The 288,358-nt window shown below is 38.6% G+C and overlaps 1 long non-coding RNA gene across 2 annotated transcripts; it reads right to left on the bottom strand.

The window, feature by feature from the left end:
• Positions 1-89,345: 89,345 nt before the first annotated feature.
• Positions 89,346-252,538, bottom strand: LOC132649497 (uncharacterized). Of its 2 annotated transcripts, none has more exons than XR_009587948.1 (3): positions 252,458-252,538; positions 172,762-172,987; positions 89,346-89,421 (listed from the first exon to the last, which is right to left on the bottom strand). It is a non-coding gene; the product is annotated as an uncharacterized LOC132649497 (long non-coding RNA). The 2 variants fall into 2 exon arrangements; XR_009587949.1 differs by lacking the exon at positions 89,346-89,421 and adding an exon at positions 143,743-143,859.
• Positions 252,539-288,358: the final 35,820 nt, after the last annotated feature.

Below are 288,358 nucleotides of genomic sequence, written 5' to 3'. Positions count from 1 at the left end.
TTGCGGTATTGGTTTGTTTTGTTTTTTTTTTTTATGGGGGGGGGCAGTTGGCTTGGTCTGTTTGTTTGGTTTGCTTTGCTTTGGTTTGTAAAGAGCAAGGTTTATTTTCTTCTTCTTTTTTAAATATGTTGTTCTCTCCTGCAATGCATTCCGAATGCAGCCTTCCCCGCGCTTCCTATTTCTCCAGTACCATGTCCCATCTCCCTGAGGTCCACTGCTCCTTCGTTTCCCTTCCGAGAAGAGCAGGTCTCCCAAGAATATCAACAGAAAATGAAACTTCTATTTCAGTGATAAAACACAATGTCGGCCCAGAGAAGAGCAAGTCTGATTGCATGCGGGTTGATGCCCCAGGTCCCGCCTCTGAGAAAAAGGTATCAGAGGGGTCTGATGCTCTTTGGGTGGATGACACCTAAATGAACATCAGTACAAAGTCCCAATTTATTTCTAATATCAGAGATCAGACCTCTACTCTTGCCTGATGCGTCTAAAACAAAAAGGGGGAACTGTAGAGAGCTGTGGAATGCTATGCCTTAAAGATGGAGATGGTTTCCGCCTTCCACCTTCCCGATGGTGAGTGCTCTCTGTCACAAACAACTCCACATTTGGCTAAGGCTGAGGATCTGGCTTGCTTCCATGTATGTGGACCTATCTGCATTGCCCACGTGGCACGCTGGGGTGCTATTTAAGCTGTGGGCTGGCTTTCCCCAGGGTCAGATGATTGTTCAAGGTTCCCGAATAAACTGCATTGAAAAACAAAACAAAACAAAACAAAACAAAACACAATGTCGGAAAAAAAGTACTTGGTAAGGAAAAGATTTATTTCAGCTTCATCAAAGACAGGACTTAAAGCAGGGAAAGATCCTAGGGACAGGAACTGTGGCAGAAGCCATGAAGGAGAGCTGCTTTTTCCTCAATTCTGAATTGGGCCCTTGACTACCTGCTCGAGGGCAGCTCACCCACAGTGGATTTCCTCTATCAGCCATTCATAAAGAAAATGTACTACAGATTTGCCTACAGACAATCTGAGGAACGCATTTTCTCATTAAGATTCCCTCTTCTCAGATATGTCTAGGTTTTTGCCAAATTGAAAAAAAAAAAAAAACAGCCAGCATGTTATTCAAAGCTATTCAAATGAAATGAAATAGTCACTCTCTATGCCCCTTTGGGTGTAATGATTAAAATTTCTGCTTTGAGAAAACCTAAAGAGATTTAAAGAGCACTAGTCAAGTACTTTTCAAGATTTACATTCATTCAATCTTTCTGTAGATTTTCAATATTTTGTGAAAGAAAAAGTCACAAATGGGAAAGGACATTTTTATCTTGCCATACCAAGGGTACATGTTATCAGAATGATACTCCAACCAAGGAGATAACCTAGAACCCCTGCACAGATGTAGCCCATGGCAACTCAGTGTCCAAGTGGGTTCCATAGTAATGGGAACAGGGACTGCCTCTGACATGAACTGATTGGCCTGCTCTTTGATCACCTCCCCCCTCAGGGGGAGCAGCCTTACCAAGCCACAGAGGAAGACAATGCAGCCACTCCTGATTGAGACCTAACAGACTAGGATCAGAAGGAAGAAAAAGAAACCCTCCCCTACCGGTGGACTTGTGGAGGGGCATGCGTGGAGAAGGGGGAGGAAGGGAAGGATTGGGAGGGGAGGAGGGAGGGAACTAGAGGGGGGATAGTAAATACACTTTGTATTTCTACAATATTTATACACTTTAAAGTAAATAAAGTGTAATTAAAAATAAAATAAAATAAAAAAACAGAAAGCTGGTGAAGGTGTAATTTAAAAAAAAAAAAAGCCTGGGAAGATGGAAGATAAAGATCTTGTCACACAAGTTTAAAGACAAGAGTTTGAAACCCAGGGCCCAAATAAAATCCAGGTGTGGCAGTACATTCCTGTTAATCTAGCACTGTCGAGTCAGACGCAAACAGATGCCTGGGACTCACTAGGTGCCTAGGTAAGCCTAATCAGTGAGACCTGGGTCCCAGTAAAAGGTCTTATGTAAGAAACAAAGTGGAAAGCTCCTGAGAAATGAACGCTGAGACTGACATCTGGCTTCTATATGCATGTGAACACATATACATACATATATAAGCATATTTATATATGTTTACATATATATATATGTGAGTATGTGTATGTGTATACATGTATATGTATATGCAAATATGTATATGTGTATGAGTCTGTGTATGTATATGTAAAACATATATATATATCCACCCATATTTGACCACATACACAAAAAACAAACATAGGTATGTGTACGTACATAGATAGATGTAAGATAGATAGATAGATAGATAGATAGATAGATAGATATGATTTATCTTTGTTGGTGTAAATCATTTGACTGAAGTAGTGTTAAAAAAATACCTCCACAATAAAGTTATATTTTTTTTCCATTTAAAACTCTTTTTGTGGAGGAGTCACAGAGCTTGTTAGAGGAAGTGGGAAATGGATATGATTGTATGAAATTTTCAAATAATAAATCTACAAAAAAACAAAATTAGTAGATAAATGTGCAAGCCCTGATATTGAGTTTTTACAGCTGTATTTGAGCATTCAGAATATGAAGACTCTATGCTTCAGTCAGGATGCGTGCAGGAAGACATAGATCTTTGTCTACTACCAACCATGTTTGGAAGAAAAATACATAGACTTAAGCTGTAAATAAACTCAAAATAATGGGGACATAGAAAAATCCATCCAGCTGAGCACCAGAAAAAAATCTATTCAGGAATGACTGACTTGCTGCTTATATGTCCATGCTACATGCTGTGTCATCCACATGTAATGTTATAATAATAGTTAAGGCAGTTTGTTGGCATGTTGCAAGGAAGAGGGGCATTACTTGAAGACAGTTAGCTACCTCATGAGGGAAACCTCTGTAGAATCCATCTAAAATAGCGGCATTCCCTAAACTGGGAAGTGGTGATTTATAGATGAGGTTGTATCAGAGAGCTTTCAATCCGGTTCTGCATCTTGGAAAGTTCCTATTTAAGGAAACTGTGATAGTGCAAAGACAGCTTCCTAAGCAGTTATCATTCTAATTTTTTGACACCCTCAATTGAACCAACTAGTAAATAAACTTATGTTCAAGATATTTTTGTCCCAGAACTAAAGAAAAGCTGAGTTGATCAACACTTATCTTTGGAGTACAAATAGCACACAAAAGAACCAGATTGGTTCTAGAGGTTGGAAGGTAGCAATACTTCTGTTGCAAGAACACTTTATATCAATTTTCCAAGGCAAAGCTGACGAAATAAGCTCTTGAATTTAGCTCACTTGGACATATTTTAAATGAATCTGTATCTATGTCCATATCACAAATTATGCAATGGTAACATTTCACAGTAGGAAGAGGATCCAAGCAGTCCTGATGAGACTTGAAAGGTAGGGTCAGATGGTAGGGGAGGAGGGCTCCCCTTTTCTGTGGTCTATGGGAGGGAATAGGGGAAGTGGGATGAAGGGTGAGATTAGAAGGAGATGAAAGAGGGGACTACAATCCAGATATAAAGTGAATAAATTATAAAAAGCAAATTACAAGAAGAGAAAAATATATAAAAAGCATAGTTTGGTCCACCATAGACCTAGAAATCACTGTTGCTCTTTTTCTGGATTGGCTTTTTTGTCTTACTGTAATGAAAACCCGAAAGCTTAGCAAGATTTTATTTTAAGAAATTGTCAGGAGGCCACATCTCTAAACACACATTGAATTTGACAGAAGGTCTCAGAAATAACACTATCTTTTTGGAAGGAGGAGGCCATTCTCAAGAATACCAGGCCTGCATCAGACTTGTTATGCAGCAAATGCTGGCCTTGACTTCTGATAATCTACCTCCACTGCCCAAAGGCTAGGATAACAGGGGTGTGTCACCAGGTTGTGAGGGAGAAGTTCATGTTTCAATGAAAAGTTTTATCATAATGTAGTTGTGCCACATATTGATCATATCGAGAACATGTAGTTGATATTATATGTATGACAAATAATATTATATTAATAATTTCTAAATGCATAGCTTATCATTTTTCTTGCAATAGTGAAAACTGAATTATTTAAATGCTCTTAAGTTTGGAGCCATCTTACAAGCAAATGTAGAGTATATTATCAAGGAGAGAGATAAAATGGCAGTGTAATTCAAGCAGCAGAATTGAACGAAACTTTAAACAGGATCTCTACTATTAAATTGTACATGTTCAAATTATAATGCATCCTCAGGCATATGAAAATAATGCATTGAATAATTATAATCTCTGAACTAACAGGAAAATTTAGCCAAATATTATATAAATCCTAGTTTTCCATGTGCCTCTGTGGCTGGAAGGTGCCAATGCCTTTGTATTCCTCTTGCTGTGGAGCCACTTCCTCTCACACTGTGGGTGAACTGGTGATTTGTTAAATGATGCCCAAGTGCACAGAAAGGAAAATTCTCTCCTGTTCACCTACTGATTTTCGGTAGCACTAAAATTGTGCTCATGAAGTAGTTATCCCAGATCAAAAGACTTTTTCACAGAAGTATCCAAGGAAGAATGGAAATGGTCCAAACATCCATTGATACTATCGTCAAGAATCAGCACAGCATTTCTTCTTCCTACTCTCTAGCTTCCATTGTACACTATCATTATTTTCAACAACCAAACAACATGGTAACCAAAAATACTTGCATGTTAAAACTTGGATTGCCATCCATATAAGAACAGTTGCTTATTATCAAATGTTTAAATTCAAAAAAAATTATTTAATGCTTATGTTAAATTAAGAAATTACTAAAATTCAAAAGTTTCTTAGAAATATCTCCATTCTTTGCTGTCCAAGATTATCTTAGGTAGAATTCTTTCATTCCAAGCTTTCTTATAAAATCAACAGTCCTATATAAGGCCAATGTCGACTCTCAAGGGTAAAAATTCATCTCTTAAAAACATGACAGTTAACATTTATTTTGACAAGCGAACCTAATCTTAAATTTCAAATATATATATATATATATATATATATATATATATATATATATATATTCTCACCATATCTAGAAAGAAAAGTTTCATGGTTGTTACCCTCTACCTCTATCACAAAGAGTAGAGCCTCAGCCCTCACTCCCTGTCCCTGAAAAACAGTCTTCTCTGACGCAGACTACTGTCTTTAGAGGTGTCCACATTAATGAGCTAGCACAGTGGAAGGGACTATTTAACGCAGTTAAACATGCTCCACTTGGTAGCACTTAAAATAGGCTATTACCTTGAAGAAATAGACTAAAACAAAGTTTTGCTTGTGGGCTAGGAAAATGGAGTCAGTAGAGACAGGTAGGAAAATGCTCAAGCTTCAGCAATCTCCCAACACCATCTTCAAAATTTCTTTAAACAATAATTTCTTTCATGGAGTTTTATACACACAAGTAAAATGGACATTGATGCAGATACAGGTTTAAAAGGTGAAAAATTCAAAGATTATCCTGGAGAGACATACTTTTAGGTCACATAAAATCCAGTGAGCTATTATTTAACTGTAAAATTCAGAGGTAAAATCTGTGGAACCAAAGTCCCAGACTACGTATGACAATGAAATTAATCATTTCATAATATTTGCATATTTATAAGCAAAGCGCACAATGAATAAAAATTTTTCTTTTTTTTTTTTTTTCAATGCAGTTTATTCAGGAACCTTGAACAATCATCTGACCCTGGGGAAAGCCAGCCCACAGCTTAAATAGCCTCTGGGTAGCCAACCCCAGCGTCACGTGGGCAATGCAGATAGGTCCACATACATGGAAGCAAGCCAGATCCTCAGCCTTAGCCAAATGTGGAATTGTTCGTGACAGAGAGCACTCACCACTCGGGAAGGTGGAAGGCGGAAACCAGCTCCATCTTTAAGGCACAGCATTCCGTAGCTCTCTACAGTTCCCCCTTTTTGTTTTAGACGCATCAGGCAAGAGTAGAGGTCTGATCTCTGATATTAGAAATAAATTGGGACTTTGTACTGATGTTCATTTAGGTGTCATCCACCCAAAGAGCATCAGACCCCTCTGATACCTTTTTCTCAGAGGCGGGACCTGGGGCATCAACCTGCATGCAATCAGACATGCTCTTCTCTGGGTTGAAAGCGGCTGACCCTGAGTGCAGTGCTTAGCCTCACATCCTGAGCATAACATTTTAGCTTTTTATGGTAGCCAACCATGCTTGGGGAGACTGTCCTGCTTCAATGGCTGTAAAGGCCTGAATGGTCATGGCTGCATTACGCTGTTGTGAGACTCTAATCTTGCATATATATCACAGGCAAACCAAGGAGACCAACACCAGAAGGCCTGCTAACGGTCCCATGCCGGCCCATTCCTTCAGATGATTCATGGCTGCAGCAATCCATGATGATAATCCTGTGGCTAGTCCTGCGTCCACTCTTGTAGAATTTACTGTGACAATGGCCACTCTCAGCTGCTCCATCATAGTATCGAATTCTCCAGTCCAATTACCTAAAATATAGCTCGACAATTGTTTAGACAGATTTGCAGCACAGGAAAAATTCTCATGTTATATGCTAGTGCCTCTGCCCTTCAGACTATCAAAGCAGATGCTGAGCCTGATGGGCAACTGTTGGGCAGAGTGAATGGAATTTTAGGTAAGAACTGGGAAATAGTAAGAGCTGGAGAGGACAGGGTCTCCACAAGGAGAGCAACAGAACAAGAAAATTTGAACACAGGGAACTTCCCAGAGACTCATACTCCAACCAAGGACTATTCATGGAGATAACCCAGAACCCCTGCACAGATGTAGCCCAGGGCAGTTCAGAGTCCAATTGGGTTACATAGTAATGGGAAGAGGGACTGCCTCTGACATAATCTGATTGGCCTGCTCTTTGATCACCTACCCCTGGGGGGGAGCAGCCTTACCAGGCCATAGTAGAGGACAATGCAGCCACTTTTGATGTGAACTGATAGACTAAGATCAGAAAGGAGAGGAGAACCTCCCCTATCAGTGGACTTGGGGAGTGGCATAAATTTTTCTTTTAAAAATTGTATTTAAATACTTTTCTCTTTCACCATAGTCATGTTCTGTATAACTTTGAAATACATTACAAGTGCATAAGAAGAGCAAATATTGTTATTTCATAAAATAAAGTCAGAAAATAAACAATGTTTTTTTCACCTTTATGGTTCTGAGAGATGCAGTGTTTCAGGGTGCCATGGGAGGGGCCAGTGGCTACATGGTATTTCTTCTCCACAAGCACCACCAGCATGTCCTCTACCTTCAGAACTCCAAGCTGCTTTACTGAACTCCCCCTAAGATGAGAGCTGCTCAAAGTGTTCTCTTTCTGATGCTCTGTTCTCTTTTCTTTTATTGGACTGATGGTGTTGTTTATTTATATTTATCTTCCTCTTTAAAGAATGAGTCCTTAACAATTCACTTTCAAGAATTTCTGACCCTTGGATATGCAGTTCTCAGCCTGTTTATGCTAAATTCACATGGATGGACACCTGACTGAATGTTGTCAGGCTCAATAATATTTGAGAAGCCATGTTGCTTTGATCTCCTCAGAAAAGGAGGTTTGAAATGGTTGTTAGTATTTTTGATGTCTTATATATTTTTTTAATCAAATAAGAAAAGCTTGAGCAGGTAAAAGTAGGTTCTCACACAGCACAGGTGATGACAGCTGCCTACATCTGACACATGCTGGTATGTTAGAGGCCCAGGACTCCTCTCATTTTCTATCACATCAGCCTTCAACATTTGCTGTGAACTGTATCCATAGTTGGTGGAATTTCTCCACTGAGCATCAGAAAGTAAAGGTGAGCAGAGCAATCTGTGAACATCTGTACAAACTACTAAAGTAAATCCCTTTCACTCTGGAACCCCATTTCTAGGAACCAATCCTTTAGATATATGTGTTCACCGAAAAAATACAATGAAAAAATAGTATACATCATTCCAAACACATTGCCTGAACACCAAACAAGGTGCAAATTTGTTAGCTCTTTGAAAATCTTCAAAGACTGGGGTGGTAACTCAGTGTCAGAGTGACTTCCTCTCTGGCTAAGACCTAGTCTCCATCTTCAGAACCAAAACAAAGAGGAAAACAGAACTCATCCCCCAGTATGCACACACAAAACAGAATTTTATGGCATGTAGGACTGGTGAAGTGGCTCAGCAGGAAGACGCTTAGCACCAAGCCTGATGACCCGAGCTTGGTCTTCAGGATCCACATGGCAGAAGAAAACTGACTCTTTTTTTTTTTTTTTCATTTGGTAAGAAATTTTATTTCAACTATTATAGCTTTGCTTTTTTCTCAGTATGAATAATCAGAGACCCTGTAGAATCTTGTGCAAGTTATGGAACAAACAAAATACTATTCTTCATGCATCTGAAAACTTCTAATTTTTTTTTCAATGCAGTTTATTCAGGAACCTTGAACAATCCTCGGACCCTAAGGAAAGCCAGCCCACAGCTTAAATAGCCTCTGGGTAGCCAACCCAGGCGTGCCACGTGGGCAATGCAGATAGGTCCACATACATGGAAGCAAGCCAGATCCTCAGCCTTAGCCAAATGTGGAATTGTTCGTGACAGAGAGCACTCACCATCGGGAAGGTGGAAGGCGGATACCAGCTCCATCTTTAAGGCATAGCATTCCGCAGCTCTCTACAGTTCCCCCTTTTTGTTTTAGACGCATCAGGCAAGAGTAGAGGTCTGATCTCTGATATTAGATATAAATTGGTCAGAGGACAGTTTAAAAGAGTCAGTTTTCTGATCTCCTATATAATATCAGAGATCAGAAAACTGACTCTTTTAAATTGTCCTCTGACCTCTACATGTGTGCCATGGTACATGCATGGCCCCTCCCATAAATAGATGTAATTTTAAAGTTTTTAAAGATTTTCATATGGTATTTATGAACAAATGAGTGAGCTCAAAATGTATTGATAGAGTGGACGTGGGGAGTGGCATGCATGCAGAAAGGGGAGGAAGGGTGGGACTGGGAGGGGAGGAGGGAGGATCTTATGGGGGGATACAAAATGAATAAAGTGTAATTAATAAAATTAAAAATAAAGATTTAATAAATGAACCAACCAGTAAAAAATAAATAAAAAAATAAAAGTTTTGTAGTACAAAAAAATAAAAAGAAAAAGAAAGAAAGAAAGAAAGAAAGAAAGAAAGAAAGAAAGAAGCAAAAACAAAACAAAAAATGTATTGATAGGAGATAACATTCAAGGGTGTTTTAATTTAATAAAATAAAAATGTGAAAATAATGGAAGAATGCAGTATTACCAAAAAATTTTTTCTTCATCAGTTCCAGAAATTAAAAATAAATGTAAGACATGTGTTTGAGAGAACAAAGAAAAAGAATCAGAAAGATTAAGAAATATCCAAGTGGGTTCCATAGTAATGGGAACAGGGGCTGTCTCTGACATGAACCAATTGGCCTGCTCTTTGATCACCTTCCCCTGAGGGGGAGCAGCCTTACCAGGCCACAGAAGATGACAATGATGCGATCTGATAGGCTAGGATCAGAAGGAAGGAAAAGAAGTCCTCCCCTATCAGTGGACTTGGGGAGGGGCATGCGTGCAGAGGGGGACAAAGGGAGAGATTTAGGAGGGGAGGAGGGAGGGAACTACAGGGGGGAAACAAAGTGAATAAAGTGTAATTAATAAAGAATTAAAAAAAGAAAAGAAACAAAAAGGGATAAAATTGGTTTCATGACACATGCATGGATACCAATTACATGAGATCCTCAGAGTCTCCAGAGAAATTTTAATTTGTGATTTTTTTTAATGGCGGAGAAGATGTTCACTGTGCAATTTTTCTCAGCTAATTTGAGTATGGTATCTTGGGCCTGATTTAGTGAGATTTCCATGGCAAACCTTTGACTAATAAATGTTAAATGTGTATAATAATGCCTCAGAAAGAAAGAAAGAAAGAAAGAAAGAAAGAAAGAAAGAAAGAAAGAAAGAAAGAAAGAAAGAAAGAAAGAAAGAAAGAAAGGACCCATGAACCAAAATGAAATAATTCCTTTCATCTGAATATGTCCTGAATCCCATCACTCTTGTTAACCCCAGATGGCATAAAACTGCTAGCAAGATCAGACAGAATGAGAAGATTCCCATCATCTGCATGGATCTGTTTGACCTTAAATGAAGTCATTCCTTGGAAGAATGGAATGACAGGAGTTAGTGCCACCTCAGAAGCCTGCAGGTGTCATGGCAATGGAGAATTAAAGATTTAACTTTTATTTTTAGTGTTGTTTTTAACATCAACATAGGCTCTTGCTCCCAACTCAGGAGAGCTCCTGACAGTTTCTTCTAGAGGAGGCTGCAGAGCCTTTTATCCTGCATACCTATTGATGTGATCATGAGCAAGTTGCTCAAGCTTAGAAGACCTTAATTTAGAAATGGAGATAAATCAAGATAAGCATGCATAAATAGGAACCAATCCTTACAGAACTGCTATGAGAATAAACTGAAATGAGGCAAAAGTGATGGACACTGAAGACTGAGAAGCAGTGAAAGGAGTTATTGATGTAAAATAAAAAAGACTTTCACTTACTGTGCCTCGTTATCGAATGGGCAATGTATATCAACACAGTAAACAAATGTAAAGCATAAATGCATATGTAATATGGGATCATACCTATGCAAAATATATAATTTTCCCTGCTTTTCCATCTTAGCATCCATCTGTATTAGTCTATTTTTATTACTGTTACAAAAATACCCAGAGAAAGGTAATTTGATTTTTAAAAGATGCTTATTTAACCCACAACCCTAGAGAGTCTGGGGTGGTGTTTGGTTCTACTAAATACCTGTGGGTCTGTGGGTTGGTCAGATCATTATGACAAGAACACGTGTGAAGAAAGAGATCATATCAACAACAGGTAAAGAGGAGAGTATGAGGGCTCTAAATCTGTTCTAACACCACACTTAAGCGCATCTCACAGTATGCGCCTCTTAAAGAACCTAGCATCTCTCAGTAGTGTCAGACAGAGGAAAACTAGCTGCATATAGTTGGGGCATATGAACCCATTACCAAGCCATAATTCTGACATTGTATAATCATACAATATTGAGTCTTACATGTCTGTAAACAGAACTCTTAGTTACCCTAAAGAATAGCTACACACATTTAATCCTATAAATATAATGTACTATAGTTGATGTATGCTGTTTTACCTTTTTATTCCGTATCAGTCCCTTGTCTATAAATAAAAATTTTGTCATTCCTTTGTCTAGGTACACTTTCCTTATAGAGTCCGTCATACTAGTGAGTTATATGAACTCACATAGTTGCTTCTTTGTTTATTAAAAAAGCAGAAAATAAAAAAAAATAAAACAAAGCCATCTGCTTTTCTTTGGAATGATAAACACTTCTCCCTGACCTGAGTAGCTCTTGGCATTCTTAATCTGAAAGTGCTTTAACTAGAAAGAGAAGTGAAGTGCATCATTAATATATTTGGGGGAAAAAATGCCTTAGTTTTTAGGTGTCAAGGGAGTGAAGATTGAGCCCTCAACATCACCAGAAACTATGCATCTGATCTATCTAAGTGGCTCCATAAGCACCCATATGACAATTTGAAAGAAAAATAAAAGAGAGAGAGAGAGAGAGAGAGAGAGAGAGAGAGAGAAACTCATACTAAATGATGATCTTTTCCAGGTCCCACCATTTACCTGCAAATTTCATGATTTCCTTGTTTTTCATTGCTGAATAATATTCCATTGTATAGATGTACCACAATTTCTGTATCCATGAAGTGGGAAACAGTAAGATCTGGAGAGGACAGGAACTCCACAAGGAGAGCAACAGAACCAAAAATTCTGAGCACAGGGGTCTTTCCTGAGACTGATACTCCAACCAAGGACTATGCATGGAGATAACCTACGACCCCTTCACAGATAGATGTAGCCCATGGCAGTTCAGTATCCAAGTGGGTTCCATTGTAATAGGAACAAGGACTGTCTCTGATATTAACTGATTGGCCTGCTCTTTAATTACCTCCTCCTGAGGGGGAAGCAGCATTACCAGGCCACAGAAGAAGACAATGCAGCCACTCCTGATGAGACCTAATTGACTAGGATCAGAAAAGGAAAAGAAGTCCTCCCCTATCAGTGGACTTGGGGAGGGGCATGCATGCAGAGGGTGGAAGAAGGGAGGGATTGGGACCGGAGGAGGGAGGGAACCACGGGGGGGATACAAAGTGAATAAAGTGTTATTAATAAAGAATTAAAAAAATTAAAAAAAATGAAAATGTTGATTCACTTTTGCACATTCCTAAATCCAATCGTATCTGCATTTTCCTTTCTTCTCTGTGGTGAGAGATCAGTAGGCAGAGGTTGTAATATGGCTGCCTTAGTTCTGTCCCCTTCCAGGAGCCTCGAGGAAATGAGTCCCCAAGCTCCTGACAAGACACCGTTGCTTCTTATCTCTACGTTCATGATCAGAGTCCTTTTCCTTCTGCCCCAAGTTTCTCTTGTTTGTTGGTTTTTTTCAGGGGTGAAAATCCGTTTATCTCATTGACCACAGGAAATTCCAGTTGGCTCCATCACAGAATTAATCCCCCATTCCATTGTGCATCTGTCCCTTTCATAAAAGCATCACTTCCCAGTTTTCCAAAACTCTCCCTAGGGTCAGAGCTAAACATAAAAGGATTCATAAAATGGGTAACTGTATTCCTTCCCACTTCTTGCTGTAACAAAATCTGACTTCACCCTGAGGAAAATGCTTACCTTGAAGAACTTGCACATAGTAGAAGTATTCTGCTAGGAACAAGCAATTCCAGTGCTAAGAATAACAGCTCTGGGAGGAGGAAGGGGGCACTAAAATCAGGATATATATATATATATATATATATATATATATATATATTTACATATATATAGTACATACATATATACACTTTAAATATATATATATATACTATACATATATAGCCATTTTGTAATATGTATGTATATAAAGAATTCTTCATATGTATATATAAAGAATTATACCATGACTTAAGGAAGTTAAAGAGGGAGCAGAAACATATGCAACACGTCACCTGAGGGTCTGGGAATACAGAGAACAAAATTGTGCCCATATTAGCTTTCATTTAATAACCAAGTGTAAAAAATATTACACAGAGAAAGTGACAGAGACAGAGAGGGAACATATACAAAGGGAGGGAGAGGAAGACAGAGAAGGACAGAGTAAAGGGGCAGTGCTTTGTGACTACTTGTATGGAAAACATGAAGAAATGTCTCCTCATCTCAGGTAGAGCAGCAGGGACAGAATAAGAAGTGACCACACACAAATGCAGCCTAGTGAACCAATGAATGTACTGGGATTATTTATAGGGACATGGGTAACTCAACTGTAGCTATATCACAAAAAAAAGCCGTAGGACTCATAAAAGTTGTATTGCTGGAGTTCCCTGAAAAACTTACTGGCAGATCTCTTGTCTCTCACGATCTCCTCTCTTCGGAAATTACTTACTAATTTTGTGACATTGGGGAGGATCTCTTTTATTCTTGTAACATACAGGACATAATTGGTTCAGTTAGACTCCTGTTACTGACTTTTATAAGTCTCCATCCCATCCCCAGGAGGGTTGTCAATCACAGGAAAGAGCTACATAGCTTATACAATTATCTATAGTAATGTATAGGATATAATAATATCCTTAATCTTAGAAAATACAAAATAAGCACAGAAAGATACCATTCTAAGATACCAGATTAAAAATATTGAAGTAAAGGTAAAGAAGTTATGAATCTGGGTAACCAAAGCAAAGATGGCAGTTTGGAAAAGCTTTGTATGAATTTTAAGTTCAATACAAAAATTTCAATCATTAAGTAAATGAAGGCTGACAATAGAGATTGTAAAGTGGGTGCTGCTACCAGGAATTTGGGGGGAAATAATAAAAAAATTGGGGATACATTGGGGTGAATTGTGGACAGTGAGTTTTGAGATAGGGCATCATCAGTGGAATGCTGTACCCAGGTAGCAGCTGGAACCTTACACCCAGATGAAGGTAGTGGATGAAAGAGTACTGCCATTTATAAGGTAGGCAATTAGATGTATACCAAACTCCCCTGAAAAAAAAATCTTTATAGGAACATTTCCATGCATGTTACACTACAAGGCCAGCACTAATCAGAAGTCTGCTGAATGAAAAAACAAAACAAAACAAAACAAAAAAACATGAAATGTATCCCTCACAGTTCAGAAAACTGCAGAAAATGGAACTTAAAGTAGGATTGAATCTAGGTTGATTGCTGCTGTTTCTTTATTTATTGCTGCTGTGTTGATTTAAGAAGTCCTGATGGCTGGACTGACGTCAGTTGTTACTTTAAATGTGCTTATGGGATAAAAAAGAACCCTCAGTGCTCTAGAAGTATTTTTTATTCCTGAACGCACCAGAGAGTATGTGGCCTTTAAATTGTACTTGGGAAGCAGCTCAAGACTGCAGACAGTTCTTCATTTTAATAGACAAGCTTAATTGACTCCTGTTCTTGAATGACTGATGTGTGGTCTCTCTGGTAATGCTGAATGCCACCTGTTCTGTAATCATTTTAATCATCGGGTTGCCACATGGCAACAGTTATGGATGCTACCAGTCTGTAACATGCAGACATTTTAAGGGCCATTTGCTTTTCTATTTATATTGTACTGATGAATTAAATGTGAGGAGCTATCGATGGTCCGTAAGGGACTAATACAGGAAGGCTGTGGACTCTCTTGTCTCTCACAGAGTGTTTTTCTAGCACTGAGGAACCCCAAAGCCCTTCTACCAAAGCAAGGCAAACATGTTTGTTTTCCAGAATTGCACAGGGAAATGTAAATTTTGTCCTAAAACTTCTTTTTTTTTCCAGTTTTCTCTGTCTAAAGAAAAATGTCTTATAAAACTGCCGTGTTACTCACACAAACAACTATTTTAGAAACTGGCTGTTATAAGGATGCTATACACCAGAGGGAATCATTTCAAAAACTTCACTCTCCAATGCAAATTCATTTCTTAGATCAGACCACACAGCTGTGTAGGGTGTGTGTATGCTCCTGGCTATGGTTATGATAAATTCTTTGAAGAAAACTCCTTGCATAAGAATATCACTCAAGAAGTACAGGAGACAGCTCGTGAATTGCACTCCATTAGTTTCTGTGCCTGCTGCTTTTCTACACTGCGGTTTCATGCTTGTCTGATAACTTTCATCACCACATTTATTGAGAAAGAATTGTGTATCTAAATTCTACAACAAATAAAATACATTCCCATAGGAAAATAAGGTTCTACCCTTACCATTTAAGCATGGTGATGAAATGTATCCTAAGAGTAAAGAAAACATTATAGAGAAAAATATCTCTACTTTGTGGTGGTCCTTCAGTGACAGTCCATTTATTTACTCTTCCAACAAATTTGCCATAGTATAGATTTAAATAACTCTAGAGAGAACAGTAATCACTATCATGTTCCCATTGTTTCAGAGAATAGTTTATAAGGATAATTCTGCGTTTTATGGAGCTACCCAGGCTGCAACTAAATTAATTCTTTTAATCATCTTATTCAGTATTTACTAAGGTAAAACCATTACATAAAGCATATTTTCTTCCTGTGAATATAAAACTGTAGTAATTATGTGGTGCATTTAGTACACAAAAAGTGTGTATGGTTTAATTAAAATGAGCATGCCCATTATTTGCTGCAATGGCATCTTAACGTTTTCAACGCTGCTGTATAGTAAAATTTCCTTTCCCACTAGTTTTACTAGCATCTCCCAGGCAATTTAGATTGTGCATGACTACTTACCACACAGATGGTTATATAACTAAGAAGGAGATTTGTAAAATGGGGCAAGTATATATTTTAAAATATATAAAACATGAACCTTGCTAATGGGACTACAATATGATGACAACAACAACAAAAAAGCGTAAATGAGTGACTCTCGCTAGCTACAGGTCTGCCCCGCAGTGAGTCCTAGGAAATGGACAGCAGTAAGGATCTAGGGTGGAGTAAAAGGAGTAGAAGAGAACTCACAGCCTCCAGTTTCTAGTGTAATGTAACCACCAGTCATGGACATTTATGTTTGTTTTACTTTCACAGATTTGTGTTGTGAATGTTTATCTTTAATTAAATTAAAACAGAATGATTCCACTTTAAAACAAACTTTCTTTTCAAAAGAAGTCCAAAAACAGATGGAGAAACTGCAGCCATGGGGGCAAGGTTAACAATAAACTCAAGTTTTTTTCTCATCTTGTCTTCACAGTAGAAACAATGGAAGGGGGGTCAGAAAGGTGCTTTACCCTAAGAAGAGCAATCAGAAGATGAATTCGTGTTTGTTTTCATTTTAATAACTTTCTACATACTTATTTAGACATGGGGTAAGCGGGGATCTAAGACTAAGATTTGTTATTTTGTTTTGTTTTGTTTCATTTTCTGAAAAATGAAAACAGGATATTATGGGACAGGGTCTGCCTCTGGGGTTGAATGACAGAAAAAGATTTTTCTTGGAGTCATATTCATGAAGCACAAAAATGCTAGGGAGACAACCACTCAATATATAGTACATGACTTACAGGAGCTAAAACTCCAGTAGTGACTAGTCATGGGTGGAGATTTTTGCCTATAACTAACTGCTGATCTATCAGTCCTACTCTGTGACTGACACGTCATAGGTGCTCAATAAATGTTTCTTGGATGGTTACGGAATGTGCCACATGCACTAATTATATCATGTTTAGGCCCTATGGTTCTCCTGTGAGGTTATTACGTTAATTCTCTTTTTAAATAAAAAAGTTAAGGCTTAAGGCTAAAAGCCAAGGTAAACTCATAACATACCTATTGTAAAGTGTTTCTTTTTTTTCAACTACAAAGACTGTCTTTCTTCAGCAAGATGGGATTTACTAGGAAAGATCCACTAAATTAAAAGATGGACCATAAGTTGAATTACTCTTGATTCTTTGTGTAGCCTCTCTGTTTAGGGGGAGGACTATACTTAGAATAGAAAAATGGATATTAGCATTAAGATCATCTGCTCTTCACCCCATATCCATGACAAAGAATTCATAGGCTCATGCCAAAATGCTGTAAGATTTTGATTAATGTATAAAAACAAAACACTGACATCAATACTCAAAATAGTCTTGTAGTTTGAATTTCAGGTGAAAAAGCTGATATTTCCTTTTGTTGGTGATTTCCCCAGAGTGAGTAATCTGTTTTGCATTGTAGTCAAGTACCCATGAAAAACCCAGGAAATGGAAACAATGTATGACAAAACTTCAGGAATAAAACCATTGGAGACACGTACTAGGATGGTATTGGTTAAGGGGATCAAGGTTCTAAAAAATTGTTATAGCCTTTCAAAAAGTAGAAAACTTGACAATGCCTATGATGACAGAAAAAAAAAAATAAAAGAAAGGGGAAAAAAGGTTAGAAAGAAGAATGGGAAAAGACACCAGCATGATAGAGAAAGAAAAAAGGGGAGCATGCAGTCAAGAGACAGAGAGTGCAAACCCCCAATAAAGCAAAACTGCTGAGCAACATCTAAACTGGGTGAGTCCTGAATGGATGTGTGAAAGAGCTATTGCATGTGAAATTACAATTGTAGCTAGGTACTAGGAACAGTTTGTATCTGATTTGCCTAGTGTGAGGAGAGGAGTCAAATATATACATCTCTATTTTGTTTAACTTTTGCAAAGACTTGACATATATTTTAAAGTAGAGAAAAAACAGAAAATAGATTGAAAATGTATAAGGAGTGGTTGAGCATGGAAAGAGAGGAGCACAAGGGAGGATGGGGAGGATGACCTCAGAATCTTTGCTTTGTGGAGAACAAATGTTACTTTAGGAAGAAGCAGAGTTAGGATTCAAAAATGTTTTGCTGTGAAGAAGTGACAAGTTCATTGGCTCAGTTTTCGTTTTAAGACCTGTGGTGTTTTAAACATACTGTAGCTACAGCAACAAACAAAGGCAGCATAACCGCTAGCTCCAAAACTTTATGATAAATGGAAATTGTTCAATAAAGCCAGGTGGGGGCAAGGATTTCAAAAGTAGAGGTGATATTTTTCAGAGATGTGAGAAATGGGATCAAAACTTGATAATTGTCATAAAATGATTGTTTGCAAGGAAAGGACCTTAGATCAGATTTGTACCAGACAAAATCTATTAGCTATATTTTCTCCAGTTATTTTTTTAATCTGCACACAGGAAAAGGTAATCATTCTAAAACTTGATGCATGGCATTTTTTGTCATATACTGAACTTGTTTTATTTTTCTACAGTATATGTAAATTTTCAATGCTAAGTGGATTTTTAAAAAGTCATTGACAAAAGCCCACTGCCAAAATTACTCTTTTCTTGTAGAATAAATAACTGGTTTATAGAAGTTAATCAATGAAACAAAACATTTATATCAATAACAGCTTTCGACGAAAAGGAATTATGGTACTAAAAAAAGCCCAAGAACGATGAAACTAATATCTAAAGGATGGAACAAAACAAGAATAAAGGTCAAATCTAGCTATATCAACAGAACTGTGACTCAGACCAAGCTGGCATAGAAAGTCAATTTCTCTCACACTGGATATAATACAATATTAATAAAACTCAGAGTCTAAAGGCAAGCTGAAGGAATATATGAACACCATATCTAACTTTATGGCTAAGAAAGGGGTTAGTTAAACACAGCTTCCCTGAAAAACCAATGATTTTTATTAATCTTAAAAAAAGGGGTATAGCCAGCATTTTGGTGAAACCAGGATGAAAAAAAAAGTCACTAAGAGGCTAATATGTAATACAGCTAAAGCAATTAGTTCTTGGTTTATATACAAATAAATACACACTTGCTCTATTTCTCAAGATCTTTGACTAATGTATTGAGTAAAGCAGACTGCTCCCTTCACACTGAGCATCATTGAGTCTGTGAGGAGGTTTAGGGGACACAGTGTTAGAAGATGGGGCATTGCCTTCTTTCTTGCTGACTGTAAACTGGGATGCTAACCTTGCTTTGCCCTCAGAATTCCTCCTTTCAGGCTTTCAGACTTAGGTTGGAATCTGACCATAGTCTTTCTGGGTCTAGGCCTTTGATTTACAATTCACCAGGCTTTCTGGATCTCTGCTTGCAGAAGGAAAGTTGTATGTATCTACTTCTGGTTCAGTTCCTTTGGAGAACCTTAAATAAATGGTTAAATATGCACGCATTCTTAAAAATTCAGGACCAGGGCTTATTTAAGCCGGATTTCATAACCCAGTCGGTTGTTGTCTTGAGGTCTGATCCCCTTGCTACAGAATTAAAAATTCTAATGTTGAAATTTGCATAGGTTCGTGTGGAACAAAGTCTAGAAAACAAACAGTAGGTTGAATAGTGATCCTAGTGTGATTCCAGGAGGGGAAGTTTTGGTGCCATAATTCCTCTTACTTGTTGTTGGATTTTTAATCAGTTGAGATGTATTTCTGTAACACAATGTAAGCTTCCATCAAAGTTTGTTTAACTGTTTAGTTAAAAGAGAGAGAGAGTCAATTTTAATTTAGAGAGCAATAAAAACACTACTGCTTTCAAGAACAAAACTGTGACAAAGAAGTCAGGCCATTTCAAATAGATGGGTTAACCATTGGTGAAGACATATCCGCTTTTCCCTCTCTGCTTAGTTTCAAAAGCTGGCAACACAAAAGCCAGGTGAAAAGGACAATGGTGACTTCTTGAAAAGGAAAAGGAGTGAAGAAGCCCCTTCATAACAATAGAGAGTTGTATGCAGAAAAACCAATGACTTTATAAACTGAGTATTCCCTTAGGGAAAATTGCAAATTCACTTTCAGAAGGACTGGCATTACAAAACCAGATATGAAAGTAATAGGAATATATTGGTTTTCAATGGCCTAGATAATTGCCTCTTCTCCCAGCTTCATTTTGAACACTAAGAAACAATAAAACGCAGGCTACCTGGCGAGTGTCTCACAGAAAAAGCACACTCCACAGACTGCTTTCTGAGAAGGTGGTTTCGTCATATCCCTAGAATTCAAATGATCACTGGGGAAACATGCTTTTTAATTTTATGTTTTATTTTTTATGGATTCTTATCCCTCTCTCTGTAAACATAGCCAAGCCTAAGTCCCAGAGATGAAGCTGTATAAAAAGGTAAGCAGAGAATGTCATAGGGTGTGAGTGTCAACCTTCATATCACCTGGAATCAAAGTTCAAAACCTCTCTCCTTCTTTCTACCCCAGGAAACTCCAAACGCTTTCTAGACTTTGTTTTTTTTTTTTTTTTTTTCCTTCTTTTAGAATATTTCCCAACTTGCAACCCAAGTATAAAATGACAACCAATCAAGTTGTGAAGCCCTCCTAAACTGAAACGTCGTCATGGTAATGGACATATTCCGGTTTCTTCCTGCCAGTGATGAGCTGTGTGAGTGCGGCAGGTCTTTTGATCACTGTTGCTATGTTTGCTACCAGCAGGAATCCTGTCAGGACACAACTCATTAAATCTGCCCTGATTTCAGCCTGTTTTTCTTTCTTCCTTACTTTGTGTGTGTTTTTTTTGTTTTCATTTGTTTGCTTTTTTTTTTTTTTTTCACATAGACAACCTGATGCTGGCTTTGGGAAAGTGGCGATTCGTGTCAGTGTGATGAAGACTGTGAATATGACACTTATGCTTCTCCTACACTGTGATCTCTAGATATGGAAACATCCCTGTAATCTGGTCATGCCCTGGAGATAATTGTGACTGAAGAAACAGCATGAAAAATATACACTATATTTTTACACCTTCAATATATGTGAGGACATAAGCTAGGATATCAAAATCTACTGCCATCCACACAGATGCAGGCTCTAGTAACACATGAGTGGCTTCAAGTATCTGACACAACTCCTGGCCAGATATTTTAATTAGCCTCAAATTTTCATGCCTCAGATCTTCAAACTGTGACCTTCTCTTTGGTTAGATGATTTGAAATCTTTCAGAGTAACTGCCTAAAGTTAAGGGTGACTTTTAACTATTGTATCCTCTGGAGAAGTTTATGATTAAGTCATTAAATAAATGTGTTTAAATACAATTTCAGAAATTCTTATTTTCACTTCATTTCCTCTATGATTAAAATGAAAACTGAAAATGAGACTTTATAGTATTTTCATTATGTGTGTATTTCCTCTGTGAGTTCAAACTGTGAAAGTCACAATTTGAAAATAAATACCTTTCAATGATACCTAGCTTATATTTTCTGATAATTAGAGCAAGCAAAGAAAATAAAAATAATTTTCAAAATCTGAACTGCAGACTTTTCAGGAAACAATCAGGCAGAGAACCCCACCTTGTTTCCTTATACAGAGGAGTTCTTTTCTTACTTGAAAATAGAAGGGCTAATAAAGAACTCTTACTTTTCAAGTACAAGAAGATTGTTATTTCATGAAACACAACCTAACTCATAACCAAGAAAAAATAAAATCAATTATACATAATGAGCAGGTTACATATAGAACAAGATGGAAGTTTTGTTTACGATAGTTATGAGGTATCATTTTGAGGCCCATAAAACACCAATCTTTCTTTGCTAATCTATTAACCTTCCCTGTTTAAATAGGAAGACCTCCCACATCAGAAGATAAAAGAGTAGAAAACTGAGACATAAAAAGTGACATTAACCTTGATATGTATTTTCTACTACACCCTTGTTGGTAGTATTAAGAGTTTCATTAACTTAGAAATGTATTAACTATTTTGTTTTGGTCAGGAAAAAACAAGACACTACTTGAAAGGTGTCAGGCTAAGATGGGTAGTACACACTCAGGTCCAACAATATTCTGTACATCTGATACACAAAAGAAGTATGGATTAGAGGACTAATCATATAAATATTGAGATTGATTGATACATTTTATATTTTGTCTACTGGAATTAGTTTCAGGTATATTCTGCTTCCAGGATGGTTGATATTAAGTTTATTTTTTAATGCCTGATCCTGAAAGATAAATAAATATGTTAGGACTTGAATGATGCTTCCATAATATAAGTTTACACCCTAATTTCCAGGAATAAAATGGGAAGTTCTAGAAAGAGATTAGTGATGGAAATACAAAACTTTTGCATTTTTTTCTAAAACATATAAGTCAATTTCTAAAACTAATAACTCTTCAAGAGAAACTACAGCAATTAAAATGGTCAGCTCATGATCAAACTACTTAAAAAAAGAATAAAGTAAAAAGTTACAAGTATATTCAGGTATATTTTGAAGAATAATTTCATATTGTTCCCCTAAATTGAATTTTATTTATATTGTTTAGAAAAATATTACAGTATACTCTGGCAAGTGCAGCCTTTCCAATAAACTGTTTATTATTTTCATACAATGTCAAGTAGTATTTCTACAATTCCTAGGACTTTTAAAGAAATTTCATTGTGGTGGCTACTTTTAATGTTTTGATTTATTACCTGCTTTGAAATAAAGAGAGCTATAATTTCTCACTGATTGGATTTAAATAGTTTAAGTTTGTTATTATTCAGCCATTTCCTAAAAAGTTGTTTATAACAGGATAACTGCTGTTATCATCTTCAGAACAACCTATATTACCTTTGATTGATCCGAATGTCCTAGCACAAGTGACAAAAACTGCAGCTATACCCTTGTGATCATTTCCAATCTCCACGTAGCATCCCAATATATGTCATTTTCCTGAGAACTTGCATGCTTATTTTTAATTTAGTATCCAGAACCAGCCATTTTTCATCTAGATGACACTCAGCCACTACTTCTTTCCAAGCTTCATTCTCCTATTAAATTACTAGAATTTTATCATATTTTCCAGATGGATTCATTTGCATTTTCAAGAAATAAATCTCACTGTGTAATTTATTGCCTATTTATTGTAATCTAAAGGTGTTTTTGAAGCTTAAACTCATGTTTGCATTTGTGGATTCATAATTTGTTTTAAGCACAAATGATAATAAATTTTATAATGCTGCCAAGTGTCTCCTATAAATGTTAAATATATACAATTTTAAAATCTAAAATTGGAAGAATTTGCACACTTGATGCTTTGAAATCTTGTGTGAGGCGTGAAACAAGTTAAAGTTCTCAAATATCTTATTAAGTAAATTGTAATTATCAGCATCTTAGAAACTGCAGCAGTAACACAGAAGGGATGTTGATGATTTTAAAGATTAGCAGCCTATATTTCAAGATAAAATTCCTAGTGGCCCTCTATCTAAGACAGCAGAGGCAAATTATCTTCCGTCAGTTCCTCCCCATTTTCTTTTCAGTTGGCACAGAGTTCTGTGCTTTCTTATTTTAAAAATCAATGCTATAAATATTCACTGCGCAACTGTTGATTACTAAGACCTGAATTACAAACACAAAGTATTTTTTCCTTTATTCATTCATCATTTGCCGGCCACTAACCAAATGTTACATGTATCATTACTCATGAATGAAAAAGAATATTACTTTGCATAAGCAGCTAACTTTGTAGACGAAGAAAGATAACATTTAAACTAAAAACATTTAATACAGTGAATATACCTGAAGAATATATAGAAGAACATTGGGACCTGCAAGATGGCTCAGAGGGGAAAGTACTTGCTGCCAAGACTGATGCCTTGAATTCAGTCCCTGGAACCCACATGGTAAAAGGAAAGGGATCAGATAGGGGAAAGACAGGGGGAGAGAGTAAGGAGAGAGAGAATTGGAATTGGTGGGGGGGGGGCATCTCTGGGACTAACTAGACAATGGAATCACCCAGGAATCTATGAGGGTGACCCTAGCTAAGACTCCTAGAGGTAGGGGATATGGAAGACAAAACAGTTACCCCCTGTAACCAGGTAAGACTTCCACTAGAGGAACTAACACACCAACTCAGCCGTAAAACTTTAGACCCACAACTTCTCTTTCCAACAAGATATACAGGGGTAAAGATAGAGAAGAAATTGAGGGAATGCCCAATCAATGACTAGCTCAGCTTGAGACCCATGCCATTAGAGAGAGAGATCACTCTTGACATTATTAATGATATTCTGCTATACTTTTAGACAGGTACCAAGTGTAACTGTCATTGAGAGACTTCACCCAGCAACTTATGGAAATATAACAGAGATCCAGAGCTAAACATTAGGCAGAGCTTGGGAAATTCCATCATAGCCGGGGAGCGGGATTAAAGGAGCCAGAACGATCAAGGACACCTCAAAAAAACATACAGAACCAACTTGGGCCCATAGGAGCTCACAGAGACAGAACCACCACTCAGAGAGTATCCAGGGGACTGACAGAGATGCACACATGTAACAGTTGTAAAGCTTGATCTTCATGTCCAACTCCTAACAGCAGGAGCAGGGGCTATCTCTATGTTGCCTGCCTTTGGTCCTCTTTTCCCTAAGTGGGTTACCTTCCTTCTCTGCATTAAGAGAAGATGCAACTAGTCCTTTTACAATTTGGTATGCCAAGAAGAGTTGATATCCATGAGAGGCCTCTCTTTTTCTGAATTTCTTCTAAGGAGAAAGGAAGGATGGCAGAGAGGTGAGGTGAGGCAGAAGAGAGGGCGGACTGGAAGGAGAGGAGGGAGAAAACGCTGCAATTGAGATGTATAATTAATTAATTAAAATTGGTTAATTAATTAATGGAATAAAAATGACAGTACCCACTCAAGCAAGCTTCCCAGATATATCCACATGCACCGAATGGCACATGTGGCCGGCCGCACAAACACACACACACACACACAGATGCACACAAAAAATAATCAGTAAATATATAAATATAAAAAAGATTTTAAACACTGTATATGAAAACTTCATGCCACAAACTCTGTTCTTAATTCCAAGCACTTGGGTTACAAATGAATTTTTATAAACATAGTTCATCAATCACATACTAACTCTTTAAAACTACAGTGTTATGTAAGAAAGTGAATCCTGTCTAGTATTATGACTATGCTTTCCTCAAAATTATTAACACAGGATTAATAAACAAAATTCCTAAACATGGTCATGAGATGTCATAAGGCATTTGTGCATAAATATAGAATATAAAATTTTAAGCAATTATTTAGTTGTTTTGTTTACAGAATAAAGAAAATTATAGTGTTAGAAAGTCTTATTAAGAAAGTTCATGGTTAAAGACCAGTGCTAATCCTTGAACTTGACTAACTTTGACACTTCTCTTCCTTAATTCATTTGCTCTGCATGTTCTTGTGGTTACTTTTTTCTTTTTCCCACCTGATAAGCATTCCTGCTCCTGACTGAAAATGTAAACTGTCATTATTTTTAAGCATTTTAGTAAGATTTTGGCCTCCCTGAAGCATCATACTGTATCAACAGTTCAATAAACCTGCCAAATGTTTTACTTACTCTGAAGAAAAAAACAAGTTTAAAAAAAATATTAAGCACTAAATATTTTTCTGGAGTTATATGAAGTGTCTCTCCGGTAGGAATAGATGTCAAAGTCAGGATCTTTCCTCACAATATCAAGTTCAGCTCAGTGGAGTGTTTCCTGTTAGGCAATTGCATATGAAGGTACACACTGTCAATCCATACATTGCATTTGACTCTTGTTTTCTCACGAGTAATTTTCTTCTAATCTGTTGAAAAGCACAATGGCACTAAGCCACGGGTCTCACGTGGGAACGCAGGAACAGAAGCAGAACTGAACGGCAGGCATTACGTCGCATCACACTATCGCACTGCAGTGGATGCAGTGGCTCAGGACTTCCATTGATTTATCTAGAAATGCAATCTCGTTATTTGCAGGCAAAATATGACATAAATGAAGGTTATTCGTGGCGACTGAAAGTACTGGGTGAAAAATAAATCTCTAAAACCGCAAAATTACAAATTTAGCAAAAGAGTTTCTGAAGAATTCTTTCCATAAGTTATTTTAAGCATACTTAGTTCAATTAAATTGAAGATACTAATTCAATACCAAAATAAAAAAGACATAATTTTTAAAAGGTACTAGAAAAAAAAGTATCCTGAAAAGTTATCTTGAGACCCACTATGAATTCTGTGATACACATAAGCCTCTTTTGAAATAATATAGAGAGAATTTTATAGATAATTATTAGTATTCAAAGTCCATTTTCCCAGTAGTTATCTACTTATACATTTTTGCAGTAACATGTTAAAACATGTCAAACTTTGAATCTGTGAAAGTTTTAAAGGAAAGAACTTATGGTTTATTTATATTGCTCTTCCTAAAGGAACAAATACAATTCATTTCACAACAGCACACAGTGTTTTTAATGGGCTGTATTGATTATAGTGTTTATTTCTTTCAGAGACATATGAACACAGTAACAAACTCCAGGGGAAAATGTTGTAGAAAATGAAAATTCAGTGAGGCAAACAGTGTTATTTTCTTCTAAAAGCACCTGATTGGAGGAGATGAGTAGGACCTCCAACTAACCCTGAGTTTTCACCAGGAATATGAAATACTGGAGCTGAATCCACAAGTTCCAGTCCATTTCACGAATACAAAAAAAAAAAAAAAATACAAAACACAAGAATGTCATGTGGTTGATGATGAATGTAGGTTGGTGATGATGGTAGACTATTACATATGTAGCATCTGCATGTGAGACACGTTTGTCCGCACTATGATAAAATGAAGAAGAAAACTAAACAAAATTTTAAAGACAGCCACACACACACAAACACAAAGTACATGTTACCTACAGTGGACTGTAAATCAGATTTATAACTGACTTCTCAACAAAAAACAGGGGAAACAAGAAACTAATGAAAAGGGAACTTCAAGAAAACAGTAAGTACACCCTTAATTCTATACCAAGAAGAATGTCTTTCAAAACAAAGATCAAAATTAGAGACATATTGAGACAAAGTAATCCTGACAGAATACATTATCAGTAGGCTACACTAAAAGAAATGCCAGAGGCTATTTTTCAGGAAGAATAAAAAATAATATTAGTTGAAATGAGAGATAGAAGTAGAATGATGAACAAAGAGTGAGTGAATAAAATAGGTGATTACATTTAATAACATTTATAGGATGACACAGTAAGATTACATTTTGTGAGAATTGAGGTTTATAGAGAATTATCATACATGGCATACATTTAAATTGACTGGAAGTAAAGGATATTAAAATATTTTAGGGTTTTACTCATGAAAGGGGTGAAATACTATTTATACAGGATTTTGTAAGTAGGTTAGTTATTTTGAACTGGAACAATCATAACAATAGTTATAAAACAGCACAAAAACATCAAGATGAGGTAGAAGAAAATAGAATAAATTGCCATTAATAAAATACACAGTTAAACCGAAGTTTCTAAAAAAAAGTAGAAAATAGAGTTGAGCAATTAATATAAAAAGATTGACTAAACGAAACATACTGGACTTTAACAATATAGAAATGGTAAAACTCATTACATTAATTAAGGAACTGGTCACCACAGAAACAAGCCATTTCAAACACATGAGAGATAAAAGTTTATTTCTGAAATACTTAAATACATTTGATGAACACAAAGTGCTTCCAAACCAATGAAAACATGGGAAAGCACCATTCACCAGGTGTAGCTCTCAGGCACTATCACATGACTATCAAATACATGTAACAATACTTCCACTTTGCTCTCTATTCTCAACTAAACACCATTTGCACTGAGTATTCAGTTCTCTGAGTCACAAAGGGATTCAATACCACTGAAGCCTATGACTCTACTTTAGAGTCTAATAATTAAAATTCCTTTCCTTATAGGTCAAAAACTACAAGAGAAGGAACAGCTAGAGGTGAGAAGAAAGTATTTATGTGTACAAGGGATGCATGGCAGTTCTTGGCAAGTGTTAGGCACACATGAGGTTTATACCCAACCAAACACACATGCCCTAGGACACAAATAAAGCTTTGTAGTATAGTGGTTCATAATATCAAGATAATGAAATTAGAGTTAACTGTCTACCCAAGAGCTTCTCAGCCTTCCTAATGCTGTGACTCTTTAATGCAGTTCCTCATGTTGTGGTAACCTCCAACCATAAAATACTTTTTGTTGCTACTGTTGTAAATCATAATGTAGTAACCTGAGACAGCCCAGCCTGGCACCATGTAGCCTGGGTGGGCAAAGTTCACTCTGGACAATCTCCTCCAGGTGCCACATGGCCTGGACAGAGCCTAGCAACCCTGAGATAATCCCAGGTAATTAGACACCCCATGTTTCACTAAGATGAACAATTAAGTGGTAGAGAGATGGAAGAGAAAGAAAAGCAGAAGGATGCATGCACAATAAAGAGAGGCAAAACTGGAGACTCGAGGGTAGTGAGCAAAGGTCTGGGCTTCTGTCTCCATCTATGTTGATGGCTAAAGGCTGTGCAGAGCTGGCCCCGCTCATCACCGGCTGCAGCACACAGGAAGGCTGCCTCCACACTTTGCCTGAGCATCTAAGGAGAGCTGGCTCTTGGTGCGAGAGCAGGAGAGCTGAGCCTGTGCCTTGCTGGCTGCATCATTGGGTAAGCTAGTCAAAGCAGTGCTTCAGAGTTTGCCCTGGTGCTCTAGGTGTGGGAAAGCTGACAGGCTAACTAAATGAGATCCTATGCAGGTCCAGAATCAGAGCTGTGAGTTGCCTCCCCCACCCCAACATCTACCCCATCTATGAGCTGCTAGAAAGAGTGACAGGATGGCTCTAAAGATCCAAAGCTGCAGTATCTCCATGACACAAGGCAACCATGAGAGGAGCCCTAGTGAAACTACCATATTTAAAGGGTAGTAAAAGTCAGAGAACTCCAACCAGGCCAATGACTTGTTGCAATGAATATTTGTGAGCAGAGATGTATGGACAAAAGCATATACTGTGTGACACACTGTGATAAACTCCAGCTTCCATGAGGAGAATTTTTTTTTTCCTTTCAGGGGAAGGTTGCAAAGGTAGAGGGTAGCTACAAAGGGACTTGGAGATGAGTGTGACTGAGGTGCATGATGTAAAATTTACAGAGAATCAATAAAAATTAAATAAAAACGAAATACAGTGCAATGGAATACCTGACATGCAGGATATCTGACATGCGACCCTTGTGAAAGGGTCCTTCAACCTCTGATAGGGTCATGACTCACAGTTTGAGAATTGCTGGTCTACCCAATCTGAGCAAAATGTACTAGGGACAATGGTGGCATAAAACTTGTGACAGTGGCCAACCAATGACCGTTCCAACTCAAGGCCCATGCCATGAGAGGGAGCCCATGCCTAATACTGCCTGAGTGGACAGAAACCAGAAGCTGGATAGTCCAGAGACCTAGAGTAGAACTAAACACGACTGGAAAAAAAATCAATAAAATGATATTCTGGTATACTCATAGATCAGCACCTAGCCACATTGTCATCCAAGAGGCTTCATCCAGCAGACAATAGTAGCAGATGCAGAGACCCACAGCCAAACATGACACAGAGCTTGGGAAACCCAGCAGAAGATGGCATCCGCCAGAGAGGTAAAGGACACCACGAGAACACGAGCCAGAGAATCAAGTAAGCAGGGCTCATAGGGACTCACAGAGACAAAAGTGACAGTCATGCAGCCTATAAAAATCTGACCTAGGTCCTCTGCGTGTATGATATAGCTGTCATCTTATTGTTTTCAGTGGACTCCTAACAGCAGAATACAGACATCTCTGACTCTGGGATATCTAGTCTCAGGTTTTTAGTCGCCCCAAGCAGGGTTGGGTATGGGTTTAATCTTGCTGAGCAGGCATGAAGTCAAATCAAATATTGATTGGTTACTCACCACAATGTGTGACACCATGGGACTAGCCTGTCTTGCAACGACACCACTGTAGATCAAAGGTTTTGTGGCTGGATTGGTGTTTACAATTCTCACGTGATAGCCTGCAGAATACCTTCTGTAGCAAAGACACTAGCACATAGGAGTGAAGGCTCTATGTAAACACCATCTCAATGCTTCATGTCCAGTGAATTTTATAGGAGTTGTCTTCAGCAACAGAACCTTGTTTTCAGTTTGTGGGAAGGAATATATAGTCTTGGCAACAGCCTTGTGTGTTTGAGGATTCCCAGGGGAACAAATATCTGTCAGGTCAGTTTGGTTTATAAAGCCAGTTAAGACCTGCATTTCTCTCTCTAGTGTTGTTTGGTTGATGTATGCAATGCTGATCCTGGGGTATGGAAGTCTCCCACTATTAAAGTGTGAGGGTTAATATGAGATACAAGCAATAATGTTTCTTTTATGAAGATTGGTGTCCTTGTGTCTGGTACATAGATGTTAAGAATTATAATGTCCTTTTGAAGAATTTTCCCTTTGATGAGTTTGCAGTATTCTTTCCTATCTTTCTGATTAGTTTCAATTTGAAGTCTTTTTTGTTAGATATTAAAAATGAGTACAACATCTTCATTTGTAGGTCCATTTCCTCAGAGTATCTTTTTTCAACCTTATACTCAGAGGTTAGGGCTAACCTTGATGTTAAAAAAATGTTTTCTTTTGGGGGGGGATGCATCAGTATAGATCCTGTTTTTTTGTGTCTATTCTGTTAAACCATTTGTTTTTGTCAAGGAGCTGAGACCATTGATGTTGAGAATTATTGCTGAGCAGTATTTGCAGGTTCCTGTTATTTGTGTGTGTGTGTGTGTGTGTGTGTGTTTTGATGAAAATGACCCCCAGAGACTCACGTGTTTGATACTTGACCAGAAGGAGTAGCACAATTAGGAGGTATAGCTTTGTTGGAGTCGATGTGGCCTTGTTGGAGGAAGTAGTTACATATGCTCAAGCTGTGCCCACTGTGGGACACGGTCTCCTGCTGCCTTTGGATTGAGATGTAGAACTCTGAGTTACTTCTCTAGCACCATCTCTGCCTACACACCACCATGTTTCTCCCCATGAAGATAATGGACTAAACCTTTGAGACTGTAAACCAGTCCAAATTAAATGTTTTTCTTTCTAAGAGTTGCAATGGTCATGTTGTCTCCTTACAGCCATAGAACTCTAACTAAGACACAGTAATCATACATACAGCTACATCCCAGGTAGAGCCCTCAGGGAACAGTGATGAATGCTGAGACAAGACCCTGATGGTGAGATTCCGGAAGCAATACTTTCATTTCCTCTTCTCTCGGCTCAGTTAGGTCACTGCTGCCTCTAGGGGAAGACTACAGATAACTGCCGAGCTACAATACTGCCTCTTGTCTCTTTCTACACTGCTACCTCTTCTTCTGGCCTGGCCTATTCTAGATTCATCCCAATCCATGCCCCAGCTTCTACAGTGAGTTATTTTCATGCTAGATGTGGCCATCTTTTAAAATAATACATTGCATAATTTAATTTAAGTCTTGCTCAAAAGTTGGGAAATCATGCCTGGTACCGCTAATCCGGGAAACTACATGGGGTTAGTGAAGTCATGGATCTCAAGAACTTACAACCAGTACTTCCTTAAACCACCAAAATACCTACCTATGTTCTAAGTATCTACCCTTATTCCCACAGATAAGTAAAGATCTCATCCCTCATCAAGGAAATTTCTTTGCAACAAAAACCATTACAGATAATGAGAGCCAATCAAAATGCAGAGAACAAATGACTATGCGGTACCCAGTCCCAATTGATGCTTCAATAGCACAGCTCTTTAATCTAAGGCTCAGGGTTTTCAGCAAGGGAGCTAAATGACCAGAAAGTCTGCGTTGAGGTTGTGTCTCCTAAAAATTAGAGGGAAGATATACCCAGGATATATCAATAATATAGCAACCTAAATGCTACCTAAATGATGATCACCCAATGGACATGCTAACACTGAAGAGAGAAATTTAAGACGGTCCCATATCAAGACAAAGAACTACAGGTTCTTTGACTGCTGAGAGAGAGAATTAGCCCTCACCAGGGAGGACTAGTATTCCCCTGATTGGTTATTAGTACTAAGAGCCCATCCAAGAAAAACAGATAAACAGATGGACGCAGCAGGTTGTATTTATATATGTGTATCAAATAAAATATTAATATTTAAAGCAAAAGAGGCCATGCAACTGAGTTGAGGATGTGGGAGGGATTGGAGAGAAGAGAGAAAGGGCAAAAGATACAGTTATACTTTACCTGTAAAATGAAAGCTACAGGGATGCTTTGAGTTGCATACTGCTTTGTAAAGTACTCCACAATGCCATGGCTTGATGCCTTTCCTCAGAATTATCCTTCTTAGAAAACCTAAACTGGAATTCTGTTCATCCATCAGGATTTGCTGAAAGCTATTATCTCCCTTGTAAACTTCTTTAGAAAAAAGTTCACTTTTGATAATGGCAAGTATAATCTTAATGTATAAAACCAGAATACAAAAATAAATCCAAATATTTTAAAGAATATTCAATGTATTTCAATCTACCTTTTATATAAGGCATTTAGATAAGATACTGGTTTTCAATCATTACTGAGATTTTCTCAGGATTGTAAATGGCAGTCTTGAACTCTTAATATCCTGGTCTTTTATGAACTTTAGACTGTACTTATCTCCTTGTCTATATGCCTTTCATCTCCTTGTCTAAATGCCTCTTATCTAAGCTAGACTTCTCCAAGGAGGGAACAACACTAGAGCCTCCAGGCTACATAATTAGGAATCTGTATGTCCATGTAAAGAGAAATTCCCTATCTAGTAGCCTGGTTGTGTCCTACGTTGTGCTAAGTAAATTTCCAGTCTCAGAAACAAAAACTTTTGCTATTTTTAACTCCACTTTTAATCTTAATGTGTTTTTAGATATTTCACCTTCTATCAAGTTTATGGCCTAAAATACAATACTCACCTTGATACTCACTTTTCCCCTTCCTTAGGCATTTAAACGAATGTTCACTGATTAGCCCCCAAGTTCAAGACATAAGGAAAGAAACACAAAGGACACAGGAAGACTTCTTGGGCTGTAAGAAGAATATGAAGATACAATACAAGTGAACAGCACAAGACATATCTTTGCTACAAAATGCAATATGAAAGTAGACGCAGAAAATCAAAACAGGTCAACCATTTCTAGGCCTTCAAGTAGAGACAGAAAAGCTACTTAGAAGTACATTTCCATTTTGTTTTAGCACATGGCAAGTGGGAGGCATCCATAACTGTTGATCATTGCCCTTCCTGTGACCTCAGCGTGGGTTCATGATCCTGTCTAATACTTTAGTAGAGAATGAGAAAATCTACATAAGGAAGAGAGGAAAATGCCTAATACTCCACTTTTCTGAGACTCACAACTGTAAAAGTTTAGTTTAATTGAATTACTGATCACTGCAGTGTTAGCATTCCAAATCCTCATGAGGCAGTAACCACAAACATTTCAAGGGAGAGTCCAGAGCACAAGGTGTGGCCGGGCCAGCTGGATGACAGCTGCTGACCTTAAGGATAATCTCCTGTCTGAAATTTCTAGCTGTGGTACATTTCTAAAGTTGTGTGGACACAGATCTCTTCCACTAAGGCTTCCATAGGATGACAACAAATGTCCACTGGAATCTAAGGCAGAAATGCCTACCAATGATGCTTTAGTATCCAGTGGGAGATTTGTAATTGACACATGTACTTTTGTCTTATATAAATTTTATAATGTTTAAAAATCAGAAGAAATAAAAACAGAGAGATTTCTAAAATTAAATAACAAAATTTACAGAGGTATACACAGAACTGTGAAGCAAAAGATACTGTTTAGCTTTGTTTATGAAACAGATCAAACTCAGGTTAGATATTGTCTGCTTTGTAATCCCATTCGGGGACAGGGAGGTCAGCAGCTTTATTGAATGAGTGCTCTAATATGTGCACTTAACAGTCTATGAGAAATGGAATAATTACCCAGCCTTGTCTTATTTGGTCAATGCTCTCTACTTATTGTCAAGAGTTTTAAAAGCCTATTTGTTCTAATAACAAGATCCTACATACGTTACTGGTTTGACTTTTACTGGCCTCTGTTCCTTATGTCTTTAAGTCTAAAATCTTGATCTCACTCAAAAAAAAAAACCAATAAATTCTATAAATTCTATGCCCTACTTGATCCAGCTTCAAACACACATGCTTTTTATTATCTCAGTTTCATTAAAATGTCCAATGATCACTAAGAGGCTTTTTGCTAACCTCTTAGTAAAAGGTGGTCTGTGTTTTACCTGGATTGAGGAGAGCTGTTGTTCTGTCAGAGAGAAGGACTGTGTCAGTCTCTAGGTCAGTGCTCTGCAAGCATAAGTTAAAGCAGACTTGAAAAAAAAAAAAAAAAAAACAAGTCCCCATAGACTCTGCTCATTCACAGGCCCTTGGAAACATTCATTTATGCTCTGTTGTGACTCCGAGGGATCATTTATGAGCAGCCTCCTCAGAGCACAGCATCAGTCTTCTCTTACTCCTCAGATGCATTGATCTTTGGGGAGAAAGTGGCACAATTGTGAACACAAGGTAAGCAGACTGTAACGTCGAAATACATCATGCCCCTGAAACACACACAGAAGCACACAGGCACCATTTGGGATGTCTATAAATCAGCAAAGAAATTCTTTACAGTCCTCTTCCTCCTTGTCAATATCTATCACCCAAGGAACTAGGGAAGCCTTAGGCAAGCAACAATTACTTCAGACTCAGCAGGCTGGCAGGTTCACTGACACCCACCACTGTAACTGATCCCACCTGAAATGTTATGAATGTCTCCCTTCCAAAGTTCCTGATAGAAGTGTCTCTCTCACAGTGCCTCTGCTCAGATACAGAATAAAAAATGGTCAAAGGTTTAAGATGCTTTTAGAAAGACAAAATCTGTGTCAAAGTCCTCTAGAAGAAACAACTGTGCAAGGGATTTGGTGATACAGTATGATTCCCAGGGATACAGTATGACTCCTAGTGAAACAGTGTAACTTCCAGGGATACAGACTGACTCCTTATGATACAGTGTGACTGCCCACCTTTACATTGTGTCTCCTAGGGATACAGTTTGACTCTCAGTGACACTGTGACTTCCAGTGATACACTTTGACTCCCTATGATACAGCGTAACTTCCCAATGATACAGTGTGGCTTCCTGGTTGATACATTGTAACTCTGTGATACAGTGTGACTTCCCAGTGATAAAGTATGGTTCCCAGTGATACAGTGAGACTCTCAATTTCACAAATGTTAAAAATGGGACCCTGAATTGTGAAAGGCATTTACTAGAACTCAAGGTCAAATCAATCAGGAATTTTTCCTCTGCACCCACAATGACTCTGTTTCCAGTGAATATGGACTGTCACCAAACCCTTGCCAAGTTCATTCCTGCACTGGTATTAGAGTATACTTCTTTGGAATCCTGGTATATTCTGAAGACCAGCTGAAACATCCAGCCTTGTGGACTGAAAAATACTGGATTCTTGGGCATTCCATTAGTACACAACTATTATGTGACTAGCTGGACCATACCTATTAAAAAAAGCCCCTGTATATTGTATACATATGCATTTACATATGTATATATATATCATATAAATTGTATTCCTCTAGAAAACTCTGAATAACACAATGCAGGAGTTTTTCCTCTCACTGAATTAGAAAAGAAGCATTCTCTTAACATGCGAAGGAGTTCAACAACTCAAAACTTTGTGTATAAATCCTGTTGTTTAGGACTTTGGGGAAATCATGTGTAGTCATGTATATCTGATTACATCATTGGTTTTTCATAACAGAACACAATCCAAACCTATCATGGAACACAAAGGATAGGACTGAGAGATCCCTCTCCTAGTACAATGACTGCTTCCTCTTACAAACAGCCCTCCCTGAAGCTAGCTCAGTCATCAACAAAAACTCAAAAGAGGTTAAAAAGACACTTAATTTAAATAGTAAAGATATTCCTTTCATCCCTATAATTTGCGAAATTACAATGTTTTCAGATGTTATATGCAAAGAAATGAGAGTTAAAATACAAGATTTTCACATCATATTTTGTGTATAAAATATATAACGAGTAGATATTTTGGAGCAGTTTGAATGAAAGAAAGTATTTTTTTCTTCAATTTGGAAAAGGATATGCATTTAATATCTGAATATGTTCCACTTTGAATTTTGTTTTCTATTTTCTACATTCCTATTTATTGATTGCCAATATTTGAGAATTATTTTCGTTCAGTTTTTCTCATTTTTTGTTTCTATCTCTATATCTCCATGAAGTAATTTTATAGTTATTATTTGTATTTATTTATTACAATTTATTCACTTTGTATCCAAGCTGTAGCCCCATCCATCAAACCAAATCCAAGAACACATTAAAGATGTCATCTAACACGAATAAGTAGGCTTCATTCCATGAAGTAATTTTAAGGAATATATGTTTGTATTTATTGATTCACTTTTTATTTATCTCAGTCAACTATTTTTAAATCATCTCTTATATTTCAGCTTCTCTGTCTTTTTCTAGAACTTAAGTTTGGTAGTTTTTATAATGTTATATTTGTATTATCATCATCATTATTATTTAAGTTCTGCTTTTATTATTGTTGGGCTTATTTTAAAAAAAACACTTACTTAGATTTTTTCTGAAATACATTTTCATGTAAAGGTGCAGTTCCTTGTCTGATTTATATGATTTTTAATACTTTTTATTTTAAACATATAAATATTTTACATGCATGTATGTATGTGTAGCACATGCATGCCTCACTACAGGCATTATAGACAGTTGAGAACCACCATGTGGGTTCTGGGAGAGAACCCAGGTCTTCTAGAAGTAAAACAAGTTCTCTTAACCCACTGGAGATATCTCTCTAACTACTTGATTTTGTTAGTATTGTATATAATTTTTTTGTCTTTGTTTCTCATTTTTGGAAATATTGAGTATGACCATAGTTCTGGCACAGTATATATAGTTTGGTTCCACTGGAAAGTCATTTGTTCTCTCACTTTCTTTGGAACCTTTCAGGTACATATTATCTTCCCTGCTCTGATATTTATATTTCTCAATATTTAAAATTATAGAAGAATTTAGTGTCTATATTTACAAATGATGCTGTTTTAAAGTTCCACTATGTCAGAATTATTCATCCTACAGATCTTGTTGAAGACAGACATCCATCATTAAAAAATAATGGATAAGTGTGTGCATTCCTCCAACTCTTATGTGTTGAAAACTAAATTACAAGGTTTAAGACAGCATTGAGCATTTTATTGAGTATTTTTGCATCAGTGTTCATAAGGGAGAGTGGTATGAAATTCTTTCTTTGCTGAATCTTTGTGTGGTTTAGGTATCAGGGTGACTGCGGCCTCATAGAATGAGTTTGACAATGTTCCTTCTGTTTTTATTTTGTGGAATAGTTTTAGGAGTATCTGTATTTGCTCTTCTTTGAAAGTCTGGTAGAATTCTGTGGTAAAACCATCTAGCCCCGTGCTATTTCTGGCTGAGAGATTTTAATGACTGCTTCTATTTCCTTAGGGTTTATAAGACTATTTAGATTATTTACCTGATGTTGATTTAATTTTAGTAAGTGGTATCTACCAAGAAAATCATCCATTTCATTTAGATTTTCAAATTGTGTGGAGTACAGGTTCTTGAAGTAAGACCTAATGTTTCTTTGGATTTCCTCAGTGTCTGTTGTTACAGTCCCCTCCCCCCTTTTCATTTCTGATTTTGTAAATATGGGTAATTTTCTCCCTGCCTTTTTGTTAGTTTGGCTAAAGATTTGTTTATCTTATTGATTTTTCTAAAATAACCAGCTCTTGGTTTTGTGAATTTTTCATATTGTTCTCTTTGTTTCTATTTTATTGATTTCAGCCCTGAGATTGACTATTTCCTACCACCTACTCCTCTTGAGTGTTTTTGCTTCTTTTTGTTCTAGAGCTTTCAGGTGAGCTTTTAAATGGCTAGTATGAGTTCTCTCCGATTTCTTTATGAACACACTTAGTGTTTCAAACTCTCCTCTTAGCACTGCTTTCATTGTGTCCCTTAAATGTTGGTATGTTGTGTATTGGTATAACATTCTTGTGGCATTTACCCTTGTTCATTCAAATGCTGATTTCTCTACCCCTTATCTGGTTTCAATCTGGACATTGCATTGTGATGCTTATTCTAAGCATCACCTGTCTCAAGTTTGTATGAGCATGCTACCATTTGTTCTCTGTAATTGTCAATTAAACTAACAGCCAGTGCTGTGCAATGGGGAGAATAAGGTGGGATACCCTGGTCCAGAGAGGTAAAGAAAGAAATGAGAGGGAGGAGAGGAAGAGAGTTCTGCAGGCCAAGACTTGGAACCATGATGAGGGTGTTGGAACCAGGAGGAAAGATGAACCAGACCTAAGATATGACTAAAAACAAGTATAATGGGTGAAATCTGAATGGTAGGAAACTATATGGGCTTGGAGGTTTAGAATGGAGTAACTATTTCCTGGCATTGTGCTCTAGGTTAATTAAATAAATCCTAGTCTCTGTGTGGTGATTTGGATATACAGCTGGATTAGTAATAACCATTGTTTAACTCCAGATAAATCAATAGTAAATATAAATAACACACAGCAGTTGTGCCTTCATTTTCCTTAGGAGTAGATAGATTTACCTCAAGACCCAGCTATACCACTCCTGGGCATATATGCAAAAGGTGTTCTGCCATACCACAGGGACCCTTGCTCAACTATGTTCATAGCAGCTTTACTTGTATTAGCCAGAAACTGGAAACAACCCAGATTTTCCTCAACTGAAGAATGGATAAAGAAAATGTGGTACATGTACATTTACACAATAGAATACTAGTCCCCTACTGAAAGCATAAAGGGGATAACAGGATAACCAGGCTACAATCCACAGAACCAAAGAAGCCAAGGAGGGCCAAGGGAAGATGCTTGACTCTCACTCAAAGACAAAAGGAAATAGACATTTGAGGTAGATGGAGTGAAAAACCTGGGTGGAAGAGGGGGTGGGGAGGGTTTGTGGGGTAGAGATCAGGTGTGGGGAGAGTTGGGGGGAGGACTGGGAGAGAATGGAAATCAGGTGGGGGAGGAATCCCTGGGATAGGGAAAGCTCCCAGTAGTCTATGCAAGTGAACCTAGTTAAGACTCCTAGCAGCAGCAGGGGATATTAAGCCTGAAGTTACCACCTCAGTAAGACTTCCACTGGAGGGAGAGGGACACCAACTCAAAATTTCTCTTTCCTACAAAAAGTGTAGAGATAAAATGGAGCAGAGATTGAGGGAATGTGCAACCATTGACTGGCCCAACTTGAGACAGGAGCCTAGCATAACTCATCTCCGAGGCTTCATCCAGCAGCTGATGGAAATAGATGTAGAGTCCCATACCCAAACAGTAGGCAGAGCTTGGAGAGTCTTGTGGAAGAGTAAGTGGAAGGATTGAGTCAGAGGGAACTAACCTGGGCCCATGGGACTCACAAAGACTGAATCACAAACCAAAGAGCATGCATGACCTGGACATACACCCCTTACATATATGTAGCAGGTGTGCAGCTTGGTCATCATGTGGGTCCTCTAAAAATGGGAATGAAGGCTGTCTTTGACTCTATTGCCTGCCTTTGGAGCTCTTTTGCTACCTAAGCTGCCTTGCCTGGCCTCAGCTGGAGGGATGCAGTAAGTCCTGAGGGAACTGAGGTGACAGTGTGGGTTGATACACCTTGGATGCCTCCTTTCTCTGAGAAGAAAGAGAGGAGTTAAAGGAGGAAAAGTGATGTGAGGGTTGGATTGGACGGGAGGAGGGAGCAAGCTGGGATCAGGCTATAAAGTGATTGAATGAATGAATGAATAAATAAATAAATAAATGTAGTCTTTAAGTTGTTTAGGCCATGAGTTCTCCATCCTTAGGAATGAGAGAATAAAATCAAGGGTGTTATATGACAGAGTTCTTAGATTTTTTTTTTTTTTTTTTTTGATGTAAGGCTCCAGCAATGTTGTGGCATATTGGAATCAGAGACAAGTTTTCAAAAGACATTGAATATATATATATAGTGTCTTGATTTTAGACTTCCAATGCTATAGAATCCTAAGGAACAAAATTTTGCTTTTAGCAATTTTACAGTCTGAATTACATTTTTACTAGCAAGAGCAGATGATGTCAGATAGCTATGTTTCTTTTATATCTGGGGACTAACTAGTTCTGACAATTCTTCCCTGTGTTTGACTTTTCCATTTGTCTGCTATGATTTTAATTTTAATTTTTTATTTATTATAATTTATTCACTTTGTATCCCAGTTGTAGCCCCCTCCATTGTCCCCTCCCAATCCCACCTTACCTCTTCTTCTTCCATGCCCCGCCTCTAGTCCACTGATAGGGAAGGTCCTCTTCCCCTTTCATATGACCCTAGCCTATCAGGTCTCATCAGGACTGTCTTTTATAGTCTTCCTCTGTGGCCTGGTAAGGCTGACCCCCTTCAGCAGAAGGTGATCAATGGGCCTGCCACTGATTTCATGTCAGAAACAGCCCCTGTTCCCCTTACTAAAGAACCCACTTGGAGACTAGGCTACCATGGGCTACATCTGTGCATGGGTTCTAGGTTATCTCCTTGAATGGCCCTTGATTGGAGCATCAGTCTCAGAAAAAAAAAAAAAAAAAAAAAAAAAAAAAAAAACTGTATCCAGATTTTTTTTTGTTCTGTTGCTCTCATTGTGGAGTTTCTGTCCCTTCCAGGTCTTTCTATGTACCCCTTCTTTCATAAGATTCCCTGCACTCTGCCCAAAGTTTAGCTCAGAGTCTCAGCATCTGCTTTAATACCCTGTTGGTTAGAGTCTTTTAGAGGCGCTCTGTGGTACAATTCTGTCCTGTTCCCTGTTTTCTCCTTCTTCCGATGTCCATCCTGTTTCCCTTTCTGAATGAGGATAGATCATTTTACCCTGAGTCCTCCTTCTTCCTTAGCTTCTTTAGGTGTACAGACTATTTTGATTATCCTATTTTGTATGTCGAATAGCTACTTATAAGTGAGTATATAACATGTGTGTCTTTCTGCTTCTGGGATACCTCACTCAGTATGATCTTTTCTAGTTCCCACCATTTGCAAATTTCATGATTTCTTTTTTTTTTAATTGCTGAGTAGTATTCCATTGTGTAAATGTACCACAATTTCTGTATCCATTCCTCAGTTGAGGGATGTCTAGGGTTGTTTGCAGATTCTGTCTATTACAAATAAAGCTGCTATGAACATGGTTGACCAAATGTCCTTGTATACTTGATCATCTTTTAGATATATATCTAGGAGAGCTATAGCTGGATCTTGAGGTAGCACTATTCCTAAATTGTCTGAGAAAGTAACATTGATGTGTTCTTCGATTCAATTTGTGAGTACTTTGTTGAGTATTTTTGCCTCAATATTCATAAGGAACATTGGCCTAAAATTCTCTTTCTTTGTTGGGTCTTTGTGAGGTTTAGATATCAAGGTGACTGTGGTCTCATAGAATGAAGTTGGTAATGTTCCTTCTGTTTCTATTTTGTGGAACAGTTCAAAGAGTATTGGTTTTAGCTATTCTTTGAAGGGCTGGCAGAATTCTGCACTGAAATCGCCTGGCCTTGGGTTTTATTTGCATGGGAGACTTTTGATGACAGCTTCTATTTCCTTGGGGGATATAGGACTATTTAATTTATTTACCCGGTCTTGATTAAGCTTTGGTAAGTGGAATAGATTAAAAAAAATTGTCCATTTCATTTAAATTTTCAAATGTTGTGGCTTATAGGCTTTTGAAGTAACACCCAACGATTATTAGGATTTTCTCAGTGTCTGTTGTTATGTCCACTTTTTCATTTCTGATTTTATTGATTTGGATGGTGTCTCTCTGCCTTTTAGTTAGTTTGGCTAAGAGTTTATCTATCTTGTTGATTTTTCTCAAAGAATCATCTCTTAGTTTCATTAATTCTTTGTATTATTCTCTTTGTTTCTATTGTATTGATTTCAGCCCTGAGTTTGATTATTTCCAGCCGTCTACTCCTCTTGAGTGGATCTGCTTCTTTTTTTTTTTTTTTTCCCCAGGGGCTTTTAGGTGAGCCATTAAGTTGCATGTATGAGAAGTTTCGAATTTCTTTCTGAAGGCGCTTGGTGCTATGAACTTTCCTCTTAGCACTGCTTTTAACGTGTTCCATGAGTTTGAGCATGTAGGGCCTTCATTTTCATTGAATTCTAGAAAGTCTTTAATTTATTTCTTTATTTCTTCTCTGACACAGCTGTCATTGAGTAGCCACTTGTCCAGTTTCCATGTATGTAGGCTTTTCGCTATTTCTCTCGTTGAGGTCCAGCTTTACTCCATGGTGGTCTGATAGGATACAAGGGATTATTTCAGTCTATTTGTATCTGTTAAGGCTTTCTTTGTGCCTGATTATATAATCTATTTTGGAGAAGGTTCCATGAGGTGCTGAGAAGAACGTAAATTCTTTTGTGTTTGGGTGGAAGGTTCTGTAGATGCCTGTTAAGTCCGTTTGATTCATGACCTTTGTTAGAGTAATTATTTTTTTGTTTAATTTCTGTTAGTTGACCTGTCCTTTGTTGAGAGTGGGTTATTGAAGTCTCCCACTACTAATGTGTGGGGATCTATGTGTGGTTTAAGTTTTATTAATGTTTCTTTTACAAAAGTGGGTGTCCTTTTATTTGGGGAATGGATATCAGAATTGTGATATCTTCTTGGTGGAAGTTTCCTTTGATGAGTATGAAGTGACCTTCCCCATATCTTTTGATTTATTGTGGTTGAAAGACTATTTTATTAGATATTTGAAAGGCTATTCCTGCTTGCTTCTTGGTTCCATTTGCTTGGAAAACTGTCTTCCAGCCCTTTAGTCTCAGTAAAGTCCATCTTTGTGATTTAGGTTTGTTTCTTGTACGCAATAGAATATTGGGTTGCATCCATTCTGTTAGTCTCTGTCTTTTTATTAGAGAGTTCAGTCCATTGACGTTGAGAGAGATTAATGATTAATGTCTATTAGATCCTTTTATTTTTATGTTGGTTGTGGTAGTGTGTTTGTGTGCTTGGCTACTTTTAGTTTTGCTCTATTAAGGTTATTTATTTCCTGTGTTTTCCTAAATGTAGTTAGCTTTCTTGGATTGTATTTTTCTTTCTAGTATCTTCTGTAAGGCTGGCTTTGTGGGTAGATATTGTTTAAATTTGTTTTTGTCATTGAATATCTTGTTTTCTCTATCTATGATGACTGAGAGTTTTGCTGGATATTGTAGCCTGGGCTGATATCTGTTCATTTGGGTCTGCATGATATCTGTCCAGGCCCTTCTGGCTTTCATGGTCTCTGTTGAAAAGTCAGGTGTTATTCTGATGGCTTTGCCATTATATGTTATGTGGCTTTTTTTCCCTTGCAGATTTTAGTATTTTTTTCTTTGTTTTATATACTTACTGTTTTGATTATTATGTGGTGGGAAGATTTCCTTTTCTGGTCTAATTTATTAGGCGTTCTGTAGGTCTCTTGTATACTTATAGGACTCTCCTTTAAATTGAGGAAATTTTCTTCTATGATTTTGTTGAAAATATTTTCTGAAACTTAGAGAGAAGAATCTTTTTTCCTCTATTCCTATTATTTTTAAGGTTTGTCTTTTCACGTTGTCTTGGATTTCATCGTTTGTGTCAGGAATCTATTAGATTTAACATTTTCTTTGATGGATACATCGATTTCTTCCATTGTATCTTCCATACCTAAGATTCTTTCTTCCATCTCTTTTAGTCTGTTGGTTATGCTTACCTCTGTAGTTCCTGTTTTCTTCCTTAAGTTCTTCCTCTCCCTGATTTCCTTTGTTTGTGTTTTCTTTAATTTTTCAAATCTGTTTTCAGATCTTGAACCATTTTGTTAATTTTCTTTACCTGTCTGCCTGCATTTTCCTGCTTTTCCTTGAATTCCTTCACCTGTTTGTTTGAACATTTTCTGTTTCTTTTTTTTTTCTTTCAGTGATTTAAGTATTTCCTCTCTGAAGGCCACCAACCATTTGGCTGCAACTTCCTATATTTCTTTTTGGATGGCCACAGTCTGGTTGTCTTTATCTTCCTCTGTTTCTTTACACATTTTATTTGTTTCTTCCATTATCCTCCTCATAAGCATAGATGTCAGCTCATCTTCTTGAATTTCACTTATGATAGGATATCCAGGGCTACTAGCATCTGAATAACTGGATTCTGGAGCTGCCATATTGCTTTGGCTTTTGTTGGTTGTGCTTTTATGCTGGCCCCAGCCCATCTGGCTGTCTCAAGTGATGGCTGTTAGTTTCTAGTGCCTGCTGGAATCCTGAGGTGGTGAGAATCCCATTGACAGGAAGATGGTAGTTCCTGATGGTTGTTACTCAGCTTCTTAAGTAGGGTCACCGAATGGCTAGTGCTTCTCAGGAGTTGCCAGAGCTCACCTCAGGTGTATGGACCTGTGTGGTAACATTGGTAGTCAGGTGAGGGGGGTCTCTTCTCACCAGGAGAAGTCCTGGAGACAGCTGCCCTGCCATGGGGTTTCTTGCTCTGAATATAGTGAGCTGGAGCTTCTGCTCTTACCCTGTATTTGCTGGGCACAGCCCTCTTGAAGAACCAGAGAGCCCCGTGGTTTGATCAGTTCAGCTAAAGAGACAGGCTGCGCCTTGGAGCAGTGTTTGGGGGCTGATGCTGTGGATCCCAGGCTTCTGTAGGTCTGAGGCTAGAGCTCTGTGCCCTAGTGCCCAAGCAGTAATTAGTGGCAGGTGGACACAGCACCCAGTCATGTGGCAGGAAACTAGAGCCTGGAAGCTGTGGAAACATAGGGACTTTTCCAGAGATTAACTGGGTGTCCTGAGGTCAGGCCTGATATTTTTCCCCCAACGTGGGGTTTCTGCCTGACAGGAAGACCCAGTCTGCGTATCCACAGTTCAATTTGGGATGGTGAGTAAAGCAGGCAGGCGCAAGCAAGTGGTTCTATGCTGGCCACTGGACACCTGAAGGAACCCGGAAATTTTACCTGGAAGGAAGACTTTTCAGGTGGTGGTGGGGTTTTGACTGAGAGCCTTGAGGTCAGACCAGATGTTTCCTTCACAATGGGATTTTGTCCCAACAGGGAAACCTAGTCTCTGGTGTTTGGGGGGGCCACAGTTCTGTCTGGGATGGTGAGTCGAAGGTACTAACTGGTCTCTGGGCTGGCAGCTGAGTGCCCCACTCTGGGCTGGTGACTGAATGCCTGCCAGACCCTGGGAGCTTTCCCAGGGACTGTCTGAGTGAAGTGAGGTAGGTCCCAATTGCTTCCTTCACTGTGGGGTTTTCTCTTGACTGGAAATCCCAGTATCTGGTGTTATGGGGCCCACAGTTCAGTCTGGAATGGTGATCAGAGCACCACAGGCCTGTGGTTCAGGGCTGGTGACCAAGTGCCTGCCAGGACCCGGGAACTCTTTGATGGTTTAGCTGGGTGACCTGGACCCAACTGCTTCCCACATCATGGTGTTTCCTCTCACTGGGTAATACAATTACTGCTGTTTCAGAGCCTAGAGTTCTGTCTGTTGGTTTCTGTGCAGTCACTACTGTCCTGCTTGTCTGACACAGTGTCCTCTCAGCGCCGCCATTTTGGATTGCCCCTGCTACGGTTTTCTTAATTGCATCAGTGATTTGACCTAATTTTTAAAAGTCTGTTCTAATATATAAGAACATTTAGTGACCCTATGATTACACAACTTTGTTTTATGTATCAAATTATTTAGACTGTATTAGGTAACTGTGCTGCGTAATCTTACGTCAACTTGACATATTACAATTCTCAGAGAAGAGGGAGTCTCCATTAAGGAAGTGCTTTTCTAAGATAAGGTTGTAGGAAAGACTGCAGGGCATTTTCTTAGTGATTGATGGGAGAGGGACCAGAACATTGTGAGCTGTGTCACCTCTGCCCTGGTGGGCCTGGGTTCTATAAAAAGAAGACCAAGCAAAGCAGTAAGCCACACTCTTCCTTTGACTCTGCCTCAGGTCCTGTCTCTAGGTTTCTGTCCTGTTTGTGTTTCTGTCTTGACTATCTTTAATGATGGACTATGTTGTGGAACTGTACTGTACGTCAAATAAACCCTTTCCTCCTCAACTTGCTTTTTTCATGGTGTTTTCAACACAACGAATAGAAACCCTGACTAAGACAGTAACTAATTATTCCTAGTTGTAATTCTCTTTAAACATCAGTTTTTATTGATCACTAAATTCCTATTTTCAATTTTGCAAATTAACCAGAAAGCCCTCAATTTCTCTTACATGATTATAGAAATACTTATTGATTCTTAAGTAGTTTGTAAAAAGTACATACGTATGTGTGCGTGAAAGTTCATTAACTTTCTGAAGATTTTATCAGTATAAAATTTCCAAATTGTGATCAGTGCTACTCTTTAGTCTAACTTCTGCCCATTAGTAAAGCCCAGATATTTCATTTCTCAATAGTATGATTTCCACAAGAGGTTTTGTCATGTCAACGAAGATTTATTTCTCTTCAATTTTTTTTACTACAACATATTATAAACCCTTCAATTTATTTAATAGCTCCTCTGCAGATGCTAAGTTCTATCCATCTCCAAAGAAAGTTTCAGCTTTGTAGAAAGCAATTAAGAAAGAAGCAGAGTGTCTATCTCTAGAACCAATACAATATCTAGGATTGTGGTATCCAATAAAAGATGTAGGTTGGAATCTCAATGAAATCTTTTTAAATCTTCATTAGTTTTACTTATTGTTTATGGGAATTTTGTCTGCATTTATGTCTGCACATCTATGCATCCTGGTAACCACAGAGGCCAGAAGACTGTGTTGGAGCCACTGGGACTATAGATAGAAACATCACGAGGTGCCTTGTAGGTGGCCAGAATTTAACCACTGGGTAATTTTTCTAGTCCTTTAATAGAATTTTATACAATAGTGTTTTAATATAACAAATTGTTCAGATAACAAATCTTTCTGAAAAGTTCATTGCAGATAGTCATTCTTCACATATTTCAAAATTAGCCCATTTTAGATGGTCTTTAAAATGAAAAATATTTAAACACATCTTTTGAACAGCAAATAACAGTTATTCAGCTAACAATAGCTAATTCAAAACAACTGACTAATGATAACAATAAAATAATAATAAACAACAATAAGAGATATTTTGTAGTAATTATATACCTACAATAAGAGTAATTTTTTCAAGAATCCAAACTAACACATTTTGGAGAAAATATAAAATTAGAAAATCTATATTTTTCAGCTTTCAGTAAAATAATTAAACCAGATAAGAATCCACCTTCACATTCTAAAACTAATAGGTATCGGATGTAAAATATATTTAGGTTGCACCAAAATACTATTCTGTAATAATTTATTAATCACAAAAAAAGAAGATCTACCACCAAAGAAATGGACAGATGGCTACTGCATTCTCTAAGCAGTTGGGCATATTACAGACTGTGAGATGATGTAGTATTAGGTGTCTTCTGTTATGATGTAAACTAAAAGCAAAATGTTTACTTTGGAATTTCCTTGTAAAAAATTTAACCTGATTAGAATATAACCATATATTTTAAATTTATTATTGTTGTTGTTGTTTTACAATTTATTCACTTTGTATCCCAAATGTAGCCCCCTTACTCATCTCCTGATCCCATCCTCCCTTCTTCCTCCCCTATTCTCCTCCCCTAGTCCACCAATAGGAGAAGTCCTCCTTTCCTACTATCTAGCCTATCAGGTCCCATCAGGACTGCCTGGATCCTCTTTCTCTGTGGCCTAGTAAGGCCACCTACCCCCCCCCAGGGGTAGGTGATCAAAGAGCAGGCACCTGAGTTCATGTCAGAGACTGCCCTTTCTTCCCTTACTAGTAGACCCACATGGAGACTGAGCAGCCCATGGGCTACATCTGAGCAGGGGGTCTAGGTCCTCTCCATGCATGCATGGTCTTTGGCTGATCCATCAGTATCTGCAGGACACCTGGACATGACTTTTTGTCTTTGTTGGTCTCCTTGTGGAGCTCCTGTCCCCTCCAGCTCCTTCTATCTCCCCATTCTTCTATAAGACTCCCTGTGCTCTGCCCAAAATTTAGCTATGGGTCTTAGGATCTGCTTTGATCCCCTGATGGATGGAGTCTTTCAGAAGACACTTAAGGAAGGCTTCCATCCTGGTCACCAATTCATCTGATGTCAACTGATTCAACTGGTGTCTTTTTATTTGCCCTTTTGAATGAGAAGAATTAAGCATCTTCCCTATAGTCCTCCTTGTTATTTAGCTTCTTTAGGTCTTTGGATTGTAATATGGTTATCCTGTGTTATATGGCTAATATCTGCTTATAAGTGAGTTTATTCCATGTATGTTTTTCTGATTACGTGTTACCTCACTGAGGATGATCTTTCCGTCCATTTGCATGAAACTTTCATAATTTCCTTGTTTTCGATAACTAAGTAGTATTTAATTGTGTAAATGTACCTCAATATGTAAATGTATCTATTCTTTGCCTGAGAGACATCAAGGTTGTTTCTGGATTTGGGCTATAACAAATAAAGCTGCTGTGAACATACTTGAGCAAATGTCCTTGTTGTATTGTTGAGCATCTTTCAGATATATGCCCAGGAGTGGTAGAGCTGGGTCGTGGGGCAGTGCTATTCCCAGTTTTCTGAGAAAGCACAAGATTATTTCTAAAGTGATTGTAAAATTTTACATTCCCATCAGCAGTGGAGGGGGCTTCCCCTTTCTCCACATTCTCTCCAGCTTGTGTTGTCATTTGAGTTTTAATCTTAGTCATTCTGAAGAGTGTAAGATGGAATCTCCCAGTGGTTTGATTTGCATTTCCTTGATGACTAAGAATGTTGGGCATTTCCTTAAGCGTTTTACACCATTTGAGATTCTTCAGTTGAAAATTAGATGTGTTGTGGTACAGGTGGCCCAGGAATTGTGGGAATGGCCAAACAATGACTGATCAACCCTGAGACCCAAGCAAGGAGAGGGAGCCCACTGCCTGGAAGGCGAAGATCCACATGCTGGGTCATCCAGATACCTAGAATAGGACCAGCAAAATAGTCATTGAAATGATGGCTAATGATATTCTGCTATGCTTATAAATTGGTTTCTAGTCCAATTGTCTTCAGAGAAGATTCATTCAGCAGCTGAAAAACAGATGCAGAGATTCAAAGACAAACATTAGGCGAGGCTCTGGGAATCCTTCAGAGGATGGGGACAAAGTATTGTAGGATCCACAGGGGTTAGGGACACCAAAAGAAAACCCACAGAATCAACTAACTGGCCTCAGGGGCTCACAGAGACCGAACTGACAATAACGGAGCCTGCGTGGGACTAGCATAGTTCCTCTTCATCTATGTTACAATTCTGTAGCTTGATCTTCTTGTGGGACTCTTAACAGTGGGAGCAGGGGATGTCTCTGACTCTTCTGCAAGCTTTTGATTTGAATCCCTTTTTCATCATACTGGATTGCTGTGTCGGGCTTTAATACCAGGGGAGGAGGATTAAAAAAAAAAAGAAGTGAAACAATATTATTTTGTCATTATTGACAATGGAGTAGAGGATTCCTCTATCTTAGCCACATTTCTAAAATTCATTGATTTTTTTAATGTTTTATTTTATTCTATAGATTAGATCCTTTAAAATAATCGCAAATTATTTTATGTATAAAATAAGTACTAACTCAATATCTGTTTAATGTATCCATAGTATTTTTCAGTCACTAATTGCCACAGCTAATATACTAATAAATGTGTGTTTGCAAGCACTTTATGTATTTATATGTAAAATTCTATTCTTATAATGTAATTTTTAGGTCTCAGTGTATTTATTTCTGTATTTCTATGCTGCTCTCAAAAAGAATTGACACATTTCCGCTTCCACCAACAATGCATGAGGTGCTTGTTCTCTTCTGTCCTCCGTTACGTGATATTATTCCATATTTTTGATCCATGCCAAAATGAAAGGTAAAAATAATGTTTCATTACCTGTTTAATTTGCATTTAATTATGCCCTGCTTGTTCTTCTCTTTCAATTTAGTCATGTTTCCCACATACTGATTGACTAATACTCTATTATAAAGAAATAGGATTTCTCCTATCTTTGGTACTGAAAAATTTTCCCTCCTTTGCTTTAGCAGTGACTTATAAATTATTTCCCTGAAGAAAACTTCAAATTATAAAAGTTGACATTTTGTTGCTTCTGGCTACTGTGTCTCATTTATGAGATTTGAATCTACTACACCTCTATTAAAAGACCACTCTGATGGTTGTACTCAATAAAACTATGTTCCCAGTTAAAAAAAAAAAAAAAAAAAAAAAAAAAAAAGAAAATTCACTGTTTAGCTCTGCCCTCCATTTTTAAATTGGATTATTTGGTTTGTTGGTGATTAATTTCTTAAGTTCTTTATATATACTGGATATTAGCCCTCTGTCAGATATAGGGTTGGGGAGATCATTTTCCAGTTTGTGGGCTATCATTTTGTTCTGTTGACAGTGTCCTTTGCTTTGTAGAAGCTTTTCAGTTTCATGAGGTCCCATATTTTGATTGTTGATCTTAGAGCCTGAGCTCTTGGTGTTCTGTTCAGGAAGTTGTCTCCTGTGCCAATCAGTTCAAGGTTCATCCCCTCTTTTTGTTCTAACAGATTTAGTGTGTCTGGTTTTATGTTGAGGTTTTTGATCAACTTGGACTTTAGTTTTGTGCAGGGTGATAAATATGGACCTATTTGCATTTTTCTACATGTAGACATCAAGTTAAACCAGCATCATTTGTCCAAGATGCTGTCTTTTCTCCATTGTATGGTTTTGTCTTCTTTATAAAAAATCGGGTGTCTGTAGATATGTGGGATTTTTTTCTGAGTCTTCAATTCAATTCTATTCATCTATCAGTCTGTTTCTATGCCAGTACCATGCCATTTTTACTATTGTTGCTCTATAATACAGCTTGAGATAAGGGAATTTGAGTATATAGGAAACATAGGAAATAGGGTAACCTTTTGAGGAAATAACAGAAAAAAATTGAAAAGATGGACTGAAATTGGTCTTCTTTCATAAATATTCTAATGAATAGTATAATAATTGTGACTGTTACAGATTACAACTCATTAGAGGTAAATAATGAAGTAATAATGTAATTCTAGATTAGAAACTTCATTGTAAAAAATAAAAATAAAAGACACACTTGGCTACTTAAGGAGGGCTTAATATAGTCTGGGGTCTCCATGACATGGGATTTGTTATTTTTAAGTGTGTTAACAGCTATTTGATTTCAAGGTAATATTGTGTATAGTGGATGCTTGATAAAGTTTTGAAGTGTCTTATTTTTTACAAGTGTATTTTCAAGTCATGCAGCATTCTTTTCTCCAAAATTAGTATCTAAAAACAAAACATAGCAAAACAAAACAGGAAAAGTATATATGGTGAGTGCAAGGAATTACTGAGACAGATGGTAATGATAGATGGAGATTTGCTGTCTTCATCAAGGTTGGAAAAATATGCAAAATTAATATGAGTGATTTGATAAGTTTTTCCAAGAGGTCAATCTTGCTAGTTTTCACTATGGGAACTGAAAGTTATATCTATGCATTATTGCCCTAAAATAATTCTGAGCCTGGAGTAATAGTGCTTTATTCAGGCTGATAATTGGGAAATAGTGTATAAGCAAGAAGAAGCCAGTTGGGTATGTCAAATCCCTGGAGGGAACTCTGGCCTGCCTCAAGAGCACCTAAACAGAATTCAGAAAGTTGAGAGCTGGCCTCAAGCAAGAGACTTTCAAAAGCTCAGTAGCTGTATGAAGTCCAAGGAGTAACACATCTTAAAGTGATTTAAGGAGTACCAACAGGGTTAAAAAAAATCTAAATAAAAAGAATGTAATTGAAGATAGAGGAAATTAATTTCTAAATGTATGGCTCAGAAAGTATGGCTCAGAAAACACTTTGTAAAGGAAGAAATAGAATGTATCTAGGAGCTTTAACAGTGGTTATAAAATTACCAGGCAATTTTTAAAAGGAAAGCTAGTACTATAAGTAAGATCCTAAGCAAAATACTGGTTAGAAAGGTTATAAAAAGAAAAGTAGAAAATCAGAAAAAATTTAAATAATAATTTTAATTTTTTAAATCTCAGACAAGTAACACATGCCCTGAGAATAGAATAGATGAGAATAGAAGCAAATGAATTTTTAAAAGGTAAATGTTAAAGGAAAAATTTTATCAAATTTGTTAGCTACTTAATTACCTTTTCTGGAAAAAAAATCATTGTTACAGATTACTTTTTATTTTCCACAGGATATTCTGCATATAAACTTGGCAAAAAAAAAATGCTAGCAGGTCTGAGACTACAGACATCCTTAGGAAGAAACTTGCAAGACTAGTCATCTTCTGGTGTTTGAAAACAGACTTGGAGAATGTTTTCAACATACTCTGGCAAATAAGGATGTTCTTCCTGTATCTACACTTTTCCTGCAAACAATATAATATGTGACAAAGGGCTTTCTTTTAAGAATCTCAAATTTTGATACGTGTTAAGTTGAGCTACCTAGGTACCCATCCCCAACAGACACTCTGAGCACTATCTCTCCGCTGGGAGATAATGATGAGAGACTGGCCACTATTTACAGTAGGAGAGATACTGTGTTCTTTGGCTGGAGTCATCTTATTTCTCTAATGTTTTTGTCCAGTATACATTTTAAAGCAAAAATATTTCTATTTTTTTTTAATTTTATAGCTTCTTAGATTTGTGCCAAGCTTGAGAATTTTCTCTGTGCCGAAGTCTTTAATAAACATTAAAAAAAAAAGCATATAAGAATCATTTATGTTCATGAGTTTCTACCTGAGATTTGGAGGTAAAAAGCAAAAAGTAATGAAATAGACACAAACATGTTTAAAAGAGAAACCTAAAATTTCTTGAATTCTATGTCTAATGTGGACAGACTGACAGCTTTTTGCCACCTCTTGTTCGTCCCTTTATTGTCTACCATCAACAAAATATTCTTAGTGACACATTTTAAGGGCACTGCATTTTAGTCTTTTTGGCACTAATACAGAAATAAGTCTTAATTTCAGATTAAGACTTGGCATTTCAGCTGGCAAATAAATTGTCTTATTATCAAATTCCTTTGCAAGTGAATTTGATTTAAAAATCCACAAACTAAAGCTGACGGGCAGGATGTGACAGTGGCTAACTTCTATCTTCTCTATAAATTTAAAGAATGAACATCTGAAATCTTTTGGTATCAACTACACACGTCTTGCAGAAATTGGATTCAAGAGAAAGAGAAGTTTTTTATGTCATTTATCTCATGCAATATGTAACGTTCACAGAAATCCTTAATTAAACACAAACACAAAATTAGTTTTGATGAGTTGATTGCTTCTTTTTTGGTCGCTGCTCCTTCCTACTTTCCTTCATTTCTCTCTCTTTTTCCATCTTTTGCCACTTTTTCCTCTCTCCAAGCTTGTATCTTTGCTCCCTATTATTTAGTCTGTCCTGATCATGAAGAGAGCTAAATTAAACACTGAGTTCATATTGAAATCTATATTTACTGCTTTACATAATTTCCTATGTCAACTGAGTCATGTTTGTAGCCTTACTTCACAGGCAAGAATGCTGAGCCCTAAAACTATAAAATTGTTAGACAAATATCTCCCCAAATGGAAAGCCGTAGGCTGAAATCTAGTTGTTTCTTAATCCTAGACCTCGTGCTTCACTGCTGCTCACCAGCTGTGTCTGTACATAAATTGTCAGACTCCATTTTCTCTTCATGTGTGTTAACACATGCATATCTTGACATGTTTGGCACTATTTATAGCAAAAAGAAAATCAGCTAATATTCATAAATATTAAAGTGAGTTTGTATCAATATTATCCACCAGTACTACGACATTAAGTTATTATGTATTTCTCACCAAACTGTTATAAATTGGTGAAATCATATGGTCGTACACAAAATGGTTTCCTGTTCTCTTTATTAATAACCTGTAATGCTTAGACATAATGAGATTCTCTTAGACTCTAAGACTTAAACGATCTTTAGATCCTCCCTGAGAGAAGACTGGCATGAATTCTCAAGTGTGAACATTTTAGAGTATCAACTGGACTCTTACATTTCCTAGTTTTCTTTTGTAGCATTTACTTAGAGAAAGGGAAGAAGAAAGAATCTCCAACTTAATACTTGTCTTTCTCAACTTCCTTTCTTTTCTTTGGTCTCTAACCTTGATAAGTCAACAAAACTCTCTTCTGTTAGAGACTCATAGATGAAGAAAATGCATTCATTCCTACCTCATTCGTTTGTCATTTATATATGCTATTTCAATTCCCATTAAGACAAGAGACCTGAAGCTGAATCGTAGATGTTTAAAGCTGTATGCCCAAAACGTGGCCAAAACATGGGTAAATAGTATTTGCACTGGGACATTCCTGAAATCCTTGCTTTCCTCTCATGCCCAGACACACTGCAGCTGAAATTGTGTCTGGTTCTTAACCAGGTACAATGTGCTTTGTATTGTATAAACTATCAAGAGAAGCTAGCTCTAGAAGTGAAGTTTGATCCCCCATTTTACACCCAAGGATATTTATGATAAATGACCTCCAAAAGACTGTTTAGGGGGTAGGCTGGCCTGGTCCTCTGGCTCTGTAAGGGAACGGTGACAAACAACAAGCAGTTGGAGGTGTTAAAAACCATTTGTGCACTTGAGAAAACCCAAAAGAAAATAATTTCCAATGGGCATTTCTAATTCTTAACTCATGACATAAAAATAGCTGCTGTGGGGAAGGCAAGCTGAAAGTACAGCCATGGGAAGGTCATGCACAGAGAAAAAGTTCAGTAGGGAACTCCAAGGAACTGCCTAGCCTCCTCCAGTCAGTTTCTGCTGAATGTTAGTAAGCCCCTGCTTTGATGATGCAGTATTTTGTTTTTACTTGCTATATACTCAATACAATCATTGATTCAAAACCAAAATAATGTCTGTAATATATCATTCTGATTTAAACAACACTTCTATATCTTGAACTGTAACTACTATGGTGATTTTTTTTAAACTTCTCAATTCATAAAACATGCATATGCACATTATAAATTCTGTTTTTTAATTTATTTTATAATCCTGTACATTTCATTTGATCATGGCTCACATTAAACTTTATTTAAAAACTATCTCTTTTGTTATGTTCATCCTCCTCGTGTTAAAATGCAAATCTTTATGTGCTATTTTGATCCAAATCATTTATTTCTTTTAATTTCGTGCGATTGTGTGTGCATGTGCATTTGTGTTTGTGGATGCATTCACCAATGTCAGGCATCTTCTCATCACATTTCACTTCATTTTTGATACAGGGGTTCTTTCTAGGCCTGTGGTTTCCCACTTTGACTGGATTGGGAAACAGTGTGACTCTAGAGCTGCCTGAATTTCATCCTATTCACCACACCTCAGCTAGGTTTTCAGACCTATACCCCTGAGTTTCCATAGGTGCTGGGGATCCAACCCCAGCCCCTCATGTTTATGCAGCAAACACTTTGCTCAGTGAGCCCTCTTTCCAGCTCAGTCTGACAGTCTGTAACAAGCAAAGACTCGTAATAAAACATCATACTAGAACAAACATTAAAATACCAAGCTGTTAATAAAAAAAAATGCACCTACATTCTTATGATGACCAGTTTTCTAATTCAGTCTAAAACTTGCCTACTTCTACCTTTTAAAAATAGGACCATAATATTAGAAAGTTAGTATTCCTAAAATTAAAATTCTTAAATATGCTGGTATAATTATTCACAATACATACCTCAAATTTTCTTAAAAGCCATCATTTATATTCTGGATAGTAAAATTCAGATGTTTAATGCTAATAACCACACTAGCCACTGCATTTAAAGCTATTGTCCAGAAATCATTTTGTCTAAATAGACATTGTTTTTTTTTTCCTAAAGAGTAGGAAGAGGGAGAGAGGGTGGGACTGGGAGGAGATGAGAGAGAAGGCTACAAAATGAATAAATTGTTAATAATAATAGTAATAATAATAAGTAGGAGTACTTGCTGCCAAATTCCTCTCAATCTTGGCAGCAGTCTAAAGTCATTGCAACCTCTGCCATGGCTCACATGATTTTCATTTGAAAATATATGCAGCATTTATTATGTTTTCTCTCTTTCTCTCTCTTTTTTTTTAATTCAAGATCCTATCACTTATCAGTAGGGTTGTTGTTTGCTCATTGGCTGGCTGATTTATTATGCCCCTTTGCTTAGTCTCATCCTTTCACAGCTTCAATAATGTGAAACAATTGAATCATCAGAGACAGGCCCTGTATTTGTCTTTACACTTTCCATAATCTTTATTTTAATCTACTCATCAGTATAATGAATCCTCGGATTAGATGATTTCCAAGATCCTTCCAACTTCAACATTCCATGTGCTTCAAGCTGATAGAAAATAGTGTGTTGCCCAAGCAGAGAAAACAATTTTCAGTCTCAAACACATTAGATTTTTAAACCTGACAGTTACCACTTTGAAAATTTTGCCCCCGTGTTTTATATCTTGCCTCTTGTGTAAAGCTATCTACGTTTCAAATCTAACAAGTTATCATGAAAAATGCCATTTTATACATGTATAATTATGTACTGAGAGTGGGAGAACATCAATATTGTGTTGAAATCCAACCAAGAGTTAAATTTAAGGCAGCTTGAAAGCAGTTTGCCCTGTACGCATCTCACATTTGCCTCTCAATCTTTCTTGACAGTTACCTTTATTTCGCCTTCCCTCCAATCTTACACTGCGGTAATGTGTCATTTACGGGAAGAAAGAACTCCTATGGGGTGTTTCGCTAGAATTCCAGTCAGAGCTTACAGCTCACTCTTTTTGTTTACTACATTCTTTAATGTATTCTTGGCAGATGGTAAAAGCAAAGTAATTAAGGAACACAGCTTTATTACTGATTATGGATTTGATATTTATGACCAGAATGTAATTTATGATCTTTGATTCTAAATGCTATTATCGGAAGCGGCTGATTTATTCAGACAATTGAAGGCATAGTATCAAGGTGTTAAGGTACATTGAATAAAACATACACACTTGTAAAAGTTTGGCATTTATCATTAAATTTTCATGTTTCTACATTCTGAAATGGCAATTATACCGCTTTGAGAGTTTTCATTTTCTGTTTTGTTTCGAGATGCTTTCAAGACAATTGAAAAAGGCAGAAAGAGGTGAGTAATAGCGCTGATATGCATGAAAGCAAGGAGGAGCTAGAAAAGAAGCAAAAACTAAATAGAAAAATTGTCTAGAAAAGTGTCTGTGAGGGAAACACAGAGTCACAGAGTCACCTAGCACTTCAAAGCCAGTGGTCCAGATTAAAAAAAAAAAAAAAAAAAAAGAAAGAAACCAACAAACAAAGGTAGGGCAAGAAGAGGAAAGTATAATTTACCAGCCTCTTCTCTAAATATTTGAATTTTTATGAAGCAGACACACTGCATTCAACACTGCAAGTACCGGATGGCTTGGTTCCCAGGAAGGCTGCAGGTGAGCTTTGACATGGTGAAAGACTGACAGTAGTGCAGATGATATCGCCGGAGTTCACCATTACTGCAGTCACATCAGAGTAAAAGGGAAAATTTGAAGTAATCTGACAAGATCTAAGTCCTAGACATTTTCTCTTAACAGGTCCTGTTATTAAGCAGAATATTGATATACAGACAGAAATATCAGACAGAAAGGTAAGGCTGAACCATGCAGTAGTTCTATGGTCAGTCTTTTGAGGAATCCCCACACTGACTTCCATAGTAGCCATTTTTGTAGTTTACACTGCCACCTGTGGTGCTTCCTGTATCCTACACATTCATCAGCATTGTTTGTTTTCAATCATAGCCTTAGAACATGCTGAGATGAAAAAAAAAATAAAAAAGGAATATACTGAGATGGATCTACATCAGAATACTACAAAAATATCTGGTCATCCATGGGTTTTGTGGGAGGTATGAGGAAGAAAGTTGAGAGAAAAAGAGAGGTGTGAGAGAGGAGGTGTGTGTGTGTGTGTGTGTGTGTGTGTGTTAGAGAGAAAGAGAGAGAGAGAGAGACAAAGAGAATCTGTAGATCATATTAAGTGACACAATCTAAACACAGAAAGATAAATGTTACACCATCACGTTTTCTTTCATATTTGAGCGTATACATACATGCATGTATACACACACACACACACACACAAATTTACACACATGCATGCACACGTATTCCCACACATTTGTGACATAAAGTAGAAGCAGAATTACTTTGGAAAAGGAATTTGACTAGAAAGCAGAAGTAAGAGGAGATGACATGGTGATAGAGAATGAATATGGTCAAGTATATATTTCAGTTGATTGAACAGAAATTCTGTGGTGAAACCCATTGCTTTAAACAGTAAACATGTTATTTTTCATGGTATTTGATAAAAATGAATAGTACTCAGAAGATCACAATAACAATTGAGTAACTAAGCCTCTTTAGATGACTAGTGACTATTTCTTATATTAGGACTTTTTATACCATAAAAGAATCTGTTTTGATGTAATAGTTTTGTTTGCTTTCTCTAAATGCTTACATTTGTATGTTTTCAGTATAATAAAAATAATATAATTATGATTGCTTAATATTTTGGTAAAATCATGTGTCCTTGTCAACAACAGAAGTCATGAAGTAAGATGATGGGTGAGATGATGTTTAAGTCCGAACCTCCCGTATCTTTCCCTATAAGCATAGCATGTTAAACAGAAGCTCAAGCAGATAACCAGGATAGGAGGAAAGGAAATGAGCTGAGAGGACATAACGCCTGATTTTCCTCTGTCCAAAATGCTCATGACACTTCTCCACTATCTCCGTAATTCCAAGCAACCCAGCATGGAGAGAGATGCCTCTTGCTCAGCGAAGAAGCCTATTCCCAGCCTCTAAACTTTAAAATCTAGCAGCAGGCCTGGAACAGTAGAACCCAGGGTCGAGCAAATCCTGAACCCTTCTACCACTAAGCCAATACCTGAAGACTGAGTTTCTACAACTGCCAGGTCAGGGATAACGCCTGTAGTCCTTTTCCAACCATTGAAGCATGATAGGGAACAGTGCTCTGCCTACTGGGGAACAAAATGAAGCAACATGTAAAGCCTGTTTGCCTTCAAGGTAGTCTCCAGTTTCCGCCACACAGATTCCTGCTGAAGGTTGGGCAGCTGAGGCACACACAACCCCTTAGAAGGTAACACAGGTCTTTGATACCATGACTCACAAATGTAGCCCAATGTTGCATCAACTTGGAGGGTAAAGGGACCATCTCTACTACCCATTTCTCAGCCTTACACAGAAAACCTATCATCAGGCCACTGCTCCAGATGGAGGGCGAGAAGTGCTGTGAGCTCTGTTCGAGAAGAGACTTGTGCGCCACGGGGAAAAATGGATTCGAGGTTGCATTGCTCCCAGCTATGGTAAGTGACCGAGTGCATTCTTGCACCTGTGCTGTTCTGTAGCCAAGACCCCAGTAGGACCTGACTTAAGGCAAAGGTCTGTATGTCCAATACTCCTCAACCTCAAGCAGTGTAGCATGGTACAGGACTCTATTCACAGGTAGAGACAATTTGGTATGGGGATGTTAAGCTTAAAACCTGTCAGGCTTTGGCGGACCACTTGGGATGGTCTCTGGAAAAGATGTAATGCAGGGAAGCTTTGAATGTCTGCACACCCGAAGAAGGCATCATTTTCAAGTGTAAGCCAACAGTGCACATTAGGAATAATAAAGCTGTAAACACAGTTTTTTTGTTTTGTTTTGTTTTTATTTTAAATAGCTCGAAATTTCTAAGACTGACAGACAATTAGGAGCTGGCTAACATTATTCCAACAAAATGAAACACATTTCCTGACAGGAGCCTGTCTAAATCGATGGTGGCAGATTCAAGTTTGTAAGTCTGTTCTAAGCAAAAATAACAGAAGATGAACCTCTAACTTGAGTGTTATTTCTAATCACATAGGTGATTCCCTGGAAAAACATATGAGAAACAAGCTATGCCTGGGTATGACTGTGCCCATAACCACCTGTGTGATTTGTTCTTGCACGAGCTGAGCGCTCCTCCTCGGTCATACCAAGCATGTTCTGAGTAGTTATTTTGTGTCGGACAATAACATCTCCTAGTCCACTCACCTTCTAGCTAACGAATTGAATCCCAGAGAAAGAAATAAGTCATGAAGAAAAGCTAGGCTATGAGGTAATGCTATAAGGAGAAATGCCTAAGGTTAGGAGAAAGCGTGAAACTTCATGAACAAAGCACAAAGCCGGTTGAGTGAGGGCTCACAAGTTTTTGAGAAGAATTTCTGAATATTTTTCTAAAAATACACTTTTATTATAAATTTATATTAAAAGCTACCTTTAGTTGCAACTACTTTAATTTCAAGTACTTTAAGAACTCTTTATTTTGCCTATCTGCCTTACATTACTTCACATTTTACTAACACTTTGCACAATGAATTATACACGGCAGATGTCTGAAGCTGATGGATTTTCATTGCAGAGGCAGAAAAATAATGTGTGCTAAAATGTTTTTTTCTATGTCTGCAAAAAAAAAAATCCATGGAAACTTTAAAATTCCAAAGAAGTCTTGAGAAACTTAAAAAGTTAGAGAAAAGGAAATATATGAATAGGAAACAAAAGCAAGAAAATATAATTCTCTATAGTAGATTTTTTTTTTTATTTCTAGCAAAAGCGGCTTAAAATTAACTACTTTAAAATTGGAGGAGACTCAACACGATTCTTCGTCAACCAGACATGGGCACCATCTGTTCGGGTTTTAAAAGCCCTAGAAGAAGAGCACGGTACTGGTTAATTCAGAAATTCATCGGTTCTCAGTCGTTCTACAAGCATCCAATCTGAGACAAAGAGACAAAGCTGCAGTGTTGAAGCAGCGTAGGTCCAGAAATGCCGCTATAAATTCTGTGCATTTCCCCATGACTTGAAACGTTAAGTCTCAAAAAATTAATTTAATTTATTTATGGGCAATAAACTCACCATTTAAGTATGCAGTTAGAGAGAAACCTGGTAATTACAGAAATCGTGTGCCCACTGCTAAAAGGAAGCATTGGGCTGCTCCAGCATTTGAAAGGCTGCGTCACTTGCCTTCTCAGTTATTGCTTTCTTTAGGCTAGAAGCCACGGCTGCCTTTGTTCTGATGTGTCCTTACTCAAGTTTTACAGTTCTAGAGGTCCGGATATGTGGAATTAAATAGGACGTAGTCTTTTGTGTTAGAATTCTTTACTCAGAAAAAAAGTCATCGATGTTTATATCTGTCATTATTTGTCTCCTCTTTAATTGCTGCATTTTCCTAGGGAGATGCAGGTTCACTACAGATTTGGCACTAACGACCGACCCCCCGCCCCCAGAAAAAAGCCTCCACCTAGGTCTAGTCTGTAAGTTTATTGCTGTTACTTACGGAAGGGTAGGTGAGGGGTTACTCACAAAATCAATGGATTGCTTGCTTTTCTGTTACTATGATAAAGCACCATGACCGAAGCAACCCACTGAAGAAAGAGGTTAATTGGTCTCGGAGTTCCAAAGAGATAAGCATCCATCATGGTTGGAAAGGGCGGCAACACGCGGCATGCATGACGGCAGGAGAAAAGCTGAAAGCTTACATGCTAAACAGCAAGAGAGAGCTAACTGAAAGTGCCGCGGGGCTCCAAACTGTCAAAGCCTTCCCCTGGGGAAACACTTCCTCTAGCGATGCGAAACCAACTAAGCCTTCCGTAGTAGCAGCACTACCGACTGGGAGCCAAGAGTAAAGATTCCATAATCTTATTGGCGACACTTCCCATTAAACTACAACACTCGCTCCCTGCTCCAATACAGGCCTCGTGGCCATACCATAATCCAAAATTCATTTACTTCAGAATTTAAAAGTCCCCATAATATATTGTTTTAATTTTTATTTATTTGTTCACTTTGCAACCCAGCGGTCCTTTTCTCCCGTACCTACCCTCCCTCCCGGTTCCTCTTATTCCCCTTCCCTCTTCCTCGGAGAAAAGCACACCCCACACCCTGTTTCAGCCTATCCAGTCCCATCAGGACTGAGCATATCCTCTTCCCCTGTGGCCTGGTGAGGTAGCCCCACCAGTGGAAACTGATCTAAGACCAGGCAACATAGTACCCACTCCTCTTACTAGGGTACCCAGATGAGGATGGAGCTGCCTACTGGGTAGAACTGCCTAGGGGGCCTAGGCCCAGTCCGTGTGTGGTCCTGGGCTGGTGCTCCGTTGGTCTTCTTGTGGATCATCTGTACTCTCTGAGTCCTTCTATCCTTCCCCTAACTCTTTCACAAGACTCCCTGCAGTCCTTCCAACGTTTGGCTATGGATATCTGTTTCCATCAGCTGCTGGGTGAAACGTCTCAGAAGACAGTTACTCTAGGCTCCTGTCTGCAAGCATAGCACAGTACCTTTGATAGTGTCAGGGGTTAGCTGTGCCTCATGGGATGGGTCTCAGATTGGGCCAGGCATTGGCTGGACATTCCCTCAATTCCTGCTTTCTTTTTGTCCCTGCACATCTTGTAGGCAGGGTAAATTTTGGATCAAAGTCTTTGTGGGTGGATTGGTGTTCCCCTCTCGCCAATAAGAGTCCTGTCTAGTTAGAAGTTGGCCTCTTCAGTCTCCGTGAAACCTGCTACGAGGAGTCTCTGCTGGAATCACCCCTATATACACCCAGAAGCCTACTCTCTGGTAGGCCTCCAGCTTGTCTCGGAGATGCCCCCACCCTCGGTTTCTCTTTTCCCTACAGGCCTTCTGTCCTCTCATCCTCACTCTCCCCAGCTCTGATCTCCACCCTTATATTTCTCTGCGCCCTCTCCCCTATCTTGCCCTTCTCTTTGACCATTATCTCTGTCTATTCTATTTCCCCTTCCAAGTGAAATTTATGCATCCTCCCTTGGATCCTCCTTGTCACCTGTCTTCTTTGGATCTCTACCTTGTAATATGTTTATCCTGTATTATATGGATAAAATCCACTTATAAGGGAGTACATACCATGTGTATCTTTCTGGGTCTGTGTTACCTCACTCAGAATGATCTTTTCTAGTTCCATTCATTTGCCTGAGATTTTCATCATTTCTTTGTTTTCTAATAGCCGAATAGTATTCCTTTGTGTAAATGTACCAGTTTCATTTATTTGTCTATTTCTTTATTCGTTTTTATATTTTATTAACTTTACATTCTGGTTGTGGCTACATCTCTCCTTCCCTCTCAGGTCCATCCTCCTCCCCTCTTCCTTAGAAAAGGGGAACACTCTTTTCCATCCACCTCAACTCATCAAGTTTCATCAGGACTGAATGTCTTCTTCCCCTTGGCGTGGCAAGGCAGTCCCACCAGGGGAAAGTGATCAAAACTCTGGCAACTGATCCAAGTCAGATGTAGCCCCCACTTCTCTTAATGAGAGGACCCAAAGGAAGCCAAAACTTCCCATAGGCTATGTTTTTGTAGAGGGCTTAGGTCCAGTTCATGCATGGTCCTTGCTTGGTGCTTCAGCCTCAGCAAGCCACTCTGGGCCCTGATTAGTGTGCTCTGTCGTTTTACTTGTTTTACACTCTGGAGCTCCTGTAACCTCCAAGTCCTTTTCTCTTTCCTCTCACTTTTCCGTGAGACTTCCTAGGCATCACCCAATATTTAGCTGTGAATTTCAGCATCTATATTGAGGCATTGCTGGGTAGAGCCGCTCAGAGAACAACTGTGATAGACCCACGTCTGCAAGCTTAACAGGGTATATAGTTCATAGTGTCAGGGGTTTGCACTTTCCCATAGGATGGGATGATCCAGGCATTGGTTGGGTTATCCCTACATATCTTGTAGGCAGGGTAAATCTTGAGTCAAAGTTTTGGTAGGTGGGTTGATGTTCTCCTCTCTCTACTAGGAGACTAGTCTATTTAGTGATGGCCTCTTCAGTCTCTATGGGTTCTGCTACTAGGAGTCTCTGCTTGACTCCCCCTCATATCCTCCCAGGAACCTACCCTGACTTAGGACCCCAACTTGGCACAGATGCCCCCATACTCAGTTTCTCTTTTCTCTATGGGCCTTCTGTCCTTTCATCCTCGCTCTCCCCTGGTCTGATCTCTCCTCTCATAACCCTCTGCACCCTGTCTCCTACCTTGTTCTCTCTCTTCAACCACTATCTCTGTCTATTCTATCTCTTCACCAAAGAAAAATGTATGCACCCTCCCTTGGATCCTCCTTGTTACTTGTCTTTGGGTCTATGTCTCATGGCATACTTACCCTTTACTATATGGTTAAAATCTGCTGAAAGTGGGCCCATACCATGTGTGTCTTTTTGGATCTAGGTTACCTCACTCCGGATTATCTTTTTCTAGTTCAGCTATCTGTCTTCAAATTTCATGATTTGTTGTTGTTGTTATTTTAAAAACCAGAGTAGTATTCCATTGTGTAAATGTTCCACCGTTTCTTTATCTATTCTTCAATTGAGGGACATCTAGGTTGTTTCCAGATTCTGGCTATTGTGAGTAAAGCTGACATGAACAGAGCTGAGTAAGTGTCCTTGTTGTATGCTAAAGTACCTTTTGGGTGTATACTCAGGAATAGTATAGCTGGGTCTTCAGGTAGAGGTATTTCTAATTTTCTGGGAAAGCACCAGATTAATTTCCAAAGGGGTTGTACAAGATTTTACTCCCACTAGCAATGGTGGAGTGTTCACCTTTCTCCACATTCTCGACATGTGCTGTCACTTAAGATTTTGATCTTAGCCTTTCTGTGTGAGATGGAATCTCAGAGTTGTTTTGATTTGCATTTCCCTGATAACTAATGACACTGTTCATTTCTTTAAGTGCTTCTTGGCCATTCAATATTCTTCGTTGAAGATTCTGTTTAGTTTTGTGCCCCATTTTTTAATCAGGTCACTTTATTTATTAGTGTTTGATTTCTTGAGTTCATTATCTAATTTGGGTATTAGCCCTTTGTCAGATATAGGGTTGGTGAAGATCTTTTTCCAATCTGTAGACTGTCACTTTGTTCTGTTGACAGTGTCCTTTGCCTTACAAAAGATTTCAGTTTTAACGGGTCCCATTTATTTTCTAATATAATTTTTTTATTTATTACTGTTTATTCACTTTGTATTCCAGCTGTAGCCCCACCCTCATTCCCTACCAATCCCACCCTCTCTCCTTCTTCTCCTTCCATGCCCTTTTCACAGTCCACTGATAGTGGAGGACCTCCTCCCCTTCCACCTGACCCTTGCCTATCAGGTCTCATCAGGACTGTCTTTCATAGTCTTCCTCTATGGCCTGATCAGGATGCTCCTCCCTCAGGGGGAGGTGAACAAAGAGCCAGCCACTGAGTTCATGTCAGAAACAGCCCCTGCTCCCCTCTCAACAGGTCCTATTTACTGTTTATCTTAGCGCCTGAGCCATTGGTGTACTTTTGAGAGCATTGTCCCCTGTGCTAATGAGTTTGAGGCACTTCCCCACTTTCTCTTCTAATAAATTTAGTGTATCTGGTATTATATTGAGGGTTTGTTTTATCCATTTGGACTTAAGTTTTGTGGAGGCTGATAAATATGGATCTATTTACATTTTTCTACATGTAAATATCCAGCTAGAGCTGCACGATTTGTTGAAGATGCCTTATTTATTTTATTTTTTGCAGATATCATGCACTTTTTTTTTACTGTACAATTCTTTTTTTTTAATTTTTTATTTAACTTTTATTAATTATACTTTATTCATTTTGTATCCCCCCATAAGCCCCTCCCTCCTTCCCTCCTGGTCCCACCCTCCCCCCCTTTTCTGCATGCATGCCCCTCCCCAAGTCCACTGATAGGGGAGGTCCTCCTCTCCTTCTTTCTGATCTTAGTCTATCAGTTCTCATCAGAAGTGGCTGCATTGTCAGGGTTCTAGGTTATCTCCATGAATAGTCCTTGGTTGCAGTATGAGTCTCTGGGAAGTTCCCTGTGATCAAATTTTCTTGTTCTGTTGCTCTCCTTGTGGAGACCTTGTCATCTCCAGCTCTTACTATTTCCCACTTCTTACATAAAATTGTATTCACTCTGCCCGACAGTTGGCCATCAGGCTCAGCATCTGCTTTGATAGTCTGCAGGGCAGAGGCTTTCAGAGGCCCTCTATGGCAGGTTCCTAGTTTGTTTCCTGTTTTCCTCTTCTGGCTTTCAGAGGCCCTCTGTAGCAGGTTCCTAGGTTGTATAATGTTTTCTTCTTCTTCTGATGTCCATCTTCTTTGCCTTTCAGGATGGGGATTGAACATTTTAGTTAGGGTCCTCTCTTTTGCTTAGTTTTTTTTTTAGATGTACAGATTTTAGTGGGTTTATCCTATGTTGTATGTTTATATGAGTAAGTATATACCATGTGTGTCTTTTTGCTTCTGGGACAACTCACTCAGGATGATCCTTTCCAGGTCCCACCATTTACCTGCAAATTTCATGATTTCCTTATTTTTCATTGCTGAGTAATACTCCATTGTATAGATGCACCACAATTTCTGCATCCATTCTTCAGTTGAGGGGCATCTGGGTTGTTTCCAGCTTCTGGTTATTACAAATAAAGCTGCTACAAACATGGTTGAGCAAATGTCCTTTTTGTGTACTTGAGCCTCTTTTGGATATATGCCTAGGAGTAGTATGGCTGGATCTTGAGGAAGCGTTATTCTTAGTTGTCTGAGAAAGCGCCAGATTGATTTCCAGAGTGGTTATATGAGTTTACATTCCCACCTCCCTAGACCTTCTCTACCCATAGACCTCCCCAAGTCCACTGACAGGGTCGTCTTCCTCCCCTTCCTTCTGATCCTAGCCTATTAGGTCTCATCAGGAGTGGCTGCATTGTCTTCCTCTAGTAAGGCTGTTCCCCCTTCAGGGGAAGGTGATCAAAGAGCAAGCCAATCAGTTCATGTCAGAGACAGTCCCTGTTCCCATTTCTATGGAACCCACTTGGACACTGAGCTGCCATGGGCTACATCTGTGCAGGGGTTCTAGGTTATCTCCATACATGGTCCTTGGTTGGAGTATCAGTCTCAGAAAAGACTCCTGTGCCCAGATTTTTTGGTTCTGTTGCTCTCCTTGTGCAACTCCTATACTCTCCATGTCTCACTATTTCCCTCTTCTTTCATAAGATTCCCTGCACTCTGCCCAAAGTTGGGCCATAATTCTCAGCATCTGCTTTAATACTCTGCAGGGTAGAGCCTTTCAGAGGGCCTTTGTGGCAGGCTCCTGTCATGTTCCCTGTTTTCTCCTTCTTCTGATGTCCATCCTCTTTGACTTTCTGAATGGGGATTGAGAAGTTTAGCCAGAGTCCTCCTTCTTGATTAGTTTCTTTAGGTGTACAGATTTTAGTAGGTTAATCTTATATTGTATGTCTAATATCCACTTATGAGTGAATATATACCCTGTGTGTCTTTCTGCTTCTGGGATACCTCACTCAGGATGATCTTTTCCAGTTCCCACTATTTGCCTGCAAATTTCATGATTTCCTTGTTTTTTTATTGCTGAGTAATATTCCATTGTGTAGAAGTACCATAATTTCTGTATCCATTCCTCAGTAGAGGGGCATCTGGGTTGTTTCCAGCTTCTGGCTATTACAAATAAAGCTGCTACAAACGTAGCTGAACAAATGTCCTTGTCATATACTTGAGCATCTTTTGGATATATGCCTAAGAGTGGTATAGCTGGATCATGAGGAAGCGCTATTCCTAATTGTCTGAGAATGCACCAGATTGATTTCCAGAGTGGTGGTACAAGTTTACATTCCCACCAGCAGTGGAGAAGGATTTCCCTTTCTCCACAACCTCTCCAGCATGTTTTGTCACTTGAGTTTTTAATCTTAGCCATTCTGACGGGTGTAAGGTGAAATCTCAGGGTAGTTTTGATTTCCATTTCCTAATGACTAAGGATGTAGAGCATTTCTTTAAGTGTTTTTCTGCAATTCGATATCCCTCTATTGAGAATTCTCTGTTTAGCTCTGTACCCCATTTTTTAATTGGTTTACTTCAGTTGTTGCTGTTTAACTTCTTTAGTTCTTTATATGTTCTGGATATTAGCCCTCTGTCAGATATAGGATTGGTGGAGATCCTTTACCAATCTGTAGGCAGTCATTTTGTTCTGATGACAGTGTCCTTTGCTTTACAGAAGCTTTTCATTTTCATGAGATCCCATTTATTGATTGTTGATCTTAAAGCCTGTGCTATTGGTGTTCTGTTCAGGAAGTTGTCTCTTGTGGCAAGGAGTTCAAGATTCTTCCCCACTTTTTCTTCTAACCATTTGAATGTGTCTGGTTTTACATTGAGATCTTTGATCCACTTGGACTTTAGTTTTGTGCAGAGTGATAAATATGGATTTATTTACATTTTCTACATGTAGACATCAGTTAGACCAGCACCATTTGTTGAGAATGCTATCTTTTTTCCATTGTATGGTTTTGGCATCTTTGTCAATGATCAGGTGTCCATAAGTGTGTGGGTTTATTTCAGGGTCTTTTCTTTAATTTCTTTGATCCACCAGTCGGTTTCTATGCCAGTACAGTGCAGTTTTTATTATTGTTGCTGTATAGTACAGCTTGAGATCAGGAATGGAGATACCTCCAAAAGATCTTTTCTTGTAGAGGATTGTTTTAGCAATTCTGGGTTTCTTGTTATTCCACATGAAGTTGAGAATTTTTCTTTCAAGGTCTGTAAAGAATTGTGTTGGTAATTTGATGGAAATTGCATTGAATCTGTAGATTGCTTTTGGTAAGATGGCCATTTTTACCATATTTATCCTGCCAAGCCATGAGCATGAGAGATCTTTCCATCTTCTGACCAATATAACACTTTTACACTCCATTTTTTTATCACCTTTACACTTGACATTGCAATATGCCTTCATAATAATCCATTTGAGTCATCATAATTCTCCATTTTGTCTTTGCAATGTTCTATTTTGACATCACAACATTTTGCCAACACAATTCTTCATTGTGACATAACAACTCTATTTTAACACCACAGTTCTCCATTATTAATCACAATATTCCATTGTGACATAAATATAATCAATTATGATATTTCAATGTTCTACTGTATCATCACAATCCCAGGTGTAACACAAGGGAGATAACTCATGAATTAAGAGACCTAAGTTCAGCAACCATATTGGTTGGCTCAAAACCACCCTTAATACCAGTTCCAGGGATCCAGTAACTATGGTCTTTGGATACTCTCTCTTGTGTACATAGGCTCAACCCCACCCACACTGCATTATTTTTCTTTGGATATGATATAATACCCAAATCAACTTAAAAATTAAGGGGTTTATTTTAGCATACACTTCCAGAGAGAGAGAGTGTGTCCATAAGGGTGGAGAAAGCCTTGCAAGGAGATGTGAGCTAGAAGATGGCTGATCACATTCCATTCATACACAGTATGAAGAAAAAGGACAAGTTGGAGGAGCAAGACTGTGAGAGTTCAGAGTATGGCACTGACCTATTTCCTCTAGCAAGGCTCCACCTTCTGAAGACACTATAACATCTTTAAACAAAACCACTACCTGGAGACAAAGAGTTCAAATACATGGGCCTATGGAGGATATTTTTTATTCAAGTGAATTCAATAAGCCCCAGAACACTCATAGACTCATGGCCAACTCCTTATACAAAGTGCACCCAGTTCAATTTCAAAAGTTCCCATAGTTTTTAACAGTCTCACAGACTTAACTACGAACACCTGTAAAAAAAGAAAAAAGAAATTAAAAACTTAAAATTACATACTTTCAACACACAATGGCACAGCATTTACATTCTCATTCCAAAATAGAGAGAAGAAGGCATAGTGAGGAAAGACTGGACAAAAGCAAGACCAAAACCCAACAGGGCAAACTACAAATCAATGTAGCTCCAAGTCTGGTATCTAGAACTCCAGTTCTTTGTTTGTTTGTTTGTTGCCTGCAACAAACACATCCCTCTAAAGCTGGTTTCATGCCTGATATGCAGTTGCCCATGAAAGATGTCTCATGACTCTGGTTTCTCAAAGGTTTTGGTCTCTACCACCAACCAGGCTTGATCCCTACAGATTTACACAATAGCCTCTCAAGAATTTCTTAAAGAGACTCTGGTCTTAACACATATTGTGTGGCCTTGGAAGCTCTCTGAATTCACAGAGGATGAACCCACAAGTCTCCCAGTCTTGCATCTTCTATGTCTCTAGAGACAGTACCATGAGAACAACACACCTTAGTTCCCTCACTGACTTGCAATGGACCCTCTTCCCCTTAACCCACATTAGCCACAGGTTGTGTGTGTCGATTTTTTATGCTAGTAGAAAATTTAGGATTTTTTCCTTTCACAAACTGAAGGTCTAGCTGAGTCAAGCCTAAAGGGCACCTTTCCTATTCTTTCATTGCAAAGAAAGAGGCCTTTATTCAACATCACTAATCTCATTCACTAAGATAGCCTCTCTTTCAGCACATGATACAACTGCAACTTTAAGACTCCTAGTGATCATTTTCTCTCCAAGCTACAAACTTTTCATTTCTTTTTGTTATTTCTTTAAATTGAAGATCTGTGTAAGAACAATTAATAATAACTTTACCACAGAATTAAAAAATTATTATGCCTTAAAGTTTCATCTGCCAAAAAATTTAACCCATTATTTTTTAATTTTTTTTATTAATTACAGTTTATTCAGTTTGCATCCCAACTGTAGTCCCCTCCCTCATCCTCTACTCTTCCTCCCTCTTCTCCATCCATGATGGAGTCCCCTCCCTCATCCTCCAGCCCAATGATAGCTGAGGTCCTCCTCCCCTTCCCTCTGACCTTAGCCTATCAGGTCTCATCAGGATTGTCTGCATAGTCTTCTTCTGTGGCCTGGTAAGGCTGCTCCCCACTCAGGGGGAGGTGATCAAAGAACAGGCCAATCAGTTCATGTCAGAGACCATCCCTGTTCCCATTACTAGGGTACCCACTTGGACCCTGAGGTGCTATAGGCTATACTAGGGAACCCACTTGGACCCTGAGGTGCTATAGGCTATACTAGGGAACCCACTTGGACCCTGAGGTGCTATAGGCTACATCTGTGCAGGGGTTCTAGGTTACCTCCATGAATGGTCCTTGGTTAGAGCATCAGTCTCAGAAAAGATCCCTGTGTCTAGACATTTTTTTAAATTTAGTTTCAGACTGATTCTTAAGACATAGTCAGAATATAGCTAAATTCTTTGCTGAAATATCACAGTTGCCAATGGTGTTCACCTGGAGCAGTGATCCTCCACCATTAGTATCACTTTCTGCACTATTGTCTTCCGGGCTACATTAAGCTCTGCTTATAGCACTCAATTCTTGTTTGTAGGCTAAACTTCCAAACACTTCCATATTCATCAAAAAACCAACATGGTCAGTTTCTTCATAGCATCAACCTTATTTCCTCTGGTACCAATTTCTCTCTTCATTATCTTTTGTCGCTTTAATAAAATATCATGACCAAAAGCAACCTAAGAAAGAGAGTATTTAATTTTAACTTACAGTTCCAGAGGGAGAGTCCATGACAGTAGAGAGGGCATGTCATGGAAACTGGATAGGGAAGCCGACTGGTCACATTTTATCCCCACAGAGAAAGAAGAGGGAGAACAGTAAATGGTGAGGCTTTAGAACCTCAGAGCCTGCCTCTAAGGTAATTTCTCTACCCAAATGGCGCTTCCTACGTGTACTATATCTTTACAAACAGAGCTGTTCCCTGGGTCAAAGTTACCGGGACTCACACACATGAGTCTTTGGGAGATATGTTTTTGTTCAAACCACCACACATGTCTACACATAACTAAAAATAAATAGAAAAACACTTCCAATGCAATGATTTTCATTTGCCCTCTCGGCAGTCATTGTGACCTCGCCATGTTTGATTTGCCACCACCGTGCTGCATCATCTCATCACATTGCTCTGCTGTGGTCACGCCATGCTGCACGCGATCACACTGCTCCTCTGTGACTAGCTGGTCCTGCAAGGTACAGTCCCAGTATTTTTCTCTAACTTTGCACCATGATCCACTCTGCTCACCGTCCTGCAAATGGCACTGCGATGTTCAGTTTTGAAAATGCTACATTCCACTATACTGACAGAATTCTTGGCTGTGACGTCACAGTGCTACCTGTTTTAATCACAGCATACATAACAGTGCTTCACTGTGCAATATCACATGTCCATTGTGCCCTCACATGGGCCACAGTGATCTCACAATGCTCCATGTATTAATACAGTTCTGAATTGTAATATCATAGCTCAGTTGTGATGCTGCAGTATTCCCTTTTACCCTCAAAATTCTTAGTTTAACCTTCCCAACATGCACCATGACATCACATCTCCATTACGACATCACAATGCTCAGTGTTGTTTCCACAGCGCTGCACTGTATTATCACAATGTTCCATCCTGCCATTGCACCATTATGCGAACAGCATGATGCATGTTGACACTACATTTCCACTCTGTCATCAAAGTGCTCCATCACAAGGTTGTTAAAACGTCCTTCTCTGCCACTAGTAGTTTCAGCACAGCTAGCTGTGAAACACTGTCTTCCATCAGGACACCCTGTAACCTGTTGTGCCTGCCACTAAAGTGACTCCTTGGTTCTGACAGGTCCCAAGCCAGCACTGTGGCCGCTTCCTTTCAAGTGGCTATCTGCAGCTTTTAATAGAGCCCCGGGATAAGTGAACAATTAGCAGCTCAGTATGTCTTACTTTACAAACTCTTAAGGTGATAACTGCTTCTGACAAGCTTCATCTTTTCTTTAATGAGTTGTTCCTCAAGTTTTGAGTTTTCCAGAAGCTACAATATCAACAGTTGGAGCTCTGATAAATTTTTTCCCTAAGAGCCCCAGTTCGTCACAAATCTTACTACTCTTGCCTTCAAGTGGCCTGGATAGATCCCCTCAAGAACTTTGCCCTCCTCTTGATTGTTTTTGCTCTTTTACAAATCCAGTTTATGTTCCTGTCCGAGTCGTTCAGAGCTCCCTGAGCTTTTTCTACCTCATAAAACTCATGACTGACATGGCCTTCAACAAAGTCACGAAAACCCCATATGGCCTCAAAACTGATCAATGAAGTTTTTCTTACGTCTCCATAAGCACAGTTCTATTCAGCTCAGTAAACTGGGTATTCAAATACAACGTCTCTCATTCCCAGTTCTCCTTTTAAATAACTGCCCTTCCTCTATTGCCTTCCAGTCCCTCATATTCATAGTGACATCAGCTAGCAGAAGGCAGCCTTAATTGCTCTTATGAGCCAGGCCATCCGAGGCTGATTTCTCTCATTTGCCTGAGGTTAGGTTAACTTCGTTCTAAGAGTGATAGGTAATTATATTACTCAGTTTCTCCACTTGCACAGTCTCAAAATTATCTGCCCTCATGTCCTAGAGCCTCATGGACCAGAATGTAAGAGGGTTTTTTACTCATTTCAAAGTCTTTCCCAATGGAATCATCCCAGATGCTGACGATTCCCTTATTATAGTGTCTTCTATTAGGCCATTCTGAAGACCCTTATAGACATTTTGAATCATGGGTTTCTTCTTCCTCTGTATTAAAAATCAGACTTGAGGGGTATTTTCTATTACTTCTACCTCTTCTCTATCTATTTTTCCTGTGGATTCTTTGCTTTTAGATGCCAGAATAGAGCTATTTAGATCAGACCGAATTTGTACTCTCTTTCCATTGCTTCAGCTTGCTGAAAAAAAAATGGAAAAAAAGCTTTCCTCTCATCCTCTCCTTTTACACATTCCTTACCAAATCAGAGGCTGTTGTAATGAATTACATCCATCTTTTTTTTATTGTAGTCCCACACATATGTGGGTAAGTTTACCCATTACCACTAGGAACCAAGCTGGGCATTGGCATTATTAATGCCTGCAACAAAGTCCATAAACCTGACACTACAGTCTGCTTATGGTCCTTTCACATACCTGCTAAGTGACAGGGCTTTAAAATGTTTTCTAATCTATCAGTGGTTTGCAGGACATCCCTATACTCTCATGGTCAATCCCATTCATCAAAGAGGCACTGTAACCTGTACTACATAGATGGATACAGCCATTCTGGAATTGCCCCCAATAATGCTCCATTGTAAAAAACCTGGAAGTTGATGTCTCATTACCCATCTCAAGGATCAAACAACTACCACTTCAGCAAGCCCTACCATACCACATGAGCATATGTAGCCATATTGAGACTGCCTTCAAATGCTCTCTCCTCACCCAGAACAGCCTCAGCTGCATATCATAACACCAGATCATCTTTGGTTCTATGCCTCTCTATTTCAGCCACACTGTGTTGTATGAGTCACTTTAGATAAGGCACTGATGACAAAGAAATCCTATATCCAAACCTAGATTAGTATCCCCCAGTGGGTTTACTGTTTTTTTTAATTTTTTTTATTTATTATAATTTATTCATTTTGCATCCCAGCTGTGGCCTCCTCCCTCTTCTCCTCCTATGCCCCTCCATCCACTGATAAGGGGGGTTGTCCTCCCCTTCTATCTGACCCTAGCTTACCAGGTCTCATCAAGGCTGGCTGCATCATCTTCCTCTGTGGCCTGGCAAGGCTATAAGAGGACAGGTGGAGGGTTCCTAATAAAAGCATGGATGACTCAACAAAACAGCTTCTTCAAGCCAAACCGGCATGAGTGATGACTCACCGATGCTGCATCCCTGGAACTTAGTAGCTAAGCTGGTAGGAGAGTCTTTTACCCAGCACCTTACACTGCTCATCTAACTAGAAACACTTTGTGGCTTTTTTGTGAGTTTAAGAAGCTTCCTTACATATCTAAACTTTGTTAGTTTCCTGAGACTTGAAGACATCATTTGTTTCCTGAGCTCTAAGGGGCCTGAGCTCAGGAGGGAATGTTTCAATTCAGAGAATTTAACTACACAATACTGACCCTTACTAAAGACAATGTGTAAATACTATTCAATTCATTTATCCATTCAACAGTTGAAAACTATTCAGCTTGAAGATTATTCCGGCTTATTAACATTCAGTTTTAAGTCTTTCTGTGTTTTAATTGAACCTTAGTAAATGCCCAGAAAAGAGATAGTTGGACATGGGATACACATATCTTTGATTTTTATAATAAAATTTACATTGTTTAATAAAATGGTTATTAAGTTAATTTGCATTCCTAGCAACAGTATGGGTTCTGAATATTACAGATCCCTGCCAAAAGTTGCTAATATCCATATTTTAATATTTATCTATTCTAATGAATAAGATATAACTGTCACCTTACAACTTTATTCTTATTTAATTTATTTCTTAAATAATAAACTCTTAAAAATTCTATACACAAAAAATAAAAATAATTTAAAAATTCCCCCCAAAATTAAATAAATAGAGGCTACCAATCTCTAAAGTGTACCATAACTCAAAATGTGGTTGTTAAAATATTTCCCTATTGAAATATAAAATATAATATAATTTTAAAAAAACAAGTCAGTTTTTTATTTGTAAATAAAATTTAAATACTTAACTCAAAATATTGTTTATGATGAATCACTAGAATAAAACAATGTACATTCTGTGTAATTAAAGTGCAGTCAACTTACTAAAAAAATTCTATACACTGTTGGGGACATTGTATGATGTTTTGGAATATGTGAATATGTGATGTTTAAATCAAATTAAGTATTATAATCTCCTCAGACATTTATTCAATTTTAGTTAAAAACTACTATCAATATCCTTTCTTCAAGCTTTCTTAAATGTATATCTAACCTATAATCATCAGTTTACATAAATGTACTTCAGATCTTACATAATTGAATAACCACTGACCAACCTTTCTCTCTCTCTTCTTCCTGCCACTGTCCCTAGTCTCTGGTAACAAACTGCACCATCAGTTTCTATGAAATGAACACTTTTTTAAGATTAATATTTTATTTTAGAAAGAAGAATAAAATTTCAGTGGCATAATAACAGAAAATATCCTCACCCTACAATTTAAGTATCTCTAAATAACAACAAAAATGTTTTTAATCTTGACTATAAAAAGATATGAAACATTAGGTATAAAGAGAAAATTATTAATGTTTTAAAAAGAAAAAAGTTTACATAATTTTAGTGATTCACACATACCTGGCCATAATAGCAGTAAAACCTGGAAGCTGCTGAAAGAATGTCACAATTTGAAAAGATTTTCAAGCTAATTTTATAAACAAACTAGAAAAGAAACAAAGAACATTATAGTAAAAATATTAAGTATGGATCCTGTATTTGCCACTTAAGGGAAAGCACTGGGAGAATAAAATGTAAAATTATGTGTGAAGCATAAAGTTCTAGGATCCTCTATAAGGTGGCATGATTGTCCAAAATAGCATCCTCAACAAATGGTGCTGGTCTAACTGGTCTAAAATGTAGAAAAAATGCAAACAAATCTATAGTTATCTCCTTACATGAAACTAAAGTCCAAGTGGATCAAGGACCTCAACATAAAGCCAGACACACTAAAACTTTAGAAGAAAAAGTGGGGAAAGCCTTGAATTCATTGGCACAGGAAACAACTTCCTGAACAGAACAACAACAGCACAGACTCCAAGATCAACAATCAACAAATGGAACCTCATGAAAGTGAAAAGCTTCTGTAAAGCAAAGGACACAGTCATCAGAACAAAACGACTGCCTACAAATTGGAAAAGGACCTCCACCAACCCTACATCTGACAGAGGGCTAATGTCCAGAAGATATAAAGGACTCAACAAACCAAGTAATCCAATTAAAAAGATGGGGTATAGAGCTAAAGAGAGAATTCTCTGTAGAGGAATATAAAATGGCTGAAAAACACTTAAAGAAATGCTCAATGTCCTTAGTCATCAGGGAAATGCAAATCAAAACACCCCTGAGATTTCACCTTACACCCATCAGAATGGCTAAGATCAAAAACTCAAGTGACAACAGATGCTGTAGAGGATATGGAGGAAGGGAAATCCTCCTCCATTGCTGGGGAATGTAAACTTGTACAACCACTTTGGAAATCAATCTGGTGCTTTCTGAATGAACTTTTAGATGCTGTATATGAATAATGAAACAACGGACACTGTGGGAAGAAGAAGGGAGAAATGACAGCGGGTTATTTTCCTTACCTGCATTAAGCTTTTTTCCCCTAGTATACCACAAAGGAGGAGGACTTTGGAAACCCTCTAAACCCAGCCAATCAACACTGTTCTACACAGCCATGACCCAGACAGTGACTCTACTGTAGCTATTTGAATGCTTACGCATGAAGATGGGAATCCTACCAGCAGATGAAACAACAAAGGGGCCGAAAACCATGCCAGAAGAGTGAACACCTTAGGATCCATAGATGAAAGAAAGTGACCAGGAGGAAATAATTGAACAACAACAGCAACAACAACAACAACAAAATCCCAGGTCCTCCTAGAGTCACTCATGGAAACCTGAGATACTTTTTCCACGTAAGGATTCTGTGCCACAAAACACACACACAATCAATCAATCAATCAAAAAAAAAAAAAACCCACTTTATTTCACTTTATTTTAACTTTTCTCTGCACTTTCTAAACAAATAAACCAACAAACAAAACCCCCTCCCCCCTATCTAGTAGCAGTACTGTTATGTGTTAAATTTCTGTGCTTGGCTTTTTTCATTTAGCTTCATCCTCTTCATTTCCATTCAAGTTACTGAAAATGACACGATTTCACTCCTATTTATTGTTGAATAGCATTTAACTCTGTGTACTCTCCACATTTTTTTAGTCACTCTTCAGTTGATCAACATTTAAATTGTTTCCTATTCTTAGCAATTTTGCATAACAATGGGAATTTATAAACACAGGAGTTTAGATCTCTTTTGACATTCTGAATTCATTTCCTTTGGAAACATACCCAGGAGTGAGTTATGTAATGGTACAATAGTTTTGTCCTTAATTAAAGAAAAATGAACTACTTTCAAAATACCAGCAGTAAATGTTCATTCCTAACTGCAGTGTGTAAAGGTAACTATGTGATATGTGTCGTTATGTGTTGTCTTTTAAATACTGGGCATTTCTACAGGAAAGAGTGAAAACTCACTGAGGTTCATTTGCATTTCCTTGATGAACAGTATTGTTGAATGTTTATTTTCTGTCGCTGCTTGTTGTCTTTCTGTATCTTCTCTTAGAGAGCGTCCCCTAAATCTTTTTTTATTTTTTCATTTTTGATTTGAATCTTGTCGTTTCTGTTATGCTTTGGAGCACCTTGTATATACTGACTGCCCACACTTTACAAAACATATCCTTTCCAAATATTTTCAGTCCTTCTGTAGTTGCCTCTTGACTTGTAGTATCCGCTCTGGTGAAAAAGGATTTTCAGATTTGCATGCTCCCGTTTGCTTGTTTGCTTTGTTTCCTGTGCTTTGGAAATGATTTTTTAATTAAATTTTATTTTTATATTAATTACAGTTTATTCACTTTGTATCTCAGCTGTAGCTCTCTCCTTCATTCTCTCCCAATTCCCTCTCTCCCTCATATCCTCCTTTACCCCTCTCCAAGTCCACTAATAGGGGAGGCACTCCTCCCTTTCCATCTGACCCTAGCTTATCAGGTCTCATCAGGACTGGCTTCATTGTCCTCTGTGGCCTGGCAAGGCTGCTCCACCCAGCAGTGTATCAAAGTACATGCTGAGACTCTTAGCCAAACTTTGGGCAGAGTTTAGGGAATCTTATGAAAGAAGGGGGATACAGAATGACCTGGAGAGGACAGGACCTCCACAAGGAGAGCAACAGAACCAACATATCTGGACACAGGGATATTTTCTGAGACTGACACTCCAACCAGGGGCTACTCATGGATATAACCTAGAACCCTGCTCAGATGTAGCCCATAGCAGCTTTGGAAATCTTATTCAAAATCCTTGTATATTGTAGTATGCCAAAGCATTTCTCTTATGTTTTTACAGTCCATTCATAATTGCAACCCAAACATTTAAGTATTTAATCCATTTTAAATTTTAATTTGTTTCATTTTGGACAGTGCTGGAGACTGAGCTGAAGACTTAATGCATGCTAACCATGTGTTCTACCATGAAGCTACAACCCAAGCATGAAATAGTTTCTGTAACCAGTGAGAAACAGGAGTCAACCGTAGCTCCTTTACCTGTGGTCTGATTTTCCCTGGCATCATTTTATTGAAAGTCTCTCCTTCCTCCCAAGCAAAGCCTCATATAGGCAGGCTTGGTTTCAGAGGTCTTTATAACCACATATATAAAAAGACCATTGTGTTCTAATTACTCAGTTTGTTAGAATCTATGAGGTCACATATTGTGAAATTTCATGCTTTGTTCTTTCTGCTCAAAGTGGGGCTAAGGTTTGTTTTTATATGATTCTAAATAAATTTTAGTACTGTTTTCCAAGTTCTGAAGAAAATGTCACTTGATGGTTGATAGCAATTGCACTGGATCTGTGTCCTATGCTGAGTGGTAGGGATATTTTTACTGTTTCAGTTCTTCTAATCCATAAGCATGGGATATCTTTCCTTTTTTTGTTCCCTCCTCAATGTTTTTTCATCAATTACTTGTTTTTTGGTTTTTGTTTTGTTTTGTTTTTTGTAAAAGTCACAGACCTCTTTTTTGATTAACTTTGTTTCTAGATATTTAAAATGTTGTAGAGGAATTTTAATCCAGCAACATGGCTACTCTGGCAAGAGATCATATCCAAAGACCTAGGTCTGTGTGATCTGGTTGAAAAACAGACAAACCCTTAGAACACACCTTTACTTACTTTGGTTGTAAACCATATTTTAAAACCCTCTGGATGGAATTTAGTTTAGTATACACCTTTAATCCCAAATAATGATGTCTAATTGTTGGGGCAGACAAAATGACATTCAGAGAAAGATATGACAGAATGAGTAAGAGATGGGACACACCCAACTCTAAAGAGAACAGGACAGGAAATAAGGACTATATAAGAGCAGCACAGGGAGAAAGAAAAAGATTTTTTACTCTAAGTTTCGTACAGGGACAGTTTTACAGAGACATGGTACAGACAGAGAAAGCCAGACACAGGTGAAGTCAGGAAGGATCAGAGACTAAGGAGCTCTGGCTCCTTGAAACATATTGTCCAAATTAGTTTGAGGCCAGGCAGAGCAATTCAGTCAGAAGGCAAGAGAAGCCAGTTTTAATCACTCAGCTCGGAGAGGAGTTTGGGCCTGAACAACTGAGTTGAACCAGGCAGCAAGTGTTCAAGAAAGAGCTAGAAAGACTTAGGAAAGTTTCTCATCTCATCCCTCATCTGAAGAAATAAAAAATGACCTTTATAAAATGTGTTATTATAGGTATTAAAATGGAATTATTTTTAACTTCTCTTTTTATACTTCTGCCTTAAAATTGTACTTATCCAAAATGTGTAGAACATAGTTTCATGAGCTTTTAATCATCATTTTAACATTTTTCTCTGGAGAGTGTAGACATATTTTATTGCTAATTTTATTTTGTTGTTATTATCATTCAGTTTTAACATTTTTAATATTTTCCAAATTTTCCAATTTTGTTTTCTCTTTGCCCTGTATGTTCTTCTTATAATAAAACTCATTTTTATGTAATTAATCAGATATTATTTAGTATTCCACATTATTCTCCTTTTTACTTTTGGCATTATTTAAACCACATAGTGTACATATTGGGTTTTTTGTTTTGTTTTTATTTTTGGTTTTTTCAAAGCAGGGTTTCTCTGGTAGCCTTGGCTGTCCTGGACTTGCTTTGTAGACCAGGCTGGCCTGGAACTCACAGAGATCTATATGCCTCTGCCTTCATGAAAGTTGGGATTACAGGAAGGCACCACTGTACCCAGTGCTACATATTGATTTTTAGTTGCTCTTAATAGAGTTAAATATGTATCCTAAATTTACTGCTATTTATCAAGCATTAAAAGTAGACTACTTTGATTAAAATGCTAGGAACTTGCAAACATCTGCACATAATTGTTTCATATGCTGCACATACTCACACAAATGCTAAACACAAATATACATTTAATATATTTTTTTATTTTTATTTTTTTTATCAGTTACATTTTATTAACTCTGTATCCCAGCTGTGTCCCAATCCCTCATTCCCTCCCAGTCCCTCCCTCCCTCCCTCATCTCCACTGTGCCCCTTTCCAAGTCCACTGATAGGGGGGACCTCCTCTCCATTCATCTGATCCTGTTTTATCAGGTATCTTCAGGACTGGCTGCAAAGCCCTCCTCTGTGGCCTAACAGGACTACTCCTCCCTTCGGGGGTGGGGAGACCAAAGAGCCAGTCATTGAGTTCCTGTTAGAAATAGTCCTTGTTCCCCTCACTTTGGGAAACCAATTGGTTATTGAGCTACCACAGGCTACATCTGAGTGGAGGTTCTAGGTTATATCCATACATGGTCCTTGGTTGAATGTCAGTCTCAGAAAAGACCCTGTGCCCAGATATATTTGGTCCTTGTGGAGCTCCTATCCTTTCCCCATCAGACTAACTCCCCTTCTTTCTTTTTTTTACAATTTGCCACTTTTATTAAAACAAAAACAAGCAAACAAATAAAAACAACAACTACAACAAAACAATCAGATGTGAGAATGCTCCTCTTGTATCTTCTTTTTTAAGCAACTGTTCCAGCATTCTTGGTTCAAAACTATATTTGTAGAAAATGGCATGTTCTATTATAACACATTTTATGATCATTTAGCAGCTAACCATTATTAAAATGCAAACACATATTGTCCCCTGTAACCAAAGCATAATACAATGTCTAAGAAATGCTCTAACCAGGTATAAATCTGTTTTTAGCTCCCAAATCATATCTCTATATCCATAATCTATGGATTAAATAAAATTTCACCATAACTCACCATACATGAAATAGAACATGGAAAAACAAAATCATAAAACATAAAAAGACAAACTCTCTTGTATCAATAGAACAGCCAAAATGGTTTTTCGGAATACAGGCTAATTTCCATTTATATAACTGAACGTGGGGCCATATGTAGGTTATGTATCTTCACTAACCATTCATTGTTCCTTCTGCCCATACTCTTTTTTTTTTTTTCAATGCAGTTTATTCAGGAACCTTGAACAATCCTCGGACCCTGGGGAAAGCCAGCCCACAGCTAAAATAGCCTCTGGGTAGCCAACCCAGGCGAGCCACGTGGGCAATGCAGATAGGTCCACATACATGGAAGCAAGCCAGATCCTCAGCCTTAGCCAAATATGGAATTGTTCGTAACAGAGAGCACTCACCTTTACAGCCATTGAAGCAGGACATTCTCCCCAAGCATGGTTGGATACCATAAAAAGCTAAAATGTTACGCTCAGGATGCGAGGCTAAGCACTGCACTCAGGGTCAGCCGCTTTGGACCCAGAGAAGAGCATGTCTGGTTGCATGCGGGTTGATGCCCCAGGTCCCGCCTCTGAGAAAAAGGTATCAGAGGGGTCTGATGCTCTTTGGGTGGATGACACCTAAATGAACATCGATACAAAGCCCCAATTTATTTCTAATATCAGAGATTAGACCTCTACTCTTGCCTGATGCGTCTAAAACAAAAAGGGGGAACTGTAGAGAGCTGTGGAATGCTATGCCTTAAAGATGGAGCTGGTTTCCGCCTTCCACCTTCCCGATGGTGAGTGCTCTCTGTCACGAACAATTCCACATTTGGCTAAGGCTGAGGATCTGGCTTGCTCCCTTCTTTCTTATGATTCCCTGTACTCTGCCAAAGGTTTGGTCATGAGTCTTTGCTTTGAAAACACTGCTAGTTAGAGTCTTTCAGATGCGCTCAGTAGACTCCTGTCATACGTTCAATGCACATCCCATCTGTCCTTCTAAATAAGGATTGATCATCTTACCCCATGTCCGCTCAATTGATTATCTTTTTTAGGTGTATAGATTTCATTATGTTTATCATATCTTATAGGTCTATATAAGTGAGTATATCCCATGTTTGTCTTTCTCCTTCTGGGATATTTCACTCAGAATGATCTTTTCTAGATCCCACCATTTGCCTGTCATCAAAACAAAACGACTGCCTACAGATTGGGAAAGAATCTTCACTAACCCTTTATCTGACAGAGGACTAATATCCAGTATATACAAAGAACTAAAGAAGCTGAAAAGCAGCAATCCAAGTAATCCAATTAAAAAATGGGAAACAGAGCTAAACAGAGAATTCTCAACAGAGGAATATCGAATGGCAGAAAAACACTTAAAGAAATGCTCATCCTCAGTAGCCATCAGGGAAATGCAAATCAAAACGACCCTGAGATATCACCTTACACCCATCAGAATGGCCAAGATGAAAAACTCAAGCGATAACACATGCTGGAGAGGTTGTGGAGAAAGGGGAACCCTCCTCCACTGCTGGTGGGAATGTAAACTGGTACAACCACTTTGGAAAGCTATCTGGCGCTTTCTTAGACAAATAGGAATAGTGCTTCCTCCAGACCCAGCTATACCACTGCTAAGTATATACCCAAAGTTTGTTCACGTACATTTAATATATTTTTGTAAAAGTAAAATTTAAGGTTTACAGTTGCAGTCCCATTAACAATGTAATCCTCAACAACTTTTGAATAAACTACTCCTTGCCCATGATTTACAGTGTTGTTAGCTTTTAATATTGCTTTATAGTACAGTAGTTTGAATATATTTTAATCCTCCTTAACATACTGCCATCTTTTTGAAGACTGAATATGTGTCTTTCATTGTATTTGAAATGAGTATTTACAAGTCAAGAAATCAGTAAATGTTCACTAACTTGGCAAGTACAAGATTCATGCTAGACAGTTCATAAAGTCACTTTTCTCAGGTACTTGATTATAATGAAACTATATTAGAAACACAAAATGAGATAGAATAAAATGGACATGAAGACTCCCCTAAATAGCTGTTAACTAGCCCAAAAGAAAGAAATCATCATTATTTTCAATCGATTTTAAACATAGCTTTTCCTACAAAGTTTACATATTCAAAATTCTGGTACTGTAGAAAACTGGGGCTGTCAGAAAATGTCTTTGGCAACAAATGCATTCTCTAAAGCTTCTCAATGTAAGAAGAAATTGCATGTGGAAGTAAAATTGAAAAAAATCTCATCTACACTTCACTTGTAAAAAGGAGGAGCTTGTCCAACTGGTTACATTGTTAAATGGATTTATTCTTACAAATAGTTGAAGAGACAGATAAAGAAAGTTAGTAGTTATCTACTAGATTATCCTAAGTAATTCGTCTTTAACTTTTGGGAAAGTTTCAAACGTAATTTCCAAAGACTGGATATGTAGCTCAGTGGCAGAGCACTTGTCTCCAGCAGTGGAAATCCTGGGTAATTTACTCTCTAGAATCAAAAACCAAACAACAACAATAGCGACAGTACAATATTCAGTGTTTGGGACTACCCACTAATGTAAGATTCTACTCAACACAACCTGCTCACTGAAAAGCTTAAAAGAGCAAGTAGTTCGTGATCCATGTGTTCATAAGCCATGTTGTCCATCAACTGCCTGGTCCCTGCGAGAGGGTGGACCGAGCTTTCTCCATAGAGTAAAGACCAGAATTATTACCTAAGTCCTTTAAGAAATGTAGAAAAACACATTTGGAAAAGCCTACTTAAAGATAGTGTGGAAAGTAGAGAGTTTACACATCTACATTTTCATGGTTCAAAACTGTCTCTTGTTGTTTGAAGCATTGCATAGGAAAGTACCTGTAAAGAACACTGTTTCAAGGAGAAAGGTTGATCATCAGCAGTGATTATTTCCATATATGTAAGAAATCTGTCATAGGATCTTCAATACTATAACTTTAAGTGACGTCTGGTGGCCATCTCTTTTGTTTTTCTTTTTTTAATTAATTAATTAATTATTCACTTCACATCCTGGTCTTAGATTCATCCTTCCTCACCTTCCTCACCTCTCTTCCTTCTCCTTCTCCTATTCCTCAGCAAATGGGAGCCCTATTTCCCATCCACCCTAGCCCATCAAGTCATACCAGAGCTGAGCATGTCCTCTTTTCCTGTGGCCTGGCAAGGCAGTTCCTCCAGGGGGAAGTAATTGAAAAGCTCACAAGAGAGTTCATTTCAGAGAGAACACCCATTCTCCTTATTAGGGTACCCACATGAGACCTGAGCTGCCCGTCAGTTACGTCTTTGTAGGGGGTCTAGGTCCAGTCTATGCAAGGTCTTTGGTTGGTACTTCAGTCTCTGCAGGCCCCTCTTATCCCTGGTTAGTTGGCTCTCTTGGTCTTCTTGTGAAGCTCCTATCACCTCCAGGTCCTTTTCTCCTTACCCTCATTTTTCTACAAGGCTGCCTATGCCTCACCCAATGTTTGGTTGTGATTCTCAGGTTAGGGTTAGGGTTAAGGTGGGCAAGGGTATCTCTCTGACAAGCTTGAGACCTATATCAGATTGGCTCCTAGGGTGATAGGAGAGGGACTCTAGCAGAGGCTCCTAGTAGAGGGAAGGGAACACCAACCCAGCCACAAAACTTCGGCACAAAATTCACCCTGCTTACAAGAGGTGCAGGGATAAAGAAAGAGGAGATATAACAGATTAAGGGAAGATCCAACCAATGCCTGGTCCAACCCAAGACCCACCCCATCAGAGAGGAGCAACCCCTGATACTATTAAGGATACTCTGTTATGCTTACAGAGAGGAGTCAAGCAGAGTTGTCCTCTTAGAGGCTCCACCCACCAGTGTCTTGTGACCATCTCTTTTCATTAATTCTACTCTTTCATTATATAAAAAAAAAAAAAAAGGTTTTCGAACTAAACTGTCCCTTAAGACTTCTCAGTATAAACTGCAGCTTGGTATTAGACTATTACCATATTTTGGTACAGTTCTCAAAACCTTTAACTAAATTCAAATAATTATAACCAATATGTGACAGGCTACTACTCTTATATTTACCTTCTGACTTTGAAATGCCTTATTAAGAAATTGTTACTGAAGGACATGGCTCCCTTCACTACTAAATACAAGTGTCTAGAAAGGAAAACAGCCTAGATATTTTATCTTGAAGGCTTCAACTTTTAGCAATCATCACTCACAGTCTCAGTGAGGACCCTTTATGGTGAACCCAAACTCACTCAACATTTCCTCAGAAGCATAGGTGTTCCATGGAAGAGCCTGCACATTTTATGCCATATTACCTTTCTTCCAAACTGATAACTATGATTTAGAAAATGTCTTTTCTAGGTTCCATCTCTGAATTTCTCTTCATTGATGGAAAGTTGCACACAGAAAACATTTTGTTCTTGTCTAAACAAAATCATGAACTTGGAATAAATGAACAGTTTAGTTGTTTCAGTTTTAAATATTTGAAAGCTTATAACTACCTCTCAGAGCAGTAAAGCTATTTAAACCTCTAAATATAGTAATGAGCAATAAACACACACAGTTTGATACTTAATAACCCATATGTACTCTCATTTAAAGTGATTGCATCATAATGAGTTTTGCCTCATAGCTGGGGAAACGTGCCTAAATAAGTCCTCGGTATTTCAGATTCAAGTCAGCATTTTGCATAAGAATGCATGTGTAGATTGGAATGTCTTTGCACTCTGTGTTGTAGGAAATATTGTCATTATTAAATAATCTTCGTTCAACCTGAGCCATGAAGAGCAACTCAAGCGGATGCACTACTCTTGCTTAACCATTTGCATGTTGAAAAGATGTTCAGGCTTTCTGCAGACTGCAAACCTGAGAACCCTAGTAAATGTTTCAGACCCTCGTGTTGGTGAGTCCAGATGAGTGGCAGTTGCAGTGAGCAATTCTCTGTCTTGATTTTATTAACTTTTATATATTAAAAAAAAGCATTGTTCATGCTGGTTTATTTTCAAGAAAGGCAATTATTCATTTTGTCCAAAATACACCTAATAAATAGATTTGTAGGTAAAGAGGAAATATCCCATGAACTCATGATAGACAAAGTTACTAAAAGTGTCTGCCTAACAGACTTTGAAGAAGCTCAGTTTTTCCCCTCAAGGAACAGAAAATAGAAGCTTCTATTTACAGTGAATGATCATTTGCCCTCCTCACTCTGCCTCTTCTTGAACTCTCTGACACAGGGTATAGTGGCATAAGCGGCTGTAAGAAAAAATGGCCAAAGGTATTTTAGTGCTGCTTGTGTAGCTGTGAGCTTAAAGTAACACAGTAAGAAACTCAGAATCTCAGCCAAGGAAGATACTTGGTGCTTTTTCATAACAAGAATCAGGCCTCTCTATTTATTAACACAAAACAACTATTACATATATTGTCAGTGCAAGCCTTTTTGGGAAGTTCTCCTTTAAGAGGAAAACCAGGGATTCTTACAGAGCATCTCCAGTGACAAGCACTTTATATACACCTAACAAGATTAAAAGGGAAGGAACACACACATTATTAACTTTCAAGAAGATCATGCATCAACAGAACATTCCACACATTGTTCGAAAAAATAGACAGAGAAAAATATTTTCCACCATTAATAGTTTGAACTTCACCCATAAGAGTCTTTGATCTTCTAGTCCTGAAACACCCTGGTGTGAATATTAAAATGAACTTCCAATTAAAATATGACACAACTGTTTTACTGACAGGTTATAAGTACTTAGTATGAATTTGGGTTTTAGTAAATGCCCTTGTTAGTAACCTCGTTCTTCATGAAAATCTGTCTTTATCAGCTGACTGGTAAAGTGTGTTCCTTGGCACTGACTGACATAAAACACCTGCTCTCTAGGCACTTGCCAATGAATATAAACGTGACTCATTTCAGCAAAAGCAAATGTGGTTAAAGAAAAGAAAACAAATAAGTGCTATTGAAAATGCATTAAACTCACTTGTTTTTAAGTGATAGACCTCTTCACTTCTCATAGGATACAGAGTTGTATCTAGAAGCCATGAACAGGGATGCAATTAGGATTCAGAAATGTATTCAAACCTGTGCTTCATTGTGCTTTCATTCTGCATATCAAAGTCACAGCTTCTTGTCCACATACCAACAGCTGTTACTTTGGTTCACAAGGCTAACTAAAAAGTGTATAATATTGGCTACATCTGGTCCCAACTCACAGGTTTCCATTTCAAAAAGGGTTATCATAAAACAAAGCCTATGCAGAAATGAACTATGGTTATGTAGGAGGTGGCCTGATTTGTGCTGAACTTAGAAATCACATTTAAGGGACAGCAACCAACAACAGTAGTGGCCACAGATCATGCATTTGACACAGAAGGAAAGTCGTCAGAAGAAGCATCTTCGGAGTGTTCACATGGACATGGGGCTTTTCACTATCCCATGCAATCCTAACACACGTCACTGAATCTTGGGACATAAATAGCAGCAAATCATATTGCCTTATTTTTTATGGCTGTTTCTGGAGACCCAGAAATGCTGAGCCAAGTCTTACCTATGTCTTATAACTTTTGCACATGTTGGTCTACTTTCTTTCGACGTGTTATTTTTACATAGTATCCTTCATTTCCTTTTTAATATTTTTTCTTGTGATTTAATGTTCACATTAGTCTGTTTTTATTCATTTAATTAGGAATGTCATATAACTTTAAGTTTTTAAAAATATTCATGATCATGTCTGTATTCCATAAAACATATTGGATATAATAAAATCATGTGAATATAAAAATGCAGAGGCTTTCCTGGGACTTTTTAAAGGAAAGTTTCAAATTACTTTATACGCTCTTAAAAGAAAAACTCTAGTGAGAAATCCTTTCTCCATATGTTTTTATGCTCTGCTGTATTGCTAGTTTTTGATACCACATGCAGTCTTCATATTTCCTTCAGAAAGTAAAGATTAAAAAAACAAAACATACCCAACAGGTACAGACTGAAGAGTAATGCTATGTTTCAAGCAGCTTTCATGTGTCGGGAAAAGAACACCTGAAGCTGGTGCTTCAATCCATAGGGAGGCAAAGGAATTCGTGACCCCTCTCTGAACTACCAAGTCTGTCTTAACTCCCAGAAGCTTTTCCAGCCCACCCGCATGGCAACTGACAGTTGAAACATAAACCATTAGGGTCACAGTATCTGACTTTATATGTCAACTTGACCAGCTCAGGAGATGCCTATATGTCTGGTTAAACACAATTTCAAGGTGTCTACATGCGTGTTTCCCTACAATATTAGCACCAGAATCAACAGACTCAATAAAATAAGTCAGTCTTCCAAATGGGCAGATATGATGTAATTCTTCGAGGGCCAGAAGAGAACAAAATGAAGAGGAAATAAAGATTTGCAACCCCCGACCCATCTTCCCACTTTCCTTTCTAAACTAGGAAATTATCCATTCCTTTCCTAGAAATGGCGCCTTCACAACGAACTCTCTTGAATAATCTTTGGTGTTGTCTATAGCTATACCAACTGATTGTTTGACCTACAGTTTGCAGGCTCAGACAGTGGCATACTCAGCTCCTATAATAATGTAGATCCATATCTGTATCAGTATCTAGCTCTTAAAAATTTTATTTCTCTCAAAAGCTCACATAGAAACACATTCTGTCACAGTCCAAGACGACATGTTAGAAGGTCTCCTGTCTATAAATACTGCCTGTATGTGAGGCCCAGCAGTTGGCAGGTGTCCTCTAGCACTTACAAAGGACAGAACCTCCATTTTTACCTCTAATGAGATGCAGAAGACCCAGTCCTTTTGGCATCTCTATGGCATCGTCTCCCAGGTTGGCATTCGAGTGCTGCTGTACTGGAAACAGATATCTGTGCTTTCCTCCCATCATCTACGTGAACTTGATCTGTTGGAATATGTTGTAAAATAAACAAGCAGATAAACAGCTTCTCTTAGAGTTCAGATTTGTAGTATACTTAAATGTTCTCTTTTCAGAACTCTATTTTGATGATGCTTCAGATGGTAGCAGAGGAAGACCAGGAGCTATGACCAGAATGACCTGTGACAGCAACTCTGTGGCATTTAAAAATGTTAACCCTTTACTTCTTCTCATTCTTTATATAAACCTGTATTGAACATCTAAGATACAACAGCATCAAAGTTGCAACAGTTGGCAAGACACTTGTCTTTGAGCACCTTACAGCTATGTGCACCAGTCAAAGGCATAAAGAATTACAATGCAACTTATTTGCAAGAGGAAAAAAAATCAATAAGGAAGTGGTCTCTGATAATATTATTAGGGTAAGGAATCAAATTGGGTAAAAATTTCAAACAAAGAGTATCCTTTGAGCTGATGAATCCTTTGAGGTGAAGAATTGTAGACACTACAAGTAACCTAACATCTTGTACATCAAATGTGAAATTTTAAGTATTCCCTAAAGTGGGTTACTTTTGGTTTCCAGTACGTGTGTGACTGCATGATTCTTCCCCAAATGCTATTCAACCTTATTTCTAGGAATTTCCTATGTACCAACATTGACATCATTCTATCTGGATACCTCTAACAAAAAAGAGAAAAATGAGAGCACAAAATGATGTTGGCCCAGGAAATAGTGACATATTAATTTTTTTGTTGAAACAATGGTTGAATGGATAGGGCAATTACATACTTGACTATACAGAACAAGAGAGAAGTGGAAAATTAAGTAAAAGAGACAGAGAGAGGGAGGAGACCACAAAGAATGAGAGTGTGTTTTCTGAAAATAAATTACTAAAAGAAACTTTTCCTTACAGTTAGAAAATTGTCTCTGAAGAGCACTAAACAAAGGCATCTGTTCTGTATAAGATTCATATGTTCCTGAGGGGGTTGTTGAAGGCATTGGTATGTGCTTGGGTGAAAAAGCTCTGACACATTTGGGGAAAGGTCTCACTGGCTTATATGTTCAATCTTTAAAAATGGCCAGCACAAAAGAGGAAAAAATAGTGTGCTGTGATTTTTAAGGCAAAGGGTAGGAATGGTTTCTAGGTTAGAAAGACTTGGCATTGTATCCTCAAGATCAAGCTGACGACTGGGTTCTTTTAAGTCTGTCCATCACTCAAGCCAGAGTTTTGAGACTCTGACACTGTGAAGCAAGAGATGAAAGCGAGAGCGTAAGCAAACTTCCCTGTTTTAAAGGACGGGAACCATGGGCAGCAACAGGCGCCAGGGTAGTCACTGGTGCTGTGTGCTGTAGAGACGATGCTCAGGGGAGACTGCCTCTGTACAGGACACTTTTTCCAGAGGAAAAAAGAACAACCAAAAAAGATATCTTTGGGTATATATCCTGAATCTCAGGATGTCACCCTAAAAGAAGCCTTTGAGAATCCTCTGAGTCTCACCAAAGTGCGCTACTAATTCATGATTCCCTAGAAGACATAAATAGAAAAGGTTATGAAGTTACGCATAGCCCATACTTTCTATGGTACAGTATGTATTAATATTCTTACATAGATTAGAATTATATGTTTTTACCTGAAGTAAGAGTATAAAATACTATTTATTTGATTAAGTATTATGTCTATGGTCATTCTAAAGCATGTATGAACTAGGTTTCTTGTCCAAGTTTATTATATTATTGAAAATAAAGTAATTTAAATTGAATTATTCAATAATATTAATATTAAATTAACTGCATCATAAAATGCCCAAACCAAAAATCTATAGCAATAGCAAGGCACTCAGCAAACTGTCATTTTTGTCACTTTTACTACCAACATTATAAGTTAAAGAAATATTGATTCAGCTTTCCAGATGTGATGACCTGATTTCCATTTAAGACTCTCGGACCCTCAGAATTAAAGTTCAAAAGAATGTTAAACAAATCAAAAGTGCTGTTAATGTTACTATACTATTAATAATTAAAGTGAATATTAGACATATAATATAGGATAAACATACTAAAATCGGTATACCTAAAGAAGCTAAGCAAGACGGAGGACCTGGGTAAGAAGCTCAATCCTCATTCAGAAAGGCCAACAGGAAGGACACTGGAAGACAGAGAAAACAAGGAACAGGACAGGGGCTTACCACAGAGGGCCTCTGAAAGACTCTACCCAGCAGGGTATTAAAGTGGCTGCTGAGTCACTTAACCAAACTTTGGGCAGAGTGCAGGAAATCTTATGAAAGAAGGGGAGATAGTAAGACCTGGAGGAGACAGGAGCTCCACAAGTAGAGCAACAGAACCAAACAATCTGGGCACAGGGGCCTTTTCTGAGACTGATACGCCAACCAAGGACCATGCATGGAGATAACCTAGAACCTTTTCACAGATGTAACCCATGACAGCTCAGTCTCCAAGTGGGTTCCCTAGAAAAGGAAACAGGGGCTGTCTCTGACATAAACTCAGGGGCTGACTCTTTGACCACCTCCCCCGGAGAGGGGGGGAAGGAGGGAGGACAGCCTTACCAGACCACAGAGGAAGACAATGCAGCCAGTTCTGATGAGACCTGATAAGCTAGGGTCAGATGGAAGGAGAGGAGGACCTCCTCTACTAGTAGACTGGGAGAGGGGCACAGGAGGAGAAGGAGGAGGAAGGGTGGGATTCAGAGGGGATGAGGGAGGGGCTACAGCTGGGATACAAAGTGAATAAATTATAATTAATTAAAATATAAATACATTTTTAAAATAATTAGCATACTACATTGAACATAGATTATACTCTACTGTTTATTTTTCTTTATGTATTTGGATAATAAATATACTGTAGCTAAACTGTAAGATTTGTAACTTTTCAACATTTTACTAGTAATTGAATTGAGCAGCAATGAGCACCAGTATGCTGAGGTCCAAGATCCACGTGGAGTTGAGTTTTGTGCAGAATGATAACTGTGAATCTATTTGGAGTTTTCTACAGGTAGCCAACCAGTTTGACCAACAGCATTTGTTGAAGATGTTGTCTTTTGTTTTTCCCACTGTTTTTTTTTCTGGTTTCTTTATCAAAATTCAGTTATTCATAGTGTGTGGATTTATATGTGGAGAAGACAGAGTCCCAACTGGACATATCTTGTCACCAAAAGAAGCTTCCAGCACTAGAATTTGGTTACAATTAAATGAATTGTTGGCTGATGGGGTGTCATGGGACCCCCCCCCAATAACCCAGGCTGTTGCCAAGACTACAGGGTGTTCTCCACAAACTGACAGCAAGGTTCCATTGCAGAAGACAACATATACACAACTCATTGAGCATGAAGACGTCAAGCTGGACGCTACATAGGCCTCAGAGATTCCCAAGGAAGAAGAGGTGGAAAGCATGTAAGAGCCAGAGGGGATCAAGGACACCAAAAAAACCAATGCCCTCTAAATTAACAGGATCAATGCACAGATGAAGTTACAGAGACTGAAGCAGCGTGAACAAGTCCTTCGAGTATGTATTATGGCTTGCAGTTTACTGTAGTTGTGGGCCTTTTGAGTGTATGAGCAAGTGTGTTTTGTACCTTCTCTTGGGTTCTTTTCCTTCTGCTTGTTTGTTTTCTACAATTCTAATGTATTAGGTTTTGTCAAATTCATGGAAAAAATCAAACAACGAGGAAAGTTATGAAAATAAGATCAATAATATAGTTCTATCATTCATAAAATTGTTATTAATATTTTTAAATGTATAACTTTATAAGAATCAGGTTTTACATTCACATTGCACAAATTTTCTTATAAAAGCTGAGCGTGTATATGTGTGTCTGCTTATAACCATGCATGCTAAGCAACATAAATCACAGATGACTCGGAGGTTATCTGAGGACCAATGCATGGGCACTGCTGGAGTGATGAACTCTCCACATTTCCTGAGATGTGCTGCTAGCGCCAGGAGGTCTAGCTCCTCCTTTCTTCCCAGTATTTTACTGCTATATGATCAATGTGCTTGTCTTTCTGTTTCCAAAACACGCATCCTCAGACATGCTTGTCTAGTTATGTTAGAGATGGCCAGAACTTGATATATTTATGTACTCAGGAATTAATGCTTCCTTTATAAGGAATTGTGGGAGATAAAGTCAGTAAACTAAACCCTTTTTTACCCTTTTTGTGCGCAAATATATGTGCGATGATTGTTACAAATATTTTGCCTGAAATTGTTTTCCATTGTATATTGACATATATTGATAGGAAGAACTTGAGCCTATTTTAAAGTTATGGAAGTGTGTAAAGATTGGCATCTTCAGATTTTCTTGAAGTGTGCAATCATTTGCTACCAAACTCTAGGTCCTGAACTTAATATGATGCTTATTAGTTAGTTTAAACACACAGTAAATATGTGTGTGTGTATGTGAAAGTTTATTTCAAAGTTCACTTTTTTCTGTTTACTGATTTCTGTCCCCATTCCTTGTAGTCATTAGGATTTGCTAGTGAGTCTCTTATCCAACATAAAATAACCGGTGGGGGAAAAAAAAACATTAAGTTTTTCCATACACCTAAGTTTAATGGCATTCATTCACTGTTCTGTTTCTCTCTTGTTGTGTTTTGTCTTCTGTTCATTACCAACCAAAGAAATAGGATTTTTAGTGTGTTCTGTAATTTGTCTGAAAACTGCATATTTCCACATTCTTAACATTTTACTATTACTGACACGGGTATAATGTTACCCCACAAGCAAAGGTATGTTGGTGATGCAGTTATAAAGATTTTCATTGTACCCTATGAATGGATGCTGAAGTCAAAGAGTGAAATTGTTACTAATGACATCTTATCAATGCAAAAGCACTTTATTGTGTCACCTTTCTTTTCTATACACTTTTTCTTTTTCTACCAGTGCCTCTAATTCCTTCTGCTAAAATTTCCCATTCTCAAATATAGCCTTTTGCCTTTATATCTCCACTCAAACTGCTCCTCTAGTGATCTCTGTTTCTGTCAACTCTTGGTCCCCAACTGAACTTTAACAAATGATCTCTCTTCCTCCTTTTCTCTTTGTGTGTGTGTGTGTGTGTGTGTGTGTTTATGTGTATTCACATGTGTGGCATTGTGTCTGTACTTGTGTGTATGTGTGTTTGTGCGTGAATATAAATGCACATTTGTATCTGCATGTCCGTGTGCATAAACATAAGTGGGCTATTGTATCTCTCTTTCTGTGTGTGTGTTTACTTATAAAGGTCAGAGGTCAATACTAATTGTCTTCCTCAGCAACTCTTCACCTTATTTTTTGAGACAGTCTCTCATTGGACCTGGAGCTAAACTGTCTGGTCAACAAGCTTCAGAAATCCTCAACAAGCTTCAGAAATCCTCCTACCTCCTCTTTACATGCTATGATCACAGGTTCCCAGTGCCACGCCCAGCTCTTTACATTGGTGCTGGAGATATGAACTCAGGTTCTCATATGTGCAGGATAAGCACTTTACCAACTGAATCATCTCCTCACACTTCTTCCTCTTTCTTCATCATACATTATGTTGACTTGACTCAGACAGACATCTCTTCACCAATCTCTGCCATTTTGTTTTGTATTTTTCTGTTTTATTTAACGAAGCTTTTAGCATTAGATCAAGAGTTTTGTCTTGTCTCTTTATTTCGTACTTACTCCTCTAGACATGATTAGTTGTATTAGTTTCCAACAGTGTTTGTGTGAGGCTAATAGTCTCATTTTTATTTCTAGCCCAGATATGTCTCTAAGTTCCAACATCACATATCCATCTATCTATTAAACATATTCTATTACACATGTGACTGAACGTGCATAACACATAGAAAAGTAGGTTCCTGCTTCTGTTCCTCAAGCTTTGTTCACCAGAAGTCTTTAGTAACATTCAAGTTAGTGCTAACTGTCCAGGCTCAAGCTGGAATCAAGGCAGAAGGCATCAGCCATCCTTAGGACTCTCCTCCTACTATCACAAACAGTTAAACCATAAACAAAAAGGTTTTGTTCTAGTTGTTCTTGTTATGTGTTCAACCTGTCATGAGAAAAAAAGAAAACATTGTTAGGAGACAGTTGCCTGAGTCCAGCCATCTCAGGAACAACCTCCATCTTGATGGCATGTTCAAAACTGAGTTCATGTTCGCAGGGCCTAGAACCAACTTCAGTCCTACTTTTTCAGGTACTTCACAGTTGTCTGTTAACCAGTAAAGAAGATAAGGAGGGAAGTTGCAGATTATCTAAACCGAGGCATACAAGTCTTAAATGTATTGCCTGTCAGGACTTAATTGACTACATGAAGCTTGCTCACTCCTTTGTTCCTCACTCTGAATTCCAGGCCTGAAGTCTAGGAGGGGACTGACTACAAAGGCTGAGTCAAGGACCCTGGAAGCAGGTGACATAGCTAAGGCCCAGTCACCAACATTTATTTCCTTGCTCAACCCCTAGTGTCAAAATATGATTGGATAACCCCAGTCCTGCTCACTTTGGTGTTCCATCCTTTCAAAATGCTGTACAATTTCTCTTTGGGGTCACAATTCAGCTCCCAAGTCTGTTCTGCAGCTCTGGTTGACCAGTAGCTTCATTAATACAGTAAGATTTTTTATCTGCTTAAACACTTAGTAAGATGAACATTCAAAGACACAGCCAATTCTGGAGTCACTGTGTTGTCTCTGACTGGTCAGTTTTTTTTTGCTGCTTGATTAAAAAAAAAAAAAAAAGACCTTGCTTTGCTGGTCTCTTGTGATTGCTTGGGTTATTTTGGTTTTTTAGACCTTAACACAACATGAGACAGCATTGGCCAAGATCAAAGATAACTTTAGAAATAAGATAGTGAATGTTATAAAGCCTGAGGAAGACTGGACTATAAAAAAATAAGTGAATATCATATACTAGTTGCCAGCATTAGGAGTGATCATTATACAAAAAGTCTGCAAAATACTGGACTATTAAATACATCTGACAAATTTCTCAGGGTAAAAGTAATAAGAAATCAACAGTCATGAAACAGAAAAAAACTCTAAACAAATGTTTAACTATAATTGCCTTCACTGATGAATCTTTTCAAAGCAACAATTCCATACATATTCTTAAAACTCTTTTATAAGGTTAATATAGCTTTGAAGCATAATTTTTAAAACAATAATACAAATATGAAATGAGAAACTTCTTACATAACAATTTTCAAAGCTACATTTTTAAATTTATTTTTTTTATTTTCATTAATTACAACTTATTCACTTTGCATTCCCCCCTGCATCTCCCCCCCTCCTCCCCTCCCAGTCCCACCCTCCCTTAAGAATTGATCCCTTTCTATTTTGTAAGACTGCTGTGGCTCACGTCAATCGTATGGAACAGATGAAGTCACAAGAATTGAAAGCAAGAGCTAAACATGCCACCATCACTCAAAGACAACATGACTGTGCATATAAACAAATGTGGAAATGATACAATTCACTCTGATAAAAGGTCAATATAAAAACTGCTTTTATGTATTGACAAGAATATGAGGTAAATTTTATAAAGACACTTTTTATAACAGTTTTTAAAACATCAATATCTAGGAAAAAAGTAATGAATGATCTATGAACTGCACACAATGAAAATTATAAATTTTTGAAAAATTAAAGACAAAATTAATAAATACAGGCATATATCTGTCACATTCACACACTAGCTCACTTAATGCCTTTTTTCAAGTCTATCCTCATGTTAAATTTAATTTTAGTCAAAGTGCAAGCAATTTTTGTGTGGACATTTATTGACTATAAAACTTATACAGAAACACAAAGAGCAAAGAAGAGTTTAGAATAATGTTATGAAAAAGAAAACAGTTGGATGACTTAAATTTTCAGAAAAGTATTGCGTGACATTATTTCAAAAAACATAGCTTAGTACTAAAGTTTATGTTAATATTATTAACATGTCATAGATAAGACTCAAATACTTTTATATGATTTCTTATAGGGGCTAGGAAAAAATGAATATTGTTAATAAAACTTATTAACAATAAGTTATTAACAACTTATTGTATTATTAAATATAAGTTATTGACAATAATATTGTTAATAAAACTTATTAAATTTGGAAGAAAAGAACAGCAATAACTGATCCTAGGCTATGTCACCAACACAAGAACATTCTCCATCAGCTTTCCCCTTGATCTTGAACCTTCAACTTTGGGTCACTCTATAAACAAATATACAATTACAAGCAAAGCATTAAGCAAATTCTAACAACAGAATTGCAAATATTAGAAGGAAAGAGGATAATAGTCTATTACCTTGAGGTAGGCTTAGACATCTGAAACAGGGCTTTAAAACAATAATTAGATTCTTGAAATCACAGCATTAAAAGAGGTAAGACAGAGGCACAGAGTGAGAGGTGCTTTCAGCAAATAGATATAACAAAAGGCTCTATATTAGGTTTCTCCTGATGTCATAGCAAATTGCCAAATACCAGCTTTAGCAACAAGAATTTATGATCTTAGAGTTGTAGAGGAGGAGACATGAGCCGACACTTTCCCTAACTAAAATCAATGTGTCAGCAAGGTGTTCTCTGCTGGACTCTCAAGGGAAGATCATTTCCTTGCACAGTCAAGTTGCTGGCAAAATTCAGCTGCTTCCACCTGTAGGAGCGAGGTCACAATTTCACAGTGCGCTCTTAGCCGAGGTCAAGAGCCAGCTTCTGAAGCTGATACAGCACTTGGCTCGTGGCCTCTTTTCCTGTCTTCAAAGGCAGCGATAGTGACTCATGTCTGCAGCACTGTGTTTCTCTGATCCTTTCTTGAGCTTTCTTTTAGACTTTGAAAGATTCATAATTAAATGGAGCCCACCTAGATAGCTCACAGAAATCTCTTCAACAAAAAGCCAACTTAACCACATCTGCAAGGCCGCTTCTAGCATGTAAGTGAATTTATTCATGGGAATAGTATAACTTTTACAGTTTAATGTGGTTTATAAAAACCATCCTCTCCACTCCACATGATTTTCTTTTCTTTTTCAATAGTAATGTCACTTAGCAAGCTATATATATGTTTTCCTTATTAAGACTTTTTATATACTCATCGCAAACTGCTCTATGATCTTAGAGATGTTGCGCCCTAAGAATCATATGATTCACGTGTACCGAGTGGAATTATCAAAAACAAACAAACAAAAACAAAAGTGGTGCTTAGTGTATTCCTGACCCTCAGTTTGGTCTCTTATGCCAAGCATTCCCACCATACCCACACCCACACACATCCACAAGCACACAGGGACACACACACAGGGACATACAGGCACACACACAGACAGGAACACACACAGGCACATACACCGGAATACATACAGGAAGCACACAGGCACACACACACAGGTTCACACATTCAGTGAGAGAGAGAGAGAGACAGAGAAAGTTCAAAAAGCTCAGTATAAGATGTGTTTCTATGTTGACTGCTTATCAGAGCTCACAAAGACAATGAGAAGCTTTGCTTCAAACACAGTCAATCAATATCTAGCTGTTTTCCAGAGGAAAAGGGTCATAGAGCTCAACTGGATAGGTTTTGTTGTTGTTGTTTGTTTTGTTTTGTTTTGTTTTTCATAACAAACTACTTGCTCCAAAATATTTGCCTACAAAAAATAAAAATCTGCCTTTGCTAGGGAAAATAGTTAGCATAACAGGCCTGGTTTGTTTCATCAGAAGCATTTACTTATAGGATTGTCCTTCAGAATTTCATTTTGGAACGTAGAATGAGTTCTTACTGTATCACAACAGATCGGGGTGTTTGTGTGGACTGTTTATATAACCATACAGGTTTTACTAAACACTGGCATTCCTCCTGGGAGTCTGGAATTTTCTTCATGCCATCCGCGTAGTGCTTGGCTGAAGATCCGCCAGTGATAAACCATGAGCTTGATTTCTCTAACAAACTTCCTTAATAGACAAAGTGCCCTACCTATAATTATAATCTGATTGCAGGCTTCAAGCCCAGCCCTGTGACATCATGAAGTGGAGATCTTCACTTGCTTGGGTCTGTGTTCTTCTGGGCTTTATCTCCATATATGTATCTTTCTGAGGATTGTATCTCATTTGTGTTTGGGTATAATAAATCTAAGTCATTCATTGCATCCAGATTATTACCTCTCCCTGAAATAGATAGAGCACACTTTCTGAGAGTGTTGGGCTGAGGAAAGATAAGAGTTATATAAGATAAAACTTGGAGAAGATACTACATCTTTGTTGTGAATATGCCTTAATCTATGTACGATTGTTCCTTTCTCTCTTTGTTCCTCTGAATAAGTGACGCTCTTGGCAGCCAAGTGTTAGACTACTTGATGGACAGCTTTCAGAGCCTAGCCTTGCACCCTGCAGTCTTCAATGGGGAACTGTCAACTTTGCCGCCCCTGCTTTGGTGACCAGGAGGACTTTCATCTTGACAGACTGGTTGGTTTGAGCTCTTCACAGAAACCAAGGAAACTGCATTCCAGCTGTGCACACCACTGGGAGACAGAGGCTATAGCTGAAGCTTATGCATCTGCTACTCAGATAACTACCCTGAGACAACTTTATCAGCTTCCTGAACACTTTGCATTGCCCTAGATAAGCCTCAGTATCTACTAAATGACCCCTTCCTGCAGTTGTCCAGAAGGTCCTGTTCATCCTATAGCTCTTCTCACTCTGGCCAGTGGCAGGGAAGGGGACATATCCCACACTGACTCAGCACAACACCCTGTGACTGGCAGAGGACAGCTTGGAGACATTGGAGTTGGTGAAAGCTGTAGGTGCCACATTTTTCTTCTAATTATGCATAACTAGCAGGCTTCTCACTATTCACACCAGCCCAAGGGACCTCTTTTATTTAAAATACTCAGTGTTGCAATATTAGATCACAGGAAAAGCTTCTCCCAAATGGTTTTTATTGCGTATGAATGCTTCCCTAATAGACAGCCTGCCTTTAGAGTTGTCCATGAGTCCCTGCTCAAAAGAGCCAGAACTCTTAATTTTGTATGATGTATTCTTTCCCCTCCCAGGACCTTCTGCTCCTTTCCTATCCATTAGCTCCTTCCAACCAGGGATGGTCAGGTAAGTTTCCTCTCTCCCTGTAGGCTGTGTCCTTAGGACTGGAACTTTCCTTGGGTTGCTGATGGTAGTGGACAGTCCCTGAGAAAGGTGCATAAGGGGAAGGAGACTGTGCCATGCAGGTTTACTTTGCCAGGCTCAGTATTTATACCATTTATATATGCCATTATATATCTCTGGACTGATTCCACATTCCTTTTAAAGTGCCCCAGACCCAGCGCTCTACTTTGTGGATTTTCTGAACTTTAGTCTCTGGGTCATTCCTCATGTGTTTTCTGGTTTTCTGGAGAAAAGGGATTACTGCTGGGGAGCAGAACTTCTTTCCTGCTATGCCCTGGTTGGAACCAAGCAGGGAAGCAGAATCATGCAAGACACTGATCCTATCAGGATCCCACTGAAGAAGGCTGAGAAGTCACTCCTGAGCATAGTGCTTTTCATGGTAACTAAGTGATAGCTGAGGAAATGAGAGTAGCTGGGAAGAGATTATGGAAACTAGAAAGGACATGGAGTCCTGGAGGAGGGAGGAAGAAAAGGTAGAAAGCCAAAGCCATGGAAAGCAAGAAGTTGCTCAAGACTCAACCATGGAAGACTGGAGAGTCTGGGATGAGCTGAGCAGCAAGTAGAATTATGGAAAGCCACTGGCCACTGACTCTCAGAACCTAAAGCAATTAGTGTGACTTGAGTACCTGCAATCAGAAGTCTCTGACTTTGAAAGCCTAGAACCATAGGATTCCTGTTCTCACCATCTAGCACCATAATCGAATAGTTCTAAGGCCCAGCCTATAAGCCTCTGGGACTCAAGAACACAGAGCTTCTAGCACAAAGGGAGCTCCTCCTATCTCTGTAATTTCCATCCAAAGGCAGTAAAATAAACCTTACTTATTTCTAACAACCCAACAGAACCACCAAATCAAGGGTAGTTGTGGGGATTCAGGACACACTAAAGTAATAATCTAATATTTATCACAAACTCTTGGGATTTTGAAGAATGTCCAGGTAGCAAAGAAATGGAGAATACATGGGCTCATACAATAGAAACAAATTGTAACAACAAAGACAGTAGACAAGGGTGTGGGAGTGCCTAAATATCTATAAATGTTTTATAATAAGAAATAGACAGTAAGTGATCTACTTCTGATCAACCATAGTAGTGTCCACAGAGACAGGAAACGTATAATAAGGAGATGTGGGTTTAGAAATCTGAGGCAAATGAATATCATTTGCCAGTCATGCACACACAACAACCATACAGCAATGAGTGGCTAACTTTGCAGGATGGAGTCTTGGACCTACCAGCATACTCAAATGTTTTCTTTTCTTTTTTTTTTTTCAATGCAGTTTATTCAGGAACCTTGAACAATCCTCGGACCCTGGGGAAAGCCAGCCCACAGCTTAAATAGCCTCTGGGTAGCCAACCCAGGCGTGCCACGTGGGCAATGCAGATAGGTCCACATACATGGAAGCAAATGTTTTCTAATTTGATGAGAATTTCATACATGTACGCAATGAAGTATGATAGTATCTACGCCTCATTTCCCCTTTCAGCTCCTGTCAACCATCCCTATAAGTCCCTCTCCATCTTCTCATCATTTTCTTTTTAAAATAACTCATTAATTCCAATGTGCACTGCGCTGTGTGTGTGAGTGCAGAGCCATCCACGAGAGCATGGCTAACCTACCAGTGGTCACATTTTCACACAAAAAAAGAGGTCTTCCTCTCCACGCTACTCTTAACTTCAAGCAGTGCCATAGTAAGGGTCAGGACCTAGAGAGCCTCCCCCCTTCTCTGCTTGGTGTTTGTAACTGGTTTTACCTTGTGAAGGGCTTGTGCAGGTACCACATCTGCTGTGAGTTCATGAGTACACCCATGACGAGAATGATTTAACTTTTAAGAGAAGCCTGAAAAACCATATTTTTGAACAAAGTATGCCCATGTTTAAATCTTGACAGCAAGCTGAAACAATTTCCCAAGCAGACAAAGAAAACCCATCTGTGATAGTTTCAATAAAAATACACCCCATAGGCTCATAGGGAGTAGCACTATTAAGAGGTGTGGCCTTGTTGGAGGAAGTGTGTCACAGGGCGGAGGATGGGTGGGGAGCAGATTTTGATATTTCAAATGTTCAAGCCAGGGCCAGTATCACTCTCTCTTTTCCTGCTGCCTGCTCTCCCAGATGTAGAACTCTCAGCTCTTTCTCCAGCACCATGTCTACCTGTGTTTCCATGCTTCTTACCATGACCATAGTGGGCTAAAACTCTGAACTGTTATGGTCATGGCATCTCTTCAAGTAAAGCCCTAACTAAGACATTATTCTCTGAAGTCCACAAGTTCAGATTTTTTCACGTCTGGCCATGAAAACTCATGACTCTGTCTGTTTTATTCATACTGTAAAATGTCAACCCTCACAACAAATATAAATCAAATTTCAACTAAAATATTCTACAAAGATCTGGCATTGCTACACAATATAATCTCAGCAATGATTTTCTTTCAGATAATATAATTAGGAAGGGGTTGATATCATTAATAGTGGTTGGAAGAAATTAACAGACTAGAGTCTCTGCTCTCATTCCATGAAATGGTAATTAGTGCTTTTACAGATATGGGTGAAAACAATAAGGTCTATATTTCTTTGGCTCAGGACACAAGTATACAAGTAGTGAGGCCTTCAGCAGAAACTTACTAATCCGTCCGTACTAATGCAATCCACCCTCGTTGCAGTGTAACTGTTTGTGAAAATGTCACTTGTCCACAGCAGGCTTAGGAAAATGAATTCTGTCACCATGGAGCAGGCAGATATCTTAACAACAAATTTCAAATAACAATTGTACCTACAATATGGTTCCCCCTGAGTGACCACTTTGCTTTCCGTATTATTTCATGAAAAATATGCACCTATACAAAGGTTCATTGCTTTCGGTAGTCCCCTGAAAAGTTTGAATCCTTTAAACTGGACTGCCTGCCTAAACCTGAGCTCACAGTCTTGTTCATCATGAATGTAATACAATTCTAAATTGATCATTTGTTTTCTTGTCCAGAAAAAGCTGAATAGGAGAAAGAACATCAGCTTAATCAGAAGGAAAAATGCTCCTGTCATTATCTCAAATGCTCATGTTGATGATAACTGTGCTGGGCACTTCATTTCACTCTCCTTTCTTATTGCAAGGTCATATTCCAATAACAAACTTCTCCTTGCTAAAAATAAACCATTTGTCTTTCAGAAATTAACCAAATGTGGCCAGATCTATGTGAGGCATGGCTCCTTACAGCATGAAATATCTAAGCTAATTTCTTTCCAAGTTCCAGAGACAGCTAAAGTGCCAAAACAACATCATATAGGGCACAGATATGAGCCCACATGGCCCTGTTTGCATATGTACATTGTACATGTGTGCACACATATACATACTCAAGAACAGATAAACATCTAAACAAGGAAAATGCCTTCTGACAACATGTGCTGTAGACAGGATTTTATTTCTCTGATGCGGTATCATTTCTTTTAGATCTTCATACTGCTTTTTATGGCTTTGGTAGTATTAAGAATAAAATTTTAGAAAATGAACATGCATTTTGACTATTATTATCCAAGAGTGTTCTACCCAAACATCTTTTTCTGAATATGATATGAATTCTTCTGGAGATAGGAGTTGGAGCTTGAGCTTGGTACAGTTGCATGATCTCAAGAGGCCAGAGTTGATTTCAGTGTATCCAAGTTTCTAGCACTCACCACAGGAGACCCTTGCACACATTCAGAGATGATCTTAGTGGCTGCTAAATAGTGGGTTGGAAGCTAAGACTGAAATCACAAATTCTGTTTTACAGATTCATTATCTTTACAGTAAAAAAAGAAACTTTCTTAAATGTAATTATTGCAGCTTAAATTTTTATCTAAATAGTGTACTGATAAGGGCATTTTACTGATGATAAAAAATATACTAACAAGACAATTCTACTATGATAAAATAAATAAAACAGAACAGTATTCATGTTTTGTGGTACAAACACTTGTTCTATAATGGGTTTTCTGTTTGATGTAGTGCTTAAAGATTTTTATCTGGTACATGTAACATAGAAGGTTTCACCAGAGCCAATTTTAGACTTAAGAGAAATGTGTGCTTATTCTAAGCTTTAATAAATTTGAGACTGTGAAGAAAATAATGAAGTTAAATACAGCAGACCCAAAATCTAGATCTTGTCTGACTTCCAGCCCTGGGGGTCCAGGGACACTCACTTTTACGTCCCTGGAAGAGTTCAGCCCAGTGAACATCAATTATATATTCAAATGTCCTCTCCTTGGGATGTGTGAAAAATAAGATTCTGTCTAAAACAGCAATACTTTACAATGGGGCTTTTCTCTGGGGAGCCAGGATGTCAGCTTTGACCTTCAGCTATGATGAGTGCAGTGGGATTTATGGTGTTCAGTTAAATCCCCAAGTCTCCCAAAAGACCTGCAGGGCCAGTTTGTTTACTGATGGTTTAACCTGGTGCAACTTGTTAGCCTAGCTTCACTCTGTGAGCTCAGGGGCATAAAAGCCCAGTGGGATGTTCTACTGAAACTCACATGTGAACTTGGCAGTTCGATCCAGATTCATAAACTTTGTATTCTGGGACAAGTAAGGATTCTGTAGAGTCTGTACCTGTCTATCTATTGGAAACCATTTTCGCCTGCTGCACCACTTGCCTGTAATGAAAAAATATACATATGACTGTTTATCCTGATGTTTCCTTTCAAACATGTTTACAATAATGATTCCCAGACTGATTATTCTTCAACATCACTGAAGATGCTCAGATATGCAAAATCAGGCTTTACAATTCCTCTTTCCAGACTGCATATGGGTTTCTACAGTTAAATTATACTCTATTCTTCTGTGGCTCACTATTAAATGAGTTTCTTCTTTTTTTTTTTACTTCCTCAAATTTTTGTATACATATATTTCCTTATTTCGTTTTTATTGTCTTTGATAACCTACACACTCAGGCTCAGTGATAAAGAGCACTTGCTTGCTCTTCCAGAGCAAGTGTACAGTTCTCAGCAACCAGATGGTAGCTCAAAAACGCCCCATGACTCCAGTTATAGGAAATACAGCGCCCTCTTCTGGCTTTCTGAGAAAGCAAGCACACTTGTGGTGCACATACATACATGCTGGAAAACATTTAAAATACATTACAATATAAAATATCAAAATAATACGGACGGTGTGGCTGTAGAGACAGAACACCCTTGCAGAGGATCCAAGTTTGTTCCCAGTACCCACATCAGGTAGCTCACAACCACCTGTAACTCCAGCTCCTGGTAGTCTTATAGTCTATTCTGGGAACTACACTAACGTGAGCTAACACATACTAACACAAACATAACCTAAACTAAAAGTAAAAGATATTTAAATAATATTGATAGCCTCAGTTATGTGATATATTTATATAACACACCTCGTATATTGATGGATAAATATTGAACTCCCAAATTCTGATACATTTAATATTTCACTGGTTAAGAATGCTACTTGCTGGGAAATGTTTTCTACGCAATATAATAGAGACATATAAGTGGGTGAGAATTTGAGGGCTTAATAAAAACAGTCAACAAAGGCTGAACTTGCCTCAGATTAAGAACAAGATGCCAAGAGAAGCAGCTGAGAGAAAACAGCCCACACAAGGAATATAAAAATAAAAGGCAATCTGTAAAGATGCACTTGAGCAGACTGATCAGGGCTTTCTTTTGGAATTTCTCTTTGAAGCACTGCAGGAATTGCATGTCCTCTCCATGCTAGACTCCTGATCCACTTTAGTGGTAAATGTCCATTCTACCCAGATTAACGAATCCTTCCAGATCCCGTAGACTGCGTAGGGAGCGTAGCAAACAGTCTTGCCAGTAAATCACATGCTACGGAACTAGCTGCATCCTCAAGAATGCTATTCTTGAGAACCATCAGGAAAGGAGGCATCTCCAGAGTTATAAGACATACAAGGCAACTTCCACAAGGACATCCTGAATGTCAAATAACTCAGACATAAAGAAAAATGAATCTACCATGGAGAGAATCGAAAAAAGCTGTGCATGGCTTTGCAGAAAAGGGGCATTCCCATCATCACTCCCTTTCCTCTTCAGAACACTTTAACAGAGAATCCTCTTTTCTTGTCATAAGGCAAACAAATGTGCTTACTGGTGTGTGAAAATCTGAGGAGCGATGGCCCTTTCGCTGTGGGCTTCTACTTATACCCCATATACTTACATATATGATAGCGATCACCAGAATTTAGAGATTTGCTTGCTCGTGTTATTTAACTGTGGTTTTCTAAAAATTCTTCTCTCATACATCACATCCCGACCTCAGCTTCCCCTCCCTCCACTCATTTCAGCACCCCCCTTCCCTCTTTCCCAGATTGACTCCTCCTCCATTTCCCTTCAGAAAAGAAAAGGGTTCCCAGGGATACCAACCAACACACCATAAAAAGTTAAAATAAGACCAGGCACAAACTTTCCGATCAAGGCCAGAGAAGGTAACCCAGGAGGAGGAAAAGGGTCCCAAAGGTAGGCAAAACAGTCAGAAACACCCCACTCTCAATGTTAGGAGTCCCACAAAGGCATCAAACTACCTGACCATAGTGTATATGCAGAGGACCTAGCTCAGACCCATATTGGCTCTGTGATTGTTGCTTCAGTTTCTGTGAGCCCCTATGATCTCTAACATCTATTTTAAATTAAATAAAATCATGTGGTCTTTTTGGCTTTAAAAATTATTTTACGGTTTTTTAAGTATCTCATGTGTATTCATATTTTTGATGTTGTATCTCAGGGAGGCCTGGAGCAAGATTGAGTCTAAAAAAGATAAGATTCAGCTGCCCAGTACTTAGTCACAAATAAAAGCAGAGCTTTTTATTGACTGTTTAGTTTTTATGACTATGACTGAGGGTATAGAAGTAAGATGGTGAGCACACTAAAATATGCAAGTTGCAAATAGTTTACTGTACCATTTTAACCTGTTTATTCAAAAGCTCAAACTTAGCCCTTGTGGATTATGATCTTTCAATTCATTTACACACTATAGATCGAAATCCTTGTACCAGTCAGTATACAACTACTGAGCAAACAAAACAAATCACCGCTGGTCATGCCTTGGCAAGGGTCTTAGAGGCTCAAGCACTGTAGATAAACTGCCAAGTTCTCCAGCACACTGAGAAGCAAAGGAGCTCCTCCTACCAATGTTAATCAAGCGTGTGATGGCTTGTCTATACCCAGTCAACTCATAAGAGCGCATTTCTCCACTTCCCTCCTGCCAACTATTTCTCGGAAGCTGGACGCGTCAGCATTATTCTCTGCCTCGCTTCACCCGGGATGCCTCAATATGCTTGATGCTTCCATTATTCCCTGTCTGTGCCCTACATTTTCACAGTACCGTCCCTCCTGATGTGACCTGAAGTCTTGGCTATCTCTTTTATTCTAGTTGGATTTTGCCACTTTGTTGCCAAAGCTGGAAGTAATATCTTTACTGCACTGACTCCAGTTCTCATTCCTGCTCTGTCTGCTGCGGGCTCAGCCCTCAGCTCAGCCCCTTTCTTCGCAGCGTATGATGGGCTGGTGCCGTGCTGAAGGAATTTTAACCCCCACCCCTCCCAGTGTGTAAGTTTGCCTCACACACCAAATCGTTTCTGGTTAATAATCCCTCTGATCTGCACAGTTTAGCTGTTTGGGAATAATACTACAAGAGATACCCGTACAAAGGAGTTCATTAATATCACCTGCAGACTCTGATTACAGTTCTTTGGGATAAATATTTATAAAGTAAAAGTGCTGAACCATGTCATGGTCCTAATTTAACTTTGAGTGACCTTAGGGTTATTTTTTTTTCCACAGTGCTTGCACCACTTTAACCCCACCAATGTTATACAAATGCTCTAATTTACATTGTGTTATAGTCTAGTTATAGTTTAGTAGAAGGGTAGATAGTTTTAAACAGAATGTATTTCCATGTACTCAACTTCTAATGCCCTACCATCCCCCGCTTTTGCAATACCCACTAGTAGCAAGTATTTTTTAAAGGATTTTCTAGACCAGTATTACAGTCTGACATTTTCTGTCACCGTACTGCCCCCTTTTTTCATTCATGAAAGGGTTTTATAAAGTTCACACTTAGAAAGCAGTTTTCTGCTGGAATAAGTGGTCCTTTCTGTCAAACTAGTTTTAAAGGCCTATGAAGTCAAGTGAAGTGGTCTGTGCATTTCGGATGCATCCCTCCCTGCCTTCCTTTTACTTCTGGATCAATGCGACACTGTTAGATTGCCACTCACTCACCGCCACCACTCTTTCACTTTGGTCATCTCCATTTACAATGGTACTGGCACACTGCCCAGCATGCTGTGCTGTTTCCTAACAGCGTCCCCACACCGATACCATTTTGAGCAGGTGACATATGAGAAGGAATGGGGTATGGAATGAGTCAGATGCTCATGAACCAGACCTCGTGGGAAATTAGATGAAGAGCCAGACTTTGATGAAGCCAACTTGTGAGTCATGAGCATATCCGAGGTTATCATTGGGGTTATAAAAAGAATGGTGCTCTGCTATAGGAATTAGAGCTCTGATCTAATTTAACTATTGACTTATGGACCTAAGAAACTTCTAAAGAAATAAGTCAATTTGATATACTCCATAAGCTTATGTATTAAAAGAAAAGAGAAACATCAAAGAAAATAAATCTGCAGAAGCACTGTATGATTTAGGAGCTAACTGAGCATGTATGTGCTCAAGGGACTAACAACAGTCATGCCATGAGAATTTAGAAATATATCTTTTTACATAAAAAGAAAAACAGAGTATTTTTCTTAATAATGCACATAGAATATTTTCTTAATAAAAAATGACACGGAATTTTTTTAATTAAACACCATTGGAAAAATATCTTTATTATTCTTCATTATTAAAAAAATGTTCAGTTTTATCACATAAAAACATCATGACATGTTTGGAGGAGAATTTAACTGCATTAACCATTGCCTCGAAAAGGCCTCTAGCAGTTTCAGAGAGCGTGTTTGCTGCTCATATCAGGATTTAAGTTCATGATTTGACTTCAGTTAGAAGAAAACCAAAAAGCTTACTCTTGCAAAGTTTACCATGCCATCAAGAATGAAATAATGTTCACGGGACCACAAAGGAAATAAAATTTCCATCATTCTCATTTTTCTTAACAGAAACTTGCAAATGTAAGCTTTTTTTTCTCTACCTTCCTGGACCTGCAGAATATGCAGATACCTGCAGGTAAAAGGCAAACTGTTTTCCTAGTCTTTCCTAAACAACTTAAAGATTTCTCCTTTTAATGAAATCAGTTTTCTTTACCATATGTACTTTAATGGCCTATCACATCTTACTTAATGAAGTGGTTTTCTTAATAACAGACAAATGTTTTTGCTTGCAGTCTCAAAATCATTCTTCTGTCAAGAATTCATTGAACTAGAAATGGGTTTATTTTTATGCATGCATAAATTATCCCAAAATGGATATGTAAAATGCACTAATTATTGTAACTGATAAGCCTAAGCTAGAGAGCATCCATCCACTTGTCCTTTTGATTTATGAATATTTCTCAGGTATCTCCTTTCAGAAAGAGGCTTACATGAAGATTCAACTTGTCTTATTATCACAAACTTTGTGGGCTCCCAATAGGAAGGCACATTTGAAACGGCAACAAAATTTTTCATACTACCTATATTTTGGGTAGAATGCAGGTAATCTTTTGGAAAAGGGGGGAGATAGAAAGACCTGGAGGAGACAGGAGCTCCAAAAGGAGTCTAACAGAGCAAAAAGAAAAAAAAAAGAAAAAACCTAAGCCCTGGAGGACCTGGAGAGACCAATACCCTAAAACCCCTGCTCAGATGTAGCTCATAGACTCAGTCTCCAGGTGTCCAAGTGGGTACCCTAATAAGGGGAGCAGGGGCTTTCTCTGGCATGAAGTCAGTGACAGACTCTCTGATCACCTTCCTTTTGGGGGTGCAACCTTGCCAGGCCACAGAGGAAGGCAATGCAACCAGTCCTGATGAGAACTGATAGGCTAGGGTCAGATGGAAGGGGAGGAGGACCTCCCCTATCAGTGGACAGGGAAGGGGCATAGGGAGGAGATGAGGGAGGGAGGCTGGGATTGGGAGGAGATAAAGAGGGGGCTACAGCCAGGACATAAATTGAATACATTGTAATAAATGATAATAATAAAAACATTAAAAAATAAGTTTAAAAATAAAATAAATAAAACCTTTATTTTTGCCAGTTCATTACAGAAATGTATGATATTTGCTATAATAAATAAAAATGTCACAAGCTGGGTGTTCATGCCTGGCTGGGAAATATTAAGCAGCCCTGAGAACAGACACCATCACTGGGAAGTAAATGTCTCCTTTAAGTTTTCCTAACAACCTTATACCACGTAAGTTGTTGTGCCGTATCCCATAACCATAAATAATCTGCTCTCCACCATTTGCCCAAATCATTTTCCATCAAACTGTGACTTCTTCCAGATAAATACAACAACTAACCCCCAACTAAGGCAAAATGGATTAGCCAAAAGTAAAGGAGAAAACTTAGCTACTAGTATATACTTATGCTTAATGACATGTGAGATTACTGTACTCCTCATGACATCACTGAAACTTCTGACTCAAAGCACATTTTCTATTGCTCTTATTTCAACTAAATCCTACAGTTATAACTTGTGTGCAGTGAAGGGAATCTGCAGTGCTACCAGATAATATTTTGATCATAATTAATAGCAAATTAAAATAACAGTTTGTTATCCATCAAGCCTTATATTTTCATGATAGCAAAACCAATCTACATTACAAAGAATGGAAGCCACCAATTTCTTGTGTCTACCAATTGGAACAAATACACACACACCATCAGCTTCTTAAACACCAAAATATGCACTGTAAAATCAAAGTAATCCCTTTATATGTAGTTATTCATAATAAATACTTTCAACTTTTTGAGTAAAACTGTCCCAAATTCTGACATTATCACCTGACAGGATACTGTTCAATACTTCTTTGTGTTTAATGGAGTAGATTGGACCTAAGAGTAAAATGCTTTGTACATTTACAAAGTATAAATGCTTTGCTATAAACCTTTGCATGAGTAAGTGCAATAAGCAAACCTCAGAAAGACATCAGATTTGAAAAGAGCAAACCACCAAATCTCAGCTAGAATTTCTTGACAGTCTCTCTCTCTCTCTCTCTCTCTCTCTCTCTCTCTCTCTCTTTCTCTCTCTCTCTCTCTCTATATATATATATACATATATATATGTATGTATGTATGTATGTATATGTGTGCTGTTCCATGGATACCTTGAGTAGCATTCACGCATTCACTGTTCAAAATGTGGCCCCTTCAGCAGCCAATTCTAACTATGCCAAATCCATTCTTTCACAGTGAGAGTCACACGTGATCTGGAAGCACTCTCAAGTTTGAGAAGCACTACTCCAAAGTACATCCAGATATGTTGAGGACATTTTTCTTAGTTCAAGACCATGATGTACCACAATAGTAACTCCTGATGAATCCACTTTTCCAAGAAAAAGAAGTTACAACACATTTTAACCTGGAAGAAGTATGTGTATTTGCTGATTCTGATTTTCTTTTTAAGGCATGGGTGAAGGAATAATTATCTTTATGACCCCTAAGAATTTTAGTGTAGAAGTTGTTAGAATTAATCAGAAAGCATGTATACATGACAAGGTTAAAAATGTATTTATAACCATATGAAGAATGAAAATATACTTGCTGATGGACACCCTGGAATATTATTCCTTTTTGTAAATACTAGGAAACATCATTGTTACTGTAGTTTATTTGCTTTACTTTTTGTCGTGGAACTGGGAACAAATTTACCCAAAGAAAGCAATAATGTAAGTAATTTCCTTGTATTCTATATTTATAAGAAAAAAATCTACTTGAAGTGTTTAATCAAAGTGAAAGATATCTCTAAATCTTTTTGATCTACAGTAGGCATCTCCAGTTTCTCTAAATTCAAATTTATAACTTTTTTAAAAGACATAGTTAATTGAAAGGACTTGACATGTATTTCGGCTTCCTCTTCACTCACTCAAAAACCATTTGTGAGAAACTACTATATTTCAGGTTATTTATAGGCGCTAAATGCTAAAAATACAATCATGAGGGGGGAAAAAAAGCATGACTCCTGTCCTGCTCAGAACACAGCCTGTGGGTGTGACATTTAAACTGCAATGACTCCGGGATATTCAAAGTCGAAGGAGAGAAACTCAAGACACTAACACACAGGAGAACACTTATAACATTGCTCAAAGGGGAAGAAACTATGACTTTGACATCGCTACTCCTCTAAGTGTCATTAAATTGCATTAGCCTTTGTCTGAGGCTGAGTGCTAAAGCCACACTTACAGATGGTTAAACGCATGCTTTGTGGAAGCTCATTATCATGGGCAGTAAAAAGCAACCATGGTTTGAAATATTGAGATACTTTACAAATTTCCATGATTGAACATTTACAAACAATATGAACTGTCATCTCCACAAAAAGGTGTTGCCTTGAGTGGCCACATTTTGTCTATTCGTGAATTCTAAAGTACTTACTAAGATGGATTTTTTTAAGTCACGTTTAACTGTAAATGGTTACTAATGCAAGGCACAATGACTATTTGCCAAAAGGTGGATAAATCAACCATAATATTCAATAAAAAGAAACTGAGGACCTAGACCCATAGCTCAGATGTAGCCCGTGGGCAGCTTAGTCTCCCTGGGGGTTTCCTAGTAAGGGGAGTAGGGGCAGTCTCTGGTATGAACTAGGTTGCCTGCTCTTTGATCACCTCCCCCTGGTGAGGTGGCTTTACTAGGCCACAGAGAAAGAGGATCCAGACAGTCCTGTTAAGACCTGATAGGCTAGAGTCAGAGAGTAGGGGAGGAGCTCTTCTATCAGTGAACTAGGGGAGGGACATGGGAAAGAAGAAGGAAGAGAGGGTGGGACTGGGAGGAGATGAGAGAGAGGTCTACAGCCTGGATACAAATTGAATAAATTGTAATAAATAATAATAACAAATGAAACTGAAAAAGATAAAAATAAGCATATCCTTCAGAAAAGCAAGTTTTATGCAGGACATTGACGAAACAGAGACTATAAGCTTTTTAGCTCATCACATTCTATGAGATTGAAGTTACATACACATTCTGCAGTTAATAAAAAAGATGGGCATCCTCCCAAGGGGACACTTATGCCAATGTCACATGGTGGCTTATGTGATTGGTACATGAGTACAGATGTTAGTGTGCTTTTCAGCTTTTCCAAAGTGAAAGACTTCAATGGACCAAATAGTCCATTGAAAACATTCCCAAAGGTCCTTCTGCCTTTATAATGCTTACATTTGACCATGCTGTTGAGATGCTATTGAGATGATAAACTATTTGGGGGGATGAATGCATGTGTGTATATATGGGTGTCTAGAGACTCTTTTATCTTAGACTTTATAGATGGTATTGAGATTTTATTTGGCACATTGCTTAAAATATTGTGGAAGATTCTTTTCTAAGATACCTCATAATCATCTTAAATGAAGCGAATCATTTTCCCCTCACTGGGTAAATTTTATTTTTAAAATAGCAAGAGTTGTTCAGATCTAAATCTGCTCAATTACACTTATAACCATGAGACTTTAAAATTAGCCCTAAAAGCCATGATTTAAAAGATAGTCATTTTATTATAATCCTTACTAATCAATGTCAAGGTCATTCTTAAATTGTGATGCATGACAGTAAACATAAGAATAAATATAGCACCCAAAGGTTTGTGAAATGTTTTTATTTAAAATAACTAATAATATGAATTATTAAGCATAGCAGGGCCTGGTTTATACCTTCTTCCTCGTATGTGAAAACCATATATCTAATATAGTCATTGGTTTGCTTGTTAATATTTTCCCCTGGATTTGGGTTTTGGTTATGGAATTGTAACTAAAACTCATAATTCTAGTTTCTTTCTTTTTAACACATTTAGTACCTATGAGTGAGCACATTCATATGTCTGTGGATGCGTATGTGCTGTCCATGTGTGTTCTGGTGTGGATACACGTGTGTGGATATGAGTGGAAAGAACATCATCCTCGGGAACACTATCTGCCTCCTTTGGTACGAGGTCTTTTATTGGCTCCGAGGCTTACTAATTAGACTCGACTACATGTGTAAACTCAGTGAGCTCCAGGCCATCTGGTCTGTCTCTATCCCATGGGAATTAAAAGCAAACACTACCATGCTGGCTATTTCCACATGGGCTCTGGGGAAATCAAACACAATTTCTTGTCTTTGCAAGAATTGACTGACCTAGCCCCTCCCGCTTCATGCTTCTTATTCTATTAAAGGTCCTAGCACGGAGCTGTTGCTTAAAAAAAATGTAGACTAAATATAAGAAGTTATGAGAAAATTGGACAGTTTGGCAGAATTCACATAGTAGTGGTCTACATGAATGTAACCAAAGTTTTATATTAACCTTATAGAAATAATATATACAATTTCAGTAATAAACACTATATTTCCCACCAAAAAGATAGCTACAAAGCTACAGTTCATCATATCTTTATGTGAGCAGACTATTATATCAAGCTAAAAATGAATATTCTAACCAAAGAATTTAGTCTCCATGTTGTTTTAAATACCTCATTCCACCAGGCACATGCATGCGATATTCTGGAATTTTGAACCCAGTTATTATTTTTCAGAAGATATAATTCAGTCATAGGTTGTTTAAGAACTTACTAGTTCTTAAAACTACTTATTTCAAACTTCCTGATATTATAGATTTATAAAGCACATGTGCATCATTTACATAAGCAAGATGTTGAGTAATTTGTATAGCATATGCAAACACATCTTAAAAGAAGAAATATTGATGACTATTATTTTTGTGTTTAAGATCTTTAGTTACAAAAGAAATGCAAATTGAAACTACTTCACATTACATCTGACCCAGCCAGAATGGATATCCTCCAGAACACAAGTAACAAATGCTGGTGAGGATGTGGGAACCAAGGAACTCTCACTCACCACTGGAGGAAATGTGAACTTGTGTGGCCATGATTCACATCAGTCTGGAAGTTCTACCATTTGGGTTTACACATCTATTTGTTGCTGCACCACTTAAAATAGATAAGAAATTAAGCCAATCTCGAGCCACGCATGAAGAGATGAACGAAGAAAATGTTGCATGGGTACGCAGTGGAAGTTTATTTGGTCATAAGAAAAATGAACTCATCATAGTATGAAAATAGACAGAACTGAAATCGTATTACATAAAGTAATGAAAGGCAAATGTTGCACGTTTTCTCTCAGACACAGATCCTAGATTTTAATTCTATATGTATGTAACGTGGTGGACGAAGATTTAAAAAGCAGAGAGTGGACCATGAAAGGAGTAAAGAAGTGCTTAGGGAGAAAGCATAATGAGGACTCCTGTGGGATCAGAGTGGGATGTGAGGAATTGGGGAGAGGACAATGGTACCAACACACACACACATATGTGTGTGTGTGTATATATGGTCTTCATGTAACTCGTCACTTTTTACTCTAAGTTTTTGGAAAACTAATAAAAAGAAATCGCTCATCAGAGTTTTAAACTCAGGTTTTCTTAGCACAATGACCAAACCTAACTTCCTTTCCCAGGAGTGTCTTTCATGCTACCTCCATACTAAGGATCAATAAATACCTCATGCCTAGCCATCAAAGCTGATTCCTTCCATTTTGACAAAGCACAAGGAAGCACCCATGTTATAAGCTCTACTGAACGTTATAGCTAAGAGGCAATGCATCAAGCTAGCCAAAATCTCAACATGGACTCAAGAGGAACTGGGTCGAAGAAATGAGGTATGGATTTGACCAAAACTCATTATGTGCATGAATGAAATTATCAAACAATAATAAAAAAGAAATTGAAAAAAATCAAAGTTAATGCTATTCAATTTTATGTTTTTAAAATAGATGCAATGAAATTTGCTCTGAGGGTTTCTATTCTTTCAAAGCAAAATACGTGGCTCACAGAAATAATAAATGTGAACATTAAAGAAGATTTGGCAATGGCTATAATTCGTGACTACAGTAAGTCTAAGAGGATTCTTTGCTTATTTTTTTAACACAATGAATAATTCAACAAACTGAGACCAAGGCTATGTTCTGTATACTGTCTGCTCCTCCGAAGGAGGCGCCATATAGGGGCAATAAGCAAGGCTCTGAGTTCAATCACACCAAGACGAGTAAGGGATTCACTACCCAAAGAGATCTTTCTAGCAAGACTACAAATCTCACAAGGAGAAATAAGATCAACAGAAATCACGAGAAAGGAATCACTCCAATCTCTCCTCAGAGGCTTTGGTAAGAGGGAGCTCAGCTTCAAAGCACTCAACCTGAAAAAAAAAAAAAAATCGGATGACAACCCAATTTCAAATCACTTAAACTGCTGCCTATCTATAGAACTCCAAAGCTGAATCAGATAGAACTCTCTGATGTGTGTGTCATCTCCAATTTTCTGTGGTAGGCATTGAGTGTTTGACAAATAATACCAGACAGACTGGACACCAAACTATAATTTAGAAAAGGTCCTAAATAGGATGGAAGCAATCCTGAAGAGCGTTAGAAAATGTTCACAGTTACAGATTGAAGGCCTGCCAAACCATCCCAGGCATCTTATTTTGCTTCAAGAGTTAGGAGAAGTCACAGCGGCATTGAGACTTAGCAAGCAGAAGATGTCTACCTCCTGGTAACCTGTTTCAACATGAGGTTCTATTTCTTTTTAATAATCTCCATAATCTACTGCTGGCTTTCAACATTACATATTCCTGATGTGAACTCAAAAGGAAAACCTTCACTTGCAATACTTTCAAGTCTGGAAAGCAATCATTTCTGCATTTCTTTTGTCTTAAAAAATATGGATAATAACCAGAAGCTTAAAGATATATCCAGACGTCTATTGTGTTTCAAACTGTGAAGATTTTCCTTCATCTCATTGGGTATTACAAAAAAAAGAAAATCTATAAGGGGTATTCACACATGCTAGCTCGTGTGCTCAAATATTTTTTGTTTACATCTAAAATATTTCATTATGACTTAAAGTGTTTGCCAAGGATGACTTTTCCATTTACATATATCTCATAGAATAAAAATGTCATGTTGATTTAACCTCATCATCTTTCAGATGATATTTTGCAGACTGTATAAAATTCGAAAGCAATTCACATTTTAATGTCTTATTTTTCTAGATGCCAATATTACTAGAGAGACGATGTTAACCAAATAAGTAGGCCGCAATACAGATTTTTAAAATATTTGAAATTTATTTCGTTTTATGACAAAACTATGTCTTGGTCTGACATAACAACTGTTTTAATTATCTGACAACGGATACACGTCTTTGTGGAACACAAAATATGATGAACTGTTAATCCTAGGTGTCTTTAACTTCTTCTTTAGGTGTATATTGTGTGTGAGGGCAGGCACATGCTTACACATACCCACACTCTCTTGCACGCTGGGCACGCACAGAGAAGTCAAAGGACAACTTGGGGGAATTGTTTCTCCTCTCTCAACTTGTGAATTTCAGGGAATAAACCCATGTCCTCAGGTTTGGTGGCAAGGGCCTTTATCTGCTGAGCAATTTTACCACCCCTCTAGATGTTTTTTTTTAAATTTATAGAAAATTGTATTATTCAAAAGGCATCTGCAACATTAAGTTGCTATGCAATATAGTTATTAATTTTCTCTTTGTTTTAAATGGCATCTCGCTTTCCTATATAGACCAGGGCTAGCCCCAAAATCACAAAGATGGGCCTGTCTGCCTTGCTGTTCATTATTAATTTGTCCATCAGAAGCAACTAATTCTACCAGTAACAATGTTAAAGGGCAACATTCAAACAAAAGCAATTATTTCCTGAGTAACTTCAGCAAAATAACTTTTTTGGTTAAAGTATTTCTGGACTAAGCCTTAAGCATGTATTAGCTGTTGTTTACAGCACTAATACACTCTATCAAAATAGTTTCCCCAAATGAGACTATTTGAAAGGGCTGCATGAGACGTTTCCTTTTAAATTACTGTTTTCATAAAGACACCTGTGAAAACCATCTTTGCCAAACTTAAAATCTCAGACAAACATGCGAATGAAGAGATGAAGAAGAGGTGGATTAGTCAGAACGCCTCACAATCAATCTGCAATACAACGAAATAAGAGGCTTCCCCCCTCAAAGGAGTCTCCCACAGGGCTGTTTGGCCAAAGAAGATAGGATAAAAACTGGTCCTTCATGCTTTATGCTCTGAGAGAAATGAGAAACAAGACTTTCAAAAGTGCAGGACCAAGTCAGGTTGAACATGGAATGGTGACACTCACTGCCATGACCTGGACTCATCACTAGGTAGATAAATGTTAGCCAACGGGGTTTGGAAAGTTATTCCTTCAGTTTATTGCCCTCTACAGTTACCAGGTGTCTCAATTAGAATATCACTCCTTTCTCTGAGTATCTGTTGGGCTGACTCTAGATCTGATTCCTTCACCCCAGCTCACCACCATGGCCAGCCCTTCCGGGTGCAGGGTCCAAAGTCATTTCTCTGCTTGAGACTTTCCAAGTGTTTACCAATCACTCCCACAGAGTAAAAGCAAATTAATTGTTTTTCTTTTTATTTTCTTATTTACGTGTGTGAATGTTTAACTGCATGTATGCTTGTACACCATAAGCGTTCAGTGCCTTTGGAGGTGAGAAGAGGGCATGAGATTCCCCCGGGGCTGGAGTTACAGACCACTGTGAAATACCATGTGGGTGCTGGGAATCGTGACCTGATCTTCTGGAAGCACAGCCAGTGCTCTCAACCTGACAGCTATCTCTCCAACCAAAAGTCAGTGGCCAAGAAGACTCTAAGTGATTTTAACTTCAACTCCATTATTCCTCTGGTGACTCATCTTATGACTGTAGAATTTCTCAATGAAGCTGGCACTTCACTGGCCCTCAAAACATCACCAAAGAGCTGATATCTCAGAAAGGCAAGAACTCTGCTAAAATGCTCGTGCACTGGACTACTGTGACCCACCATCTCTTTTCTTAAAGCCTCTTAAACATATAGAGTCTCAGAAAACCTGTTTTGGCCACTTTATTGCATACCAAGCTTTTATTTGCCCCAAAGTACTTATTATAATCAATTATATACGTTTTGGTTTCTATAATTTCAGCCTCTACACGTGAGATTCAGTTATGTGGCTTCTACATAAAACGTCTTGTTGTTTGTATGTCCATTTAGTGTGTGGCCTAGTAATCTACCTTTTATGTCTGGATGTTTTTACTAAAATTGATCGGCTTTGCTTTGACTGTAAATGTTTTTTTTCCATAAATTTATAAAATAGGATTTACAGAAACATTAGCTTTGAGAACTTATTCATTAAATCCTCTTTATATAGTTTTCCACTGGTTTTAGAAAAAAAATATGTGAATGCTGTTCCAAAAAAAAAAAAAAAATTCTACATCAAAATGTCTGAAAAGAATGTAGCGAGAATGTTAATCAATACCAAAATACACAGTTGACAGCACATTGGAATTGGGTACCCTGAACTGTAGCCAATCATGGATGTTATCAATTTTGTCCTTAAAAGCATTTAAGGCAAGTTTGCTAGCTGTCATGGCCAGACTATAACTTTCTCTCTTGTCTTTTGAGCCATTTAAAAAATCTCATTAGATTTCATTTTATTAACAGGTTAACAAATCTATTACAGTTCACTGGCGTACTATCGACTAACTTTGAAATATTAGCCACTTACCTTGTGTCACTTTGTAGCACTCTATTCCCAACACCAGAGTCAAAACTGATACCAGTCCTGAGGTGTGTTTTATATAATATGATTGTCATTTAACATTCCTTAGAAAAATCATGTTCTATAACTTTGTTCACTTTGTGACATTTATAGCATAGTAAATGCTAATTGCTTTGAAGTATATAAAAGTGCAAGAAACAGCTTAATTTATGTTGAAAAGTCTAAACAATGAACATAAACATTGTGAAACTTTTATGAAATAATTATTGGATTCAAGTAGTAAACTCAGATGGGACTCATTTACACTAAAAAAGGACAAAAATTTCAAAGTCCAAGAGAAAATGTCATGAGCAAATCTTACTTAGGAATTATCCAGGGATAGATTAGCACTTAAACGGTAAATTGTTAGTAAAAATGAGGCATTAGGTTCATTCTCAGCATCAAACCAAGAAAAATAATTATCTAAGTAAACATCTTTGACGAGTAAGATATTATTACCTTGCTGTGTTAATCATTGTATCTGTCCTCTAGAATTGATAACTAGAGAGACATAAAGGGAAGAAAACCTCCACAAAGTTAAAGTAAACACATGGAAAATGCATTCACTCCTCTGCAGAGAGTGTTTATGGCACTAGGTAGGTAACAATTACAGATTTCAAAGAAATAACATCTCAATGGCTAATTTAAAAAAAAATTAATGGAAATAAAAGCTGTGTAACCAAACAAAGGAGCATTTCCATTTCAAGAAAATTTTTTGATAATAGCCTTTTTCAAGTTGGAATTAAAGCTCTTTCCCCAATATTTTCTGTGTCTCATCCTTTAGTGAGTTATTCTTATAACAATGGCAAAATTTTGGAATAATTTTGTACTGTCACTAGGCTTAAATTATGAACAAAAAATAACAACAATCATCCAGGTTTTCATTCTTCAAAAACAATAAGACATAATGAATAAATATTATTTCTAAATATTACTAAATTTCAAAAAGTACTTTTCAAATAAAAACCTATGATGTTATTGAATAAAAGCATTCTCTATGCAATCAGAATAAGTTAGAGTCTTCTCAAATGATATTTCTTCTGATTTTTATTTTGAAAATATCTTTGAAGCCAGATTCACTCTAATCAGTTTCACAACCAATTTGTACTTACTGTTGGCATTAGATTTAAATAATACATATGAAATATTAAATACATTTTATTTTATTTTAAACAAGTCTATTTTACCTGAATATTGTGAAGTTTGAAACTAAAAGTCAGTGATATACAATTACTATAATTTTGCATGACAAACATTATCATTTCAATTTTACATAATAAAAGTCTTATAAAAATTATGAATTTGAAATATTGAATGAAATTTATATTACACAAAAATCAGAGGCTCCACCATGAAAATTCAACTGAAGAAGAAAATTGATGACTGCATAGAAAACCACAACCTTATTTAGCAAACATTTAGAGAGGACACTGAAGACAGGACAAAGGATGACAGAAAAAAAAGGTGAAAACATTCCCTTTTCACTGCTGCAAGTCTTACTGAACCTACCTGACTTCTGATTATGTGCTCTTAATGTCTAGTATGCAGACAGAAACTTAATATTACCATTTCATTTGCAAAATAGTAAATATTCAATTATTTTAAACTTCTTAATGACTAATTGAATGCTACATAACTGTAGTGTGTAATGTATCAGCGATGTTGTGATGGCTGTAAATGAAAATGTCCAACTTTTCTCGGCATCTAATTTGCTGAGATGAAACAGAACTATCATAATCAGTGTCCCCCCACATGTCTCTCTGTCTGTCTCTCTGTCTCTGTCTCTCTCTCTCTCGGACTATTTAAGAAGTCACTATAATAAGTGTCATTCAGTCCTATGATATGACTGATTTCTAAAGCATTATTACAACTAATATCCAACTTGACCTTTAAAGAATTCTGCTGTTGCTCTGCTTCTGTCTGTGACTTGAGAAGTAGACACACAAATGTGGACTTGCCAGCAGGCATCCCAATTCAAACACCTACACCTGCCATTGAAAGGGTTTGTGGAGATGCTTCTGTTGTGCAGACTTTGAAGAATGCTGAATAAAGAATACGTTTAACAAACCTAAATTTTATATCCAGAGTCTGAAAGTATTTATCAAGTGAAACAAGTAACTGATAAAAAAATAGTCTATATTTAAAGTAATAGGTTTTGTTATGAGAGATGGGTTAGCAGTTAAGAACACTTGCTACTCATTAGGAGGACCAGGGATGGTGGATCAAATGGACCTGTAAATCCAGACTCCAGTTCCAGGATAGCCTCTTCTCAACACTTTTGGTATCAGGCATAAACAGTGTGTGTGTGTGTTGTGTGTGTGTGTGTGTGTGTGTGTGTGTGTGTGTGCATGTGGTGTCTACATGTGCATATGTGCAGGTACTTACACATACACATAAAAACTTAAAAAATTGTTTAAAAGGCTAAAATGGAAATAGAAGGCTCATCAGAAAAAGGCAAGAGAGAAGTGAACCTTCTTTGCTTTACATTTTCTAGGAAACTGCTTTCTGTGAAGGTGCCCAGGTAACTTTGTAGAGTAGAATAGACAGACAAGAGTCACAGGGTGATTGATCTGTTAACTAAGTTTATTCTCTAACTTTGATGCCCATAGAAATTTACGTTTGGAATTCTCCAGTCCAATTACCTAAAATATAGCTCGACAATTGTTTAGACAGATTTGCAGCACAGGAAAAATTCTCATGTTGTATGCTAGTGACACAAAGTCCAGCATACTTTCATTGACAGCCAGGTTGAGCGATTTGCCATAGGGACTGGAGAATTCGATACTACGATGGAGCAGCTGAGAGTGGCCATTGTCACAGTAAATTCTACCAGAGTGGACGCAGGACTAGCCACAGGATTATCATCATGGATTGCTGCAGCCATGAATCATCTGAAGGAATGGGCCGGCATGGGACCGTTAGCAGGCCTTCTGGTGTTGGTCTCCTTGGTTTGCCTGTGGTATATATGCAAGATTAGAGTCTCACAACAGCGTAATGCAGCCATGACCATTCAGGCCTTTACAGCCATTGAAGCAGGACAGTCTCCCCAAGCATGGTTGGCTACCATAAAAAGCTAAAATGTTATGCTCAGGATGCGAGGCTAAGCACTGCACTCAGGGTCAGCCGCTTTCAACCCAGAGAAGAGCATGTCTGATTGCATGCAGGTTGATGCCCCAGGTCCCGCCTCTGAGAAAAAGGTATCGGACGGGTCTGATGCTCTTTGGGTGGATGACACCTAAATGAACATCAGTACAAAGTCCCAATTTATTTCTAATATCAGAGATCAGACCTCTACTCTTGCCTGATGCATCTAAAACAAAAAGAGGGAACTGTAGAGAGCTGCGGAATGCTGCACCTTAAAGATGGAGCTGGTTTCCGCCTTCCACCTTCCCGATGGTGAGTGCTCTCTGTCACGAACAATTCCACATTTGGCTAAGGCCAAGGATCTGGCTTGCTTCCATGTATGTGGACCTATCTGCATTGCCCACGTGGCACGCTGGGGTTGGCTACCCAGAGGCTATTTAAGCTGTGGGCTGGCTTTCCCCAGGGTCCGAGGATTGTTCAAGGTTCCTGAATAAACTGCATTGAAAAAAAAAAAAAAAAAGAAATTTACGTTTGGGACTTTCTTCGAAAGTTGTAAGGTGGAGGCACACTGGCATAGTCTAAGATGTTTTATTAAACTTCTTCACTCTGTGAGTGTGGTTTCTTCTCTGTAATCATACTTTTAAGAAACTTCCCCTCATGACACAACTCTTATCATGCCTAAAATCCTAACAATGGTCTTTTAAAAGCTTCAGAGCTAAGTTTTTCTTTTACTGTCAGTTAACACCTTGCCCCCAAATCTTGGCATCATAAAGGCGCAGGTGGAGCTATGTGCCATAAGTAAGAGGGTAAGGACATTTTTGCTGCTCACAACAGGAGAAACAACCTCAGATTGGAGTTTCTTGCACTGAATTTTATGACCAGATACCACACATATATTTATAATCTCTGTTCATCTATCTTTCTGTCTGTCTGTCTATCTATCTATCTATCTATCTATCTATCTATCTATCTATCTATCTATCTATCTATCTTTTGCTGCCCAGGCAAATCTTCTAACAGTAAGCTATAGCCGTACTCTTGTTTGAAACCTTTAAATCCAAATTTGGTTGTTGGACCACAGGATTCTTTCTATTTTCCCCTAAGGGATCTAAGATCCAGAGAAGCACTCTTGCGACTTGAAAGAGCACTAAACTCTGAAGGCTCATTTTTCTGTTGCAATTCTCTGACAATTTTCTTTACTTTCAGATGTTATAAATAATGGTTTTAACCTCCATATATAAGGGGGGTTTATTTCATCCATTCAGTGAATAATTTTCTTTTGCCAAAACAGAACTATTTTGAGATTCCATAAAAACAAAATTGCAAAAAGAAAGTAATCGTTTTTTTTTTATCTCCCCATTTCTCCCTTTTCAAAAAAAAATTGGGAATTTCAAACATAAAATTTTCTAATCCTTATTCCTCTCAGTCACTTCTCACTCCATTTTTAACCATAGCCTTGACTAACCTTAAAAACAAAGTGAACAAACTGTAATTGATATAAAAAATAAAAATTTAATTAAAAAACAAAAGCAAGCACCAAAAACACCACCAAATGCTTTCTCCTTAGTTCATTTCTCTGCTTGTTCAATTACCCTTTGTTTTTCTCTCTAGTTTATATTTTAAGGTGTTAGATCCTGTGTCTCCCAGTTGCTGTTTTCTATTCCCTGTCACAATCAACTCAAAAGACTAAAAGTCAAACTGAGGTTCATTTTCCTATGACTATCAAGCTTAGGCCACTGAAATATTTAAAATTTACTGAATTTAATGAGATAATCAGTATCAAATGTGTTGTGTGAAGCTTCAAACAAAACACAAAATACTTCAAAATGTAGAAAGAAGAGGGTGCCAGAGTGGCAGATGCACGTTAGATTAACAAGTAGAAGCATCAAAGAGAAACAAGGCCAGATTCCCTTCTTTCCAGCTAGTCAGTAGACCACAGAGGTAAGCGCTCAGTTCACTGACTACCCAGCAGGTCAACAGCCATACCTCTGTTCTTCCGGACTGTGCTGAGCCTCGTCTCTACCCAACCACAACCACCAGCAGCCATCTAAAGCCACACGTAGGGACGACTCTCATTCATTTGGCAGAACTCACAGAAAGCTCTTGAATGGTAAATGAATGGGTATTGGATGATGGGAAACTGAAGAAAGCCCTGTGCCTGCCAGGAGGAAAAAAAAAAAAAAAAAACAAGAGCAGACACAACTATGCAAATCTCTCACTGTACAGAACGTTTCTCTGATGCCTTCACCCGCTCTTGGTCATAGCAAGGTAAATCCTGCCACTGGACACTTGCAGCCAGATGTTCCTTCCTGTTTGGGACTTGTGTTCATTGATTCCGTACCCCATTGTCATTCCATTTTACTTTCCAATGTCTGTCCTTCAGCCCACATAAAGACAAAAATAAAAAAAAAAAATTTAAAAAGTAGGAATTGAAAACCTAATTCCTAATTGCAAGGCAACACTTCCCTCTCTGGGCCCCATTTGTAAGACTGATGTTTTTTCTTGCAAAGTAAGTTAGTATGCGCTGAGTAAAGAAAGAGCAAAAAGGAATAGTCTCTTAACACAAAAGAAATCCAAAGCGTAAGCTGCTCCAAGAGCTCGCTGCTGTGACCTCCCTGCCCCAGAAGGATTATAACTTGAACACTGAGCTGGATAAACTTTTCTCCTTAAAGTTGCTGTTCCTAGAGTATTTTATCACAGCAACAAGAAAAGAAATAAAGAGAGTTTAATTCCACATTCCAGGAGACCTGTACAGCCCACTAAAGCACCCTTGAATCCCACAAATGGGGGCATTCTGGGTGTCTAGGATCATTCTGGTTCCAATACGTTCTAATTCTATTTTAAGGTTTCCTCTTGGATCAATGGCCATTTAGAAATTAATTATTCCATTTTTTAATGTTTGGTGGGGTTATTTCTTTAGTTATCTTAATATCATTGATTTTTAATTTAACTCCATTTCTATCAGCAAGCAGTAATATTTCGATATTTTCAAAATTATCTGTGCTGTCAAAGTATTATAGGACCATGTGTACCTCCAAATGAAGGTGGATTTTTTTTTTGCCATTTAGTACTCTATTGTGCTGTGACTTTTACATGTCAAAGTTATTGAGAATATTTAAACGGTTTAAACGGTTTATATCTTCAAATAGTTTATATCTTCATACTGCTCATCTGTTTTTGTTGGGTGGATTTTTTTTGTTTTGTTCTTGTCTAGTTGTTCTGTAAGTTTCTGAAAAGGACTGTCAAACATCTACAACTATTAGATATCAGATATTAGAAATGTAGCACAGTGGCAGGACCGTGGGCTGGCCTGAGTGTGACCCTGGGTTCAGTCCTCAGCAGTACAAAAATGAGATTCATTTCGAGATTCTATTAGAGTGAGGTATCTATAGCAATGTCAGTCTTCCTCCTCGCGAGCCTCCAGAGAAGCTTGATGTGTTAAAATCTTTGTTCTTTGTGTTTAACTTCACAGACAGAACTTCACAGCAAAGAAATAGGGCCTTCACTATCATCCTTCTTCATTTAGGGTCCAGGGATTCTAGTGTCTTGTCTACATTCTAAGCACCCTTTCTATCACTGAGCTACAGCCCTGCCATAGACAGAAATTCCTCAAAATTCAGCAACTGGAGTTGGGCTTAATGGCACTCCCTGTCATCATAGCCTGAGGTGCAATCACTCAAGCTAGAGGCCATTTTGGGAAAATTAACAGACCCTGTCTCACCAACTCATAATAAAAATTTAATAATGCTAGGTACACATCAAAGAAGAGAGCTTGACTGTATAGAATTTCTTTAATCCAGTCTTTCCCAACACCACATAACAAATAAATGAATGTATAAATAATTTACTATGACCATAGGTCTGCCTATTTTCCCAATTAATCTGTCTCTTTTGCTTCATGTTTTTGCAGAGTTTTTATTGTATCTATGCATATTTGTGAATATTATGGTTTTCTAAAGAATAGAAGCATTTTTCACTATAGATGGCCTTCTTTATTTTGTTTATTATATTCTAATTTTTAATCCATTTTAAAATTTGAGTTCTAGGTTATGTAACTGAGGATGATTATTTATAGCTCATCATTCACATGAAATTTTCCTAATTTCATTTTTTCTTAATAGCTGAATAATATCCCATTGTATAAATATGCCACATTTTCCCTATCTGTTCATCAACTGATGGACATCTAGGCTATTTCAAATGTTCAGTTATTATGAATAGTGCAGAAGCGAACATGTATGACCACGTAGTAACCGCTGGATCCTGCAGTAGACTGATGCTCAGCTCTTTGAGAAAATGCCACAATGATTTTTGTGGTGGCTCTATCAGTTTTCACCCCCACCAGCAATGAATAAGTATTCCCCTTTTCCCACCCTTTCACCAGCATATGCAGTCATTTGTTTCATTGGTCTTAGCCATTCTGAATGGGAGAAAATGAAATCTCAAAGTGGCTTTAATTTGCATTTCCCTGATTGCTAAAGACATTGCATGTTTTCTCTTATATGTGGACATTAGCATTAAACTTTCGATGTCTGTGTTTCATTTCAAATAACCAAAGAGCTAAAGTGTCTAGTAAGAGAACAGGAGAGAGGAGGGGATGTTCCAAGAAAGGAGAAGGTTTTTTGTTTGTTTGTTTGTTTGTTTTTGTTTTTGCAGATGACAAAAATTTATTGTAATCAAGCCATTACTGAATGTTTTTAAGAGATAAATGGGAAACTAGAAGAGAAGGATTAAATGGGAACGGCATGGAAGAGAAGGATAAAGAAGGAAATATGGGTAGGAATTAATAAAACTAAAGGCCTCTTGCAAAGCCATGTGGAAATCAACTTCTCTAGAACTTTCTTTTTTTAAGTTCTTTGTGTTTACATACACACATATATAAATATAAAACACATACCCATATGTGTGTGTGTACATATATATAATTTAAATAGAGTCACCATTTAATGAGGGAGATAATGCCCCCCTGAAGATATATTATGCCACCAAGTAAAACTCTCAGGAATGTTATATCTTGTTGACCAAATAGCTGAAGGGGCCCATAGCCAACTCCCACAAACATCACAAGCTATCGCAAAGGCTATTGGTTACTCTCCATAAACTATAGAAAGATACTATTGCTGAAGAAGTTATTTAATTATAACATTAAACAGGCAGAAGTTGAGCTGGTTACCAACTGGAAGCTTCACCCAGACCAACTACCCTTCTTCGTTGTACAAGGCAGTACTGCTATCAGAGAAGAAAAGTAATCTCAGTGTTACCTTGCTACAAAACCTTTGGCCTACAACAGTGACTTCTCGGAAGACATGCTGGTGAAATAGGGGAAGAAATGTTGCGTGAATAACCAACTACATCTTTATTGATTGGCGGGCCTCTTTATGAGCTAGGGCCGCTAGCTAACACTGCTAACGTGATCAAGAACCTAAAACTAAACAGGTTTTGGGCCCTAGTAAAAAACTCAGCATTATTATTCTGCCAAATAGACATAGCAATAAAATGACTCTTAATGACATATTTCTGTACCCATAAACCAGGGCAATGCACAACTCTCATTGAAGAAGCTCCTTGCAATAGATGGTAATGGCACAGAGATCCACACCTGAACACTATGCAGAAAGTGACAGACATTGGATCACTTAGAGCTGCATGGTGGGTTTTTACCAAATGTCTCGCCTCAGAGCTCAAGGATTTATGTTAAAAAGGGGATAAGAAGATTGTAAGAGGCAGAGGAGGAGGATGACACCAAAGAAACAGCAGCACCCAGAAAGAACAGCACCCGCACACATATGAACTCACAGAGACTGTACAGCAAGTACAAGTTAAAACTGTACAAAAACCCCAAAATGGAGAATGGCAAATGGACAGAGTCCCAGCCTAAATAGAAAAATGTGATTCATGTATAATTTCTCTATTTCTGCCTAGCTTTTTTGTTTATGCATTTATTTTATTTTATTTTTTATTATTAGTTACATTTTATTAACTCTGCATCCCAGCTGTATCCTGTTCCCTCATTCCCTCCCAATCCCTCCCTCCCTCCCTCATCTCCTCCCTGCCCCTTCCCAAGTCCACTGATTGGGGAAGACCTCCTCCCCTTTCATCTGATCCTGTTTTATCAGGTATCTTCAGAACTGGCTACAAAGTCCTTCTCTGTGGCCTAGCAGGACTGCTTCTCCCTTGGGGGGTGGGGAGGTCAAAGAGCTAGCCATTGAGTTCCTGTCAGAAATAGTCCCTGTTCCCCTTACTATGGGAAACCAGTTGGGTACTGAACTACCACTGGCTTCATCCAAGCAAAGGTTCTAGGTCATATCCATACATGGTCTTTGGTTGAGTGTCAGTCTCAGAAAAGGCCCCTGTGCCTAGATATATTTGGTCCTTGTGAAGCTCCTATTCTTTCCACATCATATAAACTCCCCCTTCTTTCATGTTTCCCTGCACTCTGCCGAAGGTTTGGTTATGAGCCTTAGTATCTGCTTTGATGCACTGCTAGGTAGAGTCTCTCAGGGGCCCTCTGCAGTAGGCTTCTGACCTGTTACTTGTTTTCTCCTATGTCCAATGCACCTCCCATTTGTCTTTCTAAGTAAGGATTGATCATCTTACCCCGGGTCATCTTTCTTGTGTATCTTCTTTAGGTGTACAGATTACATTATGTTTATCATATCTTATAGGACTATATGCGTGAGTATATACCATGTGTGTCTTTCTCCTTCTGGGATACTTCACTCAAAATGATCTTTTATAGATCCCACCATTTGCCTGCAAATTTCATGATTTCCTTGTTTTTGATTGCTGAGTAGTATCCTCAAGACCCAGCTATACCACTCCTAGGCATATACCCAAAATTTGCTCAAGTACACAACAAGGACATTTGCTCAACTATGTTTGTAGCAGCTTTATTTGTAATAGCCAGAACCTGGAAACAACCCAGATGTCCCTCAACAGAGGAATGGATACAGAAATTGTGGTATTTTTACACAATGGAATATTTCTGCCTATCTTATTTAAACCTTCACCACACCTTGTGGACTGCATTTTAGAAATTCAGCTCTCATCCAGGCTGTTACACTGCTAGAAGCCATCAGCCTCTCTGACCTGGAAACTGTCATGGCCTCCCCAGTGGCCTTCGTCTTAAGTTTGTTCCCCTTCAGTAGGGTGTCATTGCAGTCAGAGAAAACTTCCTGAAAACTTAAGTAGTAAAGAAGCTAAATGGTAAGGAGGATCCTAGGGAAGGTGTTTAATTCTCATTCAGAAGGAAAAACAGGATTGGCACCAGAAGCAGTAGAAGGGAGGAAACAAGACTGGAACCTACCACAGATATCCTCTAAAAGACTCCACTCAGCAGGGGATCAAAAGCAGATGCACAGACTCACAGCCATACTTTGGACAGAGCACAGAGAGTCTTTTTCTTTTTTTGTTTGTTTATTTTGTTTTCAACATTTTTTCATTTTTTATTAATTACACTTTATTCACTTTGTATCCCCCCATAAACCCCTCCCTCCTTCCTTTCCGATCCCACCCACCCACTCCCTTCTTCACGAATGTCCCTCTCCAAATCCACTGATAGGGGAGGTCCTCCTCTCCTTCCTTCTGATATTAGTCTATCAGATCTCATCAGGAGTGGCTGCATTGTCATCTTCTGTGGTTTTGGAAGGCTGTTCCCCCCTCAGGAGAAGGTGATCAAGAGCAGGCCAATCAGATTATGTGAGAGGTAGTCCCTCTTCCCATTACTATGTAACCCACTTGGACACTAAACTGCCATGGGCTACATCTGTGCAGGGGTTCTAGGTTATCTCCATGCATGGCGCTTGGTTGGAGTATGAGTCTCTGGGAAGACCCCTGTCAGGGAGTCAGAGGAAATAAAAGAGTCCAGAGGGGACAGGAGCCACACAAAGAAACCAACAAAGCCAAAAACAAACAAACAAAAAACAGGGCTCAGGGGGCACTGCAGAGACTGATACATCAATCAAAGACCATACATAGAGAAGACCTAAACACCCTGCTATGATGTAGCCCATAGAGAGCTCAGTCTCCATGTCAGAGGAGAAGAGACAGTCTCTGACATGAACTAAGTTGCCTGCTCCTTGATCATTTCTCCCTGGCGGGGCAACCTAGCCAGCCCACAGAGGAAGAGGATCCAGACAATCCTAATGGGACCTGAGAGGCTAGAGTCAGACAGTAGGAGAGGAGGACTCCCCATATTAGTAGACTAGGGATGAAGGATAGGGAAGGGAAGGGAAGGGAGGGTGGGACAGGAGATGAGATGAGAGAGAAGGGTACAACTGGGATACAAAGTGAAACATTGTAAATAATAATAATAACAATAATAATAAGTTTAAAAAACTTAAGTCCAGAACTAGAATTTTGTAAAAAGCTCCCCATGTTACTCAAGGTAAAAGCAGTTACAAGGATTTATGTGATCTGATCCTCTATAACCCCTCATGTGCTTGTATCTTCTGCCTCTACTTAGTGTTCTCCAGAGCCTAGGCTGCTTTTCATCTCACAAATATAAACGTTCTCCCTTTCTAGTACACCCTTCTCAAAGCATGTCTGTGACTTACTGTCCAATTTTTCTTTCACGCCTCTGATAAAATTGTATTTTGCCATTGAAGCTGCCCACAGTGTTGGTAAGACAAAACACCAAGAAAAACAACTTAGAGAAAGTAGGAAACATCTTCACTCAGTCACTTTGATCTGTGTGGTCCACTGGCTCCATTGAAGCTAGGCCAAGGTGACACAGAACATCATGATATCAAGATTCAGTAATAGTACAAAGCTGTCCTCATGGCTGCCAGGAATTAGAGAATGGAAGTGGGTGAGAGTGTAAGGGAAAACTAGCAAGCTACATCCTTCAAAGGCATAACTCACTTGACCTGCTATTTCCAATAAGTTCATCATATTCCCATTACATCCCAATTATACTACAACATATAAATTCATAGACTGATCAATCTATTTAGGAAGCTTGAGTCCTCATGATCTAATCACTATGCTAAAGAACATTACTGGCAACAAGCCATTGAAACTCAATCCAATGAAGAACACTTCAGAATCAAACTGTAGCACCTGCTTCCTTTTGTAAAATCATCCTCCATTCATTCTCCATTCTTCCCTGGTCTTTTGATTCAAAGAACTTTGATATGCCTACCCACCATACATTCATTAATATATTTATTTCTTTTTCCATCTCCATTCAACATAGATTAAGCTTCTTTAAAATAAAGGTTTGGTTTTGTTCCCTTGGGTATGACTAAATCTTAGTGCACTGCCTCATTTATAATAAACCATCAGATAAATGATTAAAGGTATACCTTAATTAGGACCTTGAGAGATGTTTTTGCAGTTTAGAGCCCTGGCTGGTCTTCCAGGGGACTAGAGTTTAATTTCCACCCCTCACATGGAAACTCACAACTCTCTGTAACTCCAGACCAAGAAAACCTAAATCTAGGTACCAGACACACAGCAGACACACACATGGTACACATATAGTCCAGACAAAGCTTGTATACATTTTAATTAATAAATAAATAAAAATTTAAAGTATGACTTAAATACTTAAACTCTATTTGAAAGCAGGTGACATTCATAAATTTAATTAAATTAATTTCCTTAAATATGAGGTTTTTGCCTTATTTTAGTGTGTCTTGTTTTTGTCATGTTCGGGTGTTGTCTCTTGGAGACCTACTCCTTTCTGAAGGGAAACAGAGAGGGAGAGGGTCTGGGAGAAAAGGGAGGTGGAAGGGCTGGGAGGAGGGGAAAGAGGGGAAGCTGTGGTCAAAATGTATTGTATGAGGGAAGACTATTTTCAATAAAAATATTTATATTACATATGGTAATATGTTTTTAATCCTTTTGTTTTATTACATATCTTATAAAATCATTTTGTATGTCTAATACATTACTCAAAAATAAACAGAGTAGAAGTCAATATGAGTTGTATTAAAGCAATTTAATAATTTAATATAAAACATACTATTGCATTTTATCATATATCATGTTTTCTTAAGCATAAACATGAAAAATGAAATGTACAGATCAGCCCATAAATGGTAAATACATCCCTTAACATAAAACCACAAATAGCAGAGATTTTATGAGTCTTATCTACAGCCTGTGGATTTGAAAGCCTTACTGACTAAGGAATGAACATAAGCATTTCAGCTGGACCAAGGTTACCTTCTCAAGCTTTTTCAAAATATTAGATAGAAAATGGCCCATCATGCTATCCATTCTTACAAAATGCAATTTATGTCCAGGGAATGGTCTCCAGTCTCAAATGACTTCAGTGTTCCCTTAAGACTCATATGGCCACAGTGACTCATGCTATTCAGATGACAAGATCGATGCTGCTCTGTATGTCGCTTGGTTGAATCTAAACCTTGGTAAATGGTGGATTTTCCTTAATGTACCATCTAATTTTGATAGTTTTAATATTCTGGGAAAGCCTACCTTGGTTTCCCCACTATCTGGGTGTACGCAACTGCTCTTCCAACCAACTGAATCTGACCATTGGCAAGAGACTTATTGTACATTTAATTTCAGAAACCACACTCCTTATGTAGATACTTTCTCATGCTTTCTTCCTTTTTATTTTAAGTCTTATTTTACTTAATAAAAGTGCCTTTATGGGCTGGCTCTACCTGAGGTGGAGGCAGCCCTACCAGTCCTTCCTACCAGAGGAAGACAATGCAGCCATTCCTGATGAGACCTGATGGGTCAGATGGAAGGGGAGGAAGACCTCCTCTATCATTGGACTGGAGGAGGGGCATAGGAGAAGAAAAGGGAGGGAGGGTGGGATTGGGAGGGGATGGGAGAGGAGGCTACAGCTGGAAATCAAAGTAAATAAACTGTAATTAATAAAAATAAAATTAAAATTAAAAAAATAAAAAGTGCCTTCATTAAAGATGCTCACCGATAGCTTTGAAGACTAGAAGCTGCAACTGGGTCAGCAATTGCTGCTTTTCCTTTCTTCTGCCTTCTCATTCACCTCAACTTCTCCAGGACTATGTTAAAAAATGCTTTATATTTTAGCAATACAATGAAAGTAAGGGAAATTTGTCTGCCACATTATAAGAATAAACGTGGAAAAACATGTTTCTTAAATCCATGAAGAAATACTTTTTTCATCAATAAATTAACACTTAGGTTGTACCTGTGTGTTAATCTATTTAAGTTCATAATGAGAAAAACTTTGACCACTATTATATGTGAGAAACTGGATAGTTGCAAATTGAAAGTGAATTATTTAAACTTACAGTGGCATAACCAAAATACCCCCTTTAGCAGATATAATGGCCATAGCTTGACTTAAATCAAACAGGTCTAATCTGCTCTGATTCGCTTTCAGTTTTCAACACTGTCTATGTTGGCACAAGCACATAAATATTTGTGCACACTACCGAGGTTCTTAACTCTGAAAATTTGTGTTACTCTACAGCCAAACCTAAAATTTTCATCTCTCCATGTGTAGCAGCATTCAATCTGTCCTTGGAATGCAGATCTCACATGTTCCCTTCTGTCTCTTCACCTGCTGTTCCAATGACTGGGTGTTAGACTCACCAGTAAGCAATCTGAATTTGCTGAATATATGGACAAGGTTTAGACTTCCCATATGGCTCTCTGCGAAATACTGGCTTTACCTACTGACCAAAATTTATCAGTCGCAAACCCTGTAAAGCCATGTTAAAGAATTAGCTTCGGATGATTCGAGAAGTGACTCTAAGAAAGTACCTGTGAGGTGACAGAAGAAACTCAAGAAGCTAATGATCAATGAAACCAACCTCAGGCAATGGTCCAACCATGCAACCAGGCAGCGTCAGGCTAGCCTGTTAGCAGATGGCAAGGATCCTGTTACTGGAGAGATATTATTAAGAACATAGAAAGGGCTGACTAATCCTGGAAGGTGGAGATTGGGATATAAGAACGATTTGTACATGGTCTCAAATCCATAGTAGTCACAGCAGAATCCTGGGCACTTACACAACAATAAATAGCTGAGTACTGAGCACTGTTCTTAGGAGTAATTGGAGTCCTTGTAGAAAATCGTAGTAGGTCTGTAACATAAGCAGCAAATTTGACTGCTCACCGAGTTATAGATATTTAAAGACTCCCTAAGAATAAATCCAGCTCCAGTATTTGATGAATTCTAAATGCTTAGATTAAAGCAAAGCCAAGCCACTGCCACTGAAATATTATTTTAATATGCCTTTATTTAATCTGGGGTCTTTAAATGTTATCTATGAAGTGATCCTTTATAAATACTTTAGAGTTTGCAAACAATACAGTTCCCATGGCAGCTCCGATCCATTATTGTGTTTTCAAAGTAGCTGTGGACAATGCACGAGCAATAGGGCATGGCTGTGCTCCAATAAAAGCCTATGCATGGATGCCGAAGTTTGAATTTCATAAAATTTTCAAGTGCCGTGAATACTATCCATTCTTCTTGTGAATATTTCCCTCCTAATCAATACAAGAGTAAAAAAATCATCCACAGCTCAGTAACCACATAAAAGTAGATGACAGTCCAAATTTATCTTACTGTATATATGCGGTTCATGTCTGCTTCAGATAGCCTAGTATTTTGTAGTTTCCTGATCACAGGGACATGTCAATCCCTCCATTCATTTTCAGACTATGGAACAGAGATGGCTTCTCAGCTGAGAATACCACCTATTCAGTCATGTACTCAACATATATGGCTCCCCAAGTCCTCAATTCGTACAGCTCTTCCCTAGGACATAGAAGTTTTCTCATATTTAATTCACACTATAAGAAAGTTCACACTAGATTTACATGATTTATTTCAAAACTTATTTTTGCATGTATATGGATGTTTTGCCTACATGCATGACTGTGTACGACATGTGTTACTCGTGTCCAGGAAGGGCAGTGGAAGGAATTGTATACCCCAGAGCTGAAGTTACAGACAGTTATGAGCTGCCATATGAGAGCTAAGAATTGAACCAAAGTTCACTGGATGAATGGGAAGGACTCTGGAGTGCCGAGTCCTACCCCTGGCCCTTACATAAATTCTTAACTTCCCCTCAAAATATTGTATAGTCATATACAAAGTGGCAGCACAAACTCTTATTCAAATGCCTATGTATATGACAAAGAATTGTCTTCCTCACAGGGTATTCACTCTTCTAACTCACAAGTTTTCTATGACTTATTCACTGCATTTACTTTTACCCCCATCCTTGGATAATCCTCAGTAGTGTTCTCATAGCAACCATCTTTTTCCCCCCCAAAATAAAAGAGACTTTTTCTCCCTATAGTCTCACCTGCTCTTTTATACTCCCATAAACTTTTCAATGAAAGTTGGCATGGTTAAAGATCCCTGGATGAAGACAAGTGGTGACACTGAAGGGGGGAGGACATTCTTAACAAGCAAATACATGAAATATTCCCTGAATTGCTCCATAAATGAAAATGATTTCTTTTTAGTAAAAGGAACTTTTCATAGTGCTTTTGTATTATAAAAACTTCCCCCCTCTCACTATCATAGTAAACAAATAATTTCCTGCCTGAACATTTTATATGCTTTATGCTTAATTATTAATACTAATGAAGGGCAGAAAATTCACACCCAAAAAAGAATAAAACAAAGCCATCTATAGTTTCACTGTATATCCAATAAGAATCTAAGGGAATGCATAAATATGTACTTTTCCATATGTAAAAATGTTGAGCCAAGCAGTTGAGGCTCATGCCTTTATTCCCAGCATATATACATTTCTTTTCAATATGTAAACATGTTGGGCCAGGCAGTGGTGGCTCGTGCCTTTATTCCCAGCACTCAGGAAGGTAGAGGCGGGCAGATCTCTGTCTGGCCTGCCTGACAGAGTGAGTCCCAGGACACTCAAGGCTACACAGAATAATCTCATCTCAAAACAAACAACAGTCTATAGTTTTTTTAAATGAAGATATAATCTAATTACAACATTTCTCTCTTTCTTTTCCTTCCTCCAAAATCTCTCATATATCCTTCTTTGCTTTCTTTCAAGTTCATGGCCTTTTCAATTATTAAAGCATATACATATGTAATATATATATATGTGTGTGTGTGTATAAATATATATACATTTCTAGATATAATGTGTTCAGTCTATACAATGTTACTTATAAGCTTGTTTTCAGTGTTGACAATTTGGCAAGTTTTCCTGAATTTTCTTATAAAGACACCACATGACTGAATTCTAGGCTTAATAGTAGCTAAACTCCAAGTGGAAATTAAGTGAATGAATGACTCATTATAAACAAATTAAACATGATGACAATATTAATAGCAGCAACCATTTATTAGGCACCAAATATGTGTCATGCACTGTGCTACAATATTTAAATGTAATCGTCATTAAATTTATTTTAAACTGTATGAAGAAATAATATGTGGCTTTCTAGCTTTTGGATGGTAGCATGTTGAAGCTGAAAATGAGCCTTGAGGCTTTTAACAACCTGTCTTGTTCTTTTCGAGAGGAAACATCTGAATTCCAGACTGTTTTGACTGGACTTTGGTCAGATCTCATCAAAAAAGCTGTGGTTTTAGCAGACCCCAGATTGTAAGGGACCCTCCTGGCATGGTATGTCTCCTATGTGTCCTGGGACATAGATTTTAGAGTAAGCTCATAGTGGTATATTCACTCTGACTTGATCCACACACAGAACAGAGTCTAGCAAGCCATAAGTGTTCTTTGTTTTCAAGTATTTCTTGTACCCTTAAATGTATACAGAGCACAACTTAAAGAGACATGGCTGAATCAGTGAAGACAATCTTGCTCTACATGAAGGAGTTTTCTATGTTGGTGTTTTCTAAATAGAACATCTCTCTACAGTAGATATATGAACATGTTATAAAGAAAAACCCACTCCAGCAAAATATTTTGGAGGAAAGTTAGCCTCTCCAAGAGATGATTTGTCCTTCCTGGTTGTCCAATTCTGAGTGCTCACTTCTGAAAACATATATACATAAACAAAAAATGGACTCATCAGGTTGTAGTCATATATTTGTACATATACATACATATATGTGCACATTTGTATGTAACAATAATAATTAAAGAAAAGGACACTATCAACTTGAGAGTTGGGAACGCATGAAAGGGTTTGGAGAGAGGGTACCTGGGGATGGTTGAAGTGAGAACAGGGAGGAAAGAAATGACATAATTCTATTTCAGTTAAAAACACATTTGTTTTCACATTTTTTTAAATTAAGAAATAAGAAATAAAGGCATTCTGACATAATCTGATTGGCCTGCTCTTTGACCACCTCCCCCTGAGGGAGGAGCAGCCTTACCAGGCCACAGTAGAGGACAATGCAGCCACTCCTGATGAGAACTAAGATCAGACTAAGATCAGAAAGGAGAGGAGAACCTCCCCTATCAGTGGACTTGGGGATGCATGCAGAAAGGACATGCATGCAGAAAGGGGAGGGAGGGTGGGATCAGGAGGGGAGGAGGGAGGGGCTTATGGGGGGATAAAAAATGAATGAAGTGTAATTAATATAAAAAATTAATACAATAAACATCAATGCCTTGCTAAAAAAAAGAAATAAAGGCATTTTGGAAATATTTTATTTCTCTGAAATATACAAAATTTTAACTAAATTCAAATAATGTCTAGTGTGATTTGATATAGCTTGTGAAATACCAGAATCCTAGGTGGACATTTGAAAAACTGTGTGGTCAGCAGAGATTTATCTAGTGTTATTCTGCCTCTGAGAAATGATATGTTGCTGCATATATAGTATCTGTTTATGCTGTATAACTAAATTACCTGTTTAAAGCACAAAATTATTTTTTATGCACCTTGCATTTTTAACAGTTTTTTTTTCTCTTGTAGATAGATGTTTAGCGACTTTTTAGTTATATATTAATAAATTGACTGTGTGGCTTGAGCTGATAGTACTACATCACTTATTTTTTTCTGCTAATAGGAAGTAGGTTTCCAGTTAGCATACTCACACAGAACACAGGGCTGTCTAGAATGGATCGCAAACAGTAAGAGGGAGTTGTCAAGCAAACAGAAATCCCTACTTTAGTGGAGCTTGATTCTAGAGAGAGAGTATGATGAATGAGCACATTACACAGTAGGTTAGGTGGTGATAAGTACAAAGCAGAACAGCTGTGGGGACAGTAGGAGAGGCGATGCTTATGCATGATATGAGCAAAGCAGCCTGGCATGGGGTCCTTAGGGAAGTCCTCACTGAGAAAGTCATACAGAACAGAAAACTGGGAGAAGTGAGAGAGCCAGTCTTGAGTGGGTACATTTTTTTTCCAAGACGTAAACGAAGATGAAATAAGTTTCCTTTAATTTGAATTTCAGGAACAGCAAGTTGGGGTTTGGCCAGAGGAGTACAAGGAGATGCAGAAGTAAAGAGTAAAGCTGTCAACTGAACAAGGAGAGAAACATACAGAAATAATATGGTGGCACGAGAGGGAGACCAACAGTGTCCCTGGTACAGAACCTCCATAATTTCCCCAAGGGTATGCAAAAAGGAAAGATTTGAATGTTTAAAAGGAAATTATTTGGTTTTCTCCTTGAGGAAATAACATGTCACAAAATCATACAGTGAGATGTCAAGTTGAAATTTTTCATAAAAACTTCTATCTTCTAGACAGATCAAGATTTTTTTTTACCTTTAAATACCAGAGGGATTCTGTCATGAAATTTAATTTGATCCTGAAACATTTAACAAAGATCAAGACATGAGGAGAGCAGAGGTCAGACCCCGACACATGGGTTGGGAGAAAGAATGATGGCACAGATTCCAGTGACAGGGCTGAACTGACAGAGGCAGATGAGTAGAAAGACATGAGACCTTTGAAGGTTAAAAGGAGGGTTAATCAAAGAGGGTAGTCTCAAGTACAAGAAAGGGTTTTCAAATAGCACATTCTAGCAAAGAAGTGGTTTGAATTCTCTTTTGTGGTGATACTAGGATACTGTTTCCAGCTTTAGAGCGGGTTGGATTGAAAGCAAAGAGACCATTATCCAGATTCAACATGGAGAGACAGAAAAACTAACTGAGACCCTATCAGAGAAGACAATGAAACATAACTGAATTGCTAAGAACATACTACAAGAGAAAATAACGCAAACATAGTAGCCGTAAACTTCGTGCCATCCTCCATTCTTCGTGTCTATGTTATTTAATCTTAACATATAGCACTAAGTTTTTACAATAAACTAAAAGTTAAATATAATTATGTGATATAAACCTAGTTCTTTTAAGGAGAAAAATAGATACAATTCAATATGTGAAATATATGAAGTCTTATCTTGCATGTGAGAGCCAGAAGTGGACATTATCTTTCTCCATTGTTCTCCTCATTATTTCTTTCAATGGATCTGGGAATCAGCAATTCATCTGAGGTCATCACACCCAAGCAAATTCCCATCTTTGCTTCCCTTGGGATAATAAGAGCACACCCCATTGCCTGACTGTTAGGTACAATTTGGAGACCCAACGCTAGGTCCTAATACTTGTGTGACATGTTCCAGCCCATACTTCACCACAGAAAACAAAATCTTAAACAACAACACCTTGACTAACTGTGAATAGTTTATTGTTAGAAGTAACATATTTTCAGGGACACAGATCCAGTTTAGATGCCAAGACAATCCATGATCTCACACCACCTAACTGAGGTATAATGCCTTCAGCGTTCCCCGGGTTCAGACATTACAGTGTAGACACATTTGGGAGGATCTTGAAGTCGCAATCAATTTCCTCCAATGATTAGGGGTAAGAAGACCAAAGCTCCATTTGTTCTGCTTTGGAACTAAATTTTCAAATAACCTGGAATATTACAGCAGTTAGAAAGAAAAACAGACTTTCCCATAACTTCTAGTAAGTTCCCATCACACCTAAGCTGGTGACCACATCTTTCCATTTCCAAACTTCGGCAAATACAGTTCTGTTTTCAGATGTGCCATTAATTAATATATTACTGAGAAAAGCATAATTTTGTTTATCTCTATCGTGTATACTACACAACTCAAAAGTTAAAAATGTATTATCTTGTTCAAATTATCCATCCTGGATGTTTTTACAGTTAATTGGCAGATGTAGTTAAACTGTAAGCAAGTAATACATAATAAAATTATTTTCCAAATGTCAGTAATAAATGATTTCCCATCACCGTGATAGTCATCTTTCTGCTGCTGTGACACAATACGTTGTGTGTTTTGGCTCACAGTTTCAAGTGTTTGTATCCACAGTATTTAGCCCCATCACTGTGAACCTAAGGCAAAACCTCAAAGTAAAGGAGACACAAACCTGCTTACCTCAGGAGAGCTAGGAACTGAAAAGAAAGAAGAGAGAAACAAAATAAACCCTTTAAGCCACACCCCAGTGACTTCTTTCAGGGAATTCTCAAACCTTAATAAACAGTAAGCTGTGAATTCATCAATGAATTAATCTATTATTGATGCGAGAGCCCATGTTATCCAGTCACCTCTGAAAGGCCCCCATCTTTAACCACTGTTGCTATGGGAAAGGAATGCTCAATATATGAGCCCGCAGGGGGCAGATCAAACTCAAATCATAACAGCAATAATTTTGGTAGTCACCATATTAAGACTTTGAGTCCTTTATTTTATGATTATGAAAATATAAATTATGATTAACTGTCATCTTTAGAAACAGATGCAGAGACATTCGACTTTGTCACAATACATACATAGTTTCTCTATTGAGCCACTGCAAACCAGTGCTTCACATGACCAAATGATAGGACTGGTCCACAGCTGGTCTGGGAATCCAAACTCTCCTCTGTCTGTATTATAATAGAAAACATACCTATGACTAAAATCTGAGCTCTTTCCTCCCATCTCTAAATTGGCAGAGAAACGTAATTTTATGCCAATAACTTATTGAGGGTACCATTTTTTATCTTGGTAGCCTATGAGCCCTCAACATTATATTACTGAAGATTCTTCCATGATGTGCTGAACCATGAGAGAACATGCCAAATGTATTTGTGTTCTTTTCCAATTCATCTTAATTTCTAGCATACAAGTAATCATACAAATAAAGTTTTAATTAATTTTTCAGTTCTCATTACAAAAAATTTACTGTTTCACTTTTTGTTATGAATTTCTTCTTTTGTATTCTTAAATGATTAAATTATTTCCTCCCTAGTTTTAGGTATCTTCCTACCTATACTATTATGATACATATTTGTGTCATAGCTTCATTAAACATTACATAAAATTGGAGTATATCCTATCATGTTTAAATTAGGCTGTCATATTCATTACCCATATTAATTTCATTTTCAAACTCAAAATAGAAGGAAATCTATTGTCATATGTAGCTCTATAAAACTGCATTTAAAACTTTTATTAAGTAGCTTTATAAACTTGAAGTAAACGAAGTCATTTTAAAGAAACTTTTGGAAGTCAGATTTGGGTCTATCTAATGTGCTGGCTCATTTTCCTCTAATTAGAAACACTCTAGGAAAATCCTTAGGGGAGAATTACTATGGACGACAAGAAGCGATTCCACTTTGGTTATCCAGGCCTTGTCTTCTCAATTAATTATACCCATGCTGGGGAAAGTATGACTCCTGAAGCAATTAACATACTCTTAGACAAGAGGAGTAAAGATATCAGCAAAATTATGGTGACTAGGTGACCGGACAGACAGAGCAACTAACTTACTATTAAGCAATATTCTGAAAACAAAATGTAACAAATCGAGTAAAACTAAACGGATTCATAGATAGTTACAGAATAAATTGTTGTACAACCCAAAGACAATGTTTTTAAAACCAAATATTTTAAACAACATGGATTTGTGAAGGAAAAAAAAAAAAGGTCAGGACCTCCCTATCAGTGTCCACATCAGGGGTGGCATTAGGGCTGCACCTCAGCCCTCTTCAATTACAAGGTCAAGGATGAAGTTCTATAGACTCTAATGCTGACATGAGTATTTTGGGCAACTTACTTAACCACCATATTTACTTCCATTTTCTCATCTGTGAAATGATAGTACGTTTCTCTAATTAAAAAAAAATTTTTTTGAGACAGGTCTATTTATGTAGCTATGGCTGCCCTAGAACTCACTATGTAGACGAGGCTGGCCTTGAAATCACAGAGATCCATTTGCCTCTACCTCCCAAGTGCTAGGATTAAGGTTCCCTTTAAATACATAAGATAATGCACAAAACAAAGTAGAAAACCTTTCCCTGAGGTTTGTTTTAAAAAGATAAATAGAATAATACCTATAAAAGATCTATAATGATCTCTAGCACAGACTGTTACAAAAAAGGCAGGTAGATATTCATTGTTATTTGTGGGGTGTCCTTTCACAATCAGACACATAACTTCTTCTTTTCCTTCTCACTCATATTCTTTTTTATTCAGGTATATCTTCTCTCTGCTCCTAGATTTGTCTCTCCTTCTGGTCTGTGAGTGCTATATTTCCTGAGGCGACCATGATAAAGCACCACAACTGCATGTTGTGAACAAGGAAAATGCATTATCTCCAAGTCCTGAAAGACAGAAATATGCATCAAAGTATCAGCAGGCTCAGTCCTCTCTATCAGCCAGTGTCAGAATCTGCTGTTGGCTTCTCTATTTTGGGTACTTTCTGCTGTCTTCAGTGTTCCTGTCCCAGCTGATGTCTGTTTTATCACACAGTGTTTTCTCACTATGTATGACCAAACTCCCTTCTTGTCAAGACACCAGTCATAAGATTAGGCATGGCAGATACTCTTGAGTTATAGTGAGGCTTCATCCTAACCCTTAGTGATCCCATTGGTAAAGAACCCACTACAAAGCAGTGTCACACTCACAGGTATAGTAATGAGGACTCGACGGTATCTTTTGGAAAAACGTGAACTGTGCACCACACAAAGGTGGGCTTCTGTTCAGTGCTCGCCACAGTCCTGCAATCCCATTTTCTCTTCCCTCCCACTTCCTCCCCTGCCTTCTCTCCACTATACTCTGTTTGCTTATTTTAGCTCCTTCTCTCACTCTATTTGCAGTATTTCTATTTTTCTACCATTTGCACCTGCCTTATTTTCTGTATTATTCTCTCCTTAGATTAGTAGGTGGCTGAGAACACTATGCTTCTTTTTAGCTCAGCAATTTCTGCTGAGTGAGACCCTGAGCCATTAAAGAATAAGCGGATCTTAGAGCAGCTTTCCCTATGGTGACCAGCAGCTTGTCAGGGGAAAGTAAACCCACTATGAATGCTTTTATTAGGATTATATATTTGCTCATTTAACAAACTGTACCCATATACACTGTTGGACTCAACTTTTTAAGTGATCTGATACTAAAGCAACAAGCTACTCAAGTTGTGTCTTCTTGATAATCTCTAGATCAGGGAAGTTACTTTGAAAGCTATTTCAAAAGCTATTTAAATAAAAATCATGACATGACACCTTTCTCCTTTGTTTAAAAGCAACTTAAAACCTCAATGGGAAAATGAAACCAGGCACCAAATAACTAGAGGAAGTCAAACTTTCATCTGGTGTGTCATTCTCTAATTATTGTCTAAATTTGAAATAACCAGAAAATAAGGTCACATGATTCAGGACTACTCATGTAGGACAACCTACAGGTATAAAATGGAGAAAATGAGTCAAAGTTAATATTTATGCATAAAATTGTTTCTAAATGTCTTTTAATTAATTAATGTATTTATTCAATTTACATCACAGTCGTCCCCTCCCATCCTCCTGGTCCCATTCTTCTTCCCTCTTCCTCCATCTCCCCTTCCAATATTCCTTAGAAAAAGGGAGTGATACCCACTCACCCACTCATGATCATCAAGTTGCATCAGGACTGAGTATATGCTCTTCTCTTGTGGCCTGGCCAGGGGAGAGTGATCAAAAGGGAGGGGCTGAGGGAGGGAGCTACAGTGGGGATACAACGTGAACAAACTGTAATTTATAAACATTATTGTAAAGGAGGCAACAGAGGCCATGTCAGAGACAGCCCTCACTCTCCTTGCAAGAGAACCCACATGAAGCCTGGGTGTACTTTAGGTTACATCTGTGAAGGGGGCCTAGGTCCAGTCTATGCAGGTCTTAGGGCTAGAGAGTCATGAGGCTTCTGATAATTAGGCAAGAGATGTTGGTATCTGTCAATTATCTGACAATTAGAATAGTGATTTGTCATCAATGGGGCTTCAGTCTGTTTCTTTCTTTCAGGCAGAGATTAAACAAGTCTGATTTGCTTACATAAAAGTGACACAATGTCACAGATTCCCAAGACACAGGAGGTCTTTTTCTCACTAGCCAGAGTAGAACCGCAAAGTTAGAACCAGGAGAAACACCCCTGATCTTCCTTCTACGAAGTATTCTGACTGAAAACGTCACTCCATATGTTACACCTCCAAGCTGTCCAGGGGAAATGTTGACTTGTGAGTTCTGTTTCTGTTGGGCCACACAGAACCAGGTTTAATCCCTCTCCTCAGTGACAACCCTTCAAACAGCTGAAACCAGCAATCAGCATTCCTCTATTTTCTTTCTCTCAGGCTTAAGCTGTAGGACATGTTATCAAGACCCTCTTCCTGCTGATCACATTCACCTGTGCTAGCCCTACCTTGTCTATCAGTCTTTTAAAAGAGGTGATGCCCAGAATGAATAAAATGTCCAGGTGCTCACTGACAGCTCAGTATATTTATAGCAATAAAGTCCCAGAAGTGCCTCTGTCACTCATCTTCCACAGTAAAAGCCCAAGTCATCATTGCCTTAAAGTCTCCCTACTGGACAACATACCACTGCAGTCCTCATCCTGCTCTACATTTTTTCCACAGTAGCATATGAGAGTAGGACAATAGCACCTCCACAGTTCAGTTTCCAGTGGCCACTTATTTTCCACATCACTATCAGCAAAATTTAATTCTTAGAAAGATGTGTTGTCTAAAATGCCATAACAATTTCTGCTGCTTTGCATGCTAGTTTAAAGGATCAAAATGTTGAAATATAGTGTCTGTTCTAGTTTGAGCAGCACATTGAAAAATGGGGAACTCTGATGCAGGAATGAATACTTGACCATGAAGACAGTAAATAAAGAAGCATCCAGGGTCAGCTCCTTTCATTAGGCTCTCAGAAGACTGTCCTGTAAGCACCTCTGGTTCCAAAACACAGCTATCAGAACTATATGACAGTTTTTCCTATTTAAGTGACATTGTCTGTGGTACTTTGTTATGACAGCCCTGGCAAGCTAGTAGATCGCTTTAATTACTGTCCAAGTCAACATCCTATCTCCCGTGAATGAAGATACGAAGATTCATCAGTTAGGGTTAAGTAAGGCAGCTCCCAGCTGGGTGTGGTGGTGCACACCTTTAATCCCTGCACCTTGGAGGCAGAGGTAGGTGGATTTCTGTGAGTTTGATGTCATCCTTACCTGTATAGTTAGTTCCAGGACAGCTAGAGCTACTTAATAAAGAGATCTTTCTCAAAAAGGGAAGGTGAGGAAAGAAAGAAAGAACAAAGAAAGAGAGAGAGAGAGAGAGAGAGAGAGAGAGAGAGAAAGGGAAGAGAGAAACAGTTCCCCCAATAAACAGTTTAGAATATATAACTATTTCCTTAGGTGAAAATTATGCAGAGTAGAAATTGAGCCAGGCTCAGTTTCAGCTACATGGTTCCTCAAGGCTCAGCCTGACTCACTTCCCACATTTGGAGTCAGCCAGCATGTTTGCAGTTTTCTCTCAGCTATGATGTTTTGAGAGGATTACTCCTCTCTGTACATATGGTCTCAGATCCTCCAACAGGCTAGCCCTAGAGTTCCAGGAAGGAAGAGTCCCAATATGAGGGATCTTCTTACTTGTGTCTTTGTTTTTATGTGTGATTGTTTTGCCTGTATGTATGGTCACCTTTTGCATGACAGATGCCTGAAGTGGCCAGAAGTCGGTACCAGATCTTTGGGAACTAAAGCTAAAAGCAATTGTGAGCTGGCAGGTGAGTACCCCGAATTAAAATCTGATCCGTTGAAAACACATCAAGTATTCTTAAACACCGAGGCACTGCGCAGGTGCCTTTTTATGTGTCCCTTAATGTTGTTCCATTAATTACAGACAGCCACAAAGTTAAGCATCTAAGCCATATACCTGTAGGCATAAGGCTATTAAGTAAATTAAATGTTAATTTTTATACACACACACCCTCCTGCATATCTGGATGCAATCCTTGTTCTGAAAATCTCCTGTCTCAGTGCTGTATAATCTATTGTCCCCTGATATGCCAATAAAGCAGCTTACAGCCAGTCACAGAGCAAGGGAGAGAATAGGGCTGGACTTTCTGCCATTCAGAGGAAGAGGAGTTAGAAGAGGAAATTGGGGGAGTCAGCCATGGCAGAGTTCCAAGGGACATCAGGAGAAGAAGCTGAAGCAAGAAGCTACAAAGTACAAGTATCTCTGGGATGTACTCTGGGAGGAAACCAAATTAGCTTAGAGGGTTAAGAATACAGTAATAACTGCTCAGTTATTGTGCAGTGGAGCTTACTATTAAACAAATATAAAAGAGCTTCAATTATTGGTGTGATATCCAGGTTGAGAGAGAAAGTGAGAAAAAGAGTTTCTCAGTTAAAAATAACCTGTTTTTTTTGTTTGTTTGTTTGTTTGTTTCTCTTCTGATGTCCATCTCCTTTGCCTTTCAAATGAAGATTGAGCATCAGAAGAGGAAGAAAACAGGGAACAGGACAGAAGCCAATTACAGAGGGCCTCTGAAAAACTCTACCCAGCAGGGTATCAAAACATATGCTGAGATTCAAAAGCAAACTTTGGGCAGAGTTCAGGGAACCTTATGAAAGAAGGGAGAGATAGAAAGACCTGGAGGGAACAGGAGTTCCACAAGGAGAGCAACAGAACCAAAAAAATTTGGACACAGGGGTCTTTTCTGAGACTGATACTCCAACCAAGGACCATGCATGGAGATAACCTAGAACCCCTGCACAGAAGTAGCCCATGGCAGCTCAGTGTCCAAGAGGGTTTCCCAGTAATAGAACAGGGACTATCTCTGACATGAACTCATGGGCTGGCTCTTTGATCACCTCCCTGAGGGGAGAGCAGCCTTATTAGTCCACAGAGGAATACAATGAAACCAGTGCTGATGAGACCTGATAAGCTAGGATCAGGTAGAAGGGGAGGGGGACCTCCCCTATCAGTGGACTGGGAGAAGCACATAGGAGAAGAAGAGGGAGGGAGGGAGGGTGAGATTGGGAGGGGGTGGAAGAGGGGGCTACAGCTGGCATACAAAGTGAACAAACTGTAATTAATAAAAATAAAATAAAAATTAAAAAAAGTTAACTGTAACAGATCCCAGCAATTGAAAATAGAACATGTCTTCATGGATGGAAGACAAATATATACCCTAATGTTTTGGATACAAAGGACAGATCTGCAACCATTATTACAGCTTTCACTTTCATTCACTCATTGAGTGTTTATAATAGTCCTACATAGTCTGTGACCTAAACCAACACATCTGCATCAGATATCGTCTCTCCTTCAACGTTACATAATGCTGACTCTACATTAACATGGGAAAAACTGATAAATGTTGAAGATTAAACAATAATATAGAAGTACCCTATGCATGTAAATATAGTCTCTAGAAAGCAAGTGCAAGTGAGGCCACAAAGAAACCCACTTAAATGAATGATCTGAAGGAGGGATTTTGTCCCTATCCCAAAGTACACTGGAAAATATCTGAAAAGAATTTTGATCAGAGAGAAACAAGAGGACTACAACTGCCATCCAGTTAGGAGAATTCAGAGTTGTAAGTAAGCATCCTCCAATTCACAGGAAAGCTCTTCACAGTGGATTATCCAGCACAAAATATCAATAGGTGTATATTGAGCATCCTTATGTTTAGCCTACCAAGCTTACTGATGTTGACAAACCTGGACATGACAGTGTTTTTGTTGTTGTTGTTGTTATTTTGTTTTGTTTTTGCCTTTGGTTTTTTCTTTGTTTATGTTTGTTGTTTCTCTGTAATAGTTCCGGTTCTTGAGACTATTAGGTGAAAGAAAAGGATTTGTTCAGACCCTAAAGACAGCAGCATCTCTTTTGCCTGCAGCTTTCTTTCCCTTAAGCACTAAGAAGGTGCAAAATGAAAAGAACTCTTCCTCTGAATTTCAGGAAACTGGAGTCCATGAGGGTCCAACTTTGTGATGCCACTAAGGGTGACACCTTAAAAATGACAGCTTTTGTTTAGATCTCTGTTTTGTTCGTCAGACGCTCCTTTATGCTCACTTCCCCGATATATTTCAAGCTTCTGGCAGGGTAGATGCAGTCATTGGAGCCTGAGGATCTGGAGGCTGTATTGAATGAAGGCCTAAATCTTTAAAGGGTGTTTTACACAGCTCACAAGATTGTCATATACGGGGGATATGTAACGTCTGACCCCAAAAGATGCATAAAACAGCATAAACCTTCCCCTGAGTCTGCACCTACTCTTTTTAAAGATAATAAGAAGAGAAAACTTGCTTTGTTACTTTCACATCAACTGAAATGAATGAGGTCTCTGTGAGTTACAACGCTGAAGTAGCCCAGGGCTACTTATAGTCACAATTAGTAGTTTTTGTTCCCTGGAGATATTTATCATTTCATAAGTAATTTTCTTAAACCTAAGGTCTCTTTTTCATAGCTAAACTGTCTAAAATTATGTTGATTTTTTTTTTTTTGCTATTTGTTTGAATGAATACTTTTATAACACTTTACTCCCATGTAGTTTAATAGGCTTCTAAAAGCTGTCATTTAAAAATGCATCCTTCATGTGCAAACATCTGGCTTACCCACTTAACATTTTGAAATAAGTAGTAATTATCCAGACCCTGTTTGGCATGATATTGGGAGACAACTTTACACTCAAGCCTTCATTCCCAAACCTGCTTGCTGTTTGTGACTGAACAGAGCTCATTCAGTGGTAACTTTGAAGTTTAATTGAAAATGGCACACTTTGCCTTCCAAAATTCATAATTAATTGCTTGATACTGCTTAACCACATGTTAAATAAAATTGGAAAATCATGTGCCTAGCTGTTAAACATGAAAAGAAAATGTTGCAGTTCAAAGTCGGAGATTATGGCACCTTGAAAGTAAAAATTTTAAATAAAGATTGATGGTAGATATGTGATGATGATGAAGACAGACAAATAGACAGAAATGTATAATGGCAAAATTTAAAGAAGGGGAAGTTAATAAATCATTAATGAAAACTCTGTTGTGAACTGGGGTTCAGGATATGATAGGGCTGTCTCTTTAGTGACATGCCCACATCACTCTGTGGGACAGACTTTCACTGGAATGAGTTTGGCTAGTGAGGCAAATCTTATTCAGTCTGCAAAGCTTTACTTACAAATATTTCCATTTGGGGAAGGGACTGGCTTGCTGGTTGCCAAACATCTTTTCACTTATCCGGGACCTGCAGAAAGTAGGTTCTATACAACAGGATGTGAAGATTCTTAGAAATAAATTGTGTCAATTGACTGAGATTAGATTTATCTGCTACAATAGCTAACAACACCCTAACTAACTCTCCTAGGGGAAAAAAAAAATAGCTAGAGATGTAAATTGGTAAAGAAGAGGTAAAACAAAAGAGAGCAATAAATAATAGGATTTATTTATTATTATTATTTATTTGTTTGTTTATTTATTTAATCATCCAGCCAGTTTTTTAAAGTTAATTCTTGTTTATCTTCTTTAGGTGTACATATTTTAGTATGTTTATCCTATCTTATAGGTCTAGTACCCACTTACAAGTGAGTATGTACCATGTGTCTCTTTCTGCTCCTGGGATATCTCACTCAGGATGATTTCTGGCTCATTGAGGAGGGAGGAGCAGCCTTGCTAGGCCACAGATAAGGACATTGCAACCATCCTGAAGATACCTGATAAGCTAGGGCCAGATAGAAGGAGAGGAGGACACCCCCTCTCAGTGGACTCAGAAGGGAGCAGGGGGGAGATGAGGGAGGGAGGGAAGGATTGGGAGGGAAAGAGGGATGCCGGGTCAATATCCGGCAGGTGGAGCTGAGAGGAGGGTTGGCCAGTCCAGCTGGATACCCTCCTTGGCTGAAAGGGATGATGAGTATCAATGGCCAAAACCTCCCCAGATACCTCAGGGAATAAAACAGAGCCAGGAGATCTGTCCAAGCAGGAACTGTCCTTTTTATAGGTTTGGATCAAGAGGCAAGATTAAGGAAGTGAGGTAAGATGATGTAGAGAGCAAGATTAGATAGTGCAAGGAGAGGTGGGCCAGCGACAAAAATCCACTTAACAGTTACCAGGCAGGGTTGATTTTAAGGCGGATATGCTGAATCACTTTTGCCCAGAAGTGGCACCTCTTAAATCGGAAGCTAAAGACAGGTCTCCAAACTCGAGCCAGGCTCAGGTAGATGCAGCAGGCCTTATCAGGCCCAACGTGTCCCCCTTTTTTCTTTTGTTTGACAGAGGACATGGCCCCTGTCTTAGGTTGTCCCTGACATGGAGATCTTACCCATCACTGGGTACCATGTAGCCAGCTTGTCAGAAGCTCCTCCAGAACCTGCCTTAGGTCGCCCCAGCACGTCTGGGGTCTCATCCATCATTGGTCAAATGGAAGGCAGAGGAGGGTCTTTTCTAGGAAGATGCCTGGGCCTAGGCAGAGTTGGATTCCTGAGTAGCTAAGGAATGATAATATATTTCTGCTTGATGCAGCTTAATTGCCTCTAACCTCTGCTGGATAAACTGCAGGAGTTTGTTAAGAATGAATGGCCCAAGGGCAAGTAGGAGAAGGAAGAGAAGTAAGGGTCCCCGTAGAGGAAGAATATAGGGCACAAGGCCATGAAAGCCAGTCCAAACCCCTTCTATTTTGAAGAACTACCTCTGCCAGGGAGTCTAGCTGATCTTGGAGGTCTTTTAAAGGCCATTCTTCCCTGGCAAAGGAACACAGTTCTGGGGGTGGGGATGGGGAGACAAAGAAGAGATTTCTCCAGAGTGGAGTTGGAATGACAAAGGGAGGGGTGGACAACCCCAACATCTATTATCAGGAGGAGGTAATGCCCAAAAGCAGTCCCCTGTGGAAAGGTCGGGAAGAGGTTGAGCAGGGAACAGGGGAGTGATTGCTCAGGAAGAACTTCCCACTGCCACACAGAAGGCCTGCCTCCTGTCCTCTCTCCCCACACTTCTCTTCCTCAACCAGCTCAGTTTAGCATTTCAGAATCTTCCTTCCTACTAAAGAACTTGTCCAAATAGCTGGTACATGTGCTCTCCTTCTCCACGTGTTCATCCTTCCTGACCTCACAACAGAACTGACTGATATAAAACATAATTGTATCTTCCCCTTAACATCCCAAAGCATCCCACCAATAGTTGTAATTGCCCATTTTTATTTAAAATTTTTAAAATAAATAGTGCCTTTTTCAATTAATCACGTGGGGGTAATGATTCCCCCTTTTGTTTTTGTCCATGTCTGTAAGAATTCCTGAAAACAGTTTGCTTCTTGTGAGGAATTTGAGGGGAAGATTTTGAGGGGGACCCCACTGGATTTTGGAGTTGTGGTTACACAGTTAAGTGGTTGTTAGTTGTCATTCTCTACCTGGCCCAGGTGGTGGGAGAAAAGAAGCTTAAGGGACTTGGAGGCAGTGGGGAAACAGGACAGTCTCCAGCTAGGAAACCAGGGCTGTTTGGTTTCTCAACTCCAGAGTGAAAAGGGAAGAGGACAGCTATAGTCAGAAGACTCTAGAAGAGACTAAGAGAGGCAATGATTCGTGTCGCAGGAAGGTGTGAGGAAACACTCCTCCCCACCGCTCACAAACTGGCTGTCCCAAGAGGACTGGTACAAGGCTTCCAGCTGAGCCAAATTGGAGGTCCCTCATCTAGCTTTCTCCAGGCTGCTAAGCCTGCTGCTCTAACCTGCTCCTGATAAGGGGCTGGGAGAGCATCCTGTTGGAGGCCTGTGGAGTATTGGTCAGCTGTGCCCAAAAGCATTCCATAAGTGATAGGCACCTGGGGGTTAGCTTGTTGGCTATGTTCCCCCTGGATTCTACTTTCCTCCTTGTAGAAAGGTCCATCCAGTCTGTGTAATGCACGACTGATGTGCCAGCCCAACAATGGTCTCAGCCCAAGATGAATTAAGCCCATCCTCTGCCATTGCCTTACGTAGTTCCTTGAGGTAAAAGATTAGAAAACCCTCACCCCAACTTAGTGAGGTAACTGCCACTGGCAAAAACCGCCTGCAGGAAATGAGTTTATCTGCACAGCCGTCTCTCAAGCAGATTGAAACCCCTACTTTTAAGCAGAATGTGTAGGGATTCCAGACCTGGGTTGGATTTCTGAAATGAAGAGGACTGCCCCATATTTAATGGGGGTACACTCACCCGGAGACCAGTTGGCCCTGTCAAGCAGGATCCTCACACAGGGCACCAGTCTGCTGGGTCAATATCCGGCAGTTGGAGCTGAGAGGAGGGTTGGCCAGTCCAGCTGGATGACCCCTCCATGGCTGAGCGGGATGATGACTGTCAACGGCCAGGACCTCCCCAGATACCCCAGGAAATAAAACAGCACCGAGCTGGGAGATCTGTTGAAGCAGGAACTCGGTTAATTGAATAAAACGGTCCTTTTTATAGGTTTGGATCAAGAGGCAAGATTAAGGAAGTGAGGTAAGATGATGTAGAGAGCAAGGTTAGGTAGTGCAAGGAGAGGTGGGCCAGTGACAAAATTCCACTTAACAGTTACCAGGCAGGGTTGATTTTAAGGAGGATATGCTGAATCACTTTTGCCCGGAAGTGGCACCTCTTAAATCGGAAGCTAAAGACAGGTCTCCAAACTCGAGCCAGGCTCAGGTAGATGCAGCAGGCCTTATCAGGCCCAACAGAGGGAGAGGGCTACAGCGGGATACAAGGGAATGTATAAAATTATTTCAAAATAAAAAAATATATTAAAAAAGAAGTTAATTCTTTCAACAAATACTACAGTTCTGCTGTTTATTGTTGATGTTCCTGAAAGTAAAGGTAAAGGAGTGAACAAAACAGACATCGTGTCAGTTGACATGGAACTTGAAATCTAACTGAGGGAAGAGAGAACAGATGAAGTGATACGTAAGTGCTAAATGCATGCAATGAAAAATATCAAGAAATGGAGTGAGTCCTGGTGGCAGAGTTCAATGTATAAGAAATACGAGCAACTGTGATAGAACCCTGCCCATTGTTGAACTCATGTGAAACGTAAATAGTTTCTTACAGATGTGGTGGGAAAGAAAAGGTGTCATCAGATAGACTCAATGGTAGGTCCTGGCACTGAGGATGGAGGTGCCCTGGGAAGACTATTATCTTGTAGGAGTACTCAGAGACTCCAGAACCATCATGCTAGAGCTCGGGGTTTCATACAGGTGATTATACTTTTAGGAATATGAAAATTATGTGATTATAAAGAACACGAAAGCTTATAAGCAAAAAAAAAAAAAATAGAGAAAAACCAGCAGAAGTGAAATTTCCAACTGAAATGTTTACATTTAAATTTTGCCCATCACATGAAAGAAAACTAAAAACTATGTAGAACTGGAGGGTAGAGCATTTCAAAGGAAATGTTAATTAGAATTCAAAACGACATTAAAAATAATACTGCAGTGATGGGGACACATTAGTCACAGTTTCTACCCAACAAAAGAAAAAGAATTAAGGTCAGAAGCAAAACAAGGAGTCAAGTCATACTTAATATTCATGTCCACCTGCTTTAAGAAAGCTGAATACATCAAAACTCAGTCCAACAAATTAGATGATAGGGAGTGATTTTGTGCTAAAATGAAAGGATTCATTACTCTCAAAGATTTGCTGCAGGTTTACTTAAGGAGCATAATTCAGTGGTTGCTTCTCCCAAATAAAGCGTTGCCAAGACACAGACTCTTCTGAACCCAAAGGGCATGTTCCTCAGTATGAAATGCTTAATGAGAAGATTAGAAAAGCAGTGAGCAGAAGCATATTCCAGAACAAATCACAGGCTTCATTTCAAGAACAGACAGTACTGGTAGAAGTATATTTTCTAAGTTTTTGCAGAGCAACAAAATATGATGAAACAACTAGTGTCGAGCATGCACACACACACATTTGTACATATGTAAAAAGATAAACATATAAACATATAATGTATAAAGTATTTCATGGAAGCTTCTCTATTGTGAGGACAGTTACTAAAAACTTTACTCTTAGAAATATCAAAGCAGAGGCTGAGACTCATAGCCAAACTTTGGGCAGAGTGCAGGGAATCTTATGAAAGAAGGAGATAGAAAGGCCTGGAGGGGAGAAGAGCTCCACAAGGAGAGCAACAGAACCAAAAAAAATCTGGGCACAGGAGTCTTTTGTGAGACTGATACTCCAAACAAGGACCATGCATGGAGATAAGCTAGAACCCCTGCATAGATGTAGCCCATGGCAGCTCAGTCTCCAAGTGAGTTCCACAGAAAGGGGAACAGGGGCTGTCTCTGACATGAACTCATGGGCTGGCTCTTTGATCACCTTCCCCTCATGGGGTAGCAGCCTTGCTAGGCTATGGAGGAGGACAATATGCAGCCAGTACTGAAGAGACCTAATAAGCTAGGGTCAGATGGAAGGGGAGGAGGACCTACCCTATCAGTGGACTTGGAGAGGGGCATGGGAGGAGATGGGAGCACTACAGCCAGGATACAAAGTGAATAAATTGTAATAATAAATAAATAAATAAATAAATAAATAAATAAGCAGAATAAATAAATAAAAATATTATTAGGTAAAGGGGATTGTAGGCCTTTTCAGAAGTAGTTCTTTGGGATGAGTCCACTCTTTGTTGTCCAGATACCAGCAGTCCAGTCCAAATGCCAACAAAAAGCAGCAACACAAATCAGCACAATTCAGCAGATCAGATAAGTTAGTGAAAGCTGCAAGACGTTCTCTGGAACATTTCTCTTTGCCAAGTCAAGTGTTGACGCATGAAGATCAGCCCAGAGATGTCAATATCAAAAGCATTGTCTCACTGTCCAATGTCTTCTATATATCTCCATGGATGTTCTCAGCTGACCGTCACACCCCTCACACAAAATGTCTCACAGCAAAACATCACATGCCCTTCTACAAGCCAGCCTCCAATGAAGAACGTTGCATGGCCTCACACAAGACAGCTTCTAGCAAAACATCACAGGGATCAATTGAATTTCAAAAAAATCCAGAAACTCCCACTTCAGTCTACAGATTGGAAAAAGATATTCACTAATCCTACATCCCACAAAGGGGGAATATCCAGAATAAAGAAAGAACTTGAGAAATTAAACACCAACAAACCAAATAATCCAATTTAAAAAGGGGATACAGAGCTAAACAGAAAATTCTCAATAGAGGAATCGTGAATGATGAAGAAGCACTTAAAGAAATGCTTACTGTCCTTAGTCATCAGGGAAATGCAATTCAAAACAACTCTGAGATTCCATCTTACAACTGCCAGGATGGCTAAGATCAAAAAGTCAAGTGACAACACATGTTAGAGAGGATGAGGAAAAAGGGGAAATTCCACCATTGTTGGTGAGAATGTAAAATTGAACAACCACTTTGGAAATCAATCTGGAGCTTTCTCAGAAAACTGGGAATAGCCATACCTCAAGACCCAACTACACGGCTCCTGAGCATACACCTGAAAGATGCTTTATCATACAATTAGGACATTTGCTCAACCATATTCATAGCAGCATTATTTGTAATAGCCAGAATCTGGAAACAACCGAGCTGTCCCTCAACAAAAGAATGGATACAGAAAACATGGTACATTTACAAAATGGAATGCTACTCAGCAATTAAAAACAAGCAAATCATAAAATTTTCAGGCAACTGGGTAGAACTAGAAAAGATCATCCTGTGTGAGGTAGCACAGACCCAGAGAGACGTACATGGTATGTACTGACTTATAAGCAGATTTTAGTCATATACTATAGGATAGACATGGTACAATGCACAGACCCCAAGACGGTAAGTTCAATAGGCATATTATGCTTCATATGGGCCCATTAATTAGGGGAGTGGAGGATATCTTTGACACAGACTATGTTGTCTGCTTTTTGATCACTTCCCATGATGGAACTTCCATACCAGGCCAAAGGGTAGGAAGGTGAACTCAGTCCTCATGTGAATAGATGAGCTGGGGTGTCTGGGTGGATGGGTTACCGTATTCTGAGGAATAGGGAAGAGAGGATGTAGGAGGGAGGGTGGGACTGGGAGGGGAGGAGGGAGGGGCTTATGACCGAGATGTAAATTGAATTAATGAATTAAAAAAAAAAACAATTTCTCATATACAGAGAAAAGAAATGTATGTCAGTTAGGAAGCCTATGAATGTGTAGTATAACAAGAAGGTAGCAGTTTCCAAACAATAAAATTGAATTTCAAACTATTGATTTAAACCTAAATACAATATTCCCTCATGTGGGCTTGGTTCTAAAACTCTCTGGAGATACCTGAATCATAGATGCTCAAGTCCCTTGTATAGACTAGGATAGTAACACTAGGATTACATGGAACCCATGTGTTCCCCACTGAAAACTTTAATAAAACCTACATTATTCGTAATAATCGAATACAATGTGCATGCTGTATAGACAGGTGTTGTTCTCTACCATGTAGGGGATAATAAAGAAAATCTTCCCATGTTCAGCACAGACAAAGTGACTTCTCCAGGTGTTTTTTTGTTTTGTTTTGTTTTGTTTTCTTTTTTTAATGTGATTGGCTGAAAAACTAGTGCAGGACCCAATGATAGAGGTTACCAAGTACTACACCCAGGAGACTAATAAAAATAAGAACAATGAAAGCAACACATTTGTGGTTTGGTTTGAAAATGGCATGAAATGAAGGGAAGAAGGAAGGAGAAAACTAAGTCTATCCTGTCTGTGGCTAAATTTTCTTTCCAACATGAGAAAATTTACTTTATAATGCTAAAATTAGATTTTATAAGTGTAGAAAATTGCCTTACTACCAAGATGTTTATGTTTTAAGCAGTTCTTCAATGCATATGGTTTACTTACACCAACTTTACAGAGGAAAATCTTTATTCAAGGTAGCAAAGTGGCTTTTTCAGCATCTTCTAGCTGAGTTGGTGCTAAAGAAAGTGTTCCATGCTAGATCTAATAACCTTCCCCTTGATGGTACTGCTATAAAAATAAGTAAATTAGAATCCTTGATATCTACTAAAGAAAAGGTGATTATTATCACAGAAATAATGTATAAAATCAGCACAGATAATTTTTTTTACTGCACGCCAAACATAACTTTACATACTTAGCAGTTTTTTATATTTCATGTGTGTTATATGCATATTGTATGCATGTTTGTATATATGTGAATCATGTGCAGATATACAGACACGCACAAATGTATGCATTCATATAGAAGTTTTCCCATAAGAGGCTCCAATTTTTCATCTTTTGAGGCAGGGTCTCTTGATGAAACTGAAGTTCACTGATTCCAGGTAGTTCAGCTAGCCATCTTGCTCCAGAAATCTTTTGCTTCATCATACCTGGCACAGGATTATAGATATCCACCATACTTTATCTACTTTTTACATGAGCTCTTTTTTTTGGGGGGGGAGGGCTTTTTTTATTTTTTTAATTTTTAAGTATTTTTAATTTTTTTTATTTTTTTATTTTTTTTTATTTTTTTATTTTTTTTTCAATGCAGTTTATTCAGGAATCTTGAACAATCCTCGGACCCTGGCGAAAGCCAGCCCACAACTTAAATAGCCTCTGGGTAGCCAACCCAGGCGTGCTACGGGGGCAATGCAGATAGGTCCACATACATGGAAGCAAGCCAGATCCTCAGCCTTAGCCAAATGTGGAATTGTTCGTGACAGAGAGCACTCACCATCGGGAAGGTGGAAGGCGGAAACCAGCTCCATCTTTAAGGCATAGCATTCCGCAGCTCTCTACAGTTCCCCCTTTTTGTTTTAGACGCATCAGGCAAGAGTAGAGGTCTGATCTCTGATATTAGAAATAAATTGGGACTTTGTACCGATGTTCATTTAGGTGTCATCCACCCAAAGAGCATCAGACCCCTCTGATACCTTTTTCTCAGAGGCGGGACCTGGGGCATCAACCCACATGCAATCAGACATGCTCTTCTCTGGGTCCAAAGTGGCTGACCCTGAGGGCAGTGCTTAGCCTTGCATCCTGAGGGTAACATTTTAGCTTTTTATGGTAGCCAACCATGCTTGGGGAGACTGTCCTGCTTCAATGGCTGTAAAGGCCTGAATGATCATGGCTGCATCACACTGTTGTGAGACTCTAATCTTGCATATATACCACAGACAAACCAAGGTGACCAACACCAGAAGGCCTGCTAACGCTCCCATGCCCGCCCATTCCTTCAGATGATTCATGGCTGCAGCAGTCCATGATGATAATCCTGTGGCTAGTCCTGCGTCCACTCTGGTAGAATTTACCGTGACAATGGCCACTCTCAGCTGCTCCATCATAGTATCGAATTCTCCAGTCCAATTACCTAAAATATAGCTCGACAATTGTTTAGACAGATTTGCAGCACAGGAAAAATTCTCATGTTATATGCTAGTGACTCAAAGTCCAGCATATTTTCATTGACAGCCCTGTTTGTCTATATCCCCCATTTTTATTCATTATTAGCCAGATAGAGCCAAGTAATTGTGGAAATGATACTTGCTTTTTTGCCCAATGCTGGAATACTAGTAAATTTAGGAATGCCCTGGTTACTTGCATGCCTCACTCGGTGCCTGTGTCCATTGATGCCCCTCATGCTATGACTCTCTTCAGACAGAAAAGCGATCTTGGAACTACAGCCACCATTGTTACTACCATCTCATTGGCGGCTGTTGGAGCTACCACCGGGACATTAGCCATGAGTCATACTGGGCAGACTGCTCAGACCCTGAATAATCATTTAGTCAATGTAGCTCATGCCTTAGTTGTACATAAAGGAATTAATGCTCAACTAAAAGGAAGCTTGATGGTGTTCAATCAGAGGATTGACCTCGTGCAGGAGCAAATTGATACCCTATGGCAAATCGCTCAACTTGGCTGTCAATGAAAATTACATGAGTTCTTGAAACCCAAACTCCAATTCCCCTGCTTGCAGGGCAAAGCAATGGGTAATCTATGCAAACGCCACATTTGGCGATTTTTAATTCATTTAATTCTTTGAGGCCAGTTCTAGAAAATAAAAGAGTCATTAATTTGCTTTTACAGAGTCACAACAAAGAAGTAGTCACAACAGCCATAACAGTCAGACTGGTACCCTGTTTTAGTCAGTATTCTCTAAGAGAACAGAAATGATAGAATGAATATGTGCTAAAGAGGAATTTATTAAATTGGCTCATACAATATTATCTAGGTTTTACAACAATGGCTGTCTTCACACTGGAGAGGCCAAGGACACAGCACCAGGTTAATCACATGCTCCTGTCACCATACATGTATGTGCAAACAACATAAAATGCAAATACACAAAATAAAACAGGGTGTAAGCATCACTGTAACGCAGCAAGCATGAAGCTGATGATACGAGGTGGCAACTAGCTGCCTAATTTACATCATCATCAGGGGATGAGCACTGGGCAAAGATAGACGACTTTTAAGATGTAGTCTGAAGGACAAGATGTCGCCAGTCCTGGCTAGTTCCTTGAAAAGGATTCTAGCCAGAGCAACATAGGTCAAATCTAAAAGTAGGTGAGTGAATCTACTGATGTCACTATGAGCAATTTTATGAACATCGGCAGGAAATGAGATTTGAAGGGAAAGAAGAAAGCAAGGTCCTAAGAGATTTTTTTTCAAATGCAATGAGAAGACCCTGAAGGGGTTTCTGTGGTAGGGTGATGTGACCTGGATTCTATTTCATGAGCATCCTGCAACCTGTTACTTGTAGACAGAGCTTGAAAGATAAAGAAGGAAGATAGGAAAAGTGTTAAGGAGGGATTACATGAATCCATGCTAACCGAAGTATTACAAAAGTATGGTCAGAGGCCATTGTAATAGAAAGGAGAGCAGTGCATTGGGAGAAATTATTTGGGAACTGGACTTTTGCAGCTTATTTGATATGGTAGGAAAAAAAGAAGGATTTAGGGATAAGTCCTTAACATTGCACAGAGTTCAGATAGAACGAAAGCCAGGAAAAAAAAGTGTGCTTAGGATAAAATCTCATGTCTGAAACATTTCCAACTTATATAGAAAAGCAAATAATCATCACAGGAAAGACATGTGGTTACAGATCAATGACAGCATAATAACCGTCTTTAGAAAACCATTCCGTGAGTGCTGCGTTTGTCTTTCAAATGATGAGTAGAGACTGACCATGAAATTCAGATGAAAAAGTTAGCAGGAAATAAATGTAAGAGCGGTCAGAATACAGACGTGTAAAAAAATACAGGAAGCCTTAGCTCAACAAAACATACAAACAAAGCCTGATGATTGGCGCATCCATTTAACTTTATGACTGCTTTTGGATAATGTTTTGGAGGGCTCCCTTGTAGCAGAAGGTACCTGTTAAATGAGTCTTGGTCCCTTCAAAATAATTGTTATGGGGTATTATGTGAAATCCCAACGCTTCTGTTGCTCAGATACTTGGGTCTGCATGCTCTATGAGGTTTGCTTTCAGAGCCAACAACATGGTCTCAGAGTGGCATAGGCATATCCTTTGCAGATGAAGCTGAATTCTGTCATTCTGATTATGTGATATTCTCATTAAGAATTCAGTGTAGGAGTCTGTACTCAGTTGTATATTATGGTTATCATGTGTACAGGAAAGCTCAGATCTAACAGAATTTCTACCTGGTAGTCATGATAAACAGGTTAAATAATGGACAAATTAGCCATAAAGATTGATTTTTTATGTATATAAGTATATAAATAAAGGCATGTATATCAAAGACACCATCCACATTGTTCCTAGATGCAATTTTCTGTAGGTCTTTCCACTCAGAGCAGAAATAGAGTGGTATGTTTCACTCTAAATATGGCATGGCTTAAGTTGATATCTATATTTTAATATATCATGTTACCACATCTGAATCAGGATAGGGAAGCTGTAATACTTAATTGGAAGAAGGTTTCAGAATCACCTTTTCAGAACCTTCTTAATTTTAACTTCATTTACAAAACTGTGTATTTATTACACTTTTGTTATACTTGATTTCATGAAGATTTTACTTCTCAGGGAGAGGACTTTTAAAGAGAATGGAAGCATTATGCCATTAAAATGAATCCTAGAACAATCCCTCTGTAGGCATTGATTCATTGCAAATTTTCCTTCCTTCCCCAAACAAATACCACCTGTTCAGAAGAAGCTTCCCGCTGCACTGACACTATAAAATCTTGTTGTTAATCTGGAGGCAAAGTTTATTTTTGATGCTGTAGAAGTCTAGGCTCTCCTTCCAAAGGATGGGAGAACCTAGAACTGATGGCATTGGGATAAAAGGGTCTTTTTAAACCACCATCCTTCCTCCTCTTAACCCCTCCCCACTTCCCTGTTTCTCAGAAAAGGGGAGCCCACCCTACAAAGAGGAAGAGGATAAAAGGATCTTCGTGATGGACTTCAGCGATAACCATACATCTCTGTAGTATATGAAATTGACTTTGAAATGCCTCTACAGGATGTTGTAGATGTGAAAGATTTCTTGGACTTTTGAATTAAACAATGTATTCACCTATACCATAGGAACACACAGAAGAAAAAAAAAAGAAAATTTAACAACTTCTTGTGACTTACTAGGACATAGAAAGAGCAGTCAAATATATTTTCTAACTTTCATTGTTAACAAAAATTTATTTGTTTCGCATAATTCAATTTAAAATTGATTAAGTTGTCTTTTTACTTAAAAAAAAAGCAAAGTAAACTTAAAATGGATGCCCCTCACGCTATGACTCTCTTCAGACAGAAAAGGGATCTTGGAACTACAGCCACCATTGTTACTACCATCTCATTGACAGCTGTTGGAGCTACCACCAGGGCATTAGCCATGAGTCATACTGGGCAGACTGCTCAGACCCTGAATAATCATTTAGCCAATGTAGCTCATGCCTTAGTTGTACATAAAAGAATTAATGCTCAACTAAAAGGAAGCTTGATGGTGTTCAATCAGAGGATTGACCTCTTGCAGGAGCAAATTGATACCCTATGGCAAATCGCTCAACCTGGCTGTCAATGAAAGTATGCTGGACTTTGTGTCACTAGCATACAACATGAGAATTTTTCCTGTGCTGCAAATCTGTCTAAACAATTGTGGAGCTATATTTTAGGTAATTGGACTGGAGAATTCGATACTACGATGGAGCAGCTGAGAGTGGCCATTGTCACAGTAAATTCTACCGGAGTGGACGCAGGACTAGCCACAGGATTATCAACATGGATTGCTGCAGCCATGAATCATCTGAAGGAATGGGCGGGCATGGGAGTGTTAGCAGGCCTTCTGGTGTTGGTCTCCTTGGTTTGCCTGTGGTATATATGCAAGATTAGAGTCTCACAACAGTGTGATGCAGCCATGATCATTCAGGCCTTTACAGCCATTGAAGCAGGACATTCTCCCCAAGCATGGTTGGATACCATAAAAAGCTAAAATGATACGCTCAGGATGCGAGGCTAAGCACTGCACTCAGGGTCAGCCACTTTGGACCCAGAGAAGAGCATGTCTGATTGCATGCGGGTTGATGCCCCAGGTCCCGCCTCTGAGAAAAAGGTATTGGACGGGTCTGATGCTCTTTGGGTGGATGACACCTAAATGAACATCGGTACAAAGTCCCTATTTATTTCTAATATCAGAGATCAGACCTCTACTCTTGCCTGATGCGTCTAAAACAAAAAGGGGGAACTGTAGAGAGCTGCGGAATGCTATGCCTTAAAGATGGAGCTGGTTTCCGCCTTCCACCTTCCCGATGGTGAGTGCTCTCTGTCACGAACAATTCCACATTTGGCTAAGGCCGAGGATCTGGCTTGCTTCCATGTATGTGGACCTATCTGCATTGCCCCCGTGGCACGCCTGGGTTGGCTACCCAGAGGCTATTTAAGCTGTGGGCTGGCTTTCCCTGGGGTCCGAGGATTGTTCAATGTTCCTGAATAAACTGCATTGAAAAAAAAAATGTATTATATTGTGGTTCTCAATACTATTCCTGAAATGAACAAATTCCAAACATAAAAATAAATACACCTGTTGAACAACTGAATCAAATTGAAGACCCAGAAATAAACCTGCACACCTATGCACACCTGATTTTTGACAAAGGAGCCAAAACCATACAATGGGAAAAAAAAAAAAAAACATCATCTTCAACAAACATTGCTGGTCTAACTGAATGTCTATATGAAAATAGAACCATACTTATCACCCTGCACAAAACTCAAGTCCAAGCAGATCAAAGACCTCAACATAAAACCAGATATACTAAATATGCTAGAAGAAAAAGTGGGTAAGAGCCCTGAATTCATTGAAATAGGAAACAACTCCCTGAACACCAACAGCTCAGACTCTAAAGTCTGCAATTAATAAATGGGACCTCTTGAAACTGAAAAGCTTCTGTAAAGCAAAGAACATAATCAAGAGAAAGAAACAGGAGTCTACAGAGTGTGTAAAGATCTTCATCAATTCTACATCTGACAAAGGGCTAATATCCAGAATATATAAAAAACTAAGAAATTAAACACCAATAAATCAAATAATTCAGTTTAAAAATGGGATACAGAGCTAAAAAGAGAATTCTCAACTGAGGAATCTCTAATGATGGAGAAACACTTAAAGAGATCTTCAACATCCTTAGTCATAGGGAAATGCAAACAAAAACAACTCTGAGATTCCATCTTACACCAGTCAGAATAGCTCAGATGAAAACCTCAGGTGACAACACATGCTGGCAAGGAAGTAGAGAAAGGGGAACCTGTCTCCATTTCTGGTGGGTATGTAACCACTTTGGAAATCAATCTGGCACTTTCTTAGAAAACTGGGAATAACTTTACCCCAAGAACCAGCTATACCTCTCCTGGGTATATACACAAAAGATGCTCTGCCATACAACAAGGACACTTGCTCAACTATGTTCATGGCAGCTTTGTTCATAATAGACAGAAACTGAAAACAACCTCACTGTCTCTCAACCAAAGAAGGGATAAAGAAACTGTGGTTTCTTTTATACAATGGAATACTATTCAGCCATGAAAAACAAAGAAATCATGAAATTTACATGAAATAAATAGAACTAAAAAAAAAATCACCCTGAGTACAGTAACCCAAACCCAGAAAGATTCACATGGTATGTACTCACTTATAAGCAGATTTTAGTCATGTAGTACAAAATAGACTTACTACAATGCACAGACCCAAAAAAGATAAGTAACAAGGAGGACCTAAGTGTAGACAAGTAAATCTCACTCAGAAGGTGAAATAGAATACACAGAGGTAATGGTTAAGAGTGGGAGCAAGGTAGAAGAGGGAGCACAAGGAGAAATAAGGGTGGAGATCTGACTAGGGGAGAGTAGGAGCGGGGATGGGGGGCAGAAGGCCTCCAGACAAAAGAGAAACAGTGGATGAGGACATCTCTGGGACAAGCTACAGACCTACATCAGAATAGGCTTCTGGGAAGGGCCTCTAACTAAGACTCCTGGTAGCAGGGGCCATGGAGACTGAAGAGGACACTCTTTATCTAGACAAGACTCCTAGTAGACAGAGGAGATCATCAACCCACCCACAAGAACCTCAATCCTAAACTCACCCTATCTACAAGACCTGCAGGGATGAAGATAAACAGGTAGAACAGAGATTGAGGTAATGTCCAACCAATGCCAGGCCCAATCCTAAAACCCAACCCATGAAAGAAAGCCAAACCCTATCACTATTAACAATACTCTGATATTCTTGCAGACAGGAGTCTAGGAGTTCTCCTCTTAGAGGCTCCAGCCAGCATTGGCTAGAAATAGATACTGAGACTCACAGCCAAATATTGAGGAAGCAAATGGAGGCTACTGGAAAAGAAGAGGGGATGAATGGGTCTAGAAGCGACAAAAGCGCCACAAGAAGACCATCAGAGCCAACCAGGCTCCAGAGGAGCCTATGGAGTCGGATGCACCAACCAAGTCAACAGCATAGTCTGGACCTGGGTCCTCTACTTATAAGTAGATGATGGGCATCTTAGGCCTCATGTGGGCACACTAGTTAGAGGAGTGAGGGGATATTTCTGACATGGACTACGTTGCCTGCTGTTTTATCACGTCCCCCTGATGGGACTGCCCTACCAGGCCACATGGGAGGAAGATGAACTCAGTTCCTCAGTTCGCATCTGAATAGATGAGCTGGGGTGTCTGAGTAGAAAGTCTCCCTTATTCTGAAGAACAGGAGAAGGAGGATGCAGGAGGGAGGATGGACTGTGAGGAAAGGAGGGAGGGGCCTATGACTGAGATGTAAATTGAATTAATCAATAAAAAAGTGAAAAAATTAAGAACAGTTATAACTCTATTTTATATAGAAGCTGTTGGAAGTGGAGAGATGGTTAGGCAGTCACAGGCCCTGCTGCTCTTCCAGAGGACTTTTTTTGTGACTACCAGCACCCACATGTTGGTTCAGAACCATCTATAACTAAAGTTCCAGAGGGTCTGATACTCTCCTCTGGCCTCTGAAAGCACTGCATGCACAAGAGAACAGACAAACATGCAGGAAAAACAGCCAAACACATAAAGTAAAAAGAAAGAAAGAAAGAAAGAAAGAACGAAAGAAAGAAAGAAAGAAAGATTTAAAAGTTAGAACCTGTTTTCAAAAACAAAGTAGATATTTAAAAAGTAGTTTAAAAAAAATAAAACATTGATTACATTCCAATATATCCTTTCTGGGGCAGGGGGGAGGGGGAGGGAGATTTAGGATAGGTATAAACACGAAACTTTAACATTAATGACAAAAAGAAAGATAAAGCAAAAATGAGGAGGAGGAGAAAGAATATGGGATACAACAATGGTGAGGGCAAACACAATAAACAAATGTACAGCAAGAGAAAATAACGTGTGTGAAAGGCGGAGGAGGAGGAAAGGGGGAAGGAGCTCTCCAGCCTTGCTCCTTTCTAAGCTTACCACGAGGAGGATGGGGATGCCTTGCTTTTAGACAAGCTTCCCATTTTGTAGTGTACATGGAGCGAGGCTGAAGAAGTGCTGAGTTTTTCCTCTCTGCGCTTTGAATTAGTTAGGGAAGAAAGATGTGTGCTGGCTGAACCCTGATCTCTCTTTTCCAAGGTGCATGATACTACATAACTACTTGTGGACTTAATCCTGGCCAGTGTTTTCTGTATCTGGGTCTGGCAACCTGGAGAGGTCTCCTTCCACCAGCTGAGCTGACTTCTGAGTCACATATTCTGTCAGTCACACAGGGACTGAAAAATTCCTGAACAGAGTGAGTATCAGCCATGGGTCGCCAGCGCTCTGATCATCACTCTCAAATTTATGGAGACAGAAGTTAATGCAAAATGCCTCTAATTTGCCATTCTCCTCCTTTGGTCAAATCATCAGTCTTTAACCTTCTATATTCTCTGTAATACATGCCAAAGTTAACCTCCACCTGAGTGTCAACAAAAGAAAGATGACTTCTCCATTTACACCTGATTTTGTATACTTTCATATTCAGAGATTACATATTTTATTTATATTCATAAGTAACATCCTCAATTTTATCTGCCTTAATTACTTCAGGTTATATCATTAATGCTTAGTCCTTTAGTCTCATGTTCTATTCCCCTAGTAAAACATTGTAATCTAAATTAAAATATGGACATCAGTGTTCCAGCCCCCTTTCTGGTAGATAAATTTGTGAATTCAATAACCTCTGAAATGCCCATAAAACCAACTACAAATATTAAAATGTATATTCACAAACCCACATAAATTTTCCTGTGGTGATGCTGAGACCTATTTGCCATGATTTAATGTCTCGTGAGTAATCCATGAGAAACTATCCATTATTTAGATACTGGCCTGACTGTAATGAAGCTAATGTTTTCCTCGTGAGATAGACGGGATAGTACACTAGTAGAGATAGGAATGACACTTTTCAGCAATGTTCATCATTTTATCCAAACACAATTAAAATATTACTCTATGGTATTTGGTTGGGAGTGGTTTTGGCTTTGTTATATGGTGTGTGTGTGTGTGTGTGTGTGTGTGTGTGTGTGTGTGTGTGTGTTGCTCAGACTGGCTAAAACTCAGTATGTAATTCAGGCACTGGCCCCCTGACATCTGGGTTTATAATTGTGTATCCAAAAGACAATTATTTCTTTTCCTATTTCAATGCCATGAAATAGTTTGTTTTATTTTATTATTAGATATCATAGCAACTCTCAAATGTTATTCCAATGAAAAAAGGAAACACTGAATTCTTGAGATTTTGCCAAATGAAAGTGGCCTTTAGTATGCAAGAGTTCTATACCCCAAATTAAAAAAAAAAAAAAAAACTGTGGTTTTATATTCAGAATGTCCTCAAACTTATAATTTCCATTACACTCTGCTTCGTGAATGTGCCACTACTCCTGGCTTGTGAGCTTATTAGTAGACCTAGCACAGGCACAGAACAGACACCCGGCCTGTGGCTTTGCACATAGCAACTGACATTAGGAAAATTGTTGAAGCAGGTCTAAAAGAGCCTATCCCTAGTGCTCACCTGACAGATCAGGATCTGATGTGAGGCACAAAGCCACATGAGAGTTTCTGATCATTAGAAATAGTTTTACTTAATTAGACAAAGGCCCCACAGAACAACTGGCACTTTTGATAAATTTTAAAAAAAAAATGAAACAACTCAGAAAGATTTTTAACAGGACGGCAAAAAGATAGAGAGGATCCAGGTTTGGAGACACCAGGATCTGGAGGAAATGGCAGCACGAATAGCAGAGAGCCAGGAAAAATATCCATGTGGGGGGAAAACACAGACCTGCAGCCACAGGGTAATAGAGGCGACAGAGAAGGAACATGTCCTCTTGTCCCATTGGACTTCACGTCTAATTGGAACAATATTCCCCAGCCTCTTTCAATTCGAAATTGTGCGGCCAGCTTTCATATTTGAACCAGCGTTTGGCTTTTAAAACTACCCCCTTTCGCAGTCACATTGCTGTACTGTGTTTGAAAACGGAGCCTAGCAAATGAGGAGTGTGCGGCCAGACGGCTGTATTTCCCTCTCATGTGGCTTGTTCTCTCTGTATGCTCCATTTTTATTTTTTATTTTTTTTGTAAATCCATTACTTCACAAAACCATTTTGCTTATAGGTTATTGATGCTTTCTGGGATGTGTTGTGGGACTATTAATCTATTTTCACTAGCAGTTTGGGTTCGCTTTTAAATTTTAGCATCTGGAAGATGTTTGTTCTATTATTTTGTGGCTTTGCTGGAAGAATTACTGTAACTTCTATTCTCTCCTTTTGCCTAAAACATACAGCCCTAATCCTAGCTATACATGAGCATCAATATGATTTTAATAATAAAATATATTTACTCTACCTCTAATTTTTATTTTATTTCCATGATAGCTCATTTTGTTACAGTTTTTGACCACCTCATATTCCCTTCATTGGGCCTTCTGTAGCTTTTTTGTGTGTTTTAATTTAATACTAACAAATAATACATTTTCTTAAAATCTCAAAACGACACACAATCATCTCTTTTATGGAAACATGATAGGAGTACGTATAAGTTTTGACCTCTTCCTTTGTTCCTTTGTTTTATATCATGTATTGCTTAGAAATGGTGATGATTAGTCTTTTATTATTACACCTGTTTCAAAGTAAGTTTTTTTTCCTAGTTCCTGTTTTTGGGAGGCTTACACAGGAATAGCCTTCTTTGGACTCCTTTCTTTAACTGTTATCAAGGTTCAGATGGTTGGACTGTCATGCTCCCTCTCCAGGTCCCAAGGCTTGAGGGCAGTACTTGCATCTCTACTCCTGACTTCAAATGTAAAAGATTTTTCCTTCATTTGTCTAGTCCACATTCTCACATACACTTTATTTCATAGATAGACACTTCATTTTTTTTCCTATTTTTTTTAATGCTCTATGGAGGTTTCCAGGAGATGAGCATAAGATCTTATCTTCCAATTCTCAATTTTATATCAGAAGCACTTTTTACCCACCTTTGCTCAGTAAACTAAAGGATATTTCTTCACCTGTGTCAGAATCATCTCTCAAAGCTGTCTATCTTTATTCATATGACCCTTTGTCTTTGACTTCCTGTAATACTTTTATTATTTTTAATTTTGTATATATGTATTATTTGTGTGAATACATGCATGAGCATACCGGTGCACACAGAATCCAGGAATGGTTATCAGATCCCATGGAGCTGGGGTTAGAGGCAGTTATGACCCAACATGTTTGCTGGCAGCTCAGCTGGAGTTCTCTGCAAAAACACTTTATGCTCGCAACCACTGAGTCAGCTCTCCACCTTTGTCATTCTCAAGAAATTTTCAGTGGTCATCTTTTTTCTAACTGGAGAACAAGTTCGTTACTATTAAGGTGTTATGCAAGTTGGGGTTGGGAGTGGACGAGGGAGGGGGCTACAACTGGGATACAAAGTGAATAAATTGTAATAAATAAATGAAACATGTTATGCCAATTTGCGCAGGGTTTTCCCAAGAAGATGAGGTCATAAGTTTGTTCTACTTTTCTATGCTTCTCCTAAAGAATACTTTACAAAATTTTTTCCTAACATCTATTTAATTTAAATGAAGGTGAACTTTCAACATAATATACCAAAAGCCTTCTTCCATGGAGCCTCAGTTGAGCTAAGCTGTTTGAAGTGTCTTCAGGAGAACATTTTCTGGAGACCTTGCTGTGTGCTGTCGATAATGCCACATGTCTATCAAGTGCTATTGCTATTTGGTGTCCAGGGCACTAGATAATTTAGTTAGTAAATCAATCTCACAAACCAATATGCTTTCTGACTATGTTTTTTTTTTTACCATGATCTAACATCATATTACGCCATGCTCATATTCCACAGATTTCCATGTCCACATTCATATTTAGAGTCCGTTCTATCTATATTGCCGGCTTCCTCCAAATTTTGTCTCAATTTTTGCTTAGCTTTTACACATTTATCTACTTTTACATGCAAATCATTTTTCAAGGTACAATTCAAATGGTGCCATATTTGAGAAGTTGTTTCTGTCATTCTCCCAATATAATAAAAGAGACGTTTAGAGTTCAATGTTAACATTTCATAGTTTGAAATTCCTTGTTTTCACCTTCATACTCACTAGAAATGGAGAGAAGTGAGCGCTGTCATTAACCCAAATTTGTTTTGTAGAAATAGAGCATTTGGCCACAGGTCTGTGTGTTTCTATCACTTTGTGTTCTTACTCCAAGCATATCTTGGATAATGTGATTATCACTATTACTTAAGCTGCAAGTGCTGACGGCACCGCAACTTCCATCCTGAAATACTGATGGAGGAAGCTAACAGGAGCCTGTTTCACACTAGGGAGGTGTTAATAGATAAAAACTGTGCAATTTGCTGAAATCAGTATGATATCTTTATTATACCTTGTGAGCTCAATTGGGCCAAATCTGACACTCTAAATTGCTATAATTTGGAGCTCTCTGGTTTTATTATTAAACATAAGCCTAAAATTGTATATGTATGCAATAGTAAAAGATAACTTTCCTAATATTTTCCAGTAATTAGTTATAATTACATGTGGTGCTTGTGGTATCATTACCTTATTTGGAAACTAACTGACAGGGGTAGCTTTTCAAAATGGCTGGAGCAGAAGGCAGAGCGGAACCAGCTTGATAACACCTAGAGATGGAGAGGTCGAAATATGCTCAGGGCAGTGGCAAGCTTAAGTTTGCAGCATAAGGGAGAGCTAGAGATAAAATTGGAAAGAGAGGTTTGGTTCCAATTGCGAAAGTATTGAGTGGCAGGTTGAGGAAATTGTATTGTATTCTGCAAGCAATGAGGAGATATTAAAGGTTAAGACAGGAGAGTGACAGAAGAGCAGTGCTTTTTCAAGCTCTGAAAGCAGTGAGCCATCGGAAATCAGAAAGCTAATAATAATGGTTGTAAAACCATTTGGGAAGTAATTGTGCATCAGTAAACATTATGAATATATACTCTAAAACTGCATGCCTGTAAAGTCTATGTTTTTTATTTTTATTTTTTAGTATAGAAAATAAAAAAGACAGGTCACTCATGGCTTAGGGTGTGGTACAACTGACGACTGCAGAACCTTTCACTCTACGTAGTAGGAGAACTATAATATATTAATCAAGCATGGTTTCTCTTCACTCCTATCACTCCAAATACCCATACAGTAAATTTATAGAAATTGTTTTGTAAGAAATCAGATACACCAAATCATCTAATTGTCGAAGAAGCACTCACTTTACTTAAAGTGTTATCAGTGCTCCCACTCTATGATGATAGAACTGAATGACTGCAGCAGAGATAGAGTGATGGGTAAACCTGCAAGTTTTACTCACTTGTCCTTTATAGAAATGGGTTGCTGGTCAGACTAGTCTGTTTCTTCCTTGGGCCCAGACAAGGCCTCTAGATGTGCTTCACATTTCTTGATAGTTTGGTCATGCCCCTTTAAGCTTCTAATGCTCCAATCAGAAGGAGGTCAAATGCTACCCCTGAGGCCACACGCCATTCTGTCATCTAGGATTGGCCAATGAGCATATCCGCCACCATTACTGCTGTCATTACCTGTGAACATAAGCCAAAAGGCAAACAGATGTATAAGAAACTGTATTAAAAAGGATGCAATCTAAGCCCTATGTTTCCAGCACTCCTTCCTACTCCAGAATGTTGTTACTTAAAAACAGTACAGCAAAGTCTTTGGTAAAATTCCCTGTAAGTGAGTATATAGCCTGTGTGTCTTTCTGCTTCTGGGATAACTCACTCAGGATGATCTTTTCCAGTTCCCACCATTTGCCTGCAAATTTCATGATTTCCTTGTTTTTAATTGCTGAGTAATATTCCATTGCGTGAATGTACCACAATTTCTGTATCCATTTCTCAATTGAGAAGCATCTGGGTTGTTTCCAGCTTCGGGCTATTACAAATAAAGCTGCTATGAACATGGTTGAACAAATGTCCTTGAGCATCTATTGGATATATGCCTAGGAGTGGTATATAGCTGGATCTTGTGGTAGTAGCCCATGGCAGTTCAGTGTCCAAGTGGGTTCCAAAGTAATGGGAACAGGGACTGTCTCTGACATGAACTGATTGGCCTGCTCTTTGATCACTTCCTCCTGAGGAGGGAGCAGCCTTACCTTCCGCAGAGGAAGACAATGCAGCCACTCCTGATGAGACTTGATAGACTAGGATCAGAAGGAAGTGGGGGAAGACCTCCCCTATCAGTTGACTGGGGGAGGGGCATGGGTAAAGAAGAAGGAAGGGTGGGACTGGGAAGGGAGGAGGGGGGAGCTACCAGTGGGATACAAAGTGAATAAACTGTAACTAATAAAAATATAAAGAAAAAAAGAAAAAAGAAAAAAAATCCTATAAGACAGAAAAATAGTAATAATTCTGTAAACATGCTTCCAAACTAAATATGAAAATATAAAAGCTAGTACATGTGTGGTCAAAAGACTTGTAATTGTCATTGATGTAACTGCATATGCTAAGGAATGAACGAGTAAAATCAATGCTTTATGACTAAGGCCCAGAAGCTGCAGTGTGTTCCCCTGCCTAAGAAATGAAGACATAAACCAAGCGCTCTCATCGAGCCTGTGCTGACAACTACGCTATTCTTTATTGCCATAAGCAGGCAGAGAGCTTCAGCACTGCACAGTCATTGGTAAACTAAATATCCATCATGATTTTGGACTAAAAGATAATCGTTGCTCATGTCAATGCATGTTTAAAGTGTAAAGTAGGAGTATAAAATTAGCTTCTCTCCCCCATTGTCAGACATGCCGTGAGACTGCATTCCCCTGATGCCTGCACACAGCACCAATGTGAGTACCTTGGTTTAAACTATCGTTTGAGTAAGCAGCAGTAAGCACAACAGAGCGACAGTCAGTATGCCACATGCCACACGTCAGAGGGCTCTGGACCCAGGAGAAACTAGGATGGTGTCAGAATAACTGTTAGCATTTCTGTGGAGGTTCTTAATTGTTCCTTCTGTAATGCAACAAAGGGAAATTTTAAGCCAATATGTTTTATAGAACTCTAAAAGCAACAGGTCGATGGCCTTTCTTTGCAGATACCTGCCCTCTGATAGCATGTCCACCACACAGTGGATCTTCATACAGTGCAAGTCCTTCATACAGTAGGACTGTGCCCTAGCCAGTGGTTATAGCTGACGACCTGCGAAGAAGGCTGCGTGAGGTGAACACAAAATTTTTTTTAATGTCATGTTTTCATTCAAAAGAGGTGGACTTAAGATGGTTGTTAAATGTGCAAACTGCTCAGAAAGAATTAGCCTACTGGTTGTTTCTCTGGCAGGAGATATTTTAATTCAAAAAAGTATAATGCCTAAGATTATTCTCCAGAATTTGTATAGCTAATAACATAGTTCTTGGTTAATAATTTTTCTACATCCAGAGGTATCTGGGTAACATAAAAGGAACATTGGCATTGAAGATGAGCAGTAAGGATTCTGGCCATTCCTCCTATTTTTTATAGGGCCTCTGGCACATCAGTTGGCCTCTATCAGCTTCAAAATTTTCACCTGGACTTAAAACCATTTCCTGGAGTCATTATTAATATTAAAAATTTTGTATTACAATTAAATTTATATAATTATAATCATTAATTATGTTAATATTAATAGTATTAAACAAATTAACATTTAAATGAAGAATATATATCATTTACTATTAGTCTATTATTTGGTTATTAGTATATTATTTGGTTATTATTATATTAAATTTATATAATTATAATCATTAATTATGTTAATATTAATAGTATTAAACAAATTAACATTTAAATGAAGAATATATATCATTTACTATTAGTCTAGTATTTGGTCTCCTGAAAAGTCCAGCTAGGTGAAAGGGATGTTTTCTTTTATTTTTTCTTATGCCGTGTGTCTACCCAAAAATAAAAGTAAGAAGCAATTCAAATTGGGCCTTCCATAGCTTCTCCAAAGCCCCAAGTGGGCACGTGCATACACACACACACACACACACACACACACACACACACACACACACAGTAACACTAAGATTAAGTCACTAAAAGGTTGTAAAATGTCTAACTCATTTGCCCTTCTGTATGAGGACTGAGCACCTTCCCTAGGGTCTTCCTTGTTATTTAGGTCTGATCACCTGCCCCTGGAGATGGGGGGCGGTGCAGCCTTGCCAGGCCACAGAGGAAGACAATGTAGCCAATCTTGATGAGACCTGATAGGCTAGGGTCAGATAGAAGGGGAGGAGGACCTCCTCTATTAGGGGAGGGGCATGGGAGGAGAAGAGGAAGGAAGGGTAATATTGGGAGGAAGGAGGGGGCCACAGGAGGGATACAAAGGGAATAAACTGTAATAAATAAAAAATAAATTATTTAGAAAAAAACAAAACAACAACAACAAAAGGCTGTAAAATGCACTGTTGGGTAAGTAGTAAGTGGGTTAGCCTTGGGTTTCTCATGAGTTCCCCAAATGGTCATTGGTGTTTACTATATTAACATGTGTGATCTCTCAGAACAGAAGAAGGAATGCTTTCGGCTAAATGTTAGTAAATTCACTGAGATCCACAAAGGAGGAAGAAGACTATGGACAGATACCAGGAAGAGTAAAAATAGGTCTCAAAAGTCTCATCTGCCTGAAATAAGAGTTAAAAAAGAAGGTTGATGGAAAATAAAAATGCAAATAGGAAGACCGTATAAAAGTTAAGGAACAAATTTTTGGAGTATTTGCCAAACACATTATTAATTTTGAAAGTTCACCATCTTCACCTTAGAACAATACTCTTCACTCACCAGAAGGACATGGGGCTTTGAAGCTAGAATTAGGCACAGCTGTAGATCTTTCAAACACAGACCAATGAACACAGTAAATTGGTTATCCAGTAGAGCCAGGTATGGAAGAAAGCAGCCAAAGAATGCCACTGCTACACCTGGAGACAGAGTAGGGGTAGCAGAGCCAGACTCCATGAGTAAAAGCCACCCAGAATGATCTAGAAGCGAACAGTGCAGTTTGTGCGCTGGAAGCCCCTGGTGCAGGAAATGGCGTCACAGCTGCAGCAGCTACAGGAAACACAGCTTAAAGTCCAGTGTTCCCTGCCCATACGCAACCCTCAAGACTTCCTCTACTAGCTTTCATTGACCAAAGCCAGATAAAAACCAAATGTGAGACAGAGACTCAGAGACAAGCCAGGTCTTCTTACTGTATAACAATCTGTAATTGGAAACTGAATGGTATATTTAAGCAACGAATCAGTACGGCATCATTGTGAAAATTTCTGTCCACAGAGCTCTCTCTTCTCACTCTTATCTCTTAAGCTACTGAGGCCAACAATTACATTTAGGTCAATGTGTATCAAAAGGAGTTAGGCATTTCATACCCTACATCTTTAACATTCTGTTAATATCTGCAGTCATTTTTCTAATGTCTTGATTCCTTTGTTTTATCTCAGGGAATTCTCAACTTAAAGCAGTTGACAAAAGAATTCTTTGTTTTCCTCTTGTGAGGGTCAGGTGCAGTCTCTCTGAACACATTTTATGAATTTGAAGAGGTAGAAATGCTGTGTGTACTTTCTTTAACATTATTCAGAGTAAGTACAAAGGGTTTATTCATAGTGCCTCTAATGCCATTTAAAACAGAAATTATAAATAAGGTAAAGTTACTTAATAATTAGGCCTCCAGGAACATCTCAACATGTAAAAAACTCAAATAACATTTATATAAAATACAAACAAAAATCAAAGATAAAAATCAAGTTCCCCTTTGTTCACAATGGACCTCTCCCAGTCATTTTGAGGCACCAAGGATCTGAAACTTGGTTTGTAGTCTGACTTCCTTCTCAACTGTCTCTTCCTCCCATTTCTGCTTCTTCAAATGCACCAGTGTAGAGGAAGGAGACTATAAGCAACTGACTATTGACAAGACCGTGAGTATCTCCGGGTACTGCAGTAGAAATGGGAGAAGACCCACTGCTCATCTCTGCTTTCCCATGAGCAGTGAGGCCACCAACCCTCCTTAATCACATGAGCTTCATGAGAACCAGTAAACCCAGAAGAGTGGCAGCGATCCCACCCCTAGATTCCCTCAGATCTGACCGCCATCCTTGCCTTGATGAATTCATGAAAAGGCACTGCAAGATCCAGTGTGTGAAATGCTACTTGAACAGCCCTGGGGAGACCAGTGAGGCAGGCTTAAGCAGTTTCTCTGCTTCCCCCAGATTCCGTCTGATTGTTTATGGTCTCTGTCTTGGAATATATCCACCCATTTTGTCCATACTAGCCAGCTCCAGTTACTGGTAATCTTATCATGTGTTCTTTTTAATACATATTTAAATGTATAGTATATTAAAATTATGCTTAAATAATATATAGTTAAAAGAACACATGGTAAGAATGTCAGTATATTGTGATACACATGAGCAGGAGGAAGAGAAAGAGAGTAACCATTGCTTACCTCTATCTCTTCTAATTAACCTCTAGTTGTTCCTTTCTGCTAAATATTGCTCATTCTGTCACAGCCTTTCTTTATACTCATTCAGATGTTAACTTTTTAATCGAACTTTCATATTTGATTTAAAAATTATTCAGTGTGTGTGGGCATGTTCGTGTGTGTGTGTGTGTGTGTGTGTGTGTGTGTGTGTGTGTGTGTGTGTTTCTGGGTGTGTCTGGGTGTCTGGGTGAGTTTGTCTGTGTGTTTGTCTCTCTGTGTATGTGTGTGTGTGAGAGAGAGAGAGAGTGCTTATGAGTGTTAGTGAAGGTGGGTGGATGAATGTCATGGATCATAACATGGAGGTCAGAAGACAAATTTGAGTGTCATTCCTCATCATCCATCTTCTCTGAGACAAGATCTTCTTCTTCAGCACTGTGTCAGCCAGGTTGTCTAGGAAGTGAATGTCCCAGGATTCTGCCGTCTTTGCCTCTCTTTTCACTGTAGAAGCACCAGTGTTATGGATGAACACTACTCTGTCCAGCTTATGTGTGAGTTTTTGGTGTCTATACTCAGGTCCTTTCATTTGTGTGGCAAGTGCTTTTACCCTCTAAGCCAGCTCTCCAACCCTGCCTTCCTTTAGCTCCAGAAATAAACTAAGGTCCCTGAACTACCAAGGGGCTTTGCAATTCTCCAGCTACCTTCTTTTCTGCCTTAACCACCAGCAGCTCATACCCCTTCTCTTTCCCACTGAACTCCTACTGTTCACAGTATCCTTCGTGCTACTGTAATAGGCACTGTTTCTTGCCTGTTGCTTCCTCTGTGAGCTTCTTAGAAAAAGAGAATTATGTGAAGTTTTTGCAAACATCCACATGCACACTTCCAAAGCAAGCATGGAGCCATCTCTCCATAGTCATTGACAGAAAGAACTCGAAGCATGGGTGTTCCCTTAAGTCTAACTACATTTCATGTAGTGTGCTTTGGTAAATTTGTGTGTGTGTGTGTGTGTGTGTGTGTGTGTGTGTGTGTGTGTGTGTGTGTGTGTATGAACCTGAATGTATGCCCATGGACACATGTATGTGAAGACTGGATTTCAATGTCAAATGTCTTCTTCAGTTGATCCCCAATTTACTTTTTGAGACAAAGTCTCATCTCTCATTAGCTCAGCCACTGGGCTAGATGAACTGGCAGTGAGTTCTGATGATGAGCCTGTCTGTGCCCACCAGCGCTAAGATACAGGTTGGTAACACCACGCCTGGCTTTATGGGAGTGCTAAGCTCGGATCCTTACATTTACACAGAAAGAACTATACTGACTGAGTCCTGTCCCTATCCACCAAAAATTAGTTTTGATTTGTAAACGAACATGCTGTGAATATAAGCCTTTAGCATTCACATAAGTTTATTTGATGCCGTGGGCTCGTATATTACACGAGAACTATTACGCAGCACTAAATACAAGGGAGATTTCAGGGTTCTGCAATTAAAAGAAGAAAAAAATAAACTTGATTAAATATAGAAATATTTCAGGTACTATTAAAGAAATATTCCAATCATAGTATCTACAGATAAAAGTCAATCCATTCAGCCTGGCACTGTGGTGCATGGCTGTAATCCCAGCACTCAGGAAGGTAGAGGCAAGTGGAGCTCTGTGAGTCCAAAGCCAGCCTCATCTACAAAAAGAGTCCAGGGCAGCCAAGGCTACACAGAGAAACCCTGACTCAAAACAAACAAACAAATATGTCAATTCATTTTGAGTCTTTGATTGGATTCCACTCAGCCTGTACATTTAAAAAAATCACAATATATGCTAAAATGCTAAAGTGAGCATTCGTATTTCACCCTTTGCTCTATTGGAACAGAAGTTCTGAAAAGCTGTCCACACACAATCTAGAAGCATGTTGGATATTTTACTTCTGCCATCTCTCAGTTTCTTGAAGTAACACCCATTCTACACTTTCTGCGTTTGTATGGTTGACAGAACACATCACAATGGAATGTTGCTTTTCAGGCCTAGTCAGACAAGGGACCCGGCATGGGGTTTTCCAGGTTTCTGAGAAGCATGGATTTCTGCTACTTCTGAGTATACCATGATGCTCACTTCAGTTGGAAAGACAGTGGTCAGGAGGAAGAAACCCTGAACATTTCAGCTTTGTTAAAGATGACAGCAGAGGCAACCAGCTCTCAGGGACATCAGAGGCATTAATGCCAACCATCTGCTCTCTGTGTCTAAATGTGGGCTATCTCTGACAGCATCAAGGACGTTGCCAAAAACCTCAAGGATTATTGGAGAGTTGCTCATCAAAAGGGTAGCCTCTGACTGTGCCTTAATTCTCCTAGAGATTCTAGAAACATCCTTGGTACCCATTGAGAAAATTGTTGCCTGATTCCACGGGAGTAGGCTTCCTGAAACAACACCACCTTTGTGGTAAACTGTCCTCTCAACTTTTCATCTCTTGACTTCATCTGTTTCACAAAATGCAGAATCTCTATGCGGTCATTCCTAGTTACCTTTGTGTTTGTTGCAATATTTTAATAAAAATAAACTTTCTCTTGATGTTCAGTCTTCCCTGTGTCTTCTGCAGTTTCCTTTTTAACTATTTTTTTTTAAAAAGTAAACCAACCCCCTTCAGAAACCAAATCAGCCTGGTTGCCACCTCCCTTCTTCACCAAAACTGTCCTGTGTAAGGTTATACTATGTTGTTGAATTAAATGGATGTGCTGATAATTCAACTGCTCATGCATAGATGCAGTCATACTTCCATTCCACAAAAAGATACACCATCTGGGCTTCCTGACCACATTACCCCATTATGTTCTCTTTTGTCCTTCCTTCCTTCCTTCTTTCCTTCCTTCCTTCCCTCCTTCCTTCCTTCCTTCCCTCCTTCCTTCCTTCCTTCCTTCCTCCCTTCTTCCCTCCTTCCCTTCCTTCTTTTTTTTTCTTTTTTTGTCTTTCTTTTTCATTTTCTTTCTTTTTTTTTTTTTGAGACAGATTTTACTATGTTTCCCTGACTGGCCAGAATTCACTAGATAGACCAAACTGGCCTCAGACTCACAGAGATCCAACTGCCTCTGTCCTACGAAGCACTGGGATTAAAGGAGTGAACCATTGTGCCTGCCTCCCTTTGTTTTCTTTTAACTGTCTTGTTTTCTATTTTCTTAGCATCATGCTTCTCCTTTGGTGTCTTCACTTCTCTTTCCCCCCATAAGTAGTCAAATCTATTTTATTGTCATTAAATTCCATGAATTCAATTGCCTTGGCAATGTAAGATTGTTAGATCTAAAATGGTTCTCTTACCTTTGTGTTATACTGATTCTTAACTGTTGTCTAGCAAAACACACTAAAACCACATTTGCTTAAAAATACCCAACACCCTAGTGTTGAACATGGAACAAAACCAAAGCTTCCTGTTTGTTATGACCCCAGCGTCTACCTTCCTCTTAAGTCTCTTATGCTACTCTACACCAGCACTTTGCAGCTACAGTGACCTCCTTCCAGCTTTTGTCTTCTAGCTAAAAATGATACCTGAGTGATCTGAATGGCATTCCCTTGTAAGTGGGAGCCTTTACACATAACAAAAATAATAGTATTAGTAGTAGTAATTGGAAACAAATCAATAGAAAGATGTTTTTACATGAATCCTTCCAAATCACACATTGTGCCTGTGCACTCACAAGTGATTTGCACCGCCACTTAGAACCAATCGTCATTTCTACTGAAGCATAAACGCACTAAAATTGCATGTTGTATTCACTTCAGTTATGCTATCGGAATTTACTTCTGAACTACTTATATGCCATATCTTGAGACTAACTTTGCAAAAAAAAAAAATTCTGTTTACTAGCACAATTACTCTTTTGTTAAAAGAATAAGGACTCTTGCTTCAAAAGTAACACATGGACGATCAAAGTCACGAAATGACCTTATCCCTTATCTACCCAGCCCTTGTCTACTCTGCCCTTGGGAGGAAACTTCTCTCTCACAGTTCTCTCCTCCCAAAGGAACCTGCTTTGTGGCTCAGTCCCTACCACTGTGCAGCCACAGGACCATGATGGCAACAGCTCACCATGGAGGATGGTACACAGTGGTTGTTAAGTCATATGGTCTGTGCCACCAAATTATAGTAAACACTAGGAGTCACCCAGCAGCAGAGACACAATTTTAGAGATGTCATTCCAACCAGAGCCACGGAAAGCTGCTGGATTCCGGGATGCTGCCGTGAAATTGGTTGTCCTCTAAATAGTCTCGTCTAAAAATGTAATTGCTTTGCTCTGGGTTCTGAAAGGCATGGGAGGAGAGTGTGATTTCCATCTCCCACTGCTGCCGCAGCCTCCAACGACAAGTACAGGGCCGGTAAAACAATAAAGTTGTCTTCTTTTATCTCAATGCCAGATAGATTTTCTCTCCTTGGCTTCCAGACAAAATTCACTTATTGTAATTGTCTTTGGATCTGGCAGTGACCACTCTCTAAAGCCTTACAAATGTTCTTCTAGTGAAACCCCACTGATGTGGCACTTACATCAAGCTGGGCAGAAGACTCACCCCTATCCACCGCGATGCTGCTGTGCTCGCAGAAGCAGGCACACGCACAATGCGCACGCACTGTGAGAAATAGCTCGAGTGGAAACGGGCATATTGTGAACACCGGTGAGGGTCCCTATCAGTTTCCTCCACAAAAACCTATGTGGACACTTTAATCTAAAAGAAGAGTTGTGAACTAAGTGTTCTTTAAAGAGGACTGTTGGGTACTAACCCTCCTGAGTACAGCTATAATCTGGAATTTAATTATCCCAACATGTATTAGATATGTACAATACCACAAACTTAAATATTTATAAAGGAGCCTCTCAATAGCTAAAGTGCCATCTGTAATAGTTTTACATAGTGTTTTCAATAACTTTAATTCATTTATTGTGTTTAAATTTATCCATGTTTTCTTCTTTCAGATTCTGTTTTTTCAAAGCCCTATTGAAGAAATGGAAATTAGTAATATCCCCACGTGAATTCAAAAGGTATATGGTTTTCAATGTGAAAATGATATCATGTTAATTAATTTGGGGTGGTGAACAATACAGGACATCCTTGAATTCATTTACACTCATTTGGACTTAAGACCATTGACAGCGATTGAATAAAACATTCCTCTGTCAAACTGTGGTGCTTCTGATTAAATTAAGCTCCTGAAACCTACGCTGTAAGTACTTTTCTCGAGTTTTATGGAACACACTTTAGGAAGGGAAAGTTTTAGAATACAACAGTTCACAAACTTATGTCCTGCACATTTTATGTAATTCTCACCTGGTACTGTCTAGCTCCTAGATTAGGGAATATAATTTCCAGGAGGTTGAATGACTTGTCCATGGTCTCACATAATTAGTAAGTTGAGGTCTCTGGACTCATCTGAGCTGACATGGACAATTTCTACTATTTTTCCCAAAGTGGCACATTCACAAGCTATTCATTCCCCCAGAACACGAGCATCTGTATTTTGGGGATGTGAGCCTCATGTTCCTCAGATAAACATCACAAAGGCGGGACCCAAATATCTGCCACATGTAGCAAACATGCAGGTTGGAGAACATAATATCAGTGTGGACGTTACAGTGAGCTGAGGCAAACATAGCATACCCAACAGGGCCAGTGCTGTTTGAGAAGCCTTGGAGGCTCATGGAATGATATTTAGGTTTCTGTAGCAATGGGAAGTCAGGGAGATTGGCTAGGAAAGAAATGATTTCCAATAGGCAGCCCGGTCCAGGATGATTTGTGGTTGCCAGGAGGGAATTACCATCTCAGGAGGCAGATAATGAGTTGTGTGATGACGACGAAAACATAATTTTCAGTGAACACCAACACCAATGTCACTACCAATGGTAGAGAGGTACGTGCACAAATGTCAGAGGCACGCTGCTGCTGACTTTCCATCCCAGAACTGAGCTGGTGTCTCAGAGAAGGCAATGGAGGAAATTCCAAAATAGTAAACCATAGACACACTTTTTGTGGAGGGAGTTGCCATCTTGCATATACATACAAGATAAAATATGCAGTTGCTATAGGTTAATAAACAGGCAGTAAGTACCTATCAGTACATTTCCTGGGTTGTATAACCTCCACACAAGGAGAAAAGTAATAATTTATTTTATTGCAAGTGAGAAAACACTTTCTTTTTTGATTTTTAAGTTGAATGCTTTCTGTGTCAAATACACATGCTTAATTTTCTTTTATTTCCTAAAGAAGCAATGTCTATTTAACAGTTTTTGCAAATCATGTACTCCCAACATTTGCTTGACCTCAATCATCATAATATTGTTTAACAGAACCCTTAGATTTCTAGACAACTTTCTTCTCTAACATCACATTTTAGCAATATCTCCAGTACCACATTTTTAGCAATATCTCCTTTCAGACTTCAAAAGGCATAAGGAACTCTTTCTTGTTCTGCAAGCTTTCCATGAAGATCAATGTTCCAGTGTCGAGTTATGAGAGTAAGAAGGGATATTTGCCACCTTAATACAGCAACATGCCTCTCCCAGCCAAACAAAATAATATGTTTAAAAAACCTATAAGTGGAGATGGAGGTTTGGGGAAATATAACTCATCCACAGATAATATAATACAAAATCTGACAGTGAAACATAAGTCACGGCTCTTTATTTTTTCCTGCCAAAGTGTAAAGTTTATGGATATTTTTATTGAGAAAACAAAAATTGGAATCAACCCGTGATTGCCATCTTGTGGAGGGATTCAGTACTATGGGGCCAGAACATTTGTCCCCTGGGTGTTCAAGAAAAAAAAAAAAAAAAAAAAAGCTTCCTGCCTCCTTCCATCAGGGATGTTGCATAGTAAGTCAAATTCCCAAATTATACCCAACACTTTCCTAGTTTAAAGAAGCCCCATTTTTATTTCACTTACACTATAAACCTAGGAACAGTTATTACTAAGTTTCCAAAGCTCTCAACATGTATTGTAATGTGTGGGAGTTTTTGTTTTGTTTTGTTCTGTTTTGTTTTCCTCCATCCCATGGAGTGCTTTTTAAAATATTTGGCTCATAACTGCTTTTTTTTGTGAATATGCTAAGAATTCTGCAGGGATAGAGTTGGGCTGAGGGTGCTACTACAGTTTAGTCTTTCATAAAAACGCCCGAGTCATAGAGGAATCACTGAGTTCTATACCTGCCCCCACAGTGTGTGTGTGTGTGTGTCTGTGTGTGTGTGTGTGTGTGTGTGTTAATCATGAAAGAAGTTCACCAAATACATATAATTACTGGGCATTATGAGTCTGAAGTTCATGAAGTACTGAAAGGAGTTTTTTTCTTCCTTGGGGGCATTGTCCACATTCCATCACTGAACCACTTCTGTATCCTGGCAGCTTCACTATCTAGACTACTCAAGCACAACCATCCATCACTCTCCCCACCAAATATCCAAGTCAAACTCACAATCCTGTGACTTTGATTCTTATGGGAGCCACTCCAGCGTGCCTTGGTTCTCCCTGAGCCACTCTGAAACCTGTTTGTGACACAGATGTCAGCATGTGTGTCACAAGGCCTAACTACTACCTCCATTGGCTCAAGCCCTCCCTTGTTCCTGATCTTCAAAATGAAGGCTAAAGTCTTTGCTACAAGGAGAGAGGGCTTCCAGAGCCGCTCTCATTGCTCCCATCTCATCTCCTGTACTCTGCCCGAAGCTCATTTTGCCTTAGCCATGCAAGCTTTTCACAGTCAAACCTGCTTTCACCTCAGTACTGTGCTTATTGTTTACCCTACCTGAAATGCTCTCACCCACACATCTCCATGGTTACATTCCTGGTGGCTCCCAGCTCTTTTCTGGGATAACCTTCTCACTGAGACATTCTCAGTGAATCCTAACTAAAACACCACCCCTTCTCTCACTTAATGTCTTTTCTTCTGGCTACGGTTTTATTTCTTGGCACTCACAACCTACGAGCAAACACCTTGCCACTTAATCTCATTTATTGTCTATTCACCTGCCATTGTTGTGTGACACACTGGCAGCCTACAAAAATGCACAGCTATCCTCTTGGCTTTCTGGAGGAATGAGGTGGTCTCGGTTGGTTTCCCCTTGAGGCTAATACCCAGCTGTTGGCTGTCTTTTTTCAGGAGACTTTATAAAATGTCTTCTATTGAATGGTGGGGCATCTTTTGGGTCTATCCCCAGGAGTGGTATAGCTGAATCTTGAGGTAGTGCTATTCCCAATTTCCTGAGAAAGCGCCAGACTGATTTCCAAAGTGGTGGTACAAGTTTGCACTCCCACCAGCAATAGAAGAGGGTTCCCCTTTCTCCACATCCTCTCCAGCACATATTATAACATGAGTTTTTGATCTTAGCCAATCTCAACTATGTTCATAGCAGCTTTATTCGTAATATCCAGAACCTGGAAACAATCTAGATGTCCCTCAGTGGAGGAAAGGATATATAAATTGAGGTAATCTACACAATGAAATACTACTCAGCTATTAAAAACAAGGAAATCATGAATTTTGCAGGCAAAAGGATGGAATTACAAAAGATCATCCTGAGTGAAGTAACCCAGAAACAGAAAGATAGACATGGCATACACTCATTTATAAGCAGATATTAACCATACAATATAGGTACACACTCACTTCTAAGCGGATATTAACCATATAATATAGGATATACATCTACAGACCTAAAGAAGCTAAACACTAAGGACAGAATACTTAAATTTCATTCAGAATGGTAACCAGGATAGACAACGGAAGTGGTGGAATAGAGGAAACAGGATGGGAGCTTACTAGAGAAGGTCCTTCAAAAGGATCCACCCAACATAGAATCGAAGCAGATGCTGAGACTCAGGGTCAAACTTTGAGCAGAGCACAGAGAGTCTTATGGAAAAAGAGAGGGGTGAGAATAGAGGGACATGGAGGGGACAGGGGTCCCACAAGGAGACCAACAAAGCTAAAGTATATGAGCCCAGGGGGTTCTGCAGAGACTGATGCACCAACTGAGGATCATGCATGGAGAGGTCCTAGACCCCCTGATCAGATGTGGCTGATTGGAAGCTCAGTCTCCATGTGGATCTCCAAGTGAGGGGAACAGGTACTATCATGAACTCAGTTGACTGCTCTGTGATCACTAGCCCCTGGTGATAAGGATTTGCCAGGCCACGAAGGAAGAGGATCCAGGCAGTCCTGATGAGACTTAAAAAGCTATGGGCAGATGGCAATGGTGTAGTACTCCCCCTTTCAGTGGACTAGGGAAAGGCATAGGGCGGAATGGAGAGGAAGGGGAGGACATCTAAAAAATCATTCTCAGTAGTGTCTACCCTAAAGTGTGATTGAATAACCAAACCATGGGAACCTTAGATGACCCTGTTAACTTTTTAGCACTGTGACAAAATACACAAAGAAAACAATTGAGGAGGTGAAAATATTTCTATGGCTCTTGATTTCAGAACTCTCAGTTGTTGGCTGGCTCCATTATTTGGGGTACAGGGAAGGCAGTTAGTTGCTCACCTCATGACATCCACGATGCAGAGAAAAGTGGCTGGAATCTAAATAACCCTTCTAGCCCCTGTCCCAGCAACCTCACTTATTTTAACATCTTTCTCCCAAAGATTCCACCTTCCAGTAAGCACTCAGGCTGGTGGCCTGATCTTTCATCCATGAGACTTTGAGGACAAATTATTACAGAGACTGTTATGGGAGCTTCTTATTCTTACTCTCACATTTTCAGAGGAGAATACCCACTCCTTAAGAGCATCACCTTCAGGTCTGAGCAGTGATTCATCTGCAACATCTAAAACTGGTACCTGGGGTAAAGAAGCCACAAATAGACATGGCCTGATGCATCTGATCCTTAATATGAGGGTGCAGCTGTGCAAATGGTGTGCGAATGGCTGGAGTGAACCATCAAGCACATTCCTACAGATCTTACAGGTTCTGAAAACGGCAGCTTTATCACTTAAGATGACCCTTGTTTATACCCCCCTCTTCACTATAATTGTTCGTTGGACCCCCATTGCTCTTTCCAGGTATTCAAGTTTGTGAGATAAATGACCTAGCTAGCCTAGGTTTCTTGCTGTGGCCAGGGTCCAAAAGATATTTAAATTCTTCTGATCTGTTTAGGCTTTTATGCAGGAGTATATTTAAATGTTTATGAACAGAAATTCATTTTCACAAAATAAACATTTTAGCAATTAATATGAAGCACAAGAAGGACACACTGGCCCTCATAACCCAATAGCTGACCAGATCAGAATTTGACTCTGTCATGAGACAATAATGTGACACCGAGAACTTGGCCACACTACCTTAAATATGATGCTGTGATCATCTTGGCTTAGTGTGGTATCAGAATACCCTCTTGCCCCGCAGTTTCACAGGGAAAATTACAATAAAGTGTGCTTGGGGTCAACTATATTTTCAACAAGGAGACTAAATCATTTTTCCAAATGATTTTGATACATAACTTCAAAATCTGTAATGCTTTATGTTTAAATGTATAAAGTTTCTATAGTACACTGACTACATGGAATATATTTTAAGTCATCCAAAAGGCTTCCCTTCCATAGTTATGCTTCATGAAAGATAAACATGAATAGATTATCTAATAAATATCTCTTTTTGAGCTTTTCTTTAAGTTCTTCTCTGCCGTTCAATATTCCACTGTTGAGAATTCTCTGTTTAGCTCTGTACACCATTTTTGAATTGGATTATTCAGTTTGCTGGTGTTTAATTTCTTGAGTTCTCTATAGTTTTTGGATACTAACCCTCTGTCAGATATACGGTTAGTGAATACCTTTTTCCACTCTGTAGGCTATTCTTTTGTTCTACAGACAGTGTCCTTTGCATTACAGAAGCTTTTCAGTCATGAGGTCCCATTTATTAATTCAAATAAAAACGACTCTTACACCTATCAGAATGGCTAAGATCAAAAACTCAACTGACAGAACATGCTGGCAATGTTGTGGAGAAAGGGGAAAATTCCATCATTGCTGATAGGAATGCAAACTTGTACATCAACTTTAGAAATCAATGTGGTACTCTCTCAGAAAATTAGGAACAGCTCTACCTCAAGACCCAGCTGTACCACTTCTGGAGATATACCCAAAACATGCTCCACTGTACAACAAGGATATTTGCTCAACTACATTCGTTGTGGTTTCATTCATAATAGCCAGAAACTGGAAACAACCCAGATGTCCCTCCACTGGAAAATGGATAAAAACACTGTGGTACATCTATGCAATGGAACACTATTCAGCTATTACAAACAAGAACATCATGGCATTTTCAGGCAAATGGCTGGTCCTGAAAAAGATCATTCCAAGTGCGACAACACAGATTCAGAAAGACAAGCATGCTATGTACTCTCTTATAAGTGGACATTAGTCATATAATACAAGACAACCATGCTGCAATCCACAGACCTAGGAAGCTAAGCAACAAGGAATGCCCTGGGGAGCACACTTAATTCTGAAGGGGAAATACAATAAACACCAAAAGCAGTTGAAGAGAGGGAACAGGACAGCAGCCTACCACAGACATCCTCTGAAAGAATCCACCCAGCAGGGGATTGAAGCAGATGCGGAGACTCACAGTCAAACTTTGGGCAGAGAGCAGGGAGTCTTGTGTTAGAGTGGAGGGATAAAAGGACCTGGAGGAGACAGGAGCATCACAAGAAGACCAACAGAACCAACAAATCTGGCCCGGGGAGCCTGTAGAGAGTGATGTACTATCCAAGGACCATGCATGGAGAGGATCTAGACTCCCTGCTCAGACGTAGCCCTTAGGCAGCTCAGTCTTCATGTCAGTTCCCTAGTAAGGGTAGCAGGGGTTATCTCTGAAATGGACTGTGTTACTTTCTCCTGGATCACTTCCCCCTGGCAGGGCAGCCTTGCTAGGCCACAGAGGAAGAGGATTCATCCAGTCCTGAGGACACTTGAGAAGCTGGTGTCAGTTGGTAGGGAAGGAGGGCTTCCCTTTTCTGAGGACTAGGAGAAGGGGGAGGGGAGAACACCAGTGGAGGATGGGATCAGAATGAGATGAGGGAGGAATCTACCATCTGAATGTAAAGTGAATAAATTTTTTAAAGAATAAATTTAAAAAAATAAAAATATATCTTTGTTTTTCTGGTCTTTCTACTTTGAAGGTTCTTAAATATGTTTTATTCACTTTCTTGTAAAGCAAAAACATTTTTTATAGTCTTATTATGTAGTCACCAACTACATCTACAAATTTAGGACAAAAGATGGCCTGTGCTAAGAGAATTGACTATCTGTTAAAATGATTGAAGAGTTAGAGGACTTTGCATGATATTAGAAATATGCCTCCCTACATTCCTTCTTTAAAAAACAAATAATAATAAAGGTTTTGTTTAGACACTGGATCTTTCTCACTTCTATTAAATTCTAATAGTTTTAAAATAGGCCACACGAAACAAAGAATTTGCTTTGTATTATGTTCTTTAAAATGTGTATATACTGAAATTTTAAAAATGATTTTCAAATTACACTGACAAGGCAAGTTATTTTAAAATGAATTCAGAATTAAACAATCATGTCCCTCTTACTTCAGTGATAGGGTTTCTTTCTCCTTAGTCCTATTTCCTGTCTATTACTGTCCACAATGTTTTTCGCAATGAAAGTCAAGACAAAGTTTACAGGAGAACATAGATGAACAAATACCCATTTACAGTTTTGATGCGTCTTTTAGTGCCTGTAGGCTCCAAACTCTGGGATTGGGAGAACAAGCCTTCAGGAGGAAAAAAAAAAAACAAAACAAAACAAAACAAAGCCAAAAAACAGAAAACAAACAAACAAACAAAAAATACAGCTCATCGCAGTAAAAATCTAATCCCATAATAAAGAATCCTCAATAGGTTAAATCCACACCCCAAACACACCACATTAAATTTAGTACCAGGTCTAACCGTTTCTGAAGGTGACCTGCAGCTGATTTAGAGCACAAAGGAACTGACGGAGAATAATTCAGAAGGTTTTCATCTGTGCCTCAATACATCTTCCTCAAAAGCAGCTGCTCAAAGAATAATAACATCACAGCAGAAGCAAAACATTGTCAGTCTGGTGAGCCGTGGGTGGTGAATCTGGACAAGACGAATTGCTGACCAACAGACCAGTCAGCAATGCCTAAGTCAAGGGTAGCCCAACACGAGTTTTTCCTTCTTTCCTTTTCTCCTGACCACACATTTTCTTTAAAGCTGTGGCCATACAAATACATAACAAAACCTACCCTTTTAACCTTTGTGAATTCATAACTACATGAGGCTACATGTATTCATATTGCTCTATTACTACAATTACGATCTACATAGAAAGTTATTTTTTAAAGAGTTATTTATTTCATATGTATGCATGTGTGAGTGCACATACGTGTACTTGTTCCCACAGGGGCCAGAGCACAATGTCAGAGCCTCTGGAGTTGGCGTTACAGGTATCAAAGGCTGTACGCTGTAGGTGTTGGGAATTAAACCCCATTCTTTTTTTTTTTTTATCAGTTACATTTTATTAACTCTGTATCCCAGCCATGTCCCGATCCCTCATTCCCTCCCAGTCCCTCCCTCCCTCCCTCATCTCCACCGTGCCCCTTTCCAAGTCCACTGATGGGGGGGGGGACCTCCTCCCCATTCATCTGATCCTGTTTTATCAGGTATCTTCAGGACTGGCTGCAAAGCCCTCCTCTGTGGCCTAGCAGGACTGCTCCTCCCCTTGGGGGTGGGGAGACCAAAGAGCCAGTCATTGAGTTCCTGAAACCCCATTCTTACGCAAGGACAGCAAGCACCTTAACTGCAGAGCCACTGCTCCAGAACCGCAGAACTTCTATCATCTGGCGTAAACCATCAAACGCTTGCTTCCCATTCCAGTCTCTATCTGTAATTACCTTTATAAAGAAATAAAGTTATTGGAATTCATCATGTAACTCAATGATAGAGCTCTTCTGCAGCCTGTGCTGCTAAGGTTCCAGGTTTGAGCCCCAGTGCTAGAGTGGTGGTTGAGAAACACAACAGTTAAAACTGATTAATAATTTCCTGAGCAAGTAAAGTGACTCGTGAGACAAGGCCCATGATGCACAAGACCAGCAACCTTAATCCAATTGCTGAAAGCCATATGAAGAAGGAAAAACAATTGACTCCACCATGTTATCCTCTGACCACTTCATATGCTTCCTTTGCAACATAGCTCATGCACCCATCCATGTAATACTACATGCTGTGAACACACACACATGTGCTTTTGTGCATGTGCTCAAAAACGTATCAAGAAGAGGTGATTTTAAGGGTTTTAAGATGATATCTGTAAGAAGCTGTGACATTGGTAGCATCTGTCTCCCCTGAGGGTTCTATTTCTGTCCAGCCTAGCAAACCTGGCTGAGACACAGTGTTCTCAGGGGCATTTAGCAATGCCTGGAAACATTTTTGGCTGTTACAACTGAAGAATGCTGGCGGGGTAGTGTAGGTAGAGGCTATGAATGTTGTTAAACACCCGACACCCTACTCACATATATTAAAAAAGAAAAAAATCCCACACTTCAGCAGCACTGAAACTGAGAAACTCCCATCTGTCACAGACATACTTTGCCCAGTGATTCAAACCAGAGACTCTTTCATTTCTAAGCCATTCATCTGGTTGCCTCACCATTAGAACAGAACGTAAATGTCCTCTAATTTCATTTTATAAAAATTCTCTCAGAGTGAATCAAATTAGACTTATTTGAGCCAATTGCCAAACAACACAGCCCTGAGCAGGGAGGCCTCTTGAGAGTCTTTTCCTTGTAGTGTGAGCCATGCCCAGACAGAGGAAGCAGCACAAAGCTAGAAAATTCTAAACAGCACATGGTGCAGAACTGAACCTCCGTGGTGTCTATTCTTTTAAACTGTCTTTGTGCTTTGCCTTTCTCAGCAAATTCTCTGAAACAGAAAAGCCGGTAAGCTGGAATGGGTGCTATAACCGTGCTTAGGTGCTCCTTGTAACCAGTTAAAGTGTTTAATCATCATCTGGGTTCAAGCAGGAACCATTTTTCTAAAGCATCAATTAGCTCAAGTAATGAGATATGCAAAGCACAGGAGAAATCGCAGATATTTATAAGACACACTTTTGAAATTGGCAAAAGATAATGAATCTTCATGTCTGCAGTGATAATGCTGGACTCCACGCTGCTCGGTATCTCCATCTTCTGCTAGATTGCGTGCAGATCCACTGAAATTAGATGTCACTGTAAATTATGGTGTCCACTGACTCACTAGCCAAGGCTATGAAGGGTAGACACATAAAAACAAGGGGCTATTGAATATTTTAGCTTCAGATCTTAAACTTCTTCAATGTCAAAATTGTTGCTGCTGTGTTGCTTGCACCACATAGACCCTTAATTGACACTAGCTCACTTGGGTAGATGTTTTCCGAGTGGTTTTTTTATTATTTTCTTTTTCCTTTCTAATTCTGAAGTTCTTCAAGAGGAAAATCAGCGACTAATAACTGGGGTGTATCAGAGCGAAGGATGACAGCACTAGAGTGGAAGTAGCAGGGTTCCGGGGACGAGCAAACTTCTTCCCCAGCCTCTCTCTCTAGAGAGTGTGAAGTAAGAAAATAAATCAAAGAACACTTTGAGATAGTATTTGCAAAGAAGTTAGCACTTTCTTGAACCTTCCTAAATTAGAAAGAAAGTCCCATTTGCAAACATTTCCATTCTTGTCTATTTCAATAAAAAGAGATATGAAAAAACATGACCCACAGGGCTCAGGGAGGAAGGAGATACATACTTCTGCCTGCTCATTTAAATACTTCACAAGCCACAGGGAAAAAGGAAGACATCCCATTCCACTGCCCATAACATATGTCAGTAAGTCATAAAAATAAATCATCCTGTGGATGGCTTGTGAGCATTGCTCAACCTCCTGAGAGGCATCAGTGCTTGTTCCGGAGCCAAAACAGCAAACAATCCAACTGTCTGTCTAGCATGTGCTCATCCTCTCCATGACAAGCAGTTTGCAGAAAACATACACGATAATTTGTTAGTTCTTGCCCTGCTTTTATAGCAAAGTTATAATATTCTCTCTAACTAATAATTGTATCCTACAGAACTTCTTTTAATTAAAGGAGAATATTCAAGTAATATTTTTGGATTGGCAAAGCTATAATTTCAGCAAGAAGAGATAAGCTGCCTGTGTGCTTTATATGGATCAAATTAATGTTGTCTGAGAGGAAGGTCCCCAGACACTTAATACTGAGCAGTAAGCCATTCTTTGAATAATAATAATAATAATAATAATAATAATAATAATAATAGCCTGAAAATATTTTTCACCTGCCCTCTTGTGCCTAAAATCTGCAGATCAATGTATCTTAAAGTATTTCCCAATCCTTTCTAGCTGATTATTTAGGGAAACATTTGTCAGAAACAAGTTATTTGGAGGAAACAGAAAACTTCAACTCATTTTCTAACTCCTTCTGATAACTCTTCCTCAGTTGAGAGGCACTTCCCACCCACATTAGGAGTCCCTCCAAGTGACCAGTGTTACTCTTGACACGTCCCACGGGGTCTCTCTGGTCTGACGCAGGGGCAGCTTAAGGAGCAGGAATGAAGAGGCAGAGTCATTTGGCCCTAGGACTTTCGTCACTGAGACTCATAAGCTACAACCTACATACCACCGTATGTCTGTCCAACCTTTCCCAATTACTTCATCAGCCTCCAGGGAAAGATCTCAGATGTTTAAAAGTGAACCTTTCAGACCACTCCCTGACATATGACTTTTCTTCCTCTTTTGATGCTACTCTTTCCGACGATATCTGTTTTTATGGTCCACGTGACCTAGATTGGCACCTAACGTCCCTGACACAGGACACATGCTAGAGTATGAGAGATCCACAGGTTGCTATGTCAACAATTGACCTGAATGTCTGATGTCCTATTTTCACCTAAGGACTATCGCAGCCACTATTGCACCATATCACCTCTGAGGACAAAGAGGGGCTCTGAATCCAGGAATCTGGACACAGTAGTGTCTTAGGAACTGCTGAGAGCACCAAGCACGTCTCTTACAAAGGGTGATGCCACCTCTGCACAGCGATAATGGGCCTGGAGGCTGGCTGCCTCTGCGGACTTCCGGGGGCCGCATTGTTTCTGGGAACCAGAAATAAGCCATAAGTCTGTAGTTTTCCAGAGTGAGACAGGATGTGCAACACCATGGAAGGTTATACCCAAAGGTGAAAAGATGTCCTGTTCCCAACCTGTGAAACCGGTTCATATTGGTAATCTTATGTTCTGATATTTTATATGTACAGATAATAAGGAAAATCGTATAGATGACTCATATCTTGTTATCCCTCCTAACCAGACCTTAGTCATGAGAGTCAGCTTCCAGGTCAGAACAAATCTGCACCTATCTCCATGCGCACACAGTGTCTACAGCCCACAGGGTAATGCAGCCTGAACTTCTTTGTTTCCTGCTTCCCACCTTGGATTCAGTCCTTTATAATTTCAATAATAAAAAGCACACTTCAAGCATATCCTCATCAGTGTACTTCTGCAGAAACTGACTTTTTATGCAAACAGCAGGGGATAACAGGAAGAAAAAAAAAGAGAAAAGCTTTTGACGTCTTGGTGGAAGAAGGATAGTACACAAATAGCATCCTCACAATCGAACAATCTCTCTCTCTCTCTCTCTCTCTCTCTCTCTCTCTCCCCCTCTGTCTCAATCTCTCATACATATACGGAGAGAGAGAGAGAGATCCATCACTGTAACTACAGTTTGCCTTGCATTTAGTGCTCATATTTTTTTTCTAGTTATTAAAATAATTCTTTGACTCAAAAGATTGGGGGAAAAGAACAGCTGTGAGGTATCTCTCCTTCCATCCTCCCCATTTTCCCATACAAATTTAGCACCTTTCATTTCATTACCATGCTTGTAACACCTTTCACTTTATTAGCTTGTAAGACATAAGTGCCCTATAAAATGCTAGAAAACAGAATATGAAATGATTTAACTTAACATCTTCTTATGTTTTGAAGCCAAAGAACAATCACAAAAAAAAAAAAAAAAAAAAAATCAACGTGAAAATATTTCAGACACAAATTAAGTGACTGAAACTTGGGAAAGGAGTGAGGGCTGAGCACACGGTGGAGAAGAACAACTGAATCTAAAGAAGCTGTGTTTTGAGTCACGGGTGTAAACATAGTGTGAGATTATATTTGGGCCAGCTATCCACCCTCCCCCAACATCCATGCAAAACTAATGCCTTAACAGTTTGTACTCATCTCCACGGTCCTGTTCTGAAAATGCCTGCCTGCCATCAGTTTTGTCATTTAAACTAGCCATGCATTTCTCCACACAAGGTGGTTCTAATACAACGAAAGACTGAGCATTCAATGACCCGAGATCTGTGCCCTCTTCCTGAAATGTATAATACAGTTGCTTCAAGCTGATAATTGTCACCACAAGGAATTCATATTAAAGCCCTAATCTTGCATCAAAATTCTTTCAGTAAAAGCCTGCCATTTTTACAACCCGATGTATTCAACTGTCAAAACAGATATATTAGCCTCAGCTCTTCACGGCATGCGGGGCCACTCGCCTCTTCTGCGGTTTTGTCTCCTGCCTTAATGATTAGGAAGATTCCCATCATCTCCTTCCACTCTGCTTCAAACATCTTATGGCTGTCATTTTTCTAAGAGCTGAATACTAACAAGGAAATGTGCTTCCTGCTGAAGTTGAGTTTCCTTGGGGTTTTTTACCACGGAAGTTGGGCTCTCTCTTCTTTCTCTCCACCTTTTTGTTTTTAATCTTACCACCTCACTTATATTAAAATTTCCCACAGAGCTCGGTGATCACAGTGATAAAACTGATACCGGAGGTAAATAAGCAGACAAAGATACCCCAGGGTTATCTATGAAAAAGGACTCTGTGCTCCGTGACAATTTAATTACAATTGGAACCGTGACCTCTGTGTACTATGAAAATGTGAAATAAGTCTGCGGGGTCAAGTCCATTCCCAATTACACACCAAAAAAAAAAAAAAACCTAACATTTTTATAATGTAATTTGCTATCTATCATAAACCCTGCCAAAGGCTGAACTAAAAAAGAAACAGAGAAAAGATCAAAAACTTTAAAATCCCAGGGGAGAACAGGGGGGAGGAGGGAGGACTAAAACCTCAGTATTCTTTATGTTCTATTTCACCATCAGTAATAAGTGTATCGTTGCAGGGAAAGCAAGGACTACGATTTCAAGTAAACAGTAAGAGAAAAAAGGAAAGACAGATAAAGAAAGAAAAATTATGCTTTTAACCAGCTCTACCTGAAAAGAGTCAGTGTTGACTAAAACCAGAACAGAAAAAATACTTCCAGAGTCAACAGTGAAAAATACCCAAGTATTGCATCAATATTTAATGTCCAACAGAATCAATCAGACGTACATAATAGAGAAAAAATTAAAATTTGATGTGAAAGCCCTAATTCCTTTCTCATAAACACTTTATGAATTTTATTTGTTTACAGCTGCAGAATTTTAAATAATTTCTCATACATTCCCTCTTTTCCATAATTCTGTGAGACAAGGAGGGAAGTTAATTTACTCAAAGCATAAAACATACATTTGTTAATTATCTGCCACAAAATATGATACAAAAGTGGTTGAAAACAATATATAATGTCAACTCTTAATAAAAGGTATCTACATTGAAGCTTTAAGACAGCAATTATAACAAGATTTTCAATGATGGCCCCAGGACTGGAGGAATGACTCTGAGTCTTTCTTGAAGAGATTAATTCTCCTCGCATGGAAATCACTCTACTATCTAAATGTCACTCAATGGCATATATGCTTCACTGGCCCATAAAAATATCACTTCCCTAAGAATGAAAAACAGGATTAAGATCAAAGAATAAGGGACATACTTTTAGAAGTTAGAGTAAGTTATTTTTAAGATGTGTGAGTTGGATAAGCTGGAGCAAAAATATAAAGACAAGCAGGCCTCTGTTTTCCCACTCTGTTTTATGAAAGAATATGTTACATGGGTGCAACTGCAAGCCAAATCCATGCTTTGGCTATTTAGAACTTGACAGCAATTTGGGATTTCTTTGATGTAAGCTATTTTTCTTATCCATATCCACATTGAAAAATAATAAAATTAGGACTTGAGAAAATAATTGTAGACCTTCTAGGAAGTGAGAGAAAGGACAAGGGTTTCATGCCATGTAAAACATTCCTGGCTATGGGAATGTCACTCTTGGTATATGAAAGCATGTCTGTGCAAGGAAGAGAGTCTGGAACCAGACTTCAATGTCAGCTTCCCATTTCTCCGTTTCAATGGCAGTGCAGCATGCCCAAGCAAGCACTTTGTCTATGGTTGCTTTTCCTTTTCTTTGAAACCAGAATACTAACTTACCATACAAGATGTTTTTTGGGTTTTTTTTTTTTTTTTTTTTTTTTTTTTTATGATTGGGGATAACATGCCCAGTGGCCAAGATAACAAAGGCACCAAATCATTCCTCTTTTTTTTTTTTTTTTGCAATATTTCTTTTGTTTCACAAAATGAAAATACATACATACTTTTCAGCATTAGTAACTGTAAAATTAGGCAGATGAGCCCTTTCTAACTCATGCTGCTTTTATGGCCATTTCAAACACTAACATGCCATACTGACAAATCTGTTTAACTGAGAAAAATCTCAAGTAAACCACCAAGACATCATGATTAATCTCGAGACTCATCAGTAAATATTGTAATATGCTGAGCAATAAATTGAGCTCAATAAATCCAGATACTGAGTCCTCAAATTTTCCTTCACACATAGAAGGTGTTTAATAAACATTCATTCTTTGGTGAGCCAATAGCATGAACTAAAAATGATAGATCAAGCATCATTAGTTTGATCTTTTCATACAAAGGAATGCTCTCAATTTGTAGTAATTTATTTACTCAGCAATCAGCAAATATTTAGTGATATGTAAGAAACTGTGTCAGGTATGGAAAATATAAAAGAGAGATGGACAATCCTAGATTAAAAAAAATTAAAACAATTCAAGAAAACAAAATATACTACTCCCAGCACACATTAAACTCATTATGTTCAATGTAATAGAAGTCACACAACAAGAACATAGTAATTCAGCCCATGTCTGTGTATGTGCGTGTGTGCGTGCATGTGAGTGTATGTGAGAGAGGAGATAAGAAATTTTAAAGAACTAAACACCATTACGACAGAAAATAACACAAAAAAATAAACATTTGTCAAAGTATTTCTCATTTTATCTTTTTTTTCCCTTAAAACTGTCACCTATCCATAAAATAAACTGTCAAATTAATGAACAAGTAGTCGCTGCCATCAAAGAATCTCCAAGAGTCTTCAAACTCTTTGTAAATTGGCAGCATTCTGCTCAAGCTGTTTAGTTTCCACAGAAGTGAGTCTTTGAAGTTGACAAGGTATTCGTGGACCAAACAGAAGTCAGCTTTTATTTCTTTTCTTTTTTTTTTAACTTTTGCTTTTCTCCAGACCTAGTTAAGATTGATTTGGAAAAAACAAAACATGAATTTCCACATCACTGCTGGGCATTGCTAGGTGGGGTTCTTCGCACTGAGCAATGGCCAAACGCTCCCTGTGTAGCCTTTGAAAAAATGACAGCCCACATTTTATATTTCTGCCTCTCATTTGAACTGCTTATACCTTAACATAGGAAAGAGTTTCCCTGTTGAAAGAACACTAGCTAATTCTATGAAATCATGCTCCTTTCCCATGATCACGCCTTGGAAAACAATGCAAAGTTTAACATGTGAGCTCTGAAGTCTGAACAATCTCACTCCCAGTCTGAGAAACAGTTTAATATTGGCAATATAACTACACTTTGTTGTGTGCCTCCAAGGACTGGGCATGGAGCTCCATGTGTTCATCATCCTTTTGTCCTGTAGGAGGAAGTACAGCTTCCATCCAGATCTGCCTCACTGTGAAGCAGCTTTTTTTTAATTTTAATTTAATTTTATTTTTAATTACACTTTATTTACTTTGTATCCCCCCTCTAGTTCCCTCCCTCCTCCCTTCCCAATCCCTCTCTTCCTCCCCCTTCTCCACGCATGTCCCTACCCAAGTCCACTGGTAAGGGAGAGTTTCTTTTTCTTCCTTCTGATCCTAGTCTGTTAGATCTCATCAGGAGTGGCTGCAGTGTCTTCCTCTGTGGCCTGGTAAGGCTGCTCCCCCGTCAGGGGGAGGAGATCAAAGAACAGGCCAATCAGTTCATGTCAGTGGCAGTCCCTCTTCCCATTACTATGGAACCCACTTGGACACTGAACTGCCATGGGTTACATCTGTGCAGGGGTTCTAGGTTATCTCCATGCATGGTACTTGGTTGGAGTATGAGTCTCAGGAAAGACCCCGGTGTTCAAATTTTTTGGTTCTGTTGCTCTCCTTGTGGACCTCCTGTCCTCTCCAGATCTTATTATCTCCCACTTCTTTCCTAAGATTCCTTGCATTCTGACCAAAGTTTGGCCATAAGTCTCAACATCTGCTTTGATAGTCTGCAGGGCAGAGCCTTTCAGAGGCCCTCTGTGGGAGGCTCCTAACTTGTTTCCTGTTTTCTTCTTCTTCTGATGTCCATCCTGTTTGCCTTTCACAATGGAGATTGAGCATTTTAGCCAGAATCCTCCCTTCTAGATTAGATTCTTTAGATGTACAGATTTTAGTAGGGTTATCCTATGTTATATGTCTATATGAGTGAGTATATACTGTCTGTGTCTTTCTGCTTCTTGGCGGTGCCGGGAGGACACTGTGTCTGAGGAGCAGGACAGCAGTGTTGGCACAGCGACCAGGAGACTGAGTGAAGCAGCTTTTAAGGGGAACCTTTGTTCAGTCATGCCCTGGCTTTCGCTTCACAGTCATCCATGCAGACAGGCCCGCTCAGACGCAGAGAGCTGAGTCCCAGTGACTGTTCATAGAAGCCTCCATTGCCTTAGAAATTACTTCTATTTATTACTCATAATTGAGCAAGTCACTATCTGAGACTGAAAAATAATGGTTATAGTAAGTGTGGCTACATCATAGGATTTACTACAAAATAATAGGAAAATGTTTAGTGCCTACCACAGGGACTAGTATCTAAGTATTTAGTTATTGCTAATAAGGTTTTAGTTTTATTATATCTCATCTGATTCTTTCACTTTCATCCCTGTCTTGTCAATTGTAAATAGTGTTTTATCTGCTTTGCTTCCTTATAAGTGGCAAGCAAGTGATTTTTCTTTCTTTTTTTTAACCATGGTTAGACATTTTAATAATCCACTCTTAGTAAATGACAAATCATCACTGTTAAAAAATTTGAGTACCTTTTCTTTTAAAAAAATACCTTTTCTCGTTCATATTTTTTACTGAAAATAGAATCTTTTCTCACACAATATATCCTGAATATTGATTTGCTTCCCTCTACTCCCAGTTCCTCCTCACCTCACCTCATTTCCAGGTCCATTCTCCTTTTGTCTCTCACCAAACATGACAAAATAAAATATAACAACATAAAGCAAAAGCTTTCATATTGGAATGGGACAAGGCAACCCAACAGGAGAGAGAGAGATCCAAGAGCAGGCAATAGAGCTAGAGACCCAATCCTCATAGTCAGGGGCCCCATAAAAAATACTAAGCTAATAGCTATAACATACACACTGAGGGGCTGGTGTAGATCCACATAGGCCCCAAGCTTGCTGCTTCAGTCTCTCTGACTCATATGTGTCTTTTTTAGAGGGCCTTGCGCTCCTGATGCCCTTCATTCCCCTGAACAAGTTTTTTTTTACCTCCTCTTCTGCAGGATTCCCTGAGTCTGAGGGGAAGAATTTGATGGGGACCTCCCATTTACTCTTTCTCCAAATAATGTCTGGTTATGGGTCTCTGCATCTGTTCCCATCTTCTGCCTGAGGAAGACTCTCTGATGATGAGTGGATAAGGCACCGATGTGTGAGTATAATAGAATATCATTAACAATCATTTTATTGATTTTTTTTCAACCTGTCATGTTTGGTTTTATCCTAGATCTCTGTGCTATCCAGTCTCTAATTCTAGGTTATCCAAGCGATATCTGGCATGGGTCCCTTCTCTTAGAGTAGGCCTTATATCAATCAGATATTGGTTGGCTATTCACAAGTTCTATACCATTATCACCCTAGCATATTTTTTTCATTCAAGACAGGTTGTAAATCAAAGGTTTTGTGGCTGGTTTTGTGCCAATATTTCTCTTTCATCACAAGCCTGAATAGTACCTTCCCATACCAAAGAGATTAGAACATGTGGGTGAAAGGTCCATTTAGACACCAGCTTGACTTCTTCATATTAAATGAATTTTGTGGCTATTTTTCTTGGCAATGAGGCCCCACAGTCACTTAGTAGAGAGCACCCTTTGTCCTACCATCAGCCTGGGTTGTTTGGGGATTTCCATGGGACCCCTTTGGCCAACAGCTCAATTGAATGCAACCTAGTCCTTTCATTGGAATCCTTACTTGGCTACAAAGTTTGCCAGTTGACACTCTCTGTCTCCCATTACTATTAGTCTTCATTAGGATCACCTTCACAGATTCCAGAAAGTTATCACTACATGAGGTTTCCACACCACCCCTCAAATGCCCCCGGTTCCCAGGTTCCCATCAAATCTCTTCATATTCTCTTCATCCATTCCATTTTCTTATCCTCTCCCCTCCCCACCACCTACCCACAGTACACCAACAAAATCTATCATATTTTCCATTCCCAGGGAGATCCATGCATCCTCCCTAGTGTTCTCCTCTTTACCTAACTTCTCTGGGTCTACACTATCTACTTATAAGTGAATTCATACCACATTTGTCTTTCTACGTCTGAGCTATCTCACTCAGGAAGATTTTTGTCTAATTCCATCCACTTACCTACAGATTTCATGGTATAATTTTTTAACAGCTGAGTAATACTGCATTGTGTAAACATACATTTTACTTATCCATTCTTTTATTGAGAGACATCTAAGTGGTTTCCAATTTCTGATTATTATGAATAAAGCCACAATGAAAATGGTTGAACAAGTCTCCATATGGTAGAATGGAACATCTTTTGGGTATATGCCTAAAACTGGTACATTTGAGCCTTAAGGTAAATCGATTCTCAATTTTCTGAGGAACTGTCATATTGATTTCTATCATGGTTATACAAGTTTGAATTCCCACCAGCAATAGAGGAGTTTTCCCCTTACTCCAAATCACCACTAGCATATGCTATTCCTTGTGCTATCAATTTGAGACATTCTGACAGGTGTTAAAATGGAATCTCAAAGTAGTTCTGATTTGCAGTAACCAGATGGCTAAGAGGTTGAACATTTCCATAAGTGCTTCTCAGTCCCTTAGAATTCCACTATTGAGAATTCCCTGTTTCAATCTTTACTCCCTTTTTATTAGATTAATTGGGCTTTTAATTTTGGCTGGTTTGGTTTGGTTTGGGTTGGTCTGGTCTGGTTTGTTTCGGTTGGTTTGGATTTTGGTTTTTCGAGACATGGTTTCACTGTGTAGCCCTAACTGTCCTGAAACTTGCTCTGTAGACCAGGCTGGCCTCAAACTCACAGAGATCTGTTTGCCTCTGCCTACCAAGTGCTGTGATTAAAGGTGTGTACCACCATCAACCAGCTCATTGGTTTTTTTTTTAATATATAGCTTTTTTTGTATATTTTGAATATTAGTCCTTTATCAGATGTGAATTTGGTAAAAAAAAAAATCTTTCCCCACTTTTTAGTCTACTACTTTGTATCATTGATGGTATCTTTTGCCTCACAGAAGATTTCAATTTCATGAGTCCCATTTGTTAATTGTTGATCTTAATGCCTGTGCTGTCAGTATTCTGTTTAGAAAGTCATTTCTGTGCCAATGCTTCAAGGCTATTTGCCACCTTTTCTACCAGGTTCAGTGTATTTGGTTTTATATTGAGGACTTTGTTCTGCTTGAATGAGTTTTGTGAAGCTTGATAAACATGTATTCACTGGAATTCTTCTACACGCAACTAGTTTGACTAGCACAATTTGATGAAGATGCTGTCTTCTGTTAAGCATGGTTTTCTGGACATGTTATAGAAAAACTGGTGTCTCTGTGTTTGAAAGTATGTTGAGGTCATTAGTTGATTCCACTGATCAACTTGTCTGTTTCTGTGCCAATACCATGTGGTTATTATTACCATAGCTCTGTAATACAACTTGAAATCAGGGATGTACCTTCAGCAGTTCTTTTATTATTTGGGATTGTTTTTAGCTATTCTGGGTTTTAGGGTTTATTTGGTGTGTGTGTGTGTGTGTGTGTGTGTGTGTGTATGTGTGTGTGTGTGTGTGTCTGTTTTCATATGAAGTTGAGAATTATCCTTTCAAAATCTGTAAAGAATTGTGTTGACAAACCTTGGGCAGAATGCAGAAAATTATATGAAAGAAGGGGGAGTTAGTATGACTTAGAGAGGACAGGAGCTCCACAAGGACAAAATATATCAAGGCACAGGAGGCCCTCTATGAGACTGTTTCTCCAACCAAGGACCATGTATGGAAATAACCTAGAACCCCTGCTCAGATATAGCCCATGGTAGTTCAGTATCCAAGTGGGTTCCCTAGTAAGGGGAACAGGAACTATTTCTGACATGAACTCAATGACTGGCTCCTTTATCCGCCCCCCCCAAAGGAGAAACAGTCTTGCTAGGCCACAGAGGAGGACATGGCAGCCAGTCCTGGAGATACTCAATAAGCTTGGGTCAGATGGAAAGGGAGGAGGACCTCTGCTAGCAGTGGACTTGGAAAGGGGCAGGGAGGAGATGGGTGGGATTGGAAGGGAATGAGGGAGAGGGCTACAGCTGGGATACAAAGTAAACAACTTGTGATTAATATAAAAATAAAATTAAAATAAAAAAGAATTGTGTTGAAATATTTACAGTGACTGCATTGAATTTGTAGATTGCTTTTGGTAGCATGGCCATTTTTACTATATTTTAATCCTACCGATCCATGAGCATGAGAGATCTTTCCATCCGCTGATATCTTCTTCAATTTCTTTCTTCAAGTACTTGTGGGTTTTTTTGTTTGTTTTTGTTTTGTTTTTGTTTTTGCTTTTGTTTTTTGGTACAAGTCTTTCCATTGCTTAGAGATACTCCAAATATTTTGTATCATTCGAGGCTATTGTTAAAGATATTATCTCCCTGACTTCTTTCTCAGTCCTTTTGTCATTTGTATATAGGAGGGGTACTGATCTTGTGAAGTAATCTTGTATCCAGCCACTTCACTGAAAGTGTTTATTTTTAGCTATAGAAGTTCCCCAGTGGTATGCTTAGTGGCACTTAAGCATACTATCATATCATCTGCAAATAACTTTAATATCTTTCTTTCAAATTTGTATCCCTTCAATCTCATTCAGTTGTCTTACTGCTCTAAAGAAAACTATAAGTATTATTTTGAATAGGTATGGAGATAGAGGGATGCCTTATCTTCTTCCCTTTTTTGGTGAAATTGCATTGATTTTCTCTCCGTTTAATTTTATGTTGGTGATAGGCTTGCTGTAAATTGCCTTTATTGTGCTTAGATATGATTCTTTATACCTAATCTCTCCAAGACTTTTATCATAAAAGGGTGCTGAATTTTGTCAAAAGCCTTTCCTGCATCTAATGAGATGATCATGTGGTGTTTTGTTTGTTTGTTTGTTTGTTTGTTTGTTTGTGGTGGATTACATTGATGGATTTTCATATGTTGAACCTCCCCTGCATCCCTGGGATGAAACCTACTTGCTCATGATGGATGATATTTTTGATGAGTTCTTGGACTTAGTTTGTAAGTGTTGAGTATTTCTGCGTATATCTTCATAAGGAAATTTGGTCTGCAATTCTCTTTCCTTGTTGAGTCTTTATGTGCTTTGAGTATCAGAGGAACTGTGGACTCAGAAAATGATGTAGACCCTTTTCCTTCTGTTTCTATTTTGTGAGATAATTTGAGGAATATTGATGTTAACTCTTCTTTGAAAATCTAGTAGAATTCTGTGCTAAAACCATCTGGTCCTGTTGGGTGGGGGGCAGCTTTAATGACTGCTTCTATTTCCTTAGTGCTTATAGAACTATTTAACTTGTTTAGCCAATCTTGACTTAACTTTCCTAAGTCCTATGGAGCAAATTATTGATTTTTTTTTAATTTTTCAAGTTTTGTAAAGTACAGATTTTTAAGTATGTCTACCTTTTCATATATGATTTTGTTATTTTGGATATTGTCTATCGATCTCTTGGTTAGTTTGGAAAATGTTGTGTCTATCTTGTTGCTTTTTCTCAAAGAACCAATTCTTTGTTTCATTGATTCTTTGTATTATTCTCTTTGTTTTTATTTCATTGATTTTTGGCCCTCAGATTGAATATTTCCTTTATTTTTTTTTGGGGGGAGGGGTCCAGACAAGGTTTCTCTATGTAGCCTTGGCTGTTCTGGACTTGCTTTGCATTCCAGGTTGGCCTCGAAATCACAGCAACCCGCCTGCCTCAGAGTGCTGGGATTACAGGAGTTCTCCACCATGACCTGCTCAGTTTGAACTTATCATACCATCTACTGCTTTGAGTTGTGATTTCTTCTTTTTGTTCTAGAGCTTCCAGGTGTGCTGTTAAGTTGCTAGTCCGATTTCTCCCCAATGTTTTATTTGGCACTTAATGTTATGAACTTTTCTCTTAGCAGTGCTTTCACTGTGTTCCACAAGTTTGAGCATTCTGGGTATTCATTTTCATTGAATTCTAGGAAGTCCTTAGGGTTGGTTTGTTTGTTTGTTTGTTTTGTCTTGACCAATTTTTATTCAATGGAGAGTTGTTCAGTTCCTATGAGTTTGTAAACTTTCTGTAGCTTCTGTTGTTGTTGAGGTCCAGTTTTAAATCATGGTGGTCTGATGAGATGCTGGGAATTATTTTATTTTTTTATAAGTTGAGACGTGTTTTATGTCTGAGCATGTAGTGTGTGTGTGTCTGTGTCTGCGTATGTGTGTGTTTGAGTGTACACAGGCACACAGACACGTGTGTGTTTCAGTTATGTTGTAATATTAAGGGACTGCTCTGGTACGATAACTGGGCTCTACTGGTGACATTACTCTGGTTGTCATTGGCTGTGTTTTCCTTATTACTGGTGTCTAGACATCTGGATTGGGGATAATTATAAGTCTAGTTGCTGATTTCTGTTTTTTTCTTTGATGGGTGGGTGTTTTGTTCCTTGATTTCTGTTTCCTCTCTTGGACTCTTTTCCTTTCAGAGTATGTAAAGACTGTGTGTTGCCCATTTTACTGGCCTGCTCAGCTGGTGTATTCACAAGGAATGCCTTCTTGTTTTGGAGGCTGGGACACAGCTATAGGTAGTGGAAGAAAGGTTAGGATGAGACTGTCTGTGGGATACACGGGCAATGTGAGAAGGGGTGAAGGGAAGCTTCAGCTGATGATCTGTTGTAGCTCTAGAGACCAAGCTAAGGGGTTGGGTCTAGGGGAACACTGAGAGAGGAGAAGGTCTGCAGACAGGCCACGCGGTTTTCTGGCAGCCATCACCTGTAGTTGGGCAGGAGGTGCCTGCCACAGTGCGAGGCTAGGATGCCAGATGGTTTTATGTCAACTTGACACAAGCTAGGGTTTTCTGAAAGGAGGGAGCTGCAATTGAGAAAATGCCTCAAGATGAAGCTATGAGCAAGCCCGTTCAGCTTTTTCTTTGTTAGTGATTGATGAAAGAAAGATCAACCCATTGTGGGTGGAGCTACCCCAGTCAGGTGGTCCTGATTCTATGAGAAAGCAAGCCAGGAGGAGCAAGCCAGCTAGCAGCACTCCTCCATGGACTCTGAATCATCTTCTGCTCCCAGGTTCCTTACCTGCTTGCATTGCTGTCCTGACTTCCCTGATAATGAACGATGACATGAAAATATAATCCAAATAAACCCTTTCCTTCCCATTGTTTTGTTGATGGTGTTCCATCACAGAAACCCTGACAAAGACAACCTGTGTGGGCATGCCTTCATTTACAGCACCTAAATCAATTATCTGCTTGCTTAATTTTAGTAAAGTTAAGAATTAATGTTGCAGTTATGAAATCTAGCCTATTAAAAGTAAAAATAGAAAGAAAGAGAAATGAATCCCATGTCCTTTAATTCAGGGACTTTGGTAACAGGAGTCATGAGCCACGCAAGTTCCAGCCATTAGCTTATTCAGATCATTGCCCGTGATGCCACACAGATAACGAAAAAAGAAAGGAAAACACATGCACACTTCAAGAATGCAAAAGACAAGGTAATGCAGACAGCCAAATCTGTTGTCTTATATTACTAAAATAATTTCTCTGTGGGCTATGCACTTTCCAGATAGTTCTAACTCAGAATGAACAGAACCATAACTTGCATTTATTAGTAATAAGTAAAATTAAAAGATAAATATTTTCAAATCTCACTGTGGTCACTATGAGTGGTAACCAGTATACAAACACACAAAAAAGGAAAGCAAGCTCTCTGTAAATTGGCTCGAACTGATGGACATGCCTAACTTTTATGAGAGCTGTAGAAAGTTCACTAAATTTTCAAAAGACAAAAAGGAAAATATATATCCTATTAATCATGACTCTGCAAAGGGTTGAAGCTTAAGCTGGAGGTTTTATTGTGACTTTAATGGTTAACAACTCATGTTAGTTTTTGATGGTGCATGTTTAAATGGAGATCATAATCACCCATATTAACTTTTCCACTCAAAAGTACAAACATCATGAGAAAGTTGAAACAGCTTTCTATGGTCAGTATAGAAATACTTCAATGAAGTATTTTGTGCTTTGCTTTGGGGAAGAGTGACTTTACACATATTCCTAGTACAACTTCCATAGAACACAGCCTCTATGATATAATATATTGGGGAAATCCACACCTTATCCTGATACGTTGTACCAGACAGCTGTCACAGAAAGTTCATTTTAGTCAAAAAGTTCTATTTTAGTTAAAACTCTGTTTTAGAAAAACAGAATTCACCAATCATACACACACACACACACACACACACACACACACACACAGGTATGTGTGGCAGAAAAACAGAAACACAAAAATAGAAATTAGGAATGATTGGCTTTCACGTATACAGAATCTGAGAAATCCCAGGATCTAATGGTTTTACTGTTAGGCAAGAATGGCGAATTCTCCACTGCCCAGCCTTCATTTCTATTCAGGTATCCACTCCATTGAATGAGACTGGTAGCATGGGGAAAGAAAGTTGCTTACTTCAACCCACTGACAAAAATGTTAACTTCATTCAGACACACCCTGACAGTCAGACCTGGAATAATGCTTAATCAACTACCTCAGTTTCCTGACACCCAGTCAAGGTGATGAAACTGACCTTTCCAAATAAGAAAATTGTCTAAGAATGAGAAAATTAATATGGTATGAAACACAACTTTTTTACATAAAATATTTTTGATTTAGGAGTAGTTAGTTATAGCAGTGAACATATTTATTATTTGTCTTATAAGGAAGCTGATAAACCTGTTTCTCATGGTCTATAAAGGTAGTTTTTGGACTCTACCCAGCAGGGTATCAAAGCAGATGCTGAGACTCATAGCCAAACTTTGGGCAGAGCCAAACTTTGCGCAGAGTGCAGGGAATCTTATGAAAGAAGGGGGAGATAGACCTTGAGGGACAGGAGCTCCACAAAGAGAACAACAGAACCAAAATATCTGGCAAAGGGGTCTTTTCTGAGACTGATACCTCACCAAAGACCATGCATAGATTTAACCTAGAACCCCTGCACAGATGTAGCCCACGGCAGCTCAGTATCCAAGTGGGTTCCCTAGTAAGGGGAACAGGGACTGTCTCTAACATGAACTCAGTGGCTGGCTCTTTGATCACCTCCCCCTGAGGGGGGAGCAGCCTTATCAGGGTTATCTTCCACAGAGGAAGACAATGCAGCCAATCCTGAAGAGACCTGAAAAACTAGTGTCAGAGGGAGGAGGACCTCCCCTGCCAGTGGACTTAGGGAGAGGCATGGGAGGCAATGAGGGAGGGGCTACAGCTGGGATACAAAGTGGATAAACTATAATTAATAAAAAATACGTAAAATTTTTAAAAAGTAAATTTAGCTAGGAAACTGTCTCTGTGGACCAGAGAACTGCTCAGAAGCAATAGTTTTCTTTCTCTATCCTTCATTCAGTGAAACGATATAACAAGAATAACCTTACTTCACATTTATTTAAGAGTTAAACAATACATGGTTGCAGTGTGAAGGTAATTAGACTCCATCAATAGGACAGACTGAGGGTCAGAAAGCCAAGGTCTACATAAATTGGCTTTTGGCAAACTAACATAAGAAGCTAAGGTAGAAAAGAAAGAGTTGATGAATGACAAACTACTTCAACAAACAAATGAAAACTAGCTTAATCTAACAATTGCCTCTTAAGCAAAAAATTAATCTACATTGGATTCTAGACTTAGTATGAATGCTAAAGCTAAATGGTTTATAAGAAAAAGTAAGAGGAAATCATTACCACCTTATGAAAGCAAACATCTACTAGCCATTAAAAAGCATGATTGAGAGAGAAAACCTGAAATTCATAAAAATTAAAAACCTCTGGCCATTAAAATCACAATAAAGAAAATGAAGAGCATGCCAAAAACTGGGAGATCATTTTCACAGAAACAAATAACTGACAACTTGTCCTAGAATATTTTAAAGACTCCTGCAAATTAATAATGAAAATAGCCAATTAAAATTTTACTAAAGATTCAAACAGACACTTGTCAAAACAAGATTAATGACAAATAACACATGAAAAGTGTTTAAAGTCATTATGCATCAGAAAATGCAAATTGGTCCTACATGGAGCTATAATTTTTCATGTGCTAGGATGACTAAAATAAGAAAGAAAAAAATGACTATACCAGGTATGTATGAGATAAAGAAAAACTGGCATTACTATGCATTGCTGAGAGGTATGAAATGACTCAGCAATATGGAAAACTAACTTGGCGACTTCATGTAACATCAAGCATGTACTATAGCCCACTGATTTCATTAAGTTGTTTCAAAACTATAAAGAAAAAGGAAGAAAATTCATATCTACACACAATGGGATATATACAAAATTACTTACAGGTCTGTTAGTCACAAGAAACAAATGGAGGCAGCTCCTCCATCAGGGAGTATAAACCAGAATTTAGTGAATAACGCAATGCTATCAACAAAGAAGAATTAATTTTAATAATTATAAATATGTTTTTAAAATATGAAAATGTTAACCAAAAGAAGCCAGAAACAAAATTTAGTTACTCCAAAAAAAAAAAAAAACATTTTACCACAAAAGCTGTGTGGAAAGGATTTTCACTCCTGCATTGAGCCAGTCTTATCAAGCCAGAGGATAGTGAAAATATACTATGGTCCCTGAGCATAAATAGCTTGCCAGAACGACCTCCCCAAAAGCCTCTTGCTCCTACTAGTGACAGCCTCTCTCCTGACCCTGTGCAGCACATCACTTAAGCACCACATGTGTTTGTCAGATGAACAGGACATCTGAAGGTTTCCCACCTCCCATGAAACACGGATGGGCTTGCAGACTCCTTGGTGCTTCACCTGTGATCCGGCCAATGCCAACGTGTTCTTCTGCTACATTCAGGCTTGCTTATATTTGCATTTATATATGTATAAATAGCTAGCGACAGAATACAAACTTGACAGATCCTTTAAGTGTCAATGTCTGAGAGGAAGTCATGAAATATCCTACTTGGAAAATAGAAAAATGTGTCTTTTTACCTCTAATGAACACTATGGAGATCTTGTTTTCCAGTGACCCCTGTTTGCTTTTCATTGCTTCTAATGTATGTACTTTTCTGTGATATGTAGGTTGCCAAGTAGAGCTGGGTTAATATCTAATTCATCTGATTTATTCTGCTCTCTCATTGGTATTCATTACACTGAACACCTGTCTATAATGGTGCTGATTTCGAATTTATCCTGTGTAAATGTTCAATGAAGGCAAATATAATTCCACAATTGGTTACTGTGCTGGCTAATATATATATAATTTTTATTTTTGCTGGCTACTTTTATTGCCGACTTGACACAATCTAGAACCACCCGGGAAGGGAGACACAGGGCAGAATTGTCTACTGCAGGTTGACCCATGTGCTTAGAGAGAGGCTCTTTATTATGTTAATTGATAGAGAAAGACCCCTCCCTATTCCATGACTGGGGTCCTGAACTGAACTAAAAAGAGGGAAGTGAGCTGAGTGTGTGTCCATGCATTCCCTATCTCCTCTCGACTGTGGATTTGACGAACTGCTTCAGTCCCTGCTGTCTTCACATCCCTGTTACGATAGACTGTCACTTGGAACTGTGAGCTAAAATTAATCCTTTCTCCCCTGGGCTGTTATTGTCTGGGTATTTTATCACAGCAATAAGTAATGTAACTGATATGGCCATTAAACACCTATGATTTAATCAAAGGCTTCTTATTCTTTGAAAAGATTTCTGGATTAGCATTACCTTTGGAGTACCGGAATTTTATGCACTGTCTAACCTAATCCTCCCATCCTTTGCTGACCAAACAGGGAGATATTCAAGTTGAGTGTTCAGTAACAATGTCAACAGGCATTCTTGTATGACACAAGAATAAATGTGCCATTCTCTCTAAGATGCAGTGTTTGATCAGAAAGACAACAAAAAGAATTCCAATCTTTCATCACATTGCCCTTCAGAAACATCAGCTGTGTGCATGCATATACTCTTTATCTTTTGACACTAATAAAAATCAGCCACTGGGGAAATGTACTCATATCTATCAAAGGCAGAGCTGTTCACAGTCTGCGATGTTCACCATGAGCACAAATGTACGGCGAGGAGAAACCAACCAGCCAGAACGCAAGGACTATATAATCTTCACAAAACCTGGAAAAAAACTGTTTTTGTACAATGTGACATTTTATAGAACACATTAAAGCTGGTACTCTTGTCCTCTCAGGAGACGAAAAGCCTATAAACCAAAAGTTTCCAGTGGAGCATGAATTTGGGAAGGACAGAGAATAGTAAGATGCTTTCTGCTAGTTCTGGTAACAGTTCTACCGACAGCGATCTCTCCCTGTGTTACTACATGAAGAATAATCCAAGGGAGAGCCAGAGTTTATTAGGTTAAGAAAAACAGAATTGACTTTGTACTTTTCCCAATAAAATGTGAATTATTAAAAAGTCCCTGGAGTTATTAATGTCTTTATCTGAATGTCAGATACCAAGAAAATCAGAGGCAATATTTCTTCAATAAACTTCACTTTTCTGGAGTGTTCACGTAGTGCAGATGGAGGTTGGTCTGTGTCCTCTTTGTAACCTGCAGAGATAGCCCCCATTGCACCTCATGTAGCAAATGTTACATGCAAATAATGAAAATATGAAAATAGGTTAAAGTTCAGATATCCTCTTTGCAGAGAAGCGCTGGCTCTTCCAACCTTCCTCACTTCAGAGACACCATAGCACACCCCCTGTGCCTAACACTGAATACGGCCTAGAAATCCATTTTGAACCAAGAGTTTTCCTTTTCCTCTTTGCATGGCTGCAATGTTTCCTACACTATAAGTTCAGGCTCTGTTGCTACAGGAATAAGAGAACAATGAAACAATAACCCTAACCATCACCTGCTTTTATTTAAATGTCAATTTCTGTTTTCTAAGTTGATAGTCCCAACGCTTCTGAAAGATATCTCTGTAAGTGGGAAATAGATTGGTAAAGAGAACAATACAATAAGGACCTCCCACAGGCACCATCTTCCCAGCCTTGTTCTTTTCCAGATAAATAAACTGAGAGTCAAAACAGAGATTCAGAGTGTAACAATTATGTTGGAGTGTGCTTTTTTTTACTTTTTCTGAGATCTATTTTTCCCTTTTTATGCACATATGCATCAGAGGGTATGTGGGCCTTTTAGAACAGCTGCCTGTGGAGGCCAGAAGGAGGTGTCAAATCCTCTGGAACTGGAATTACAGAAAGTTTCAAGAGGCTTGATGTGGGTGCTGGCAACTGAAACCCCATTCCTCAACAAGAGCAGCGAGCTCTCCTAATCTCTGAACTATCTCCAGTCCCAGGACTCTGCATTTTCTCTCATTGTTGTTTATATCACTCGATTTCTGTCTACATGTATTTAACTCTTACTATGGTTCTATGTTTCTTCTCAAAAACCAACACATAGAACACCATATTAACTAGGAATAGAAACAAAAACACAACATGAAAATAAAAAAATGAGTGAAATTCGTATAAATACTTACCTATACAAAAGTTCTTTCTGAGGCTGAGAAAGAAATTAGGAAAACAACACCCTTCACAATAGCCACTAATAACATAAAGTACCTTGGTGTGACTCTAACCAAGCAAGTGAAAGACCTGTTTGAGAAAAACTTCAAGTCTCTGAAGAAAGAAATCGAAGAAGATATCAGAAGATGAAAAGATTTCCCGTGCTCATGGATTGGTAGGATTAACATTGTGAAAATGGCCATACTGCCAAAAGCAATCTACAGATTCAATGCAATTCCCATCAAAATACCAACTCAATTCTTTACAGACCTTGAAAAAAAGATTCTCAGCTTCATATGGAGAAATAAAAAACCCAGAATCTCCAAAACGATCCTGTACAACAACAGATCATCTGGAGGTATCTCCATTCCTGATCTCAAGCTGTACTACAGGGCAACAGTAATAAAAACTGCATGGTATTGGCATAGAAACAGAAAGGAGGATCAATGGAACCTCATTGAAGACCCAGAAATAAATCCACATACCTATGAATACTTGATATTTGACAAAGATATTTGCCAAATCCATTAAATGGAAAAAAGACAGCATCTTCAACAAATGGTGCTGGACCAACTGGATGTCTACATGCAGAAAAATGAAAATAGATCCATATTTATCACCCTGCACAAAACTAAAGTCAAAGTGGATCAAGGACCTCAACATAAAACCAGATACCCTAAATCAATTGGAAATAAAAGTGGGGAACAGCCTAGAACTCATTGGCACAGGAGACAACTTCCTGAACAGAACACCAACAGCACAGGCTCTAAGAGCAACAATCAATAAATGGGACCTCATGAAACTGAAAAGTTTCTGTAAAGCAAAGGATATCGTCATCAAAACAAAACGACTGCCTACAGATTGGGAAAAAATCTTCACTAACCCTTTATCTGACAGAGGACTAATATCCAGTATATACAAAGAACTAAAGAAGCTAAAAAGCAGCAATCCAAGTAATCCAATTAAAAAATGGGGAACAGAGCTAAACAGAGAATTCTCGACAGAGGAATATCGAATGGCAGAAAAACACTTAAAGAAATGCTCATCCTCATTAGCCATCAGGGAAATGCAAATCAAAATGACCCTGAGATATCACCTTACACCCATCAGAATGGCCAAGATGAAAAACTCAAGCGACAACACATGCTGGAGAGGTTGTGGAGAAAGGGGAACCCTCCTCCACTACTGGTGGGAATGTAAACTGGTACAACCACTCTGGAAAGCTATCTGGAGCTTTCTAAGACAAATAGGAATAGTGCTTCCTCCAGACCCAGCTATACCACTGCTAGGTATATACCCAAAGTTTGTTCAAGTACACAAAAAGGACACTTGCTCAACCATGTTTATAGCAGCTCTATTTGTAATAGCCAGAACCTGGAAACAACCCAGATGTCCATCAACGGTGGAATGGGTACAGAAATTGTGGTATTTTTATACAAGGGAATACTACTCAGCAATCAAAAAGGAGGAAATCATGAAATTTGCAGGCAAATGGTGGGATCTAGAAAAGATCATTCTGAGTGAAATATCTCAGAAGGAGAAAGACAAACATGGGATATACTCACTTATATAGATCTAAAAGAAATGATAATCTTAATGAAATCTATACACCTAAAAATGATAATCAATTGAGCGGACATGGGGTAAGATGATCAATCCTCGTTTAGAAAGACAGATGGGATGTGCATTGAACGTATGACAGGAGTCTACTGAGCGCATCTGAAAGACTCTTAACTAGCAGTGTTTTCAAAGCAAAGACTCATGACCAAACCTTTGGCAGAGTACAGGGAATCATAAGAAAGAAGGGGAGTTAGTCTGATGGGGAAAGGATAGGAGCTCCACAAGGACCAAATATATCTGGGCACAGGGTCTTTCCTGAGACTGACATTCAACCAAGGACCATGTATGGATCTAACCTAGAACCTCCACTCAGATGTAGCCTGTGGTAGCTCAGTAACCAATTGGTTTCCCAAAGTGAGGGGAACAAGGACTATTTCTAACAGGAACTCAATGACTGGCTCTTTGGTCTCCCCACCCCCGAAGGGAGGAGCAGTCCTGTTAGGCCACAGAGGAGGGCTTTGCAGCCAGTCCTGAAGATACCTGATAAAACAGGATCAGATGAATGGGGAGGAGGTCCCCCCTATCAGTGGACTTGGAAAGGGGCACGGTGGAGATGAGGGAGGGAGGGAGGGACTGGGAGGGAATGAGGGATCGGGACACAGCTGGGATACAGTTAATAAAATGTAACTGATAAAAAAAATAAAAAATAAATTAAAAAAAGAAAAGAAAAAAAAGAATTATGGTGCACATTAAAAAAAATTTTATATACTGATTTGTACAAGAAATTTGATTCGTGTGTATAAACTGTGTGAGGAGAACAAAAAAAAGTTCTTTCTGATATTGATTAAATGATTTTATTTTTTAGGGTTTCTATAGGAATAATCATGTATGTCCAGTTAGGTGAAAATCAGAGTTAATCATATGGTGTTTGCTGTCACCATCTCAGCCACCAATGAAGTTTGTGTTTGAGCCTGTTCTAGGAACAAGAATTATATATATATATATATAATAGAAATTGCATAGAAGGTAAAACTAAGCACATATTGAACACATTAGTTAAAGGGAGCATTAAAAATGAATAAACCTAATTTTGATGAATTTGTCCACAATCTGGCCACAGAAAAGTTTAAAATAATAGAAATAATATTAATATTTAAAAAGGTTATATATGTTGCAGTTTTTTTAAAAGATGTGAACTTCAGTCTTAAAAGATGGTGTAGGAGGAAAAGGTGTCCATTGCCAAGTCTAAAAACAAAACTGGATTTAAACTCTGGAACCCCGTGGTGAAGAGAGAGCACCAATCTCCTGAGTTATCCTCCGATTTCCACATGTATACTGGGGTGCACACATGTCTAGATAGATAGATAGATAGATAGATAGATAGATAGATAGATAGATAGATAGATAAGAAAGGCACTGTAGTTTTTCTTATTGCTCACGAGCAGAGCATTTAATTCCGCTGTGCTGATACGGTAATGATCTGGGGGACTAATAAGCTAATAAGCCTATGCTTTGAGCAACATTTGGCACAAAATTATCTATCAATACACATTAAAGATTGCTGTGAGGGACCAGTGCTAAATAAAGTACATAGTCATGAACTTTATAGAGTTTTAAGTATTTGTGCTTAGTTAACTTGAAGATAAACTTAATGTAGCATTGATGCTCAATGCTCAAAACTAAAGTCAGCATTTACAAAATGTGAAGAAATAAAGCAAATGACTTATAATTTGATTTTTTTTAGTAATCTATTCTCTCATATATTACAGCCTGAGTACAGAGAAAGACCCTTCCCTCTTTCTGCCACCCCCTGCTTCCTCCCCATCCTCTCTTTCCCTTCAGAAAAGGGCAGGCCTCCCAGGATATCAACCAAATGCAGCTTATTAAGTTGTAATAAGATTTGGGACTGCCTCTCATTTTAAGGCTGGACAAGGCAACCCAGTATTGGGGGGGAAGGGGGCTCCAAAAGCAGGTAAAGGTGTCAGAAACGGCCCCTACTCCCTCTATTAAGAGTCTCACAAAACACCAAGCTACAACTATAACATATATACAGAGGGTCTAGATTAGACCCAGGCAAACTTCTCAATTGTTGGTTAAGTGTCAGTGAGCCTCTATGAGAATCCAGGTTTGTTAGTTCTGTGGTTTTCTTGTGGAATCCTTGATGCCTCTGGATCCTACCATCTTTCTTCCCCATGGTCAGCAGGATACCCTAAACTCCACCTAATGCTTGGCTTTGGATCTCTGCATCTGTTTTCATTGATGCTAGATGAAGACTGCCCAATGACAACTGGGTTAGGCAACAATCTATGAGCACAGTGGAATATCATTAGACATAATTTCATTAACTTCCCCCCTGCCCCAATCATGTTTGGTTCTACCTTAGGTCTCTGGGCCAATCTGCCTCTGGTTTCTGGCCACACATGCAGTGTCATGGGTGAGCTCCCTTTCAGGGTATGGCTCTTCAGCTGGACAGTCATGAGACACTGAGGAATAGCTGAGAATGCATTGGCACAGGAGAAAGCTTCCTGAACATAACACCAATAGCTCAGGCACTAAGATCACCACAATAAATAGGACCTTCGGGAAACTAAAAAGTTTCTGCAAGCCAAAGGGCACTGTCAATAAAACAAAGCAGCATCCTAGGGAAGAGGAAAAGGTTTTCTTCAACTCCACATCTGAGAGGGCTTATTTACAAAATATATAAAGAATGCCAAAAACTAGACATCAACAAACCAAATAATCTAATTTAAAAAATGGAGAGTTCTCAGCAGAGGAATCTCAAATGGCTGAGAAGCACTTGAGAAAATGTTCAACATCCTTAGCCATCAGGGGAGTATAAATCAAAATGACTCAAATTCCATCTTATACCTGTCAGATCAAAACACAAGTTACAGCTCATGCTGGCAAGGATGTGGAGCAAGGAGAACACGCCTTCATTTCTGGCAGGAGTGCAATCTTTTATAGCCACTTTGGAAATCAATATGGCAGTTTCTCAGAAAATTGGGGATTGATCTACCTCAAGACCCAGCTACACAATTCCTGGGAATATACCCAAAAGATCTTCCATTCTACCACAAAGACACTTACTCAACTATATTCACAGCACCTTTATCCATAGTAACAGGAAACTAAAAACAACATAGAAGCCCCTCAACTGAAGAATGAAGAAAATGTGGTACACATACACATTGTTTGAAGCAATGACATCATGAAATTTGCAGGGAAATATATGGAACTAGAAAATACCATCCTAAATGAGGCAACCCAGACCCAAACAAAGAGGGGCAAACAAAGTATGTACTCACTTATAAGTGGATATAAGCTATAAAGAATAATCATGCTACAATCTACAAACCCAGAAAGGTTAAGTAACAAGGAGAGCTCAAGTTGGGGTTCATGGATCTCCATGGAAAAGGAAAATAGAATAGATATTTCAGATGGGTAGGGGACTGGTAGGGACAGGAACAGAAGAATCAGGTGGGGAGGGGATGGAAGGAAAGAGTCCTGGGAGAAACAACTGAAATTGGGGAGTGGCAATGCAGAGGCCAGGTAGAAACCCAGAACAGTGGAAACTCACAGGAATCTATTAGAATGACCATAGCTAGGACTCCTAGTAAGATTCGGGATACAGAACCTGAACAATCCATCTCCTACAACCAGGCAAGACTTCCAATAAAGGGTTTTGTACACCAAATCAGACATAAAGCCTTTGACTTATGATTTCTCCTGCTAGCGTCATGTGCTAGGATAAAGGTGGCATAGAAATCATGGGAGTAATTTGATTTTTTAAATTTTATTTTATCTATTTATTTATCACAATTTCTTCACTTTGTATCCCTGCTGCAGCCTCCTCCCTCACCTTCTTCCAGTCCCACACACCCTCCCTATTCTCCCTGTATACCTTTTCCTTAGTCCCCTGATAGAGGAGAACCTCCTCCCTTTCTATCTGATATTTAAAAAAAAAATGGTTTCTCTATTTTGTTCTTTTATTTATATTTTTTCTAATGTTGAGGATTATAATATAATTACATCTTTTTCTCCCTTCCTTTGACTCTTTCCAATTCCAATGTATCTCCCTTTGCTCTCTCTCATCTCTCTTTTTTTAAATTATTGTTACATACCTATATGTGTATATATGTGTCCTAATATAATCCACTCAGCATGTATGATGTTATATGTGTGTGTGTTTTCAGGTCTGAACATTAGGAATTGGAAAACCACCAGTGGTATGCTCTTTCCTTGAAAAGACTCTTTTACCTACTCAGCATGTCTTTCTTACTTTGTCTATGGTTGAGGCCTCAGGAGCTTCCCATCTTCGGTGTCAGCCCTATTCATCTCATATTTGGGCAGCCACATTGGTGAGACTTAACAAATGTCGTTTCTCTGACATTTGTAGGAGTCACAATTTCTCAGTAAACCTCTTGTTTCTCTGGATCTTACCATTTTTTGCCTTTTCTTCCCCCAATAATCCTAAGCCTTAGGTACAGGAGTTGTACTGTAGCTGTACCTATTGTGACTAGGCTGTACAATTCTGTATTGAAATGGTTTGGGGTTTTCTGTAATGGCTTCCATCTGTTGGAAAGAGAAGTTTCCTTGGTGAGGGGTGAGGTCTACACTTATCTGTGGGTATAGGGACAAATATTTAGAATGTAGTTAGGGATTATACTAGTTTAGCAAAGTGGTGGGTGTAGGTTCTCCTCCAAAAAAACCTTCGCTAGCACTAGGGAGTTGGCTAGGTTTTTAGTACAAGGCATGATTTTCCTCCTGTTTCGGAGACCTGGAGTCCAATCAGAGAGCTCTTTGGTTACCATGTGCCACCATTCACCCTCAGAGCTATCAAGCCATGCTAATCATTGCTCACAGGAAGCATAGCTAGGTAGGTCTGCTGGTTGCTTGAAGTGAAAGTTTCCAGTTTCTTTGGAAACCGGAACATGTCTTTTGTTATGGTTCCAAGTGTGGGATGTGAAAATGTTTTTGTCCTGCGGAAAACAGCAATGTTTTTCACCAGGATATTAGTTCACGAAAGAGCCATGGGTTTTACTATCTGAAAACACCGTTGTGTGTACTCTGAGAAGGGATAAATAGGAGCCCAGAGGCAGTGAGACAATCCTTTTTGCATCGGTGTGTTTTGCATAACTTTGCTGGTTTTCAAAGAGAGAAATGCTCCAGAGAACTTTTCATGCTTTTTGCCTCTTTGACAGATTCGTCATCTGGGAGGAGTCTTGTTGTTTTTGCTGGATGCTACCATCATTGCTGCTGTTGCTTGCTTCTTGTTGCTTGCTTGCTGCTGCTGCTGCTGTTGCTGCTGCTGCTGCTGTGGTTTGCTGCTTTGCTGTTTGACTGGACTGCTGGTACCTGATAACTGAGATTGGTTTATCCCCAAAGAACCCAATGACCTTAATCAGCAAGAAGTAGCTAAGAAAGGTCTACAGTCCCTTTCCCTACTAATTTCCTACCTAAGGTCAAGGGGTTGGAAGGGAGAGAGAGGTATTTAAGAACATTAAATAAAATAGGTGTTTGAAAAATCTTAGCCTACAGTTGCTTCCCTCCTTAGAACCTTACATGTCACCTTCTAGTACCGTGGAAGCTAGTACGCACAAAGAATGCAGTCAGGCCCAGCTCAGTTCCTCTGAGTCCTATGCCTGAAGTGTGTTGTGTCTTCAGTAATAGGGGCTTACTCGCATTTCTGGATGGCAGTCAAGGGCAGCAGTAATAGCCTAGAATGCTTTGGGGGAGTCTCTTGGACCTCCCTGACCAACGACTCAAAAGAAAGCTTCTTTTGCTTTGTTAGATAATCGATAGCTCCTAAATGTCAATCCAGATGGGATATATATATATATGTGTGTGTGTGTGTGTGTGTGTGTGTGTGTGTGTGTGTGTGTGTGTGTTTAGGTAGTTAGATGATAGTATGTTTCCTTTTGACTTCTTAAGACATCCTTACTGTTTTTTTTTACCTTCCTTATTTTACCTTCCTCCCTCCTTCTTCTTATCTTCTTCTTCTCTCCCTAATTAAAGTATGTTTTCCATTTTCCTTTTATTTCATATATACCCTGATATTCCCATCTCTATTGCTCCCCTCCCTTAAACTGTTGACTTTTCCCTTGTGGTTTCTGCAATTAATCCAAGCATGGACTCACATCTGAAGATTGGGTGATAGAAATGTCATAAGAGAGAGAACATTTGATATTTGACAATCTGGTTCTGAGAAAGAAAACTTTTTTGTTGTTTTTGTTTATTTAAAAAAATAATGTAACCATTGGGTCTAGATATCAACTATGTGTTTTTATTGTCTGTGGTCTACTGTAATGGTCTCCATATCTTGCAAAGAAAAGTTTCCTTGATGGAGATAAAGATACATTTATCTCTGACTATAAGAATATATGTTTATAGATTATTGTTAGGCATGTTGCTGGTAAATTACTGCTTTTAGTAAATAAGTAATTTAGTAAATTTGTGGTTTTATACTCTCTTCCTATAACCATGACTTCACCAGTACTGAGTAGTTAGTTAGGCTTCTAGTACTAGATATAGCTTTCCTCTCTGAAGGAGATATTAAGTCCAATCAGAGAGCTGTTAGTAATCACCAAGGTGTTGTGTCACTACAGCAGCCTTTGGGTTTCCATGCCATTCTGACCAATAGTGTGTTCCATAGACATCACGAGTGGGTAGAATCTCTGGTTGCCTTCCTTTTCTGAAAGCTTGCACAGTGCTCTCTAGCACCATAAAAGCAATTTCTCAGAGAGGAGCATTCAGATCAGTTCCATCTTTGGGATCTCTGAACTCTGTTTCTGAAGTGCATGGTGTCTCCAAAGATTGTCAGAGATTTTCCTTCCATCATCGTGGGCTTTAGCACCCCTACACATAGCCTCAGGGAGCATAGCGAAGAAATGGGCAAGAAGATTGAACAAGGGACAACTAGGTTGTTTCCAGTTTCTGGTTATTAGGAATAAAACTGCTATGAAGATAGTTGAGCAAATGTCCTTGTTGTATGGAAGAGCACCTTTTGGGTATGTGTCCAGGATTGCTATAACTGGGTCTTGAGGTAGAACTTTTCCCAGTTTTCTCAGAAAGTACCAGATTGCTTTCCAGAAAGGTTGTACAAGTTTTCCTTTCCCATCAGCAATGGAGGAGGGTTCCCCTTTCTCCATATCCTTGCCAGCATGTGTTGTCACTGAGTTTTTTTTTATCTTAACCATTTTGACTGGTGTAAGATAGAATTTTAAAGTTGTTTTGATTTGTATTTCTCTGATGGTTAAGGACATTGAGCATTTTTTAAGCACTTCTCAGCCATTCAAGATTCCTCTGTTGTAAATTCTCAGTTTAACTCTGTACCCCATAGCCCAAAACTGGAAACAACCAAGATGTCCCTCAACCAAAGAATGAATACAGAAATTGTGGTACATTTACACAATGGAATACTAGTCAGTGATTAAAAACAAAGAAACCATGAAATTTGCAAGCAAATGGATAGAACAAGAAAAGATCATCCTAAGTGGGGTAATCCAGACCCAGACAGACTCACATGGTATGTACTCACTTATAAGTGGATATTATAGTACAGGATACCCATACTACACTCCACAGACCCAAAGAAGCTAAGTAACAAGGGTTGGTGCTAAAATGTCAGTCAGAAGAGGAAATAGAATTGACAACAGAAGTGGATGAAGAGAGGGAACTGGGCAGGATATGGAATGAGGAGGGGAACAATGCTGGGGATTAACTGTGGAGAGAAAGGGGGTGGAAGTGAGAGGGCTGGGAACAAGAAGGGAAACTTAGGAGGGACATCTCTTTGTCAAGCTGGAGGCCTACAACAGGGCAGACTCTTGGGAGGACATGGGTGTGACTCTAGCTGAGACTCCTAGTGAGGGTAGGAGTGACATGAAGACTGAAGTGAACACCTCCTAGCCAGGCAGTACTAGTGAAAGGAGGGGAACAGCAACCCACCAACAAAACCTCTGATTCAAAAATTACCCTGCCTACAAGAAGTGCAGGGATAAAGACAGAACAAAGATTGAGGGAAAATCCAACCAATAATTGGCCCAACCTGAGACCCACCCTGTGGTAGAGAGACAGCCCCTGACACTAATAATAACATTCTGCTATGCTTGCAGACAGGAGCTTAACTTGACTACCCTCTGGGAGACTCCACCCAGCAGTGAATCAGGACAAATGCTGGGACTTGTAGCCATGTATGAGACAGAGCTCCTGGGGCCCTGAGGAAATGTTGGGGGAAAGATGGAAGGTCCTGGAGGGGAAAGGAATCTCACAAGAAGACCAACAGAGACAACTAACCCAGTCCCATCAGGCTTTCAAAGACTGAGACATCAACTAAGGCACATGCATGATCTGGACCTAGGACTCCTGAATACATGTAGCTGATGGGCAGCTGGGTCTTCTTATGGGGTGCCTGGTGAGTGGAGGGGAGGGTTGTTTCTAACATGGACTGTATTGCCTCCTTTTGGATCACTTCCCCCTGGCAAGGTTGCCTTACCCGGCCTCAGGGTATGAAATTATGCTCAATATCCTAATGTGACTTGATGTGCTGAAGAAGGTTGATCCAGAGGGAGTTGGAGAGGGTGGGGTGTTCACCTTTTCTGACAATAAGGAAGAGGGAAAGGGGGGAAGGGAGAGAGAGGACTAGGAGGTAGCACCCTTGGAATGTAAAGTAAATTTTAAAAGAAAAAAAAAAGATTGGAAGAGTCAGAGGACCAAGGAGAGTGATGTAAGATTGTGTCTCCTAGTAATATCAGAAGTTACACCCATGAAGTCTCACCACCATGACCTCTCAAAATGTGAGCTAAATATGGATGACATCAATGGACACACCAAACTGGATAGGGAAAATTCCAAAGCTTCACAAAGAATTACAGCCAACTGAGAAAACCTTGGAACACAATAATTGGTCTTTCTAAGGGAAGGGCACACCAATTGTTTATCTGACGTCAAATGGTGCAGTGAAAACATACATACAAGTAACATTATATGGACGGAAAAGGTTCTATTTAAGAATATATGTGTGTGCACATATATTAGTGAAATAGGATGCCCTGAATCTAAAGGGGAGGGGGGAGGGGTATATACGAGTGTTTAAAGGGAAGAAAGGGAAGGGAGAAATGTTGTAATTATTTTAATTTCAAAAATAAAAATTTACAACAATAATCTTTAGAAAGGCTCATTTTTCCATCTTCTAATTGGGCTTTTTTAAAAATATTTAAATTTTCAACAAATCTAAATCCCATTTTTGAAGGGAAAAACTCAACCTTAGCACAGATGCGAAGAACAATGGTGCTATGGTTAGGCACTCTGATTAAAGTCCTTGGTAATACAACTGAAACCAGAGAGAGAAGGAGATAATCAGGGGAGAGAGGGAGATGTTATTGTGGCCATGGATATTTTGGCAAGATGTTAAAATAATCAGTGAGTTTTATATTGGCAAAATGTGGTCTGAAGAAAAAATTCTACCTACCAAAGAAATTTTTAATATACAAATTGCTTATATTGATAAAAAGTAAATGTTTGTAGAAATACTTTACAATTGAAATTAATAATTTTAAAGGTTATGTTGCTTTCTAGTAGATATTGTCTAAAGAATCATAGAAATAAAAGGGAAGGTTGTGCTTATGTAGTGGAGCTCCACAGAGCTGCCCTTCTCTTCCCTGATTTTCTTTATAGTGCAGCTTGGAATAAACAAAATGAATGAATAAAAATGCCCCATATGTTTTAACTTGAATTTGCAAATTCAGTGTTTGAAAAACCCAATTCCAAGCCAACATTATATAAATCAGATCACTCACAAATGAACCACCCCTGTATGCCCAGCAATCTTGCCACTTTTCACTGTTAGCAAATGCCCTGAAAGAAAGGCTGTGAACAGCCATTGGCTGTGTTTCCCTCCTAACTTTATAAACTTGTTCAAACGACAAAGTATTTCAACTTAAGGCTGAGTGATCTATAGGGTTTGATTTTTATAAACCCGGGATACCACTGTTTAGTATTCTGAACTGTTAACTTCATCTTCTAGCACAAATGGACATGTTTTTCTCGCACATTAATGCATTTTTAGTGTAGCAATATGGCAAGTCCAGGTGGTACGGTTAGCCACAGATAATCCCTCCCCAACAAAGTGCCTCTACCCTCAGAGGTGATGATGGCCAAACCCTGTCATGCCTTCCTGCTTGCATACATGCTGATGGCAGTAATCAAAAAGACTTGTAAGACATGAAGCACATGCAGAATTTATGAGCTTTGACCATTTGCTAATTACATAAGCCACTAACGCTGCTGGCAACGCTGTGTACACTTTTACACTGTCACCATAATTAACAGATTTAGCGTGTGGTTTTGTGTCGTGACACCAGTGATCCAAGTCTGCTCTCTGACATGCTGATACAATATGTTCCATCTAGGTTGTTTCTGGAATTGTAATTACTTACTATGATACAGTCCTGACATGTAACTCTATTGCACCAACTTTACCTGCCCTGCTATGACTACCTATGCTGTGTTCACCTTTATAACCCATGGAGCATGCACAAAATGGGAAAGATGAGGTTAAGAGAAAGATATTTTAAGAATTATGTTTTAGGACAGAAGCCTACCACAGAGGGCCTCTGAAAGACTCTGCCCAGCAGTGTATCAAAGCAGATGCTGAGACTCATAACCAAACTTTGGGCAGAGTGTAGGGAATCTTATGAAAGAAGGGGGAGATAGTAAGACCTGGAGGGGACAGGAGCTCTACAAGGAGAGCAACAGAATCAAAAAAAGTCTGGACACAGGGGTCTTTTCTGAGACTGATACTCCAACCAAAGAACATGCATGGAGATAACCTAGAACCCCTGCTCAGATGTAGCCCACGACAGTTCAGTGTCCAAGTGGGCACCCTAGTAAGGGTAACAGGAATGTTTCTGACATGAACTCAGTGGCTGGCTCTTTGATCACCTCCCTCTCATGGAGGAGAAGCCTTGCCAGGCCACAGAGGAAGACAATGTAGCCTGTTCTGATGAGACCTGATAAGCTAAGGTCAGAGGGAAGGGGAGGAGGAACTCCCCTATCAGTGGACTTGGAGAGGGGCAGGGGAGGAGATGAGGGAGGGGGGGTGGAGTTGGAAGGGAATGAGGGAGGCAGCTACAGCTGGGATACAAATTGAATAAACTGTAATTAATATAAAAAATAAAAATTTAATTAAAAAAATAATTATATTTTACTGATGCCAGGAAAATGGCCAGGAAAAAGTGCTTGCCATGCAAGCAAGAGGACCTAGGTTCAGATCCTCAGATCCACAGAAAATCTGAGCAAAGTAGCTTGCCTCTGCAATGTCAACACTCATTAGCAAACTCTCTTGCTAATGAGAGAATTCTAGATTCAGTGGGGGGTCCTGTCTCGAAAACTAAGGTGGAAAGTAAGAGAAAGAAGGAAAAAAAAAAGATGGAAAGAAGACAGGCATCTAATAGCTACTTCTGGCTGCCATGCTCTGTGGCACACATACACATGTGATGTACTCAAACAACTACAGATATAGACGACACATATGCACACAGAAAAAATGTATTTTTTGACAAATAAACCTAAATGTGGCCTTCCAGATATATTATAAAACTTAAACTCCAAAGTTCTATACTTCTTTATTTAAATAATTTTTTAGTTTTTATTAGCACACATTCATTATTTATAACAATGAATTTCATTATGACATTTCATACAGGCATATAATATACTTTATCATATTCTCCCCCAACCTCTCTTGAATCCCTCCCACTCTAAATCATTTTATTTTTTGTATTTTTTAAATTTTTTTCACAATTTATTTATTTTATGCCCTGATTGAAGCCCCCTCCCTCAACTTCCCCAGTCTCACTCTCCCTCCCTCTTCCCTCTATCCCCTTCCCTAGTCCACTGAAATGGGGAGTTCTCCTCCTCTGCCATCTGCCCCTACCTTATCAAGTCTCGGCAGGACTGCCTGTAACCTCTTCCTCTGTGGCCCAGCAAAACCATATCCCCGGGGGAAAGTGATCAAAGAGCAGGCAATGGAGTTCATGACAGAGGCAGCCCAGGTCCCCTTACTGGAAAATCCATATGGATACTGAACTGCCAATGGGCTCCATCTGAGCAGGTCCTGATATAAGTGCCCTTCTTTTTTTATTAAATTTTTTATTTTTTATATAATACAGTTTATTCACTTTGTATCCCAGCTGTAACCCCACCTTCATTCCCCTCCCAATCCCACCCTCGCTCCCTCATCTCCTCCCTTGCCCCTCTCTAAGTCCCTTGATAGAGGAGATCCTCTTCCCCTTCCATCTGACCCTAGCTTATCAGGTCTCATCAGGACTGGCTGCATTGTCTTGCTCTGTGGCCTGGCAAGGCTGCTACCTCTCAGGGGGCTATATCAAAGAGCAGGCCACTGAATTCATGTCAGAGACAGTCCCTGTTCTCCTTACTAGGGAACCCACTTGGATACTGAGCTGCCATGGGCTACATCTGAGCAGGGGTTCTAGGTTTTATCCATGAATGGCCCTTGGTTGGAGTATGATAATGATTTAGGTAGTTTCCCTTTAGGTAATTGTTTAATAACTAACAATGCCTTCTAGTGACTATAAAATGCTTACTGTTTAAAAGAGTTTCTGTTTGAACTTTGTTGCTTGCCATTACAAAATGTGCTTCCGGCAACAAATAGTCCTTGTGTTTAAAAAAAAAAAAAAAACAAAACTCTAAAATAGGACAGAAACTGGAAAACAGTTTCTTTCATGCATCTGATTCCATGTTGGTTTGTACAAGTGTTTCAAGGGCAGAAAGAAGGTTGAAAATGGAAACTGACAACATGATAAAATAGGTCGGCTAGAATCTGACAGGAAATTAGAGTATCTCTAAGTGATGCTAAAGAAAGTGATGTGTATATTGTAAGGAGAGCCTGCTTTAATTGTAGAGAGAAGAAAATCCCAAATGTTGCCAAATTTAATTTCTTTTCTAGAACTTAACTAACTGCATAAGCGTTGACACACTACACCAGTGCATTATGAAAATCAGTCACAATTACTGTCAAATGCACAATGTTCTGCTCTAAAAAGCTTTTGAATTATACCCACTTAAAAATATAGCGTGGAAACTGTCCTATCCCTTCTTAATGCCCAGGGCCAGATCACCGAAATAAATTTGTTATGATTATAGTCTTCACACTTGAGAAATTGGAGGACTGAATGTGTAAATTCGTTCATTTCTAATCATTGGTAATTCAAGGGAAAAAAAATCCCAAAATTAGAAAAGACACAAAGTCACAAAAGATAATTCTAACTTTTAGTTTCACTTTTTAAAAAAATGACTGAGAATATAGTGATTGTAAGCCAACAGAAAAGCAACTCAATGTTATCTTTTAACGGATTTATTTTAAACTTATTACAAGTTATGGGTCCAAATGTATATAATGCAAAATTCTTTGTAATGTATACTGGAGATGATATACATAAGAAAGAAAGTAAGGACAGAAGGAAGGAAGGGAGGAAGGAAGGAAAGAAGGAAGGGAGGGAGGGAGGGAGCAAGGGAGGAAGGAAGGAATAGAGAAAAAGAAAATACTTATATGTCAAGGGGAAAACACCTCAATTTAATAAGAAGTAGTAGGATCTGCAATAAAATCAGCAAGGAGAGGATTTTTGCAGACACTTAGACTATGAACAGGTTGAATTGTATTTTCTTGTGTTGTAAAATCAAACTTATCTCTCACTCCTGATTATTTTTCTAAAGTTAATTAAAATTTTATAATATAATACTTTAAAACCAATATAATTTCATTATATATATCACGAACTTATTATTCCAAAATTTTCATCTTTAGTTAAAAGTTTCTAAGAATATTAGCTAATATTTTGGGGACTGGGCCAGAGGTTAATTCTCTAACCAGACTGTTTCATCTGTCATAAATACAGAAAGACAAAATCAATCTATTATAAGTGAAAATGAAGGTATCTGTCATTTATATTAATAGAATTGCTAACTCAGACAACTTTCAGTTCTTTTTTTTGCAAAATCTACAGTGTTCACAGTTTCAGAGATCTTAAAACATACCTCATGCAGTACATGACAGTAAACCTCTATGAAATAATGGAAGAACTACAACAACTTTTTCAAAATTTCATGGTTGAGAAAAAAAGTGGTATAGATGGTTCCAGATTCAGAAAGTAACACTGACACTCTCACATGCATATCAGCTCATGAGAGCAAAAGTTAAAACTATCTTAAAGCAGCCACAATGACCCTGAGTGTGGCTTTAGTCCACTTCCTGTAACCTCCAACACATCATAACATTTTTTAATTAATAGGATCTTATTTGAAGACTAACCCAGAACCTACAGGATAAACAGATGCAAAGAAAGAAAGGGAGAAAAATCAGCTTTCTACTAAGTATAATTCTCTGGATAAAGTACCTATTCTTTCGTATTCTGTTTTAAGTCAGGGTGAATGTGTTAATTTGTACCCATTCAGTGTTCTATTATACAATATCAAAATGGTATGTATGCATCAAATGAATTTTGATAATCTTGGTAGTGGTAGTAACAGCGGCTCCTTTAAGAAAGTCTTTCCTGACTTACACAGTTTGGTTTGGATGCTCCTCTGTCACTCCTACAATGCTCAGGAAATCTCAGCTTCTGCCCTCATGAATATCTTATTACTTATAGTTCTTATCTTTACCACTTATCAAATCTATAATACAGGGTTCCACATAGCATATAGCTGATGTCCCAAATATCCACGCCAATAAACATTTCCCAAAATATTGATTCCATTAAGACATACCCAACAATGTTGTTTATAGCCTGGAAACCTTTACAGAGGAACATGAAAAGAACTTTCTAGCTTTGGGTGGCTCTTGATGATGAACTGCAAAACTGCAGGAAATAAAGCACACAATGGGTGAAATTCAAACTTGCTCAACCTGTACTGGCTTTGGGAGTTCCACACTCTACAGTTCAGAAAAAAAACAAACATTTTTTTCTCTATATGTAGGCTCAAATCTTTAGTCTTCTTGGGTTGTAAAGAGTAGCTTTGTCTGACTGATGCATCAACCAAAGACCTTGCATAAAAGGGACAGAGACTGCCTGCTTAGGTTTACCCCATAGACAGCTCAGTCTCCATGTGGATGTCCTAGTAAGGGGAGAAGAGACATTCTCTGATGTGAACTTGGTTGCCTGCTCTTTGATCACTTCCGCCTGGTGGGGTGACCTAGAGAGCCCACAGAAGAAGAAGATCTAGGCAGTCATGATGGGACCTGATAGGCTAGGGTCATAGAGTAGGGGAGGAGGACTTCCCTTACCAGTGGACTAGGGGAGAGGCATAGGGGAGGAAGAGGAAGGGAGGTTGAGAGCAAGAGGAGATGAGGGGGGAGGCTACAATCAGGATACAAGTGAATAAATTATAAATAATGATGATGATGACAATGATAATAATAATGAAAAGAAAGAGAGCCAAGAAAGTCAATACATCATAAAAAAGATTCTGTACCCATTCCTAGAGTCAAATTCATTCTAAGTGTATTCCTCATAAAAGTTTCTCTTATATCCAGAAGAATGCAGGACAAATGTAACAGATACATCTCTTTAAGATGCTTAAACTTTTCATAAAGAAAAGAAACATTCATAATCACAAAAAAGAAGGCAATAAACGGGTGCATGTGAGTAGCAGAAATAAATGTGCATGAAATATAAAGAGATTGCCTTGGTTTGGATCCCAAAGAAAGTGAAAAGTAGCATTTGGGCTAAGCCTTGACCCTGAATCAGATTTTTACAGCAGAGATGGAAGAGGTCAAGGACATGAATGGCAACTGGACTCTAAGAATTAAATAACCAAAGTGGGGAACTTGGGAAGAAATAATTTTGAAAACAGAAAAATACTTGAAGAAATTTGACTATAGCTTCCGTCACATGGCAATAGAAAATAAATTTGAACACGTATTTTTTAGCTTTTAATGTGAGGTAGAGATCTTGCAGTTTAACATGCAACTCCAAAAGAAGTCATGAAACATCTTGAGGCTATGAAAGGAAGTATTATTTAGGAAGAATAACCCTCAGCAAATATGCAAATGTATTGTTGAGGAGAGGCAGGTCTAGACAAAAATAAGATAAACTCATGTCCTGAAAATGCCTATATATAATATCGCTGCCAATATCATAGAAGAGGAGATTGTATAGGGGCCTGTATGATCAAGAAATGTAGAGGACAATATGACAGATAAGGTCTTTCCCACAAGATAGGTGTAATAATGAGTGATTACTTAATGTGCATTTAAGAAAAGAAACCCGTGCAAAAATTTAGAACACTGGATTGCACACAGCAAAAATAAAATAAGCATGAAGTACTTAATGCTACTATTTTTACATGATATAGCTGAAATGAAGAAAAAAAAAACTCCTCCTAAAATCAAAGCCCAGTTGGCTGACATGAATTTAAAAAAAAATCAATAAAAATGCAGAAGCGACTTTACAGAAAAAGAAGGATACAAAGGGAAGTCTGTTCATGTTGATGACAAAAGTGTTGGGTTGATATGGAAATACTCAGTAGACAAGAGAAAAATTATTGCCTAATATCTAAGAAAGCCACAATGTTTTAGAATTTTATACCCCAAACAATAAAGCTATGAGAATAAGACTTCCAAAGCAAACTGAAAGTGAAGAATCATAATGAAACAAAGCCTTACAGAGGCTTGGGGTACGTCAGTTAATCTTCATTGTCAATCTGTCTGGATTTTTATTTATTTAGGAAACAAACCTGTTGTTCTGTATTGAAGCAATAGAAGGACGTTTATGTTGTTTTATTAGCACAGTGGCATTTCTAAAATTTGTTTAAGAAATTAAAATCTAAAGTGGTATAAAACTGGTTTGGGCAAATAATGTCTTAGTGAATTCATTTCCCATCACTAGATTTAAATAATGTTTTAAGGCTCACCTTGTTTTTTTCTCCATTTTCTCTATGTTTGCTTGAAAATATTCACTCACTTTCTATTATATGTCATTGAGACCCTTCCAGGGGGTTGTTGAAATAGCTCTTTTCCTTCCAGTGAATTCTAGCCTCAGTGTAAAGCAAAAAAGTAGGATTTTTCATGCATAATAATAACAGTAAATTAAAGAATCTAAACTGGGACTGGAGAGATAGCTCAGAGGTTAAGAGCACTATCTGCTCTTCCAGAGGTCCTGAGTTCAATTCCCAACAACCACATGATGGCTCACAACCACCTAGAATGAGATTTGGTGCCCTTTTTGGCATGCAGGTATACATGCAGCCAGAACACTGTATACATATGTAATGAATAAATAAATAAATCTTTAAAAAAAATAAGAACCTAAATTATCAAATCGTATGACAGAAAGAGAATGACTGCCTAACTTACCACAGAGCAGTTTACACAGGAAAGGAAGTGCCACCATCAGGGTCAGCAGCACCATCTCATGGGTTTGGGTCTGGGATAGAATACAAAATGGGGGGAAAAAACTAGCATGTTGTATTCTCCTCTTCTTTGTCTCTGTAGATAGGAAGAGATTCCAAGCCCATTAGTCCCATCACCATGAACTCTGCCAGGTCTCCCACTGTGATGGACTATGCTCTTAAATCATGAACCAAAATATGTACTTCCCCTTAAGTTGTTTTATTCAGGTACTGTGTCAAGACAATGAAAAGTGGTTAATGTGGAGAGTTAAGAAAGAAGGGGCCTGTCAACATGTATAGAAAACATTTAAAAAATAGAAAATAAGGAATTGTGATTTTTTCCCCCAAATACCACAGCAGGATTTATGTAATTAAAAATGGGATTAATTTCCAAGACATTTAGGAGATGAAAGAGCCAGCAATAGGAATAAAAATGCAGAGGCTACTTAATGCGATGTTTTCTTAGGAGACTGATAGAAAGGTACCCCCAGCAGGCGATGATAGACAGATGAGAACTAGAGGAGGTGGGCAACTTTCAGACTAGGAAGTGTGCAGCTAGATTTAAGGTGTGAATAATATGAGGTCCAAAGCCAAGTAGAAAGCTAGGCAGCCTAACCAAGGTAGCTGCCCTAGAGGTTAGGGAAAGGCAGAATTCGAAAGAAGAATGCAGCAGGGTAGAAAACTCAAAGCAAAACAGAAGCAATTCAGTTCAGTGGTTTAGAGCCCTCTTAAGTCTAGAGCGAGCTTGAATCCTAGCTGAATTCTTATTAGCTTTGCAACCTAGAGGATATTTTGTTCCACTGGGTATCCAACTCTCACCGTGGGGAAAATGCTAGGACCACTGCACAGGGATTTTGTGTGAAGTAAACGAGATAATAAATGAAAAGCATTCAGTACAAATCTGACTCATAAAAAATGCTCAAAATTTTAGCAATCCCTATTAACAGTCAGTAAGAAACAGAGACTAAAGATCCTTCCAATAGACTAGACACTAAATTGGAGAATTTTAAAAAGAGGTTCAAAAGCTATAATATAGTCTACCTAAGCCTTGAATCACTCAGCATGTTTGAAAAGGACCTTGAATATATTTATGCCACATTGTCATGCACTCGCTGAAAGGGTACTTATGTCATTTTATTAACACAATGACATGACTTAAATTTACTTGAAAAATAAAATATAAAGTTATATAAAAGTGGTCTCAGCAAATAATGTCTTCTTGAATTAATTTCCCATTGCTGACTTTAAAAAATACCTTGTGGTTTTTGTTTTTTTTTTTTTTTTTTTTTTTTTTTTGCTTGAAAGTATTTTTGCTTGAAAGTATTCATTCCCCAAAGATGGCCCTTTTATTATGTGTCACTGAGCCCCTTCCATGAGGTGTTGTTGAAACTGCTCTTTTTCTCCTAGTGATTTCTAGTATCAATGTAAAACAAAAAGATATAAGCTTTGATATAAAATAATAGTCTGCAATGAAAGGACCTAAATTATTAAATCATACGGGAAAAAAAGAGAATGAGTTTCTAATTTACCATTGTGGCTGATACATCCACTTTCTTTAACTTTACCATATTTAAACCCTGATTATTGTTATCAGAAGTTGAAGGAAGGCACACATAAAGCATTATTGGTTTTCAGAAATGACAAGCATTTTTAATGCATGAGATCCCAGCTTGTGACACCCCCACCCCTTCCTTCTCTGTGAGTCTAGAGGCTCGCCACATGCCAGGAATTCTGCAAGCTAGTACTACGATTGCTAAAAATAATTGCTCTTTTCTATGTCTGTTCAGGCATGGTGCTCTGAACTCCAGTACAAAGCACAGCAACTTCAATTAACAAATACAACTTCAATATTATTCAATTCAATGTAGATTCATTTTTACCCTAAGGATATTACAACACATCACAAAATTGAATATTATTCCTGAAACATCTGTCATCAAAACCAGAATCATACACTTAGATCCACATAAATCACAGCAAACGTGCCATCCCGCAGCAAGAGTCAAACACCCACCCTATGCCATGGCCTTTAAAATACTGAGATAATTGATGGATGGTCTCCATTGCTTATCTCATCACCAAGGTTTTGCTTCAGAAAAATACCCCATGATGAGTCCACTGTTTTTGATGCTAATATGCAAGTGCTGTTTTCATAATTTAGTATGCAGCATGCTGGTCTAAATCGACATGTTTGTAAGAGATTCCATCAAGTCAAACAGAGGAGAAGGGAAAATTTGACAGCAGGCATTTGTCGGATACAGCCAAATCTCTGCTGGATCCTACTTTCACTGCACGGTCCCTGAAGCATAGAAAACTTATTGCACTTTTATAAAACCATGTATACGTGAAACTGAAGGAAGAATTTGAACGAGGAATTGATGACTTAGTAAAAATGTGTATGATTTCATCACATAAAAGAGAAATGGAGGGACCACCAAAAAACAGTGCTCCCACATAAAGTGATCAAAAATTCAGTAGTCTCTCTCTGAAGTGAGAATCTCAAAAATTTCATCAGTTGTATTTAAAGGTAGACGTATTCCATAAGATAGATCATAATGCAGAATGAAACATTAGCATTCCTATTTAATGTATGTTCAATATAGGAAATCCACAAAAACAGAATGAAATCAGGGAAATTAATTTGGTAGATGAATAAATAAGTGTACTTTTTAAAGTACAATCATTTTGATTATGTTAAATAAGGATTGTCAAAGAAAAAAATTGCTTTTCTCCAAAACTCAATAGTTGAATAACTAGACCTGCATCTTCTAAGCCACATTTACTATGAAACCATTATAAAGCTCTATAAAACATTGACATGTTTGTAACTGAAGCTGGTGTGGAAATTTTTCAAACAAAGGAATAAAGACCAGTTTACCATGGAGGAAGATACTGCTACGGATTTTAGTAAAGAAAGCAATTCACATTAATTTCTAACTTATCTCTTCCATAACTGAATTACGTGCCTGATCATACAATTACCTGCAATTTTCCTCTTTGGGTTATAGATTAGAGAATAGTTAGTTGAAAGAAAAAAAAAAAAAACAACTCTGTAGAGTCTGCCTTCCTGGCTTCAGATTCCAGCTTTCCCACACATTATGTGACAATGAACTCAGGCTTGTCACTCTGAGTCTTTGTCCCTGTATTTGTAGTCTGAAGTTAGTGCGTCAGTAAACTGAGTAGCTGCTGGTTTACACTTGTGTTTGAGGGTATAGTTATAATTCTTTTCTCCCCTGTGTAGAGAACAGAGGAAGAACAACAGTGTGTGAGGTCCTCAGTGTGTGTTGTTGGCTTAGGTGTGACCATGTGAATGACCCTAGCCTCAATCCAGAGGGAAATGTCAAATCCTTTCCCCTGATCCAAGTATGGATGTTGACCATGCGTGCACAGACCACCATAGCTTTCTCTGATGTGTATCACTTGACAACTGCCCTCCCCACACAAAGATTGTTCCTACTAAGAGTAGATAAACATTCCCCATTGCATACTGTACAGGTGTGTGGCAAAACCCTGTCTCCTTGTTAATCTGCATGAAATAAACTCACCTCCTGGTTCAGTTGTATGCAACAACCCACCTCTGTTCAACTGTGTTTAAGAATCGTGCTGGGCCTCCAGGACTCTGCACTTTCTCCACCAGAGAGCCCAGTTCACTAGTCCTGGCTTTTGTGTTTCCCTGTATCCACTTGTCTGACATTTCCTCAATCCTTGGCCACCCCTGGTCAATTCGAAGTCCTTGAAGCTATGCAAAAAGTTGGCACTCCTTCATCTTTCTTCTTTTAATGATTCGTTTTATTAATATCTGTGAGTGTGCACGCGTGCATGTGTGTGCACCTACACGAGAGCACTGCTTTTAGAGGTCAGAGGCATCACACCGCCCCAGAACTGAAGTGATAAGGGGGAGTGAGCTGCCGGTTCTCCAGTCTCACGCACAGTTTTTGTTTTGTTTTGTTTTGTTTATTGAGACAAAGGCTCTCACTAGCCTGAAACTCACAAGAAGGGTGGTCAGCGCAATCAGGAATGTGCTATCGCTGCTTCCCCAGCACTGGAATGAGGAGCACCTACCATTATGAACAACTTTTTAAAATATCAGTTCTTGGAATCAACCCAAATCTCCATGCTTATAAAGCAAACATTTACCAAATAAACTGTCTTCCCAGCCCAGTGGAAAAAAAATTTATACTACACTATTCTCAAATAGTGTCTTACAAAAGAGTATTTTATTCTTTGAAGATGTCACACATATATGTAATATATTTTAATCATGTCTGTCTTCCATTTTTTCCCTCTAACTTTTCCTAGGACCAGCAAACATATTGCTTTTCCTACTTGTGTTCTCTCTGTCTCTGTCTCTCTGTCTCTGTCTCTCTGTCTCTGTCTCTCTCTCTTTCATAACTTGCTGAGTCCAATTAATACTTTAACATACATGAAGGTGTGAAATCGTCTACTAGGGTATATGCAGCCAAAAGGTAGTCACTTGCCCATAAAGAAAAGTGACTCTTCCTTCCCCATCATTCACCAACTTCTGGTAGCTCCTCAGCCAAGGGTGAGTATCAGAAGACCTCCTCTGCTCAAGACGGAACTTTTAAAGGGTCTTACATAGGAACCACGGTTTCTGTGAGCTCATTTGTGTAACAGCAGGTTAATGCCTATGAAACGCCATTTAACAACATTCCTCCCCTACTTTGGCTTTTACATTCTTGTAAAATACCACCCTCGTCTGCAATGTCACTCCTGGAAAGTCGGCAGAGACGTTGCGTCTAGGGTTAAGAACCTCCCCTATTAGTGGACTTGGGGAGTGGCATGCAAGCAGAGGGAGGAGGGAGGATGGGATTGGGATGGGAGGAGGGAGGGGCTTATAGGGGGATGCAGAATGAATAAAGTGTAATTGATGAAAAATTTAAGAAAAAAAGGGAAAAAATAATTTAAGAACCTTAAATAACTTTCAAAATTGGAGGAAAACATGGAGTTAGTCAATTGGCATGGAGCACGTCTCGCCCCTGGGGGCAATGGTCTCCTGAACCTACTCAGACCTCGGACACCACCACTGCTAGTTCTAGAACTGACGCAGGATGTTCCAACGAGGGGTTAAGGCTTCTCATAATATTTCCTATAAGCCCACACCTGTTTGTCTATATCCCCCATTTTTATTCATTATTAGCCAGATAGAGCCAAGTAATTGTGGTAATGATACTCGCTTTTTTTTTAAACCCCAATGCTAGTAAAGTTAGGTATGCCCTGGTTACTCACATGCCTCACTGGGTGCCTATGCCCATTGATGCCCCTCACGCTATGACTCTCTTCAGACAGAAAAGGGATCTTGGAACTACAGCCACCATTGTTACTACCATCTCATTGACGGCTGTTGGAGCTACCACCAGGGCATTAGCCATGAGTCATACTGGGCAGACGGCTCAGACCCTGAATAATCATTTAGCCAATGTAGCTCATGCCTTAGTTGTACATAAAGGAATTAATGCTCAACTAAAAGGAAGCTTGATGGTGTTCAATCAGAGGATTGACCTCTTGCAGGAGCAAATTGATACCCTATGGCAAATCGCTCAACCTGGTTGTCAATGAAAGTATGCTGGACTTTGTGTCACTAGCATACAACATGAGAATTTTTCCTGCGCTGCAAATCTGTCTAAACAATTGTCGAGCTATATTTTAGGTAATTGGACTGGAGAATTCGATACTACGATGGAGCAGCTGAGAGTGGCCAGTGTCACAGTAAATTCTACCGGAGTGGACGCAGGACTAGCCACAGGATTATCAACATGGATTGCTGCAGCCATGAATCATCTGAAGGAATGGGCGGGCATGGGAGTGTTAGCAGGCCTTCTGGTGTTGGTCTCCTTGGTTTGCCTGTGGTATATATGCAAGATTAGAGTCTCACAACAGTGTGATGCAGCCATGATCATTCAGGCCTTTACAGCCATTGAAGCAGGACATTCTCCCCAAGCATGGTTGGATACCATAAAAAGCTAAAATGATACGCTCAGGATGCGAGGCTAAGCACTGCACTCAGGGTCAGCCGCTTTGGACCCAGAGAAGAGCATGTCTGATTGCATGCGGGTTGATGCCCCAGGTCCCGCCTCTGAGAAAAAGGTATCGGACGGTCTGATGCTCTTTGGGTGGATGACACCTAAATGAACATCTGTACAAAGTCCCAATTTATTTCTAATATCAGAGATCAGACCTCTACTCTTGCCTGATGCGTCTAAAACAAAAAGGGGGAACTGTAGAGAGCTGCGGAATGCTATGCCTTAAAGATGGAGCTGGTTTCCGCCTTCCACCTTCCCGATGGTGAGTGCTCTCTGTCAGGAACAACTCCACATTTGGCTAAGGCCGAGGATCTGGCTTGCTTCCATGTATGTGGACCTATCTGCATTGCCCCCGTGGCACGCCTGGGTTGGCTACCCAGAGGCTATTTAAGCTGTGGGCTGGCTTTCCCCGGGGTCCGAGGATTGTTCAATGTTCCTGAATAAACTGCATTGAAAAAAAAAAAAAAAAAAAAAGAATTCACATGCAATTCTTTGCAGCCATTAGGGCTTTTGTAAGATTCTGCATTAACTTCAGTTCATTGCAATAAGTCCCTCTGTTAAAGGTGTAAAGTAGTACAAATCTATAACCATTTAGCAAAATAACACTAATAGGTTTTCTTCTTGGGCCACGGATTTGAGGACTGAAGAACCCTTGGCAGACTGTCAACTACTGAAGCGACTTTTAAATCAGTATGGATTTGTGCATGTCTATGGTAAAAGCGTGATTGTTACCTGATGTAGGAGGGCCAAGTCCACTGCATCACTAGGGAGGTGGTCCTGCAGAAAACTAGCTATGTAGCAGCTGACCGAGGAGCCAGCCAGCAAGCAGCATCCTCCATGGTTTCTGATGCATTTCACGGTTATGGATGTTTCTCTTAAAGCTAGAAACAAAAGGACTATATAACCAGCTATGCCATTCATGGGAACAGCCTCAAAGGACTTCATAGCAATAGGCACTTGCACATCTATGTTCATTGATGATCTTTTTACTGTAGGATCACTCTAGATGTCCACTAACTGATGAATGGATAATGAAAAGGTGGTCTATCTGCATAGTGACAGATTACTATCTATGGGTAATGATCCATTTTAGTTTGAATAGACGTATTTTAAGAAAACAATCTTCACACCACTCTGGGGAAGATTAATAAAAAGGGAAGATGAATGACAGAGCTCTGTCATGTAAGTGACAATGATGTGGAGAACACGGAGTGACAGCATTTGTTGCAGACTGAGACAGGCGAAGTGTCCCAGTTAAATTTAGCCGTCAGCTTGAAATGCCGATAGAATTCGGAGCGGAAAGACCCAACTGATAAATTGCCTAGCTGAGATTAGCTTATGGGCATGTCTGTGGGGAAAACCTGAGTGTTACCTGAGGTAACTAGCTAGTACCAGTAAAATCTAGCTGAGTACCAGCTGGCCTGGAAGCCAGCCAGTAAGCAGCATCCACCATAGTCTCTGCTGAACTTCTTGGCTACAAAATGAGTCTCTTGTTCCTAGGAAAAAGCTGTGGCATAGCAGGTTGGTGTGCCTTCAAACCCTTGGCTTGAGTTCTGCCTTGGTTGATTTCCATTGATGAGCTGAGACCTAGAGTTCTAAGACAAATTAGTCCTTTCTCCCCAAAGTTGCTTTGGTCAAAATGTTTTATCTCAGGAGTAAAGACTAGAATTACAGCTTTTCAAGAAAGAGGAGCCTAGGGATAAGAACAGTGGAAAAGGACTTTGCACTGCATTAGAGGATTGTGAGCTCTGGGAATCCCTAAAGTAAAGAACCTGGGGATGATAATAGTAGAAGCTATGGCAGCTGCTAGTGCTGGCTATTGCCAGTAATTCCAGAGCACTCACTCTCTTCCTCCTTGCCTGCCTCCATCCCCTCCTCTTTTACACACACACACACACACACACACACACACACACACACACAATACTTGTAGGGAATGAAAAAAGTTGAATTAAGTCCTGAGTGAATATGCATTGTTTAACATAAGCTGGACATGTCAAGGATCAAGGTCAGGTTGGATCCATGGTGTATTGTCAGAACCTTCCCCACATGGGTCAGGCTCAGAATGGGCAAAGCCTTTCTCTGGTCCAAAGATGTGCTTATGAACAATTGACACTAACACTGTATGCAAAAATTGCTGCTTTCTCTGTTGGGATGTTTCTAGCCTAAGCCTATTCCCAGACAGAGACCTGTACCAGCTAGCCCTATTCCTGCGTTGCATATAATAAAGCTGTTGATAGTCTGGTTGTTGCAGTAGTTGGTACCCCTCCATCAGAGTGCTCACAAATGACCTGACCTCAGCTTCTCTGTACTTGTGTCTGCATATGTGTCTGCGTGTCCATATTTTCATTCCTTCTCCGCCCATCTGTTTTCCAGACCCAAGCCATGCAGGCCACAGCATATACTAAAGAGGAAAGAAGCCACAATAATAAAAAAAATCAATAGCCACCACAGAATATATACCAGGATCAGGTTATAGTTCAGAGGAATTAAGCTGAAAGGTTGTAAATCACATTTTCCCTGATTCATTGGGAAGGAAGGCTTTGGATATGAGTGTACATTACAGTAATGCTGACTGAGTCGTTCCTGCAGAGAGACATTCAAACTGCTTCTGCCTGGCAGCATCTGCGTTTTCAGTGAAGAATGACTGCAAGAATGAGGCAGAGGTTGGAGTGAGGGATGACAAGCTAGAGATTAAGCAGAGAAATTAGTTTGTAGACAGCATAATAAATTTCTCTTCATGCATAAGAAGGATCAACTGACACTATTACAATGTGGTATTGGTTGGAAGACCCAGTTTTATTAAGTGGCTGGTGCTTTTGCTGGTAGCATCCTGTGGCCAGGATGAAGGGTATGTTTGTCTTTCTCTGCCTTAACTGCCTTGGCTTGTTCCAGTGAAAGAAGGTTGAAGAACCAATAAAGAAGGATGAGAGAATGGAATTGTTCAGGTAAAACTTAATAATAACAACATTAATAAATAATCTAGGCTGATTGGAAACAACTTTATAGTTTGACTGTGGTTGATTCTCTCCAAAACTTATATGAACTAGGTCTTTAAGTTAACACTTGCAAAGCAATGGATGTGGGGAAAAGAATTCCCGAGGGACTGTAGTTTTTACACAACCACAGGCATATTAAGTATCTTAATGTCTCCGAACTATGGGAATTTAAGCCAGTCCATCAGTCCAGCCACAGCTCACTCCTTCAGGATGACCGCAACCTAAAGCTGCTCCTCTGCTAGATCTACACATTCCCTCCTCTTTCATATATACGTCTGTGTATAAACCCTGTTTTCCCATTTGACCATACACAATTCACCTTCTCAATCAGCAATGTACAATAAATTGACTGAGTCTCTGACCCACTAGATCCCAATTTTTCTGTATGTCAGTGTGTCTGTCTGTTCTTCATTTCCTCTTTATCTTAGTCAGGTCATCCCAAAGCCATAGAGGCTGAAACAGATTTCAGAGGTGTGCAGAGCTCATGAATTGGGTTATTTCTCCATAGTGATGGTTTCTATAAAGTCTGGTCAGCAGCCTTAGTTCCCTTTTGCTCTTCCTTCTGTATGTACCTGCTTGTCCATCCACTTGCCACTCTGATAAAGCAACTTAATTCCCTCACTAATACTGTACCATTGGCTTTCCAGCTTCCTAAATCATGAGCCACAAGAAACTTCTGGACTCTTAAAGTATCCACACTCAGGCACCTTTTGAAACATTATAAAATGGACAAGAAAATAAATAGAACCAAGAAAGGATGATTAAAAGAAAAAATCACATAGAATATGTAGATAGAGGAAATAAATAAATACCTCCAACACCTTGACACGTTTTTATGATAATAAGACATTTAGCACTGCTATACCCTCCTAATAGACACTTACTTGCATAATATGATATTGTTAGTTACAATTTATACATCAGATTTCTACAATTTATTCAAGTTGAATAACTTAAATTTTATACATATCAAATAGACTAACTCCTTATTCCAAAGGAATGAAAGATAATAAGAAGGTTCAGGTATTTTTGACAACTTGATCTTCTCGCCTTTTCTGTGATAAATATATCTAACAAGGCTATTTAAAACAGAGGAAGACAATGCAGCCAGTCCTGATGAGACCTGATAGGCTAGGATCAGATAGACAGGGAGAAGGACCTCCCCTATCAGTGGACTTGGAGAGGGGTATGTGAGGAAGGGAGGGAATGAGGAAGGGGGGTACAGCTGGGATATAAACTGTAATTAATATAAAAAATTAAAAGAAAAATAAAAAAAAACATTTCAGTAAAGTGGCTGCAAACTGAAACAGATCTGTGAGTGAAGGAAGTTGTTTGCAGCGATTCCAAATATAAGCCTGGTGATCACAGACACTGGGAGATGTGTGAGCACTGATATTTAGTGAATTAAAGGATAACATGAAGGAGTATAGGAAAGAAATGTTTGGTAATAGAATATCCATAAAGAAGGAAAGTTGAATTAACTTATTTTATACATTTGCTTACAACAGTTCAATGAGTAACTGTCTTACATACAATATTCTTCCACAAGATAATATCTCTTGTGAATTTAAATATTTCTAACTATAAATAAATTGTATATCTTATCCAGTCCTCGTGGTATGAAATAGATTAACAGTGTGAACTTTTTTTTTTTTTGCTTGTTTTCAAGTAAAAGAAGAAAGCCCAATTGCACTAAGAAAAATTCTAGAAGGAGAATTTGTAAGTACTTCTCCAAGAGTTAATATTGTGTGGATTTATGGAGATTATGCCACCAATAGTCCTGTTCCCATGACCCTTCATCTTCATACTTTGCTCAGCACTGAATTTCTGTGGGATGGAGATTTTAAATCTCTCAACATCAGGCACACAACTACTACACTAGTCAGTGATCAGGGTGACATATTGAAACCCTACAGCAATGATGCTGACCAAAACAAACCACTCTGAGACCCAATATGTAATGTTTAAATAGTTTTTTTCAATGTGTATATCCTACCAATAGATACTAACTTATTAATTCTACTCTACCTTTCTGATTCAATAGTTCTAAATTCCAGTGTTCTATATTTCTATATTCAGTTCTATATTTCAGTGATCAGGCTGACACATTGAAACCCTGCCGTAATAATGCTGACCACAGGAAACCACTCTTAGTGCCAACATGTATATTATTTAAATGGTTTTATTCAGTCTGTGTATCTTACCAACAAATGCTCACTTCTTAAGCCTACTGCGCTTCCCTGATTCAGTGGTTCTGTATTTCAGTTCAGTGTTGCTGTGCTTTGAATGAGGGTTCTTTGGTAAAGGAAGGCATCAATCCTCAAATATTTTTATTCTCAGAAACCATAGACACTAGAGTCTAGATATATTCACGTATAACATGGTAAAAATAGGTGGTGTGAAGGTGGGGAGATAGCTCAACAGTTAAGAGTGCTTGCTGCTCTTGAAGAGGACCAGATCTAGGATCCCTATATCCATATTGAATAGCCCATAACTACCTGGAACTCCAGCTCCAAGGTCCCCAATGCCTCCTTCTGTCCTCTGGGAGTGTCTGTACATATGCATGAGCACACACTTAATGGCTATTCTTGGCCCATGATGGTTATTCTTAGTTGACTACATCTGGAATTAACTAAAATACCTGAAAGGTGTTTTTTTGTTTGTTTGTTTTTTTTTTTTTTTTTTTTTAATTAAATCATTTAACGCAGAAAGACCCACTTCTATTCTGGATCTTTCAGGTGGTAATATCCACCTTTAGTCTGGGCGCTTAGTTCCATTTTTGCTGCTTCCTCTTTCTAGCAAGTTCCTTCCTTCACCAGCATTGGAAGCTACTTCTTTGGGATTCTGGTATATACTGAACCCAGCTGAGACATCCAGCCTCATAGACTGGATAACTACTGGATTCTTGGACCTTCAGCTGGTAGGCCATCATTGCTGGACAAGCTGTAAGCCAGTCTAGTAAGTCTATTCCAAACAGGAGAATAGGTAGACAGACAGGTAGATACATTCTGTAAGTCTCTTTCCTCTAGAGCAGTGTTTCTCAACCTTCCTAATGCGTGATTCTTTAAAAGAGCACCTCCTACTGTGCTAACCCAAACCATAAAATCATTTTTTAATTAATTAATTTATTTTATTAATTAAAGTTTATTCACTTTGTATTCCAGCTGTAGCCCCCTCCCCTATTTCTTCCCAGTCCTACCCTCCCTCCTTCTTCTTCTCCTACGTCCCTCCCCCAGTCCAAAGATAGGGGAGGTCCTCCTCCCTTTCTGTCTGATCGTAGTCTATCAGATCTCACTAGAACTGGCTTCTTTGTCTTCCTCTGTGGGCTGGTAAGGCTGCTCCCTCCTCGTGTGGAAGATAATCCAAAGCCAGCCTATGAGTTCATGTCAGAGATGGTCCCTGGCCCTAATATCGGGGAACCCTCTTGGATACTGAGCTGCCTTGGGCTATAAATTATTTTGTTGCTATTTCAAAACTGTGACTTTGCCACTTTTATAAACTGTAATGTAAATATCTTATATGCAAATATGTGATATGCAACCCCAAAGTGTTGAGACCCAAATGTTGAGAAACTCACAACTCTAGAAACTCAGAACCAATTTAATACACACACATAAACACACAAAATAGAAATATATAAATCTCAATGCTAGGGAAAATTTCCTTGTAAATGACTTTGCAGATTGCTATACACCTCTGAGAAAATTAGTCCAATTCTTTCTAATGCTGACTAAATGAACAGCAATTAGTAGATGAATATGAGAAGGAATATTATAGAAGGAACTACAGGGACTTGATTCAACAGAAGCACGGATTAGACTCCTTAGCTAAACATTGTTCCAATCAATAAACAAAAACCTACTCTCTTAGTAAAAGACCATCAAAGTTATACTTTTTGGACTAGAGATCATTGAAACATTTTCTCTAATGTGAATAATTTTATAAATTCATCTTAATCTTAAATGATAATAATGTATCAATAATCAAAAGTAAAATCTCTAAAATATGAAATTGCACTACCACTTTAGTTATTAGGCACTCTGAAAGTCAATTACTCATAGCATCAATTTGTAATCAGCAGTTTGCATTTTTTAATAAATGAAGGAAAAGCCTCTACACCACTTATTTCACTGTGTGTGAATACACTATTTTTATTGACTCGTTGCTCACTTCTTGTGATATATTTTCTTTTACATAAATAAAACCTCCAAACCCACAGCAAATGTCAATTGAAGACCTGTTCAGAAACGTGATTTTTTTTTAACATACAGTGCCCAGAAGCAGGGTTAACTAATAAAAGGTTGTTGCTGAGAGTGTTAGGGTTATATCCTGAGGATTTAAGACTCCAGAGAAACGACAAGGTCCAATTTCTAACAGGCTAAAGAGTTTAATTAACATTGATTGAGGCAGTGGCCAAAAGCCTTCTGCCTTATCTTGTGGGTAGAAATTGGGTCCTACGTGGCAACATCAACTACAAAAAAGAAATAAAAAATAAAAAAATAAACATAGAGAAAATACCAGCTGTTGTTTTAACTCTTGAGGAACTACAAGCACAACAAAGGTTTGAAAGTTTTCTCAGCTGTTAGATTTGTGTATTTTTTTTTTCCATGAGGGCAAGAAGCAGGCATTTTTCCTCATCTTTGTTCACTATGCCTGATGTGTAGGAGGTACTGTGTAAGTCTCTACTGAATGAATAAATAAATGTAAAAATACTGTGAAACAGATAATACATTCATCCATGGCCCAATTTCTCAACCTCATAGTCAACTTAGCAACTATAAGTGACATAAATAAAAATATCTTCTAGAGGGGAGAAGCATCTTTTATTGTAGCATAAACTGGATGAATGTATAGTTTTTATAACCAAAAATAATGTCTTCCTTAAAGAGAGCTGATAAGATATCTGATTTCTGTGGTTCAGCTTATCACTGTTCTAACAACCCCAGAGCATCCAAACACAACTGAATGTTTTATCCAATGATGGCAAGAAATTTCAGAAAGCAAATATGGGGACAAGTGAGGAAATTTTAAAGCTCACAAGTTTCCATTAAGAACAATTTTGTGTTTGCAGTTTAAATCTTTATAGACTTAACTATCAATTATAACAGCTAAAAAAAATTATCTCCTCTATACACTGTCATTTTCTGTTCTTATATTTTATCCTATTTCTTCCATCGTCTTTTAAATAAAAAAAAACAATATATGAAAATAATATTATTTTTCTTTTCTTCTTACCACTCTGAAATATTTGTCTCTGTATTTACTGAGGATTATATGAAAGAAGTAGGGTGAATTTTTAATATCTTACTAATGTTTATTTTTATCTTTTCTATTGGTATTTTGCCTGCAAGTGTGTTTGTGTCTATGTGTGTGCCTGGTACCCACAGAGGTCAGAAGAAGGAGTCAAATTTTCTAGAAATGGAAGCACAGATGGTTGTGAGCCACCAAGTGGGTGCTGGGAATTGAGCCCAGGTCCTCTGGAAGAGCAGCAAGTGCATTTAATTGCTGAGCCATCTGCCCAGTCCTTAAGGGACTGACTTTTAAACACAGTGAATGGAGGTAATTGAGTGAAGACATCATAGCACAGTTTGTAAGATGTTGCCTTAGTTTCTTTCATGTTGCTATGATAAAATACCTGACCGAAGCAATTGAAGAGAACGAGAAAGGTTTTATTTGTCCCACAGGCCTAAGTTAGGGGTGAGCATGGCAACTTAATTTAGATAACTCTTCATTGAGACTCTCTTCTCAGTTGATTGTAGATTGTGTAGAGTTAATACTATCATAAATGTTTAACCAAGATCCAGGAGCACTGGAGTCAAATATTCTGTTCATAAATTATCATGTGTGTGGCACTGGTGTTATAGGACAGATGTTTTGTGGGTTTTCATTGGGGTTACTAACAGGAGTATGGGAGAGAGGTTACTTACAGATCCAAGAATGACTTAAAAGTATCTGCGTTACCAAAAGCCTGCCCCAACACTGGTATTGTATAATTTGTGAGCTATAATAGATATAGGCCTAAAATGAAACAAGTGGACACCAAAAGGCTTGTAAGACTGAATCTGGATTCCTTAGGGACTTTGGTGGCAGTATGGAGTGGTATGGGCAGTGGGAAGCCATAGCTGGACCATAGTCACTCCTAGGCAGAAATCTGAGCACTGCCAGTGGGAGAATGGTGGGGAGTCCTTTCTGGTCCTTACATAGTGTGATGATCCAGCTCTGCTCAAAGCTCTCTGTTCACCTCACAAGCAGCTTCACAGGTCCAGGTTGCCCTATCTTCAGCTCAGAGCGTCATTCTCCAGCTCCAGTAATCCGCTACTGCTTTTAAGAGCTGAGAGGGGACCTTGGAAAAAAAATCTTGCAAGCTTCAGCTTTGCCATGTGAAGTTTGTTTACTTCCCGAGTCACGTGAGCCTCCTTAGCCCCTCCGGGTGAGCCACTTCAATTCAGAGCGATCTGCTTTGCAACACTTGCACATATCTGCTTTCTCCTTTTCTTTAGCTCGTTATTTTCATAAATTTTGTCATTAATTTTTTGCAAATTGTGTTACTTTTTATGGGTTCTCTTTTTAACGTATCTATAAATATTATACAAAATTTGAGTTCTATAAAATAGCAACCGTAATTTGATTGTAAACATTATAATTAATATCAATAATGTATGGAGGCTAGATGCACATTTGGATGAGCTACATATGAAATGATGAGCTTTTATACTCATCATCTTATTATCAGCTATGCTGCGTGACAGGGAACAGAAAAGATACTATTCTGCAGACATCTCATTCAGTCCTCTCTGCAGCTAATATTCATGTGCCAGAAATCCTTCTAAATGCTGAATAAACAAGAGATATGGAAATTTTCGGTGGGTAACCTGGCAACCACAGTGAATTTCAGCAATGCTATTACAGATACCTCAGAAGAACAATGAGAGCAACCATGAATCAATTCTGAGAATAGAGGAGGCAGATTACAGAGCTTCCTTGGAAGACACAGCATTTCACTTGCAAGAATGAGCAACAAGCAAACAGAGTAACCAAGTGAAATCCATGAAACTGTGAAAGTTCAGGGCATAGCTAGCTGTCTTCAAGTTACAACGTGCTGGAAAGAAGAGAAGATATGAGCAAGAGGGCGAATTTATAAAGGTTAGCAGGCATCAAATAATAAAGGGAAGTTGTTAAATATTAAGAAATTAAGACATCATTCTTAGAAGAAATGGGGAATAATTCAAGTATTATAAGCAAAGGGAAGCAAAACAAAATTTACTTTTTAAAGAAGAGTGGCAGAATTCCTGCAGGGTACCAAAAGGCAATATAGAAATGTATTATAATAACCAAAGGAAACACTGGGAAAAATCTGTTTGGGCATATTATACTAGAAAAGAGAGGAAGTAAGAGAGAGAGAGAAAAGAGTAAAGTTAAGATCATTAGCATCCATGAGCAAGGAGACTTCAAGAAAAAAAAAGAAAGACTAAAGTATTTTGTCGATTTAGAGAGGGAGGGACATCCATGGTAATGAGATTCAAGAATAAGAATATGCGTGTTAAATAAAATAGGGTTGGTATGGCATTCTCACAAGAAGAGGCAGGAGATGATTAAATTTAGTCCAGGAATATCCAATTTATGGTTGACAACTGAATACAAATTTCCGTTAAACAGATAGAGAGCCAGAAACACATTCTGCATTGAACCTACAAATGTAGGACTTTTCACAAGGAAAAAAATCTAAAAGAAAACATGGCAATACGTATTTTAAAACAATAAATTGAGAAGAGGAAAATATTTAGGACATTACAGTAAATCATGTAGAAGTATAAAAATAAATGAGTAACATATGCAAATGAAGCTAGAGATCTGAGACTAGCGAGCCTCACTAGTAGTCCGGAATGTGGGATGGAACTAGAAAGGAAATGGATCCACTGGTGAGAGGTAATCAAACATTTCATCTTTAAATTAAACAGATTTGAATTTGTTGGGGAACAAGATTGTGGAACTACACAAAGATGGTGTCATAGCTACTTTTGTGTCAGCTTCACACAAGCTAGAGTTGTCAGAAAAGAAGGAACCTCAGTCGAGAAAGTACCTCCACAAGATCTGACTGTAAAGAATTTTTCCTTAATGATCTGTGACTTCTATAAGAAAACAGGCTGGGAGCCATAAAAACTAAGCTCTGGGGGCCCTGAAGAGAATGATACCCCAACCAAGGACAATGAATGGAGAGGACCTAATATCCCATAGGTTCATCAAGGAGAGCAGGGGCTTCCTCTGATATGAATTTAGTGACAGGCTCTCTGACCACCTCCCCCTGTGGGGTGCAGCCTTGTCAGGCCACAGAGGAAGACAATGCAACTGCTCCTGATGAGACCTGATAGGCTAGGGTCAAATAGAAGGAGAGGAAGACCTCTCATATCAGTGGAATAGGTGAGGAGCATAAGGGGAGAGGGGGGAGAGAGGGTGAGATTGGAAGGAGATGAGGGAGGGGGCCACAGCCAGGATACAAATTGAATAAATGATAATAAAGAAAGAAAGAAAAAAAAATGAGAGGCCAAGACAGCCATTGAAAGCAAGCCAGTAAGCAGCACCCCTCCATAGTTTCTGCATCACTTCCTGCCTCCAGGTTCCTGCCCTGTTTGTGTTCCTATCCTGACTTCCTTTGACAATGACTAGCAATGTGGAAGTGTAAACTAAATAAGCCATTTCCTCCTCAACTTGCTTTTTAGCTGTGGTGTTTTGTAGCAACAATACAAACCCTAAGATAGATGGGAAGAGGAGGTCTAAGATTTTGAACTAATTAACCAGGAAGATCACGGCACCACTGATGAAATATGTCTGGCCTCAAAGAAACAATTCAGTGCCATGAAAGAATCAAAAGGCCTGATGCTAAGTTGAAATTCCATCTAGGAGCCATCTTATAGAAACAAATAAAAAGGTTTTTATATATGATACTGCATTGGAGATGTACATAGTGGAGCTATTATGGACTTAATATGTCTGTGGATTACCCCACCAAATTTGGATGTTGAAGTTCAAACTCATGATAAGAATGTGTTAAGCATTAAAAACATTGGGGTAAAACATCCAAGTTTAGAAAAAGGCATGAAAATCAGTCCTAAGTGATTGAATTACTGGCTGTAAGAAAAGAAAGGGAGGTGATAACTCAGTATTTCTCCCTCTCCCTCTGTCTCTCCCTCTCTTCCTCTCTTCCTCTCCCTTCTCCCTCTCTAGCTCCTCTCTCTAATTCCCTTTCCTTCTATCTCTCTCCCTCCACCTCTCTCTTATTTCTCTCTCCTCCTTCCCCTCCCCCTCCCAGTCCCTTTCTCTCCCTAATCATCTAGGTCCCCCACACACACCCTCTTTCTGCTCTCCTCTTTGTCTCTCCCTCGCTCCTTCCCTCTCTGCCACGTGAGACCACAGTAAGATGTGAAACCAACTACCTTCTGGCTGTGAAAAAACTTTCAACAGGAATCACACATTTTGGGTCTTCTTATCTTTTACTGGAAAAAAAAAAGGCTGTTGATTTGAATCATAATCAGTCCTTGCTAGGTAATAGATGAGACATGGGCTTGAATAGTAGAGAAGTTCTCTTCAATACCTATAAGAAACCATTTAAGTCACGCTTGCCATTATTTGAATTGGAAACAGTGTCAGTTGACCATAAATATTATTAGTGTGCTTAAAATCACCATTATTATTTGGGTACAAATAGTTACACAGGAATAAATAAGTTTGCATTTCTAACTTGTTTCTAAAAAGTATGTGACTACGTGAAAGTTTGCAATTTGTTTCCATTATGCTATGCTTTTAAGGGAAGCAAAATGATATTTCATTGTGGGTAATACTGAGTTTTCCAGTGTATACAGGAACATGTCGGTCGCTCTTTACAAAGCAACAGCAAGCAGAGTTTAACAAACTTGTGTTTAATACAGGTTCAGTATTTGTCTATTTCAGGAATAAATGAATAGCCTTTTTTAAAAAATCATTTTAATTACTTAATATGGTTTGTAACAAAAAAAGTTCTTAGTCTGCTGGCTATTGTTTCATACTGTTTCACCTTAGTCTGCTGTTAAATAAACGTAATATTTAATGTGCTGTGTGTGGTGAAGCACAGGATCCACATGCATGCACACACATGCCTGAATGTGCAGCAAAGACCTCACGCACAAGCAAATACACGTGTAAACACAGAGATGCACAGGCAAGTACACACATGCAAAGGAAAACACACACAGACACACATGCACAAATAGTGGGCAATTTCTACATCGACAAGTCTTTCCATTCCAGGCTGAGGGAGGTAATCCTGCTGACAAGAGAAAAGAGAGAACTGAGAGCCTCACACTTGGAGGCTTTAGCTAACCCTTACCTTTCAGATAAGCCTGGTCGGCATGTGTGATTGGAAAGCAGCTCCGTTTCAGCCACACTGAGGCAGTCTGCCTCCCTAAGCCTTCCTCTCTGCAGTAGGAGAGCTGTGCAGCCTTGTCAAGCTGGGGTGGGGGTGAGGGGCAGCTTTTCTTCTGGATTAATTCTTGAACCAATTTTCCTGGCCTCACCAATAGCTAGCAAGCCCAATGTCTGGATTTTAAAAGATTTTAAACATGAATCTCTTGACTCCCTGTAGGTTTATATTTCTGGTGTGTCTTACGGAATTCAGGAGCCACTCATTCATTTACTTTTGTGCTTCTAAAATTTTAAAAATTTCAGGTGCCTCTTTCTTGCCAACTATGGCAACATGGTTATGCATTTTTATTTCCCTTCCAATGGAATTTTTATATAGGATTTTTGGAGTTAGTAGAGAGAAATGTTTGTGTACACTTCTAACTGGATGTTCCTTTAGGGCCTTTAAAATATTACCCATCATTAATTTCCAGAAATGAATCCTATATAATCATGATACATTGTGCTTGATATATTGCTCACTTTTTCCTACTACAGTATGATTTGATTTTGAGTGGTCTCATCTTGTTTCTTACCTGTAAGGGATTACTACTTTTGCTAATCCTCCCTTTCAGTTTCAGTGGCCATTACTCTTTCAGTAATCCTCTCTTTTCAGTTTCAGTTTCATGTGACATTAACATGAGAAAATGCATTTGGTAGCTCTTTAATATAATATTTTATTATTTAAAATTTCATACAATGTATTTTTATCATATCCATCCTTCCCTCTGATTCCCACCCTCCCTCGTACGAGAGGATAATCTCTCTCAGCATGTATTACACTCTGGTCCATAAGTCCTTACAGTCTCTCTGGCACCACTGGACCTTACCTATATAGATTCTGTTGTAAATGTATTAAAGGTGGATGAGCACCACTGTCACTGTTCTGCATTTTCATTAATTGTGCCTTTCTTTAATAGTCTCCAACTGAAGAAGAAAAGAAATGGGGGAGGGACAATAAAAAGAAAAGCTTCTTGATGAGGGAATTGCACATATCTCCAGGTATAAAGGTACATTTAGAATACAGTTGGAATTATAATGATTTAGCAAAGTGTCAGTGCTAGGTTCTCCTCTAGGCTGCACAGTCTCACCAGCCACAGGTAATTGACTAGGTTTACAGTGTCAAACAGGCACGAATTCCCTACTATTGAGTGGGCCTTATGTCCAAGTAGATGGCTATTGGTTATGCCCCGGGTTAGTGTCACTATTATACCTTTAGAAATATCTTACCATCCTGATTATGTTTGTTAGTTCAAAGGTGTTATAGCCAGATAAGATATTAATATATTGATTGCTCTCCTCCCTTGGAAGTTTACATGAGACTTTCCATGATTGCAAGGACTAGTCCTCAGTAAGGAGGTTTCCATGTCAGCTCCAGCTAGATTCCTTGATTCTTCAAGTACCTATGTCTGAACTGTGTGGTGTGGTCAGTAATAGGGTCTTTAGTTCTTCTTCTGTAAGGCAATCAATACAATATCAATAGACATTGTTTACTAGTTTTCCATATACACATAAATACGCATATGTATGGAATATATTATAATATATAATTATATGTTATATTATTTCTATAAGATATATATAATAAGTAATATATAATTATATATTTTAATTATAATTGTAGTTATAAATATAATTATATATTATAATACTATATATAATTATAATTAAATTATAACTAAGTATAATTATAATTTAATAACTAAATTATATTTAAAGTCATATTGTCCTAATACAGAAACCTAAACTACTGTTGCTCTTTGAGATCTATCATAATTGCATCTCCTAAGGTTTTGTATATAATTGAAATTAGTAATTTATCAATACTTCTTGATTTCTAATTAATTTTCTACTTAAAATACATCAAATCATCTAAACAAATCATTCTGCATAATGGAGGAGTGTCCCATCCAGCAGGAGTTCAACGAGTTCCTAAGGAGGGGCGAAAGAATGAAATAGAGACAAGGAGACACAAAGAATGAGAGAGCAAGTCTATAGTCTGATCTCCCTCTCGTTTATTTGAAAAATTTCACACAACTTTATAGGGAGAAGGCAGGAAGGGAAAATGTGTCAGCAATATAGTTTACAAAACATAACACGGTGATTAATGATGATGCAGAACACCACAAAAATGTTTACTAAAAAAGATACTACAAGAATGTCAGTTACGATATCTCAAAATGTCTAGCCTGATGCACAGATGTCTCATAGGTTCCGGAAACGAAACCTTGTTACAGCTGTCTGTAACTTTCCACTAGCTGGCTTTGGCTCCCGGCAGGGGAGAGGAGGATATTTTCATTTCTCTAATTTCTCAAATATTTGCAATGTGTTATTTCCACCATAGCCCTGCACAAGAGCAATTTTGAAAAATAACTTGTGTACCCTGAAATAATGTTCATTGTTTGTTTTGGATGCAAGCCTCTATCCATATTTATTAAAATATGCTCTCTGTAGTTTATTCAAATATCCAGTTCTTCAGTTCTTCTGGCTGTTTGTTATGGATTTCAAAGAGGGGTTTCATAGTTTTTTTCCTTAGGTATTTCAACTCTTTGTGGTTAGGAGCTTTGAATTGCAAAGATTAGAAAAGTGAGTTAGCAGTTCACAGCACACTGAAAATTGCTGAAGGGACAATTATAGCTGTAAAAAAACAAGGCCTGGTGCAGTGACATCACAAAGTTGCTCTGACAAGGGACACAACTGTTTCTTTCAATTTTTTTTTTTTTTTTTTACTTTTTTGAGGTTTTGCTTTTAGTTTGTTGTTTTTGTTTTGATTTTATGTTTTGCTTTAAATTTTTTTAATCTCTGAAGAATGGATCCATCTTATTATAAATCCAGAAAGTAGTTAAAGGAGATAAAAATCAGCCCTTCATACGGGAAGAGAGGAGGAAGAACACCATGATGGGTTACAGTAGAGAAGGAACCATATGGGCCAGGAGGAAGGGCTCCAGTAATGGCATGGAAAGACCCAGATAAAGAATACAACTTTCTTTTCAGCCTCTCTGGGGAAGATCCTTGGAATTCAGGGCATTGCTCTGCATTACATGGCAAGCTCTCTTTGAACTTCTTAAGAACCAGAAGGGAAAGCCAAGTGCCATGGTACATACCTGTAATCCCAGAACTCAGGGAGGCAGAGGCAGGTGGATCTCTGTGATTCTGAGGCCAGCCTGCTCTACAAGGAGAGTCTAAGACAGCCAAGGCTACACAGAGGAACACTGTCCCTAAAAACAAAACCAAACAAAAAAGAACCAGAAGAGTAACAACAACAAACTGTATGTCAGTCATGTGTTCATCACGGACAGCTGCAACAAGCTGATAACCAAGTACAACAGACATGTCTTTGAACATATCCAGGGAAAGGTTCCAGAAGAACAAGATCCTAAAAGTCATCAATAAAAGCATTGTGAAGAGCTCTTCTGAGTTGGAAGTAGAAAAAGAGAAGTGAAAGAAATTCTCTGAGGTGTTCGAGAATTCCAAATGTGAAATCCATGAACATTCAACCAACTGTCAGTGCCTTTCTGACCTCCTCTGCTAATCCACCTCACCATCTGTAGATAAGATGACTTCCCTGTCAGAGCATATGTCTCGAGTGAAGGAGACACAGAAGTCTATCTACTCTATCACTAGTGTGTTCCTTTCCAACTTGGGTCTGATCAAAGCTGCCTTGTAGTGTGGAAAATAAATGAGACACAGACACACAAAGGCCTGCTTTTAGTCACTGAGTCGGATTTTATAGCCAGTCATTTAGGTGAGAGAAAAAAAAAAACAAAAACAGGTGACCAACTCTGCCTTTGTAGAGAGTATGCAGAAGCTGGGCTCACATACAAAGTGCTCTGGTCTGACAAGAGACACAACTGTTTCTTTCATCTATTGATGAGTACTGCCTGCAGCAGCTAAAGGAGTTTCATGGAAAGAAACTGGTTGTGGTGACTATGAGGGTCTGGACTTACCAGAGAATGGGGAAAAGGAGAATACAATGATGGCAACCAGCCAGAGTTTCAGAATCTCACGAAGGAGATCTTGGAGAAGAAAGTTGAGATGGAGACAATCTCCAGTTGGCTTGTGTTTTGACCCTTCTGTACTCTGACATGCGTTGATGGCCGGAGAGCAAACATGAAGCAGATCGTGGAAGCCCAGGTGCTTCAAGACAGCGCTACAGTGTGAAACATGACGGTCAACCACACCCAGAGGTTAGTCATGGCCACCCAATTTTGGAGACTTCTGCAGCAAAAGGTTTAAATGGACAAAAATGTCAACAGTATCAGGGACCCAGTGTTGCTGTTGTTTGAAAGTACCTGCTTCTGGTTTTTCTCTTGAGCATCCCCTGAACCATACCAACTGTATCGATTGCATGATCATAACAAGCCTGACAGGTGTGGGAGGCTTTAGAGCTCCAGGTGGCAAGTTGTGGAACTAGCTGCACCCCTGGACAGACTTCATACTATCTGGCTCTAAACTCTTATTTTAGCCATTGAGAATGATAGCAGAGGGGCCAAGTGTTGCCTTTCCTAATGAGACCTCCCAGCTAAGGGTGATATGGTTTCCCTCCCATGGAAGAAGTAGATTAGACACCTGTTGGAGGTTGGTCTGATGCTTGTATTTTGATGTTAATTACTGGCCCTCAAAGTCCAGTTATTGCCCTATCTTTGTTGTGTAAACCTGCCTAAAGCATTATTTCTGATTGTTGGATTAAAAGGCCTATTCCTAGGCAAGGCAGAATGGGATAGGCGTGGCCAAAGTTCAAGGGCTTTGGGGACAGGAGAATCACAGGAGGGAGAGAGAGAGACTGGAAGAGAGGAGGAAGAGGGATGCCACAAAGCGTTAGCATGGAGAAGGAACCACGTGGGCTGGGAGGAAGGACTCCAATAATGGCGTGAAAGGCACAGATGAAGAATATAAGCAAGTATATATAAGATTAGGGATGGAAGGTAGCCTAGATAAGAATGGTTAATGTGGATGGCATTGATTGGATGAGGGCTGGGAGGTGGATCATGAGGTTGAGACAGTGCAGTCAAAATACCCACCCAGTCCAAGGTAAATAAGGCAATTGTAAAATCTAAAAAAAAAAAAAAAAAAAAAAAAAAAAGTCTATTCCTTCCTCATTTACACTCCTCTCACCTCCATGTCTCCATTTTTCTGTCCTTTGTTAATCTCTCTTGTTATTCACTCTTCCTTTTTCTCCTTTTGTTTCCAGCTTTCATTCTTCTAACTGGTCATAAAGTATAATCTGAGGACTTTCATTGAGTATATGCTTATAATTAAAATACTGTTTATTCTATTTAAACATTGCCAATTTTTTTAAGTAATAAAAATTGTGTCAGGCTTTTCTCCTTTACTTTCTCAGATCATTATAATTTTTGATGCTTATATATCTACAATTGTTTCCTTGTTTCTCTTTAGTTCCACAAATAATGACTTTTCAAAACTCTTGTTGCAATTCTTACTGTTTTAATGGGCAAGGAAATCTACACCACCACCTCCTTTTTTGAAAGAGTCCATGTAATAAGTGTGATCTCCTTGTAGCTCTGTGCCTGTGTTCTAGCTGTGGAATTAGGACGACTATGTATGGGTGATTTTGTTTTTCAAGGATTAAAAATATCTTCTTTGTAACAATAATGGAAAATTATGTCTGGGGATGAAACTATTCTAATTTGTACAAGATCAGGTCAGTGAAATGCAGTGTTTAAATATGCCAGAGCCAAGACACAAAAGAACATTTTCACTGAAATGCAAAATAGCATATTAAATTTAAATAGTAAAAGCAGCACTGTGGTTGCCATGCCTTTGCATAGCAAGGATGTGATGATGCTTTCTTAAAGCTATAAATAACATTAACGTTTATGGATTTATCAAAGAGCAATTATGATATAAAGCAATAAAGATATACTTGCCTTCAGAATTTCTACACCATACTTTTCAGATTATATTAGGCATATATGGCTATTCCTACATAAATGTAGTCTTTTTTTCCTCCACTGTCAGATTACATTAAAACAATAGCTGGACATATCACTAACCCCTATAAACCTGTCTGAAGGATAGCTTGTGTTGCATCTTGCGCAGTTTTCTGTCAAGGTGATTTCTATGGTAACCCCTATTTGCTTCCTTTCAAATGGTGGTAAAATCTGACACATCCCATTAAATGTTGATGACAGAGTTTCATTCACTCTTCAAACCAGTTGTGAATTCTTCATTTTATCTACTAACTGAGACATGTGGTATCAAGGCACCAAGCTTTTTATTGTTAAAATGTTAATTAGATTTTTATAACCAGTTTTATAGATCTGCTCTTCATCTTGATTGCCACACACATATTTATTTACAATTCTATAATGTCCTCATTAATATGCCATGGTAAAATGCCATGGTGCACAGAAGTTTGCTTAATAACAAGCTATAGAAATATATCCTTAAAGACATCTGTGAAACATCTGTGGAACTGTAGTGAGGCAGAATAACTCTTCTGTAAATGAGATAATGAGCATGTGATACTTGAGGTCAACATCCTCTATAACCAGAGTCTGTCTGCTGCTATTAACTATTCCATGTACTCAGAAGCTCTGACACTACTACCTAGTGATCCCTATTTACTAAGTATCATGCTCATTGAAGTAATATGCCTGTAGACCAGAATATCCAGTCTCTAAAATAAGAGATGCAGTCATAGCATTTGCTCATAAACATTTCCCAAGACATGTCAGGGAGCTCTGCTTGGGTCTCACTCAACCTTTCATCATCTAGTTATTCATTTGTTCTTCATCTTGCAGAAAACATAGACATTAAAAATCAAAGCAGCTTATCCACAGTCATGTCACAAATAGAAAGTGATAATGGAATTTTAAATTACATCAAAATTGATATCCAACTAAATTAATCTGCTATTTCTCTAAGAACTTCTTGAAAACAATCATGAGCTTAAATTGGAAGGGACTTGGGCAAGTCACTAAATTTAGCAAAATCTCATTCTTTTCTGTGTCTAATAAGGAATAAATGTTTTATTTACTTTGCTTCCCTGAGGCTGAGTGAAAAGTCATAGGAAGTGGGATTAAGCGCTCCTCAGCTGAGTGGGTAGTGGTAGGTGGGATGGATACACAGGATTCTGAAAACTGTAGAAAATGGTGACACCGGATTCTCTTTTACCCAAGTCTGCTCATTTGGAGAAAAATTACCAGTATGAAGACCAGCAAAAAAATAAATGTATCTATTTTCTTGACTTATACAATAATTTACACCAAACTTTGGTAACAATACAAGTGATCATACACAGTTCTGTGAGTTAGAAGTTCGTCACAGTCTCACTAGACTTCTATCAATATTTTGGCAAGGCCTAGTCACAGTCTGAAAAATCTCAAGTAGAATCCTCTCCTTACCTTTACTGTCCTAGAATCCACCAATGTTCCTTCACTCAAGAATCCTTCCTGCATCTTCAAAGGCAGCAGTGTTGTAGCGTTGTTAACAAAAACACTCAGAAACAGATGAAAACAAAGACAGTATGATAATGACCTGAGATCCTAAGATCATAAACAATGTCAAGATACTTATGACAATGATTCAAGTCAACTCTGGCTGAACATTCTAGATAAGACATTTAGCAAGAAAAAAAATCATATTCACATTGAAAGAGCTAAAATCAAAATACTCTCTGTTCATAGACAGCATGGTCTCATGCATAGAAGAACCTCGAAGTTTCATATATACTGTAATAACTAAGAAATAATTGATCAACATTGTAAGATGTAGCATTAACATAAAAATCATTTGTATTTCAAATATTAACAATTAAAAATCTTCAAAAGAAATAAGAAAAAAATCCCACTTGCAATAGCATCAAAAAGAAAAGGTGATGATTAATTAACAATGTAACAAGAATATACCTTGAAAACTACAAAATATTGCTGAAATACAGTAAACATTATTTTTTATTTATTCTATTTACATCTCAGTCATCCTCTCTCCCATTCCTACTTACCTTACCGCATCCTCCCTTCCTCTATTTCCTTAGAAAAAGGGAGCCCCTATCCAGACACCTCACCTCATCTATTCACATGAGGATTGACTTTGTCTTCCTCCCCTGTGGCCTGGTAGGGCTGTCCCGATAAGGGAAACTGATCAAAAAAGTGAGTAACATAGTCCATATCATAGATATTCCCAACTCCTCTGACTATTGGGCCCACATGAAGCCCAAGATGCTCATGAGTTATTTACAGGTAGAAGACCTACATGCAGACCATGAATTTTCCTTGGTTGGTGTTCCAGACTCTATAGGCCCCTCTGGGACCTGTTTGATTGGTTCTGATGGTTCTTGTTCCTACTCTTCCACCATCACCTCTGTAATTTATTTCTCCCTCTGGTTAAGATTTATGCATTCTTCCGAGGGTCCTCCTTGTTGCTTACCTTCGTGGGGTCTGTACATTGTAGTATGTCTATCTTGTACTATATGACTAAAATCCACTTATAAGTGAATACATACCATGTGTGTCTTTCTGGTTCTATATTACCTCACTCAGAATTATCTTTTCTAGTTCCATCCACTTGTTTTGTATATTCAGCCATTAAAACAAATAAATCATGAAATTTGCAGGCAAATGGATGGATCTAGGAAAGATCATTCTGAGTGAGTAGTATTCCACTATGTAACTGAACCACAGTTTCTTTATCCCTTCTTTGGTTGAGAAACATCTAAGTTGTTTCCAGTTTGTGGCTATTATCAAGAAAGCTGCTGTGAACATGGTTGAGCAAATGGCCTTGTTGTACAGTGGAGCATCTTTCCAGTGTATGCCCAAGACTGGTGTACGTGGGTCTTGAGGTATGACTATTCCTAGTTTTCTGAGAAAATGCCAGATTGATTCACAAAGTGGTTGTGCAGGTTTGCACTCCACCAGCAATGGAGGAATGTTACCCTTCTTCCACATTCTCATCAACATGTCTTGTAACTTGAGCTTTTGATCTTAGCCATTCTGACAGGTATAAGATAGAAGTTCAGAGTCATTTTGATTCGCATTTCCATAATGACTAAGGACACTGAGCATTTCTTTAGCTGCTTCTCCACCATTCGAGAATCCTCTGTTGAGAATTCTCTGTTTAGCTCTGAGCCCCTTTTTTAATTGGATTATTTGGTTTGTTGGTGTGTAATTTTCTGAGTTCTTCGTATGTTCTGGATATTATCTTTTGTTGGATGTAGGATTAGTGAAGATCTTTTCCCAATCAGTAGACCACCTTTTCATTCTATCGATAATGTTCTTTGCTTTACAGTTTCATGAGGTTTGATCTATTAATTGTAGATCTTATAGCCTGAGCTATTGGTGTTCTCTTCAGCAAGTTCTCTCCTGTGCCAATGAGTTCAAGGCTCTTACTTTCTCCTCTAGCATTTTGAGTGTATCTGGTTTTATGTTGAGGTCTCTGATCCACTTGGACTTGAGTTTTTGGCAAGATGATAGACATGTATCTATTTGCATCTTTCTACATGTAGACATTCAATTAGACCAAAACCATTTTTTGAAGATGCTGTCTTCTTTCCATTGTACAGTTTTGGCTCTTTCATCAAAAATCAGGCGTACATAGGTGTGTGGGTTTATTTCTGGATGTTCAGTTTGACTGCATTGATCAACCAGTCTATTTCTATGCCAGTGCCAGTTAGTTTTTATTACTATTGCCTCTGTAGTATAGCTTGAGGTATGGAGATACATTTAGAAGTTCTTTTATTTTATAGGAGTGTTTTAGCTATTCTGGGTTTAATGTTTTTTTCCATATGAAGTTTAGAATTGTTCTTTCAAGGTTTGTGAAAAAAAAAGTGTTGGTATTTTGATGGAGATTGCATTGAATCTGTAGATTACCTTTAAAATGGCCATTTTTACTATGTTAATCTTACTGATCCATGAGCATGGGAGATCTTTTTATTTTCTGTTGTCTTCTTCAATTTCTTTCTTCAGAGACTGGAAGTTTTTGTCATACAGGTCTTTGACTTCCTTGATTAGAGTTATCCCTAGATACTTTATATTATTTGTGGCTCTTGTGAAGGGTATGGTTTCCCTAATTTCTTTCTCACCTATTTGTCATTTGTATACAGGAGGGCTACTGATTTTTTTTAATTAATCTTGTATCTAGCCACTTTGTTGGAGTTCTTTGTTGGAATTTTTGGGATCACTTATGTATACTATCTGTGAAGAGTGATACTTTAACTTCTTTCTTTATGATTTGTATCTCTTTAATCTCGGTTAGTTGTCTTATTGCTCTAGCTAGAACTTCAAAAACTATATTAAAGAGATATGGATACAGTGGGCAACCTTGTCTTTTCCTTGATTTTAGAGGGATTGCTTTGAGTTTCTCTTTATTTAATTTGATGTTGGTTATCAGCTTGCTTTATATTGCCTTTATTATAGTTAGGTATGGGCTTTGTATCCTAGATTTCTCCAATATTTTTATCATGAAGAGGTGTTGGATTTTGTCAAAGGTTTTTTCTGTAGCTAATGAGATGATCATGTGATTTTTTTTTCAGTTTGTTTATATGGTGGATTACATTGATGGATTTTTATATGTTGTACTATCCATGTATCCCTGGGATGAAGTCTACTTAGTCATGGTGGATGACCTGTTTGATGTGTTCTTGAATTTGGTTTACAAGTGTTTTTTTGTTTTGGTTTGGTTTGGTTTAGTTTGTGCTTTTTTTTCTTTTTTTAACTTTATTTTTTTATTAATTACATGTTATTCACTTTGTATCCCAGCTATAGCCCCCTCTTTCATCCCCTCCAAACTCCATTCTCCACCCCTCTTCTTCTCCTATGCCCCTCCCCTAGTCCACTGATAGGGTTCGTCCTCATCCTCTTCCATCTGACCCTAGTCTATCAGGTCTCATCAGGACTAGCTACATTGTCTTCTTCAGTGGCCTGGTAAAGCTCTCCCATGAGGGGAAAGTGATCAAAAATTCAGCCCCTGAGTTCATGTCTGAAACAGTCCCCATTCCCTACAAGTATCTTTATTGAGTATTTTTATATCACTATTCATAAAGGAGATTAGTATGAAATGTTCTTTCTTTGTTGAGTCTTTGTTTAGTTTAGGTATCAGGGTGACTGTGGCTTCATAGAATGAATTTAGTAATGTTCCTTCTGTTTCAATTTTGTAGAATAGTTTGAGGAGTATTTGTGTTCAGTTCATCTTTGAAAGTCTGGTAGAATTCCACACTAAAACTGTCTGGCTCTTTCTGGTTAGAAAATTTTGAGTTATAGGGCTATTTAGGAGTTATATGGTTCTTTAGACTGTTTATCTGCTCTTGATTTATCTTCGGTAGGTGAAATTTATCAAGAAAAATCATCTATTCCCTTTATATTTTCAAATTTTGCGGAATACAGGCTTTTGAAGTAAGACCTAATGATGCTTTGCATTTCCTCTGTGTCTAATGTTACATCCCCTTTTCATTTCTTATTTTGTTAATTTGGATACTGTCTCTCTGCCTTTTAGTTAGTTTGGGTAGAGGTTTGTCTATCCTGCTGATTTTCTCAAAGAACCAACTCTTGGTTTCATTGATTCTTCATATGGCTCTCTTTGTTTCTAATTTATTGATTTCAACCCTGAGTTTGATTATTTCCTGCCATCTATTCATCTTGTGTATGTTTGCTTCTTCTTCTTCTTCTTCTTTTTCATAAAGCTTTCAGGAGATCTATTAAGTTGCTGATATGGGATCTCTGCAATTTCTTTATGAAGAAACTTAGCCCTATGAACTTTTCTCTTAGCACTGCTTTCATGTTGTCCCATAGAGTTGGGTAAGTTGTACCCTCATTTTCATTAAATTCTAGGAAATCTAATTTGTTTCTTTATTTCTTCCCTCACCCAGTGATCACTGAAAAGGGAGTTGTTCACTTTCCACGAGTGTGTAGGCTTTTTGTTGTTTCTGTTGTTGCTGGGGTCTAACTTTTTCATGCTGATCTGAGAAAGAATAAGAAGCTAATTCAATTTCCATGTATCATTTGATGTTTGCTTTGTGATCAACTATATAGTCAATTCTGGAGAGGGTTCTGTGTGGTGCAAAGAAAAGAATGTATTCTTTTGTGTTTGGGTGAAAAGTTCTGTACCCATCTATTAGGTCCATTCAATTCATGACTTCTGTTAGCTTCATTATTTCTTTATTTAGCTTCTGTCTTGATGATCTGTCCATTGGTGAGAATAGGGTGTTGAAGTCTGTCACTATTAATGCATTGGGATCAATTGTAATTTAAGCTTTAATAATATTTCTTTTATGAATGTAGTTCCCTTGTGTTTGGGGCATAAATGTTCAGTATTTTGATGTCCTCTTGGTGGATTTTTCCTTTGATGAGAATGAAGTGTCCTTCCCTATCTCTTTTGATTAATTTTGATTGAAAGTCTATTTCATCAAATATTAGGATGGCAACTCCAGTTTGCCTTTTGGGTCCATTTGCTTGGAAAACCTTTTTCCAGCTTTTTACTCTAAAGTAGTATCTATCTTTGTTGCTGAGGTGTGTTTCCTGAATGAAGCAGAATATTAGATCCTATTTCTACAACCATTCTGTTACCCTGTGTCTTTTTATTGGAGAGCTGAGTCCATTGATGTTGATAGATAATAGTGACCAATGAGTATTAGTTCTTTTAATTGTGGGGTTGGTGATGAGACTGTGTTTTTGTGCTTGTTTTCTTTTGTTTTTGCTGTTGTGAAGTTATCTATAACCTGTGCTTTCTTGGGTATAGTTGGCCTCATATGGTTGGAGTTTTCCTTCTAGTATCTTCTATAGGGTCGGGTTGGTGCATAGATATTGTTTAAATATGATTTTTCATGAGTATTTTGTTTTCTCCATCTGTGGTGATTGAAAGTTTTTGTGGGTATAGTAGTGTGGGTTAGCATCTGTGGTCTCTTAGTGTCTGCATGACATCTTCCCAGGCTTTCACAGTTGCTGTTGAGAATTCTGGTGTGATAGGTCTGCCTTTATAGGTTACTTGAACTTTTTTCCTTGCTGCTTTTAATATTATTTGTTCTATAGATTGAGTGTTTTGATTATTATGTTGTGGGAAGATTTTTTTATGGTCTACTCTATTCGGTGTTCTGTAAGTCTATTGTATATTTACTTAGGTTGAGGACATTTTCCTCTATGATTTTCTTAAAAATATTTTCTGGTCTTTGGAGCCTGGAATCTTCTCTTTCACCTATTTCTATTATTCTTGGGTTTTGTCTTTTCATGGTATCTTCGATTTCTTGGCTATTTTGTCAGGAATTTTTCCATTATTTTCTTTGTGAGATGTATTAATTTTTTTTCAAATGTATCTTCAGTGCCTGAGATTCTTTCCTCCACCTCTTTTGTTCTTTTATTCTGTTGCTTACCTCTGTAGTTCCTGATCTCTTATCTAAGTTTTCCATTTCCAGGGTTTTCTTGCTTGTATTTTCTTTATTGATTTTAATTCCGTTTTCAGGTCTTGAACAGTCTTAATCATTTCCTTTGACTGTTTGATTATGGTTTCCTGTTTGTCGTTGATGGCCTCTGTTCATTTGGTTGTATTTTCCTGTAATTCTTTGAAGTGTTTATTAATTTCCTCTTTACGTGCCTCAAATAACTGCATAAGCATAGAGTTAAAGTCATGTTCCTAATTTTAGCTACCTTGGAGTATCCATTGTGTTGTTTGTTTGTTTGTTTGTTTGTTTGTGGAGGGAGGGGAGTCTGGAAGAGCCATGATATCCTGGTTTTTGTTGAATATGCTTTACTCCTGCCTTTAAACATCTGGTTCTTCGTAGTCTTGGCTGTTTGTTCCTGGAACCCGCTGGATTTCTCAGGTCTTTATGCTCAGGTAGGGGTCCTGCTCGACTCAACTAGAAGAGCTACACTAAAGTCTGAATCCACCTGTCTCTGGTGTCTGGAGTGGCCTTCAAGATGGTGAGACAGGCCCAGGGAATCAAGACTGGGTGCTGGCATTTTGGATGCAGGCAGGTGTTTCAGAAGGCAGGTGCCTGGGAGCAGATTCCTCAAAGGACAGGGGCCCCAGTGCAGGTGCCTTTAAGGGCAGAAGTGCAGATGTGGATGCCTTTAAGGGCAGCGTGCCCCACAGCACATGGGCACAGGTGCCTTGAAGGGCAAGGATATTGGCCTGGATACTTTGCAGGGCCGGCGCGCAGGCATTATACCTGGTAGGGCAGTGCCCAGGCACATGCCCTCACAGGCGCAGGTGTCTCAGAGGCCACTGTGGGTCTCTGATGTTTCAAGTGGTAGCTTCGGAGTAGGTGGGGTGTTGGTGTCTCTGCAGCAGCGTGAGCACAGGCACCTTAGGCAGCAGCCGTGGGTGAGGAGATTGTTTGCAGTGGGATTCACAGGACCCCTGTTTCAGGGTGTGGCAGCTGAGAGGGGACAGTGCCTCAGATGGTGGTTGAGCGGCAGCTTACAGGTCTAGCAGAAGATGATCTCCTAGAATTCAGATTTGCAGCCTCAGATGGCAGTTGAACTGGGGCTTAAGGGCTTAGCAGAAGCTGATCTGCTGGAACTCAGATTCATCTGGGCACTGCTATCTTGGATACAGGGTTCAGTATGATTTTATTGTCTACCTTGTCTCCTCCGGGGGACCAGTGGTACAGTAGAATAGTGGTTTGGGGGTTGGGAAGCTGTCCCTGGAATGCTATCCCAGATGCTGCCCTCGAGGGTTCTCAGACCTGGCGGCTTCCGAGTGTGCAGAGCGTGCAGACTGCTCACTGTTCATGACTCCTGGATTGGGGAACGGACACAGGGGGCTTAGATTTAACCATCCCCAACTCCGGGATTGTCCCCTTCAGTCCAGGAACCACCAATGTCGCTGTTTTGGATCCAGCCACCTATTTGCTTATGGGTTTCACAGTCTCTGATCTTCTGCTCCCAAGTAAACAATTAATGGGACGGTACCCTAGGTTCTGAGACTGGAAGACTGAATGCTGTTTAATGCCCAGCCTACTCCTAGAGCTACAGATTCAGTGCCATTTCCAACAAAATACCAATGACATGGTATGGGAAACCATACTAAGGTTCCACTGGAATCTCAAAGTACACTGATTTGCAAAGCAATTTTAAGACACATAAATAAAGCTGGAGACCCCACTTTTTCTGACTTCCAGCCATGGTTCTAGACTGCTTGAACGGATAAAACAAAATACCACAAAACAGGTTGTATCAAGCAATAGACACCGATGTTATTACAGTTCTAGAGTTTGGAACACCTTAGATCAAGGTGCCAGCCATTCCTGTCCTAGTCAATGCCCTAACAGCCAGCCATAACCTTCCCATGTGCTTCCATGATTCCCTCATTGTTCCTGTTTGGAAAACAAAAGCATTCGTTTTACAGGAGTGCCACGCATGTCTGGGCAGACTGCCAACCCTGATAGCTCCTTCTGCAATTACAACTTCCACACAGGTCCTGCCTCTCACAGTCACACTAGGGATAAAGGCTTCAACACATGACCTTGGCAAAACAAAAACATACAGTCTGAAACACTGCACTAAGCCAAGCCAAATGGTTGATACAGACAGAAATGTAGCCACTGAAACAGAAGAAAGAGCCAGTAAATTAGCCTACCTGAACAGAGCTGAACAATTCTTAGCAAAGGTTCTAAGGTGACACCATGAGGTTAAGAATAAAAACAAAGAAGCAAAAACAAAACAAATAAAAAAAACAGCCTTTTCTCTTGAGTAGATGATGGCGAAAACATTGAATATTGTTGTTCATAATTAACTTCGACCATTATATAGTATTGACTCATTATAGTCTAAAGGCATAGACCCACTACTGTAAAATTTACAGAAAGGAGCATGAAATGTATCTGGAAATATATTTGTATGCAAAACCAAAAGGACAGAAAAATAGGCAAAGTGATTCCATCATCCACGCAACAAAAGTAACGATTGAGAAGATGGCATATGGAATGGGAGAAACCATTTGTAAGCCGTGTATCTAATAAGGTTTTAATATCTAGACTCTACCAAGAGGTTATACATCTCAGCAACAACAACAAAAAGCAAATAACCTGTTTTTTTTTAAACTGGACAAAATTTTTAATAGACCTTTTTCTGAAAAAGATATATAAATAGATAGCAATTACACTAAAGGATGGCAAACCTTGCTAGTCTTCATGAAACATCAGTATTGTAGTGGACATAGAGAGGTTAAAAAATTTATTACTAGTGCACAGTCATTACGCATGGCTTTCGTTATGACATTTTCATGTATCTACGTAATATACTTTGATGTCTTCATTCCCATTAACCTCTGTGGTTTTTTCCCCCCTTCCACTGGTCATCTTCCATTCCCCAAATATGCCTTCTTTAATGTCATATATGGATGACTATATTATATAATATCATATGTAAATATGTATACATGGACATATATATAAGCAAATATGTATTTAAATCTAGATTCCACAAACAAAAGAAAATATGATATTTGTTTTTCTGAGTCTGGCTTATTTTGTTTAACATAGTCCTCTTCACTTCCATCCATGTTGAAAAAATATATATATATACAAAATAACATGCAATTTACAATTACAGTAGATGGAGGCCAGTACAAACACACAAAGTAAAATTGGTCAAGGTTAGAGAATAAGTTACTGGAGAATGCTCAGCCTTAACTGGGACATCACCTATATCATATCTCCTCCCTCTAAAATTCAGGGAACAATGCCGAAGAGAGAAAAAAAATGCCTTTAATATTGCATTAACATTGTATTTATAGAAAAAAATAGGAATACAAGAGATACATACATAACATAATGAAAGCAATTTACAGCAAGCCTATAGCCAACTTCAAACTAAATGGAGAGAAATTCAAATTCCACTAAAATCAGAAATAAGACAAGCTATTTACCCTCTCCACATCTATCAAGTAGCACTTAAGTTTTAGCTAAAGCAAAAAGATAACCGAAGATCAAAGGGACACAAATTGAAAAGAAAGAAGTCAAAGTATCCTTATTTGCAAATGATATGATAATATACATAAGTGACCCTAAAAATTCCATCAGCATCTTCTACAGCGATAAACACTTTCAATGAAGTAGCTGTAGAGAAGATGAATTCACAAAAATCAGCAGCCCTCCTAAAGATTAACAAAGAAATCAGGGAGGCAACAAACTTCACAACAATCTCAAATAATATAAAATATCTTAGAATAACTCTAACCAAGCAAGTAAAAGACTTAAATGATAAAAACTTGAAATCTTTGAAGAAAGAAATTGAAGACGATATCAAAAGATGGAAGATTTCCCATGCTCATGGATCAGTAGGATAAACATAGTAAAAATGGGCATTTTACCAAAAGAACTCTACAGATTCAATGCAATCCTCATAAAAATTCCAACATGCTTCTTTATATACCTTGAAATGACAATTCCCAACTTCATACAGAAAAACAAAGCAACCAAAGATGGCTAAAACATTATCTAACAATAAAAGAATTGATGGAGGTATCACCATCCTTGATTTTATATGGTACTACAGAGCTGTCATAATAAAAATTACATGACATTAGATAAAAACAGAAAGGTTGATAAATGGATTGAATTGAAGACCCAAACATAAATCCATGCACTTATGGACACTTGGTTTTTTATAAAGAAGGTAGAATGAACAGCATATTCTACAAATTCTGCCCTTCAAACTGGACGTCTGCATCTAGAAGAATACAAGTAGATCCATACTTGTCCACCCTGAACAAAAAATTCAAGTCCAAGTGGAATAAAGACCTCAACATAAAAACAGATAGAACCTGATAGAAGATAAAGTGGAGAATAGCCTTGGATTCATTGGCACAGTAGACAACTTACCGAACAAAACTCTAATACCTTGGGCACTAAGATCAACAATTTAAAAAGTAGAACCTCCTGAAGCTGAAAAGCTTCTGTAAGGCAAAGGACACATCAATTGGACAAAATGGCAGCCTACTGAATGGTGAAAGATTTTTACCAACTCCACATATGATAAAGAACTAACATCTAAAACATATAAAGAACTCAAGAAAGTAGATACATTAAAAAAAAAAACAATCCAATTATAAAATGGAGTTCAGATTGATACAGAGAATTCTCAACAGAAGAATCTCAAATGGCTGAAAATTACTTTAAAAAACATCCAAAATCCTTAGCCTCCAGGGAATGCAATTCAAAACTACTTTGAGATTCCATCTTATACCTGTCAGAATGGCTAAGATGGATAGCCCAGGGGACAGCTCATGCTGGTGAGCATGTGGAGCAAGGGGAGCCCTCTTCCATTGCTGGTGGAGGTGCAATCTTGTACAGCCACTTTGGAAATCAACATGACAGTTTCTCAGAAAACTGGGAATTGATCTACCTCAAGATCCAGCTATCCTACTCTTGGGCATATATCAAATGGATACTTCAATTTACCACAGGGACACTTGCTCAACTATGTTCATTGTTGATATGGTCACAAGAGCCAGAAATGGTGAACACCCTCGATGTTCCGTCAAAAAAGAACACATAAAGAAAATGTGGTGCGTTTACACAATGGAGTATCATTCAGCTGTTAAAAAAAAAAAAGCTGAATGAAATTTGAATGAATGGAACTACTACTAGTAATAGTAATAATAATAATAATCCAGCCCCAGATTTACAAGGATGATGAGTACTCACTTACAAGTGATAATAGCTGATTAGTAAATATTAATCAAGCTACAATCCACAGACAAAGAGAGGTCAGATAAAGAGACAAATGGTTCTCCCTGGGAAGGATAAACGGAACAGATTGTGCAGGTGGACTGGGCAGGTGTGATGGAAACCAGAGTGGGAGAGAGGGAGAGGGGATGGACAAAAAAAGTGCAGGAAAGAGGACTGGAATCAGGAGCATTTGGTGGGGGCATTAGTGTGGAAAGCTAGAACTATGGAAACTACCTGAAATTATGAGGGTGATCCTAGTGAAGCTCCTACTAAAGAAGAATATAGAGTCTCATCTGGCCTTTTCTTGTGGCCACGCAAGTTTTCCTATGGTGGAAGTGTGTTGTATTCAGTTGAATTGCTGGTCAAGAAGGAGTCATGGTGAGATCTCTCAAACAAATTAGGCTGAATCTAAAACAGAAGATTGCTCTCCAAAAACTGACAGTGGGGCCCCGTTGCAAGAATAGCATCCATACAGCTAATTGAACATGGAGATGTTGAGCTGGTACCTGTAGGGAACCTTTACCTCTATGGTCTTGTCTCTAGTGTGAGGAGGTATTCTGCAAGCTACTGAAAGAAAACAAAACTTTTGACCAAGAATCTGTCCACCCTGTAAGAAGTGCTAGGGCAATGGTGTCACAGACCTTGTGGGAGTAACCAATATTAGATTTAACTTGAGGCCTACTCCATGAGAGGAAGCCCATGCTTGAAAGAGTTTGGATGGCCAGGAACCAAAGATTAGCTAGCCCAGAGGCCTAAGATGGGTGTCTTGTCCAGTCGTTATCAGAGAGGCTTCTCTCAGAAGTGAATGTAGAGGCCCACAGTCAGCCAGTATGCAGAGAGATAGAGAATCTTAACTGGAGCTCTCCATTAGGTCTCTACCCCCAAAGACTGTGAAATCCCATTGTAAAGGAAGAGGAAAGATTGTAGGAGTCAGAGATGATGGAGGACACCAGGAGAACAGGGCCCACTGTAACAACCAAGCAGGACTCATGCAGGCTCACAGAGACTGAAACAGCAAGCATCGGCCAGCATGAGCCTGCACCAAGTCCTCTGCATGTATGCTGTGGCTTTCAGCTTGAAGTTTTTGTGGGGCTCCTTACTGTGGGAGTGGGCCTGTCTCTCTGACTCTTTTGCCTGTACATGGGATTGCTTTCCTCCTGCTAAGTTGCTCTGTCCAGCTTTGGTGAGAGGGCTCTTGGCTCATCTTATTGTGTTTTGCTTTGTCATGTTTTGCTGCTGTCTCTTGGTGGCCTGCCCTTTTCTGATGGAAGACAACAGAGAAGTAGATCTGGGCAATGGGGTGTGGATCTGGGAGAAAGAAGTGGAGAGGGGGAAACTATGGTTGTAATGTATTATATAAAAGAAGTATCTAATACACGTGTGTGTGTGTGTGTGTGTGTGTGTGTCGGCATGTGGTTGTCTCTCTGTGTGTATGAATATATATATACACACAGATACACACACATATAAGTTTGGAAGTGTTCCTTCTATTTCTCCATTGTGGAATGACTTGAGGAACACTGGTTGTAGTTCTGCTTTGAAAGTCTGGTAGAATTTGGCTGTGTCTATCTGGATGTTGTCGTCTTCTCTGTTGGCAGATTTGTTCACCTAGCTGCCTCAACCTCTTTGCTTGTAACACAGCTGTTTAAATCACTGATTTACCTATTACTTTTAGATTTTTCCACTGTAGTGAAATATAGGTTTTTAAAGTATACCCTAATGATTTTCTGAATTTCTTTGATACCCTGACAGGGGCCTGTCCCATGGTATAATTGGTGTGAGGTCTGAGGAAGGGCAGATGCAGAGATGAGCAGCCTAGACAGAGGAAGAAAAGGGGCCTACTTGGCAGCAGGCAGTACGAGTTACTGCGGAGAGCAATGTACATTCTCCTCTTTGCACAAATGGATCCAATGGAAATAATATGCTCATTTGCTCAGAAAACACAATCCCAATACTTCCATTAACTTATAAGAAAATAGCAGAACTAAAAAGGTGAAAAAGGAAACTATTGGTTATTTGTCACCGATTTTGCCATACTTTATAATGTTTGTTGGGCAATCATACCTCAATAAAGAGGAAAAAAAAGGATAAAGATAGTTTATTTTATTTTTATTATTTTTTATATTAATCACAGGTTATTTACTTTGTATCCCAGCTGTAGCATCTCCCTCATTTCCTAGAATGAAATACTTTTAAAGTTCCAATGGTAAACAATGTTTCTGTTTGTTTTTACATAATAGTGTGTATTAGTTTATCTAGCTATGCATCCTTTTTCCCTAAACTTGCATAAAAAGGAACTCCAAATGAACTAAAATCTTCAGTGTAAAACCTGTAACTTCTAAGAGAAAGTAGGAAGAAAATCACAGCAGAGAAGCCTAGGTAAAGATTCCCTAAATAGATGGGTAGATCCAGAAACAAAACCAACAATTGACAAATGAGATGTTGTAAAACTATAGTGTTTTGTACAGCAATGGAAACAGTCAATGGAGTGAAGAGTCAGTTAAAAAATGGGAGAAAATATGAATATCTATACATATAACAGAGCATTGGTAACGTAATGATATGATATGTATTAGATCAGCAAATTTCAGAATTTTGATTTTTTGGTTGATAGAAAGAAGAGTTAACTTTGATTGTAGAGATCAAACCACAGCATTTTTTTTTCAATAATAAAACTTCAGTCTTTAAAATTTGAAAGGGACGACAGAGGACACAGCTCAATGAGTTATGAGCTACTGTGCAGGCTCATACTCCCACAACACACAGAAACCCAAACACGGTAGCATCCGTAATCCAAGCATTTCTACAGTGAGATGCAAGACAGAGACAGGGATGACACTGGAAGCCTATGGGCCAGTTAGCTTGGCGTTTATATTGTCTCTAACAAGGTAAAAGGTGAGGCTGGCTCCATGAAAGGGTAAGGAATTCTTGGTTGGAACGCTGTGGGAAGGCCAAACCAGAAAGCAGCTGCAGCGGGATCTTTCTTGGAGTGGAAACTCATGTATCTAACTCCTCAGGAGCTCCAGGCTGTGCTGACTAGAAGACAGTTACTCTCTCCTTCCCACTGCCCTGGACTTGCTTCGTAGACCAGGCTGGCCTTGAACTCACAGAGATCCACCTGCCTCTGCCCGCCTGGGTGCTGTGATTACAGGCGTGCACCACCGCCCTTTCAACTTCACATTCTTCCTCCACTCAGGAGAATTGCATGATCAAGGACCCAAGAGACACTATGAGATGGAGTCACAGTACAGAACACATTGTTTTCCAGTCCCGTTCTGAATTCCATTCCTGCACCTTATGGAGGCGCTATATTTCTGGATATATGGATATATATTATAACATTTACTTTTCCTAGTTAATAAATCAAGTATCAAAACATCTAAAGGTGAACTCCACACTCTCCTCATGCAATTCAGTCAGTATTTCTTTTATCAAGAGGTATTGGTTCATTTTCAGTTCTCTTCTACTACAAAGGCTTCTGAATATTCTTAGGTGCTTGTCATCATCGGAAAGAAGAGAAAGAAGGATGACTGTGCCAAGCGGAGTAAAATAGCATCACTTAAATAATTCACCTTTGTGTCACGTAACCGCACTAGCACTAAAGAAAACACAGAGAACAAAGCGCTGGGTGACACTTCCACAGACTGGTGAGAATTTAATCTCAGATTTCAGTAAAAGCCTTTTATCTTCTCCCACACTTCCTTCCTTTCCCCCAACTGACCCAATTTAATGCTCCACAATCAGGTCTACTCGGTGGGAAACACAGACAGCAGAAAAATAGATTACCGTTCTTTCAAATGGAGAGAGGAAGGCGGGAGCCCAAAGTTGAAAACTTTGGAGAAATGATTTTAAAGTTAAAATAAAAAAAGGACACTAACGGATGTTACAAAGAAAGAACAGGTCATTTGGGTTTTCTTTGCAGATCAAAGGAGATAATATTTGTAATCTGTTCTGTGGTGTTTGCATACACACATGCATTAAGGAGTTACTTGTACTGCACTAAAGAGAACCAGCGTAAACTGAGGACATACTATGCACCCGTCATTTCATTAGCATTGCAAATGTTTTAAGATTAATGATTGTCTAAAGCCCATACCCCCACGTTATTGCAGATTCTAGATAGAAGTTAGAAACTCTAGTTTAAGCACCTTGCCCAAAGCCAGCATGGACAGCATGCAGCTCCAATTATGTAGTTCCTTCACTCCATTTCCTCACTTGATCATAAACTTCTGTTTCTTAAAAACTGCCCACAGACCATGACCCTCAGCGTTAAATAAAGCTGTTGTTAAAAAAAAAAAAAAAGAAAAAGCAACCTCCTGGCACCTATTCTAGACCAATGGGATTTGATCAGAACCAAACACTGCATTTTTACAAAGTCTATGTGTACTTAAAACATGTGTAATATACATTATCTAAATTTAAAGCAGTTGAGACACACAGAACAGAGCAGATCTCACAAGCAAGCACTGAAGCCAGCATGAGGGTTAGACTCCTTGGCCATTCAGTAGCTCTATCATTGAGTGTCCTAGTCTCTCTGTGCCTCAGTTTCCACAGATGTCTCTGTCTTTTCTTAATTCTAGGTCTGAAAAATCACCCTTTTATTATTTATACTCAGGGGGAAGGACAACAGGATAAATGATCCAAAGGACAGGCGGTACAGAAAATGACTGCTATACTTTGAAAGCATCTTTTAATCTCAATATTAAAGTGATTTCATAATAGAAATTTATCAAAATAAGTAATAACTAAAACAGCAAACAGTAGGAAGCTGTGAAGAGCTTCAGACAGCCTGGTGGGCTGGCTTTCACCATCCCTAAAACATAAAATTCCTTTCTTTGTCCCCACTCAGCTATTTTTGCAGTCTACACTATGTTGGACAGTGTTTCTCTCTTAAATGGACACGCATTTCTCCCTTTCCTGCTATAGAACTTCTGGAAAAAATTGAGGTGAAAGAAAGAAAAAGTGATGGAAAATGAAACAGATAGGAACTCAAAAGAATATTTGGGTGGCAAATTACTTCACTGTACACAAGAACACAGAGTTTAAAGAGCCTATTAAGCCAATACTTATCTAAAATCGATTTAGCTATAATAAAATTATAGACAAGATTTACCATAAAACAATCATAAGATAATCATTCCAGACAGAAGGGAAGCCATGTCAAGTAGCTAAATCATTTCCTTCTTAACAACTAAAAACCTTGGACTAGATCATGACTGTGTGGGGTAAAATATGCATATCTAATGTGGAGGAAAAAAACTCACTCTATAATGTATATAACGAAACCTAATTACCTAAGCACACAAACGTAGCAACCTCACATACCTATTCTAAACAGTGTGCTTATGTGTTTGTGTGTGTGTGTATGTAACAAGTGGTAAAAAAAAGCCATAAATTTAAAATAAGAGCAAGAAAGGGTATATGGGAGATAGAGGAGAAAAGGGAAGGGAAAATAATGCAATTTATTAAATATGAAAAAATAAACAAAAGAAATGTTTATTTAATAAACACCAAAGGCTACCAAGATGGTTCAGTAGGTAAAGGCTCTTGCTGCTAACCCTAATGACCTGTGTTTCCTCACCAGGGCCTACCTGGTGGGAGGACAGAAATGACTCCTTCAAGTTGTCTCCTGGCCTCTGTGCTCATGCTATGACACGGTCATATTACGGCACACACACACACAGATAAAGAAGAGATACCACACGTGAAATCTATCTCGGTAGATTTGCAAAAGGTGTTCCTAGAAAACTCTAAGAATGTTCAGATTTCCCAACACTACACAGCTCTTCAAGAGCGCTATTAATTTTGTAATAATTAAAACAATTAGAACGGGACATGCGAGTGATGACATATGCTTCTCTACCTGCTGAAATAGTCGGCTGGCTTGAGCACACTGGAAAATGTGTCTCACATGTCTTCCTCAGTTCCCAAGGGGGAAGAGATGTTGGTTTTATTTTCTTCAAAGACAGTGGCTGGTACACACAGATTAAAAAAAAAAATGGGCAGACACACTGAAAATGGTTAAACTGGCAATTAAGTTGGTAAATGAATATTGTACATCTGAGATTTTGTAACTGTTCTGCATTCTTTACATGCTTCTATAGACAAATAGCATCTTCTTTCTTTACTAACTTAATTCTAGGTAAGCTGTAAGAGAAATTAGAAAAGAATGTGGTTTAGTTGGTTTAAGAGTGACTATCCAAAGCTGAGCATCAAAGTTCACTGTGTGTAATTCTGGTTTGGTCTGGTTTGGTTTGGTTTGAAAACTAATGTCATTCTATGTTTCCTACTATGAGTGAATTCATGCTTGTATGCCCTTCTTTATGTTGAACCTAGTTCAAAACCTCCTTCAAAAACAATGATATCTCATAAATTTCATCAAATGCTGGCTTCAATTTCTCAAAAACCAGCAAAAGCTGTTGTTTCGGAGTCAGTGTGTTGAGATGTGTTATATTGGGCCTGGTTGTCTTTAGGAGTGACAGTGATGACCCTGAAGATGACTACCCATCAGCAGACACTCTCAGCATCCCTCTGAGCTAAACAACTGGGGGAAATTAGAAAAAGAAACTGAAAAAAACAAAACACATGGGAATGGTGATTATAGCCTCTCTTTGTCGCTCTCTTTCTCTGTCTCTATGTCTTTCTGCATGTGTATCTCTGTGTTCTCTCTCTCTCTCTCTCTCTCTCTCTCTCTGTGTGTGTGTGTGTGTGTGTGTGTGTGTGTTGCCCAAGTGTCTTTTGTTCATCCTATTTTCTTCTCAGTTCTTAGCTGATCTTTTCTCGCTTAGACAAAAGAAATAGTCCCATGGTCAAGGAAACTCATGACAATTAAATCCTCTGTTCACCTCCAGGCCTCTAATACCAAGAGCGAAGCCCTCCATTAAGCAGCATGAAGTTAGATGCACAGCTCTGGACTAGCCTGCCTTGGAACAGGAGGCAGCATTTCCCAACTTCGTCCTGTTTTGCCATGTGGAAGCTGCCTTCACTTCCATTATTCAGAACACATTCTAAACATAATAATAAAAATAGGCTAATCTCAACTGACAGAAAGTGCAGCATGTTTTCAGGCTGAACGCTGGCAGTTCTTGAGGATACATAGTTAATGAAACATTATCATTTGCCTAAAATGCACTTTGTTTTTGTGCTGAAAGATTTCATTTCAGGCTTATTTATGTGTGGCCTGATTGAACCACTTTGTAATGTCATCCTAGGTGTGAGATGGTTCTGGAATGCAAATGAGAGCAGGTGGGGGCAGGGAAGGTAGGGCTGAGCCCTGCATCAAAACCTGTGGCTTGACAAACTTCACCTCCCACTCAACAAAGACACCTGCTGAAGAAATCACCCCAAAGGCCTGAGGGGCATGGTTTGGAGATGAACTTTATATTCTGACTTAATTCAGATGCTGGTAAGTCAAAGCAAAGCTGGACCCAGGGAATTAACAGAGCATTTGGTACAGTGACTCTACTTACTTGGTTGGTGTTTAGAAAATTCCCTCCTGAAGGTGATGCTAAAATGAGCATGTTTCAAACTACAGCGCAAGCCTGGATTCACTCAGCATTTCACACTCCTCTTCCTCATCCTCCTCCTGGAGCAGTTTCTAAATAATACTAAGATTAAATATGACCACTGAATTTGTCACAGGTATGTGCTGGATGATGATGAAGCTTCAATGCAATTTTTTAAGAATTGAATGCCACAGCAAATGCAGTTTTGTTGAGCATACTTTCCTGTTTGGCCATTGAAGCATCCCTGTTGAAGTTTTATTATGGCTGCTGAACAAGTACACAGACTAAGGCTGAATGAAAAGGAATCCAAAGCTCCCAGTTTACAGTTTATGATTGGGTTGGAAAGCAGATAGGGCCCTAGCCAGGAGCTGTTATCTTTATTGTGCAGAATGACTGAGTTCAACTTCTGGATCACTGAGTTGGGACCAGGCTTTTACACAAAAGCAAATGGTACTGTGGGTGTGGAGAAAAGCTTAGCTGTTAGAAGTGAAGCAACAGACAGGAAGGGAAAGGGAGGCCTGTCAACTGATGCAGATAATGGGGACAGATAAGCCTTAGATCATAAATCAGCTCTCAGCTACCACCTATGGCTTTGAAAGGGCACCGTTGTTTCTTACCGTACCACCAGCTCATTAATACCAGTCGGCAGTCATTACAGGTGGTACAAGAGAGAAGATAATTTACATATTAAGTAGTTAATCGTGGATTCCACCTCATTTCAATTCTCAAAGGCATGCCTTTCTAAAACGCTTCAAGGGCACAGTTCAGGTTCATGTCGTTACATTAAAGTTTTCTTCTGTCTATAAAAAGGATGCTTGTTAAAAGTTATGACTTCAGTGCAATTGCACGGGCTGTTTCAACTGTGTGAACCTGTGGCCCATTGTCTGAAACGGAGGTGGGAACTTTTCCAACATGAATGATTATTTCCACTGACATCCTGGTGAAGTTAATGGACACCATTTACATAAAGGATCACATTGGAGAGTTCTCAGTATAGATGGGTATGAATAATATTAACTTTTGTAATGCAAAACCATAAAATCAATTAATTTTATTATAACCATAAATAAATTTATATTAATAAAATTTTCTATTTTGAAAATTTTATGGCTATTTGAATGGCTGAGAAACATTGCAAGATTCAGGTCTTTCTGCTATCATTTGTCATAAACAGCTGTGGCTGCCAGCAGAGTGGAAAAAGCCCAACCTGAGGAAGAGTCCATTGATAAACATAGACATGAACATGGCTTTGTTACACAGTTTGCTGTGGGGGTGTTAGCTCTCATGTGTAGATAAATGTTCCTCTTAAAAAAGGAAGTTCCAAGAGTAAACATTTTCCCACACAGAATAGAATGCCTGGGGATAGTGTTCTCTGTGGGAGGAATCGGTTCAGCCGATCCTCCCTTGCCATTAAAGGCGGATTTGTCCTACCATTTGCAAGACACTGCATCTAATAAAAATATGGCATGAGAGTGACATTTGGGAGCCCTGAGGAGAACCTTACTGAAGGACTGCCAAATACATTTATCTTTCTCATTACTAAAGTAATACATCGCTTTAAAATAATACATTATCCAGGCTCATGAAAATTAGAGGAGCATACTTATGATTCTAAAACAGGACCATCGTGCTTTCCAATCTGTTCTTTCCACTGAGTAATCTCTGGCCCATTTGTTTACCTCAGTGAGCAACACTGAGGAACTTTTCAGATAACTGGTAGATTTTCCACACATGTAACTGCTTTTTTTTTTTTTTTTTTTGGTTTTTGTTTTCATTAAGAGACTAATGAATGATGAATCCTGGGTAAATATTACCAGCAAACCATATAAGAGAGAATTCTCCAAACACTTTCAGTTATTATCTGGAATCTTATCAATCTACTGTTTTCCAAATCTGAAATGACAATAAAAGGTAGTACATGAATATATACTAAAAACGTATTTGGCTGCTATCTCAGCATCACAATTCTCTTTCTGCATCCAGTTGCAAAAGAAAGGCTTCCTGGGTCTCTCTTAATCCCTGCATTTTGTTTCTGGCATATGCCTGCCTGTTGTGATTGGAGTGAGATGCCCCACTTGAGTTATTTGAATACATGGTCCCCAGCTGGTAGCTGTTTGGGGAGGTTAGGAAGTGTGGCCTTGCTGGAGGAGGTGTGTCACTGGCATGGGCTTTGAGGTTTTTAGAAGTCTACTGTCCTTCCAAGGGTGCTCTCCGCCTTGTATTTACAGATCCAGATGTAAGCTCTCAGTTGCTCCTGCTGCCATGATGTTGCTCCACCACTATGGATTCTGACACTCTGAAAACGTAAGCCCAATCAAACGCTTTCCTTTGTACATTGCCTCGGTCACAGTGTTTCATCAGAATAATTGAAAAGTAGTCGAGACACCGTATTATTATTTATACTTTGACTCTAGCACACTCATTCGTTCAAACTGCTGAGTGTTGAAAGCTCAGTCAAGCACTGCACTATATGCAAAAACTAAGTCAAAACCATTATTTCCTACTTGTCCTTGGATGGTAAATTTTAGAAAGGAAAAGAAATAGGGTCTTATCCAGACATGATTTTATGAAAGAAAGAAAAAGGAAGGAAGGAAGGAAGGAAGGAAGGAAGGAAGGAAGGAAGGAAGGAAGGAAGGAAGGAAGGAGGAAAGAAGGGAGAGTGAGAGAGAGAAAGAAAAATAATGGGAAGAAAGTTAGAAATTTTCTAAGGAAGGAAGGGAGCACAACTAAAAGAGAAAAGGAAGAAAGGAAAGAAGGAATGGAGAGAGGGAGGGAAAGGAAGAGAGGGGAGAGAGGCAGGGAGGAGAGGAGGGGAGGGAAGCAGGAAAATGAAGGGTTAAAGACTGAAGAGCTTCTTCACTTAATCTGAGAAATTTCTGTAGATTTTAGTTCATGGTATATAGCTAAGATGTGATGAAAAGCCCCACACTGGCAGTTATTACGGTTTAAGTATTTGAAAGAGAAGTTTGGGCTCTGAAATTCCTGTGATACACTGCCCTATTCAGGCTTGCTCTATGAAAGTAGTTCACAGTAATAAGAGTTACTTCTATTTATCCAGAAGTCAAAGGGAATGGCATTCTCACTTAAATCTGCTTAAACCAAACTTCTGTGTTGTGCCTGTAGGATTTCTTTTTTTTTTAATCAGGAACATTCCAGAGAAAGAACGTAGCAATTTAGATCATTTAAATCCATTTATACTAAGTAATCTACATAATTAATTTCAAAACAACTTCATTAAAATAAATGCGTGACTGTAAAATGTAGCATTCTTTTTCTAATGGACCATGGCTTTCATAGCCACTTGGAAATTCTAGCCTCAAATAAGAAAAGTGTTGGGGGATACTGTGTAGTCTCATTTCAATAAAAGAACTAGGGAGAGGGTGTATGCTTAAACTTCAAATAGCCCCATTCCCACAATCCCCTCGCCTAAGGAACACTTTAGGAACAGTTTAAGGGAACCTGCTGAAGTCATGTAAGTGATAGAGTTGCCCTGAGTTTCAAAATCAGGTCTTCATGACAACAAGATTTTGTTTCCTTTGCACATCATATTACCATGGGAAAGACAGTACCCTTCCTAAATCCTATATCTTTCCAGGACTTTAAAAGCTTATTTCTTTATCACACTGCATATATATATATTTTTTTTATTTAGCACCTGTCAGCCAAATGTTATGATAATGTTGTAGCCATTGTTTAACAGTAATTGTAGGTAGTTTTCTTTAAAGCTCTAATTATTCAATATCAAGGTTTTAACATTTTTATTAAGAAATCTTTTGGCACAATGAATTATGCGCTAGCTAATATTAAAGACGGCTGCGTCATCACTTGGATTTAACATAGGCAAATATGTTGCCACATCAGTTTTCTCTTAGTCATTGAAAACCAGAATACAATGGCTCACTAAGATCAACCCCTTTCATCTTTCCTGAGAGGTAGGCACTGACCAACTCTGGTGTGCATGACTTGCAATCCATTATTGCAAAAGCATCTCTAAGAATCTGCTTTGTTCTGTTCTTCAAGATAGACCTTGTAAAGGTTTCCCCTCCTTCCAACACTTTTCTCGAAACGTTTGGCATTGGGCGAGAAAACAGATGTCATCTTGTCGTGTTCTGCAACACCCTGGTGTCTGTTTCATGACGATGCAAAGGTGGTTATAAGGCTGGATTTATGGCATCCATTACTAGGAACAGGAAGTAAATAGCAGGAATATGTAGACTAAGATGCCACTGGTGTGTGTGTGTGTGTGTGGTGGTGGTGGTGGTGTGCTAGTGTCTGAGATGTGAAATTTCCACAAAGAGGACAAGAATTACTGAGGCAGGTGCAGAATTTGGAGTATATTGAATACTGAACACAAGGTGACTATGAAGACTCTAGTTAGAAATAACTGAGATAATTGAGATATGGATTACATATTGAAAGAATGGTGTGTGTATATGTGTGTGTGTGTGTGTGTGGAGAGAGAGAGAGATCATATAATTTAAATGAACATATAGAATTAAGTTTATTAATTCTATATGCAACTGGCTTTATTCACAGGTTCTATGTGAGTCAAGGAAGCAGAGATAATGTGGAAGTAACCACATTATTCATAGGATTTCAAGAACTTTTCAACCACTAATTGTATCACTCCATTAATATTAATTCTATGAACTTTCTTCTGTCTTTCTGCCTCTTTAACTGTTTGTCTATAACCCACAGACATGAAAACTGTGTTCATGAGACAACCCAGGAGAGGGGAATGAATCCTCAGAACATTGTGCCATTCTCTGGATCTACATATTTCATTCTTGGAAATGTTTAGAGAAAATTATCATGACTCTTCATTATTATTAAAGAAATGGCTTCTATGTAATTCAGTGTGACAGAAAAAAGGCATAAAATTTAGTGGCAAAAATCAGAATGTCTTAGTTTAATGGTGCAAAAATATTTTTTAGCATAAAAATGTTAACATTCCAAATGTTGATTTGGAATCATGGCTAAATAGGTGGTTGTTTCAGACAGTGGAGGAATAGCTAGGTAACAGCAAAGGGCTGAGGGGAAAGAAAGAATGAGAATTAAGATATTATGATGAGAAGTTAGAAAGTCTCTAGAAATCAGTAGTGCTGCATAGACTCCACAGAAGGTCAAGGAAGATAATATATCACTCCTCTGGATCTGAAAATAAGAGATCATTGGGAACTTGGGCAAGAATGGTTCTCATAAAGGGATGGAGTCAGAAGTGTAATATCTAAGGAATCAAACAGAAATAAGAAGACGAATAAAGAAAAGGTTCTTTCAAAAAGTGGGTCAGGGAAAGAAAAAGTATAGGAGACCTGAAAGAATGTCTGTGCAGTCCCAAGGAGGCTGTGTTTCCAAAGGAAGACAGTGTCTGTCTGTATATGCTAAGTTGTGCCACAGGGATGAGCACCTCAGAGATTCTTCAGATGTCTTTCTCCTGTAGTCACTACAGGCCTCAGGGACTCAAGAGCACCACTACTCCATCACCTTGGGCCACAAAACTCACAGTCACCAGCAAAACCATCACCTCTGCTTTCTAGTTATTGCAGAAAATAAATCACATTGCTAAATATAACTTCAAAGGGAAAAGGAAGAACGGCTGTATATGGCGAATGGATATTAAACGTCACTGTTTGTCATCAGAGTTACTGACTATTCTGGGTAAGAATGGCTGGCACAGAAGAAAGAGAGTGATGTTGAAGACAGACTAGATAAGTATTAAGTGAACAGATTAAAAGGGGAAGAAAGGGAGGATGTTGAATTCAAGATGATAGTAGAATTTAGAATTTATGGAAGACCTTATTCTCTGAGATGAGCAGAAAGGGAGGCTGGTCAGAGATAGAAACGATTGTGTGTACTTCACATCTGATCACCTCTGTTTAATGATTGTTGTTTTTATTGAATGTGAAATAGGAAAAAAATCAATTATTAAATATGATAGAGTATGGCTCAAGTGAAAGTAAAGCTACTGAGACATTTAATGCAAGGTTACAACTGTGATCATAGCAAATAGAAAAAAAAGCTGCTCAAGGATTAAATGAGAAATTTCTGGTTAACAATATTTTCGTAAGATTGCTTAGAACCTTAACACTAATTTTATTTAATGTGGTATGAGACAGGGAGGGGAGAAATAGCAGCTGGAATGGTTAATCTCTTCACTGTTAAGGGTAGTCAGGCCAGGTGTGACACAGGCTGAAAAGATGGAGTTGTTGAGAGCATCAGCATGAAGCTGAGGGGATAAACCTGGGAAGCAGCTCCTCAGCTGGGAATGAGGAAATGCATCAATCATTTTCTTCTGCCCAATGAAAATTATGACTCTGTAGACCCCATGATAAAGCAAATCTCTTAAAGATGTAATGACAGCTATCTATATGAGTCCAATTAAATCAAGTAACATTTGCATGCTCTCCTTTGTACACCTCCCAGAAGAGATTCCCACCAGAACTACTCAGTCACTTCAAGTTATTACCACAGGACAGCTCATAGATCTACCCCGCTGATGAACACATGCATATGTCATGGGAGCCTGGTCTACTTCATCCAGCAATACAGGATGGATTCTAGTAAACTTGGTTTGCTACTCAAAGATATAAATCATGTTTAAGAACAATCATTAGAACTAAAGGCATGAACATAATAAAATCACAGGAATCATTTAAGAAAAACTTTTATTAGAGCAAAGTAATTTTTTTAGAATTCACTTTACTGAAATAAATTCTAGATTAAGTGGTGTTGCATGTAGAAATATTTATATCCCTAGTTTAAATTCCAGATAGAAATAGCTATTGAAAGGCTATCAAATCTATCATGCAGGCATCAAACTGCTACTTATTTACATATCAAAGCTTGTAAGAATTGTTTTCATAGAGAAAGTTGAAAAGATGAATTGGTTCTGTGCCGTTTTCCGCAGCATTTTGCCCCTTGGGTCACGAAGTATTGCTTTTTGCCATCTCAGTTTCAATTGCAACTTGCATTGGGGATCCTTCTTCTTATCATCTATCCCTTATATTAAGAGAGAAAGTCTGTACCTGGTATAAAAACAACGCAGAGAGCACAGGACGTGAACAGGCCAACTCCATCTGGTCAGGAAAACTTTAACCAAAAAATGTAACCTGTGTTTTAGCTTTTTCTAGTGGAGGTTGGATCAAGTCCAGAAAGAGATAGCTTTAATCAATGGTTTTTAGGGAGAGAGTCTATAACCCACTGATTTGAAAATCTTCAAATAGTAAGTCTTGTAGAGATATAGCACACTTGCCAAAATTGCTTTACGGCTTCAAACCATCACAAATTACACTGCACTTTAAGTTTTATTACCAAGTAAGACAGCACACAAATTCATTTCCATGTCTGTTGCCAATTTAAATGAATGGCTGGCTCCTGCCAGCTCAGGAAGGCACCAGAGGAAATGCTGCACAGATCATTGGTGCATGCAATAAATGATAGGAGAGCTCTTGGTCATTTAATCTCAGGGCAAAATTTATACTTTAAGTAGGCTTTAAAAATTTAATGTGAATTATGCTGTAGGAAGGATATAATTCAAAGAGCAACCATGTTAAATGCCTACTATGTACTCAGACCTTTCTATATGCTGTGGATGAAAAGATTTAAAAGGTGTGAGCTCTGTTCTTACAGAGTTTCCACCTCCAGAGGTCAAGTAAGCAAACACACAGGAAAGGAATTCAAACACTTGGGAGCTGAATTAGGTACCCCACAACTCATATTCTAAGCCCTGGTATTTCAGAATGTGGCTGCATTTGGGGATGCCAAAAGACAAGGTAGAATGGTGCCACTACTGTCATCCCTAATCCAACATGCCTGATGTACTTTCTAGGAGAAGAAATGAGAGCACACATGAACACACACACAAACAAACAAACATACAGAAGAGAATATATCTCTATTTTTGGTCAAAACTATAAATTCATTATATATATGTAGTATATATTTTGTGTGTGTATATATGTATACATATACACACACACACACACAAACACAAACATGAGAGATAAAGAACTTTAATGTCTATCTGCATTCTTTAACAGTGTAAACACTTCCATCCATCTTCCAAAATACTTCAAAGGACTATATATCTTCTTGAAACCCTTGCCCTCTAATTTCTACGTCAGGATTTATAGATGAAAGCAAGCATTAAACATTAACTCTTCTGAGTAATACATAAAGGAAAATGGTTAAAAGATCATTGACTAGTTGACAGAAACTCTAGGAGGACTTAGGAACCAGCCAAACAGCTGAGAGCAAAACATCTCTCCAAGCCAGCCTTCAAGCAGTATAGATATGTAATGCCAGCACTTAGAATTGGAGCCATGCCTAGGGTTAGACTGTGGGTTCAAAGACAAGTTGCTCTACATAGTGGGTTCTGGGCAAGCCAGGCTACACAATGAGACTCTGTCTCAACAAAACAATAGAGCAATCTGTAACTTCCACAGGCTACAGTTTGAGTTTCTGCCAATAGTTTAAGTCTACTGCAAGATTACAAACAGTGACTCTTCTGATGAGAGCCTCTGTCTTACAGACATCTCTGCCTGCAAACCTTAAGGCTTTTGCATCTTCTCCCCTGTGAAAAAGCATGCGCACAAGCCTTTCAAGTAAGAACTGCTTACTTCAGAGCTGAGATCTCACACAAATGCTTCTGGTGACTGGAGCCCAATCGACACTCATGGCAAATCAGTCAAGTGAAGTGAAGAATGAAATAAATCATGAGAAATATTAATTTGTTTTTTTTAATTTTTCATCAATTACACTTTATTCATTCTGCATCCCCCCATAAGCCCCTCCCTCCTCCCCTCCCAGTCCCACCCTCCCTCCTCCCTCTGCTTGCATGCCACTCCCCAAGTCCACTAATAGGGGAGGTTCTCCTCTCCTTTCTGATCTTAGTCTGTCAGTTCACATCAAAGGTGGCTGCATTGTCCTCTACTATGGCCTGGTAAGGCTGCTCCCCCCCAGAGGGAGGTGATCAAAGAGCAGGCCAATCAGATTATGTCAGAGGCAGTCCCTCTTCAGATTACTATGTAACCCAATTGGACTCTGAACTGCCCTGGGCTACATCTGTGCAGGGGTTCTGGGTTATCTCCATGAATAGTCCTTGGTTGGAGTATGAGTCTCTGGGAAGTTCCCTGTGTTCAAATTTTCTTGTTCTGTTGCTCTCCTTGTGGAGACCCTGTCCTCTCCAGCTCTTACTATTTCCCAGTTCTTACCTAAATATGAATTTGAATGGTAATCACTAACTTGACACAGAGAGATTCATAATGTCTTTGTGTGTGCTTAAATTATAGCCACACCCACAGTACAGTATGTCTATGGCTCTGTTATCATTATCAACCTCCGGGATGAGTAAAGAAAAACCTTATCCGCTAACAAATAGCACACATAAATCGGAATTTGTTTCTTAAACTGACGCCAAAGTTAGCTTCCTCTGTGTTACCCAAATGTTACTCCAGACATTGTGCCTGCTTCATTTTAGAGGCTCTTATGAGTGCCTCATCTTGGCCTCCAGAACATCTATGCCTACACAACAATAATTCCTGCAGACAGACATTTGAAAAGTCCTGTAATAGTAAAGTGACAGTTTCACAAATCTGCATAACTCATATCCATTCATGGCTCATGTTTTCCTCAATATACATTCTATATTAATTTCAAACCAATGCAACAAAAGCTTATTAGTACAAGACCCACTCATCTGAAA

Source organism: Meriones unguiculatus, chromosome 20 (assembly GCF_030254825.1).
Source record: "Meriones unguiculatus strain TT.TT164.6M chromosome 20, Bangor_MerUng_6.1, whole genome shotgun sequence".
Classification (NCBI taxonomy): domain Eukaryota; kingdom Metazoa; phylum Chordata; class Mammalia; order Rodentia; family Muridae; genus Meriones; species Meriones unguiculatus.
The sequence above is the reverse complement of the archived record's forward strand: the minus strand, read 5'-3'. Positions and strand labels throughout refer to the sequence as shown.